Source organism: Oryctolagus cuniculus, chromosome 13, assembly GCF_051225735.1.
Source record: "Oryctolagus cuniculus isolate XC-2025 breed Fujian yellow rabbit chromosome 13, ASM5122573v1, whole genome shotgun sequence".
Taxonomy (NCBI): Eukaryota; Metazoa; Chordata; class Mammalia; order Lagomorpha; family Leporidae; genus Oryctolagus; species Oryctolagus cuniculus.
The window spans coordinates 3,887,129-4,130,921 of NC_142879.1; the positions used below are offsets into that span (position 1 = coordinate 3,887,129).

A 243,793-nucleotide genomic window follows, 5' to 3' on the forward strand; every position below is an offset into this window, starting at 1 on the left:
ATGATTACAATAAGAACAACATTTATAATATTTAAGATTTAAAATACTGCATAGGTAAAAGGATGGAATAAAATATAGTATAAAAATAAAATGGTTAATAATATATTATTCTTGGAGTCAGCACTGTGGCATAGTAGGTAAAGCTACCGCCTGCAGTGCAGGTGTCCCATATAGATGCCAGTTCAAGTCCCAGCTGCTCCACTTCTGATCCAGCTCTCTGCTATGGCCTGGGAAAGCAGCAGAAGATGGCCCAAGTGCTTCCGTCCCTGCACCCGCATGAGAGACCTGGAAGAAGCTCCTGGCTCCTGGCTTCTTTGGATTGGCACTGCTCCGCTGTTGCAGCCAATTGGGGATTGAACCAGGAGATGGAAGACCTCTCTCTCTCTCTCTCTCTCTCTCTCTCTCTCTCTCTGCTTTTCCTTCTCTCTCTGTGTAACTCTGACTTTGAAATAAATGGATAAATGTTTAAAAAATAGATTCATAGATTCACCCCCTTTAAAAATAATATTATTGTTAAATTAAGTGTACTTTAAGGCAAAAATTACCATAGATGAAGAGGATCAGTTGATAATGATGTAAAATTCAGTTCATTAGGAAGATAGAGCAACTCTAAATTTGATGTACCTATACCGTAACTTCAAAATATATAAGGCAAACACTCGCATGTTCTAAGGAGAAATAAGAGCAGCAGTACACTTCTGATAGCCTCTCCCAGCCACGCCCTAATCAGCATCTCTTGAGTGGTTAGTGACAGTCATTTTGTCTATTATACTCTTCCTGACATGTCAGTTAGTAAAATGAAACTATTCTAGGCAACAAAAATGATCTCCATTGTAAGAGTAAAAAGAGAAATTGTAGTACCTGCCAGAAAGGGAGAAAATAAACAAAACAAAAATGGATCAAGTAGAGAAAAATGAGGTACTAGTTCCTTACACTGCATCATTTGGTATTCAAACCAACAGCTACATTATGGCACTGTACAACTTTTCTCTAAAGCGTTCTAAATGGGGTTGTGGAACTGTACCAGGTATCTTATATTCATAGCAGTGACAATTCATAGTCTTTTGGAAGGAGCCATTTGACTGCCTGATTTTAATGCTGTTATGATAACATTTGGCGCTAAATAAGCAAAATGTGATGACCAGCCACATAGAGATTTTAGCAAATCCAGACCTCCAAACAGTGAAGTAAAACCAGTCGTAGTTAACAGATCAGAATGTAGAGGCAGACACCTGAGTTCAAGTCCTGATTCTATCACTTTCTAGGTGTGTGATTCTTGTCGATGTTTCTTAACCATTCAACGCTTCAGTTTCTTTATTTAAAAAATGAGATTGGGGCTGGCACTGTGGAGTAGCAGGTAAAGCCATTGGCTGCAGTACTGGCATGCCATGTGGTCTCTAGTTCAAGTCCCGGCTGCTCCTTTTCCAATCCAGCTCTCTGCTATGGCCTGGGAAAGCAGTAGAAGATGACCCAAATCCCTAGAGCCCTGCACCCTGTGGAAGACCCAGAGGAAGCTCCAGGCTCCTGGTTTCAGACTGGCTTAGCTCCAGCTGTTGCGGCCATTTGGGGAGTGAACCAGCAGATGGTTCACTATTCTGTCTCTCTGCCTCTGCTGCTCTGTAACTCTTCTTTCAAATAAATAAACAAATGTTAAAAGAAAATAAAAAAAATGAGATTGTAATGAGACTTGGTTGAGAATTAAAGTAAGATAGCATATAGAAAACACTGGCACATGTTAGGCACTCAGTAATTGGCTGTTATTAGTATTTGTTACCTAGTTCACCTTGTGGGAGTCTCTCCAAGTCAACTTGTGTAGCTCAAAATTATTTCCAATAGATGAATAATAGATCGATAGGTGTGAAATATCTTCTATTGATAGAAATATTAAATTATTTGTAACAAAAAACACACTGATCATGACATGATTTGCCATGATTCATGTACTGAATCATTGAGACGAGTCCTGTCATGTAGCTACTACAATGATTTGGAATAATTTTAGTATGAATGTATTTCTGGCAAGAGCAAGAGTAGACTTCGGACAGCCCCTCCCAACCACACCTTAAGCAGCATCTCTTGAGTGATTAGCAGTCACCATATGTCTTCTATTGTTTTGTCCGGGAAAATAAAAGCCAGTAGGGAGCAAGTGACTTCTAATTGGCCATTTAAAGATTGTCTTTCTTTAATTCACACTTACTGTTTTTTTTTTTTAATCGAATGGGGGGCTGCCTTTTCTATTCTTCAAGGATTATTATTCATTTTCTATTGCTTCGACTCACAATTCTGTTACTTAGTATTCAGATAATCAATTGTTTGGCCCAAGCTTTGCTGTCTAAATCTGTCTCCTATGATACTCTTTCCAACCTGGAGCACTTCACCTTTTCCTGGTGTGCTTTTTCCTTAGCCTGTGCTGTCTTTTCACCCACCCTTGCCAATATCAAGGTCCAGGACTAGCTGAGTGCCACCTTCTCTGCTACCCGGATATCATCCCTTTACTCAACCCATGTCATTAAGTCTCTCTCATGACTCCTTGTGTATTCTGTTTGAGTTTTGTGGCAATGTGGTTGCATTTCTGATCATCTCTATCAAATTATAATCTCATCTCTTACTACTCTTTAAATTAGACTAGTATATTGCCTTGCATATATTTAATGCTCAGTAATGTAGTCTAAACAAATGAATGCATACAATAGACAAAAACAACTAAAAGACAGTTGCACTCTTAGGTAAATGGCTAGAGGAACACCATTACCATGCTTGATTGATTAATTCATAGCTTATTAGCTAGGGTTACTAGTAACTATAGAAAATATGAATGATTATTTGCATTTCAGAAGTATAAACACTACTAGAACTAGTTAATTTGCTTAGAAACAAGGCATCAAATCAATACATTACTTTCGAGAAATTAACTCATGGAAATACCCTTCTTTATATGTAAGAGACTGTAGAAAAAATTTCCAGGGATATGCCAAAGCATTGAGACCTTGCACAATTTCTTATCTTTGAGTCTGCCAGGATCATTCATTTAACGCTTTTTTTTCTATCTATGTTTAATGTATGGTGGGCATATTACTTAATAGTGGCTACATATCTGAAATACTTTATGAGTATAATTTCCTTTGGCTTATTCATTTATTTTTAAAAAAGGAATGCTCATTTTAAAAATTAATTATAGAGTCACTGAAATGAGCCAAGCCCTTTTTAAAACCGCTAGCCTACATTTGCTTTTTATAGCTGCATTTATATAAAGATTTTAAGAAATGCAAAGTTTGGAGAATTTTGTTAATTACATATGCTCAGTGGAATGAATAGGTCAAGTAGAAATTATTAATTAGATGGCCAATGTCCACTGGACTGTGAATTGCCAGATGGGATTGTGAAGTACTTAAAGACCAAGTTCATGCCCATGTTTGTCTGAATTCCTGGTTCCTGGTACATTTTTAAAATGGCTTTCGATGTCTGCTGAATCAACAATGCACGAGTGAGTGAGTAAGTGAATGAATGAATGTTAAGCTTCCTGCCTGCGCTACGCTTGGAAATGACATATCTGTCAGTCTAACAAGACAATAAGCTTCAACTCCAGTTGTCAGAAGAGAATTGAATTCAAGACGTGACAGGACCTGCTTGCATTAATTGCCTGGTGACTGTCTATGAAGTCTGATTAGTTTTAAATGGGGAGAAGTTTTCTTTAATGCTTCACTCACCATCCACTGCCACCTATTCCAGTTGTTTGGAGACTCTTGTATCTACCTGAGCATAACTTGATTTTGGTCAGTGATGATTCAGATGGGCACCCTTAGGTGATTCAGAAGTATGCGCTGCACCCAGGTGACCTATCATTTCAGAACACCTTTTCTAATTATGATGCTGCAAGTTTTGTCTAGAATGCAGATCTCATTCAGATGCCATGCCTACTGGCCAGCAGGCACTTGTTTTACATGTGAAATTAATTTATAAAATTCTCATCTTTCTGTGAAAAACCTTGAATTGTTTAAAAATGTGAAAATCATTGATGAACAATCATTGTCACTGTCACCTGTTCCTTGGTATCATTGGGCATCCACTATTTATATGTCTTATTTATATTAGAGGATGAAAAAAGAAATTCTACTTTTTCTTAATTTGCTTTTGAGAAGCAGAGTGTCAGACAGACAGACAGCTCTCATCTGCTGACCCACTCCTCAGGTGCCCCAACAGCTGGAGCTGATCTGGTTTAGGCTGGGATCCAGGAACTCAGTTTAGATCTCCTGTGGATGGCAGCAACAAAATCACTTGAGCCATCGCCGCTGCTTTCCAGAGTCTACATCAGCAGGAAGCTGGAGTCGAGCTGGAGCGAGATACTGAGCCCAGATACTCCAACATTAGACACGGTATTTCCATCCGTGTGTTCACCATTAGGCCACTCCTGCCCCAAATCCTGCTTTTGAGGGGATTAAAATTCTTTCAGAAACAGGTGACACACTGTAAAAAAAGTAAAAATAGCATATGTTTATCTTTATATTGTTATAAATGCATGTGTCTATAAAATTATTTGTGGTGAGGCAGTCACTAACATCTGATATTGCATTCAGCTGGGATCAATCCTAGAAGTGCTGTGGGCATTTTTGTGAGTATCCATAGTAGACTATCACAATACAGACTTTATGGACAAGTGTAGGAATAGCCCTACCACCTGGAATAGTTCTTTCTGGACACAAGGTGGTCATTAGGTAGGAGCCACCTCAATTGCTAGTTTTCTATTCACAAACTTTCTTAACATTATATATTTTCCCATTCTTCAATGGAAGAGGTAACACCTGGCAATTATTTCTACCGCTTGTACTTCAGACTCCAGCCTCTCTTCTTTCACTGGAAACTTTGGGTCAGGCTGAAGCCAAGAGCCAGGAGCTTCTTCTGGGTCCGCCACATGGGTGGCAGGGACCCAAACTCGGGCCATTGCTCACAGCTTTCCTAGCACATGAGCAGGGAGCTGGATCAGAAGTGGAGCAGCTGGGACTCGAACTGGCACTCATGGGATGCCGGCCCTGTGGACATCGGCTTAACCTGCTATGCCAGAATGTTGGCCAGTTTCATTCTTAAAACAAGCAAATTCCACTCAACTTTGTAGCCTTGTTTGTTTACTGCCTTCTTACAATTTCTACTTTCCATTCCAAAGAGTAATTTCATTCTCTCTCTCCTGATCATTTTAAAACACTTCAATTTGGTCTAACTCTTCAGAAACTATTGTTCAAAATATCAGTAGTGACTTTTGTTACATAACCCAGTTAGTATTTTTTGTTTTGTTTTTTTTTTTTTTTTTAAACTTTTATTTAGTAAATATAAATTTCCAAAGTACAGTTTATGGATTACAATGGCTTTTCCCCCCCATAACTTCCCTCCTACCCGCAACCCTCCCATCTCCCATTCCCTCTCCCATTCCATTCACATCAAGATTCATTTTCAATTCTCTTTATATACAGAAGATCGATTTAGTATATATTAAGTAAAGATTTCATCAGTTTGCACCCACACAGAATATAAAGTGTAAAATACTGTTTCAGTACTAGCTATAGCATTAATTCACATTGGACAACACATTAAGGACAGAGATCCCACATGAGGAGTAAGTACACAGTGACTCCTGTTGTTCACTTAACAAGTTGACACTCTTGTTTATGGCATCAGTAATCACCCTAGGCTCTTGTCATGAGTTGCCAAGGCTATGGAAGCCTTTTGAGTTCACCAACTCTGATCATATTTAGACAAGGTCATAGTCAAAGTGGAAGTTCTCGCCTCCCTTCAGAGAAAGGTACCTCCTTCTTTGATGACCTGTCCTTTCCACTGGGATCTCACTTGCAGAGATCTTTCATTTAGGTTTCTTTTTTTTTTTTTTCTTGCCAGAGTGTCTTGGCTTTCCATGCCTAAAATACTCTCATGGGCTCTTCAGCCAGATCCGAATGTCTTAAGGGCTGATTCTGAGGCCAGAGTGCTATTTAGGACATCTGCCATTCTATGAGTCTGCTGTGTATCCTGCTTCCCATGTTGGATCATTCTCTAGCTTTTTTATTCTATCAGTTAGTATTAGCAGACACTAGTCTTGTTTATGTGATCCCTTTGACTCTTAGACCTATCAGTATGATCAATTGTGAACAGAAATTGATCACTGGGACTAGTGAGATGGCATTGGTACATGCCACCTTGATGGGATTGTATTGGAATCCCCTGGCACATTTCTAACTCCACCATTTGGGGCAAGTGCGCCTGTAGTCCCTCCCAGCTACTTGGGAGGCTGAGGCCAGAGGATTGCTTGAGTCCAGGAGTTCTGGGCTATCGTGCGCTATGCCGATTGGGTGTCCGCACTAAGTTCAGCATCAATATGGTGACCTCCCGGGAGCGGGTGACCACCACGTTGCCTAAGGAGGGGTGAACTGGCACAAGTCAGAAACGGAGCAGGTCAAAACTCCCGTGCTGATCAGTTAGTACTTTTTTAGCCTTACCTTACCTAAGTTATAATATTTAAAATTTTGTATTATCCCTTCTTTTGAAGCACATTATTCCCTAGACTTCCATAATAGCATGCCCTCATCAACATCTAGCTCTTTTTTTTTTTAACAGAACCCAGATTATTTTTACAAATGTCAGGTGACACTGTATTCAAAAAACATTATCTGGTTCCCCTTTAGGAGTGACTGGCTTAGAAGAGGACATATGTTTAGTTCTGGCTAATCAGGCATAAGGAGAGCTCTGTTAGAGGGTGACTGGCAAGCTCTCTCAGTTAAAAAGAAAGTGATGTCTAAAATTCTGGAAGCCAATTTACTAGTCCAAATGAGTGGTAGTAATACATAGTGTTTAAGAAATGAACCCCATAATCCGCTGTTCAAGTCCCTATTCCAAAATATTATCCGTCCATGGTTGATTGAATCCACAGATGCAGAACCCACAGATGCTGAAAGCTGACTGTATTGTTTATTCCTTGGTGTATAAGGGATCCACACCTGTGTTATTCTTGAGGTCCTCTCCCGAGTTATCTCAAGTTTCATGGCTCCAGTTGCCATATCATGATGACTCCCAAATGTAAATGCACAACACAGAGCCCCCTTCTGAGCTCCGAGCCTACATATCAAATGATTATTGTATTCCTACAGGTGTCTCAGAGGTAACTCAAATATATTTTCCAAAGTGTGCTCATTATTTCATCTCAGCTCCAAAGCAGGTCTCTCATCCATATTCCCTTTTGTGTAGTAAATATCCCTAGTGGACTGAATCACAAATTTAGGTTTTAATCCTAATTATTTCTCTTCTCCACCAATCCACATGCAAATCAATCCTTTGGTCTTGTCAAAAAAAATCCAGGAGTAGCATTGATGGAGCAGAGTGAGCAAAGTGGAGAGATTAGAAGGAGATCAGGTCTGAGAAGAAAGGCAGGGCCACATCACAAAGACCTTACTAGCCTTTGGCTTTTCATTGATGATGAAACTGAAGCCATGGAAGTGGGGTGGTGGTGCTGAAACAAACAGATGGCATGATCTGTCTTCTTTGTGGATAACAGGCTGACAGTGCAGGACAAAATCAGACAAATTAAGAAGCAATTAAAATGATGCAGATGACCCATGAAGGTGGCTTGAGGGCTGTATTCCATTTTGGATATATTTTTAAGGAAGAGCCTGTGTGATTTATTAATGGATTCATGTGGTCTAAAAGAAGAAGAGAAAAATCAAAGATTACTGCAAGATTTTGGTCCTGAGTAACTGGAAGAACAGAGTTATCATTGGCTAAGACCGGGAAAGTCTACATAAAGAACAGATTTCAGAAGTGAGTGTCCACAATTTATTTTTAAGAATGTGAAGTTAATAATGTCTGTTAATAATCCAAGTGAAGAGTTTGAGTGGGCTGTTTAGTAGATACTTATAGATTTCAAGGACAAGATTGGACAGACAATACAAATTTGGAAATCATCAGCATATAAATGAAATGTAAGACAATAAAACTGATATATGACTAGGGATTGAGTGCAGAATGAAAAGGAAATAATAAAAAAATGGAGCCCAGAGGAACTGTGACATTCCTCAGAGGATCTGAGGAGTAAAGGAGATAAAGCCATGGACATTGGGTGAGATCTGTGGTAGGAAAGCCAGAATAGGGTGATTTTCTGGAGTTCAAGTTGGAGGAAGCAAGCAACTCTGTCAAGGCTATTGACAGACTGTTCAACTACAATGAAGACTGATAACTGACTATTGGATTTAGTACCATGGATGACAATGATTATCTGGGTGAGTTAAATTCTATTTACTTTGGTTTCATCTGAAATGCTATCTCCATTTAGAAGTCTTTTGTGACTATACAAAGCTGGATGTAGCACCCCTCAATGTGGGGGCAGCTTTGGCCTAGCAATTAGAACACTGTTTGGAATGCCTGCATCTCATATCAGTATGCCTGGCTGGAGTCATAGCTCTGTGACAGCCCAAGTAGTTGTGTCCTTGCCATCATGTAGGAGACCTGGGTTGAGTTCCTGGTTCCTGACTTCAGCCTGGACCAGTCCCACCCATTTTGTTCATTTGTGGGGGTGAACCAGAAGATTGGACTACTGTCTCTTTGCCTCTCAAATCAATACAATAAATAAAAATATAAAGAGAGAACCTCTGATTGTGTGTTATATCACACCTGCCATTTTACATCCTAATGTTTTAAAACTGCCATTTTATTTATCTGTCTCCTCTAGACTCTATATGCCTCAAATGCAAAGACTTGAGTTTGATTACTGTTTTGCTTTGCACAATATCTGACAAAGAGGGGCCGGCACTGTGGCATAGTGGGTCAAGCTGCCGCCTGCAGTGCCCGCATCCCATATGGGCGCCAATTCGAGTCCTAGCTGCTCCACTTCTGATCCAGCTCTCTGCTATGGCCTGGGAAAGCAGTACAAGATGGGCCCCTGAACCCGCATGGAAGACCTACCTGGAAGAAGTTCCTGGCTTTGGATTGGTGCAGCTCCAGCCGTTGTGGCCATCTGGGGAGTGAAACAGCGGATGGAAGACCTCTCTCTCTACTTCTGCTTCTCTCTCTGTGTAACTCTGACTTTCAATTAAATAAAAAAATCTTTTTAAAAAAATCTGAGAAAGAATAAAAGTATAGGAACAGTATTACCAAGTGAAATTTAATTGAATTGCTTGTCATTTGTACTAGATGTTAACCCGTCAGGTTTAAAAAAAAAGTGTATAGCAGGGAGTAGCCAGGTGTAGCAAGTATCAGTGACACATCCTTCGATGACAAAGACTGAAGTTTTTACCTCATTTGGTCTACTTCCGATTCAGAGTAGCTTGTTAGGGCAATCCAAAATGAGCTTCTAATGGAATATATAGGTGTGCCGGTTACCTGAGGGCAGAACAGCCTAAAGCCAGCTAAGCAAATTCATGAGCAATTGTCATCAGTCAGCTATGCCCACCTCAACAAAACCTTATCAATGGGTAGCTTGTAATTTTCCTATAATTTTTATGGAAGAATTGCTAACAATGGGAATCATATGTGCATGCTCATCTACTAACTGAAAAGTTGGCCAAGGAATACAAATTTTTTAAATCAAAGATTATAAATTGGTTTCCCTATTGTTTCTAAAGATATATATTTTTCATGTTTCTTTTTGAGGTGTAAATATTCCTAAAAGTCAGCTGTAAGACTAGCTATAATATTAATTAAATTAATTAATAATTATATAATGTTATCAATAGCTTCATGTTTAAATAATCATTATAGTAGGTCATTTAATTTTGAGGGTAAGTGATAAACACCAATGTGAAAACTAACTGAATGGGCTTTGTTTTTAGAAGACTAGTTAAGTTAAATTTCTTTCTATAGGTGAGAGTAGATCTCTAACTGTAAACTTTTATATGATAGTTAATTTTGTATTAGTAATAGTTTATACCACGCTAATTACTGGTTACTGGCTTGTAAAGCATCTTCAACATACTGAGATTTATATTATATTTCTGTGTAATTGCACCAAAATCTCCAGTCTATAGGTGTACTATAGCTATATATATAATGTAATATATATAGATGCAAATCTTAGGCATAAAACAGTTGCTAGGTTAGATGTAACTATATGAGTACAGTGTCATTACTTTCCATAAAGTGATTTTTAGACATACTATCAAAACTGCGCCATCCGTTCATTTATTTGCTTGTGTGTTGCCTGCCTCTGTGGTCCTATTTTTCTTTTTCCCAAGAGCTATTTCTTCCTGAAACAGCGACTTCTGTGACTTGTTTGTTCTCTGCTCTATGCTGCATGCTCAGCAAAATGCCCAATGTGTGCTAAGTTTTAGCAAACGTGAGTTGAATGAGTGAGGAAATAAATGAGTACTCAAGTTGTAAAGAAAATAAAATGCTACCTAAGATACTGCTTCTTTCAAAGTACTACTGTGGCTTCTAAAATAGTACTGGAGACTAATAAATTTGTGTAGTAATTCACACAGTAACCTCAAGGTTTTTTTCTTTTTAATCAGCTGATACATTGCCTCTGACTTCACTTGAAAACACATTCCCATTTCCAGTTTAAACACGCTCTGTACTAGTGAAAATACCGAGGTCCGTTAGACCATTATCTTACCCTTGTTCCCCACGTTCTTTTTCCCCTCTCCCTTCTTTCCACTCCCTTCTCCTCTCTGGAATCCATCCTTCCCTCTCCAGTAGCAGGCTTCCAATAAAGGAACATCACATCAGACTAGAAGTGGATCCCAACTTCAAAACTGGGGACAAGCATCAATAACTTGATTTCTGTTGACCACCTTTACTCCAGGACAGCTGGGCAAACGTTTCCTGGACTCAAACTCTTCTGCACTACACTTAGCAACTTGGTTCCAAAAAACAGAGTATGGGAGGGCTGTGAATTACATTCATAGTGCAGAAAAATTGTATCTTTTAAGTAAATCTAAGGCTCTTCTAAAATAAAAAAGATTTTGTTAAAAAATACCTGCAGCCACTAAATTCTGTATTGATGTCTTCTACAGCTTTGCACAGATATTTGTTTGAATATTACATTCCTTTATAATCTTGTTTTTTGCAGTAATCATAATTTAAACTCTGGTTTCTTGGTAGCAAATAACTAATATAAAAATCTGGTCCACATATTTCAGCAAGGGAACTTCAATAATCAGCAAATTTAAAAATTTTACAATAGTCATTTTCACCATTCCAGATTTTTGAATTTATTTTTTAATTTGTTGTGTTATTCATATGAAGACAACAGATTGAATGTAGTTCATAGATAGGATTCTAAGAATATAATGATATTTCCTTTCCTCCCACCTTCCTCCCTCTTTCTTTCTTTCTTTCTTTCTTTCTTTCTTTCTCTCTCTCTCTCTCTCTCTTTCTTTCTTACTTGTTTGATTTTTTTTATATTTAGTTAATGGCTGCCATTTCCCTAGGGGCTATTCAGGCATTCATAAAATCCTGGGTTAACGTATTATTTGAATATCTCTGCTATTTTGACATGTTAATTCTTAATGTGAGAGTGCTTCACAAAGTTCTGGGCAAAATGGAATTGAAAAATAAATTTATGTTGGTGCAAGGTAGACATTTTGAAACCCACACATAGTTTTTCATAATATGTACTTCCCAAGAGTTTTTGATGACCCCTTCATATGCATGAAATCCAAAAGGTCTTGACTAAATAAAGCGTATTGTAACTGTTTTCTATGAGCTTTTTGAATCACCCTTGAGCAGTGTTAAGCCAGTGGTGAAGAGAGAAGAGGGAAACGATGATCTTTTCTTTATTCACTTTTCTGTTATTCCCTTTGCTGCACGAGCTTGTAATTCTCAATGCAGTATCATTCAGAAAAATTACTGATCGCAGTGAACTTTATCCTGTCAATAGGCATTAACTTTGCTCTGTTTTATAGTGACTTTTATGTAGAATAAATAGAAACAATTGCTCAATGCTAACATTTTATAAAGCTCCATCTCTAAATTGATTGAAAAGATCTACAGCGTCCTAGGATGGTACAAGTTAATAAGGTTTTGATCCTCAATTGTGCTCATAGTTAATAAGTTTTGTTGCTGTTTTTTTTTTGGCTACGTCAGTCCTTTTTAATGTTTTCCATTTACATGAACTTTCAAAGGAACAATTTCTTATGGTTTTGAAAATTGCTGGCTTGCTATTATTTATATTCATTAACTTCCAAACACTCAAGGAATACGTGCCTCAGGGAGCCGGGGTAATTGTCCATGCTAACCAAGTAGAGTGATAAAGTGTTGGACAAATAAAACTTTCCACTTCTACTTCCCTTGTAGGAAGTGTATTAACATTTACAACCCCCATGATGTTTTAGGAACCAACACTTACTAGAACCCACTTTGTGAAGAGATACTGCCAGCTTCGTGCCAGTTCCCAAGAGGGATGGGACTAGCTGGCAGTGAGCTTGCATGGGTCAGCCCTCGTTACTGGGGTCATCCAGACAGTAGCAGGGAGAAAACCAGGGCCATTGCTTGCTTGCTCAGGGGGCAGCCAGGATTTCCTGCGATGGCTTGGGAAGCTTGAGGACGGCTTCACTCATCCAGGGTATTTCAGAAGTGGGACGTTTGATACTGCAGTGAAGTGAGCACACTTTGGTTGTTCTCTCTTCTGACAGAGCAGTTAATTGTTGCCTCCATCTCTCTGTTAGAAAGCAGCCCTGTATACAGCAAAGCATTGCTTGCCATCGAATTTAAAGGTTGAAGAGACCTGGCAAAGTCATGAAAACTTTCTGGGTATTGCTTACTTCTAGTAAATGAGGAAAACAACACATATCTCATAGGTCACTGAAAGGAAAATCGAGACCTCGTGTGTTAAGATGCTATAAAAATGTGGAGCACATGTGGGAACCTCTTCCAGATCTGAGGAAGGAATTGGATTTTCTTATTCCTTTTTGACTAATTTTGTCACGTAACCTGCAAGATACCAACAAAAACGATAGCTAAATTGTTGCCATTATGAACAAAACCATCCATTGTTAGTCTCTTTCAAAGGAATTGAAACAAATGACTCAGTAGGAAACTCTATGTTTTTATTATTTGCCTTAGTGTATAAAATTGTGGGTTTGCAAAGATATCAGATCCTAAATATTTAACTTAACACAAGGCATTTGAATTAGTATTTCCATTCAATCATTTCTGCACACTTAGTGCCAAATCAGGCTTTTTATCACATAATCATTTTTCCACTTGGACCTCAGAATATAAACCAGAACCCCTCCTTCCAGTGTGTTTGTTCCTGTCTAGGTATGTCTGTGTGGGCTTGAGTGTTTTACAAATATTTGTTACAAAGCAGATTTTTCCCCCAAGCAGATGTTCATCAACTACTTCCACAAATTTATACTTATCAAGATTAAGCTAACTTTTTTTTTTTATCTTTTATTTAATGAATATAAATTTCCAAAGTACGACTCATGGGTTACAATGGCTTTCCACCCCCTACCGTCCCTCCCACCCACAACCCTCCCCTTTCCCACTCCCTCTCCCCTTCCATTCACATCAAGATTCATTTTCGATTATCTTAATATACAGAAGATCAGCTTAGTATACCTTAAGTAAGGATTTCAACAGTTTGTTCCCACACAGAAACATAAAGTGAAAAATAATAGATGATTTTTTTTTAAATCATGATGAAATCAGATCAGACCTATTGTCATGTTTAATCCCAGTGAGAGTCAAGTTGGGAATTGATAATTTCTTTTTTTTTTTTTTTTTTTTTTTTTACAGAAGATCAGTTTAGTGTACATTAAGTAAAGATTTCAATCGTTTGCACCCCCATAGAAACACAAAGTGAAATATACTGTTTGAGTACTTGTTATAGCATTAAGCCTCAGTGTACAGCACATTAAGGACAGAGATCCTACATGAGGAGTAAGTGCACAGTGACTCCTGTTGTTGACTTTACAAATTGACACTCCTGTTTATGGCATCAATAATCTCCCTATGCACCAGTCATGAGTTTCCAAGGCTATGGAAGCCCCTTGAGTTCTCCGACTCTTATCTTGTTTAGACAAGGTCATAGTCAAAGTGGAGGTTCTCTCCTCCCTTCAGAGAAAGGCACCTCCCTCTTTGAAGACCTGTTCTTTCCACTGGGATCTCACTCACAGAGATCTTTTTGCCAGAGTGCCTTGGCTTTCCATGCCTGAAATACTCTCATGGGCTTTTCAGCCAGATTCCTCAGAAACCTGAATATAACCCTACCGTTCGACCCAGCCATCCCACTCCTTGGAATTTACCCAAAGGAGTTTAAATTGATAAAGAAAAAAGCGGTCTGCACCCTAATGTTTATTGCAGCACAATTCACAATAGCCAAGACCTGGAACCAACCTAAATGCCCATCAACGGTAGACTGGATAAAGAAATTATGGGATATGTACTCTTTAGAATACTATACCGCAGTAAGAAACAACGAAATCCAGTCATTTGCAACAAAATGGAGGAATCTGGAACACATCATGCTGAGTGAATTAAGCCAGTCCCAAAGGGACAAATACCATATGTTCTCCCTGATCGGTGACAACTGACTGAACACCAAAAAGGAAACCTCCTGAAGTGAAATGGACACTATGGGAAATGGTGACTTGATCAGCATAGCCCTGACTACTAATGGACAACTTAATATATTATCCCTCATAGTATTTTTTTTTGTCTGTTCTACTTAATATGACTGGTTTAATTCTGTAATTATCACACAGTTATTCTTAAGTGTTGAAAATTAACTGAAATGTGATCCCTGTTAAACATAAGAGTGGGAATAAGAGAGGGAAGAGATGTATAATTTGGGACATACTCAAGCTGACTTGCCCCAATTGGTAGAGTTGGAAACATACCAGGGGATTCCAATTCAATCCCATCAAGGTGGCATGTGCCAATGCCATCTCACTATTCCAAGTGATCAATTTCAGTTCACAATTGATCATAATGAAAGGACTAAGAGTCAAAGGGAGCACATAAACAAGTCTAGTATCTGCTAACACTAACCGATAGAATAAATAAAGGGGAGAGTGATCCAACATGGGAAGTGAGATACTCAGCAGACTCATAGAATGGCGGATGTCCTAAATAGCACTCTGGCCTCAGAATCAGCCCTAAAGATTAAGCTAACTTTAAGAACAATGTTTATGGATGGAAAACAGGTATAAAATAAATGGCTAAGTTCTTCTTGAAAAATAATAGTTCCTTTAGTGCTGGTAAGAACATCTGAACTTTACAGAGGTCTATAAAAGTCACAATCTTGATGACTTTAAATACCAAGATTTTCAGGAAAGTAAGGTTTTCTGATGCTAATTAGATTTTGCATTCCCATTGTGCAATTATAAATGTGTGAATTCTTTCCCTTCAAGCATTGACTACTGTCTGTTCCTTACTTGCAGACTGCTCGGATCTCTGTATGTATTTTGTCTACATTTTGCCTGTCTCATACAGATGAGGCGCATGCATCTTTCCTGGCTTGGGGAATCATCCAACCTACTTGTTAAGATATTTATTTCAACATTAAAAAATAAGAAGAGGAGAAATTCAGGTAGCCGAACAGCGCAGTGGTTGTAGGCACAAGGGTCACTTTGTGTCTGGAAAGGAAATTCCTTGCCCTTGCCCGGTAGTGATGGTCATTAGCAAGCTGACCAAAGATATGCAGATGAGAGCAGCAATTAATCGAAAAGTTGGGGAAAGGGAATGTTGCAAAGCATTGCCGAGAGCTAAATTAGTCAAGTGTGCCTGGAGGGATCCACTGCAGGCACACTGTAAAGAGGTAATACAGGTCTACAACACATTCCTGGCTATCCTTGATGACTGGTGGCTAAACTCACCCCAAAATGCAGAACCCTGGTGCCAGCCACTGGCGAGAAGGAGCTCCTACAAGACAGCAATGCACCTTGCTCAGCAAGACAGCCTTGAAGATCCAACTAAGTGGCGCTGTTCTACGGTTTTTACTGCTGAGAGTAAAACTTGCCACGAAGTAGAAATCAGTTCTCCAGAATAAAATCCTGCTTTGTGTGATGGATTACAGTGATGACATCCACATTATATTGATTTTTTTTCCCTGAAATTTGTTTTTGTAGATTTCTCATAGACAAATTTGGAAAAAAAAGATAGGGAGAGGAAATTTCAAAATGCTAGATTCCCTCCAAAAGTATGTAGCTAAAAATATGTATAAAATACTGCGCCAGAATAGGTCATAGTCAACAATAAATGTATGTTTATTAACTGCTAAGTTACCAAATTCATGCCACTCAGCAGCCCAGTAATGCTGACTAATAAAAAATCAGCATTTTTAATAAGCGTTATGGCATCCTCTGATCTGGCCATGAAAATAATCAGGTGTTCACATGCCCAAGGTGAGTGCTAACAGGAGCCTCCCAAATTCTTGCACCACGTTTACTTCTCCTGGGAAAATACCGGTTACGAGAAACGTAGAGGACAACAATGTAATGTGAATTTTGAGTCTACTTGCCTTGTTCTCTCATAAACTGAAATTGAGCTGTTGACTTTTTTTTGATGAGTCTGTTGAATTATGCCTTTACACAGGGCTGGTCATCATGTGTGGTGTCAAACTCAAGTTCTAGTCTAAATCAAAACTTGTAAAACTAGGGACTAGTTGAAAAAACCGATAGACTACAACATACTAAATGTTTTAAGTGATTTATCACTTGCCTAAGATCTACTGAATAGTATGTCCAGCCTGGCTTTAGAAACATAATTTTCCAGTATAAAATCCTGCCTAAGTAAGTCTCTAAATACAGTCACTAAGTATTGGGTTGGAGGGCCAGGCTGGCTCTCTTCTACATGAAGAAAGCAAACTCCTCAAATTGCAGCTATACACATAGAGATGAAACAAGAGCATATCTGAAATGGACATTTCATAACTCTCTCTTAAGAACAACCAGAGTTTAAGAAATTGAAAGATGGATACGAGATAGTCTAAGAAAAAATTTCCTGGGAGGAAAAAATCAGACGTTCAAGAGGGTCTTAAAGAATGAGTAAAATTTAGTCAATGACTCCCAGCCCACACTATGCGCTGGAATTGCCCAAGGATCTTTTAAAAACTTCCTGGGCCCCACCCTCAGAAATTCTGATTTAATTGGTCTGGGGTGGGGCCCAGACTATTTTTTATAAAGCTCCCCAGGTGATTTTAATGTGCAGGCATGGGTGAGAACCCTGAAGTAAGACAATGAAGAAGATAAAGAGAAGCTGGAAAGTAAAAGTTTAAGAGCACGTAGCAATTCATTGACTCACTCAATAAAAACATTTATTCAGGGTCGACTTGATGCTAGTCATTGAACTAGGTGGTGGTGGAGGGTGTCAAACAAAACATGATTGAGAAATGATGCTTCAAGTTTTCCATGTGGCAAAGCGATTCATATATAAGCAAGTTATTACGAGGCAATGTGATACACTGTACACAGAGTGGGGGTTTCACCTAGTGGTTAGGACACCAGACAAGGATGCCCCTTTCCAACTCCCAATTCCAACTTCCTGCCAATGCAAACCCCTGGACGTATTAGATGATGGCTTAAGTGATTGGGTTTCTGTCATCATGTGTGAGACCTGGATGACATTCAGGTTCCCAGGTGTGGCTTGGCCCTGCCCCTACTGGACATTATCTCTGTCTGTCTTGCTGCTCTCAAATAAATAAGTGTGTGTGTGTCCATCTGCTATGCTTCACAGCACGTTATAGGAAAATTATTATCCATTTTTGCTGCTTAGAGCACTGGTTCTCAAGGTGGCTGCAAATTGTAATCCCCTGACCAGCTTTACCAAGCACTGATGTTTGGATCTGACACTCAGAGATTCTTAGTGATTGGTTTTAGAATCAGAATTAAAAAAGAAAACCTACCTAGGTTATTCCAGTGTACACCATTGAACTGAGGCACTGGGCTGACCCAAGTGAAAGGTGCCTTTGGCAGTCAGATTAGATTATCAGGCAAAACAGGACACAGTGAAGCCTTCAATTCCCAGGGGAGGATGTGGGGCTCACCACTGAGTGTCCCTGAAGTCCTCTGTGATTTGGGGAAGTTGTAGGAGTATTCTCTAGCAACCAAGACTGGAACAAGGGAGGGCTTCCAAGGGCCATTAATCCAGCAGGCACAGTAGCCACAGTGCTTAGGGGCCCACGAAAAGGTTTTCAGGTTCTTTAAAATCATAGAAAAAATTAGAAATAAAAAACACCAGCATATTGGGCTTTACCAATACAATGGTAAAATACAAATTTCAGTGTGATTTTATGGAGGAAGCAGCCTACAGAGGCAAAAGTACTTAGTTGGACAGAAGTCAAAAGTTGTAGCTCTAGGTTAAAGGAGAACCTAGTCCCAGCTAATTTTGATTTCTATCAAATGTAGTAATTTTAAAGACAAGCGAGCATTTGCTTTCCCATTCCCTTGAATCCTTTCTACCTTGATTCCGCAGAACTAGACTGCAAGAACAATTATTAAAATGTGTAGTTCCATGTAATAATGGACATAAGGTGTCCTGTAGCTTGGAATGTCACCAAATAATCACATCCCTTAGAAAGCACATCCCCAGAGCTTTTTAAGGAAGGGTTAGGGGAATGTCTAGCATGTCAATAAGTGGAAGTGGGAAGGCTATTTCTGCTCAAGCAACATATATCTTTATTTATTTATTTATTTATTTATTTATTGACAGGCAGAGTGGACAGTGAGAGAGAGAGACAGAGAGAAATGTAACATATATCTTTATATATTATATGTTCAAAAGTCTGACTCAAGGGCCAGCATTTGACTCAGCAGTTAAGTTGCCCTTTGCGATGCTTGCATTCTGTGTTGGAGAGCCCAGAGTCCCAGCTCCTCTGCTTCGGAGCCAGTTTCCTGATGACATTCACCCTAGGAGGCAGAGGGAGATAACTCAAGTGCTTAGGTCCCTGCCTCACATGATGGAGCCCTGGATGGAGTTCTGGGCTCCTACCTTCAGCCCAGGCCAACTCCAGTTGTTGGCAGCATTTGGGGAGTGAACAAGCAGATAGAAAATCTCTCTATGTCCATCTCTTTGTCTCTCTGCTTTTCAAATACGATGAAAATAAATAAATAAATAGTATAAAAATCTGAGTCACATTGGGCTTCTTGCAGCTTTCCTTATGTGTGAAAATCTAGCCTTTCTTGAGTCCGGTGTTGTAAGATAAGTCTTCCTGGAATATCCTCTGAAAAACAAGCTCTGACGAGAAAACTGTTCCAGATTGTCTGTCCCCATTCCTCTGCCCTACTCTTGCCCAAATCCTACACTCTTGGTTACATTTTCTGCAAAGAACCAATTGAATGAATCAAGAAGTCTTGTTTCAAAGGGCTGTTGATTTTCACAAGACACATGGGGTTTTCTCTGTCTTGAATGCTCTTACCCACTGTGTCCAACTGGAGAAGTTTATCCTTCAAAATTTACCCAAAACTTTTTAACACCGAGTGTAACTTTCTCTACTCTGTCCTGTCACCTACCTAAAGTAGTAACTGTGACTTATCCACCCATCATCATTCTGTTCATCCATTGTTACTGTACACTCAGTGCAAAGTGGCTAATTAAGTGTGGATTGGTCTCTCCCAACCTGACCCCAGCATCCTGGTTTATTCACTGCTGCATTCCTAGGTTCTATCATAATCCCTGACATACAGTAAGTGCCCCAAGTGATTTGCTCATTAGCGTGGTGGGTCAATGTGTTATTAAATATTGAAACCTACAATTTGAACTATTCTTTGGAGGATAATCCAGTAGGTGAGGTCAAGTTCTGGATATCAAAATTGTTTTTTAGTAAAATGAAGTTAGATTACTTCTCAAACAATTTACACTCCAAATAAGCTAAGACATAAATAGATGAAGAATGTTAGTTAAAACCTTACACTTCCTGATAGCCCTGAAGGAACAATTTTTTTTAAACTGCTTCAGTGGATGGTCAAAACACAGAAAGGCCTCAGCAAGAAGCCATCACCTTGTGCCCTTTATTTTGAACCGCAGCATGTGCTGCACTCACTCTGCCAGAGCTGGACAATGTGTGCAGCATCATTGGCCACACATCTAAAGAAACTAGAAGAATGAATGTAAACCAATCATTCTGGAATTCATGGTAACTGTTTTTTCATAACCCTTTAAAAAAATGGGTCCATCTGTTCACATTTAAAACATGCTTTCTTTATCTCAACTATGATCAGACTAAAGATTTGGCTGCTTTTTGTATTTTCCAGGAAGCACGGAGGTCCAGAGTGCTATTTTAGCTGGGACAGTTGTGTAAATGCTGGTTCAATTAAAGACAGAGGAGCATTTGAGTTCTCTTTCATCTCTGGCTGGTTGTTTTTAATCCAGGACCTAAAGGGTACTTGCATTGATTGTAAAATAGTCCACCAAGCTTTAACCTGAATGCCAGCTATGCTGATTTCCCGCAACTGCTTTTTACAGTGTATTTATAGTTTTGAGTCAAAGACTATCTCCTCAAAAATGCAGTCACTGGGCTGAGATTGAGAAGCTGGGAGTTATCCAACCTGAGCTGAGGATTTTATGGGTTGCTGTGGAAGGTTGGGATAAGGAAATTGTGGAAGAACGGATCTGATCAATTAGTGGAAGAAGGATGTAAGAAGAAGAGATGGAAAAAATAGGAAAGATTTGCATGATCCGAAGGAAATACACTTGATACTGACTAAGTGTGACTGGCGTGTGTGTCATCACGGACGCAGTGGACCTGCAGGCTCCAGTGGAAATTTGTTATCACGACAGGTCTAACTGTGAGTGGCCAGTGTTTCAGGCTGAGTTGGAAGTGAATGTCTAAGGGCATTTTCTGAAGTGAGATCCAGATAATGAAGACACCCCACGATCACAGGAGCGTCACAGTCCAGTAGCAGTGGTTAAAATGACTGTGCAGTGTGTTGAGTGGACCCAAGGAGAGAGGGCAAGAATCGGAGCCCATGGACTCATGCAATGCACGTGGCAGTGGTGCGAGAAACGGGGGCACTTTCAATGTCATGAGGAAGTGCGTGCACCCTCAGTGTAGGGCACGAGACAGACGTGAAAGCTTAGCAACTTGGAGCTGAAGGAGGCCTTGGAGATCATGACGCCATGGCCTCGTTGCCCACGTGACAGAGGCAGCTTGCTGCCGTGGGGAGGAGCACAGGCGCTGAGGTTAGGCCCCTGGCTCAGATCCGAATTCTTCCACTTAGGTAGTGCAGGAAGGATGATGAACCATGCTACCTTCTGGTTCTGAGATTTAAATGAGCTATGCCAGCTGGGATGCTCGGCAGCTGGCATGTGATAGCTGCTCGATAAATGATAATTATAGCCATGTACGGTTGTAGAGGCTGGGATAACGTCGGCAGTGTAGACGGACACCTCCAGATGTGCAGGGCTTCTCCACCCCAGCCTTGTTGGTGTTTGGGTGTCAGGTAAGTGACAGAACGTCAAGTCGTAGCCCTGTCACCTTTTGGAATTTGTTTTTGCTTGTTTTCTGGTTAATTATGTGATTTTGTTTAGATAATTAAATTTGTGTTAAATAAGCTCCTAACAAGATTATTGACACTCCTAACATTTGTGTCAGTGACAAAACCAGCCAAAGCTCAATGCACTGAATCGTGCATGTTGGAAGGCCTCCATGACCGAGGTCACGTCCCATGGAGCCTCCTGGGAGCTGACGGCGGTGGGCACCCTGCGAATACAGCCTGTGCTCAGAATCTCTGAAGAGCCCTCTCTCCTTGGGTCCACTCAACACAGCTGAGAACGCTGACCAGCTCACTCGTGTGTCTCTTAGCTTGGAATTCTTTACTGTCTTACAGGAAAGGAAACAGTGAAATCCTGGCTCCAGGCCCAGCAAATGGGAGATGGGAGGGCTTCCTGCCTCAAGCATGCAAGGCACACAGTTCCAAACACCGCATACAGCGCGACACCTGTGAGCTGACCTGCGTGGAGGAGCTGCTGCTGGGGTCGCACCACCCTAAATCACGCATCCGCCTGCTCTCTAGTGAGAAATTTAAGGGGAGCTTAATAAAAAAACTGTTTACAAGCATGTAAATGATATTTCAGAAAAAGCAAAAAAAAAAAAAAAAAAAAAAGCGAATGCCCTACTCAGAGAAGACTTTAGATCTTTAGGCCTGAAGGGAGAGCAAAAGTTTGGAAGAATGTCAGACAGAGAGGGAGAGCTATGCACAGAAGTCCGCTCACGGAGGCAGTGGCTTTCACGAGGGAATGCAGCCACCTCGGGGAAACTCGGCAGGGAAGAAACCCCTAGCCTGTAGCTTGCTGTTCTCATGCCTCTCCCATCTCTGGCAATGCATCCCCTGGGCTGAATCAAATCAGTCTCTAGGGGTCAAGTGCTTTGGGGGAAAATAGGATACAGATCGCTACCTGCAGGAGCACATGCCAGCCTTTTGGTTTTTCATCATCAGTCCTTGTCTGGGTGAAAAGTTTGCATCCTCAGCACGTGGAACAGACATGGTCCTATTTCCCAGGGTGCTGTTGTGGGATGATCTCAATTTTGTCATATTCTTACCTAAAATACAAGGGTACCATGAAAATGTGGTGGAAAATGGAATTAAAAGATGTTTATTTTTATGCAAAAATTTAGAAATTTATGCACAGCTTTCTCATAATACGCTTTTACCATGAACTTCTAAAAAAGATATGTTTGGAAGGCAGATTCACAGAGAGAGAGGGAGACAGAGACTGAGAGAGAGAACGAGTGATCTCTTCTATCTGCTGGTTCACTCCCCAAGTGGCTGAAATGGCCAAGGCTGGGCCAGGCTGAAGCCAGGAGCCTGGGGCTCCCTCTGGGTCTAAGTACTTGGACTGTCACCCACTGCTTTCCTAGGCCCTGACCCAGCAGGGAGCTGGATCAGAAGTGGAGCAACTGGAACTCAATCTGGTGCCCAGGTGGCACGCTGGCATTGCAGGTGGTGACTTAACCCACTGTGCCACAATGCCAGTGACATCCATGAACTTTTTGAACTTCCTTTGTGTTAACCACAACCAATATAATTAATGAGAGAGAGAGAGACAGAGAATAAGGTCTTCTTTCTGTTGGTTCACTCCCCAAATGGCCACAAGGGCTGGAGCTGCGCCAATCTGAAGCCAGGAGCCAGGAGCTTCTTCGGGTCTCCCACGGGGGCACAGGGGCCAAGGACTTGGGCCATCTTCTACTGCTGTCTCAGGCCATAGCAGAGAGCTGGATCAGAGGCGGAGCAGCTGGGACAGGAACCTGTGCCCATATGGATGTTGGGTACTGCAGGCCGCGGCTTTAACCCACTGTGCTACAGCGCTGGCCCCAATAAATCTGTTTTTAAAGAACATTTGCAACTGAAAACAAAACAAATGCCCCCCTTAAAATATTAATAAAATGTTAAACAGACACCTCACAAAAATATAAATAGTCCTCAAGCACATAAAAGACCATATGGGATTTTCAAATTAAAATCACAATGAGGTCCTACTACACCCATTTTATATTCGGTGAAATTTAGAAGGCTAAAAACTAGTAATCCAATTTAAAAGTGGGCAAAGGACCTGAATAGATACTTCTCAGAAGAAGACATACAAAAGGCTAGTGGATAAATGCAGAGGTGTTCAATGTCACTAATCATTAGGGAAATGCAAATTAAAACCACAGTAGATACCACTTCATACCAAGGGAGCTCTTGCACACTGTTGGTGGGAAAGGAAATGGCATGGCCATTGTGGAAACCAGTGTGGAAGTTCCTCAAAAAGTTAAAAATAAAACTATCATGTGATCCAGCCATTCCACTTCTGGTATCTACCCAAAAGAAATGAGATCTGTTTGTAGACGAGATATTAGCACTCCCAGGTTCATTGCAGCCTTAATCATAGTAGCTAAGATAAGGGAATCACAAGGTCACTAGCAATCAGGGAAATGCAAATCAAAACCACAATGAGGTTTCACCTCACCCCGGTTAGAATGGCTCACATACAGAAATCTACCAACAACAGATGCTGGCGAGGATGTGGGGAAAAAGGGACACTAACCCACTGTTGGTGGGAATGCAAACTGGTCAAGCCACTATGGAAATCAGTCTGGAGATTCCTCAGAAACCTGAAGATAACCCTACCATTCGACCCAGCCATCCCACTCCTTGGAATTTACCCAAAGGAGTTTAAATTGGCAAACAAAAAAGCGGTCTGCACCCTAATGTTTATTGCAGCACAATTCACAATAGCCAAGACCTGGAACCAACCTAAATGCCCATCAACGGTAGACTGGATAAAGAAATTATGGGATATGTACTCTTTAGAATACTATACCGCAGTAAGAAACAACGAAATCCAGTCATTTGCAACAAAATGGAGGAATCTGGAACACATCATGCTGAGTGAAGTAAGCCAGTCCCAAAGGGACAAATACCATATGTTCTCCCTGATCGGTGACAACTGACTGGACACCAAAAAGGAAACCTCCTGAAGTGAAATGGACACTATGAGAAACAGTGACTTGATCAGCATAGCCCTGACTGTTAATGAACAACTTAATACATTATCCCTCTTAGTATTTTTTTGTCTGTTCTACTTAATATGACTGGTTTAATTCTGTAATTATCACACAGTTATTCTTAAGCGTTGAAAATTAACTGAAATGTGATCCCTGTTAAACATAAGAGTGGGAATAAGAGAGGGAAGAGATGTATAATTTGGGACATGCTCAAGCTGACTTGCCCCAAATGGTAGAGTTAGAAACATACCAGGGGATTCCAATTCAATCCCATCAAGGTGGCATGTACCAATGCCATCTCACTAGTCCAAGTGATCAATTTCAGTTCACAATTGATCATAATGAAAGGACTAAGAGTCAAAGGGAGCACATAAACAAGTCTAGTACCTGCTAACACTAACCGATAGAATAAATAAAGGGGAGAGTGATCCAACATGGGAAGCGAGATACTCAGCAGACTCATAGAATGGCAGATGTCCTAAATAGCACTCTGGCCTCAGAATCAGCCCTAAAGGCATTCGGATCTGGCTGAAAAGCCCATGAGAGTATTTCAGGCATGGAAAGCCAAGACACTCTGGCAAAAAGATCTCTGTGAGTGAGATCCCAGTGGAAAGAACAGGTCTTCAAAGAAGGAGGTGCCTTTCTCTGAAGGGAGGAGAGAACCTCCACTTTGACTATGACCTTGTCTAAACAAGATAAGAGTCAGAGAACTCAGAGGGCTTCCATAGCCTTGGAAACTCATGACTGGAGCATAGGGAGATTACTGATGCCATAGACAGGAGTGTCAATTGGTAAAGTCAACAACAGGAGTCACTGTGCACTTACTCCTCATGTAGGATCTCTGTCCTTAATGTGCTGTACATTGTGATTTAATGCTATAACGAGTACTCAAATAATATATTTCACTTTGTGTTTCTATGGGGGTGCAAACTGTTGAAATCTTCACTTAATGCATACTAAACTGATCTTCTGTAAAAAAAAAAAAAAGAAATTATCAATTCCCAACTTGACTCTCACTGGGATTAAACATGACAATAGGTCTGATCTGATTTCATCATCATTTAAAAAAATCATCTATTATTTTTCACTTTTTGTTTCTGTGTGGGAGCAAACTGTTGAAATCCTTACTTAATGTATACTAAGCTGATCTTCTGTATATTAAGATAATCGAAAATGAATCTTGATGTGAATGGAAGGGGAGAGGGAGTGGGAAAGGGGAGGGTTGTGGGTGGGAGGGACGGTATGGGGGGGAAGCCATTGTAATCCATAAGTCGTACTTTGGAAATTTATATTCATTAAATAAAAGTTAAAAAAAAAAAAGATAAGGGAGTCAACCTAAGTCTTCATTAACGGATGGATGGATAAAGAAAAGGTAATACCTACACACAATGAAATACTACTCAGCCATGGGAAGGAAGAAAATCCTGTCATGGTGACACCACAGTGGGAGCCGGGAAGAAACTGTGCCAAGTGAAATAAAATGCATAAAGAAAGACAAATACTAATTCACTTCTACGTGAAATCTAAAACACATCAAACTCACAGAAGCTGAGCAGAATGGCTATTACCAGGGAGGGGCTTGGGGCAAAGGGTGTATGTTTGTTAAGGGTACGAAGTTTCAGACAGACCTAAGGCAAAGTTCTGGAGATGTGTTGTTCAGCATGGTGACTACAACTAGCAATAACGTGTAGTTCAAAGGGGCTCCAAAAGTTTGTGGAAAATGAAATTAAAAGAGAAGTATATTTTGGTGCAAACACATTTTTGAATCCATGCACTTTTTTCATAGTGTGCATTTGCCATGAACTTTTTGAAAATCCTTCTCATGTATTTGAAAATTGCTTAAATAATAGATTTTAAATGTTCTTATCACAAAAATGATAAGGATGTGAGATAATGATACATAATTAACTTGGTTTAGTTATTCTACAGTATATACATCTATCAAAAGATTACATCATGCATCATAACGAAATACAACTTGCCATTTGTCACTTCAAGAAAGATATTAAAGCTTCTAGAAAACGTAATAAAAAACCTGAGAATACCAGATGTTGGCAAAAACGTGGATCGACTGGAACACTCTTACATGCTGCTGATACGAATGAAAAGTGGTACACCTTCTTTGAACAACTGTCTTGCAATTTCTTGAAGATTTTTTTTTTTTTTTTGCTTTTGGGTTGTCGTTATTAAAAAAAAAAAAAAGAAACAAATTAGTTACAAAAACTTTTGTTCCAAATAGATACTAAGTATCTCAAATGTTTGGTTTTTAGTTTGAAAGATTACTGTAGAAATTCAAATATCATAAAGTTTCCTCAGAATTGATTTTGTAGTGTAGTATTTACAAAAACTAAGTGAAAAATGACAGTTTATAAATTTGTACCATTTAGGAAAAAAATGTATTAACTTTGTGTAGTGTTGTTTATATAATAGCAAATAAAACCATTTAAGATTTATAGTTTCACAAGGATGGCAAAACTTTAAAACAGACCACAACATGCATTACATTAACATATAAAAATGCAGCTATTCGTTACTAAAATACTTATTCTTGGCTCCAACTATGTAAACATGTTGTAAAATTCTTATTTTGAATAGTAAGTCCAATTAATAGCTTTGAAGGCATTCTGTTTAAAATAATTTAAAACAATATTCAACATTGTGACGTACCCTGCCAATCTGTTCCTAGGTGTTTACCTAAGGAAAAGGAAAATAGCGTCCACACAGTTACTAGCACATGAATGGTCATGGCACGAGTCACAGTCTCCAGAACTTGAGATAACCCTATCACCTGCAGGTGAGTAGATGAATGAAATATGGGATTTTCACACACTGATATAGTCCTGGAAATCAATGAGTCACTGATGCATTCAACAACGTGACTGAACCTCAAAATAACTGTACTCAGAGAAAGAATACAGACAGAAAAGTGTGCATATACGCACTCACTTTATGTTAAATTCTAAAAATTGAAAATTAGTCTAAAATAACAGAATAGATCAGCGTTTGCTGGAGCTGGTGGTGGACAGACATACTGACTTCCAACGGGCACGAGAGGTTTTGTCACGATGGAAACATTCCGTATCTTCGTGCTGACTGTGGTTTCCCAAATAGATCCACATCTGTCAGAAATCACTCAGCTGTGTGCTTTACGTGGGTACATTTTATTGAACATATATTGCACTTTGATGCAATTGTCTCCAAGTTTTTAAAAGACATGCCATTCAGGCCGATCTGAACCCCATACCTCTGTGCAATACTTATTCCCTCACATCTGGTCTAGGTGCTTGTCCTTACGTTCTGGTGGTCTGTAGACTGAAAAAAAAACAAGTTATCTGTGCCATTCTCTCCGCCCTGCGAGCAGCGGTGGATCAGGGGAAGTATAACCAGCAGTAAACGTTTCCACTCAGTAAAGGAGGGAAGGGAAGTCTGTGAAAACTGTGACACCCTGCAGGGCACGCACGGTGGAGTCCCGTACCCCTGCGTGTCGGGGATTTCCTTGTTCAGATGTCAATTTTACGCATCTGGGGCAGGCTCTTGTCCATTGTTCGCGGGCTCTGCCTTGCTGCAAGTCGTTCCTTGTTCCTTCTCCTTGGCCACCTCTGAGAGGGCTGTTGAGGTGTTGGGGCCTAGAAAGTGATCCCCCAAAGGCCAGGGGACAGGTGCTCTTCAATTCCCTCACCAGAAGACAACAGAGGGAACCTGATGCCTTCCACCCCCCCACCCCACCCCCACAGCCTCCTTATCCCAGAAAAGAAGATTGAGGTATGTAGCCACATCTGGATGGCCTTGGTCATTGTTTCCAGCTCATGTGGAAGATAAAGTCTGCCTCGGGGTCTGCTCATTTTCCCAGAAACACAGACGATGACCCATCACAAGGATGTACACCTCCCCTTCTCTCCTCCTCTGAATTGCCGTGGGCCAGTGGGCCACGACTTTGCGATTGCCTCCCTGCACGTTAATAAAGTGTGTGTTTTCCGCCCCTGTTCAATCTGTCCATTCCAGCTTTCCCTTTACCCAGAAGATGAGTCCCTTCACACATCTGTAGTCACCCCTATGTGGGGCAACCACAAATACCTGGAGCTTGTCCTAGGCGTTGAGCTGGGGAAAGTGTTTTTACGGTGGGCACGTGACTCTTGCTATGCGGTCTTTAGCAAGGTGAATTTCCAAACCTGTGGCTTCCCAGCAGTACCACTGGCCAGAAGCTGCCCCTCATCAGAACTGATAAACTTATCTCTGCTAACAGCCCCAGCTTAACAGCCGCACTCAAGAAAACACCAAGATCCTTTTGTTTTGTCTTGTTGGATTTAAAACAAGGGCTGAGTCTGACTTTACCTCTGTAGTAGAGAAACCTTCCACAGTGATTTCCTACTCTCTGGGTTCTGGAAACACCCGGTTTTCCAGCCCTTGGAGTTCCCGCATAATGGCGTGCTCATTCCCCTCCTATCTGCTGGCCAAACAGCTACCGCTTGCCCAAGTTTATTTTCCTTTTAATAACAAGCTGTATACGGCCATGAATGGCCAACACACTTTCAACATCCTGTGATCCGACCTCCACCCTAGTTCCAAGGCCTCCTTAGACCTTTATCACAGACAATGTCTTTACCAAATGCTTGCATGCCTGACCTCCGGCTCATACCACGTAGCTGGATTTTCTCCTGAACGACAGCACCTCATGTGTAATACAACTTCTGTATCAGAGAAGGAGGGTGGAGGTTATAAAACATAAACCCTGAAATCTCATAGACTTACTAGGCTTTTGTTTCTTGCTGGTGTAGAGGCTCGTCTGTGGCAGGGGTAGGGTTCTGCTGCACGCTCTCATTCCAGTCACAGGTCTGTCGCACTCTGCTTCCCTCGAAGTGTGGCCCTCAAAGATTTTCCTGGGTGCTGATGTCCCACTGGATAATGGGAAGAAAACAGCACATGGAATTTCTGCCCACATCTGACAACTAGACAAAGTCACCCAGACACTTTTAACTGGAAAGACATCGAAGCTGTGTTTTGATATGGCATTGTAAGCAGTGGCTTACCCTGCTGCCCTACAAAGCTGGTCCCACAAGATAACCTTGACTGTACTGTGGTGCATCCTGTAGTTTAATGACTGCTTTAAAAAGGACAGTAAAGTGTAAGGTTGTGTCACTGTTTCTGCTCCTATACCGCTGAAAAAAGACAGTAAGACAGTAAGGGCCAACTATCTGGTGGATATAAATGTCCCAGTCATTTAGAAGAGCATATTTTCTATAGTTAAAAAGGAAGAATGCTCTGACCTGGGAACATTCTTCAGTCCATTTTGCTGTATCTATTCTCATTAGAATTCTGATTATTAATTTTAATAGATATTTGGGGCTGGTGCCGTGGCTCACTAGGCTAATCCTCCACCTGTGGCACCAGTACCCCAATTTCTAGTCCCGGTTGGGGCGCTGGTTCTGTCCCGGTTGCTCCTCTTCCAGTCCAGCTCTCTGCTGTGGCCCGGGAGTGCAGTGAAGGATGGCCCAAGGACTGCACCCGCATGGGAGACCAGGAGGAGGCACCTGGCTCCTGGCTTCGGATCGGCGCAGCGCTGGCCATAGCGGGCATTTGGGGAGTAAACCAATGACAGGAAGACCTTTCTCTCTGTCTCTCTCTCTCACTGTCTAACTCTGCCTGTCAAAAATATATATAGATATTTGGGCCAGCGCCACAGCTCACTAGGCTAATCCTCCACCTAGCGGCGCCGGCACACCGGGTTCTAGTCCTGGTCGGGGCGCCGGATTCTGTCCCGGTTGCCCCTCTTCCAGGCCAGCTCTCTGCTGTGGCCCGGGAGTGCAGTGGAGGATGGCCCAGGTGCTTGGGCCCTGCACCCCATGGGAGACCTGGAGAAGCACCTGGCTCCTGCCTTTGGATCAGCGCGGTGCGCCAGCCGCGGCGGCCATTGGAGGGTGAACCAATGGCAAAAGGAAAACCTTTCTCTCTGTCTCTCTCTCTCACTATCCACTCTGCCTGTCAAAAAAAAAAAAAATAGATATTTGGACCATGATGTTACATATTTACCAAAAGCCAGTCCCTACCATTGTGCTTTGAAAAGCTTAATTTATTTTTTTCTAGCAACTCTCAGTTTCCCATTTCACTAATGAAGAAACTGAGACTCATAGTGATAAAATGAGTTGCACATAGGAGACTCAGCAGGCAATTTTAGGAGTGGGATTTCAGCGTGGTTTTATCTGATGACAAGTCCCTCTGCCTCAGAGGATACACTGTCCTGCCACTAGTGGGAAATAGACAATGCCATTGGAAAGGGGAGCTCTGGATAGTGGGAAAGTACGTCTTCAGTGTGAACAAATGAGTTTACCTCTGTTGTGAGCTTCCGTGGGTTTGGTAGTGTCCCAGGTAACCAAGAAGAAAACTGAAAACCTGTAGTATATGACCATTGTTGGGGTGATTTGTATTGCTATTAGTAAGATACTTAGGGGCTGGCATTGTGGTGCAGTGGCGTTCCATACTGGTGATGCTGGCACCCTGCGTGGGTGCCACTTCAAATCCTGGCTGCTCCACTTCTGATACAGCTCTCTGCTAATGGTCTGGGAAGACAGCAGAAGATGGACCGAGTGCTTGGGGTGCTGTCATCCACGTGTGAGATCCAGTTGGAGTTTCTGACTCCTGGCTTTGGCTTGGTCCGGCACAGACTATTGCTGTCACTGGGGAGCAAACCAGTGGCTGGATGATCTCTCTCTGTCTTTCAAGGAAATAAATAAATCTTTTTTTTTTTTAAATAAGATACTTAAACTTTGCCAATTAAATACTAGACATTAGTCCCCATTTTTGCTTACCAAACACCCTACAGATGATCCTACTTTTACTTTGTATGCTTCCAAAACGACCTGTGCACCCCACTCCCTTGGGGATGCATCACTGATCTGGTGTTCAGTATCCTAAGAGAAAAGGATTTATCTCCAGATCACACAATGCTAGAGGCAATTTGAGTGGAACATGTAAAATTTGCAAACATGCTCAGGTCATGATATTCTCATTTTACTCAAATATGAAAATTCATATAACTCAAAGGACAAACTGTATCCTATGTCCTGTCTACCCTTTTCTGGCATGTTCTTTCTGGGCCACATTTGCTCTTGGCTTCGGACTGGCAGCAGATACTTCTGCATAAACAAATTTCATTTCTCCACTATGCTAACATGTGGTGAGCAGTGTCCTCCATGAGTATTTCTTTAACTACGGCTCATAGTTATTCCTCTCCTGTTTTTTCAAGATTCTTACAGGACTTGACAGTTAATGTGTGTGTTGTCTCCCTCTGGCTGTGAGATTAATTCACCAGGACCATTCTATGAGTTGTCTGAAAATAGACCCTACACACCAGTTTTGAAAGTTTGCCTTGTACTACCTTGTAAAACTGTGTAGCAACCAAGAAACACAAGTGGAAGAGTGAAGACAGATGAATCAATTAGCTAAGTAAAGGATTGACATTTTCCATCTTATTTCTTCCCTGCTACAGATTCAAGTTGAGAATTATACAATAGTTGTATCTGGAAACAAGGGCTACCCATTCAGCCAGTCATATCAGCCATCACTGCGTTTCTTACTGCTCTGGACATCATGTCTACAAGGCAAGCAGAAATATTGACAAAGGAAATGAGTGGTGTGTAAGTAGGCAGAGTGACGCAGAGAGAGGGAGAGGCAGAGAGTGACTGATCTTCCATCTGCTGGTTCACTCCCCAGATGGCTTCAACAGCCAGCTCTGACCAGGCCAAAGCCAGTAGCTAGGAACTCCGTTCAGGTCTCTGCCTCGGGCAGCAAGGGACCCATGCACTTGGGCCACCTTCTGCTTCCTTCCCAGACAGCTTTGCAAACAGCTGGATTGGAAGCAGAGCAGTCAGGACTCAGAGTGGCCCTCTGATAAGGGATGCTGCTATTGAAAATGGCAACTTAACTGCTGTGTCAAAACACCAGCCCCATACCCACCTTTGCTGTAAAACATCTTATAGGTAGGAAAATGGCTGCTCAATATTATTCATTCACATGTAACCACATTTAAAATGAATTAGGACGGGCTTGGATATCAAGATCTCACTGACTTACGTAATTCCATAGCAAGCCGACTTTGAGGAAAGCACTGGGCTGGGCGGTTGTGCACACAAATAGCCTTCCTTCCACGGGGAACCCTGCAGAATTCCAGAAACATGAGCTGATCCTTCAGTAACTATGACAATGTTATCAAACACAAACAGACAAGGCGTTCTTTTCCAGTCTACAAACATTGGGATTTCCTACCTTAGGCTGTTTTCATTGGAGAGAGCTTTAATAGGGTGAAAAGTTTAAGCTGTCAGAGGCCACGCAGAGTGAGTTTTGAAGTCCCGATGTCACGTCCTCTCTTTTTTCTTGCTTAGGGTGACTGACTCATTTCATGACTGCAGTGACTCATTGGCCTCTCCGTGCCTCAGTTTACAAACCAAGCTTACAAGACACCACCACTGTCATTGAGAGTTACATCGTTGTTTGTTTTTGAGATTCGCCACTGGAGGATAGGTTCGTGTGTGTGTGTGTGTGTGTGTGTGTGTGTGGTTCCATTTATAAGGAGTGTTTAGAAAGGGAGAAACCGTAGCAACAGACAGTGCCCCAGTGGTGGTCTGGTGGGGGGGGGGGAAGTGCCTGTGACTGCAGGAGGGAGCCAGGGAGCTTTCTGAGGGGCAGGTGTGTTTCCTGATGTGCCTGTGGTCACGGCTGCTCTGCACAACTCCACAGACGAGCCGAAAGCCACTGAGCTCTGTTCTAACAACTGGCGGGAACTGGCATTATCTGCTATCCCTGGGCGGAGGGGTGCTCCTCCTATGGTGCCCCCTTCACTGGGAGTGAAGGTACAGGCCTCTTCTCCCGGGACTTGGCATGATTGCGCTCCTCTCTGCCTCTCTGCTTTCACTCTCCTGCTCCAGACATCTCCCACCTCAGGGCCTTCGCACTGGCTCCTCCCGCCACCTGGTGCTTTGTGGGCAGGGGCTGGTGGCCACGGACTCAGTCCTAAGACACTGTTCCTGCTCTTGGGCCCACACATCCAACCTCACACATAGTTATCAGGTACATTTCCGAAGGGGCTGGGAGGCAGCTTATTCCAGCACTGGCGTAAGAGAACTCCAGCACAGCCTGGCCTGTTCAAGACCATTCGTCCCACAACCTGTGCACCTGCTCTGTGCCTGGCTGAGTGAGGGAGTGCTGGTGACATGGAGGCGATCAGGAAGTCCTGGCTGTGCCCTCCTGGGGACACAGACAGAAGAGTCCCCAGACAGTGGTGCTCCGGAGCGGGCAGGCCCGGGACAAGGAAATGCGGTGGGGCTGTGGGGCAGACATCTAAGATCTGTAGAACCAGAAAGGCTTGACCTAGCGAAGAGGGGAGGACACACACAAAGGCTGCTGGGAGTGAGGGAGTGAGGCCACTATTGGAAGTGACCGAGGTGTGGAGTGGTGGGTCCTCCTCTGGTCCCGAGGCTCTCAAGCAGGGGACATTTGGAGGGGTCTGGAGGTGTTTTTGGTTGCCATGAGGGAGGCTGTGTGCTGGGACAGCCTTGCGGGGAAGCCCTTGGTGCTGAGATGTGGAAACCCTGGACTTGCCCGAAGAATCAGGTCACGCAGTCTATCTGCTGTGGAATCTGTGCTTTCTCCTGAAGGCAGAGATAAGTCCAGAAAGGCTGTCAGCGGAGGTGGACAAGTGGAGCTGTGGCGATTGGAAGCTCAGACTCTCCATCTGTCCCTGAGGCAACACTGGGCAGCCCTGGAGACAGGATGAGCAGCGGAGGGCGTCTTCACCTCAGCACAAACTCAGCAGACAGCCTCGGAGCAGCCCCGGGTCTGCCTGGTTGGGGACGTCACGAGATTCGGAACACAGATCTCCTCTCACACCCTCCACCACTGAGAGGCTTGGTCTGGCTCTGGGCCCCTGTGGTGCCTGGCACAGACCTGTGCCACTGCCCTTGCCATCCAGGTCTGCAACTTGTTCACATGCCAGTCTCACCCCCGTCTCACCCCCACTCCACTCACCGCAGCGTCATGTCTGGAGCCATCCTTGGGGCCCACACAGGGCTGACCCTCCTGTCCACCCTTTCCATGCACGACTGGAGAAACAAAAGGAAACAGCCCAGAGTCACCCAGAGCGTCAGCTTCATCCTCCCCTCCCAACCCTGCATGCCTCCGTTGGAGCTGCCTCCCATGCCAAGGAGATGGATGGCCCACAGCACTTGGTGCCCCTTCATCCATCCTCAGATGCCCCAGCCATGGCTGCCCGAATCTCCTGCAGGGACCTGCAGCCCCAGAAGTCACAGAATTTGCAGTAATTGCCCATAGAACAGTGCACGCTAAAAGCACAGGCATCCTCATCCTCACCCGCTGGGATCAGTAAGGTCTGGAAGATTCTCCTTGGAATGGTTTATGTGAGTGACCTGCAAACACCTTGGTGTCTGTGCTCCTTGGATTCCCATCTGTAAAATGGGTCTGTCTGCCTCCAGGCTGATGCCCTGACCCGTAAAGACTACCTGAGCTTTGCAGAGGTAGAAAGCTCCCCCTAAATCATTCCCCACAGCTCAGTTGTTGTGAACAAGACCCTGAATGCTAGACACTCTTGGAACTGTGTGGAGCCTGGAACTGCAGAACCAAGACCCCAGCGTGCCTGGGACAAGTCTGCACCTGTCTGTGCCACTGTCTCCCTCTCCAACCAACAGCTTGGTGGGTGCTGGCGCAAGTGTCCAGGGGGACCTTGCACACAGAGACCCCAGCCCCAGCAACATCCCCCCTTCCTGGGCCAGGCACTCGAAGTCCCTCCGGCACTGTGTCCCCCAAACCACTGGATCCTGTGAAAAGGGGCGGGACACCACCCAGTGGCAGCAGCCCCTCACTGTCCAGTGGTCTGGGTGCCTGACCGGAGCTCCTCTTGCTCTACCTGCCTCCTAGGTTTTTCAGTGCAGGTGACCCTCCATATCTGTGGATTCCACAGCCCTGATTCTACCAGTCACAGAGAGACAATATTCAGAAAAAATAAATTGTGTCTGTCCTGGACATATTCAGACTATTTTTTCTTGTCACGATTCCCTAAACAATACTGTATGGCAACTATTTATGTAGAATTTGCATCATATTAGATATTAAGTCATCTAGAGGGTTTTTTTTTAAATGATTTTATTTATTTATTTGAGAGAGTTACAGAGAGAAGGAGAGACAGAACGAAAGGTCTTCCATCTGCTGGTTCACTCCTCAAATGGCAGCAACTGCAGGAGGCGGGCCGATCTGAAGCCAGGAGCCAGGAGCTTCTTCCAGGTTTCCCACACAGATGCAGGGACCCAAGCACTTGGGCCATCTTCCACTGCTCTCCCAGGCCATTAGCACAGAGCTGGATCAGAAGAGGGGCACCCATATGGGATGCTGGTGGGGCAGACAGAGGCATTTTAATTAATCAGAGACCTTCAGTGACTTTGAAACATTAAAGTATGGCTGCATTACTGTTCTAAACTTCCCACATCTCTCTTAATAATCAGTAGATGGCCACTTTTAAGGATAAATCTCAGGATAATGATGTTAGGAATTAACCTTTCTGGGGGCGGGAGTTTGGCCTAGTGGTTAAAATGCTGATTGGGTTGCCCACATCCCGTATCAGATGGGCTGGGTTGGAGTCCCGGCTCCACTCCCAACTTCCTGCTAATGTGTCCCCAGGGAGGCAACGGTGCTGGCTCAAACAGTTGGGTCACTGCCGCCCATGTAGGAGGTCCAGATCCATTTTCTGACTCCAGCTGAGGTGGCCAACTGGGGGGTGAGCCAGCAGATGGCAGTGCTCTGTCTCTGCCTGTAAAAGTCTTTAAAAAATGAGGTTTTCCTGGTAGATGATTTTCCAGACCCTGAACTCTGAACGAAGAAGAGTTATGGGGGTGCTGGTCAAGTTGTTAAATAGCCTCATCATTCAGTTTCTTCATAAAATAGGATAATAACAGTGTCCAGCTGATGGATTGATTATAAAACCAAATGCCTGTGTAAAGTATTTAATGCAATGCCTGGCGTACAGTCAGCACTCGTGAATGTTTGCTCTTGGGCTCAGCCTTGTCCGTTCTGCTCTGAAGAGGCAGCCTAGCAAAGCTCAGAATCTGGAAGCAGGCAGATGCTCCTATGCTTTATCACATAGACTGTATATGCACTGCCTGACTGTGACCTCTTCTGGCTACCTCGGGTACAGGGGTAAGGATTCTCTGCAGGTGAGAAAGGCCACAGAAGACTTTATGAAGAAGGGAGGACTTACGTGAAATGTTGGAGAAGACAGTTGTCCTAGAAGTACACAGGATTGGCCAGCGCCACAGCTCACTAGGCTAATCCTCCACCTAGCAGCGCCAGCACCCTGGGTTCTAGTCCCGGTTGGGGAGCTGGATTCTGTCCCGGTTGCCCCTCTTCCAGGCCAGCTCTCTGCTGTGGCCCAGGAGTGCAGTGGAGGATGGCCCAAGTGCTTGGGCCCTGCACCCCATGGGAGACCAGGAGAAGCACCTGGCTCCTGCCATCGGATCAGCACGGTGCGCCGGCCACAGCGCGCAGGCCGTGGCGGCCATTGGAGGGTGAACCAACGGCAAAAGGAAGACCTTTCTCTCTGTCTCTCTCTCACTATCAACTCTGCCTGTCAAAAAAAAAAAAAAAAAAGTACACAGGATGGTATTTAGGAAACCTGCTCATGACAAGCAGCCCCCCAAACCTAAACTTCACACATAGGGAGAAGGGAAGATCCTTGTGGAAATTCTGGAGGGGAGAGCCTTCATACGTGATAAGGGATGTGCTGAGGGCTCCCAGGCAGGAAGGGCATGTTCCAGGAGGAGCAGAGGGAAACAGTGGCTTCAGGACTGGGAAAGACCAGTCAAATGACCTTTCTTTCCCTTGGAAATCGTGGCAGAACGGTTCATGAAGCCACATTCACAACTGAAATGTAGAATCAGTTTCTCCTCCATATATTTTCCAAAGTTTGATTCTAAATTTTCTATTTTGGTTGACATTAAAATGATTAAAATGCTACTTTGAATGACATTCCACACTCATAAAAAGAAGCTTTGGAACTATGGCTGCCTGTGACTATGGGTTACAACACTGCTGGAAGCTGATGTTTCAAGAACAGGGAGAACCGCCCTGGCATCAGTATCTCATCATTCTGTGTCGTTGGTCAGCAGGCTGGGCTCTCACTCAGTGGAGGTGCAAAGACTTGCAGACCTATCAGTGCATCTTCATCAAAGCACTCCCAGACTGCGGGTGAAAAATTGTCGCAGTGCAGAGGCAAGGTTGTGTTTGGCAGGAGTTAAAAGTGGCAGGGACGTGGAAATTATAGATACATCACCAAGGTGTTTCAAGGGCGTGGATCCAGGTGTCCTGGTTTTGAAATTTCCTTCTGAGGCTACCTCCTATTGTGTTAGAGGACAATGGTTTATTTCTCTCCGTATTACGCATGCTTCAATAGAACAGGGCTAGGTTGACCTGAGAGTTGAGCTCCAGATCCGTTCTGACTGCCTATTAAAAGGATTTTGCGTATTCATAAGCTCTTTCACTTCCTTATTTCTTTTGTGAAAACTCTCATTTCCATTTCCAGTGGCCACACTCTGGAGACCGTCACCCTCCAGCATGACTGTACCTGAAACCTACACTCAGTCTGCTCTCTGGCCCAGTCTCTTAGTTATACCCTCACCATCTGCCTTATAACCTCATAAGGACTTGGAGTTCCAGAACACTTCCCCTGTATCTTTCCCTATCGGTTTATTCCGTCGTGCGCAGCTCTGCCCTCCAGCTGTGACTCCCGCTCACCACTCCCGTCATTGCTCTCACCGATCACCCATCTGGAGTCCAGTTTATTGTCACGAGTCCTTGTAAAGCCCCGGAAACGAGGGATCCAGCATTTCCAGCACTAGCCCAGTGTTGATACGCGTCCTTAGAGAGAGCGTTAGCACTTTTCATGTTTTTGTGTATTTGGTTTGTTTTTTTAACTGACAACCACGACAGAACCCCAGAGTTCTGCTCAGCATTCCCTCACATTTCTTCCTGTGCACACTCTTTCCTTCTCCAAAGCTTCTACCCTAGAGCTTTTACAAACAAGGTAACTCACCAATGTCTTCCCAACTTCCTCTTATGCATAGAACACCTTACTAATTGAGAAAATGTGCCATGTCCAAAAAGAGCCCTGCCAGCATCCGTCTCCTGATCTAGTGACTGACTCTTGCTGTCTTTCTCCTCTTGAGATGAAGCCAGGTGCTCTCTCCTCCACCTCAACCTGAGCTCTGCCTTTCTGTCCAGCTTGTCCTCGCAGTATTGAGGACATTTCACTTCTGTGGCCTCAGATTCACCTTCTGTGTTTGCCCCCTCCCATCTGCAGTAAGCTTGCTTAAACCTTAAGAACAACATTGAAAACCCCATCGACCCCACATTCTCCACAGTTGACTGTCATGGACTTCCCTGATGGGCCAACCCTTTGAATGAGTTACCTGCCCTCACTTTCCCACTACCCACAAACTCCTTACTTTTCTATATACAGTTTCTGCTTTTATAAATCCATTCCTCTCACTAAGACTCCTCACTAATGACTGCTTACGGTGAATTCTAATGGACGCTTTTTATCACTCTGTAGAATTTAACCTTTGCCATGGATCCTTCCTCTGGAAACCGCATTTCCTTGGTGTCTGTGGTGGTACAATTTTGTTTCGTTGTGTCTCTGCTTTTCCTTACTTCACCTCTTGGTCATTTTTGTTAGTTTGTCTTGCTTGTCAAACTTTTAAATTTAGATGTTTCAGTGGGCTTTCTTTTCAGCCAGCTTCCCTTTATTATCTAGATTTCCCATTCAAACTAAAATCCGTGGTTCAATTTTATACCTATATGGTAAGAGCTCTCAAATCTGTGTCCTTATTCCAATGACTGTGTTCAGTAATAGATTCACGCATATATCTCCAGTTTATTTTTCACAGCTATATGTCTGTCTTTGCCTGTTTAGGCTGCCATAGCAAAATACCATAGACTGGATGGCTCGAATAATAAAAATTTATTTTCTTATTGTTCTGGAAGCTGGGAATTTGAGATCAGGGTCTGAGCATGGCCAGATTCTGGTGAGGGCTCCTTTCCTGGATTACAGACGTGCCTTTTCACTGTGACTTCACGTGGCAGAGAGAGAGAGAGAGAGGAAGTGGGAGGGAGGACAAGAGATATCTTTCTCCTCTTCTAAGGCAATAGTCCTACGGGTTTAGGGCCCCCACCCTATGACATCACTTAACTTTACCTCCTTGAAGACCTTCTATCTGATAATAGTCACATTGAGGGTTAGGACTTAAGTATGTGGATTTGGGGTAAGGGCATAATTCAGTCCTTAGAAATGTCCAAGATTGAATTCATCAGCTATATACTAAAACCAGCTCCATTTTCTGTGTTCTTCCTCTCAGTAGATGGCTTCCATGAGGGACTGGTTCCAAAACCCCTGCAGATGCTCAAGTCCCTTCTGTAGGATGGTGTAATATTGGCATGTTACGCCCATGCTCTGTGCATTTTAAATCATCTCTAGATTACTCAGCATATCAAATACAATGAAAACACCATATAAATCGTTGTTAAGTTGTATTGTTTAGGGGGTAATCACCAACAAGAAAACACTGGGCACACGTTCAGTTCAGACACTTTTTTCAATTCACTGTTGTTTGAATCTGTGGATAGGGAGGCTGCAGATACCAAGGGCCGACACTATAATGTAGTGTGAAGAGAATGGGCCTTCTTGGGCCCAGCTCCAGGGTCTTCTCTTTTATTCAGTTTGCCCTTGGCCTGTTTTTTTCCATCTGAACATGGGTTTAACACAGTAGCTATCTGATAGGAACATGTTAGGATTAAGGAAATTGATATAATCCTTAAAAAGAGTTCCAGACACATGGATGAAATTCTGAAAACAGGCTTTGGTGAAGATCAATTATTATTATTGGTTAGAAACAAGTACCTGCAATTCATTCCAGACCCCCAGTTCTCCCTCCCCTTCAGGATTTTTAGTTACCAGATTCTGTGTTCTATCCCCTTAACGTTCAAGGGGTGGTGCACACTTACCACTAACTTTCTCACTATTCTTCCGAATGACTGCAGTAACACAGTGGCTGGTCTCCCCTGCCCTGTGGTTGGCCCCTTCCAGTCGATTGTCCACTGCTCCCATAGAAGTTCTCCAAGTGTGAAGATCTCTCTGAGTCAGTTTTCTGCCAAAATCCATTAAATGGCTTACCATGTCTTTACAGTCATTGGCAGAGTCCTTCATGATCCTCCCATGGCTGCCTGTGCACACATCTTCATTTTTACTTACTGACCAAATTTGGCTCAATGTTGTAGCCATGTCAGCTACTTTATGTACTCCATAGTAGCACTTTTTTCTTCACATCACAATGAAAAATGCATGGTGCACTGGAATAAACCAACACTTTTGCTTGTTGTCTAGAGACAGTTGGCCCAAGAACTACCTAACCCCCCACAGAGGAAAGATTTATTTAATTACAACTCGTGTACAATACAGAAACATGCGAAGGGGCCCTGGGCTTGCAAGCCCTGTCTCATCCTCACATGTCAGATTATCTCAATGATAGAATCCCAGCACCACCACAACCACGGCCAGCACTCCTTGAAAGACAATACTCCCTCCCCATCCCATTTGACAGCTCACTTCTTCCAGAAGCCCTCACAGCCCTCCACGTCTAGATCGGGTATTTTTCCTGTGTGCTCAGAATATCTGCCTGAAACTCTTTTCATGGATATATAAAAACATGCTTCCCAGGAACTTTGCATGTGCATTGGTAAGGCAATAATAGATGGACGCCTTGGGCCCGGTGAGAATGTAAAAAAGTCTGCAGAGAGATTGTAAAGATCAAATACGCCTATAACATTAACTCTTACTGGGGCCAAAAAATTCTTACCAATGTTGTTACTTTCTATGCTTAATTAGATCAATGTGTTCATGGCAAAATGAAGCACTTCTTAGATATCAAGCCAACTCCCTTTATAGCTAATGCAACTGCCTGCCTTAGTTATCAGTATAAACTAGCAAACTAGTTGCCTCTCTGAAAAAAGGAAGCACTCTGCATCCTACTGAGACTGGAATCATCGAACTGAGGAGATTGGTCTTTGAAGGTGAATTCTTTTTTGTGGGGGAAATTTTTAATTTCCCTCAAGCATCAGAATCTCCCTTATACAAATGTGCATTCCATTACATCTTTTAAAAAACAAATGTGTCTTACATGCACAATGACTTTACCCTTTTGAATTCTTGACCTACATCTATTTCAAACTGTGTGAATAATTGAGAATTCATTTGACATTTTAACATTTCAATTTTTGGAAATACGATGATTCAACTAATTCCAAAGTGGTTTTAAAAGATAAACTCAGTTTGTTTAACATTTAATATTCTGTTTCATCTTCAACACTGATTATATATATATATACAAATTTATCTTATTTTGAATTATGAGCTATTTTTAAAACAAAAGTTTTACATGAGAGAAACATATCAGATATAAAGAAAGTGATTATAAGTATTTAGGATTCTAAAGTGAATTCTTCAAAACAGGAAATTTGTGGGTTTTCTGCTAACAAAAACAAAAAAATACATTATTAATGGATTACTTGTTACAAAAATAATATCAAAGGGAAACATAGGAAACTCTATTTGGTAAGAAATTAAAGCCACCTGACTGTTTAGCAAAGTGGCTCTGAAATTTCTCTTACTAAAAATTTGGTTTGTTTTCCTTGGAAGAAGAGAGGGTTGACCAGACGACATTTTGAGGTTCTCCCAAAGTTGTCCTCTTACTATTCTTGGCTTCCCTTGGCATTCTTTCCCATCTGCTTGCCCTCCTTTCCACTGTATTCCCCCCCCCCTTTTTTGACTTTTACCCATGGTTGCTAAGATATTAAAGTTTCTTACTTATCAAATATGAAAGAGAAAAACATTTCCTTGGCCTTACTTCCTCCTCTGGCTGTCAGCCGGTTTCTTCTTTCCCCTTCTCAAACTTATTTAAACGGAAATATCTCCATGTTTCTTACATTTCCTCCACTTTTCTTTATTCTTCCACATGTTGCAATCTGTCTTCTCCTTATCTTTTGGCTGGAACCGTGTTCAGTAACACAACAATAACTTTCAGTTAGTATAACCGGACAGTTCATCTCAGCCCTGCCTGCTCTGTTAGCAACTCCTGATACTACTGGTAATATTGCTACTTCTTGACCCTCTCTGTCCTGAAATAGTAAAATTGATCCAATGCGTTTGTGTCTGGACCATCCAAGAATGGTGAGAGACAGCATTGCAGGTGCAACAGTGTACTCCAATGGACCTAGGTCTGTTGGACAATCTGTTAGGACAGCAGCACCAGCTGTAGCTGTCTGCTCATTCAGATTGCTCTCAAATCCCCAAACTAAGAATGAGGGAAGTGGGGTCATTCCCTATTCTGTTGGACTGAGAGTGAATAGTACAGTCAACCTCCAACAGAATGGCCTGGCCACCTCTGAAGTCACTATGAGAGCCACCAGTCATCATGGAAACCACGTGGCAATGATGACATCTAAGGCATTAGGTATTTGAGTTACCGTCTCTGGCAACATTAATCCCACTGCCAAGGACCTTATGTCCAAATGTCTTATGTTGCAAGCTAGAGAGCTTGACTTTACATTTGAAGCTGATATTTACTGATGACAGACTCTTCTTCCGGCATTAATGCATACTCTGTTCTTTGTAACTCTGCTTAACTATTACTCATTTTCCTACTCATTAAGTGTTAGCGTTTTTTCTCCAAGTCCCATTATTTTTAATTTTTTTAATAGACTTTATTGATTTTTTTGACAGGTAGAGTTTTAGACAGAGAGAGAGACAGAGAGAAAGGTCTTCCTTCCATTGGTTCACTCCCCAAATGGCCATCACAGCTGGCACTGCGCTGATCCGAAGCCAGGAGCCAGGTGCTTCTTCCTGGTCTCCCATTCGGGTGCAGAGGCTCAAGCATTTGGGCCATCCTCCACTGCCCTCCTGGGCCACAGCAGAGAGCTGGACTGGAAGAGGAGCAACGGGGACTAGAACCAGGCACCCAAATGGGATGCTGGCACCGCAGGTGGAGGATTAGCCTAGTGCGCCATGGCGCCAGCTCTGTCCCATTATTTTTTATCTTCTTACCTTGTGTGGTCAACCCAGGTGAGCCCACTATTTTTATTCCAAATCCGTGTATCCATCCCAGGCCCGACTTCCAAACTTCAAGCCCAGAAACCATTGAATAGTTCCATCTGGATGTCAGATAGACTCTTCAAGGAAACATGGCTAAGAGTCCTGCTGTGCTTCTGCTTCTGATGTTGTGACAAACTGATCTAATGGGGAGCCTTCTCCATTACAAATAAATAATGCAAAGCGTGGCACAGAATGCAATAACACTCACATATACCTACATGCATGTACACATGTTTTTTGTAAATAACTATGCTTGGAACAAATAAAACTAAAATCCAGAGTACCAGAAGCAAAGGGTTGTAACAAACTCACGGCTTCTACACTGTGGCCATCAAGGATGTTGGACCTGAATGTTTGCATTAATGTCTAAGTATTTGTAGAATGTAACAACCTGGTGAACACAGAGCAGTTATCTTTGCCTCATCAATGAATTAGTAAGTTATGGATCAAATGTATTAGTTATGGATTCTGCCTCGGGTATCACTGATAATCCAGTTGCTTCTCACCCAGCATTTGCACTCCTGGGTATATATATCCAAGAGACATGAAATCAGTATGTAGAAGAGACATCTTTTCCAATTTTTAATGCATCGTTATTCACAGTAGCCAAGATATGGAAACAATTGACGTGTTCATCTGTGGATTAGTGGATACAGAGAATGTACTAAATAAAGTTGTTTCTTGGCTTCCACAGGGGATTGGTTCCTGGAGGTGCCAGATCTCAAAACCTGTGAATGTTCAAGTCCCTTATATAAAATGGTACACTATTTGCATACAACAGTTACACACCCTCAGATGTACTTTAAATTATCTCAATATAACTTATAGATGATTTACTTGAATAACAATAGGTTGTTATACTATGTTGTTTAGGTCTGAGGAAAATATTTGTGCATATTTACTACAGGCACATTCTTTTTTCAGATATTTTGGTCTGAGATCAGTTGATCCAATGCTATACACAGTGAAATAGTATTCAACTTTTTAAAAACAGAGGTCTTGTCATTTACAACAATAGGAATGAAACTGGCGGGCATTATGTAAGTGAAATAAGCCAGACACACGAAGATAAATACTACAGTGATCCTGTGTGTGGAGTCAAAAGAAATGAGACTCATAGACACAGAGAGTAGAACAGTGACCATCAGAGATTGGGAAGTGGGGAAACTGGGGGGAAGTTGGTGAGAATCTCAGTTGGGCAGGAAGACGAAGTTCAAGAGATCCATTGTGCACCGTGTTGACTGAAGTTAATAACAATGTATGCTTGAAAGTTTTAAGAGAAGTGATTTTTAGTGTTCTGGTCATAAAAAATAAATGATAAGTAATGAGATAATGAAGATATTAGTTTAATTGAGCCATTTCACGCCCCATATGTCTATCAAAATGTCATGTTGTACACAATAAAATACGATTTTACTTGTCAATTAAAAAGGGGGGGGGGAGCGATGCTATGATGCAGCAGGTTAAGGCCCTGGCTTGCAGCGCTAGCATCCCACGTGGGCACCAGTTCGAGTCCCGGCTGCTCCACTTCCGATCCAGCTCTCTGCTGTGGTGTGGGTGGAAGATGGCTCAAGTTCTTGGGCCCTTGGGCCCACGTGGGAGACCCTGAGGAAGCTCCTGGTTCCTGGCTTTGGATCCACGCAGTCCCGGCTGTTGCCACCCTTTAGGGAGTGAACCAGCGGGTGGAAGACCTCTCTCTCTCTCTCTCTCTGTGTGTGTGTGTGTGTGTGTGTGTGTGTGTCTACCTCCCTTTGTAACTTTGTCTGTCAAATAAATTAGAGAAAGAGAGAAGAAGGGGAAGGGAGAGAGAGAGAAAAGGGTAGTAAGAATAAAGGAAAGATAGTTGAATGGGGGAGCCAAAACAAAAAGGTATCTCATGATGTCTAGGTCTCCAAGTAGAGGGACAATTGAATTTTATTTTACCTGCTGAATGCTCTCTGAGTCTCACTGATTTTCTTTGTGCCATCTTCTGTCCTTGGGACCAGGGAGTGAAAACTTCAAAAGGAGAAATGGATTAAAGTTGAAAAAGAGAAAGTCAAAAGCAAGTGTGTGGATGGAGGATAGTGCAGGGTGCAAGCTCAGGATTTGCAGTGTCTTAGTCCATTTGGGTGACTGAAGCCAGGAGCCAGGAGCTTCTTCTGAGTCTCCCTCACAGGTGCCAGAGGCCCAAGCACTTGGGCCATCCTCTTCCACTGCTCTCCCAGGCCTTTGGTAGGGAGCTGGATCAAAAGTGGAGCAGCCAGGACTCGAACCAGTGCCCACATGAAGTGTCAGTGCCACAGGCTTAGCCTATTCTGCCACAGCGCTGACCCCAAAGGAAACTCTTGAGTCTTCCTCTCTTAAGGGGACTAACCCCATCCTGAAGGCCCCTGCTCGGAACTACTCTAAACCTGATTGCCTCCCACAAATCCTGTCTGCAGTGCATCACATTGGGAACCAGGGCTTCACCAATGACGGATAAATGGGAGCTCAAGTGATTCAGCTATTTTCTGCTGTGCAATTGAAATAAGCCACCTATGACAGCTAAACGTATTTTCCTTCTCCCTTTCCCAAATAGCTTTCCATCTTAAAACATAAATTTGGGGGTTCTATTTGAGCCAATGCTACATTTATCTGGAGCATTAGCTTATAAAATGCATGTCTATTTATGTCAACTTTCTACTTTAGTAGATTGATCCATCCAGAGATTTAGGTCAATATAAATTACATCTTTATTGTGTAGATTACTTTTAAAACTTCTTTTTCCTCCCTCCTTCTTCCCATCCCCCTGCCCCCACCACTTCAGTCACACTGGCCTCTGCTCTGTTCCTTGAGCAAACTAGCCTTGCCCTGCTAGAAGTCTGCTTGACTAGCTAACCCCCTAGCTCTTTTAACCTTCCCCCAAAGCTTTGCCCATGAGTATCCTTGAGATTATCCCGGAGATCCTGAGGATCCCAGCCCTCAACCTCTCACCCTTGATCATCCGTATCCACTCAGGTTACACTTTTTCCCATGGCACTAATTATCTTCTATGTATTGAAAAAACGCCTATTATATCCACGGTTATTTTCTAACTTCCCCACTCAAATGAAGGCTCCCTGAGAGCAGGGATTACTTTGCTCACTCCTGTGTCCCACACATCTAGAAGAGTGCAGGGCACACAGTATGCACTCTGTAAGTTTTTTTGCATGGGTGGGTGGAACAAGTGTGTGAAGAGCCAGCAGCGTCCTTAGCATTGTAGTTGACTGAATGTCCACCTCTGAGCTCACCACAGTTTGCCGTGACATCACTGCACTTCTCTTGCAAAGCGTAAAAGGAGGAGGTGCATAGCGCTCTTTTCTTATTATTCTAAAGAAAGTGCTGCTTCTTTTCAGACGACATGGAGCTCAAATCTATTAGATACTTTGGCCTTTATAAAAGCAGATACTCGGGGGCTGGTGCTATGGTGCAGCGGGTTGAAGCCCTGGCCTGAGGCGCCGATATCCCATATGGGTGCCAGTTCGAGTCTTGGCTGCTCCTCTTCCAGTCCGGCTCTCTGCTGTGGCCTGGGAGGGCAGTGAGAAGATGGCCCAGTTGCTTGGGCCTCTGCACCCACGTGGGAGACCCGAAGGAGGCTCCTGGCCCCTGGCTTCGGATCGGCATAGCTCTGGCTGATGCGGCCAATTGGGGAGTGAACCATCAGATGGAAGACCTCCCTCTCTCTCTGCCTCTCCTCTCTCTGTGTAATTCTGACTTTCAAATAAACAAATAAATCTTTAAAAAATAAATAAAAATAAAAAAGTAGATACCCAGAAAAAACATCCGTCCAATTTAAGACATTGTTTAAACAGTGAAACAAGTTTTTTTTTTTTTTTTTTTTTTTTTTTTTAAGAGACTATTAGAGACAGAGTCTGGGCAGAGGTGATTCTTGTGCTACGTTTCTCTTGGTGACTTGCTCTCTGATTCTGTGTTCTCTGTTCTACCCTGTCTGGCGTTCCAGGCCTCTGCTCCACACAGATGAAAGCACGCAAACCCCCAGTTCCGTCCCACAGCAGGCAGGAGTGACTGAAGAGGCGGCCTCCTCACCTCACCCTCTCTGCTGTGCACTTTCTGTGCTGCGGCCCCCTTGCATTTCCGATTCCAACAACCCCCGGGGAGTGGGATCACTTCATAGCTGAGAATCTCTTGTGGTCTTTGCAGTTTCCCTTCCAGTCCTGATTCCTTCTGCCTGCACCTGACAAAGGGACCAGCGTGCCTCAGTCTCCCTCGCTGATCCTCCCAGGGCACCTCACCCCACAGATGTCCAGCTCTGTGCGTGCTGCTGGCCGTGGGAATGGCAGTGTTCGCCACAGCTGCTGCTGTAGTCCATTTCGTTACTGCTCACCCTTGAACTACCTTCTCTCTATTTCAGGGTCATTTTCTCCCTACAGAGGTGGGCTCATTACTTGCTATCTGCCTCACTCAAGGATGTGGCTAGGATGGCAGTCCCCAGACATTCAAAGGATGTCACATCCTGCTGCAGCTCATATCCAAATGTACCAGGCCACAGTTCAAGACAGGAATTCTGGCTGGCTAGCTAGCCATCAGGATCTGAATAAATATACGAGGCGATTTACAGTCTTCCTGCTCTATAGTGTTTATTATGTGAATTTCTAAAAACAAGCAGCCAAACATGTCAGGATCTTGTCTTCTGTAACGCACACGGGCATCCAGTAGCTCCTATGCTCAGTTTAAGAAGGAGCAAAACACACCACTGCTTTTGGCATAACCTGAATGATATGCCTGTGTTATAGATGTATTCACAAAAGAATCTTATTTGAAAGGACTCCATTATATCATTCAGAATTAGCAACAAATATAGAGGTTAAAAAATCATTATTGGCTTGCAAGGGGATTTGCAATAAAACTACTTGGGGAGAGGAGGAAATATTTGGGCAGCGCATTTGAAAAAGAGAAAGGGAATACTTCATGTTTTGGAGAACAAAGAGAAATGGTCTCTGTGTTGGGAGCAGATTCTGCTTCCCCAGTGTTCGGGGAACTTGCTAAGCCCTCTGTAGGCCCAGGCCTGTTGCTGAGTGGGCAGAGGGGCAGTCCCCATGAGTACTCCGTACTTTCATGCCGTCTCTTCCTCCCGCTTCTCCTCCTCGGCAATCCTGCCCCAGGTGGCGTTTCTAGGACTTTCTTGTGCTGCAGATCATCTGGAAGTGCCCTGAGGAGCTGCTGTAGGTGTGCGGGCACGCGTGGCCTCCCTCGCCACACATGAGTGTGCACAACGGCACCGCGGGCTTTCCCAGGCACAGTGATCTCTGGTTCAGTGTCTGTGTCTATGCTGGTCTAAAGTCCACAATGCTTTCTTTCTTTAAAGCTTGTGCTTCCAAACGCAGGGCCTACCTTAGTACGTATCTTATAACTTACGGCTTATAAATTAGAACTTTAACATTTAAAAACGCTCTTGACATTACAGCCCCATCAGAGAATTGCCACAAACAGGACGCGATGAAAGACCATGCAATGAAAACTCCTCCCTATGAAAGGGGAGCCCAGGCCAGCGCCCGAGTAGACAGCCAGAAGTGGTTGTTAGGTATTTCTTGCTGTTTATTTAAGGCTGGTAGCAGCCAGAACCCTGACCTGACAGACTGCGTCTTGCCCTGTCTTGTTTGCTGGCTTGGTGGATAAGCCCTGTACCCCACGGAAGCTTAGGAACCGCACGATGTGCTGGGAAACAGGCTGAGCCCCCCAGAGCAGACCCGCTGCAACGGCCTCCGCACTTTGGAGCTGGAAAGGAATCTTCCAGGCCCTTAAACCCCCCCCCCCCCCATCCTTCAGGTGAGGGCACTGAGGGCCAGAAAGCTTGTGAGTTACTGAGGCCACAGAGACAGTGCGTGTGCCAGCCTGAAGACCCAGGACCGTCTCTGCGCAGGAAGCCCGTCCCTCCACCGCATGGCCACTGGGCCGCCGTTCTTCGTGCCTGTCCTCTAAGGATTCTTCGGCTGGCTCCCTGAGCTCAGGGGAATGAGCTCTGTATTGACAACCCGGGTGTCCCCCACAAGGTCAGATCTGAGCCAGACTGCACGAGACCTAGCGTGAAATCCCAGTGCTTACACGTGTTGGCCACGTGAGCCTCAATAAGTAACCTCTCTTCCATTCCAATTTCATCACAAATAAGAAACTAACCTTAGAGGCCATTGCACTGCGTCCAGCACCTGATACGCAGTGTCTCTCAAGTCCTGGTTTCTCTCCACAAGGTTCCGTGTCTCCAGTCACAGCTTCAAGCAGAATGACACCAAATCAGCTCTTATTTGGAAGACATTTTCGATGGCTGCCCTTGGAAGGAAAACCTAAAGGGAATTAGACAGAATGATCACCTGATGATGCCCGTTTCCATTGTGGGGCGAGGGGAAGGAAGCACTCCCACTTTATCTTCTAAAGATACGCTTATCTTTTAAAGCCTTCGATTTTAGTTTTCGTGACCTCCAGGGTAATTACAACCAGCAACTAGAGCAGAGCAGTCACTCAGGTAAGAAGCAACGTGCAGTTTGCTCTCATCTCTGTAGCAACTCATGTCTTTCGGGAAACCCTATTTCTACTTTCAGGAAAGGAACAGATAAGCACGCTGGAACTAGTCTCGTCTTTCCCTCCCCGGCACATCTGGGGCACTGGCCTTGCTACGTGCTGGTGTGAAAGGCCCTTCAAGAATGCCTCCCTTATCTTCTGCACACCCTCTGCTGCGTATCAGACCAAGCCTCTGCCTGTGTCCCAGTCCTTCGTCAATCAACCACCTATCTGTTTTCAACTTCTTTCTTCCCCTTCAGCTATGAACACTGACATTGCTGTCAATCTAAACAAAATGAGGTTCCATCTCGCCTTGTCATTCGCACATCATTCATATTCATGTATTTTTCATATCCTTAACAGCCAATTAAAACAAGTTTCTCTGTGCCACCCATTATAAGCTGACAGCTTCAGACCCTCTGCTGAAACTGTTCTTGCTATAGAGTCAGACAGGTGACTTCCACCAAAGTTGATGAATCTCTTCAGATCAGAAAAAACTTGGACTACTTTTATGCATTTGACACTGGTCCACTCTCTTTCATTTTTAAAATGCTCTTGTTTAAATAAAAAATAGAATTTCCTTTTGGAAAATTAGTACAATCAAATAAAAATGACCAGTAGTCCACTACCTAGGACAAATTCCTGAGAGCAGCTGCGTGTGTTATCTTTGACATGCATACTCACTGTAGCACATACACCCTCCCTCTTAGTGGTGTGACTTACTGCATTTGGGGATGTAATGTATTGAGAACATTGTTCTGCCTCAATGGCATACTTTGATTCGCAGGTATAAAATTCTCTTCAATGGTACAATAAATTTTAATGAAGAATTAATATTATCAATACAAGATATTTGTTTTTTTTTTTTTCTACCAGAGAGGCACAGGTTGTCTTAAAGGCATTTTCTTGTCCCCTCCATCCTAAACCTTTCAAGATCTTAAGGTTTTCCACTCTCAGCCAGCACAGCAGGGAATGATGGAGGTGGTCTGCTCCCACGGGCTCCGTTAGCAAGTCAGAGGAAATGTGGAGATCACTGCTCTGTGCACATTGCTTTCTGACTCTGCTCGTCTGTTAGCACAGGTGACGCAGCACACTGTGAGGATATTACCAAACAGGATTTCCCCGGGGACTGAGTCTTTATTGCTAAGATACATTTCTTCTCGGTCCATAGATCGCTACTCTTTTGTGGTCAAAGTGGTCTTTGACGTGGTAGTTCTTTTGCTAGAATGTTTAAGGTCATGGACGTAAGTATAATCAATGGTGAAATACTTTTTTTTAAAGCAACAATTCATTCTTGTCACTTTCTCTTTGATGCAGGGGCAGACAGGAGAAGTGATTGGCAAGCTTTTAGTTTCCTAGGCTACAACGAAAATTCCATGTCCAGGATCCTATTGTGTTTTGCATTCTGTTTTCCGTGTTACTGTTTACTCGTTGTATGAAATTGACTGAACAGCACTAATAAGTAACCAGAAGTACCATGGGAACTGTATCCTAGGCTACTGGTGTCTATGAACTCTGAGATTTACAGCACAAAATTTTGGTTTTCATTTTACATAAATGTATTTTATAGAGAGAAGAAAAGGGATTTTCAAGTTTCTTGTTCTGATTCCTGGGTCCATACCTGATGAACAGGATGCTCTACTTTTTCTTACTGGAGAAGCTTGAATGTGAAAGCAAAGTGCTAAGAATTCCAACAGTTTCAGGAGGTCCTTCCCATCTTAATAGTGTTTGGGTTTTGAATGTGTTAGCAAATATTTGCAGGCCTGGACTATTTTGGTAACACACTGAACAACTAGATAAGTGGATTCTAACACCTCCTCACGCAGTATGCCGTGAGAAAAAAGCATTTTTTGAGGAGTTCTTCTCTTCTCGACTTGCTGAGTCGTTGAAGAACAGAGAAAATACATACTTGAATGAACTCAAGTGTAGCTGAACTGCACTTATGACCTTTATTGTCGATCTGGACTTGCCTGAAGCTTAATCTCTTGGGATTTATATGTTCTGGAACACGTTTTCCATTCATAATCATAATATAATGATTATTTGTAAAATATTAATGTTTCTGGGCAGCTAAAGCCTGATGGAACTGACTCAGTACGCTGACAGATAAGGTTGAGGTAAAGACGAGTAATTCTCAATTTAACATTCACTGGCTTGTGAAGTCTTCCTGCTCCACTCCTTTTCCAAGTCCGTAGCCACTCCTGCATTTGGTATGTATTTTTGCATTGCACTTACTAATTCATTGTATTTATTTTTATAACAGTTTTATTAAGATATAATTCATGTACCGTAAAATTGTCCCTTTAAAATGGACTTCACTGCTTTTTAAGGTATTCTTAGAAACGTGAAACCACGATTATAGTCCAACAGGAGAACATTTCGAGCAGCCATTATAGTCATTTTTTTTTCTCTCTGCTGCCTCTGGCTACTACTAATTAATTAAGTCTATGGATTTACCTATTCTAGATATTTCATATCAATGGAATTATAAAATACATGGCCTTCTGTGACTAGATTTTTTTAAGATTTATTTATTTGAAATGAAGAGTTAGAGAGAGAGGGAGAGAGAGAGAGAGAGAGAGAGAGAGAGAGGGAGAGAGAATCAGTCTTCATCCGCTGGTTCACTTCCAAAATGGCTGCAACAGCCAGGGCTATGACTGGCTTATTTAACTTAACATAGTATTTTCAGGATTCATCTGTGATATAGTATCTTCTGATACTCCATTTCTTTTTATTGCCATGTAACTCTCCATCCTGCTGACATGGTCCATGTGTTCTTTACCTGTCAATTGATGGGCGTTGGTATTGTCTCTATTTGACTGTAACTGGGAATAATGCACTGTGAACACTTGTCTACAAGTCTTTTTGTGAACACATTTTTCTTTCTCTTGGGTAGATACACAGAAGTAAAATTGCAGGGTCATACAATAACTTATGGTTAATAATTTAAAAAAATGCCCAACTGTTCTCCACAGTGACTGGATCATTTTATTTTATTTTATTTTATTTTATTTATTTTGACAGGCAGAGTGGACAGTGAGAGAGAGACAGAGAGAAAGGTCTTCCTTTGCTGTTGGTTCACCCTCCAATGACCGCCACGGCTGGTGCGCTGCGGCCGGCGCACCGCACTGATCCGATGGCAGGCGCCAGGTGCTTCTCCTGGTCTCCCATGGGGTGCAGGGCCCAAGCACTTGGGCCATCCTCCACTGCCTTCCTGGGCCACAGCAGAGAGCTGGCCTGGAAGAGGGGCAACCAGGACAGAATCCAGCGCCGTGACCGGGACTAGAACCCGGTGTGCCGGCGCCGCAAGGTGGAGGATTAGCTTAGTGAGCTGCGGCGCCGGCCATTTTATATTCCCACTAACTGTATGTAAGTGTACCATTCCTTCACATTTTTGCCAATGTTTGCTATTGTTTATCATTTTAATTAGAGTCATCCTGTTGATTGTGAACTAACATCTCATTGTCATTTTGATTTGCATTTCCCTAGTGACTAATGATTTTGAGCCTTTTTTTATGAGCTTCTCGGCTCTTTGTATATTTTCTTTATATTACAAGTCTATTCAAATCCTTTATTTTTAGACTGGTTGTTTGACTTTTTGTTATTGAATTATGAGAGTTCTTCACATATGAAAGTATTTCAAAGATTTGTGAAGATAGAATGAAAACATAAATTTTTGTGAAAAAATTTTGAAATACAAGCATAGCTTTTCATAGTATCCATTTTTCAGTGAAATTTTTGGAACCCCCCTTGAATTTTGGATACAAGTCCCCAAGATACCTGATTTAAAATAAACACATTGTGTTTCAAATATTGTCTAAACTCAGAATCATCACTTTCTGGATGGCATTCTCCATATGTACGCTATAAATAACTGCTATGAAATATGTGTAACTCCTGAAAGAATTGCTGTAGCTGCAATTAAAAAGGTGAGGTAGATTGTGTACATTGTTACTTTGTCTTCGACTGAGTTTATACATTTCTGCCTTTCAAAATGGTGCTACTTCTGGAAAGACCTCTTTACTAGTCCCCAGGCAATGTGGTTCCTCTCCTGTTACCACTCTACCTTGGTAAATGGTAAATGGTAAAATATCCCTTCCCTGTTATTCTACCTTGCTAAATGGTAAATGTCTTCTACAAGTGGTGTAATGGTCCATGTAGTGACAGTTGGTTACGTGGTATCTGAAGACAGTGTTCCTTCTTGCAGTCATCCATCCACCCATTCACTTAGACATCCTTTCACAGTTCCACAGTAACTGTCAGGAAGCTTTGCATGGGAGGTAGACAGCGCCCAAGCACACAGAGAGGAACTAGTGATAAGTGCCGTTTAAGACCCAGTTTGTCAGATCAGGGTAAGATTTCCCCAAGAAGAGATATTCGGACAATTTGAAGGAAAAGCAAAAGTTACTAGGTGATAGGGCATGGGAGACGTGTCCTGAGGCAGAGGAAACAGTCAGGGGAATGCCCTACAGCATTAGATTTGTGTGTTTCAAATCTAAACAAGTCAGTGAACTTGAAGAAAGAGTCAGAGAAGAAAGCAGCAGGCAGGGAAGAGCAATTCTCTGAAGAGCAATGCGCTGCCTCTGAAAGATTTTTAGAAGAGAAGTAGGAGTTTGAGCCTTGTATAGCCTTGTATTTTAGGCAGCTCACAGAGGCTGCAGTGAGGGAGGACTGGTTGTAGTGAACAAGGGACAGAAAGGGAAATTGCACTAGGTGGCTACTCAGAAATCGGAATACAGACCTGCCATCTGACCCAGCCTTCCCACTCCTGGGAATTTACCCAAAGGAAATGAAATCAGAACATGAAAGAGTGGTCTGTACCCCGTGTTTGTGCAGCTGCATTCACAATAGCTACGCTGTGGAATCAACCCAGATGTCCAGCAACTGAAGACTGGATAAAGAAGTTATGGTGTATATACACTATGGAATATTATGCAGTGGTAAAAAAAATGAAATCCTGTCGTTTGTAACAAAATGGATGCAACTGGAATCCATTACACTTAGTGAAATAAGCCAGTCCCCAAAAGACAAATACCATATATTCTCCCTGATCTGTGGTAACTGATGGAGTCCCTAAAAGATAATTTATAGAAGTGAAATTGACACTTTGAGATGCAATGATTTTGAACAGCCCCTGTCTTGACTGTTGAGGAACAGTGGTTAATTTTTTTTTCTTCATACTTTTTGTTGAATTCTTAGTGTAGGGTTAATCTTAAGAGTATAAAGTTAACTGGGGCCAGTGCTGTGGCTCACTTGATTAATCCTCCACCTGCGGCACCGGCATCCCATATGGGCACCGGGTTCTAGTCCCAGTTGCTCTTCTTCAAGTCCGGCTTTCTGCTGTGGCCCAGGAAAGCAGTGGAGGATGGCCCAAGTGCCTGGGCCCCTGCACCCGCATGGGAGACCAGGAGGAGGCACCTGGCTCCTGGCTTCAGATCAGCATAGCTCCGGCCGTAGCAGCCATTTAGGGGGTGAACCAACAGAAGGAAGACCTTTCTGTCTCTCTCTCTCTCACTGTCTAACTCTGTCAAATAAATAAAATTTTTTTTAAAAAAGGAGTATAAAGTTAACTGATAATAGATCTTTGCAAAAAATAAGAATGAGACTAGGAGAGGGAGGAGGAATAAAGGTGGGAGTATGGGTGCGAGGGGGGGTAGGGTAGGAAGTATCGCTGTGTTCCTAAATTCATACATACAAAATGCATGAAAATTGTATACTTTAAATAAAAGTTTTCTAGGTTAAAAAAATTAGGAGGTTCCTGTAAAGACCTTGTTAATAGAATTAGTGTAGAGACAATGAACAGAAAGACAGAGGGACAGATTTAAACGGTAGTTAAGAGATGATGTCAAGCCCCAGGTGAGGGATAAAATGCTGAGGACAGCAGTCAACTACACGAGGGCCTTGCAAAAACAGTCTGTGGAAAAGTGGGGTTGAGAGATAAGTTTTTTCTGATACAAAAAGTTTTGAAATCCATGCATATGAGGGACCTCCAAAAATTTGTGGAACATGCATATTGTGAAACACTATGAATGCATTTCAAAACATTTTTGTTTCAAAATTCAGCTTTTAATTCCTTTTCTCCATGAACTTTTTGAAGTCCCTGCACATATGACATTCACTGAAAGAGGTGACACCTCTCTAAGTCTAAGGTCAGGAATTACTGTTGGTCACATTGAACCCGGGGTACCTTTAAGACGGAAGTGCAGATGTCAGGTAGGGAGGAGGGTGCCTGGATCTCAAATCTGGAGTTTTTAACAACTTGAAAGGTCAGTGGGAAGGAAAGGTTTTTAGCCTACTTGCTTCCATAAGGGGGGGGCAGCCCTGCTCTTATTTCAGATTTCCCTATCAAACCTAAACACGAGAATACCTATAATCATTTACAAAACAAATACATTTCCTGGAATTTTCCCTGAGGGTATAAGAATAAAATAAGGGCCTGGCCGGTGCCGTGGTTCACTAGCCTAATCCTCTGCCTGCGGCGCCGGCACGCCAGGTTCTAGTCCCAGTCGGGGCGCCGGATTCTGTCTCGGTTGCCCCTCTTCCAGGCCAGCTCTCTGCTGTGGCCCGGGAGTGCAGTGGAGGATGGCCCAAGTGCTTGAGCCCCTGCACCCCATGGGAGACCAGGAGGAGGCACCTGGCTCCTGGCTTCAGATCCGCACAGCACGCCGGCCGTAGTGGCCACTTGAGGGGTGAACCAACGGAAGGAAGACCTTTCTCTCTGTCTCTCTCTCATTGTCTAACTCTGCCTGTCAAAAAAAAAAAAAAAAAAAAAGAATAAAATAAGAGCACCCCAAACTGATATCCAATCCCTTCATAAAGTCGCACCAAACATGCCTGTCTTTTGTCAGTCAGTCGCTGTGTTAAATGATTCCTTTGACTTCTGTTCTCCACCTGCCAGTTCCCTCTCTCTCTGCTCATGGAGCGTTTTTATGCATAGTCAGAGCTTTAGTTATGGAAGAGTTTGTGCTTGAGTGACTTGTATTTCTATGGATTTGTGTTTTACAAGACTTTTCAGAATTCTATAAACTTCATAAAGTAGCAAATGTTGTTATTTACTATGAGGACTATATACTCCTAGGTAGGAAACGTCCTTGAGCAAAAAAGTTGAAATGCCTCAAATAAAGTAAAACAAACAAACAAACAGAAAATCCAGTAGCTCATGGAAGTCAGAAACTGTAATAGTCTTATTAGCGTCAGGCTGAGGCTGCCCACTCCATGGTCTCATCTTGCTTCCTGGTTTCCAAAACATCGGTAAATATTTACTTACCTTGTTCATATTTGTTAGCTTCTAAGTCTCTTGAGACAAGAAGTAATCCCTTTCCAATGATTCTTTATCAGCCGAAAGCCCCCGTGGGAGTTTGGGTAGGAAATCGTACCTCATTTTAAATGGTAACATTTGGATTTACAAATGGAATTCCTGACAGTGCCTGGCAGCTGGACGCAGCCCAGAGCCAGTCTCAGGAGCCAAAGCTTTGATTCAGGCCACCGTACTAGCACAGCGCTCTGCTGAACTTCGGTATCGCTGTTTGGGAAGGCTTCTTTTATCGTATACTGCCCACACTCCCTCCACTGCCAGAACTTTATTTTGAAGCAGCTAAGAGACTGCTGGAAGCTATGTCCATACAGAGTAATCATCTCTGCGCCACGGTCCACACGAGCCATCACTTCCACTCTGCCCAGGGCTCTGTATGGTCCCCAAACCCTTTTACCTAAACTTTACCGAAATTTTCACCATTATTATTTCATTTCTTTACACCAGCATTTATATTTTTGTTGCAAATACTTCTATGCACGTTAATTGATAAAAGCCCAGTCCCACATACACAGTATGACTACAAGGATTAGATAACTGCCCAACAGGGGAATTTGACCACAAGATGGTGAAAAGAGTTATCTTGAAATGAAGAGGAAAGTGGGCTGAAAAACAGAGCCCCAGGGTTGAGGAGCAGGAGGGAGAGGCCCAGGGCACTCAGACACACTTGGCAGGCCCTCACGCTCCGGACCAGGCTGGGATGTTTTCATCTAGAAACACTTCCCATGGATTTTGTCATTGACAGACTTCAACTTAAGGTGGGTCTCACTGTGAACTAGGTTGACAAAACAAAGTGATACATTCTGCACAAATATTTCTCACACATGACCTTTGTAGACAATGTGGGGCAACATATATTTTCCATTTTAAAAAACGTGGGGCATTTTTTGCATAGATTGTTTATTATGAGGGGAAGTCACAGTTGGAGAACTTGAGATCCAACCCATTGTTTCTTCTTCCGCACCTGACTGGATAATGATGAAAATCTCATGTAAGCTAATGAGATACTGTACAGTTTGGCTGTTGATTCAGCTCTGCCATCATGACATGAGAAACCTGTTCAACTGTTAGAACAAAGATGAAATAGGAGTGAAGTAAATAAGAGATACTAAACTGAGGTTGTGGATTATAATACTGTTAAATAATTAAACTGATGGGAAATACTGCCAGTGATTACTGAGCTGGATGGTTCAGGGACACCTCATCCCTTTTGACTCTCTAAGTCTACCCTTAACCACCAAGGAAGTAACACATGTTTGTGTATTCATAGTATCCTAAACTTGGTAAACGATGGCCCTGTTTTTCGTTTGATTTCCTCAGTTTTTTCCTGGGTTGTTCTACTTCCCTTCTTTCCTTTCTTCTTTCCTTTCTTCTTTCCTCTTCTTTTCTCGTTTCTCATCCAATTCTGCTCTTAAAATCATGACGGCCAAATTATTTGTCCAGTCAGATACTCTTGCTAATTTTTCTTCCTAGATTCCCCCCCTGCTTAGAAAAAGTCCTGTGTGAAATACGTTTTATCCATAGCCTAGGTTCCCCTTTGTAAGACATAATGAACTATCTTTCTTGATGTGTCTTCATGTTACAATGTGGCAAGGGTGTTATCTAATTAGTTTCTAATACTTGGGGACATTCCATATGTATATTATATAAAATGGGGTTAATAAGGAATGTTCTTTTAATTGCAAGGAATTTGTGATTGCCAATATTATGAAATGATACATATTGTTTATAATGTGTATCGCCGTGTCATACGTTACTCAACGTATCTTCAAATCTGTCAGCTGTCAAAGCATGTTCTCTGCAGGTACAGCCCCCACGACAAAGGCATTGCTCTGAGGCCTCTGCACCGCCCTCCCTCCCACGCACAAAAGATGCTGTTGCTGAGTACCCGGCCCCATCTGGACACTGTGCTTCTGCTCCGTGGTGGCTTTAGAATTTATGACGTCCGCATTCCTGGGTTTCTATCACTCACTCCAACCTGACTCAGTTTGAAAATGTTGTATCACACTTAATGAATTCAATTTAAAAATTATCTTTCTTGCTTTTCTTGGTGATGCCACATCAGATTTTATCCACTTGGAGTTTTTTTCTGGTAGTATTTTACCTGACGTTATCTTGATGGGAGATAAATAGACGTACAGATTTATTGCAGTGGAATTTCGACAAGATACTTACTGTATCTTACTTTTCCTTCTTAGGACTGCTTTCCTGGTAGCTCTGGTTTAAAGCAGATGTTATCTCTGTCCAGGTCAGTTTAGAAACAGCAGAGAATGGACTCTTCTTAGAGTCCTGTTGGACTGATTTTGGTGTTTTAGAAATTTGCAAAGATATTTTATGCTTAAGTTGTGGCTGGAGTACTTCAGGCCTTGAAAACAATCAAGTTACTTTATTTAAGCAGTGTTTGTTAAACATATTGTTTTTACAAGTTGTAAGGTGATTAATTAAACTTTACAAAAGTAAAGCGTATTGAACCCTACAAAATATTTATGTGAGAGCACTTTAAAAAGTTCGTGGAAAGTGGAATTAAAAGGTAACATATGGGGTTGGCACTGTGGCATAGCGGGTGAAGCCACCGCCTGCAACGCGGATCCCATACGGGCACCAGTTCTCGTTCCAGCGGCTCCACTTCTGATCTAACTCTCTGCTGTGTCCTGTGTAGAAGATGGACTAGATCCCTGGGCCCCTGCACCTGTATGGGAAACCCGGAAGAAGCTCCTGGCTCCTGGCTTCAGATCGGCAGAGCTCTGGCCATTGTGGCCAATTGGAGAGTGAACCAGCGGATGAAAGACCTCTCTCTCACTCACTCTCTCTCTCTCTCTCTACCTCTCCTTTCTCTGTGTAACTCTTTCAAATAAATAAATAAATCTTTTTTTAAAAAGATAACATATTTTTCCATAAATTTTTGAAGACCCTGCACATATATTTCCATCTTTCAACTGAGATAACCGTGAACATTTGTTTTGAGTAATAACTGCCAAATGGTTATATCTTAATAGAAAAGTTGACATGGCATAAAGCATTAAAATTGTTGCTTATCGCAACTGACTTCTTGGATGCCCTTCTTGAGTATGAATAAGCTTAATGTTGAACAAGCAATAAAATAAAAAGGAATATAAATAAATGAGAAAGTTATGTAACATGGCTTGTGCAACAAAAGAAACACTTTAGATGTCCAAGTTTAAAATTAAATACAAACACATCAGGGATCAGTAACCAATAAATTGAATCCAGTTGATCTTTTTTTTTTTTTCTTTTACTGTTCTGATATAATAACATCCTGGATAGAGAGGAAGTCATTGCCATCAAAACATGGGCAAGAAGTGCATCAAATAAAATTACCTCAGGCCAGTGCCCTGGCTCACTAGGCTAATCCTCTGCCTGCGGCACCAGCACACCGGGTTCTAGTCCCGGTCGGGGTGCCGGATTCTGTCCTGGTTGCCCCTCTTCCAGGCCAGCTCTCTGCTGTGGCCAGGGAAGGCAGTAGAGGATAGCCCAAGTGCTTGGGCCCTGCACCCCATGGGAGACCAGGAGAAGTACCTGGCTCTTGGCTTCGGATCAGCACGGTGCGCCAGCCACAGCGCGCTGGCCACGGCGGCCATTGGAGGGTGAACCAATGGAAAAGGAAGACCTTTCTCTCTGTCCCTCTCTCTCACTGTCCACTCTGCCTGTCAAAAAAAATAAAATAAAATAAATAAAAATAAAAAAATAAAATTACCTGCGCCGGTGCCACAGCTTACTAGGCTAATCCTCCCTCCACCTGCGGCGCCGGCACCCCAGGTTCTAGTCCCGGTCAGGGCGCCGGGTTCTGTCCCGGTTGCTCCTCTTCCAGTCGAGCTCTCTGCTGTGGCCCGGGAGTGCAGTGGAGGATGGCCCAAATGCTTGGGCCTTACACCCGCATGGGAGACCAGGAGGAAGCACCTGGCTCCTGGCTTCAGATTGGTGCAGCATGCCGGCAGTGGCGGCCATTTGGGGGGGTGAACCAATGGAAAAGGAAGACCTTTCTCTCTGTCTCTCACTGTACAAAAAAAAAAAAAAAAAAAAAAAAAAAAAAAAAAAAAAAAATCACCTATATGAACTTAGTTGCAAAACTCCGAGGATACTGATGATATATTCTTTTCTGATTCTTTCCTTGGCCCAGGAGAGCAAAAGAACACTTAAACTTGTGATGAATTCCAAATCTGCTTTTTAGACGAATATTGGCCAAAGATTATGAAAGACTCCCTTCTTACTAAACCCAAGAGGAGTTTATTTTTTTAGATAGCAAAATGTTAAGTACTCCAAGAAAAGGATATCAGACAGAAGCATTTTTCACTTTGTCTTTTTTATGTTTTAGTCAAGAAAAATTAAGCAAATGTCTGGGTGTCCCCCTGCTGATACCCAGGGCCCTCCCTGTGCTGAGGCCCTGTTCTCACCCTCACAACCTGCCGGATCCTGAAAAGCAGGCTTCTCTTGTCTCTGATAGCAGCTAATGGTGATTTTTTATGCTCCTCTTTAGGAGAAGAATTTTCCATACAGCAAATGGCCAAGAGGCTTGACCTGGGAGACAGGATTCCCTACGTACCCTCAGGGGTATCTCCCAGCCCTGTGGACTGATCCTCCTGGCAGAGCTGGGGGGTGTGAGGCCTGTGCCCCTGGCCACATTAGGCTGAGCTGTCCTCACCGAGGGACGTTTCCAAGGCAGCCCATGCACCCCACAGGAAGATGCGGCTGCTGTGGGGGTCCCGCATGGCAAGGGGGAGAGAGGCAGTGCTGTCCAGGCGCCGGCCCGGTGCTAAAGGCTGCTGCTCTGTGCTGGCTGCTTCTTGTCTGTTGCTGGAGGCGCTTGACAAATCCCTCTGCACCTGCACTCCTGACCCCAGCACCCCAGGAGGCAGCCATGCCCACCCTGTGCTTCACCCACCGGTGGTAACCAAGTGCCTTCAGGCATGGCGACTGTGGCTTAGTGGGGAGAGTGAGAGCTCAGGCCTCGGGGTCGTGCAGATTTTTCTTGCTGAGTAATGATGTGAATGTGTATCATCTCGTAGTGTGAGTCACAAAAGGAGGCAGAGCAAATGACGGTGTATATTTTTAAAAGATGAACAATTCCTGGTACCGTGGTATTCTGCATGCCACAACGGAGTTTTCCAAGCAGTGGGAATGCTGACTGAACACCACACTTTTATTTTTCCATCCCTGAACTCAGTGATTTCAAGAAGTCATAAGAGTTTGACCTGACGAGTTCATTGTCAATGTTGTATTTTTTTTATAGGTCAGTAATGACTTTTATAAGGTAATGGAGGCTTAGTGTAAATTAGAAATTTCCGTTGCTGTACTTCCCACCAGAACGGGTCCTTTTTCCTTTTCTCATTATGTCTGGGAAGGCACCATAACTGATCCTTATCCACTATCCATCTGCTCATCCATCTATTTAATCAAAACATGTACTTAATACTCACTATAACTCAGGTACTGAGGTATGTAGAAACCAAATGCAGCTGGAAACTCAGGCATTATTCCAGAGTTCTCTCTCCTGCCCATTGATCATAGTCAGTGGCCAAGCCCTATAGATTCTACTTCTTTAATGTTATTGGATAAGATTCATTTTCTTTTATTCCTTGTACCACCAGCTGGTCTAGCTCCTAACCGCTCTCTACTCTGTGCTGCAGCGCAGACAGCATGATGATTCAAAGAGGCACAGATGAAGGGGTGTTGTGTGTTTTTACTGAGGGCAGATTTGAATCCCTGCTCTCTGAACTCTGTGGAGGCAGGGGGATTGCAGGGCAGGTGGAGGAGACGAAAGCATTGCCCACACGTCCTTCTCTGCAGTCCGATGCCTTGTGTCCTGCCTCCTTTCCATTCTGCTTTCCATTGCCCACTCTTGCTTTCAGAGAAGGAGCCACCTGTGTTCTAAACTGCTTGTTCGTAGGAGCTAAGGGTTGTTGTGAAGAGTGCCTGCCTATACTTCCTTCCAGGCCTATTGTTTCTTTTTCAGTCATGGTATTAGGCAGTGTGATCCAGTGGGCACCAGAGGAGGAGTGCTTGCTGCTGGAGAAGAGGGGATCTTAATGCAGGAGAGGCTGCGATCCTGAAAACGAGCGTCTGAGCTCCTGTGGCTGGTTGTCATAATTTTCTAGAAGAAAAATGTGAGTTTGGATCTGATCCCTCGAAGACAATATTAAACTGAAAGTATCAGAATGCACTGATATCCAGGTGCATTAGGGGTACTGGAAACTAATAAGGCAGATGTTTTTCAAAATCATCTATAAACCTGAGCATTTTGGAAAACATATTGGAGACCCCCTTCGGAGCAATGGAGCTGCTACATAGCAGTGCCTGTGAGCGAGGCTTTCCTATTCAGCCAGTGTCAAAGTCTTCCATCCCCGTAACAGGATGTTGCCATTCAAACAACTCCCTTGGGGAAAAGGGAAATGGTCCTGTCGTTACTCTTTAACCACCAACAAGCTTTGAAATAGCTGAACAGGGTATTCAGAAACCTAATGAACTATGCTGTAAATACTATTGAAACTGCAGTTTCAAGGCAGACACGGTTATTACGTAGTTATTTTCTCAAGGGCACCCAAGGTCATCCATCCCACTGTCTCTTTGAATATTTACATGCCTCAACACCCTGCAGTTTAAAGAAAACATATTCATATTGAATCCACGTAACAGTGGAGAATTTTAGTGTAATGGAAGTGCTTTGAAATTGCCCTGTGCCTAGGCTCACTGTGTAAGCTGTCTTAGAGGGTATTTAATGAATCCACTTGTCATTGAAACACCATCAAGCACTGTTGTCTTTCAGGGCTTTTCCATGTTGGCTGGATCAAAGGCATCAATTTAGACTGTGTGTGCCTAGGTGAATCATTGGATACGAAGTTAGTTTAGAAACAAAGGAAAGTTCAATAGTTATGGTTTCCTTTCCGCTGGAAATGTTAATGTTTACTCAAAAGTTGATGAACTGCCTTGCTCTCCCCTGAGCCCACTTGAGAACCACTGGTAACCGGCCCGATGAGAACTGCTCCGCGGCAGGCAGGCCTCCGTCCACCTAGGTTGTCCCTGGGTCAGAGCCATGTTTACTTGGTAATGCAGAAGATGTTATGTAACTTCACTTACCTTCTATCTCCTCTTCAACACACGCGTTGCTAAAATCCACTGAGTTGCGCTCCCGAGGGAGACGCTAGCGGTAGGTAAGCACAAGTGTGCAGTTCCCAGGCTCCACGACAGACACAGAATGTGTGAGCCCAGTCCTTACTTTTCACTGGTGTGCAAGATCTGCAGAGAACGCAGGCTTGCTCCCCATTGTTCTCCCTTTTTTTAAGCTTAAAAAACAAACAAACAAACTTCAGGGTGTTCTCTTGTATGTCAACACTCCAGCCAATCATTTTAAATTCTTTCTGAATTTTCTTTCTTCTTTTTAAAAGTTAAAAGAGAAAATTCTTCCATAGGCTACTGTTTCCTGCTCCTTGTCTCAGCACCAGACAGTCTTGGTGTGATGTGCTGTGATCATGTGCACATTTAACTGCTCTCAACATGTCAGGCCAGGGTGCAACTGCACACAGGGTGTAAACCGTATCTCCTAACGCAGGATTTGAACCTCATAGAGAAAACTCTTGCCTAATTGTTCATAACAGAGTCATTTTTTCTTTGTTTCCTATGTAATTACACTCTGTAATGCTCCTTGTTACGTGAGAAATTCCATTTTTCCTGAGCTGATTCTTCTTTTTTTGTTCTTTTTGAGAAACATGATTCAATCACACATAAAAGTAGGCTGATTTTTTTTTTTTAAAAGTGATAATAGATAAGCACCTGTTTGTAAAATACAAGCTATGGATTTTAAATGCATCTATATGGCAATAGATTAATTTTCTACAGACTTGTGAGAATATAGTCCTGAAAATCTAAACAAAGCCTTAATGAAATTTCAGGGAGAAGAGTCACTACATGGGTGAGTTTTATGTGAATGCTCTCCGGCAACTATAGGAGCTTGTAGGGTGATGGGAAGAAGGCTGGTGATGTGACACCCCCTGCTGACCTGCAAGAGAATACCATATGCTTATCCTTCAACACTGACTGGCAGGTGGAATCTCAGGGCTGAGTTTCAGGACCTCTGAGACTTGCTATGCTCCCTTGCCCTGGACTACAGTCAAACTTGAAAACTGCAAGAAACCTTTGGTTCAAGAACATGGCTCATGGAGTTCTTTACTGTTAGCTTCTGTAGCACCCAAACTGTCTGGTAGTTTTACCAGTTCTAGCCAGGAATTTGCTATTATGGAATACCCTAAATTATTTGGGTCCATTGTATTAGGCTAATTTTTACAGACACAGAAACAAAGTTTAATAAATAAGAGGGTCCAGATGATACATGCTAAATTTAGGGATGCTATTTTTTAGTGTTGGCTCTTTGTTCATTGGTTTGTTGGTTGTTTATTGTTTATCCAGGTTTGTGATGGTTGGCACATACTGACATCTCTATAGGATGCAAGAGTCTTTCCTGTTGTCTAGCGCCTTAAGGTGGACTCCAAAGCACCACTCGCCATTTCCACAGGGGAACCTAATTTCACTTCTGAATGACTCTTAGTTTAGAATTTGAGCCAACTCTGGGTTTTTCTAAAGGGCACAGACATGAGATCATTTTCTGTCCTTTTAGATTCTTCCATTAGTTCTTTTATTCTTTTCATTTACTGTTTCCATTATTCAGGAGATATTATCAACTGCCCACTATGTGTTAAGAATTCTCCCAGAACCAGGAGGTAATGATAGATAAGGATGAATCACATGAACTTTGGAAAAACTTCTAATATTGACTATTCAGTGATTGTGAGGTTGGGGTCACAGGAAGGTGGGGTTTTTCCCCCGAAGGGAATTAATAATCACACAGGCGCTCATTTTGGGTTTGGACAGGAAATGAGTTGGCACTTTTGGGGGGGTTGGGATTATCAAACTTCTTTCTCTCTGAGTCCAGGAAGAGTTGGTCCAGATTCCAAGTCACAGACAGGCCCAGATGATTCTATTTGTGGGAACCATTAGTTCTTTAAAGTCCCCAAAAGTTAGTGATTTGCCTTAGGCAACATTTAAAGAAAATGATGAAGTTGGAGCTAAACGTGATTGTAAGCACATACAATCCTCTTGAAATAGGAACTTCATCTTCCTAAAATTTCCATAATACCAAGTAGGCATAATGTTTGCTAAAAATATTGGCTAATTCCTTGGCCAATTAAAGAAATTTGTGTTAGGAGCTAGCATTGTGGCATAGCAGGTAAAGCCACCTACTGAAATGCCAGCATGCCATACGTGTGCCTGTTCCAGTCCTGGCTGCTCCACTTCTGATCCAGCTCCCTGCTAATGTGCCTGGGAAAGCAGCAGAAGATGGCCCAAGTGCTTGGTCCCTGCACCCACGTGGGAGACCTGGGTGAAGCTCCTGGCTCCTGGCTTCAGTTTGGCCTAGCCCTAGCTGTTGTGGTTACTTGGGGAGTGAACCACTGGATGGAAGCTCTCTCTCTCTCCTCTCTAAAATAAATCTTAAAAAAAAAAACAACAAATTTGTGCTAAGAACTGAGGAAACTTAACTCTGTTTTTTTTGAAAAGTATGTTTCAGACCGCGAGTGACTGAGAGCATTCATCCCGCATGGCACGTTGACAAGAGCTCTCCCATTGCAGTCTGTCCTCCAGCTTCTCTGCCCCCACTCAGCGCATGCACACGTCTCAGATCTAAAGCAGCAGAGTGCTCGGCACAGTAGCTGGTGCATAGCAAAGACCCATGAACGGCTGTCGTTGTCAGAATGTCCCAGAACAACAGCTCCTGGAACGTGATCCAGGGACCCCAGAATCCTAGTAGGAGGCCCACAAAACAGACTTTTTTCCTCATAACACTGAAGTGCTGTTTACTTAGTGTTGAGTATGGAACCCTTGCTAGTCACAGTACACATAGAAAACGCATGTATGAAATGCAGGTATTTTGAATTTTTTGCATCAAAATAAGCTTAGCTTTAAATTCTGTTTTCCCACAACTTTGTGAAACACCCTTGTGAGCACTGGCACTCAAATTAATAGTCTTAGTATTCTCTACCACCATGCCATCTTTTTTCTTTTTTAAAGATCGTATTTATTTATTTGAGAGGTAGAGCTAACAGAGAGAGGGAGAGACAGAGAGAAAGGTCTTCCATCTGCTGGTTTACTCCCCAAATGGTCACAACAGCTTGAGCTGAGCCAATCTGGAGCCAGGAGCTTCCCTCAGGTCTCCCACTGAGGTGCAAGGACCCAAACACTTGAACCATCTTCCTCTGCCTTCCCAGGCCATAGCAGAGAGCTGGATCAGAAGAGGAGCAGCCAGGACACGAACCAGTGCCCATGTGGGTGCCAGCACCGCAGGCAGAAGCTTAGCCTACTATGTCACAATGCCAGCCCCCATGCCATCTTACTTTAAAGAAATCAAAACAATTTTCACCTAAGATTGCCATTGAAAAGTGGTAAAAAATAAAAACACCAGTAATTTATATTAAATCTCAGCTCCTGCACACACGTAATTTTACTATTCTATATAAAATAAGAAAAGAGGGGGCTGGCACTGTGGCTCACTTGGTTAATCCTCCGCTTGCGGTGCCGGCATCCCCATATGGGTGCCAGGTTCTAGTCCCGGTTGCTCCTCTTCCAGTCCAGCTCTCTGATGTGGCCAGGGAAGGCAGTGGCAGATGGCCCAGGTGCTTGGGCCCCTGCACCCACATGGGAGACAGGGAGGAAGCACCTGGCTCCTGGCTTTGGATTGGCGCAGCCCCGGCCATAGCGGCCATTTGGGGAGTGAACCAACGGAAGGAAGACCTTTCTCTCTGTCTCTCTCTCTCTCTCTCTCACTGTCTAACTCTATCTGTCAAATAAAAAAAAAAAAATAAGAAAAGAAAAAAGAGGGGAGAAAAATGTCAGAAAACACCCCTGCTGCCCACTGGAGGCCAGCAGTGTCCTGCGTGAACTTGAACCAAACCACTTCATTTCTCGTGAAATACCATTTTTAATGGAAAGTCCAACTGCCTGACAAACCACGGTGACATTAGTCTGGCAGACCTTGTCTCAGAAATGGTTGCTGCAAGCCTGTCTCCCCAAGGACAACAGAAGCAATATCGGTTACCAGCAACATTTGATATTTCACTTGAAAAGTTGAATTTTTAAAGTTTATCATCTTAATCTTATTTACTTGAGAGGCAGAGAGAGCTCTACTCACTGGTTCACATCCTGCCCCCGACCCCAGCACCACCCATGCCCACAATGGCTGGTTGATGAAGCTCAGAGTTGGGAATTCAGTCTGAGTATTCCGCGTGGATGGCAGGAACCCAAGCACCGGAACCGTCACTGACTGCTGCCTCCAGCTGGAATCAGGAGCTGGAGCCAGGGATCAAACCCAGCAACTCTGGTGTGGGTCATGGAGGCCAAACGCTTGCCTGAGAAGTAGAATTTAGGGAGACTCGCATCTACCACTGTGATCTTGACAGCTTCCCAACACTTAAAGGCTGCTCTGATGACACTGGTGTGATCTTAACACATGTGATGTTTCATTTTCTGTAACAAGACATTTCAGTGTGGAGAGGAACTGCACAACTCAATGAGGCAACTTTTTTCCAGGGGCTGGCATGGTGGTGCAGTGGGTTAAGTGGTAGCCTCCTATGCCAGCATCCTCTATGGGCACTATTTCAAATCCCAGCTGTTCTTCTTCTGATCCAGCTCCCTAATAATGCACCTGAGAAATCAGAAGATGGCCCAAGTGCTTGGACCTTTGCTACCCATATGGGAGACCCAGATGAAGTTCCAGCCTCCTAGTTTTGGCCTGACGCAGAACTGGCCATTGTGGCCATTTGGGGAGGGAACCAGTGGATGGAAAACCTCTCTCTCTCTTTATCTCCCTCTTCCCCTCTGACTCTTTAACTCTGCCTTTCAAATAAATAAAACAAATCTTAAAAGAATTTTTTCCCTAAGTGATGGACTTGTTATGCTACAAAATTGAGGATGGATAAAGGATTTTTTCACAAGATAGGCCAATTGATCCTAACATTAAAAAATACAAAATATTTATTGATATTTGATATTAGATTCCACATTTCAAATCACACTCTTGATTTTTGGTGTGGTATGAAAGAATTCCAGTACTTTTCTTAAAAAGAGTATTAAAAGACTCCTCTCTTTCCAGTGACGAATCTGTGTGAGGTTGGATTTGTGAATCACATATAAAAACAGACTTTAACCAAAAGAATATATTGCAGTAGACAGAATACAGAAACAATATGAAAATCCAGTCATCTTCTATTCAGCTAGACAGAAAGTGGTTTGCAAAGTCATCCAATAAAGCCACTCCAGTCAGGTTTGAAAAATCAAATAAAATGTGCCTACGACCATGTCCACAACTGCTAGCCTTCTTAGGAACCCAGTAGTGGGCTCCTTCTCTGCTCTCCAACCCAGAGTAACTCCACTACTGTCTCTCTCTCTATGCGTAAGTGTCTTGTCCAGAGCTAGAGAGCTCCATTTTTTTTTTTTTTTTTTTTGGTCTATCGCCAAACTGTGCTGCTTGCTCCTTTGACAGTTCTTATTTGTTCTTTTCCTCTGTCCCCACCACCCTCCTGTCATCCAGAGAAGATCTCTGTAACAGCTTTGAAGCTGCCTCTCTGCTTCCAGGTGCTAAAGTCCTCTACAGAATTGGTTTGGTGCAGCCACTTGCAGGAATGAAACCCTGCCGAGGCTCTCATTCCCTTTCGAGTTCCCAGCCCAGCATTCAGGGGCGCTCAGCATTCTTATTTGTCCCCACAGCTCATCTGCAACACTGTCCCGGTTCTGCATGGGATGTGTTGACGCCTATACAGCAGCATGCCATCTCTCTTTTCCAGTCACAACTTCCCATCCTCATTCCTAGCTCGTGTCCTGACTTTTCCTTGAAATGTTCTTCTCTTTCTTTTATAGAACATGTAGAAATAAAAATATCCGTCAGCAATATGATTGGAGTGCTTTCTCTGTGTTCTGCACCATTCTAACACCATATGTGTGTTCTTACCTCAAATCCTCGTGCTAGGTGACATGGACACATCATTGCTTATTGTTGAGAGGCAGTTAGAGAAGCAGTAGCCTGTGGGTTAGAGGACTGATTTTTAAGCTCATAAGTCCATTTATGATTAAGGGAATTTGGACAAGTTTTAACATCTTTTGGTATTTGGTTTTCTCATTTGTAAATGGATATATGCTAATAACATGCATCTCACAGGATCATGGCAAGATAAAGTAGTCCTAAGAGAATGTCTTACAATTGGGAAAGCTTCATGTGCTACTCAGAGTTCTCCAGAGAAATAAGACCTGTAGGATATATAGGTGTTGATGGAGTTTTCTGTAAGAAGAGATTTTTTTTTTAAATAGAAACTAGCTGATGTGATTATGGAGGACAAGAGTTCCACAGATTTCTACCTTCAAGCTGGAGAATCGGGGGAGACAGTGGAACAATTCATTCCAAGGCCCAAAGCCTGAGTAGCAGAGGAGCTAGTTACTTAAGTCCCAGGTCAAGGTCTCAAGCCTAAGACCTATGAGTTCTGATGTCCCAGGACAGGAGAAGATGGTGTCCCAGGACAGGAGGGAGAGCAAATCCCCATCTACCTTTTGTTTGATCCAGTCCCTCAGTGGATTGGATGGTGCTCACCACAATGGCTCAGAAGATCCTGTTTACGCAGTCGACTGATTCCGGTGCTAGTCTCTTCCAGAAACTCACTTACAAACACACCCAGAAACAATTTTTCCATCTATCTGGTTGTCCCTTAGCCTGGTCAAGTTGGCATTTTAAAATTTAGCATCAAGCTTCATTAGAATGCTTGTTATTGTTGTTTCATAGTTTCATGTGTGTATGTATTTTTATATCTCAAATTAGTTTATGAGCTATTGAAAGGGAAGTATTGAGTAGCTCTTTACTTTTGAATAGCCCTGGGTAACTAGTGTATGATAAAGATTTGAATAAACCTTGTTGGATGTGGAAATACGTTTTCACAAAAGAAAAGCCGGGAGGGCTGTGGTATCCCACAGTAATTTTCACTTGTTTTGCTAAGGAAAGATGATACAGGATGGAGAGGTTAGCAACAGGGAGACTAATGCTACTTTCAGTGAGGGATTGTCTCATACTTAGGAAAACAGTCTTACTACTGAAATTCCTTGAACCACAGGAATTTTTAAAACATTCCATGATAAATCATTCATAGCTTTTCAATTGAGAAGGAGGCCAAATTTTTTCAGGGAAGGAGCGAATCCAAAAAGAGCAGACTTAGTATGAATCAACATGAAAAAAATGAAACTATAATAGAAAAGTAGTTTAGCTAACTTCTGGGAAGGTAGCTTGCCTCTTACACAAAATAACTTCTTAAAAAGATTAAAGCTGAAGTCATCTACATATCTAAGCTCCTAAGATTCAGCCAGCTGAAGGATCAGTAGCTTCTATGAAATGTTGTGGGACTACAAGGAAACAAGGGTGAGATGAGTCCCTTACGGTGCCACCAGAATTATAAGAAATGCGATGAAATTCCCAGTAACGAAATGCGGACTTGAGCCAGCACACAGCGATGATCCAATGAACACATATAACCTGTTCTGGAATGGGCTGAAAGAGACCGGCAAGAGAAGGACCACAGCACCGTGCTTGTGTGTGCATGTGAGAGAGAGGGCAGCAGTCCCCGCTTGTGTGTGCATGTGAGAGAGAGGGCAGCAGTCCCCGCAGACAGGGGCCTCAAAGGCGTGTGATGAACTCTCAGGCGCCTGCACCCAAGAGGATGGTGCCTGCCCGGCTCCTTCCCACTGCCCTTCTCCAGGCAGCACACCTGCTCCTGCCTGACCCCTGTGTGCGGTGCGTGGTTCTGCTTCCGGCTCTGGAACCGGGTCTGGGGAAGTGTCACAAGCCCTCGTTTGTTTGCTGACTGGGCCTCAAGTAAGGAAGTGACTAACCCTTCTCTGACTTTGAGCTTCACCTAGCTCCTGTCTTCTGCTTCTTAGGATGGAAGTGAGTCCTTCTTGGATAACCCTGCTCCTTTGTTCCTACGCCCAGGCTGATCTGATGTCCTGCTCAGTAAACAGGTTACTTTTCACTTCTCTTTTCCTCTTTGTCACAAACATATAACCTATTCTTCTTTTTGCCTTCCTACAAAATATAGAAAATAGATTGCATGGCTTTAAACTGCTTAAGTTGAAAAAGCACCTAAAATATCATAAATCTAGTTTTCTTCTCATTGAGGGAAGAGTGGATATTCCATGAAAACAAGTGAAAGCAGGTTAAGAAGAATGTCGGACCCTTTATTTGTTGACATGAAGCCCAGACAAACAAAGCCTTCTGCCCCTGACCCGTTGAGCAAGTGCGACAGTGACTTGGGGCCAGAGCAGTAGAGGCAGCCCTTAGCTCCACATTCCAAGCTGTGGATGGAGTGGAAGACCTGCACCATGCTCCTCAGCACTGTTGGAAACATGGCTCATTTATGTCGGTCTTCAGCAAAGTGTGTGACGTGCCAAGCTGCACGCTAGCTTTTAGGGATTTGTAAGCTGAGTGAGACAACAGTTTCTGTCCTCCAGGAGTCCTTGGTCCAGTAAGGTGGAGAGATGGAGCTGTGGTGATACACCAACACGTTAGGAATGTGGTGAAATTCATCCATGCTGAATAGTTACAAGCAGCAAAATTGCAAAATATCAGTAATAGGCCGGTGCTGCGGCTCAATAGGCTAATCCTCTGCCTGCAGCGCCAGCACCCCAGGTTCTAGTCCTGGTAGGGGTGCCGGATTCTGTCCCTGTTGCCCCTCTTCCAGCCCAGCTCTCTGCTGTGGCCCAGGAGTGCAGTGGAGGATGGCCCACGTGCTTGGGCCCTGCACCCGCATGGGAGACCAGGAGAGGCACCTGGCTCCTGGCTTCAGATCAGCGCAGGGTGCTGACTGCAACATGCTGGCTGCAGTGGCCATTGGGGGGTGAAACAATGGAAAAGGAAGGCCTTTCTCTCTGTCTCTCTCTCTTACTGTCTACTCTGCATGTCAAAAAAAAAAATAAAAATAAAAAAATTTAAAAACCCAAAATATCAGTAATAATTAAGGTACAATTTTATTTGACATTTCTTGCTTTTTATCTCTTGAGAATTCATGAAGTATGTTGGTAAATGAATATTAGGATATAAAAGAAGCAACACCTGTGGTTAAAAAATGTTGTAGTTGATCATAATGATAGGACTAAGAGCCAAAGGGATCACATAAACAAGACTAGTGTCTGCAAATACTAACTGATAGAATAAAAAAGGGAGAGAATGATCCAACATGGGAAGTGAGATACACAGCAGACCCATAGAATGGCAGATGTCCTAAACAGCACTCTGGCCTCAGAATCAGCCCTTAAGGCATGCGGATCCAGCTGAAAAGCCCATGAGAGTATTTCAGGCATGGAAAGCCAAGACCCTCTGGCAAAAAAAAAAAAAAACAAAAAACAAAAAAACAAAAAACACACACACAAAAAAAAACACAAAACCTAAATGAAAGATCTCTGCGAGTGAGATCCCAGTGGAAAGGACAGGTCATCAAAGAAGGAGGTACCTTCTCTGAAGGGAGGAGAGAACTTCCACTCTGACTATGACCTTGTCTAAATATGATCAGAGTTGGTGAACTCAAAAGGCTTCCATAGCCTTGGCAACTCATGAGAAGAGCCTAGGGTGATTACTGATGCCATAAAGAAGAGTGTCAATTTGTTAAGTCAACAACAGGAGTCACTGTGCACTTACTCCTCATGTAGGATCTCTGTCCTTAATGTGCTGTACATTGTGATTTAATGCTATAACTAGTACTGAAACAGTATTTTTCACTTTGTGTTTCTATGTGGGTGCAAACTGTTGAAATCTTTACTTAATATATGTTAAACTGATCTTCTGTATATAAAGAGAATTGAAAATGAATCTTGATGTGAATGGAAGGGGAGAGGGAGCAGGAAAGGGAAGGGTTGTGGGTGGGAGGGAAGTTATAGGGGGGAAGCCATTGTAATCCATAAGCTGTACTTTGGAAATTTATATTCATTAAATAAAAGTTAAAAAAATAAAAAAAAAAACATAAAAATGTTGTAGTGTAACTGGAGAGAATAAATACACACGTTCAGTATCATAAAACCTTTTTTTAAGATTTATTTATTTATTTATTTGAAAGTCAGAGTTACACAGAGAGAGGAGAGGCAGAGAGGGAGGAGAGAGAGAGGTCTTCCATCCACTGGTTCACTCCCCAATTGGCCGCAACGGCAGGAGCTGCGCCAATCCGAAGCCAGGATCCAGGAGCTTCTTCCAGGTCTCCCATGCGGGTGCAGGGGCCCAAGGACTTGGGCCATCTTCTGCTGCTTTCCTAGGCCATAGCAGAGAGCTGGATTGGAAGAGGAGCAGCCGGGACTAGAACCGGTGCCCATATGGGATGCTGACGCTTCAGGCCAGGGTGTTAACCCGCTGCACCACAGCGCCGGCCCCCAGTATCATAAAACCTTAAAGTCAACACTGTTAAACTTGTAATTCTGGTACAACTTGAGTAAATTTATGAAGGACCTGATTACAGGAGATTCTTATTTGAAGGTAATTAGAGACTTTAAGAATAGTGGAATTTTAACCAGGATCTTAAGATAATGATGGAAATAAATTCTAATCCTATAGTCTAGGTAATGTCCTGTGTTAAGTCAATTTGGTTGGGGCTGGCACAGTGGTGTAGTGGGTAAAGCTACTGCCTACAGTGCTAGCATCCCATATGGGGGCCAGTTTGAGTCCCAGCTGCTCAACTTCTGATCCAGCTCTCTGCTATGGTCTGGGAAAGCATTAGAAGATGGCTCAAGTCTCTGAGCCCCTGCACCTGCATGGGAGACCCTGAAGAAGCTCCTGGCTCCTGGCTTCAGATCGGCACAGCTCCAGCCATTGCGGCCATTTGGGGGGTAAACCAGCAGATGGAAGACCTCTCTCTCTCTGCCTCTCTGTAACTCTGCCTTTCAAAAAAATTAATAAATCTTTTTTAAAAAGTGAGTTTGGTTGAAGGATGACAATGAGAAGTTATTTACTGAGGTAGGGGAGTCAGATTGCTGACTAGTAGATGAGAATTAAAGTTGGGATAGGCAGATAATTGGTGCCGTGAATACATGCGTAAGAGGCTTCAGGGACTTGTGTGGCAGCCAGTGAGCAGATGTCAAGATTTTATCGCTTGCAGTGTAGTGAACACAGGAGCCTAGTATTTCTGCGTGTGTGGGGAGCAGGGATCTATGGTCACGAGGCAGAGATAATCCCGCACTCATTCATTCATTCAGCGTTCACTGATTGTTATTATGTTCCAAGAAATGTTCCAGGCACTGTGGACGCCATGTAGCACCAAACATGAAGCCTTGACCCTTACAGCACTTAAATTCTAGTGAGAGGAATCAGAAATGAACAGATAGAAAGCAAATGAGAAAATCACCTTATAAGAACTGCAGGAAAGGAAAGGAAGGTGAATAGCAGGGAAGAGAAAGACATTGAGTCACTGTTTGCAATTAGGGGTGGGGAAGGGTGGTTGGGAGGGAAGCCCTCTCTGAAGATCTGACTTTTAAACTGAGACCTGACATCATGCACCCAAGGATGTGTGGCTGGGACCATCACAGTCTGGTGGAGCTGTTCCCAGGAGACCAAATTCCAAACCCTGGGAGGCCAGAGTGGTCTGGAAGAAATAGGCAAGGAGCAGTGGCTAAGCCAGTCCGACAGGCCAGGAGCCTGGGAGGCAGGGTTTGGGATGGGACAATGTTCTTGGAGACAGGAGAGAGCCAGCTTTGAGGGGAGGAGTCCAGAGGGAAGTGGCACAGTTGTGGGGATTCAGTCCCAGACAAATTGGGCAAGGTTAGAATTCAGCTTAGAACTTGCTGTAAGGAGCTCACTAGGCTAATCCTCCGCCTTGTGGCGCCGGCACACCCAGTTCTAGTCCCGGTCGGGGCGCCGGAGTCTGTCCCGGTTGCCCCTCTTCCAGGCCAGCTCTCTGCTGTGGCCAGGGAGTGCAGTGGAGGATGACCCAAGTAATTGGGCCCTGCACCCCATGGGAGACCAGGATAAGCACCTGGCTCCTGCCATCCGATCAGCGCGGTACGCTGGCCGTGGCGGCCATTGGAGGGTGAACCAACAGCAAAGGAAGACCTTTCTCTCTGTCTCTCTCTCTCACTGTCCACTCTGCCTGTCAAAAAATAAAATAAAATAAAATAAAATAAAATAAAATAAAATAAAATAGAACTTGCTGTAAGGAAGATAAAAGGAAGTTAGCTTGTAAGAAACGTGTTTTCTGATATAGACTTATAACAACAGTAATAATAATTGCTATAGAAATCTCTTCCTCTACCTGTGCCGACCTGTTTCCTTTCTTCTCCTTCATACCTTTCTCATCTTCGCCTGGTGGTTGAAGTCAAGTGGCCGTAGCAACATCTCTGTTCATATTAATTAAGAACAAACTTCAGGCATCACGTCTCATGCTCAGAGATTCAGAATTAGGGAGCATCGTCTGGCAGCATAAAGGAGAAACATTCGATGAAACACATTATTATTATTGCATACAAATGCAGAGCTATAGAGCCTTGTAAGTTGGATATCCATTCATCATCTTGTGGTTTCAGTTATTTGAGATGAGTTGTTGACTGTAACAGCCAGAATGAAAAAGAAAGTCAAGAGAAAGAGGTTTAACAAGACTAAATAGAGGGAATTCATGTTTGAACACCACTTATCAACATATGCGACATCATGTAAGCATTGACATGCAAAAGAATACAAAGTCGATGGCCCCTGCCCTCCGAGAGCTGACTGTAGATCCTGACGGTGTGGGCATCGTGGGCATGAGCCGTCGCTGGTGAAGTTGGCCATTCCTCAGAACTCCTTCACTCCTTCGCCCCTGGTGCTTTAATGTACCCAACTATGCTTTCAGAGAACCCAGAACACACTTCCTCCCTCACAACGACAACGGTGGCATTCAGGCTGTCCTTGGACCTTCAGGTGCCCTATCCAGCCCACTGGACCAACTGGACTGAGCTTTGAGGCTATCACTACTCTGGGTGGGGAGGTAGTTTTCTTTAAAGACAAGTACTTTTGGAGATGACACCCTCAGCTACAAAGTTGAGCCCAATTTTATTTACCCATCACTGCCACGTGGTATTCAGGCCCTTACAAGGATTTGGACAGGGACCTCAGCTCCCTGTTTAAAAGCACCAACACTGGGCTCTGAATGGCCGTGACATTCAGAGATATAACAGAAGCTATTTAGAAAATTAAGATAAAGGATCATCTCCGATAACATTGGTTGCACACAGTGGACATTTCAATTTTGTTTTTTCAGATAAGAGTGAAGGGAAGTCATAGGTGATGAGAACAGGTGTTGAGTGATTTAACAACTCTTTTGCTAACTGGTTCTTCTGGTAGAAGCTGGAACGTTGGCATCAGGCAAGTGTTGCACCCACCTCTAGACAGAGCCGGCTTGAGGAGGTGTGTGGGTTTACTGTGACCTGGAACAGAGTGAGACAGGCTCCAGCACATCAGGAAGAGGTTACCATTTGCTACATATGTTAGAGCAGACTGAATACTACTGCCATTCGGTTAAGTGTGGCTTGTGTAAAATGGTGAAGTCAGCTGAAACTGAACAAACGGCTGTCTTTTTAAGATTTATTTATTTATTAGAAGGTGAGTTACAGAGAGAGGAGACTCACAGATATCTGCCATCTGCTGGTTCACACCTCCAAATGGCTGCAATAGCCGGAGATGAGCCTATCTGAAGCCAGGAGCTAGGAGCTTCTTCCGGGGCTCTCACATGGGTGCATGGACCCCCACACTTGGGCCATCTTCCACTGCTTTCTCAACTATGTTAGCAGGGAGCTGGAATGAAGCAGAGCAGCCAGGATACAAACCAGAGCCCACACGGGATGCCTGTGACACAGGCGGTGGCGGCTTAACCAGCTGTGCCACAACCCGGCCCCTGAAACTGTCTTTTTTGACAGCTTTGAAGTGAGGAAGACTTGGGATTGGATGCAGGCTCTCACAGTGGGTGAGAATGTGGATGAGCCCGTGCTGCAGCGTGGTCGAACGAGATAGCACCCATGCTGGCCCTCTGCAGTCTGCTCAGGGCAGCCAAGCCTCCCTTTCACCTGCGTTCCTGTGCTCATCCGGGGTTCTCTCCATCGCCCGCCTGATCATACTCTGCCCGATGGGATGCATGATGGCTACCGTTCTCATTGTCTCACATTAAAACCTCCTCTCAGACAAACTGTGCATTTGGACTGCGATTTTAATTTCAAAAATATGTTGTCAAAGTTTGTTAATAATGTTGGAAAACTTGGAAACACTATGACATGTAAAACGTTATTTTTAAAAACTACAGCATACTCATACCTTGTAATATTATTATAAGGTATATTGTAATATATATATGTATGTATGTAATGTAATATATCTTAGTGGCACCAAAAGATATTTTTAATAAGCTGTATATAGGAAAAATTGAGATGTAAAATACTATGTAGGGGCTGGCATTGTGGCATAGCAGGTTAAGCCTCTGCCTGCCCAGCAAACATCCCATGTGGGCACCAGTTCGAGACCCAGCTGCTCCCACTTCTCATCCAGCTCCCTGCAAATGTGCCTGGGAAGTAAGTGGAGGATGGCCCAAGTGCTTGGGCCCCTGCACCTGCGTGGGAGACCTAGAGGAGGCTCCTGGCTCCTGGCTTCGGATGAGCTCAGCTCCAGCAGTGGCAGCCGTATGGGGAGTGAACCAATGGATGGAAGACTTTCTCTCTCTCTCTCTATCTCTCTTCTCTCTCTTTCTCTCTCTCTCTCTCTTTCTCTGCCTCTGCTCTCTGCCTTTGCTCTCTGTATCTCTGCCTTTCACATAAATAAATCAATCTTTTTAAAAAAAAGTCATGACTTAGCTTGTTCCATGCATCCTCTGCCCTTTAGGATGTGAGTTCCATGGACTCATGGACCTTGCCTATCCTGCCCGCTCTGTCTCCAGTGCTAAGCCACATAACCACATGCCTGTTCTGTTGAGGCCCTCAGGGAACTGGGTGATGCTGGTCCACCCACATGGGTGCAGTGGCTCTTGTGTGCTTACTCTGTTGATTACGATGCTAATCTCTTTGGTTAACACCTTCACAGACACACCCAGAAATGATGTTTTACCTAGCTTTCTGGGTATCCTTGGCTCAGGAGAGTTGACAGACGGAATTTGAACATTATAGTAGGTATTTATTAAGAAATAAAAAAAAGAAATGTTTAAATTTGTTGTGCCATCAATATTTTCCTTAATGGTTCTAGCTATATGAATGAAACATCTGCATCATTTTGCTAATTTGGAAGGATTTGGATTATAGTAAATGGAGTTGTTTGTTTTCATAGCATCTTTGGGAATTCAGTGGTTGTAAATTATCTCAAGTTTTACTTTAGCCTGGAAAGTAAACGTATGGAATTTAAAGCCAGGGCATAAGTCTAACGAAATTAAATTCTGGTAGTTGACTAGCTTTGTTGTTGGGGTGAAGTTTAAGAGCTACTTGCCTTGTTCTTGTCCCATTTCCCATCAGAGAAAAATGATACATATATAGAGAATGAAGGCAGACAACCTTTACAAAGAGGAATTTTTGGGCCTGACAAAGTATTTGCAAAATCAAGTAGCAAAGATGTTTTGAAGATTCTTAGTCATTGGTTTCATAAACATAAGAATGCTGTTAACATCTAAGTCCTAGACTACCAAACATTCTCTTAAATCCTTGTACTGGCATCTATCAGAGTCCAGCCACTTCAACGCAGGAAACTCACTTAGCAGTTATTCCTACTACCCAGGATTATCTCAGAGCAAAGGACACAGACTCAGCCTCTCCCACTGTCGTCATCACTTTTAAATTCCAAGAACACAAGTATTTAAAACCCTGTAAAATGCCTGCCAGTCAGTCTCTGAGCTGAGTAACCGAGCCCATGCCCGTTCTTACAGAATTACTAAACCAGACATGCACTCACTTTACCAAATTTAGAGGCATCTCGGGGCTCAGAAAACAACCTGCGAAATTATTGCTAGCATAGGTAAAATAAATTAGGATGAACTGACTTTGTCAAAACTTTGTACTGTGTATTAAGTCTCATTTACTTTTGCCAGTTTGAATCTTTCCATTTGTTCAACATAAGTTTGTAATTTGTGATAAAATCGGAAGGAATTGTGATTTGATTTTTATTTCTATATCTGCAAAAGAAAAAGATGTTTCTAAAGTATAGCAGCACATGCAATGGGACACAAAGAAAAGTGGATGGTGTGGGCTTGGCAGCAGCCTGATGTGAGTCATATGGGAGGGAGATGCATCTGGCAGAGTAGCCTCAGTTGACCTGAAGAAATAAGAACAGGGTCGTGTGGTTTTATGTATATGAAAGTGAGAGTTAGGCAAGAGTACAAACCAATATTCTGACAGTAAAATGAAAAGAAAAATGAAGGTAGAAAAATTTGATGCCAGAAACCGGAAGGTGAGTGCAGGAGCTGAGCACTGGGGGAGGAAGGGACAAGACCATGGCTGTTGGTTCTCTAAATGAGAGCAGACGAAGGTGCGGTTTTCTACTAGTAGCTTCTCTACTACTGATGTCAAATAACCAAGGATTTGGCTGACTTGGGAAGAAACTGAGAAGATGGTCAAACAAAACTGACAGTAAGAAGTAGGATATACTGGAAAAATTGTGGGCTCTGGGATGGTGCAAACTACTGCATTACTAATACGTGTGCTTACATATGTCAGGATTTCAAGTAAAGATGTAACATAGATGTTGGTGATGGAGACCATAGAAAAAAACAGCTTTTGCTTTCTCTGCAGGAGGAACAGTGATTATCACCAGGGCTTTGTCTCTCTCTTTTATAAAAATTTATTTATTTGAAAGAGTTACACAGAGAGAGAAGGAAAGGCAGAGAGAGAGAGAGAGGTCTTCCATCCACTGGTTCACTCCCCAGTTGGCTGCAACAGCCGGAGCTGAGCCAATCCAAAGCCAGGGGCCAGGAGTTTCTTCTGCATCTCCCATGTGGGTGAAGGGGCCCAAGGACCTGGGCCATCTTCTACTGCTTCCCCAGGACACAGCAAAGAGCTGGATTGGAAGTGGAGCAGCTGGGACTCCAATCAGCGCCCATATGGGATGCCAGCACTGCAGGCAGTGGCCTTACCGGCTATGCCACAGCACTGACCCCTGTTTGTCTTTTATTATTTATTTATTTGGAAGGCAGAGTTACACAGAGAGAGAGAGAGTAAAGAGAGCAATAAAGAAATTTTCTATCTGCTGGTTCACTCCCCAAATGGCTGCAATGGCCAGGGCTGGGCCAGGCTGAAGCCAGGAGCCAGGAATTTCTTTGCAGTCTCCCACATGAGTGCAGGAGCCCAAGCACTTGGGCCATCTCCTGCTGCTTTCCCAGGCACTTTATCTGGGAGCTGGATAAGAAGTGGAGCGGCTGGGACTTGGACCATGCTCATATGGGATGCCAGCAACGGCAGGCAGCAGCTTAACCTGATGTGTAAAAACTGAGGAAGAATGTTTTATAAAGTAGTAGTAGTATACCCAATATGTTCAATTAAAAAGAATAGAAAATTATTTTTTCTGCTATTCAGGTCAAAAGGTTGGTGCAAATGTATATGTAGCTACTAGTAGAATTTTGAGCTATTAAAATATAGTTTTTATTGGTAATAGATACTGTCTTTCAAAAGCTATTCTTTCATCATTGCATCTAACTTTTAGATTCATGATGAAATAGCTTATTTAGGGTCCATTTCACCCTTTCCTCTGGTTGAGTTTCATACTTCCAGGAATCTATTGATGTGTAGGGAGACATGAAATATCATGACAGAGGTGGCAGTGATAAGCAGAGTGCTCCTTGGGTGTCAGGTTTAGGATCTCTTTGACCTCAAGGTCATGGACTATAAATACAACACCGACCCACTGAGCTCCTGATGTGTTATGGACTTCGGTTGCAAAGAAGGCCTTGTCTCCTTCCCTCTTGGAACATGACATCTTTCATATAGTCAAGGGGGATATAAGATCCATGCTGTAGTGAGTGCTCTGACTCAAACGGAATGAGGGGAGTGTGAGGGGCAATTTCCAGACAAGGTGGTCATGCAGGATGAACAGGAGTGTTTCAGTGGAGTACGGAGGAAGGGGTGCAAGGAGAATCTGTGTGTTCGTTTGAGTGAAAGGCTGGGATCAATTAGCAGATGCCAAAGATAAATCAGAGGGTTACTTCAATTCCCGTTGCTTTGGCCACTTACTAACCTGATGGATTTTGCTTATATATAAAGAGAAGAATGACTTATGTCAGTTGCATTCTTAGGCATGGATAACTTGCACGTTTATCAACTTAAAATTTGACTGTGAATATGGCTGCAGCAGAAGACCCAAGCATAGCAGTGGGACAGGACACATGATTGTAACCAGTTAGTTGAGTGGTAGCCATTCTGAGTTCACCTGCAATCTGGATGAGACTTCTCTGCCCAACTCTCTTACCACCCCACGCTGGCTAATCATTTTCATTGGACACAGGGATTTAACCCTCATCTAGTATCTCATTCCCCATGTCCAAGCTCATGGAGCAAACATCACTTTTCTGTAGAGGACAGGAGAGTGAAGTGGAGTAGCACAAAGGAGAATAGAAAGCCCTGCACACAGAGGAAGGAAAGGTTGTCATGAGAACATCAGGTGTTCCACCTGATGAGCCACCTGCGCTGGTGGACAGGCCCCGTGGTGAGGGTCCCAGATGAGCCACCTGCCCTGGTGGACAGGCCCAGTGGCGAGGGTCCCAGATGAGCCACCTGCCCTGGTGGACAGGCCCAGTGGCCAGGGCTCTCCTGATCAGCCCGATCCCACAGATGACAGCTGCCTGAAAGGCAGGGCCCCTCAGTGAGCCTGGAACTTGAAGCAGAGGTTCTGTAAGCCACTAGGGCAACGCTGAAGGTTCTTCTGAGGACTATCACATTGTGAGCCCTAACGCTGTGTCACCCAGCTGACCAGCTCTTCCAGGCGGCCTTTCTTCAGAGTCTCCAGATGAGCATGCCCTGCAGGACACGTGCCTTCCTTTACCAAGTTTACCGGGGGGAAAGGCGAAACATAGCAACTTATTCTCTGCTTCTTGAGTTAGCACACACTTTTCAGAAAACTCAGGGTCTTCTTTGAAAATGAAAAATCTATTAGCTACTCCTGGCCATTGCTAAGAAAGAGAGAAAGGTTGCATTTATGGGAGAAACTAAAAGGAGTTGGATCTTAGGCTACTAGAAGCAGAGAATGCAGAAGATTTAATGATTTCTTTCTAAGTATTGTAAGACAGGACAATGTGTGAAGTATTTGATTAAAGAAAAAACAGAGATGCCATGTCTGAAAAATAAATTGCACGAACACGTCGATATTTAAAGACATGAATCTGTGTTTATGGAATTTGGATCAATCTGAATTCACATTGCAAGTCTGATTCGATCTCCCCTCTCTAACCTAAAATCTCAATATATATATTCTTTGATATGCTTTTAATTTTTAAATTATTTTTGAAAGGTGCAGGAGAGACAGAGGTACAGAGAGAGGCACAGATAGAAAGAGAGGTACAAGGCCAGCACTGCAGCTCAATAGGCTAATCCTCCACCTGCGGCACCGGCACACCCGGTTCTAGTCCCAGTCAGGGCGCCGGATTCTGTCCCGGTTGCCCCTTTTCCAGGCCAGCCCTCTGCTGTGGCCAGGGAGTGCAGTGGAGGATGGCCCAAGTGCTTGGGCCCTGCACCCCATGGGAAACCAGGAGAAGCACCTGGCTCCCACCTCCGGATCAGCGCGGTGCGCTGGCCGCGGTGGCCATTGGAGGGTGAACCAATGGCAAAAGGAAGACCTTTCTCTCTGTCTCTCTCTCTCTCTCACTGTCCACTCCACCTGTCAAAAAAAAAAAAAATAAAAAAAATAAAAAGAAAGAGAGGTACAGACACACAGAGAATGCTCTCATCCCATATAACTCAGCAGCCAAGACATACACACCAGGCCCAAGCTGGGGGTGGGGAGTCATTGCAGAGCCAGGTCAAACCTGCTCCTCAGGCTTTTAATTTTACATTTAAAAACGAGTGTCAACCCAGGTGTTTTACGTTTGGGAAAAAAAGATTTGAACACACTTGGTTTTTTTTTTTCAGTGGTCGTCTATTCATCTTTACTGTGCATATTTTATATTCTGACTTTGTTATAAAGGGCTGTAGGTTATTGACTACCTTTTCGGCTTTGTTCTCAGTTTACTGGGAGAAAGCAAAAGGAAACTGAGTATTTAAGAAGTCGCAGACACATGGTTCTGTTGTCCCTGGTTCCACAGCAGAGACCCGCACGTCTGAAACGCGAGTTCTACCTTAAGGAGCCCGCAGCCCGGGAGCCCCGCCCACGCCCGGGCCCCACCCACGCCAGGGCCCCGCCCACGCCTCCGCCCCACCCACGCCCGGGCCCCGCCCACCGGGGGCGGGGCGACGCCGTCCTTAAGTCCGAGCCCAGGGGTCCGGGCCGGAGCCCGAGGCCCGGGAGCGCGGAGACCGCTGTAAGTCGGGGCCGCCAGCCGCACCGGCGCCCTCCCGCTGCGGGGGTCCGGGGGAGCGCGCGGGGAGGAAGCTCCACGGGAGACGGCGGGCGGGGGCGGCTGCGCCCGTGGCCCGCGCGAGCGCGCCAGGCGGGGGTCGGGCGCGGCGGGGCGGGGTTCCCACAGCCGGGGGCGCCGCGCCCCCGCGAGCAGCACGCAGCCGGGGGCCCCGTCGTCGCGGGCGGCCGGGCGCTGAGGGTCGGTGGGCGCAGGATGCGGGGCCGGGCAGTCCGCGCGCGGGAGGCCAAGTGCGCACTGGGACCCGGGAGAGTCCGCCAGGGATGCTGTCAGTTTATCGTAAGTGCCTTTAATTAGTTAACAGAGTCCACGTGCTTTGTGCTGAACAGTTCTGAGAACAGGCTTAAATCCCCTCCCTCCCTTCTTTTCGGTTTTGGAGATTTTAAAGTTACATTACACAATGGGCGATACTTCAGCCATAAAAAAAACAGAGTTCCACCACTTGCAGTCACGTTTTGAGCGTCAATAACCTGTTTCAGTGATTGTATTGCAGAGTTAGGAAAAAACAAGCACAAAAAGCTCCAAGGCGTTTGGTCATGAAATGCCAACGGCTTCCTGCAGCTCACTGTGCTACACCTTGCGGCCCCTTCAGCCTGCGCGTCTGTGGTTTTGGGCGCACACAGGTGAACGGGACAGGCAGTTCACGCAGGATCTGGGCTGCAGAGGCAGGTGTCCTGGGCGGGGGGCGGGCCCTTCGTGGGCGGGGGCTCTGAAGTTCTGCTGCTGGGGTTGCTATGGGCGGGGTTAGGCGCTGCAGCCCACCGAGGTTCCCAGGCAGCCTAGGCGAGGTAAACCCTGGTGAGCTTTCCAGGGACTGCCCAGAGGTGTGCAGTCACGTGGCTCCTGCAGCAAGGGTCTGCTCTTGTCTGAACTCGGAAGAGCTCAGTCTGTAACCTGGGCGATCACTGTGAAATGTGCAGGGAAGTTTTCAAGCTGCCTGTGCTCAAAGCCTTTTCAGACACTGCCTGGAGTGGGAGCATCTATTACAGGAGGAGAGACTGCTTCCGTTTGAATGCATAAGTTAATTTTGCAAAGTGTTTTTGTGTTTAATTAGGAAAAAGGAAACTTATGAATTAGATTTCTTAGCACCAGCTGCAGTTCATGTCACACAAATAACTCTGTGTTTTTTTTTTTAATGCATCTTAATCTTTCCAGTGCTGCTACTTAAAGAGCGAAGTCATCAAACCAAATCATTTACATACTCAAAAAAAGTTCGAGGAATAAAAAAAGAGGAAGACAGAATTAGAAGTGGTTCCTTTTCTTCTAGCGTGCCTTTGACTTATCAGTCTTGCTTGCCAGTTTTACAGTTTTAGTTGCGTACGATCCTTCCTTTCCTCTCTCCTCTCTCTCTCTCTCTCTCTCTCTCTGTCTTGATCAGAGACCCTCTCACAGACCTTGTCCCAGCTCCGGAGCCCTGCGCAGCATGCTGCACCTGTGCCTTTCAACACACACAAATTGGAACTGCCTTTGGGAAGCTCAGAAATCCGCAAAGATGCTTCCTGTCACGTGGCATTTCTTAGAACTCAAAGGTTTTCTTTTTTCTTTTTTTTTAAAGATGTATTTGTTTGTTTGAAAGGCAGAGATACAGAGATACAGAAGCGGAGTGAGAGAGGAGTCTTCCATCCGCTGGTTCACTCCCCCAGATGGCCACAATGGCCAGAGCTGCGCCAATCCGAAGCCAGGAGCCAGGAGTTTCTTCCAGGTCTCCCCTGTGGGTGCAGGAGCCTAAGCACTTGGGCCATCCTCTACAACTTTTCCAGGCCATCGGAAGTGGAGCAGCCGGAACCCGAACCGGCGTGCATGTGGGGTGCCAGCACTGCAGGCAGCAGCTTTATGTGCTATGCCACAGCACCAGCCCCAGAACTCGAAGTTTTATGAAAATATCAAGTGGTTGGCTGGCGCCGCGGCTCAATAGGCTAACCCTCTGCCTGCGGCGCCGGCACACCAGATTCTGTCCCAGTTGCTCCTCTTCCTGTGCAGCTCTCCGCTGTGGCCCGGGAGTGAAGTGAAGGATGGCCCAAGGACTGCACCCGCATGGGAGCCCAGGAGGAAGCACCTGGCACCTGGCTCCTGGCTTTGGATCAGCATGGTACGCCGGCTGCAGCGGCCATCGAGGGGTGAACCAACAGAAAGGGAAGACCTTTCTCTCTGTCTCTCTCTCTCTCACTGTCCACTCTGCCTGTCAAAAAAAAAAAAAAAATCAAGTGGTTAATTAGTGAATCATCTTACGTCTGATAGAATGCTTGTTTTTGATTGGGTTGTGGAGAGTCTATATTGGCTCCTTTGAAAGTAGAGGAGATTGAGTGAGGACTAAGGTTTCGGGTCTATACAAAGAACTGTGAAGCGTGCGGTCCGTGTGCGGCAATAACCAGGACAGGGAAAACAAGCTCAAGTTCTGGGCCACTCTTCCTCTTCTACTGCTGGACCATCAGGGCCACAAACACGGCGGGCACAGGAAGGCGGATTCTGGAGCTCTTCGCAGAGCTGACAGTGCACGCCGTGGATATTATTCCGCTCTCTTGTATCCACGCCTCCCTGAGACTAAAACGGCCGTGGCATGTTTTTGCTGCTCCTGTTATGTTGTTATGAGTTGCTATGTTCCGAGTCTCCGTTTTGGATTCTCTGTGGTTCTTGGTCTAGAATACTCTGCAAATACAGTGTGCCGCTCCCCTACGTCATAGGTAGCTGGGTGCTGCTTGTGAGCAGTTTCCTGAAGCTGCACCTCCAAGATAGCCACTTACGCAACGCTTCGGACGGCTTGTGATGGCCCCATCGCTCCGAGTGACCATCTCAGCGTTTAACACCTCTGGGTCAGCGATCGTGGGCCTTGCGTTGTGAGTCAGCCACTTCCTTTCCTCGGCCTTCCTCATTTGCTTGACCTCTGGAGTCTGCAGAGAAACCTAGGCAGCAGCAGTGTGCTGAGTTAGAAACCGACGGCTGCCCGTGGTGTGTGCACCTCCACGTCCTGGACGGTACAGAGCTCCTGCCTTTGGAGCACGCGGCTTGTACTTGCCTGGTTTTCCATTTTGCTGTTCTCTGATTTACAAACTGTTTTCTGACTATTTTAGAAAAACATCAGGGCCCAATGATCTCTCATGTAGGTAGCATTTTATGATTTATAAATAAACCACTTTAGATTCTATTCATTCCAACAATAACCATATGAGATAGCAAAAACGTGTCACTATCTACAGTTTTTATTTTTTGACAGAGTTAGACAGTGAGAGAGAGACGGAGAGAAAGGTCTTCCTTCCGTTGGTTCACCCCCAAAATGGGTGCTATGGCTGGCACTGCACTGATCCGAAGCCAGGTGCCTCTTCCTGGTATCCCACATGGGTGTAGGGGCCCAAGCATTTGGGCCATCCTCCACTGCACCCCCGGGCCGCGGCAGAGAGCTGGCTTGGAAGAGGAGCAACCGGGACTAGAACCCAGTGCCCACATGGGATGCTGGCGCCACAGGCAGAGGATTAACCAAGTGAGCCACAGTGCCGGCCCTCTACAGTTTTTTAAAAAGCTTTATTTATGTATCTGAAAGGCAGAGAGAGAGGGGAGACAGAGAAAGAGGTCTTCCATCTGCTGGTTCACTCCCCAGATGGCTGCAATGGCCAGGGCTGAGCCAGGCGCCAGGAGCAAGGAGCCAGGAGCTTCTTCTGGGTCTCCCACGTGAGTGCAGGGGCCCAGGCACCTGGGCCATCTTCTGATGCTTCCCCAGGCAAATTAGCAGGGAGCTGGATTAGAAGTGGAACATCTGGGACTCAAACCGGCAGCTATATGGGATGCTGGTACTGTAAGCGGCAGCTCAACCCACTGAGCCACAAAGGCCAACCTGTACTATCTGCATGTTACAGAGCTGAAAAAGGGGTGTTGGCAGGTCGAATGGCTGCTTTCATGTTCAAGCCTTAGAATTTTCATTTCAGTGCCTTTTGTATGTTTAAACTGATTGATTATTTGCTCAGTTTTGATGTGTGTTTTAGAAGTTATTAACGATTTCCTATTGGGTTGAACATCAGAAAAACTATACATTTGGGGCCAGCACTGTGGCATAGTAGGTAAGCCTCTGCCTGCAGTACCTGTATCCCATATGGGTGCTGGTTCTAGTCCCAATTGCTCCTCTTCCAATCCAGCTCTCTGCTATGGCCTGAGAAAGCAGTGGAAGATGGCCCAGGGGCTTGGGCCCCTGCACTGACGTGGGAGACCTGGAGGAAGCTCCTGGCTTCAGATAGGTCCAGTTCTGGCTGTTGCCACCCTTTGGGGAGTGAACCATTAGATGGAAGATCTCTCTCTGTCTCTCCCCCTCTCTCTGTAACTCTAACTCTCAAATAAATAAATAAATCTTAAAACAAAAACAAAACTATGAGTGAAGGGCTAGTAAGTGCATGGCCCCAGTGCGCTAATAACTCAATTGTCTGTCCTTTTAACTTGGTTACTGATTGACATAATAGAGGAAGTGGCACAAACACTTAAGAATAATTGGAATAAGTAATGTATGATTTATAATTTTGCTTCTTTGGAATTGTTTTATATAGCCATGTACTGTTTTAAGAAAATAAAATATGACATTTTATAAAAAAAGAAAATGGACACATTAAGTACTACTCTCATCCTAGGTTTTGCTTGGAAAATAGATACATTTCTTAGAATATCTTAAGTATAAGCAACAGTACCTGTGTTGCTTTCTGACTGTTATTAAACCCAGCAGTTGGCAAAAAAGTGGCTGCCTTGACCATGGATATATTACTGTAGGAAAAAGAAAGTTATTATTTTACTTTTCCAAACAATCCAGTAGCTTAACCAGATACTCCTCAGGAGGTATAAAAATCTTTAGCTCTAAAGATGGCTTAGTATGTGTGTGTATGCCTTTATAATCAATGGAATATACTAGAACAGGTTTGGCTGCTAGGTTAGGTCAGCAAGTGGCTTCCTAGTTTCAGTTGGTAAGTTGTCTCGTTTCCTATTTGCCTCGTGGTTTTGTGCCCACAGCTTCAACGTGATAAGCAAGCTTAGTGCAGCGCGTGGTCAGAACGCAGGAGGGCCAGCCCAGGTGGAAAGAGCCGTCCTGCTGAGTTCTTGGGCCCATGGTTCACAGGGCAGTCTTTGCCCGGCGGAGTGTAGGGTGGAGGTCAGGCTCTGATGTTTTACTCATTGAAGCAAAAAAGCAATTCTTTTGGAGCACTTTTTTTTTTTAAGATTTATTTATTTATTTGAAAGTCAGAGTTACACACACAGAGGAGAGGCAGAGAGAGAGAGAGAGAGAGAGAGAGAGAGAGAGAGGTCTTCCATCCGCTGTTTCACTCCCCATTTGGCCACAATGGCTGGAGCTGCACCGATCCGAATCCAGGAGCCAGAAGCCTCCTCTAGGTCTCCCACATGGGTCTGGGGCCATCTTCCACTGCTTTCCCAGGCCATAGCAAGAGCTGGATCAGAAGTAGAGCAGCCAGGACTCAAACCAGTGCCCATGTGGGATGCTGGCACTGCAGGCGGCGGCTTTACCTGCTACACCACAGTGCCGACCCAGCACTTTTTTTTTTTTAAATATTTTGTTTATTTGAGAGGTAGAGTTACAGATAGAGGAAGAGAAGGATCTTCCATCCGTTGGTTCACTCCCCAAATGGCCACAACAGCCAGAGCTGGGCCAATCCGAAGCCAGGAGCCAGGAGCTTCTTCTAGATCTTCCACGTGGGTGCAGGGGCCCAAGCACTTGGGCCATCTTCCACTGCTTTCCTAGGCCATAGCAGAGAGCTGGATTGGAAGAAGAGAAGCTGGGATAGGAACTGGCACCCATATGGGATGCAGGTGCTGCGGGTGGAGACTTAGCCTACTATGCCACGGCGCCAGCCCTTGAGGACTTTTAAGACATGTGTTTGATGTGACCTTATGCATATAGAGAATAGGAATTTAGGAATTAAGAGTGATTACGTAAGAAGTCATAGAAAAGCAGTCTGGGAAGGGTGCTAAGGATGAGTGTCCTTTTGGGCTCCTCCTGCATGGGCTTCTGTGTCTGTAATTGTGATCTCCGAATATTGTCAGTCACTTGCGGCTCCTACAGACTTCAAGCAGGTATCAACTGCCTTTTCATTCAACTGTCATGAAGGGGAGGCAGGTGAATTTAAAGTTAGCTGAGGTCATGAACTTGGATCTGACAGGTAGCGGGGACCTCTCTGTAGCCTGAAGCCAGTGCTCCAGTGCACTATGGTAAGGGTGCTTTGAGGGAAGCCTTGAAGGGTCCCTGCAGATCTGAGAATTCCACTCACCCGTGTTAGCAGATTTGGCTGTTTTCACACTTGATTGCACAGGTGCTTAGCGATACCCTGTCTCTTGGTGGTTGTCCCTGGTGACAGCTAGAGGTTGTGTTTGAGATACATAAGTGCTCATGATATTTACGTGGGATTTCCTGTCATCTTTATCACTGGATGCAGTGCTGCTCTTGTGAATGAAAACCAATACAAGAGTGAGTTTTGTAAAACTCACTTGCTGCTTCCAGAGGCTTTTACTGTCTGCTTAAACTATGGTTTAGATTGATAAATTGGTGGTTAGTTAATACCTTACCTAGCCGGTGCCGCGGCTCACTAGGCTAATCCTCCGCCTTGCGGCCCTGGCACACCGGGTTCTAGTCCCGGTCGGGGCGCCGGATTCTGTCCTGGTTGCCCCTCTTCCAGGCCAGCGCTCTGCTGTGGCCAGGGAGTGCAGTGGAGGATAGCCCAAGTGCTTGGGCCCTGCACCCCATGGGAGACCAGGAGAAGCACCTGGCTCCCTGCCATCAGATCAGCGCAGTGCGCCAGCCGTGGTGGCCATTGGAGGATGAACCAACGGCAAAGGAAGACCTTTCTCTCTGTCTCTCTCTCTCACTGTCCACTCTGCCTGTCCAAAAAAAAAAAAAAAAAAAAAACCTTACCTATTACTCCCTTGTATATCAATGTATGTTAATTGGTATTAATACATATTGATAACCAATATAGGGCAATTTGTGTTAACTAGAAATTAATTATTCTATTCTTAATACTTTAAGTAATATGTACTAATAAATATCAAATTATTTTAAATTACATATTAGCACAATATTAATATGATAATTAAGATTATTATAAACTATTAACAATTATAATCATAATAATATAATTAAGATTATTATATATTAACAAACCAAGCCAACTTGTCAATCTAAAAGATAAGTTAAACATTTCTTAAAGATTTCTGCACTTTTCATCATCACAGTAAAAATAATGCTCTTATATAAATCATAATTTTCAGTGAGAAAAATAATTTCAATATGGCATTTTAAAATATATGTATATGGTTTGCTTTGAAAAGTAGTAGAAGACTGTGTTTTTTGAGGACTCAGAAAAAAGACCAGATATTGGGTGAAGCAATTTTGATAGTCTTTGATGCTCTTCTTTTTTTGACAGGCAGAGTTAGACAGTGAGAGAGAGAGAGAGACAGAGAGAAAGGTCTTCCTTCTGTTGGTTCACCCCCAAAATGGCCGCCAGGAGCCAGGAGCTTCCTCCTGGACTCCCATGGGGTGCAGGGCCCAAGCACTTGGGCCATCCTCCACTGCCTTCCCGGGCCACAGCAGAGAGCTGGACTGGAAGAAGAGCAACCGGACAGAACCCGGGGTGCCGGTGCTGCAGGTGGAGGATTAGCCTATGATACTCTTCTTTTTCACATAAGGATTTTTACCTACTAGCTCAAACAAAATGGACTTTGCTCATTCATTTCTTCACCAATCCAGTACGTTTTAATTAGTATTTAGTAAGATGCGAGGCACTGTGCTACACTTAGGGCAAACCTGGGTGAATAAAAAAGGTGTAGTTCATTTGCCCTTGGAGGAGAGAGACTGTGTGAACAAACAGGTAACAAGTGATAGAAGAGAAGCAAATGAGCTTTGATGATAGAGAGCTTTAGATGATAGAGCATGGGAAAGTGGAAGATGGGGTGCACCCCCAGAGGGGTGAGGAGGGGGCTGCACGTGGAGAGCAGCAGTGGTGGAAGAGCCTTGGAGAAGCCAGCGAGACTTATTCGATGGAGAACTGGGGATTAGGGAGATGCCACGGAGTCAGGGGGGAGACGGCTTCAGAGGAAGCCCGGAGCTGGAGAACGATGTAGGCGGGAAAGTGACCGCCGCTCTTGGAAACTTGGCCGTCACTGATGATCTTGGAAGCAGCGGTTTGAGTGGAGGGTGGTCTGATGTCAGGAGGCAGTGGAGCTGGCGTGGGAGTGAGGGCGGGCATGAGGAGTGGAGGTGGGGTGGGAGGGAATCGGGTGCTGGGGTGGCCGGCACATGGAAGCAGGGTGAGCATTTGAGCCCTTAGAGAACTCTGACGACGAAACACAACTGAAGAATGGAGACCTAGCAGGGGTAGGGGGTCTGTCCTAGATGCCCCCAGATCTTGGGGGGAGGAGCCTCTATAGAACCCCCAGATTGCATCTGCTTACCTGATGCAGGCAAGCCAGTCCCCGTGTGGGAGGTGGGGGGAGAAGGTGGGAGTTTGTTGCAAATCATGGAGCAAGGAGCCTGACAGGTACCGCTTCCTTCCTGGGCTCCTGGAGGGGTGCAGTAAGGGATCCTACGCTCTGAAGCTGGGGCCGGGCGGCGCATGGTCAGCTGTGTCCATCTGGTTGATCTGCAGTGCTCCTGGTCCCCTTTGGGCAGGGATGTCGTGTTCTTTGGGAATTGTAATGATGCATGACTGGGCTGCAGTCAGTGAGGTGGTAGTGACTTCTTGCTGGGGCCTGGGGTTCCTGGAAAAGAAACTCCACAAGATGTCGTCCAGGGGGAGATAAATGACCTCATGAGTCTGTGTTCAGGGACCCCAAGGGCAGCTGTAGCACTCCCTGCTTTTAGTGTGTTAGGTATAGTAAAAGCGGGGCAAGGGAACTGAGCTGAAGGAGGGAGGCCAGGAGATGTGGGAGACCAGGACCTTCTGGTATCTGGTGTCCGCATCAGAGACCCCAGACTGGATGGAGAGATGGGTTGAAAGTGAAGTTTGATGCTGCAGGACAGACAGGGTGGTGGGAGCAAAGTCCTTGAGGAGGAGAGAGGGATTGTGCACGCAGAGACCAGGTGTGGGGCCAGCTCTGTAATGGGAGGCACTCCCGGCACCTGCAGACTGGAAGTGGGGAGAACCTCCCCTCTGCTGCTTTCTGTTTTCTCAGCAGGGGAAGCAGAGGTCATGCCAAGTGTGGGGTGGGGTGGTGCAAGACGAGGGGAAACAAAGTTACTTCCTGCAGTGGGAGTGCCAGTGCCCTGGAGACTCCTAGAAAGAAGCCCGCCCTGCCATGGAGAGGGGCCCTTGGGGTTTGAAGACCTGAGCCTGCAGTGGCACCGTGTGCCAGGTTATATGGTTTTTCTCCAGCCAGGAGCAGGGAAGCCAGATGATTGGGTTCTTCAAGGAAGAAGAAAGGCTGGAAATCCTTAAAAATGAACCACAGCACCAAGCAAAAATTAAACAAAACAAACCCGAATCAGCGTTCCTGCTCCTGTTAGAGCCCAGATCCTCGTATGGAGGGTGAGTGGTGACTGCTGGAGGTGATTTCCAGGCCTGCTGGGCAGGGATAGAGCCTGTGTGCTTTCCAAACTCTTGGTGGGTTCATCACCCCCCACCCCCGACCCCACCCCGGTGGCTGGGCCTGGTTCTACAGCTCGGTGCGTCTCGGAGCCGTTCCCTGTTGCTGGAGCTGTGTCCTGGGAGTTTTTTCTTCATACCCTGGGTGGTGGGGTAGTTGCTGTTGTCATCTGCAGTTGGGGAGGTTTCACAGCCTGCCTCCCCCCCCCCCCCCCCAGGCCTTCACTGAATCTGGGCTCTGTCTTATAGCTGCCTGCTCCCCACCTCCCAAGGCCTCGTCAAGCTCCCTGGGTTCCTGGGGGTACGGAGAACTGCCTGACGGAGGGCTCTAGCCATTGGAGCTGCCGTGTGTGGAGATGTCTAAAACATTAGCAGGAGCAGGCAGCCGCCAACCAGAGCAAAACCCAATCAGCGTTCCTACTCCTGTTAGATCCCAGATCCTCGTATGGAGGGTGCAGGGGAGTTCCAGCCCCTGGCTGCGCCTGCTCCCTGATGCGCTTTCCCCAGCTGGAGAGAAACCCTGCCCTTGTGTCGAAAGGCACTCCCCTTGCTTTTCCACCCTTAGAGCTTTCGACAACACCTGGCCGCCATATTGTGTTTGACGGACTACATTTATAGGGATACTGACCCTCACATTTCCTGCAAGGACAGAGATCCTCTCCCTGGGAAGTCCATTTCTCAGTCCTGTCAGGAGAGCCAGGCTGCCCCACGGAAGGAAGCAGGGAGTCCGGTGGGCCAGGCTGGGCCTCGAGGTGGGGAGGGGCACGTGCCCCGTGCACAGGCGTGCCGAGGCTGCCTCGGCTCTGCCCCGCTCCCCGTTCTTCCCCCACCTCATGAGATGGGAAACTGTGCTCTGGACTCCTGGCTCTGCCGCATGTGTCAGGCTGTGGTTTCGCTGCCGTTGTCTGACTTCCTCCTGGCCAGTTCCTCATCTGCAAAATGGAGGGGAGAGTCCAGTGTTTCTGTTCATTGCGTATTTAAGGGCAAAAAAAAAAAAAAAAAACCCCAAAAACCCTGAGTCATTATATGTCATCAGCAGATGCCCGGCTGGAAGGCCCACAGGCTGTGCTAACCGTCCTGGAAGCGGGGCTCCATCTTGGTGACCGGCGGTGGGGGCAGTGTGTGCCAGTGTGTACAGATGACCGGCTGTGGTTCTCTTCCATCCGTGTGGATCACGCACAGCACCCGAAATACGGGATGTGCCACTTGTTCTGTACGGTGCTAGCAGCGGTCGGCATTGCAAAAAGAAGGCCATTTTCTATCATTCTACCTAGTGTCCGTCTGGAGAAAACTTATATATCAAACTTTGGAAATGTCACAGACAGGGGCAACCAGCTGCAAGGGTCCCAGGCAGGCATAAACGCGACCTCGCATCTGTGGTCTGCCGTGGCCCAGGGGCTCCTCTTGATTCCCTTCGTTTATGATCTGCTATTTTATGTGGTGATTTTTTTTTTTTTTTGACAGGCAGAGTGGACAGTGAGAGAGACAGAGGGAACAGTCTTCCTTTTGTTGGTTCACCCCCCAAATGGCCGCTACGGCTGGCATGCCATGGCCAGCCACTGCACTGATCCAAAGCCAGGAGTCAGGTGCTTCTCCTGGTCTCCCATGCGGGTGCAGGGCCCAAGCACTTGGGCCATCCTCCACTGCACTCCCTGGCCACAGCAGAGAGCTGGCCTGGAAAAGGGGCAACTGGGACAGAATCCGGCGCCCCTACCGGGACTAGAACCCGGGATGCCGGCGCTGCAGGCAGAGGATTAGCCTATTGAGCTGCTGCGTTGGCCCTTATGTGGTGATTTTTAAAATGTCACCCTGTGTCATTGGGTCCTCAGACTGCCAGACGGCTCTCTGGCGCAAAGAAGTTTAAGAACCCCAAATGCATGCTTTACCTTTGCCGTCTATAGAGCTGTTAATCCTGCAAAAGATTTGTTTCTCATTCCCTCGCAAAGGTCAGTCTGCCTTCCTGGCATCTGGAAGCCCATTTCTGAGACTTATTACAGCCTTAGAAAAGAATGGTGAGCTGGAGTTCCTATCACATTTACGCAATCTCGGACTTGTCCAGTGCTGGTCTCAAGTTTAGTGGCTTGATTTCACAGTACTGCCTGGGATGGGTGGATGCACAGCCCCTCGTGTTTAGTGGCTTGATTTCACAGTTAATGCCTGGGCTGGGTGGATGCACAGCTCCTTGTGTTTAGTGGCTTGATTTCACAGTACTGCCTGGGATGGGTAGATGCACAGATCCTTGGCGCTTCCTCAATTCCTGCTATATTTTTGTCCATTTGCTCCTCTTAAAGGTGATAGTCAACCTCAATCTATATTTTTATCTGCAAGATCAACCTCACCAGCTGTCTGCATGAATTCCCATGATAGTTAAAAGCAAGGCAAGGGGCTGCCGCTGTGGCGCACTAGGTTAATCCTCCGCCTGCGGTGCCAGCATCCCATATGGGTGCCAGTTCTAGTCCCGGCTGCTCCTCTTCCAATCCAGCTCTCTGCTATGGCCTGGGGAAGCAGTGGAAGATGGATGGCCCAAGTGCTTTGGCCCCTGCACCAACATGGGAGACCTGGAAGAAGCTCCTGGCTTCGGATCAGTGTAGCTCTGGCCATTGCAACCATTTGGGGAGTGAACCAGCGGACGGAAAACCTTTCTCTGCCTCTCGCTCTCACTGTCTATGACTCTACCTCTCAAATAAATAAATAAAATCTTTAAAAAAGAAAAAAAGGCAAAGCAAGACTGGGTGACTGAGCCACTGATGAAGTGACTCGCGCGTGCAGTGAAGCCAGCGGGCTGGTCTCCCTGGAGGTCTTCCATGACTGTTCACCCTGGGGAGAACTAGGGCTTTCCCTGCAGGGGCTTCTTGAGTAAGTCAGGGGAAAAGGCAGCAGTTAGAGAGGGCGTGGAGCCCTCAGCCACACTGATGCTCCCCGGGGGAGTGTGTTTGCAACACTTCCGGCCTGGAGAGAGAAAGCTGCAGAACGTGAAGCCTTCTCAGCGCACACTTTTCTGAGCATTTGGTGCCACGTGGCCAGAGCCGGGTGAGGTGTGCTAGCACTGAGCGCGTCACCACGACCAGTTTCTTGTGCAAGGAGGCAAAACAGTGTTCTTCATTGACACCTGTCAGTCTGAAAGGATTCCAGAATGGTCTGTGTGGGAAGAGGGTTTTTTCTTTCTTTTTTTTTTTTTTTTAAATATTCTAAGATGTGTAAGTAAATGACTCACAACCATGCTGAAGCTTAGAAAAGTAGAAAGGAGGTGCCGGCGCCGCGGCTCACTAGGCTAATCCTCCGCCTTACGGCGCCAGCACACCGGGTTCTAGTCCCGGTCAGGACGCCGGATTCTGTCCCGGTTGCCCCTCTTCCAGGCCAGCCCTCTGCTGTGGCCAGGGAGTGCAGTGGAGGATGGCCCAAGTGCTTGGGCCCTGCACCCCATGGGAGACCAGGATAAGTACCTGGCTCCTGCCATCGGATCAGCGCGGTGCGCTGGCCGCAGCATGCCAGCCGCAGCGGCCATTGGAGGGTGAACCAATGGCAAAGGAAGACCTTTCTCTCTGTCTCTCTCTCTCTCACTGTCCACTCTGCCTGTCAAAAAAAAAAAAAAAAAAAAAAAAGAGAAAAGTAGAAAGGACGAAAGTGACTCTAATACATCAAACAATAATTTGGTAGCATGAGCTTTGGTCACACTACAGTTTATATATGCCCTCTTTTTTTTTTTTTTTTTGAAAGTCAAGAACTTCTTTTATTTTAAAATAAACATTGAAGATCCCCCATTTCCCACCACCCTACAAAATTTTTGAATGTGGAATGTTCAACAGCCTATCTATTTTAGTAGGTTACAAAACCAGCAAAAACTCCAGTTGTCTAATGATGAATGTTTGAGAATAGCTTTGTTTTTAAGTAGCTGAGCACCTACTGGAAAAATCCCTTAGCTAAAGGCTGAAAACAAATTTAACTTCTGCACAGAAAAGTAATTTCACAGCCTTTGCTTAATAGGTGGGATTGATTCTCCATGACGTCAAAGTGGAATGGGACAACAAGCAGCATTAAGTTCATAGGCACACTGAACTAGTGCTCAAACTGTTACCACAAATGCCAACACAGTACGTGTGGCTATAGCACTACTAAACTGTCCATCTCCATTATATTTGAGCTCTTCCTATACTATACTTAAGGGAAGATACCTCCACTTTGAATATAAATGCCTCCATGAGAAAAGGAGAATTCAGTTAGGGTTAAATTAGATAAAAGGTAAGTGCAAATACTATAGAAATAGCTGCTGGAAATAACCATAAAAATTTGTGACACTAACAATGCATGGGGTGAATCATAAAAGCTGCTAGCTGTTGAACACCAGCGTTTCAAGATACAACTTTTATAAACATGTTTTATTTGTTTTGCTTATACCATCAGAACTGAAGCTACTGACTGTCATCTCCCTTAAACAGGGAAATCAATCTAAAACACATACTGGTGCTTTTCAAAAGATAGCAATTTTAAAAGGGTGATAGCAGCAGGCATTTGGTATCTTTTTCTTTTAAAAACGATCAAGCTGCAGGAAAAACATGTGACCAAGAGTGTTATGATTATCCATTAGAGATTTTCATCAGTACCTGTACCAATTTAGGTGACAATACAGCAATATTCACGGATTAGTGACAATGTACATGTCATAAGGAATGATAAGAGTACCAATCCTTATAAAAGTCATTGTCTCAAAGAAATTGTTAAGTGTTCAAAAAGGAAATCTAAATACTTCACATTAAGTACAGAAGCGGCCATCCAGACTATATCCCATATTTGTTTATATATGCCCTCTTTATTTCCATTCTGTTTCTTTTTTCACCTGCATGTGAGTGGTGAGAGAGGAGGTGCTGGCAGTGTGTAAAGGAAGAGCACTTGGTTCAAAGTGAGGGCTTGTGTTCAGTTGATTCCCTGCGGAAACCTCGCTAGGCTTGCTGACGTCTGCAGACTTCAGCTTACACATTTGCGTAGTGAAGTACCCTCCATGCAGTGATTATGAATATGAGGATACTTCCAAACATTCCTGGAGAAGTGGAGTTAAAAGATGTCTATTTTAGCTTTTTTTTTTTTTTTTTTTGACAGGCAGAGTGGACAGTGAGAGAGACAGGGGGAAAGGTCTTCCTTTTGCCGTTGGTTCACCCTTCAATGGCCGCTGTGGCCGGCGCACCACGCTGATCCGATGGCAGGAGCCAGGTGCTTCTCCTGGCCTCCCATGGGGTGCAGGACCCAAGTACTTGGGCCATCCTCCACTGCACTCCCAGGCCACAGCAGAGAGCTGGCCTGGAAGAGGGGCAACCGGGACAGAATCCGGCGCCCTGACTGGGACTAGAACCCGGTGTGCCGGCACCGCAGGCGGAGGATTAGCCTAGTGAGCTGTGGTGCTGGCCAGCGTATTTTTTTTTTTTTTTGAAATGCGAGTGTAGCTTTTTCTTAGGACATATTTTTTATGCACTCTTTGCAGGCCTCCTGTGCTTCCTCCAAATCCAGTCTTTGGTGACCTTAAAGTACCTTAAAGTATAGCCAGAGTGGTCACCTGCTTCCCTCCCCAGAGAGCTGAAACAATGGAAAATGCCGGCAAACCAGGAATGCCTAGGAAAGAAAACCCGAAAACTGGCCTGGGAGTGGGGAGACATTCCTGCCCTGTTTGTAATGCGGTGTATGGAACTGGACTGGCCAGTTTCTTGCTGAAGTAGGCACGCTCACCTGGACTTGAGCTTCCCAGAGATCAAGTGGAACCAGAAGCTGTGTTAGGTAGTCGGTTTTCTTCATGTGGACTGTGTGTGTGTGTGTGTGTGTGTGTGTGTCTGTCTGCCTGCCTGCCTGTCTGCCTGTCTGCCTGAAACTCCATGCCCGCCACAGCACTGCTCAGCTGGGTGTCCCGTCCTGTGGGCCATTCCCCCTGCTCCCCAAGCACCACCTGCTCCAGCCACAGTTTTATGCTGCCTGGTTTACCTGCTGCATTTGTGCTGTGGAATTATGTCACTCACACACTGAATCCTGTCCCTGCCCAGTTCATCCACGGGCATCCTAACCCCCAGTACCTCCAGAAGCAGCCATCTTTGGAGATGAAACCCTTTCCAAGCTGACTACATTAAAGCAAGGCCGGCTGGCTGGGCCCTCATCCGGTGGGACAGAACTCCTCCTTAGGAGAGGAAATATTTTGGGAACCCACCTGCACGGAGAAAGCACCTGTGGAGAGACAGCGAGAGTGTGGCCCTCTGCAAGCCGAGAAGAGAGGCCTCAAACAAACCCAAAACTTGGTGTTGGACTTCCACTCCCAGAACTGGGTGAAAGCAAGCTTGTTTGTAAGCTGCCCGTCCTGCGGTATTTTGTTGAGGTCCAGAGTGCCGCATGTGTCCCCCTGTCCCCCTGGGAAGGCTCTACGATCACTCTGTTGCTGACTGGGTAAACGGCTCAGGGCCTCCGTCTGTGTTTGGGCTCTCTGGGAGAGTGGCAGGATGACATGCAAAGAAAGAGAATTGGTGTGAGTGGCACAGGTCAGGATTCCAGCTCCAATAGCTCCGCACAGAGGGCCTGGGAATGTCCTCAGCCCTCCTGACACAGAGCTGTCCTTCTGCAGGGCGTGGTGTGGAGCTGCCATCCTTCGAGTTCTTAATCAGAAACCACTTTTGAAAGCAATCTCAAAAATGGCAGTAATGATCATAACCTTGTTATGAAAATTAAGAGATGGTATATGTATATGTGTGTATATATAAATCACTTAACAGAATGACTGCACTTGGGAAGTTGTTTTTTTTTTTTTTTTTAAAGATTTATTTATTTGAAAGTCAGAGTTACGCAGAGAGAGGAGAGGCAGAGAGAGAGAGAGAGAGAGAGAGAGAGAGATTGATCTTTCATCCGATAGTTCACTCTTCAGTTGGCTGCAATGGCCGGAGCTGCGCCGATCTAAAGTCAGGAGCCAGGAGCTTCTTCCGGGTCTCCCACTCGGGTTCAGGGGCCCAAAGACTTGGGCCATCTACTGCTTTCCTAGGCCACAGCAGAGAGCTGGATCAAAAGTGGAGCAGCCAAGTCTCGAACCGGCATCCATGTGGGATGCTAGTGCGTCAGGCCAGGGCATTAACTCGCTGTGCCACAGTGCCGGCCCTGGAAAGTTGTTTTTTATTTTTTATTTATTTGAGAGGTAGAGAGAAAGGTCTTCCATCTTTGGGTTCCCTCACCGGGGAAGTTTTAACAGGCGTGAAGTATCCTGCTGAGCTGTTGCTAAGATGTCTTCCAGTTTCTCTCTGGGTTCTGTGAACCGACCCTGCTTCCTCTGTTTCTCAGCACAGACCTTGTTTGTGATCTGACCACGTTCCTCCGGCGTGTCGTGCCAGGTCCCACGTGTGCTCGTTCATCCTCTGTCCGTGGGAGTTGAGTGATCACTCTGGGCCCGAGAGCAAGGCAGGGAGAGGGAGGCGGAACTTGCCTCGCGTTGCCCACCGTTCAGGAGCCGTGCACCTGTGCGATGGTGTTTGGTGTATAAGCTTGGGCAGGAAGTAAAGAGGAGAAACACAGGCTCCCAGCCTGGAAGCCAGGTGGAGGCACGGCTTGCTGCAGAGTCCTGAGTGATGGGCAGACAGGGTCCTTGGGAGAAGGTTTGGGGAAGAGAGCGCCTGAGGTGGGACGGAGCCTCTCTGATGCGCGTGCGTGTCCTCAGAGGAAGTGCCTCCATTTCCCCTTCTACTCGAATACTTCAGAAGGTCATGGGAAATGAAATTAGAAGGTAAGCTAATTTAAGGTGCAAATCCTTTTTGAAATCCACGCGTGGTTTTCTCAGACAATGCGTTTCCCACAGACTTCTTGAAGACCCTCATACATCTAAGCCCTGTCGTGTTGTCAAATGCCAGCCCAGTTAGCTATCATTTCTGTGAGGCCTTTCCTATTTGAAGCCCTTCACCCTCTCCCGTCACCGAGTCTCTGGTAGGTGTGCCGTGCGCACTTGTCTGTTTAAATGATGGGCTTTCCATAATACAAGTTTCAGAGCTTAGGGAGCAGTTTCAGAGCTGGAGAAGGAGAGCAGTGAGTGAGCGAAGCGTGAATGTGAGAGGGGGCAGTAGGAGCCTCACCGTGGGAGGAGCCGCGGAGTCTGCCCTGTTGGGTGCCGGTTGGGTTCTGGTTTAAGAGATGGAGCCAAGGACTGACCACCTGCCGTGGTACCTGGGACTTGTTCTCACCTGTCCTGGGGAGCAGGGAGGTTCTCCTAATAAATTTTCTGTACTAAACAGCGTGAGGTTGGAGAGACATTTTAGATTCACAACAGCTCATTTATCCTCTCAGCTGCTGTCATCTCTTCATTGCCCCGTGCCTGTGGTGATGTCAAAGTTTGCTTAGTCTAGGTTTAAAAAAACAAAAGCACTGGCAAAGACAGTTAAGAAATTAAAGTTTCAGCCATAGTAATTATCAGATAAGAATGGTGATAGTAGAAAGACAATAATACACTGTCCTGTGGCTTTTTTTTTTTTTTTAAGATTTATTATTTGAAAGGAACAGTTGGAGAGAGAAAAGAGAGAGATCTGCCATCCACCGGTTCACTCTCCAAATGGCCACAATGGCAGGAGCTGGCCTGATCTGCAGCCAGGAGCTTCTTCCACGTCTCCCACGTGGGTGCAGGGGCCCAAGCACTTGGACCATCTTCTGCTGCTTTCCCAGGAGCGTTAGCAGGGAGCTGGATGAGAATTGGGATGCTGACCACAGCTGGTGGCTTTACCAGCTATGCCATGGCCCGCCCCTGTCCTTTTCGCTGTTAAGACGTCTTTTTATAGCCAGTATCATGGAAGAAGCTTTAGCACAAGGTCAATTCCCAGTGTTTGAAAGTTTAAACATTTTAATGGGTTCAAAACAGCATTCCTTAATTTCTATTAAAAACTCGTTGTGGAGTTTGAAGAAGTGTACAGTACTGCTTTACTTCGAGGTCTCCATAGAGCCAAATGAGCCTCAGGGCAGAGGTGGCTTGGGAATAGCACGTTTCATAAACAGCACCACAGACGCATGCTGATTCCATGTACTCCTGACCTGCCAGGTGCTATGCTTGGCGACTGGCGTCCACTCCCCTCCCGGCGTCTGTGTGCACTGTAGGCACCCTTTCCCCGTGTTATGGGTGGGGAAAGTGAGGACGAGGATCCCGCAGCTGGGGAGGGAGGAGGCAGGCTTGGCGCTGGGCCTGGCTCCCGGTGAGAAGCTGCCAGGGCTGCACTGCTGAGCCTCCTCTCTCAGCACAGTGAATGGAGCGAGGCAGAAAAGCACCGTCCACGCCCCCACCCCTTCCTCGAGGCCTCCATAACAGCTCTCTCCTCTGGCCGTGACCCATGGTACAGAGGGAGGTGGCCAAAGGCTGTCTCCCGTTTCCTGGGAAGTCCTCTGGCCCTGCCTGCGTGACAGAGCTGGGAGAGCCCGCGCGTGGCCCGCACTCATTGGAAGCCAGCAGTTGTGGTGCACAAGCCACTGTGTGATGGGAAGTGAGTCCAGATCCCCCTCTCTTTTGTGTTCAGGAAGATTCTATTTACAGGACGGGGGAAAGAAAAACAAAGGAAGAAAAAAGAAAGTATAGGTTTCATATCTCTTACTTCACACTTAAAAGACCATGTGTACTCACCAAGGCTGGTGATTTAGCTTAGTTCTAAGAGACAAAAAAACCCAAAGGCTCTGCTGTTTCATGAACATTCATTATAGTGGTTGTGCAACCTGATTTGAATAAGGTTTCCAGGACTGAGTTAAGCGTGGGCGTTAGTGGGGGGGAAGTTGGCCTGGCCTTACGCCACAGAAACCTAGAATAGCCGCTGCCGCCGCCGCTGCTCACAGCTGGGGGGCGGAGGAGTGACTGTCGCTGCCGCTGGTAGTGCCCTCACTGTCTGACCACAGTCTGCCCCCAGGAAGGTGACCCAATGCTGACCGTGTGCCCCTAATGCTGGAGAGAAAATTGTACAGAGCAGTAAGACCTATGTACATGTATTTGATTCTTTTTTTAAAACTTTTTATAAAAAAACACTTCTGGGGCCTGCACTGTGGCGTAGCAGGTTAAGCTGCTACCTGTGGTATTGGCATCCCGTATGGGTGCTGGTTCAAGTCCCGGCTGCACCCCTTCTGATGCAGCTCCCTGTTGATTTGCCTGGGAGAAGCAGCAGAGGATGCCCCAAGTGCTTGTGTCCCTGCACCCTGTGGGAGACCCCAAAGAAGCTCCTGGCTTCTGCCTTCCGTCTGGCTCAGCTCTGGCCTTTGTGGCCATTTGGAGAGTGAACCAGTGGATGGAAGATCTCTCTCTCTCTCTCTCTCTCTAGCTCTGCCTTTCAAAAAAAAAAGTATTTATTTGAAAGAGTTACAGAGAGAAAAGAGGAAGGAGAGGGAGAGACCGATCTTCATCCCCTCCTTCGTTCCCCAGATGGCCCCCAACTTCAGCACTGGGTCAGATTGCAGCCAGGAGCCAGGAGCTTGGGTGTGGGGCCCAAGCACTTTGGCCATCTGCTGCTGCTTTTCCAGGCTGTTAGCGGGGAGCTGGGTCTGAAGAGGAGCAGCCAGGACATGAACAATAGCCCATATGGGACGCTGGTGTTGCAGATGGTGACTTTATCTGCTATGCCTCAATGCTGGCCCTAAAAAATCTTTTTAATTTTAAAAGAATTTAATAGATTGTGTGAAAAGCATTACACAGAGTTCTCATATATGCTTCTTTTAGCTTTCTCCAACATAAAATCTTACATAACCAAAGTACATTATCAAAACCAGGAAACTGACCTTGGTATAATGCTACTAAGTAAACTACAGATCTTATCTGGATTTTTCCACAATTTTTGATGTGGGAGATTTAATCCAGGCTGACAACTATGTCATTGGAGGGTTAAATCCACTCACATTTAAAACTTTTTTATTCATTTGAAAGAAGGACAGAGAGAGAGTCGGAAAGACAAAAATTACTCCCTAAATACCCGTAGCAGCTGGATCATGCTTAGGTTGAAGCCAGAAGCCCCAGACAATCCAGGCATCCCCCATGGATAGCAGGTACCAAGTGTCTGAGCCATCACTGCCTTCCACGTTGTGCCCTAGTGGGAAGAGAGCTGGAACTCAAACCCAGGCGCTGACAGGGGATGCCGGTGTCCCAAGCGGTGTCTTCACTGCCGTGCTGAATGTCCACCCCGTCCTGTCGTATTTAATGTTATTAGAGACATGGCTGCACTGCCATCTGCCATCTTGTTCTCTGTTTTCTACGTCTCATTTCTTTTCTTTCGTTTCTTGAATTAGGAAGGTGATTTCTGGTGGTTTGTTTAAGTTCCTTTTTTGATATTTTAACTGTATTTTTGAGTTGCTTTCTTAGTGGCTGCTCTGTAAGGAGATATGCACCTTAATTTGTTATAATCTACTTGGTATGGGTAACGATGCCTGTAAAATAGAGAAACTTTGCATGGATTTGCATCCGCTCCTCATTCCTTTGTACTGTTGTTGCTATATAGATCACACGCGTTATAAACCCAATCATATAGTGTTGTATATCATTACTTTATAGATTCTGTGTCTTTTAGAGAATTTAAGAGAAGAGGAAAAACTATAGGATATTTTAGGTTAACCTACGTGTTTGCTGTTTCTGGTAGTCTTCATTTCTTTCTATGGATTCAGTCAGTGACTATCTGGTATCATTTCCTGGGTCTAATGTAGTTCTCTCTTTTCCTTTTTTATCTTATTTTATATATTAACTTTCATATATATTTAAATTCAATATATTTCATATATGTATATATGTGTGTGGTGTGTGTATATATGAAACTGAAGTTGAGAATAGAAAAATGTTTTTCCTATCTTTTACGGTTGTCCATATTCTTAATGCTGCTGGTACCCTCTGTCTCTGTGTGGATTTGAATTACTGTCTAATGGCACTTCTTTCAGCACGAAGAATTTGTTTACTAATTTTTGTAATGCTCGTGTCCTAGCAATAGATTCCCTGTTTTTTATTGGTGTGGGAATGTGTTTCTCCTTCAGTTCTGAAGGGTGGTTTTGCTGATCTAGTGTTCTTGGGTTACATTTTTGTTTTCTGAACACTTTGAATGTGTCATCCCACTGCCTTCAGGTCTCCATTGGCTCTGTTGAGAAGTCATCTGTTAAAGTTATTTTGATTGCTTTGTATTTGAAGAGCCATTTTCCTTTTGCTGCTCCAAAATTTTCCTCTCTTTTTAAAATATTTTTTTTATTGATTTGAAAGTCAGAGTTTCAGACAGAGACAGAGAGGGAGAGACAGAAAGAGATCTTCCATCTGCTGGTTCACTCCCCAGATGGCCAAAATGGCCAGCACTGGGCCAGGCCAAAGCAGCTTCACCCAGGTCTCCCACATGGGTGGCAGGGGCCCAGACACGTGGGCCATCTTCCGCTGCTTTCCCGAGGCCATCCGCAGGGAGCTGGCTCAGAAGTGGAACAGCTAGGACTTAAACACAGGTGCTCATTATGGGATGCCAGTGTTGCAAGTGGTGGCTTTGCTTGCTGTGCCGCAACACTGGCCCCTTCTTTTTCTCATTGACTATCCAAAGATTGGTTATGTTATGTCCATGTGCGGATTGTTTTATGTATATCCCACTTGGAATGTTTGGGTTTTTTCGTTGAGTTCCATTAATTAATTAATTTCCATTTTTATATGTTTTATATGTTTAACTTCAGTGATTCTGTCAGTTTAACTCAGGTTCCCTCTTGTAAATTCTAAATTTCAGTTATTGCATTTTTAACTCCAGAGTTTCCATTTGGTTCTTTCTTTCCTAATGTCTGTATCTGTTTGTTGGTATTCTTTATATTTCTTTTAGTTTTCTAAGCATGGTTTACTTTAGGTTTTCTGACATGTGTGTATCAGATGCTGTGAAACATTTGTCATCTCAGTTCCCCAGAGACAGTCAGTATTAACTGTGTTTCCCTGTGTGTGGCTCATCCTTTCCTGTTATTGTTGCTGTTTTTAAATATTTTTTTTTTGAAGGCACAGTTACATAGAGGCAGAGACAGAGACACAGAGAGGTCTTCCATCCACCGGTTCACTCCCCAGATGGCTGCAATGGCCAGAGCTATGCTGATCAGAAGCCAGGAGCCAGGAGCTTCTTCTGGGTCTCCCACTTGGGCGCAGGGGCCCAAGGACTTGGGCCATCTTCTACTGCTATCCCAGGCCATAGCAGAGAGCTGGATTGGAAGTGTAGCAGCTGGGAATAGAACCAGCAGCCATATGGGATGCTGGTGCTGCAGGTAGTGGCTTTACCCGTTATGCCACAGCACCGGCCCCTGCTGTTTTCAAAAGTTGTAAATTGGCGTAGTAGGTTAGGCCTCTACCTGCAATGCCAGCATCCCATATAGATGCTGGTTTGTGTCTCGGTTCATCTGCTTCTGATCCAGCTCCCTGTTAATGGTCTGTTAAAAGCAGCAAAAGATGGCCCTAGTGCTTGGGCCCCTGCTACTCACATGGGAGACCTGGAAGAAGCTCCTGGCTTTGGCCTGTCCCAGTTCTGGCCATTGCAGCCTTCTGGGGAGTGAACCAGCCAATGGAAGATCTCTGTCCGTCCTCTCTGTAACTCTTTCAAATAAATAAATAATTCTTTAAAAAAATAAAAATTGTAAATTTTAAGTGATATCTTAACTTGTAGATTATGCTGTAGATTATGTTGTGGTAGCTTTGGATTTCGATCCTTTCCCTGGAAAGATTCCTGTTCAGTTTGTCTGTTTTAGTAACTTCCTCAGCTTGTTCTAAGGACTCTTTTAAAGTGCTCAGTTTCTGATATATTTGCTCAATTTCCCTCTTTTAAAGTTCTTATTTTTGGAGCCGGCACTGTGGCACAGTGGGTTAAAGCCCTGGCCTGCAGCACTGGCATCCTGTATGGTCTCTGGTTCGCATTCCAGCTGCTCCACTTCATATCCAGCTCTCTGCTATGGCCTGGGATAGCAGTAGAAGATGGCCCAAGTCCTTGGATCCATGCACCCATGTGAGAGACCCAGAAGAAGCTCCTGGCTTCAGATCAGCTCAGCTCTGGCCATTGCGGCCATCTGGGGAGTGAACCAGCGGGTGGAAGACCTCTTTCTCTCTCTCTCTCTGTCTCTACCTCTCTCTGTAACTTTTTCAAATAAATAAAATAAATATTTTTTTGAAAGGTTCTTACTTCTTACTGGCCAGCGCCATGGCTCAATAGGCTAATACTCCGCCTGCGGCACCAGCACACCGGGTTCCAGTCCCAGTCGGGGCACCGGATTCTGCCCTGGTTGCCCCTCTTCCAGGCCAGCTCTCTGCTGTGGCCCGGGAGTGCAGTGGAGGATGGCCCAAGTGCTTGGGCCCTGAACCCCATGGGAGACCAGGAGAAGCACCTGGCTCCTGGCTTCGGATCAGCGGGGTGTGCGGCTGCAGCATGCCGGCCACAGTGGCCATTGGAGGGTGAACCAACGGTAAAGGAAGACCTTTCTGTCTGTCTGTCTCTCTCTCTCACTGTCCACTCTGCCTGTCCAAAAAAAAAAAGAAAAGGTTCTTACTTTTATCTAAAAATTTATGTTATAATATTTATTCAAAAGCTCAGAGAGAGACAATCAGGCAGAGATCTTCTGTTTGCTGGTTCACTCCCCAAATGCTCACAATAGCTGAGGCTTGGCGAGGCTGAAGCCAGGAGCCAGAAACTCCATCCAGGTGTCCCACGTGGGTGTCAGAGACTCAAGTACTTGGGCCGTCACGTGCTGCCTCCCTAGGTGCACATTAGCAGGAAGCAGGAATCAGAAGTGGAGTTCCGGGGCTGGCGCTGTGGTGTAGTGGATAAAGCCGCTGCCTGCTGCGCCGGTATCCCAGTTAGGCGCTGGTTGGAGTCCTGGCTGTTTCACTTCTGATCCAGCTCCCTGACAATGTGCCTGGGAAGGTGGTGGAGATGACCGAAGTGCTTGGGCCCCTGCATTCCCATGGGAGAACTGGAATGAGCTCCAGGCTCCAGGCTTCAGATGGGCCCAGTTCCAGCCTTTGCAACCATTTGGGGAGTGAACAAGTGGATGGAAGGCCTCTTGTTCATGCTCTCGCTCTCTCTGCCTCTGCCTCTTTAACTCTGCTTTTCAAATAAATAAATAAATCTTAAAAAAAAAAAAAAAAGAAATGGAGTCTGGACTTGAACCCCGGCAGTCCAACATGTGATGTCCTGAGCAGCATCTTTACTGCTGAGCCTAGAGGTTGTCCCCTAATTCTTGTTTTGTTTTTGTTTTTAGGTCTGCTTTCTTAAGGTCCCCTCCAGGTCAGTACAGCTTAGCTGTCAGTCACTGAGTGGCTGAAGACCGGCTTAAACATCTTGAGTGAGTATGCATTTTCCTCTGCCATTTGATCTGGCTGAGGCTTAGGGAATGCTTTGGAGTTCAGGGAGTTTGACTTTCCCGTGCTGTTTTCATTTTCTGTGTTCCCCAGACCTTGTATTTGTTTGCTTGCATGCGCACAGCTTTCTAGCTGTCTAGGGATAAGTTGGGTCTCAGCAAGGCTCTCTTAGCTCGTCTCTCTCTTCGGAGCTCCGTGTTACATTGCTGGCCGATCTCCTGTTCTGTTGCTGGTCCCAACCAGACAGCGTTAGACTTCCCTGATTATTTGGTGCTGTGATCTCTGTGGTCTTGTTTGTTTGTTTGTTTGTTAAAGATGTCCGTTCACTTTATTTTCAGCTCTACAGAATAAGTGTTCTCCTGTGTTTTGGACAATACTCTGGACATGGAGTTGTCTATGCCTGCTCCAAATACAGTTCCGTCCTCCCTGCCCCACACCCCCACCCCAGTACCACCAACAAAGGGACTGAGCTACGAATTCTTAGGCTGACCTGCCTTCGTGTTAGAGTGTCTGAGCTGTGGAATTAGAACAGGGTGGGAGTAACCCCCAGATTCCGATTGCTGTTGAGATTTAATAGATTTAAAGAAATAGATGCTTTCCATTTGTTGTATGTCCCCTGGTCGGTCTCCAGTGTTAGTAGTTTGTGATAATTCTTCCTGGTTTCTTCAGTGCTTTTTGGAGAGAAGATTTTCCAGGTCCCCTGCTCTGCCATTTTGGAAGTTGGTCCAACACTCTAAATATATAAAATACTATAATGCACTGTGAAGCAGCCTACCCTTTATATTTTGTAATGAGCAGATGAACTAGAAAATTATATGAATCTAAAACTTGACAACTTCACAAATATTAAAGGACTGAGGTAGTAGATAGCGAGGGAGAACTTTGGAAGAGTTTTTGAATGTTGTTTATTTGTTCTGGAGAGCTCTACAGTGAGTACAATCCCTCTGCCCTTGGGGAGAAATGTAGGGAGGAATGCACCTGCTAACCTCCCATTTGAAAGAAGGGCCTTTAAGGAGACTGCCCACAGCTCATCAGGATTCAATGTGTGTCTGCTAGGGTCCGCTGATGTCTGGTTTTGCTTGAGAATTGTAAAGAGACACATGTAGTAGATAGAGAGTTTCATTTTGGAAAGAATTGCATTCTCAGAGTCTGCTGGGAGAAGGAAAACATGAGTATTCTCCATAGACTCAGGAGAATGCTGGAAAGGAGTCCTAAGTCCTACTCAAGATACACAGTGGAGTGAAAGGACCTCAGAAAAAGAATCCTGGAAGTGGACCATGAGATGCATTGGGGATGTCAAAGAAAACACAAGTCCCCAGCTAGAGCAAAGCTGAGTTTGCATAAGTCAGGGCACACAAGGAAGAGATCTCAACCGTAGGTTGTCTCAGAAGAATCCATACAAGAAGAACTCTAACATGTACTGGAGAAAACTAAGCCAACTTAAAGCAGTGCCTGGAAGTGATTACTTTCTTGGACCCTGAATCTCTTTCCCTTCCTGTTCTCCAACGATGAGCAGCGAAAAACCGGATTTATCGCGCTTGGAAGGGTTAGACTGGGCAGAGACGAGGGAGGAAGTCTATGAGCTCACCCTGCCCTGCCTGCAGCTGGCTCCAGCCTGGGGAGAAGAGAGACTGCAATGCTAAGTGCAGCTGGTGTGTCCAGCTCCAAAGTCTGTTTTTTTCTTAAATGAGATCCAAGAGTTAGCAGAGAAGTTCCGAGGCCGATTGAAGTTTCTCCAAGGCAGGAGAAGAGTTAGCGCTGCATGGCATTAAAGAACAAAAGAATGACTAAAAGATTAAATGCCATGAGTCATGTTTGTTTAGTATCTAGCTATCTTGTACCTAATAACCTGGTGCGCGCACACACACACACAGAGTCAGACCTGGAAAGTCACATCAGAAATATCTTAGCATATTCTCACCTTGGGTTTTCATATCAGAGCGGTTTCCCTCCAAGTCTGGCTTTAGGTTACAGTGAAGTCCAGTTACTTAGGTGGTCAACAGGTGGTTATAATGGAATGGCCAGGAGTGAGCAGAAGGACTGAAGTTGCTGACAACAAACTTTGGGCCCTAGCAACTGATTTCCTTGAAGTGTTTTCAGACTTAATCCCACCCCATTGGAACTTCACTTGTTCTGCTTTTTTTTTTCCTTAATAGTAGAGATTGATAGTTAATATCCTTTGACCTTCAGGATAGTTAAGAATGAAAAGATTATGCTGTAAATTCCCTTCTTGCATAACCTGGCCTTGCCTTGAGAATACCATCCGTGTACCCACACACAGCACAGAATTTTATCCCGATCTTAAGATAGTTTAGGCAGGTGCTGTGCACTGTGAACTCTATCGACGAGATGAGTTGGGTCCCTGACCTTATGCATCCTTGGATCTTTGAGAAAAGGTGACTTGTGAAAGTGGAACACAGGCTTGAAGCAGGAGTCCAGGGTACAGAGGAGATCTGGAACAGGTGCCCAGAACACACTCTGAAATGGAGAGCACTTCAGTTTGGATTTAAGCCAACTCATGAATAGGCTGATGTAGCAAGGTGAACAGTGGTTGCCTCCAAGGCCCTCCAAGGCCTGCCCCTGCCTATGCTTCCAACCTCATCATAAGCTTACTTTTGGTCATCATTCACCAGCCACATGTCTTCTTTCACTTCTTCAAACTGCCTGCCCAGAACTTGGTGCTCCAGCACCCCTAACCATATCCCTGCTTTCCCTCTGTGGCTTTCTAGAGCCCAGATTTAGGTTATTCTTTGTTGTTTCCATCATTTTGTGACTCTCTAGTTCTTTGTTCTTGGATTACTTGTTTTGTGACTACCCTCTAGAAATGCAAGCTCCAGGATGGAAGGGGATGCTAATTCATCGCTTCTGCCTCTCCAGTTCCTGAAACAATGCTTGGCAGTGAGAGTTAGGGCTTAAATGTTTGCTGAATACATGGATGAATGGAAGAGTTGGGCTACAGCCCTGAGTCGGATGGAGCCTGGCGCATTTGGAGGAAAAAAAGAAAATCCGCTGTGGCTGTAGCATGGGAGCCGTGGGGCTGGAGAAAGGGATGAGATCCAACTTTGAAGTCTTTGTAGTTTTTAAAGGACGTTAGTGAGTGGTGAAGTCAGTTCAGTGAGCTACTACCACTGTTTAAACAAATGAAATAGAACACAAATTGGGTACATTGTTCTTATAAGAGTTTCACATCCAATGCTCGTCCATATTTTATTTCTGCACATGTGTGTAAGTGTCTTCCTATTACATTGTGAAATATGAAGGTCTTCCTGCTTTGGTTTGCAGTAAATAGATGTGAAAGCCATAGTTGTAGACCACGTTAAAGGATTTCAGACTTCCCACCAAAGGAGTAGAAACTCACTAAACATACATTTGTACAGGGGAGGAGGTTTCAAGTTTCCTTTCTGACTGGAGACTTTCACCACAGCAAGTTCTACTGCTCTCAGGCTGAGATGCTCAGAGGTCAAGCCGTGTGCCCTTCAGAGGAGAGAAGGCTGGATCCTCACTCGGCAGAAGGCAGTGAGAGGGTCTGGGGGAAGACCCCACTTCCTCGAGTGCTTTCCTTAAGTCATTAGCCCCACGCCTGAGGGTGGAGCTCTCCTGGCCTTCTCCCTCTCTGAAAGGCCGCAGCTCCTAGCACTGTGACACTGACGGTTGAACTCCAGCATGGGTTTTGGAGGAGCAGATTGTCCACTTGTAGGACTGAGGCAGTTGCTGATTGGCTGATGTTACTATTAACTTTTCTATGAGTTTTAAAATGGACAAATTCAAAACAGAGATTATAGTAATTTATCCTGATAAAATCAGAATGATGGTTTGACCTCATCTTGATAAAAAATTATTTAAAATGCTGTACACAGTGTTAGCTTGATGAAAATGATAAAGATAAAAATAAGAAGTAATTGATTAACATAAACAATTTTTTAACATGAAAAGCAAGGTCCCTCTTCCACCCTGGTGATATTTTGATTGGATGGGCTAGAATGAAGACAAGACAAATTCTCATTTTCTATAAATTTTAAATAGGGGATGGTGGGTGATTTTTTACTTTTATAATATTGCTTCACATTTTTCACATTAATAAATGATAAAGGAAATGAGTTTTGGTGATGTTTAAAAAATTATCTAAAAATGAAAACAAATTTGATTTATTTTGGACTAAAAACATTTTTAAAATTTACAACTAAACAAATAATAATGATATTTGAAAAGATGTTCCAAATTAGTTACGAGTACAGGATGCTGAGATATGTGTGTGATTTTATAAAATTTAAAAAGGGTCTGTGATGGAATAATACAAATGTTCATTGACTAGTTTTAATTTGAATAATGTAACATAATTGTGAGGCTAAAAAGCTATACAGAATATTTTTTATTAAAATATTTTAACTGCTTCCAGACTAAACTGACACCTTAGAATGAACAAATATTTCTTTAAAATGGCAGTACTAAAGTTTCAATTTAACATGAATACATTTTTAAAATTCCTAACAAACAGTCCAGGTGAAAAAAGTCATCCTTTCTTATTGTGAATTTGTGTAATGCTGACCAACTGAAGAAACAAGCAAAGACATGTGGCTTTTTAATTATAAACAATGAAAAAAATTCTTTTGACTTTCTGTAACTTCAATGAGTTTTTCATAAAAGACTTGGCATATGAAAAAGCAAACCCTGGTTTCCTAATAATTACTCACAGAATAAATATAGAAATTAAACAGTGCTATCAAAATGAGTTTCTCTTTCCCCGTTTATGTGCACATTCATTCATATACACAATTAGGGAACGCAATCCATCTGGTCCCTTGGGTGTTCTTTTGCTTCCCAAGGTACCTACTTGTCATCACTTAAGTGTTGGAACTGCATCCAAGAGGAAACTTAACAATATGACTGTTTATTTTGTAGGTTTTAAAGAAGCTCGAGTGCCAGAGAAGAACTTTGAAGTGTGGAAAGATTTCCTGTAATTGAAACCAAAATGTCATTTATAGATCCTTATCAGCACATTATAGTAAGTCATTTACTGTTTATATGTTCTCTCTGGGAGGGGACAGACATATTTTTGTGAACGGTATTGTTGGTTTTGCTGGTAAAGCTCTGTGACAACCCCTGGATTTGTTCATAAACTCATATGACCTTAATGTGGTCTAGATAGGTTACAATAAATAAAACTGGCTCATCTCTTCTTTTTATTACTGTAAGTTTCCAGAAAAGAGCAACTTGAAAAGGAAAAAAAATAGCAGAACAACTGTAGCAATACTGAACTTTTATGGGACAATAAAATATGTAGTTATCACTTAGCAGTTTTCAGCCTGCATAGTTAGACCCTTCACATGACTTGGAGAAGAAGAGATAAAAGAATTTCTGAATTCAGAGTTACATTTTGGCATTTATTTCAAAGGTAATTAATTCTGTAAATTTTTCCTTTTCAGTTTTTAAACAGATTTTTCTACAGGTGGTTTGTTTTTGGTAAAGAGTTGAGTAATTCAGATGTTACTATGTCATTTTCCAAACTTCATTGGAAGTACACATTTCTCTTCTAATAAAAAACAGAAGGGGGTGGGTATTTAGCATAGCAGCTAAGATGCTGAGGTAAGACACCACATTGGAGTACTGGGATTAAATGCCCGGCTCTGGCTTCTGAGTCAAACTTCTTGCTAACACAGACTCTGGGAGGCAGGTGATGCCTCAAGTAGTTGGGTTTCTGCCACTGATGTGGGAGACCTGGATTGAGATCCCAGGTTGTAGCAGGCATGTAGGGAGTTACCCAGGAGATGGGAGTGCTCTCTCTGTGACTTTCTGTCTCTCTGCTCCTTAAAAATAAGTGAGTAACAGAGGAGAGATTTCCTTGCTCAGTTCAACGCTTGAGACTCAATTAGGTTTATATGGATTGGAAGTTGCTTAAATAGATATTAAGAAATAACCCACAGTACCATTTAACTTAAAGTAAAATCCCGTTTTGTTCAACCTCATTTGATTTGCCCTGCTAAGATGGCAGGTTTAATATACTTCAGTTCTTTTTTGTGCTTTTTTTTTTCATTCACAACTTGAATCATTGAAAAGTGGACCCAGTCCTTCCAAAGATGTATCTGTGTCTTCCTGGCTGCTAAATCCAGCTGGTTGTCTTGTTTCCTCTTTCTGCTTTGCTGATTATTCCCCTCTCTCTAAAACACTTCTCATGTTTCTCTGGTTCTTCTTCTTCTGTTTGGGGGGGGGGAGGGGGAGAGGAAGGGGAAGGGGGAGAAAGAAAAAGAAAGAAAGAAAAGAAAGAAATAAAAGAAAAGAAAAGAAAAGAAAGAAAGAGAAGAGAAAAGAAAGAAAGAATGAGCACTAGCTCCTATCCTCTGGTTCACTTTCCAACAGCCTGTAACAGCTGAGGCTGGGCCAAGCCAAGGTCAGGAACCAGGAACTCAGTCTGGGTCTTCCATCTTTGTGGGAGGGTCCTGACCACCTAAGCCATCACCCGCTACTTCTCATGGTGCATGTTAGTAAGGAGCTAGAATCAGAAGTGAAGCCAGGAATCACTAGGCACCTCAGACTGGGACGTGGGCATCTCAAGTGGAATCTTAATCACCATAGCCCATCTCTCTTTTGAACTGAGGGGTGACCTATGTGAAATGCAGAAATCTTCATTGTTAAGTTTGGGTTTTTACACAGGTGTTCCACTCATGAGACCATCATCCAGATGGAAATACAGTAATTCCTGTCTTTCTCAGTCAGTAACCTCCCTCTCCCCACAAAGGTCACCACTACTTGACCTCTGTTGTAGGTGAATTTTTGCTTGATTTTGACCAGATAAACACCTGCCTTCAGCCTTGTGTCTGTGAGGTTCACTCGGTTGATGTGAGTAGCAGAAGTCCACACTTCAACGTTGTCGTGCAGGATTTCATTACCCTACCACACCACAAGTTATTTATCTGGTCTACGGTGACATCGTCTCCCTGCCAAGTGGCAGTGCTCATTTATGTAAATCAGGCAACTGTATACTTGCGACTTGATTTCTGTCTGTCCTAATTGTTCTGTTAGTCTCTGTTACCCCATTTTGATCTCTTCTGCAGCTTTAAACTGTTTATGTGGTAGTGTAAATCCTTCACATTTTTCTTCAAGATGATCTCAATTATTTTTACTCCTTTGCCTTTCTACTTGAATTTTGTAATCAGTTTGTCAGTTTACATGTACATCTACGTGACCAATGTCACTGGGACTGTAGTGATTTTATAGGTGGGTTAGGGGAGAGATGACATGATAACAATATTGGTTTTTCCAACTTATTAACAATCCATGAATTGAATCCAAAACTCCATGTTGTTTAATTAATATTTAATTCTCTCAGTAGTGTGTGGTAGTTGTTAGTAAGAAATCTTTAGATGGATTTCTTGACATTTAGTGTCTTAACGTAACTATAAAGGTATTTATCAATTTCATTTTTCTGCTTTGTTGTTGCATTTATGTGGAAATTCTATTGATTTTTGTTAAGTCTAGTGTCCCAACTGGATATTAATTCTAAAAGTTTCTCTGTAGATTCTTTTGGATTTTCAGCGTAGATATTTCTGCCAGTTTTGTTTTTTTTTTTTAAAGAAATTTAATGAATACAGATTTCATATGTACAGCTTTAGGAATATAGTGGTGATAATGCCAGTTTTATTTCTTCCTTTTTAGTATTTAAATATTTTTCTTTCTGGCTTTACTGATTGTAGACCATCTACTTAAAGTATATCCCCTAAGTTTGGAAATGTCACTTTTTTCATAGTTACTGAATTCAAATATTTTCTAACTTTCATTGTAATTTATTCTGTGACACACTGATTACCAAGTCATGTGTTTCTTAATATTCAAGCACTTGACAGATTTTTAATTTGTCTTTGATATTGATATCGATATCTAATTCTACTGTGTTCAGAACATACAATTTTTTTGTTGTTTGTGTTACGTTCATACGTGGTTATAACCTAGAATTTTGTCTATTTTGTTAAATGCTTAAAATGTAAAAATATATTCTATATCCAATTTTAGTTTTATGAATTTTGAGGATATGTTACTAGGTGTATACAACTTCTGAATTGTAAAATGTCCGTTGAACTGCTATTTTATCATTTGAATAGGTCCATAGGTATCTCTAATAATGATTTTATTTTAAATTTTACTTGGTTCTTTATTAATGTAACCCTTCCAGTTTCTTTAGTTAGTGTATACATCCATTTAGTTTCAATTTATATTTTCTTTATGTAAAAGAATGAGTTTTTTCAAAAGCATATAATCAAACCTTTATTTTTATTGTTTATTTGAAAGAGAGACGGAGAGGGAGAGAGACAGAGACAGAGATAGATAGAGATCTGCCACTCACTGGTTCACTTTCCAGATGCCCAAAAGGCTGATGTGGGCCAGCACAAAGCCTGGTGCTAGAACTCAGGGTTTTCCATCTAGGTGGCAGGTATCCAACTATTTGAGCCATTATTTGCTCTCTCTCAGATGATTATTAGCAGGAACTAGGATCAGGAATGGAATCGGGATTCAGATCTGGGCTGTAATAAGGAATGTGGGCATCCCGAGAGTTGCCCTAACCACTGTGCCCAACACCTACTCCACGCTTTCTGTCCATGAATGCTGGAAATAGCGTATTTCAGAAATAGCCTCCTACTCTCCTCTCACAATCATTAATTTCTGTGGATGAATTAAATGAAGTTAGATTCTTTTAAATTACTTCTTCATTAGTGAAGAGTTTCTGTATCTCATGTACAGATTAAAGTTTTATTTCTTACTTTATTCCCTCCAGCGAGATAAGCAGCTTTTCTAACTCAGAGAATTTAATCAGCATGTTTGTTCTCACACTGTATTAGGGAACTTGCATTTGAAACTGGGAAGGAAGGAGGAAGATAAGCTAAGGTCTGTAAGCCTGAACTAGAGACAAAAACCACCAGCAATTAATTCTATCTGTAAATCTAACTCTACTTTTTATTGAGTTCTTTTTTAAAAAATATTTATTTGAAAGGCAGAGTTAGAGAGAGAGAGAGAGAAGAAGAAGAAGAAGGAGGAGGGGGAGGGGGAGGGGGAGGAGGGGGAGGAGGGGGAGGGAGGGAGGGAGGGAGAGAGAGAGAGAGAGAGAGAAGAAGAAGGAGGAGGAGGGAGGGAGGGAGAGAGGGAGGGACAGAGGGAGGGAGGGAGAGGGGGGTCTTCTATTTGCTGGTTCACTCCCCAAGTGGCTGCAATGGCTATATCTGGGCCAGTCCAAAACCAGGAGCCAGGAGCCTCGTCCTGGTCTCCCATGTGGGTGTGGAGCCCAAGCACTTGAGCCAGCCTCCACTGCTTTCCCAGGTGCAGTAACAGTAAGCTGAGTGGGAACTGGAGCAGCTGGGACTTGAATTGTTCCCATATGGGATGCTGGCGTTGCAGGCTGCGGCTTTACTCATGATGGCACAACACCAGCCCTTTTAATTGAGTTTTTATCTGCCGGCGCTGCGGCTTACTAGGCTAATCCTCCGCCTGCGGCGCTGGCACCCCAGGTTCTAGTCCCGGTCAGGGCGCCGGATTCTGTCCCGGTTGCTCCTCTTCCAGTCCAGCTCTCTGCTGTGGCCCAGGAGTGCAGTGGAGGATGGCCCAAGTGCTTGGGCCCTGTACCTGCATGGGAGACCAGGAGGAAGCACCTGGCTCCTGGCTTTGGATCAGCGCTGGCCATAGCAGCCATTTGGGGGGTGAACCAACGGAAAAGGAAGACTTTTTTCTCTGTCTCTCTTTCTCGCTGTCTAACTCTGCCTGTCAAAAAAAAAAAAAAAATTGAGTTTTTATCACCATTGATCTGATGCCTGCTGTGGGCCACTTCCTGTTGCTCGGCCCTGGAGATGCGGTTGGGAATCCAATACGGCCCTTCAGGTGGCTAAGCCTACCTCCAGCAGCAGAGGTGAGCGACTGATTTCTAGTCACCACAGTGTGCACTAGGGGCTCTGGTGAGACAGTGAAGACTACTCTGGGGTATACAACAGGAATAATTAATAACATCTTTCTGGGAAGGTTCCCAGAGGAAGTCATGTATAAACATAGATCTAGAGGTTGGGTAAGGGTCAATCAGGAAAAAAGGAAGAAAAATACCTTTTCTGGATGGAAAGAAGGCCTACTTGAAGTAGTCTGGGGAGAGAGTTGATTTAGGAAACTGAAGAAGTTCAGCACAGCTAGGGTATAGCACATTTCCAGGAACGCTGAACTCTTGGCGGCTGCCTCTCTTCTAACCTGACCAGGCCTCACTGCTGATCGCTGTGGGAGCCCCACACCTCTCTTGACCTTGGGAACTGGCCACTCAGTTTCTTCTTTTAACAAGAATTTTATATTGAAAATAATATTTAGGAATCAGAATCTATTTTAGAATCCAACTACATGTGACTGTTTCAAAGCTGTATCCTTGCACCTTTGCTTACAAATTTTGTTAACTACAGCAAGATATTTGGACTATAGTAATTACCTGTGTGACATCTTCCTATGATGAAACATGCAAAAAATCCCACGCATCTGTATCACACTTTACTTTCTCCAACATCAGAGCTAGACAATAATTAGTCTTTCGATTCATAGCCCTTTAAAATGATGAGGATCCCAAGAGCAGTTTTGTCCGTTCTTCTTTGTTTCCGTTGTCTGTGTGTATATATATATAAATATATATATATATTTATATAAACAGTATAAAACTGTGTGCATGCTTAGATGTCTGTTAATGTGAGACAAGACTCCTGCTCTGGTTTTCATAGAAATATACTTTTCAAAATTCATGAGTGAGCACAGTCCACGCAGAGCGTCGGAGCAAAAGGAGAGATGAAGGGAATCGCACCAGCTAACCAGCGAGGAGCAGTTGGTGCCCGACGGGCCAGTCTGGTTTTGGCTTTCTCCAGGCACAGAGAACTCCACTCCTTTTCGGCACAGCTGTGATGCATGGACGACTTGGAGAGTCCTGTGGGCCGGTGCAGCAGTTTGTAGCCGGCCAGCTCTCCTGTTCCCACCAGTGCTGGCTCCTAAAAAGGTGGTGGGAAGAGGACTGATCTGTGTATGACGGCATTTGAGTTTCCTGTGTCAGGAGTTGTACTTTGCAACCTTAAGGATATCTGCACCTTTGGAATTGAGTTTTTTTTTTTTTTTTTTAAAGATCAAAGAGGCATCAGCTTACAAGGATACAAGGAGAGGTCAGGTATAAAACATTTATAGAAATTTCCTCTTTTTACTCTGAAAATATCCCTGGAACAAAAAAACTCACCTCTCTTTTTAGCACCTGTGAGCCATAGATGCCATCCCCACTAAACACACACACACACACACCCCAGAGACAGAGACAGTCAACCACACAGGTGTCCTAGCCTGACTGCCTGCCAAAGTCCAAATGATATTTAGAAAATGTCATTTTAGGATGGCAGGAAATTTTACCAAAAATTGTAGAAAGGTTTCATTCTAGATTATTACAGTAACATAAGGGGGGAAAAAAACCCACCGGGTAAGCAGTCAAAGAGCTAGTGTTCCAGCGGAGATTCTCATCTTACCAGTTACGTGCTCATGAGCACTCGGACGCGGCCCCTTCTGGAAAAATGTATGAATAGTTCCTGGTGTGTCTGCGTCCTATAAATAGTAAATTATTATGTGCACAAAGGATTCTTTTGAAACTTAACCAACTAACAAATTTCCAGGGAAGCTGGAAGGTGAGATGCTGCCACTGGGAAGTCAGAAGAATGAAACTACTCCAGAAGCACAGTGCTGCACACAAGCGTGCGAGTGCTGAGGCACGTAGTTCATTTTGTCTTGGTGAACACTACCAGATCTAGCATAAGTGAGGAGGAGGAAGTGACTGGGTCCTCTAGCGAAACAGAAGCAATAGGAGGTATTAACTAGGTAATTATCAGGATTAGCCCCCATGATTATGGAGACAGAAGTCCTAGGAAGTGGCTTCTCAACCCAGAGACCCAGGAGAGCAATCAGGTGTTGTAATTTACTCCTAATCTGATGGCCTCGGAACCAGGGGAGCCCGTGGCATTAGTGTAAGGCCAAGTGGTGAGGTGGGAGGAAGAGGATGAGCTCCTTCCTCCGCCGGCCTTTTGCTCTGCTCGGATTAGAGGTGCCCAAGCACGCTGGGTGGTCTCCCTCAGTGAGGCCGCTGGCTCACAGGCCGATCTCATGCTCACTGGCACACCTAGAAACAGCGCTTCACCTGGGCGCCACGCAGCCCGTTCAATGCCGGGGAAGATCAGCACTGACTTCTCCCTCATAGCGGCCATGCCCCGCCACAGCCCCTTTCTGGAGGCTGAAGCCCACGGATTCAAGGCAGTGTGTTTGTTTCTGCTTCGCGACCACAGAACACTGATCAGAAGTCGAGAAGATCATCAACTTTTTATCTTTCTGTTCACAAGTTTCTGTTTGGCTCCTTACAAGAAAAAACTCTCTCATCCAATTTTTACGGTTTTCGGTTCTGTGTATGTTTCAGTTTGACTTTTACATCCTTGAGCATAGGACACGTGGTATAGCTGTTTTATGGTCTGGCCGGATTTTGTGCCTGTTAATGGATCATGCAGGTTTGTAATCTTGGTCTCCTGCCTCCTCACTTTCCCAGCAGCTTTTGATTGTGCATTGAACGATAAAATGGCAAATTCTCCACTGACTCAGTCCTTGAAGGGAGCTTCACCTGCTTCTGGCGGGGTCCGAGGCGTACATGTAAGCCTGGCTTCAGGTTGGTGGTTTTCTGGGCAGCCTGGACTCCGGAGCCAGGAAGGACCGCTCTTCCTTTGGTCTTGGTGCAGCCTGGGAAGCTTCCCACTGGCGCCAGCAGTGCCGGTCAATGGAGTCTTTATCCTAAAACTCTCAGAATCCCTCCGGAGCCCCAATCCTTCAGTCTTCCTACTTCCAGGTCAGCAGGTACCCCCAGGGCAAAGCCAAGCCCACCACCTTGGGTTGCTGTGTGCACCTTGAGCTTTGCCTCTGTCCTGGTAGTTCAAGCTTTCCTATCTTGTTATGTCTTTGCTATTTTCAGGAATGTTTTTCTTCATTTTTTTTTACACCGTTATCAGTTTTTTTAAAAACTATTTTCAGTGGGAGGTGGTCATTCGGATTTTTTATCTGCTATTACCACATTGTGAAATTTCTGACTACTTCTACATTCAGTCAAGTGTATCCCCAGATAATCTCAACAAGATAGATAGTTGTCCCATTTTATAAGATTTTCACTTAGGGGAAAATTGTCTCCCAAACTTGGCAGTCAAGATTTCCCTATGTGAAATTCTAATGTTTGGAATCGTGATTTATACTGAGGGTCCTCGTGATCCTCTGTGCAGGGCTGCAGTGTTGGTTCTTAAGACAGTTTCAATGCCAAGTTCTTTCCCCGTGTGGATTGTGAGTCTGTGCTGCTCACTAATTAGTGAAAGAAGGCCTCCTCCCATCAAATGCTGAGTGATGAGAGTAAGAAAGTCTCAGTTCACTTCACATTACCACAATAATAGAAACAATTACGATCATGAAATACTAAAAACTTCATAGTTTGCTTTTAAGATTTATTTTATTTATTTGAAAGAGTACAGAGAGAGAGGGAGAGGGAGGGAGGCAGGGAGGCGGAGAGAGAGGTATCTTCCAAATGGCTGCAATTGGCTGTAGTGGGCAGGTCCGAAGCCAGGATCCAGGAGCTTCTTCCAGGTCTCCCATGTGGCTGCAGGGGCCCAAGTACTTGGGCCATGCTCCTCTGCTTTCCCAGGTGCATTAGCAGGGAGCTGGAACAGAAGTAGAACAGCTGGGACTCACAGCAGCACCCACCTGTCTGTGTTGCAGGAGGCAGCTTTACCCTCTACACCACAGTGCTGGCTCCATCTTAGTACTTTATAGATAGTAATTTAATTGTAGAAAAATCCTGTGACAATGGTAATATTATGATTACCATCTTACAGATGAGAACACCAAGGCAGAAAACTGGGAAACTAGGATTAAAAAATATACTTTATTGCAAATGTCTTTCTTTTGTGTACCTGTGGTTTTCAGTTGTGAACATTTTACTTATTGCTTAATAAAAGGAACACTTAAGGCAATGAAAAATTTTTAAGAAGTTGCTTAGAGTAGACATGGTTTAGAATGTGTTGGTGAAAGGCCACCACAAAACACATCAAACACCAGACTAAGGTCGCAGGTTTATTGCCAGGGGAGGGAGGGGTGCGCAGAACCCAACAGGCTGCCTCCCTGTGCTGGGAGAACAGGTCTTCTATAGCCTCTATAGGCAAGGAGGTGGGAGCAGTGAATCCTGTTAGGGTAGGGGTGGAGCTAACGCTTACGGCTGGGCTGGGCCATTTGGCCACCTGACTTCTAGTAAGCCAGGCTGGGCTTAGGTTCGAAGCTTATTGTACAAAATGGCAACAGGCCCAGAGCCGAAGATGCCATCTGGGGCTTGAGATATCACCGTTTTACTAACAGTTGGCTCTGCTAGTGTTAGGGTTTACCTCTGAGAATCATCAGTGTGCAGTCATATCTCTGAAGGGACATGGCATGTCACTTGGGCCAGGAATTCTAAGCCAAACAAATATGACTGCCTGCAAAGTATCTTGGAGACTGTGTGGGATGAGTTTTCCTGATGTGTCTGGTGGGCTCCCCCAGGAATGTGAGGGTGTGCCTGTCCTCCCCAGCCCTCCCCTCACCCATCGCTGCCCCCGGGAGAGTGAAGATGTCTTCAGGAGTATTCAGCTTAGAAAGGCTGGGCTTGAGATGTCTTTCTGTGAAGTTGCAGCTGTTTAATTCCCACAGGGTTGGAATCTCTGTTGCATTTCCATTTTAAGTGCACCAAGTTTGGGTGACAGTTTCATTTTAAGTACCTTGGAGATACAATAGTCACTGTAAACTCAAGCTGTCTTAGATAAGTAAAGGAAGATTTTAGACCCAAGCTGTCTACATCAAATATTTTCTTGTACTAGTTTTCCCTACAAGAGCAGTCTCTGTAATCTTCATCAAAATAGGACTTAAAAATCTTGCTGCAATGAGAATATATTCTGTGTTTACTTTCATTTTTACAGATACATTACCAAATTTAATCTCATATACCTCTAAGTGGCAACATCATTGCTCAGAGAGGAGAAGAATCTCACGTCCTATTTCTGATTATAGTGAGGTCTGCTAGAGCCAACAAACTGTTGCCAAATTAGGTGTTTCCAGCATTCATTTGTGTACATAGCCAACCCATGACTGAGAATTCTTAATGCAAGTGAGACAGCGTTGTAGACTCTAACTAAATACTAATAAGACTAGATACTGTTGATTATTCTTTGAAAAATGTGGGTGACTCTTAGCACAGTGTCTGTGCTCTGAATTGTATTAGAATGGAATTCCACACTAGGAAATGAAGCTGAAAATAAGTACCTAATCACAAAAGGCCTCACTGTTTATATTTGACATCAATGGAACTACAGTTTTAAAACATTTCTGAGATTGTTTGAAGTTGCCTCTTGTTGATTTTGATGATCGTAATCTCTGGGTTCGGTAATAGGATTTTGTAATCTTTATTATACTGATAGTCTTTAGTTTTAGTTTGGGTTAAAATTAGGCAATGGTAGTTAAGCAGATGAAAAAAATAGCATTTTCAGGTAGACTCTACCTTCTCTTCCATAAGATTTATCTTATAATTCTTTATTGGTTCTTGTAACAATAGACTTTTAGGCAAATTGATATAATCATCCAATTGGCTTGGTACAAATGGACTGGTGCTTTTTTACGGTACCCAATCATCTTAGTTACAGATATAAATATAACTCTCCAGGATGAATTTTATACAGTAGCTGTTTCCTTGTGATGGAGAAATTATAAATGTGAAAAGAAATGAGGGTCTTAATTTTCACCATGGAGAAGATGATGGGTGAAGAATGACATTCAAAGTAAGATAATCCAAGACTTGAAGGAAAAATTTACTCTCGGTGACTAAGTCGGTGGATTGAGCTTAGAATTGACATCTCAATTGAAATACGGCATCGCTCTCTGCCAACCACTGACTGTCATCGTCCTGAGTCATTATTTGCCCCTGGGGAACACTGGCTGTGGATTCACACATACTATTTCTCTGGCACCATCCCTGAACTGTAGCCAAAAGCTCTCTATCCAAGTCAGAACCTAGCCCTGTCTGGACAAGTTTGAAATTCTATGAGCCTTAGGAAACATGGCAAGGGAGTCTCAAAGAGACTATCTGGATAATCATTGGTTGAAACTGAAAACTTTGTCCAGGAAGGCACATTGTACTTTAAAGACAATCCCTTGTTAATCTTTATAGCTCTTAGAAAGAGATAGGTATACATGTTGACACTTGTGTTTTGAAAATAGTTTTTAGGTGATCTGAAACCTCACAGTGTTTCTAAAATCATCTTATAAAAATCAAGAAAGAGATCAGTTTGTCCATATTTTCTGTGAACAGTATGAGTACTTCATTTAATATAGTTAAGAGGGTAGAATTGAGGCTGATGAAAGCAAAAGCAGATTAGAAAGGAGAACTAGATGGATTTATAGGAAATAATTCAATTACTAGGTCTTCAGATCAATTACAGATATTACAGATAAATTACATTATGACCATTTATATTTAATAAGTGGAAACAAACTTTATTACTATTAAAGTTATTGGTTTTGGTATTATTTATGTAAGTAAAAGAATGTAGAAAGAGTAAAGGCATTGGATTATAATAAAGTTGGCTATTAAAAATCTGTCAGTTATTGGAAATTTAATTTCTCAGATTCTCACTTTAATCATCTATAAATGTAAATAATGATACCAATGTTACAGCACTGTTTAAAAGATTAAATGAAACTTGGTATCTAGTAGTATGTGTAGTGTAGAGTTCATAATTGTTGAGTCCTATTACTGTTTATTATTAATAAACACTTGACATATGAATATATTTGTAGCAATTTCAAAAATCTATTAAATAATCTATTAATAATATTAATAATCTATTAAATAATAGATAAAAGCATGTCTCACAATTTTATGTTACAGGAGAGTTTTTAGGCATTTGTAAATCCATGCAGGTTTAAGTATTCTAGAATATTTGAAAATTCATATACTTTTAGATGTTTTAGGATATAGATCTATATATATTGGGGAGGGAATCATTGTTATATATAATAATTACTACTTAGCAAGTCTCTTCAGTGGAAGAAATTAAACCTAAAATTGGGTTTTCAAGGATATTTTCTCATTGTATTTCAAGCCTCCTTACCATTTCTCTGGATTCATTTTTTTTTAAATGTGCCGTACAACTGCTATAGCATCCCTTTAAAGAAAACGGTTTCTTGCCGTTATAAAACTGTCCTCGTTTCTTTGGCAGAGAGCAGTTAACCATGTATGTCCACTTCTGGACTCTGTCTTCTCTTCCATTAGTCTGTTTGCCTGTTTTTCAGCAATGTCACACTGCTTGGTTACTGCAGATTATATTGTCTTGAATCAGATAGTGTCCGATCTCCAGCTTTGTTACTGTCTCTCAACATTGCACTCACTATTCTTGGCCTCACCCTGTAAGTATTCAAATCAGTTTATCATATTTACAAAATAGGTTACTGTAATTTTGACTGGTACAGTGTTAAATAGGTCAAGTCAAGAACAAATGACATGGTGACACAGTGCTGTGGCACAATGGGTTAAAGCCCTGGCATGAAGCGCCAGCATCCCAAATGGATGCCGGTTCTAGTCCTGCCTGCTCCTCTTCTCATCCAGCTCTCTACTATGGCCCAGGAAGGCAGTGGACGATGGCCCAAGTTGTTGGGCCCCTGCACCTGCATGGGAGACCCAGAAAAAGCTCCTTGCTCCTGGCTTCGGATCGGCGCAGCTCTGGCCATTGCAGCCATCTGGGAGTGAACCAACAGATGGAAGGCCTCTCTCTCTGTCTGCCTCTCCTCTCTCTGTGTAACTCTGACTTTCAAATAAATAAATCTTTTTTTTTTTTTTTTTTGACAGGCAGAGTGGACAGTGAGAGAGAGAGAGAGACAGAGAGGAAGGTCTTCAAAGGATATTCTTGACTGTATTGAATCTTCTTGTCTGTGAATATGGAATATCATTCAATTTATTTAGTTCTTTGAGTTCTTTCCTGAGTTTTGTAGTTTTCCTTATATAGATCTTGTATATACTTTTCTAAATTCAAACTAAGTATTTCATTTCTGGAGATGCTAATGTAAATGATGTTGTGTCCTTAATTTTTTTAAAAAAGATTTTTTAGGCCGGCGCTGCGGCTCACTAGGCTAATCCTCCGCCTGCGGCGCCAGCACACTGGGTTCTAGTCCCCGTTGGGGTGCCGGATTCTGTCCCAGTTGCCCCTCTTCCAGGCCAGCTCTCTGCTATGGCCCGGGAGTGCAGTGGAGAATGGCCCATGGGAGACCAGGAGAAGCACCTGGCTCCTGGCTTCGGATCAGCGCGGTGCGCCGGCTGCAACAGCCATTGGAGGGTGAACCAAAGGCAAAGGAAGACCTTTCTCTCTGCCTCTCTCTCTCTCACTGTCCACTCTGCCTGTCAAAAAGAAAAAAAAAAGATTTTTTTTAAAAAAATTATTTGAAAGTTAGAGTTAGAGAAGGGGACAGAGATCTTCCATTTGTTGGTTTACTCCCCAAATGGTCGCAACAGCTGGGGTTAGGCCAGGCCAAAGCCAGGAACCCAGAGCTGCTTCCAGGTCTTCCCCATGGGTGCAGGGACCCAAGAAATTGGGCTGTCCTATGCTGCTTTCCCAGGTGCATTAGCAGGGAGCTGTATCAAAAGTGCAGCAGCCAGTTCTCAAATCGGCACCCATATGGAATGCTGGTGTCACAGGCAGAAGCTTAACCCACTATGCCACAACGCTGGCCCTATAATTTCAAACTCCAGTTGTTTATTACTGGTATATGGGAAAACAATTGACTTTTATATGATTTATCTATTAGTTCCAATTTTTAAAAATCAATTTTATTGGTTTTTATACATAGATAATCTTGTCATCTGTAAACAAAGGGTTTTATTTCTTCTTATTATACTTTATTCATTTTTTTTTTTTGTTCTTGCATCAGCTAGGGCTTCTAATTCAATGTTGAAAAGGAATGAGGAGAAAGGGGGTAGCTTTGTTTTGTGATTTTTGTGCCAAGTCTTCTAAGTCTCTCAATTAAGTGTTTTATTGACTGTTGACTTTGTGGTGATATTTTTCAATTTGAGAACTTTCCTGTATATTCATAGCTTGCTGAAAATTCATTATCAATGTGTATTTAATTTTTCAAATGCTTTTTATGCAACTATGGAGATGGTAATATGCTGTTTTTTTTTTTTCTTCTTGAGTCTGTAAATATGATGGATTATAGTAACTGATTTTCAAACATAGCTGGAACAAATCCCACTTGGTCATGGTTCATCATTCCCTTTATATACTGTGGGACTCAATTTGTTAGTGTTTTGTTGAGTAGTAGTAGGTAATGGGCCATTCAGATAGTCCATATCTTCTGGTAAGTTTTGATAAATTGTCTCTTTCAAAGAACTAGGCCATTTCTTCTTGGTAATCAAATTTGTAGGCATAGAGTTGTTCATACATAATATTCCTTTTATTAGCCCTTTAATATCTATGAGGTGTGTAATAAGATCTGTTCTTTCATTTCTAATATTAATTTGTGTCCTCTCTGTATTTTTCTTAGCCTGGGTAGGGTTATGAATTTTGTTGATCTTTCCAAATAAATGTGGTTTCATTAATTTTCTCTATTTTTGGATTTTGTTCAGTTCTTCTCTAATTTTTACCGCTTTTTATTCTGCTTACTTTGAATTCAGTTGGATTTCTGTTTCTAGTTTCCTGGAGTAGAAGCTTAGTTTATTGATTTTAGATATTTCTTCATTTGTAATAGTGTGTTCAGTGCTATGCATTTCCCACTGAGTGCCTCTTTCACTTCATCCTACACGTTTTCATAAGTTGTATTTTCGTTTTCCTTCCATTCCAGATCTTTCAAATGTCTCTTGATACTTTTTCTTGACTCACATTTTAGAACATTTCTATTTTCTTTATAATTGATATTTCCCTGTATGTAGAGCAATACCTGGGCTAATCAGAACTTTTCGGCGTTGAAGATACTCCTCTTTGAAAATAGAGCTGACTAAGCATCATCTTGAGAGACTGTCAGGCTTCTCTGCCTCTTTGAACAAGGTCACGTCCCTCGTGTGTGGCTTCACCTCCTCATACCTGCGCTGTGCTGTGTGTCTGAACACTGACCGCCCTGTGTGTCGTGAACTCCTCAGAGGCTGTTGAGAGCTGTGCAGCATGGCCCTGATGTCCCGCGACCTGGTGCTCATGAGTTGGTCTTTGCTTTCTACACTTGCTGAATTTCTTCTCACTGTTGCAAGTATGTTAGTCACTTTTAGAATCAGTTATGGACTTTTTAACCAGTTAAGCAGCCTCTTCAAATTCGGTGAGGCAGGCTTCCCCAAGATTAACACAGAAAACACTTGCGCCTTCAGGACTTCGCCACCTCTCCAGTTGCTCTGAGAACTGTGAGTTCTGGCTTCCCCTTTCTGTTTCAGTGAGTAAGGTTGTCTGATAACTAATTTCCACTTAGGTGGGGTGTTTAAAAAAGCCTTCTACCTGTTAATATTTATTATGGCATGCACCTATTGGGCCAACAGAGACTTGTAACATCGCTACTCATGGTTTATAATGGATTCCATTCAACAGCAACAACAAAGACAAACAAACCTAAATGAGGCCGTCTTGCCCTGAGCCAGGCACCCCAGCACAAAGCCTGATTGTGCTCCTGGGATGCCTGTGGTGCTCCTTTCCATCTGTTCCCAAGCCCTGGGCAAGCCTGACAGCACAGAAGGGCCAACAGTCGAGCTGTCCTGACAGTTTGAAGTGGGATCCGGACTTCTCCATGACTCCCTGGTGGGAGAGAAGGGAAAGCAAAAGAGGGGCCAGCCATAGGATCAAAGCATGTTTCTGGTCTGTGTGCTGCGGATTTTCAACGACAACTTTTTAAGTTATTCCGAAGGAAGCCAGAGCTTGTTTTAAATCGACTGTCATTTGTTTGCAGGTGGAGCACCAGTATTCCCACAAGTTCACGGTAGTGGTGTTACGTGCCACCAAAGTGACAAAGGGGGCCTTCGGTGACATGCGTAAGTGCCTACTTGCTTTGCCGTTTGCTTCAGGGGCTTGAGTTCCCGGACAGCCAGGAGCTGTGCCCTCCTCAGCTGTGGTTGCCTTTGTGTAGATCTTTGAGTGATGGCTCTCTGCGCAGTGTTCTGATGCAGCTTTCTGTCAGCACGGCGTTTTACCCTGGCCGTACGTGAGCTGCGCACACTTGTAGTCACGTCTGATGACTCTCCTGTGACGTGTAGATCTTTGCAGTTCAAGGAGATTCTGTTTAGTTCTATTTTGGGAAGAGTGCTGAGTCCAGAGCTCAGCAAGCTGGAAGCTGTGGTACATACAGGATTAAAAAGCTGCAGTTTCTCTTGTTCTCATGCCTCGGAATGTGTAGATGATGCGGGACACAGCTATAGAAACTTGTCTACGACTGGCAGCCGAGATGCTGTGAACCCCAGCCTGAGAATCCTTTTTTTCTTTTTTGACAGGCAGAGTTAGTGAGAGAGAGACAGAGAAAAAGGTCTTCCTTCCGTTGATTCACCTCACAATGGCCGCTATGGCTGGCGCGCTGCGCCAATCCAAAGCCAGGACCCAGGTGCTTCCTCCTGGTCTCCCGTGTGGGTGCAGGGCCCAAGCACTTGGGCCATCCTCCACTGCACTCCTGGGCCACAGCAGAGAGCTGGCCTGGAAGAGGGGCAACCAGGACAGAATCTGGTGCCCCGACCGGGACTAGAACCCGTGGTGCCGGCACCGTAGGCAGAGGATTAGCCAAGTGAGCCACGGCACCGGCAGAGCATACTGTTGACTTGACTTGTCGACAGTGTTCTTCATGCTTTAAAACAAGTATTCCTTGTTCATCTTATTCAGCTGGCTGGGATTCATGTATGTGGAAGTCCAAAGATTATGGTGATGAATTTGGTGAACCTTTAGACTATGGCCAAAATATGGAAACAGGCAATTCAACTTTCAGAACAAGGTTTGGAGGAAGAACAAGATTGTCATTGATCGGTCAGGGACTCAGGGAGGTTTCCCTGCTGTAATGAGAGCAAGACTTCCCAGGCAGTGGAAAGGGTCCATTCAGAGGTGGAGGAAGGGCAGAGAACTTGTAGGAAGTAACCAGCCCAGTATTGCTGGTGAAGACACAGCCCAGGTGCAGGCTTGGGACATAACAGGGTGACAGGCCCCAGTAGGACAAGGTCTAGCACTGAGACCCGATTGGCAGCATCTAGCCAGCAGGTGGTGTGACTGATTTTTTTAATTTAAAAATATTTTGGCTGTAGTGTGTTTAATATATTTAGGGGGAGGGGTGTACAGAATATTTTTATTTTGTTTCCAGAGAATAGGAGGGACTTGAGCTTGTTGAAATGGCAATGAAAGGCCCACAGACAGGGAGACATTCAAGAGAGAAGGTGAGGTCTGCCCAAGCCATCCAGGACTGCAGTGTCCAGGAAGGTGGGGAATAGCACAGGTGAGGGGAGAAATGAGAGGTGGCATCTAGTGGCATGCGTTTGGATGAACAGTGGCTTTCATGAGAGAGAGAGAAGGGTGCACTGGCAGTTGCCTTGGGGGCGTCCGGATCAAAGCTTTGTATTCTGAGCTTTGTCTCGGATCTGACCCCTCGTTTGCCGATCCTTTTCCTAGGTTACTCTCATTTTCGGTTTTAGGATGCCTTGCATTGTCTTCATTGTACATACGAGCTCACTGGATGAAGGCCCCTTTGAAAGAGCGGCACATCTGAAATCCTGTATTAGGAGTAGTGTCCCCTTGAACTTACAGAAAAGACACAGACCCTACTGCTGAAAAGTGGCATGTTAGAAGCGCCCTTGTTCATTCTGCTACCACCGTGCCAGCAGCTCATCAGGCTTGCAAAAGACAGGCCTAATTTGCCTTTGCCAGGGTGGTTGTTATCTCTTAGACAAAGCAGCGGCGGCTCTTTTCTGTCCCAGAGACCAGGGGTGTGACGCTGGAGATGAGCCTCAGGGCAGGTGCAAGGTGCTCCGAGGGTCTCTTTCCATGGGGGTGAATCAGATTCTCTAGCAGCTTTCGCTGGGGGCTTCTGGTGATGTATCACAAGTAGCGCAGGGCAGAGCACGAGCTGCAAGGACCATCTCCAACCTGAGTCAACACTGGCAGGATGCTGGAAAACCGAGCCCGAGAGAGCCATTCGTCACGCAGAACGGGGCACAACACCGGCGTGTTAGACCTCTGAGCTCTCTTTCTAACGAAGCATCCGTAGAACCAAGAGCCGCTGCGGGCTGGCTGCTGACCGCGGCAGGGGAACGGGCCTGTAACGCCGCTCTGCTAAAGTAGTTTGTGCAGAATTTGTGATTTACTCTTGTTTAATTGGGTCATTGCATGCCATTCTGGAGTGAAGGAAGCTGTTGCCAGTCTGTTACATCAGCTGTGTGAGTTCTTGCAGGCAGCCAGCAAGAAGCGAAGGGGAGTTTTGGAGAAGAGATTAGTGGCAAGGCTCGTCTAACTGGGTGAGGACTTGCCGGTGACAGCCACGTTGCTTCTGAGAAGTTACAGGGAGCTCTAACGAGGAAGGACCGAGGCTTTGGCCGTCAGTGTCCTGAGAGGAGACTTGATGCTATTGCTTGGTGAATTTGAGCTGCGCAGTTTAGTGTTAGTAACAGTCAGTAGTTACCCAGTAAGCCCAGTTTGGGATATTTGTCTATAACCGTTCTTTAAAGAGCTACTAAGCCTATAGAAAGTGTTGCAGGATCTGTGAAGAGCAGGCTAGTATGTGCATTTATTTACAAATGTCTGTAACGGTAAACAAGAGCACAGTGGGGACTTTCCCAAGGAGCCACACAAGTCAAGCAGCTAATTCCTGGGAAAGGATAGGGTCAGGTTTTTTTTTTTTTTTTTTTTTTTAAGATAGTGCTAGGGTTAAACTTGCTTTTAATGTTTACCCTTGATAAATCCTCCTATCCTGGCCAGTAACATTTAGAAATGGCCTTCCGTGTTGTTGAAATCAGTGGGACCCCGTGGATGTCTTTCGAGGTTAGAGCTGACGTTTTATTCACCAAGTCTCACCAGGTGTTCGCCGAGGGCTGTGGCCCAGTAAGACGAGGTGGCTGCCAGTCTTTCCTAGGTGTGCACCTGAGCTCGGTGCCACTCAGTGTGTCGTCTGTACTCGGGGCCCCAGGCCGACCTTGCTGCACTTTCTTATGCTGGTGGTTCACATGAGGAGAGTCAGGGTCAGTGCTGCACTCTTTAGCTGCTTGCATTAATTTGATGATATTCATAGAATGCCCACTTGTAAAGTTACAGGAAGTCCTCATAGATGTGACATATAACAGGTGGCGTGGCAACTTCTCTCTCTCTCTCTCTCTCTCTCTCCTTTAAAGATTTGTTTATTTGAAAGATAGAGTTACAGAGAGAGAGAGAGGGAGAAAGGGATTTTTCATCCCCTGGCTCAGTCTCCAAATGGCTGCAACAGTCAGGGCTGGGTCCGGTAGAAGCCAGGAGCCAGGAGCTTCATCTGGGTCTCCTATGTGAATGGCAGGAGCCTGAGCACTTGGGCCATCTGCTGCTGCTTTCCCAGGTGCATTAGCAGGAGATGAATTGGAAGTGGAGCAACCAGGACTCAAATCAGTGCCCATATGGGATCTGGCACTGCAGACAGCGGCTTAACCTGCTACACCCCAGTGCCAGCCCCTTTAGTTGCTTCTTTTAAAAAATATTTATTTGGAAAGCAGAATGACAGAGAGAGGGGGAGACAGAGAGACTTCCATCTGCTTTATTACCTCCCAATGGCTAGGGGTTGGTCAGGGTGAAACCTGGAGCCCAGAACTCCATCTGGGTCCTCCACTTGGGTGGCAGGGACCCAAGTACTTGGGCCGTCTTCTGCTGCTTTCCCAGGCATGTTAGCAGGGAGCTGGATTGGAAGCAAAGCAGTGGGACTCAAACTGGCACTCTGATGGGGATGCTGGCATCACACGTGGCAGTTTGATTGGCTGCATCACAACACTGTCCCCATTTTACTTTATTGACTTGAAAGGCAGAGTGAGTGGAGAGAGAGAGAGAGAGAGAGAGCGAGGGAGGGAGGGAGGGAGAATGGATCCACTTTATGTCTGGTGCTAAGCATTGGAAGCATGGATGTTGAACTGTGTGTCCTCCGTTGTCCCTTTCCACTTCTAACACAAGAACTGTGTTTGAGGATGGCCTCCACGACACTGACTTGTCAGGGTGGAGTGTTCCTTATGCCTCAGTGACAGGAGTCCCACAACTCTGGCCACAAATCTCACTTTATAACCAAAGGAAGCAGCTCACACGACGCCATGGCGGCCTCACTGGATTTCTGCTCCTTTGATAGAGTGTCAGTAAAACACCCATCGTGTGTGATGATGGCAGCTGGTATCATAATTCAGAACTGACAGAGCCATGCTTCATTTTATTTTTTTTATAATGATTTATTTTATTTATTTGAAAGTCAGAGAGTTACAGAGAGAGGTAGAGACAGAGAGGTCTTCCATCCGCTGGTTCACTCCCCAGATGGCCACACGGCCGGAGTTGTGCTGATCCGGAGCCAGGAGCCAGGAGCCTCCTCCAGGTCTCCCACGTGGGTGCAGGGGCCCAAAGACTTGGACCATCCTCTACCGCCTTCCCAGGCCACAGCAGAGAGCTGTATCGGAAGAGGAGCAGCCAGGACTCGAACCGGCACTCATATGGGATACCGGCGCAGCAGGCCAGGGCGTTAACCCACTGCACCACAGTGCCATTTCCACCATGCTTCATTTTCAAAGATGAAATCTGGTAAAGAATGTTGGTAAAGAGATCTTTAAATGATAAAATGTATACAAATGTTAGGGCTGGCGCTATGGTGCAGTAGGTTAATCCTCCGCCTGTGGCGCCAGCATCCCATATGGTCACTGGTTCCAGTCCTGGCTGCTCCTCTTCCAGTCCAGCTCTCTGCTGTGGCCTGGGAAAGCAGTAGAGGATGGCCCAAGTCCTAAGGCCCCTGCACCTACATGGGAGACCAGGAAGAAGCACCTGGCTCCTGGCTTCGGACTGGCGCAGCTCCAGCCCTTGTGGCCATTTGGGGAGTGAACCAACAGGAGGAAGACCTTATTCTCTGTCTGTCTCTCTCACTGTCTAAAACTCTACCTGTCAAATAAATAAATAAAATCTTTTTAAAAAATGTATACAGGCGTTGGAGATCTTTCATACCTAACTGTGGCTATGTACTGAGGTTTCTTTTTTGGTGCCTTCATAGGACACTGGACTCTTCATCCTTGTAGAATTATCATGGTGCATGTTAGTGCTTCTGAGGGTAGTTGTAGGATTGTGGGTGGATCTGTTTTTTTTTTTTTTTTGACAGGCAGAGTGGATAGTGTGAGGGAGAGAGATAGAGAGAAAGGTCTTCCTTTTGCCGTTGGTTCACCCTCCAATGGCTGCTGCGGCTGGCGCATCGCACTAATCCGAAGCCAGGAGCCAGGTGCTTCTCCTGGTCTCCCATGGGGTGCAGGGCCCAAGCACCTGGGCCATCCTCCACTGCACTCCCTGGCCACAGCAGAGAGCTGGCCTGGAAGAGGGGCAACCGGGACAGAATCCGGCTCCCCGACCAGGACTAGAACCCGGTGTGCCGGCGCTGCAAGGTGGAGGATTAGCCTAGTGAGCCACAGAGCCGGCCCAGATCTGGTTTTTTTTAGATATTCAAATGCAGATTCGGCTCAGTAGGTGTAGGGGAGCACTCTGTATCTGTAACCTGCAAGCCTTGCAGGCCTCGCTCATTGTGGACCGCTGCTGGGTTCAGGCACATGTGGGTCCAGGCAATGTCTGGGTTTCTGTTTGCTTCCCTGAGGTCCACAGGGCTTGTGAGCAGAGAAAATACTTTAAATGTTTCAATTTTTCTGATTTTACTTTTTAAAATGAGATCACTGTAAAATCCTTAACACTTGTTATTTTTAAAATTCTAATAAATATATGTGATTAATGACTCACCCCATGATCATTAGGAGTGTGATAGAAATAAAACATTTTAGATCTGAACTACAATTACATTTTATAATTCTGAAATTCTTTTTTTAAAAAAGGATTTATTTTCTGTTTTGAAAGGCAGAGTGATAGAGATACAGAAACGGAGAGATCTTCTTCCAGCTACTGGTTCACTCCTCGGATGTCTCCAGTGGCTGGAGCTGGTCCGGGCTGAAGTCAGGAGCCTGGAACTCCATCTGCATCTGTCATGTGGGTGGCAGGGGCCCAAAGAGCCATCATCCAGTGCTTTCCTAGGCACGTTAGCAGAGAGCTGGAACAGAGTGCTCTGATATGGGGTGCTGGTTTTGCAAACGGCAGCTTAACTAGCTTAACTATGCTGGTCCCTGAAATTCTTTTATACTAGAACCATGATCATACTAGACTTCCAGCAATGGAAAAAGAACATGTATGTTTTATTGTTCAAAGACCACAGTGCTTAGGTAAAGTTAAATGCTCAAGTGTATGGACTGATCCATATACACACATGTTCCACAGATAGCTGTTTTCCTCATGTACATGAAGATATCTTCTGTAAGTATTTTAATATAGCTTAATGCTCCCCCCAGCTTAACTTGTGATTAGATGATATTTGGTACATGGAGTGTGTGACTCCATGTAACTCTTAACTTTGCTTTTAATCACTGCAACTTGTGGCATACTATTTCATTCTTCACTGCAAGAGCTGTGGGTGAGAAGTGACGGGTCTGTGAGGTAACAGAGGCACGTGGCCGGCAGGAAGTTCAGGTTACTCTGTATTGCTGTTAAAAACATCCCCTTTCACATGTTGGCAGAGAATGTAAGTACAAAACCAGGGTGATTCAAACGGAGTGAAACACTTTTTATTTTTATTTTTTTATTTTTAGTATATTTATTTGAAAGGCAGAGAGGGAAAAAGAGAGAGACAGAGATCTTCCATCTGCTGGCTCACTTCACTTCCAAATGCTTGCAACAGCTGGAGCTAGACCTGGCCAAAGCCAGGAACCCAGAACTCAGTCTGAGTTGCCTGAGTAGGTGGCAGGGACCCAAGTACTTGAGCCATCACCTGTTGCCTCCCAGGTGTGCCCTAGCAGGAAGCTGGAAGCAGAAGCGGAGCCAGGACTTGAACCCAAGTGGTCTGTTGACTGCTGCGACACAGCCCCTCCCTGGACACTTTTACAGCATTTTAGGCCATGTGCCTTCTTGTGGGAGTTCCTGAAGAAATGGGGTTTTACCACCTCAGAGCCTTGTGGAGAGAAGGAACACATGTAGCTTCAGTTCCAGGGAGCTGTGCACTCTGATGTGGGCTTTGGGACGTGAGGGGTGTGTGTTGAACGTAAGATGACTACAGGTTCCATTACAAGTCGGCTTTGGCTGCATGTCCATATTTAAAATAGTAACTGAATACTTTTCAGTTAAAATTTGAACACCTAAGAATAATTGTGTGTTAATCACAGAGTTCAACCAATAGTACTAGAACAAAGCAAAGAGAAAATACTAAAATGGATAAAGTATTACATTGTATATCAACAGTCAGGACAAGAGCTGATCAAGTCACTGTTTCTCATAGTGCCCATTTCACTTCAACAGGTATCCCCTTTGGTGCTCAGTTAGTTGTCGCCGATCAGGAAGAACATATGATATTTGTCCCTTTGGGACAGGCTTAATTCACTCAACATGATGTTTTCCAGATTCCTCCATCTTGTTGCAAATGACTGGATTTCATTGTTTTTGACTGTTGTATAATATTCTATAGAGTACATGTCCCATAATTTCTTTATGCAGTCTACTGTTGATGGGCATTTAGGTTGGTTCCAGGTCTTAGCTATTGTGAATTGAGCTGCAATAAACATTAATGTGCAAATAGCTTTTTTGTTTGCCAATTTAATTTCCTTTGGGTAAATTCCAAGGAGTGGTATGGCTGGGTTGAATGGTAGGGTTATATTCAGGTTTCTGAGGAATCTCCAGACTGACTTCCATAGTGGCTTAACCAGTTTACATTCCCACCAACAGTGGGTTAGTGTCCCTTTTTCCCCACATCCTCACCAGCATCTGATGTTGGTGGATTTCTGAATGTGAGCCATTCTAACCGGGGTGAGGTGAAACCTCACTGTGGTTTTGATTTGCATTTCCCTGATTGCTAGTGATCTTGAACATTTTTTCATGTGCCTGTTGGCCATTTGGATTTCCTCTTTTGAAAAATGTCTATTGAAGTCCTTGGCCCATCTCTTAAGTGGGTTGTTTGTTCTGATGTTGTGGAGTTTCTTGATTTCTCTGTAGATTCTGGTTATCAACCCTTTATCTGTTAAATATAAGAGTGGGAATAAGAGAGGGAGGAGATGTACAATTTGGGACATGCTCAATTGGACTTGCCCCAAATGGTGGAGTTAGAATCATGCCAGGGGATCCCAATACAATCCCATCAAGGTGGCATGTACCAATGCCATCTCACTAGTCCAAGTGATCAGTTGCAGTTCACAGTTGATCACACTGTTAGGTCTAAGAGTCAAAGGGATCACACAAATAAGTCTAGTGTCTGCTAATACTAGCTGATAGAATCAAAAAGGGAGAGAACGATCCATCATGGGAAGCGGGATACACAGTAGACTCACAGAGTGGCAGATGTCCTAAATAGCACTCTGGCCTCAGAATCAGCCCTTAAGGCATTCGGATATGGCTGAAGAGCCCATGAGAGTATTTTAGGCATGGAAAGCCAAGACACTCTGGAAAAAAAAAAAAAAAAGCAGACCTAAATGGAAGATCTCTGAGAGTGAGATCCCAGTGGAAAGAACGGGTCCATCAAAGAAGGAGGTACCTTTCTCTGAAGGGAGCAGAGAATTTCCACTTTGACTATGACCCTGTCAGAATAAGATCAAAGTCGGCGAATTCAAAAGGCTTCCATAGCCTTGGCAACTCATGACTAGAGCCTAGGGAGATTACTGACACCATAAACAAGAGTGTCAAATTGTTAAGTCAACAATAGGAGTCACTGTGCACTTACTCCTCATGTAGGATCTCTGTCCTTAGTATGTTGTCCAATGTGAAGTAATGCTATAACTAGTAATGAAACAGTATTTTACACTTTGTGTTTCTGTGTGGGTGCAAACTGATGAAATCTTTACTTAATATATACTGAATTGATCTTCTGTATATAAAGATAATTGAAAATGAATCTTGATGTGAATGGAATGGGAGAGGGAGCAGGAGATGGGAGGGGTGTGAGTGGGAGGGAAACTATGGGGGGGGAGCCATTGTAATCCATTAAACTGTACTTTGAAAATTTATATTTACTAAATAAAAAATAAATAAATAAAAAAATAGTAGCTGAATACTAACGTTTGCAAGAAATATTTGATTTTTGCTGTGTAGCTTTATATGTAGATACTTCACAATTTCATGAAAAATAGAATTAAAAGACAAGTTTATTTTGGTGCAGAAGTTTTGAAATCCATGCATAGTTTTTGTTTATGTTTTTAAAGATTTATTTATTTGAAAGCGTTACACACAGAGAGAAGGAGAGGCAGAGAGAGAGAGAGAGAGAGAGAGAGAGAGAGAGATATAGGTCTTCCATCTGCTGGTTCACTCTCCAATTGGCTGCAACAGCTGGAGCTGCGCTGATCTGAAGCCAGGAGCTTCTTCCCGGTCTCCCACACAGGTGCAGGGGCCCAAGGACTCGGGCCATCTTCTGCTTTCCTAGGCCATAGAAGAGAGCTGGATTGGAAGCGGAGCAGCCAGGACTTGAACCGCGGTGCCCATATGGGACGTCAGCATGACAGGCAGTGGCTTTACCTGCTACGCCACAGCACCGGCCCCTAGTTTTTTAATATGTGTTTTCCATGAACTTTTTGTGGTACCCTTGTATGTCTTTGTAGCCCCATGGGGCTTTTACTCTAAAAGTCAACACAGTATTTTGGTGTGAGTCCTCTCCATGTTTATGCTCAGGGCTGTGAAACCTCACCTTGTGTGAGTTTTCTACATCAAAGAATTTTGACTCTGCACCCCTACTCCCTGGACCAGATGGGAGGAGTGTGGGTGATCTCCCTTTTGTCAGGTCCTATAGGAATTCCAGGCATTTTGATTTGCATGCAAGTTAGGAGTGGGACCCACTTGAAGTCTTGGCAAGGGCCGCCATTGCTGTCCAGCCTTCTGTTAAGTGTTGTTGTCGTGGGTCCTGGCCTTCCACCTTGACAGATACTGAAATGCCTCCCAGAGTAATCCGGTCTTCCCGAGAGAGAACACACCTCATCCCAGTCATCCTGTCACCATTCTCAGGTGACAGTGCTTGAAGTCCATACTCCAAAGCCATCCTTTAGGTATTGCCCTGCTGTGCACCAAGGACAGGAAGACTGGGTTCCCCATACTTGTAGAAACTCATGAAAATCCCAGTTCTGAAGAGTTTTGGGGAAGGTAGCTTGCGTTCTCCCAGGATTGCTCCCCATTTTAATCTTCTTCAGAGGACCTGGCTCTCAACAGAAACACTTGATAATTCCCTGGGGAAGGGAGCTTCAGCTTCCAGTCTCTGTAAGCCTTGGGATGAGAGGCGGCCGTTGGGTCTGTGTGCAGAGGAGCGTCGTTTAGTGCTTGAGTGACATAGAGAAGTCACCAGGGACAGCACATGCCCTCAGCCTGGAGCCCTTCTTGCCTTGCACAGTGGTCAGAAGCTTCAGGGAGGCAGAACGCCATGGTCTACAAAGGCAGCCTCCTCTGCACTCTGTGTGCTTGGGCAGAATCCAGAGTTGCTACATGTGATGAATTTACAAGGGACAGCTTTAAGTAGTTCCTGCATAGATGGAAGTAAACGGTAATGCAAATTTTCCATGAACTTTTGATGCTCCTTCATGTACCTGATAGATAGTAAGTGATCAATCAACAGTACCAGTTCTTGGGAACATGATTTCACCATCAAGGAAAAAAAAACATTTCTTTCTTTAAAAAAAGAAGATTTATTTTATTTATTTGAAAGGCAGAGTTACAGAGAGAGAGAGAGAGAGACAGAGACAGAGAGAGATGTCTTCCATCCACTGGTTCACTCCCCAGATGGCTGCAACGGCTGATGCTGTGCTGATCTGAAGCCAGGAGCCAGGAGCTTCTTCCAGGTCACCCACACAGGTGCAGGGGCCAAGGACTTGGGCCATCTTCCACTGCTTTCCCAGGCCATAGCAGAGAGCTGGATCAGAAGAGGAGCAGCCGGGCAGCCCATGTGGGATGCCGGCGCTTCAGGCCAGGGCTTTAACTAAACTGCTGTGCCACAGCGCCGGCCCCAACATTTATTTTTTAAGCAACATCTTTGTATCATTCAAGGAATACTTTTTTGGGGTAATCTGTGTCCTGGGATGATTCTGTTTATCACCTTGGAGACAAGACACTGTCATTCTGAATTTCTGCGTTGAGCAGGTTGTTGGATCCTTCTTTCTGTGCTGGAGAGAAGCTGGTGGTATTATGGTGCTCCCGTTGGTAAGATTTCTGAAACTGCTTAAGGACAGTTTGCTTCTGTGCTCCTCTGGCAGGTGTCCCGGTTTCCATTCACTGCCACCTTGGAGTGTCATCATGTACTTGTAAAACTGGGGCCTGTTTTTTACCCATTTCCTGAAGAGCTAGTGGTTAGCCCCAAGTCTGGCACTGTAGTGAGAGCTCAAGAAATAATGAATTCATTAAATAAAAGATAAAAAAAAAAAAGAAGTGAATAGAAAAAAAAAGAAATAATGAATTAATGAGTAGAATACAGAAATGTATAACTGTTTTCTTGTTCTTACATATTGCTTTCTTTATTTCCTTACTAAGAAAAGAATTCAAAAATAAATTTATTCTTCAGTTTTTTGGTAGATTACAAGTGCCTCTGTTATTTCTATCTACAGTTAACCAGAACGTCTCTAAGGTTCCGTGTACATAAAACTTTGTAATACCTTTGGATTAATTCAGTTAATCTTAGGTTAATTATGGAGTTTCAAATCTTATTTTTTTGTAAATGACATTGTTACTGTCCTATGGTTACTTGCTTCCTTACGGTATTTTTTTCTGACTGAAACTAGTATCAGTCTTAGGATTTTTATTGGATACAAATTTTAGTTTACTAATGATTTTGGAATGTTTTTGGGCATCTAATCTAGATTTAAAAAATTCTAAGTCTGATGAAATTATTTCCCAATGGTCTTTTCATGGGAAATAATTTCAGGATGAGTAAAGTGTTCCGTAACACATGTCTGCTCCATATCTCTTATCTTGTGTTTTCTGTGTAATGGAGAAATACAGTGTGTTGGAAGCCCCACAGTTCATCCACTTAGAACACCGTGCAGTTTATAAAGTTGACAAATGATCTTTTTTCCTCTCTATTTCAATTACCTTAGATTTTAAAATTTGTGTACATTCATATGTAAATATATGTTTTAGGCTTGATGAATGTAGTGATTAGTACTGTTCTGTGATGTTCCCATTTCATTGATTATTTTTGAGTATAACCAATAGAATAAACAGAACTATATTGTAATAGTAAACTTGCCAAGAGTAGGGTCCCATGGAATGAAGAGTGTGCTCCAGTAAGAACAGGTATGCAACCCCGTGTTCTGTATTATTTTTCCCAAGCCCTCTCAGAGATTTGTCCTCCTCATCTAGTTCCTTATCATACATGTTTCATACATGAACTTCTTCATCTTAAACTACTTTTCATTTTAGCATGTCAGTGTTCTACCATGTGAAGGAAAGACTTAATTACCTAATTTTGTTACTTAAGAAAGAGAAAGGGGTATAGGGAGAAAGAGATTGGGAGAGAGGAAGAGAAGGAGAGTGCTAACATCTGGTGGTTCACTCCTCATACGCCTTCAGTTGGCAGTGGTCAGGCGAGGACAGACTGGAGCCAGGACTCCCATGAGGATGACAGGAACTGGGGCCATCATGCTGCTTCCCAGGGTCAGCATTGGTAGGGAGCTAAAGTAAGGAATGGAGCCAGGACTCAAACTTGGGCTGCTCTGGGAGGATGATGATATGGGTACCCCAAGCAGTGTCTCAGCTACTGTGCCAAATGCACCACTCCCCAAATAAAATCTTCTACTAATTTCATGTAAAATTTATTCATTTTATTTATTTGGAAGACAGGGACAGAGATACAGAGACCTGGCGACAGCTAGCTAGCTGGCTAGATAAGGAGATGGAGAGCTTCCATCTGCTAGTTCTATCCCCAAATGCTTACAACGTCTGGAGCTGGGTGGCGTCAAAGCAAGGAGCAAGAAGCTCAGTCCAGGTCTCCACTTGAGTGACTGACAGGGTCCTAGCTGCTTGAGTCATCACCTGCTGCCTGCCATTGTGAGCACTAGCAGCGAGCTGGGATTGGGAGTGGAGTCGGGACTTGAACCCAGGCACTCCAGTATGAGATACAGGCATCCCTTGCAGCTTGCCAATTGCTATATCAAATATCTGCCCCTAAATAATGACGTGTTTATATGAAACATTTTACATGAAGTTCCAGAAAAGATTACTTTTTTGTAATGTTAAAGGTAATTCAAATTTACAGTTACATAATGAAATACAACTTCGAGATTAAAGAAATATAACCCTGGGGTCCATGCTGCCACTTCTGATCCAGCTCCCTGCTAATGGCCCGGGAAAGCAGAGGGGGGTGGTCCAAGTACTTGAGTTCTTCCCACTCCTGTGAAAGACCTGGATGGAGCTCTGGACTCCTGGGATAATCATGCCTGGCCCAGCCCTGGCCATTGCAGCCATTTGGGGAGTGACCCAGCACATGGAAGATCTTTCTCTCTCTCTTTCTCCCTCTGTCTCTATACTTTTGCCTTTCAAATAAATTTTATTATATATATATATGTGTGTGTGTGTGTGTGTGTGTGTATCTCCCTGTGCCTATCCCTATAAGCCTTTCTTATTAGTACCTCTTCAAGAAATGCTGAATATTCATCATGTGCTATGCACTTAGTACATAGTGTCTTGAAGAAGTAGAAGAAAAATAAATATAATACTATGGTAGATAGTGTTGTTGGCTGTGTGTTTCCTACTGAAGAGGAAGCATGGTGCTGTGGGTGTGGTTTGTCCCTGGAGTGTCAATGTTTGGAAGCGAGGTCCCCCATCTGGTGACTAGAAAGTTGGGGGGACCCATAAGAGGCAGAGCCGAGCACAGGTGCCTGGGTCACTGGAGGCGCTGTCCTTGGAAGAAACGGATGTTCTTGTTGGGATCCTGGGTGGTGCCCCGGAAGGGGTGTTGTAGAAGAGTGAGTCTGGCCCTCTTGTGCTCTGGCTTCCTGTCTTGCCATGTGACCTCTCCCACTTGCATGAGCTCCTGCTGTGATGCGTGGTGCCATCCCCCATGGTGTGATGTGACTTTGGGACAGAATCATGCTGTTTGGACCTTCAGTCTCCAAAACTGTGAGCTAGATAAATCTCTTCTCTATAGAAGCTGTGGTGTGGTATAGCAACAGAAAATGAGTTAATACACATAGCTTAGTGCTTACAGCGAGGACTCTGGAATGGGCTCCATTGGATTCAAATCTTCTTCCACTATGAATTTAACCATGTGAATTTTGGCAAGTTACTTGGCTATGATATGTCTCAGTTTCATCATCTGTTAAATGGAGGATTAATCGTATTTTCCGTCTAGTTTTTCTTATGAGATTAAGTGATATTGTGACGAAGTGTGCCTATTGTGTTTAAGTAAACAAAAATACCAAGCAGAGTTACTAGGATTTTACTTATGCTTCATTTATTCATTTCAGTGATGCTATGCATATGTGCTGATTTTATTTTAATTTTGCAGATGAAGACATTAGTTAAAGATGGTGAGTACTCAGACTCTCCCAGCTGTTGTGTCTGGGACTAGAACTGACACTTGTCCGATGTGTTCCTGCGCAGGGGCTTTGCCTTGGAGTGATTTATGGACAGCAGGAAAGATGACGGTATCAGTTGTTAGCACGATATGTCCCCTGTCAATTGAGAGTGGAAGCTGTTGAACTGTCTTCTGGTTATTTGGTTGATGGTACTTTCTGATAGTTTCACTTCCTTTTACAGAAGGAAACGTGATAATAGAAAGCACTGTTTTCACTTTGAGGCTATATGAACAATGAAAATAAAAGATGAAGTTCAAATTGGAGGCTCTGCTTGATAAGGATTTCAGAATAGGATCAATGAAGCTGCTGTTGATTTTGAGTGAGAGGAAGAGGCTCTTGCCTACCTGAGTTGCTGCACCGTGTTGCATTTCCTCTTGGGCTTTGCTCTTTCCCTGTTGTGTCTACAGAGCCACGTGGCTGCTGCACTGACCTGCTAGCTGCAGCACTTCCGGCAGTCTCGAGGGTGGCTTTTCAGCTGCCACAGACACAGCAGTTCCAGTTTGGAGCCCTTTCTGGAAGGTGAATGGCTGTTCCTTGTCAACACGTCGCCTGACTTTCTGCTGAGTCTCTGGAATTGTGGTTTTTTTTTTTTTTACAGGCAGAGTGGACAGTGAGAGAGACAGAGAGAAAGGTCTTCCTTTGCCGTTGGTTCACCCTCCAACGGCCACCGGTGCACCGCGCTGATCCGAAGGCAGGAGCCAGGTGCTTCTCCTGGTCTCCTATGGGGTGCAGGGCCCAAGAACTTGGGCCATCCTCCACTGCACTCCCGGGCCACAGCAGAGAGCTGGCCTGGAAGAGGGGCAACTGGGACAGAATCCGGCGCCCCGACCGGGACTAGAACCCGGAGTGCCAGCGCTGCAAGGCGGAGGATTAGCCTAGTGAGCGGTGGCGCCGGCTGGAATTGTGTTTAAGGGGAGGTAAGCTGAGCTTCCAGGATTCCTTTGGTTCTTTGCATTCAGTACTTGGAAACAAAGGTTAAATACAAGTGCACTTAGAAGAAAGGACTGACCATGTTGAAATACAAGTAAGTGAGCACGGCCACGAAACAGCAGGACGACTGAGACCTGTTACTGAGCAGCAAGAAGATAGGAAGGGAGAGTCTGTGCCGGCAGTCAAGGTCACCGCTTGCACAGGGTGTCTCAGGATTAGTCCACCCTCCAGGCCCTTAGCACCATCTATTTTGTCCCTGGTGTGGCAGTGGATAGTAGGGATATGGTCCCTGCCATTTTGCAGCATACAATTTAATGGAGACAAAACCAGGCGGGAGCCATCCATTCATTCATATGGAGTCATTCATTTGTATGGATTGGACGGAGCAAAGGGCTCTCTTCAGCAAGGGTGGGTGAAATCCTGCAGCTGTATGACCTCCTCCCGCTCACTGACTGACTCTGAGCTTGTTTATCCACCCAGTGCTGGGATCTCAGCAGTCCCCCTGCAGCAGCAAGTTGGAGCTTTCTGTGGTCATCTGTCCTCTGGGCAGAGGTACACACATGGAGCCTCCTGGGGGCGTGGCTGCATTGCTGGTATTACCCAATGGGAGAATGGAATGGCCGATTGACTAGGGAGGGTGGACTAGATAAGCAACAGTGCAGAGGACGTTTCATTCCCCTTATCCCTCCGTTGTGCAGTCTTTGGATTTTTATCTCGGATGTTCTTAGGACAAGGACATCGGGAACGACTTTCTGCTATCAGCATTAGAGGAAACGTAACGCTATGCACGTGTGAAAGTACAGCAGTGTTCTGCTGGACAGATGTTTCTGCCAGCAGTGTGCCTGTGTGGAATTTGAGAAATGTGTAGATTCCAACGTTGGCCCGCAGAATGTTCCCAAATCTGGGGAGGAGGGTCACTGACCAGAAGGGGAGCTGGGGTTTGGAAGGGCGCGTTTGGGGGTCTTCCTACCCATCACAGGCCTGACTGCACAGTGAATTGGTGTGGAAAGCAGTGACCAGGAGTGATGTTGCTAGCCCAGGGAAGGAGTCAGTATTTGAGCACTGAAAAATACTGAGACTTGGAGACACATGGGATGCAGTAGACATGAGGAAAAGAGAATGGCCCTCGGGTTTCTAGGTCTGAAAGCTACCATGAAATAAACAAGAATTCAGGAAAAATAGTCAGTTTTTGCTTTCAGTTTTTTTTTTTTTCATTTTATGTTGCTTTGTTTTGTTTTGAATTTAGGGCAAGAAAGGTTGTAAGAAAATAAACTTGTTCTGTTCATAATGAGTTTGAAGTATTTTCAAGGCATTTAAGGGCAACTGTAAGATCTCAGAATAGAGGTAGGTCTCACAGATGTGATCTTGGGGGACAAGGAAATTTACGTGAAAACCACAGCTAAGGGAGAGTTCACAGAGACTCAAAACTGATCCACAATGATTAAAAAAGATGAGAGCCTTTCAACACATATTAGTGCTGGATTATATATGACCATGCGATCAAGGACCTGATATCTGTCGTGTTTATCCTTCCTCCTCCTGTCAGCCTTGAGGAAATGAAGGAATGTGTGTGGCTGTCATTTAAATGCTGGAGGTGGTTGGCATTAGTGGATCTGCAATCAACTAGGCCCCAGGATTGATGTGTGCCCTGCAGCCGGGGACTGTATAAATAACTGTGAAAATTCCTTTACAAATTGTCTGACTCCATGAGCAATAGAATTTGTAAAGGACTCATTTCCTTTTGAAGGATTCTGAGGAAGACATAAAAACTCGTGAGAGATACAAAGAGGAAGTACTTAGAGGGGAGGTAGGAAGTCACGAGGTGATGATCTGTGAGGCACCAAAGGAGAAACTTTAACCAGAGACACTGCATTTATGCTAAATAAAGTAACTATTGAGAAAAACGCATCCACACTGAGGTCATGGAAGGGAGAGCAGACTGATTAGGGAGGTGCAAGAAGACAAAGCACAGAGTCTGGAAATGTATGGAATAAAGGGATTTAAGACAGTAATAATACAAAATATATGGAATATAAATAGTGTAAAATGCATAAGCAATACTTATATTTCCAAAGCACTTATCTTTCCAAAATACTTTATTGAGGCAAAAAAAGGTCTTGAGTAACTTACAGAATTAGTGAAATTTTGTTCATGTTTTAAAGGATGATTATAGATTATAGATTATGATTTATAGGTTGAAAAGAGGTAGCTTGGGGAAGACCAGTATTTCCAGATTAAATATAGAGCTGGGTTAATACCTGAGATACGTATGAGTGGAATGGCATGGAATTCGGAGAACAGTATGTGGATATTTTTTGTGAAACTTTTTTATTCATTTTACTTTTTAAAATGATATATTTATTTATTTGAAAATCATGGTTTATAGAGAAAGAGAGGAAGAGAAACACACACACACAGGGGGAGAGAGAGAGAGAGAGAAAGAGAGAGAGAGAGAAAGAGAGGGAGGGGAGGGGAGGGGAGGGGAGGGGAGGGGAGGATTCAATCCTTCATCCACTTGTTTATTCCCCAAATAGCTGCAATAGCTGGAGCTGTCAGAGAGGGGGGGGGGGGAGGGGAGGGGAGGGGAGGGGATCCTTCATCCACTTGTTCATTCCCCAGATAGCTGTAATAGCTGGAGCTGTCCAAAGCCAGGAGCCAGGAGCCTCCTCTGGGTCTCCTACGTTGGTGCAGGGACTCAAGGACTTGGGCCATCTTCCACTACTTTCCCAGGCCATAGCAGAAAGCTGGGTCAGAAGTGGAGCAGCCAAGACTCTAAACTGGTGTCCATGTGGGATGCCAATGTTGTAGGCGGTGACTTTACCCACTATGCTACAACACCGGCCCCTAAATTTTTTTTTAAATACAAAGGGAGAAATTAATATGAATAGGTGCATCTTGAAATGATAAGGATATTTTTCGAGTTGTGGGGAGGGAAACTGAAAGATTACAACTCCTAGTACCCTTTTATTTTCCAGGGGAAGTGTAAGTCTGACTTAATCCCTCACATGGGGAATAGTGAGTAGGGCAGATGGTCTGAAAAATGATAGAAGTTTGAGCAGCCATCTGAAAAAGAAAAAAAAAGAAAGAGGAGGAATTAGTATGCTTTTTGTCAAGTTAAGAACTAAAAGGTTATCAGTCTGTGCTAAAGTAACTAATGGAGAACGTTCATTTCTTCTAAGAGCAGCTTCAATATGCATGTTAAATTAATTTAAAAAGTCTAAAAAGGTTTGAAAGCCACGGAGTAAAATGAGACTTGAGGGAACCAAGACCTCAGAGAAAAGAAGTCATTGAAATAGTCTGAGTATTCCACAAGCCACGTTGCCTTCCCTTCAATGCCAGCATCTGGGAAAGTGGGTGCTGATTGGGAATTGGGAAGTAGCCAAGCAGTGAACAGGCAGAGAACCTAGCAGAGCTTTGGTGATCCCAGAGGACTGAATAAAAACTGGATTTCAAGATCAAGTGAGATGAAGTTGGGAGACCCAGCTCCCTGAGAGAGGGAAAGCTAAGTAGGCCTATCACGTCATTGTGAGGCAGCAGCCAAATTTTTAATCTGTGCAGAGGGCAACTGACTGAGAAGCAAACATTAAATGCCTGAAAAACAGAACAGTGATAAGAGAAAAAATAAGGAGACCAGAACTGCCCAGTGCGAACAAGCCTGATAAACACCCTGCACTCAGTTGGGAACCTCAGAATGGGAATAAACAAGAAGCAGAGTAAGCTATTCCTTGATTTAAATGAATTTAAATTAATGTATTATATAGGAGGCGTTTCTCTTACTCTTTCTATCAGTCAGAAAATAGATCTAGTTTGTCTAGAGTTCTTCATAAAAAGGTCTGTAATTCAATAAAGAATTGACAGGCTTACCAAAAATGAAAATCAGGAAAAAGAAATATATCTACAAGTTTTAAATATGATCTTTAAAATAACCAAGAGTAATATGTTCCAGAAAATAGATGGCAAAAGAGAATTTTTCCAGGTAACTTTATGTATATGAAAGAATAAAATGGCAAATTTAGAAATAAAAAATACAGTAACTGGTTGGTGGGAATGCAAACTGGTAAAGCCACTGTGGAAGCCAGTTTGGAGACTCCTCAGAGAGCTGAATATAGCCCTACCAGCCATCCCACTGCTTGGAATTTACCCAAAGGAAATTAAATTGGCAAACAAAAAAGCTGTCTATACCTTAATGTTTATTACAGCTCAATTCACAATAGCTAAGACCTGGAATCAACCTAAATGCCCATCAACAGTAGACTGGATAAAGAAATTATGGGACATGTACTCTATAGAATACTATACAGCAGTCAAAAACAATGAAATCCGGTCATTTGCAACAACAGGGAGGAATCTGGAAAACATCACGCTGAGTGAAATGAGCCAGTCCCAGAGGGACAAATATCATATGTTCTCCCTGATTGGTGACAACTAACCAAGCACCAAAAAGGAAACTTGTTGAAGTGAAAGGGACACTATGAGAAACAGTGACTTGATCAGCCCTTGTCCTGACTGTTGATGTACAATTTAATTCTTTATCCCTTTTAGTATTCTTTGTTCTAGTTAATACTATTGGTTGAACTCTTTAATTAACACACATTTATTCTTAGGTGTTGAAACTTAACTGAAAAGTGATCCCTGTTAAACATAAGAGTGGGAATAAGAGAGGGAAGAGATGTACAGTTTGGGACATGCTCAATCTGACTTGCCCCAAACGGTAGAGTTAGAAACGTGCCAGGGGATTCCAATTCACTCTCATCAAGGTGGCATGTACCAATGCCATCTCACTAGTCCAAGTGATCAACTTCAGTTCACAATTGATCATAATGATAGCATTAAGAGTCAAAGGGATCACACAAATAAGACTGGTGTCTGCTAATACTAACTGATAGAATAAAAAAGAGAGAGAACTGATCCAACATGGGAAGCAGGATACACAGCAGACTCATAGAATGGCAGATGTCCTAAACAGCATGAAAAGCCAAGACACTCTGGCAAAAAAAAAAAAAAAAAAAAAAAAAAAAAAAAAAAAAACCAACAACAACAACAACACCTAAATGAAAAATCTCTGCCAGTGAGATCCTGGTGGAAAGAACGGGCCATCAAAGAAGGAGATACCTTTCTCTGAAGGGAGGAGAGAACTTCCACTTTGACTATGACCTTGTCTAAATAAGATCAGAGTTGGTGAACTCAAAAGGCTTCCATAGCCTTGGCAGCTCGTGACAAGAGCCTAGGGTGATTACTGACATCAGAAACAAGAGTGTCAAATTGTTAAGTCAACAACAGGAGTCACTGTGCACTTACTCCCCATGTAGGATCTCTGTTCTTAATGTGTTGTACTATGTGCATTAACGGTATAACTAGTAGTCAAGCAGTACTTTACACTTTGTGTTTCTGTGTGGGTGCGCTGAAGCATAGTTACGTGACATGTGACTCTGCCAATGGATGCTGTGACCCCAAGGATAAAGTGCAAGTTCTAGTATTGGGCGTATTATAGTAAAGCTGCTGAAAATGAAAATAGAAAAATCTTTTTAAAAACATTTATTTATTTGGAAGGCAGAGTTACACACAGAGAGAGTGCTCTCCATTTGCTGGTTCACTCCCTAGATAGTCACAATGACCAGCACTAGACAGGCTGAAGCCAGGAGCTTCTTCTAGGTCTCCCACATGGGTGCAGTGGCCCAAGTACATGGACCGTCTTCTGCTGCTTTCCCACGCACTTTACCAGGGAGCTGGATTGTACGTATTGGATGTACTGGAGAGCCAGGACATGGCCCAGTGCCGATATGGGATGCCAGCATCTCGATGGCAGCATTAGCTGCTATGGGATGGCAGCAGCCCTGGAAAAGCAAAGATCTTAAAAGACACATTTGAGGCCGGCGCCGTGGCTCAATAGGCTAATCCTCCGCCTGTGGCGCTGGCACACCAGGTTCTAGTCCCAGTTGGGGCACCGGATTCTGTCCCGGTTGCTCCTCTTCCAGTCCAGCTCTCTACTGTGGCCAGGGAGTGCAGTGGAGGATGGCCCAAGTGCTTGGGCTCTGCACCCACATGGGAGACCAAGAGGAAGCACCTGGCTCCTGGCTCTGGATCAGCACTGTGCAACAGCCGCAGTGGCCATGGGGGGTGTGAACCAACAGCAAAGGAAGACCTTTCTCTCTGTCTCTCTCTCTCTCACTGTCCACTCTGCCTGTCAAAAAAAAAAAAAAAAAAGACACATTTGAAAAAAACACAAGTCTGAGAGTAGATTTCTTAACAGGACAGATGAGCATAAGATAATAGGTATTACCTTTGATGAAATGATAATCAAGAAGTTGAAAAATTATGAGTGTCTTGGCTTTCCATGCCTAAAATACTCTCATGGGCTCTTCAGCCAGATCTGAATGCCTTAAGGGCCGATGCTGAGGCGAATGCTGTTTAGGACATCTGCCATTCTATGAGTCTGCTGTGTATCCTGCTTCCCATGTTGGATCAGTTCTCTCTTTTTTATTCTCTCAGTTAGTATTAGCAGACACCAGTCTTGTTTGTGTGATCCCTTTGACTCTTAATGCTATCATTATGATCAATTGTGAACTGAAGTTGATCACTTGGACTAGTGAGATGGCATTGGTACATGCCACCTTGATGGGATTGTATTGGAATCCCCTGGCACGTTTCTAACTCTACCGTTTGGGGCAAGTCAGATTGAGCATGTCCCAAACTGTACATCTCTTCCCTCTCTTATTCCCACTCTTATGTTTAACAGGGATCACTTTTCAGTTAAGTTTCAACACCTAAGAATAAATGTGTGTTAATTAAAGAGTTCAACCAATAGTATTAACTAGAACAAAGAATACTAAAAGGGATAAAGAATTAAATTGTACATCAACAGTCAGGACAAGGGCTGATCAAGTCACTGTTTCTCATAGTGTCCCTTTCACTTCAACAAGTTTCCTTTTTGGTGCTTGGTTAGTTGTCACCAATCAGGGAAAACATATGATGTTTGTCCCTTTGGGACTGGCTCATTTCAGTCAGCATGATGTTTTCCAGATTCCTCCATCTTGTTGCAAATGACCGGATTTCATTGTTTTTGACTGCTGTATAGTATTCTATAGAGTACATGTCCCATAATTTCTTTATCCAGTCTACTGTTGATGCGCAAAATTAGAAGGCTTCGGTGTGGTGTTGGTATAAGCTCAAATGAACAGACTAGTGCAGAAGCAGACTTGCATCTGTAGAACCACTGATCAATACAAAGTTTGTATTTCAGCATAGGGGCTAAAGGCAGTATTCCCAGTAAATGATGCTGGACCTATCGATTCTAGATAGTGAAACTTAATCCCCATTATATCATATACAGAAATTAATTCTACTCGGATTTTAGTCTTAAGGTAAAAACATATGCAAATAAAATTTCTGAGTAAATCAATGAGGGAGTATTTTATGACAGTGCAGTAATTAAAGCTTTCTTAAACAAAAGACAAAAAACAATTCATCAGGAAACACATGGCTATATTGGACTGCTTTAGACCTCACTTCTCCCTCCCTCCCTCCGTCCCTTTCTTCCTTCCTTTCTTTCTTTTTAAGATTTATTTATTTATTTGAAAGAGTTACAGAGATGCAGAAGCAGAGAGGGAGAGAGATCTTCATCCACTGGTTCACTCCCCAGATGATCGCAACAGACAGAGCTGGCTGATCTGAAGCCGGGAGCCAGGAGCTTCTTCTCAGTCTCTCATGAGGTGCAGGGGCCCAAGCACTTGCACCATCTTCTACTGCTTTCCCAGGCCATAGCAGAGAGAGAGAGGATTGGAAGTGGAGCAACCAGGATTCAAACCGGTGCCCATATGAGATGCTGGCACTACAGGTGGCAGTTTTACCTGGTACGCCACAGCGCTGGCCCCAGACCTCGCTTTTTCTTAAGAGATACACCATTGTAGTGAAGAGGTAAACCCCAGATTGAGAAAAATCTATTTCCAGCATACTTATTTCTGTCAAAGAACTGATATCCTGAATATATAAAGGACACTATAAATCAGTATTTAAAAAACCAACGAGAGCTTGGCCTTCACCCAAGAGAATATCCAATGGGCCAACACACACATGAAGAAGTACTCAATCTTACACAGTTGTCAAAAACATGTGAATTAAATGCACACTAAGTGGTGGAGTCAACATACCTGGTGGAATTGTGCATTAATTCTTCTGATGTTTAAATTCATAAGAGTAAACTAATCAATATTGGGAACAATCGCTACATGATAACTACTAACATTTGAATGTTATATAATGTTATATAATAATTCCATGTCCAACTAATGTAATTTTTAAGAATTCCATAATAGAAATGTTTATGCACGCAAAAAGATATGTATAAAAGTGCCCATAGCAGTGCCTTTCTCAATAGTCTAAATTGGGAACAATCTACCTTTTTATTAACTCTGGGATGGATAAATAATTTGTGTGGTACTCCTATCATGCATGTTATACATCAGTAGCAATGAACAGATTATTCTGCACATAAAAATAGGGATGATTCTTCCAAACTTAACAGTGAGGAAAAGAAGCTTGACCTAGTAAAGTGCAGACTGTGTTACTGATTTTATATATATTAAGATAAAAAGCAGGTGAAGCGATTTATTGGTGATAAAAGAGAGGGTATGGATCCCCGTCACACAGGGAGGAGGGAGTGGCCGCGACATCCTGGTCCTGTTTTCTGTGCCTCTGGCGGTCAGCAAGCTCGGTGGACACAGCCTGCCTGTTCTTTTGCCTCTGTACCTTAGCCTTAAAAATGCCATGTTGAAAAAGAACTGAACTGCTGCTGAAACTCATGCAAAGTAGGCGGGACTCGTCATCCCTTTCCTAGTTTGTGACAGCAACTCAGCCAGCTCATGTGGTTAAAGATCGGCTGCCCTGAGGAGTGCCAGGAGTGCTGCAGGTTTAATGACCGTGGTCCCCAAATCATAGCGCTTCCAAGGAGCGACCACATCTGAGGATGGCGTGTGGAGGCATCTCTTTTGACAAACTATTATTTAATTTTCGGTCTTACGGTGGCAATTCTCCTTTGGTGATAATTAAAGCTTAATGCTTGAGTGTCAGTCCGTTGCTGGCAAACACCTCCACATCTGCTTTATCCTGGATTTGTTTCCATGTGACCACTTGGAAATGTATATACTGGCTGGGGAGAAACAGAAGTGAGTGACTGGATTGTGATTAATTTAGTCTGTGGGAAGAACAACTTCTTGATGGCAGGCCCATGAGCTTGTTGCCTTCAGTGCCAAAATTCTTCAATTTTTTTTTGTGTGTGTGAGTGTTCTTATACTAGTGTCTTTTAATTCAATCAAATATTATTCCTCAAGCCAGTCTTTTTTTTTTTTAATATTTACTGGAGAAGCAGACTGGTCGAGTGAGCAAGCGAGCTCCCATCCTCTGGCTTACTCCCCATGCCTGTGAGACCTGAGGCCAGACTGGGGCCAACTCAAGAGCCGGGAGCACAATCCCGGTCTCCAGTGTGGGAGGCAGGAACCCATCTTGAGCCCTCAGTGCTGCCTCCCAGGGTCTGCGTTGCTGGGACTCTTGCGCCAGGAGCTAGAGCCAGGAACTGAACCCAAACACTTTGATGTGGAATGTGAGCCTTTTAACCACTAAGCTGAATGCCTAATTCAAGCTTGTGTTAAATTGTGTGGACAATGTCGTTGTGGCCAGGTTGTTAAAAATACAGCTTTCCAAGCACAGGACTAAGAATCTGAAGATGCAAGGGGTTTGTATTTAATGAGCACCCTGGATTTCTGAAGGTAATTGAGTGAATTACATTTTGAGAAACCCTGTTTGGAGTTCCCCATCATTGGATCATAGCTATTTAGATTCGTGCTTGGAGGGAAAATTCTTTTGCTGCTTATCATAAAAATCAAAATAGATTACTGATCACCTTTATTTTAGGCAAAGGGTTGAAATTGCTATTTAGTGAAGTGGAAATGAGAAAGCAAAAGAAATATTTAACATAGAATTGGAGTTTTAGGGGCTGGCATTGTGGTCCAGAGAGTTAAGCAACCTCCTGCAATAAAGGTATCACAAATGAACACTGGTTCCAGCGCTGGCTGCTCTGCTGCCCATCCAACTCCCTGCTAATGAACCTGGGAAAGCAGAGGAAGATGGCCCAAGTGCTAGGGCTCCTGCCACCCACGTGGGAGACCCAGATGGAGTTCCAGGCTCCTGGCTTTGGCCTGGCCCAGTCTTGGCCATTGCAGCCATTTCAGGAGTGAACCAGGGGATGGAAGATCTCTTTGTCCCTCCTTCTCTCTCTGTCACTCTGCCTTTCAAATAAATCAGTACACTTTTTTAAAGACAGAACTAGGGATTTAGACGTTGCCATCAGTTTCCATCACAAATCACGTAATAACTTGGGCAAAGCTGAAGTGACAGAGGGATCTGTTGTTACTTCAGGCAGTCACTCCTTAAACCATGATGTTTGAGTGTGCATTTTACATCCACAGAATCCTGAAGCTATTTTTGGCACATGTAGCTTCATGTCATCTTTATGGGAACACAAAAGATTTGTATCCCACACCCCCAGCATTTTTGTTTGCCGAGATTTAGATTAAAGGGTGAGATGTAAGAGAGTTTCTGCCCACTCATTACAATTTTGCTTCCCCACCTGTTTGGCTGGAAACGAACAAGGTGAGGCTGATTTGGTGACTCAACACTTAATTGCCTGATAGCCATTAATTCACAAAGCCAGGGAATAAATATATAGGAGGGAAAAAAAAATCTTACATTTGACTTTTTCTTTCTTAGTGCATTTCTAGGAACCTGTCTAAAGCACTGAGCCATTTTGCTGTCAAAAACCCTTGTGCAGCTTCACACTCTGCTACCAGGCCAAGACGGTGATAGGTTATAGAAAGACAGTGAGCTGAGAGGGTGCCCATGGTAATCTGCTGTTCCTTTAAACTGCTCTTCATCCTGTAGCTTCTGCCGCTGCAACAGATGTTTCTTGCTCCCCAAGATTAGCATTGATGCACTTGCTATATCGAAGTCTGCAGCTGCCAGTGGTTTCCCATGTCCATCACCCTTTGACATCTTAGCTTTGAAGTCTCTGGCTCAAGCAGCAAGAGGAGAAACTAGAACAATGGGCACTCTAGACCAACCGTTTCCAACATTGATTTTATATTTTAAAGGAAAAATAAATACTAAGAATTGGAAGTGACACTTCTAAACTGGCTTCTGTTGATGTTTTGACATAGAAAATGGTGCACAAATCTTGTTTCCGTGGTGCTTTCCTTTATCGCTTTGTCTGAGTTGTAGGGTGTCGAAACACATGAGCTGTTCAGGATCCAAACGGGCTGGGCAGCCTGCTCTCTGCCTGATGGAGTCATGCCACAGCTACCTACTCTTTCCTATCAGGTTCCTTCCAAGGAACTCCGCTTTCTGCTTTCTTTTCCTTGTTTGGTCCAAGGAGTCCTCTGCTTCCTCTTAAGATTCAGATGAAGATATAATTTCAAAAGCCCGTTTTCCCACTGATGATTTGACCTAATTTGTGTGTAATCATTTGGGTGACTGAGTTACTAGTCACTGGCCTAGTGTACCTGTTTGTCTCTAGTTTACCTTGCCTCTAAAATTAGGTATTAGCATCTGACTCACTTCCATAATTTGAATCTGCCGTTTGGGGCTTGGCTTGCTATCAAAGCCACACTGACTTTTGACAGGCACTTCCTGCCATGTGGTGGGCACTCACATATTTGTTGAGTGAGCGAATGGTGTTTACCATTTGCGTGCCTCCCCTTCCCACACACTTTTCTTTTCAGATTGGCTTTTACTTGGCTTTGCTTTTTCTAGTATTCCTGGGAAACGGATAGAAAAGAACCGTATTCCTATGAAAGGGAAATGGTGCAATAGGGTGGAGAAGGGCTGTGTTGCTTGTCACTTCATCTGAAGGGTCCATTGAATGATATCGTTAACATCACACATTTCTGTATGGTGGTCTGCCACCTGCTCTGCTAAACCTGTCTGTCTGTTTCTGGCTTGCAGTCCTGAGCACTGGAGAGATGGCAGAAGCATGGTTCAGCCAGGGCCCCCTGGTTGTGCTGTGCTGGAGTCACCTCGTGGCGTGACCTTTCCTTGTTGGGTCCATGTCCCCTTGCCATGCTTCCCATGCAGTCTTTGTCTTTCCTGGGCCTGTGTGGAGTTGCTAAGGGCAGCATCTGCCTCTTTCTCATCTCTGGGGCAGGACATCAAAAGCATGACCAGAAGGTGACCCCCAGCAACCTGGGCTGGACTATTTGTTCAGCAGTGCAGGTTCCTAATCCCACTGTAGTTCTGTTATGGCCCCCGGGGCCTGAGGAGCAGGCGTCTGTGTTCCCATTAGAGGCCCAGGCATGTGCAGAGAGCTACTGCCAGGGTCAATGATGCTTGTGCTGCAAGCTGGAAAATCAAACAAAAGATGTTCCCAGGTGTTGATGTCTCCCTTGTACAGTTTCCCATTTGAAAGAAAAAGGCAAAATTAAAAAGGTGAGCCTCATGACCCTGTAACAGAACTATAAGCAGTGCTTAGAAATTAAATGAAGGATGTCGATCATATTGTTTGATGACCACACGATTGTTGAAGGACAGGGCATGTAGTTTTCTATGAAAATCAATCGATAGCATAGAAATGGTTATTTTTGTTTCTAACTTTTTGCATTGCTTTATGTGGACCTCCGCCTTCCTCTCTCTCTCTCTCTTTTTTCCTCTCCCCACACCCTCACTTGCTCATTTTTTTTTTTTTTTTTTTTTTTTTTTGGACAGGCAGAGTGGATAGTGAGAGAGAGAGACAGAGAGAAAGGTCTTCCTTTGCCGTTGGTTCACCCTCCAATGGCCGCCACGGCCGGCGCACCGCACTGATCCGATGGCAGGAGCCAGGTGCTCCTCCTGGTCTCCCATGGGGTGCAGGGCCCAAGGACTTGGGCCATCCTCCACTGCACTCCCTGGCCATAGCAGAGAGCTGGCCTGGCAGAAGGGCAACCGGGACAGAATCCGGCGCCCCGACTGGGACTAGAACCCGGTGTGCTGGCGCCACAAGGCGGAGGATTAGCCTAGTGAGCCGCGGCACCGGCCATGCTTATGTTCTTTCACTCTCTCTTCTCTTTCTCCTCAAGTCCGTCTTCTCTTTTTCAATAGCAATCCATTCCTTATGATCTCATCCGATGACAGGAGCACGAGGCCACTAAGAGGATGATGGTTACAGTCAAATGATCCCGGTTCAAGATCTTGCTCTGATACATTTTAGATGCGTGATGTTGGGCAGGTTACCTAACGTGTCCAAGGTCCTGTTACCTCAACACTGCAATCTCTAAGGTCCTGTTACCTTACAGCAATGTTGTGAGATTTAAATGAGACTAGTGGATGTAAGGTGCTTCTGCTCATCACTTAGTTATTGGTTTCTGTGGTTATTAGTTATAATGGCCTGCGGTGCATGTTTGGCGTGGTGATCAGGATCAGATCATCTGGGCTGGAGTCCCACGTGGGAGACCCAGAAGATTCTCCTGGCTCCTGGCTTCGGATCGGCTTAGCTCTGGCCATTGCTGCCAACTGGGGAGTGAACCAGCAATGGAAGACCTCTCTCTTGCTCTTTCTGTCTCTCTGCCTCTCCTTCTCTTTCTCTGTAACTCTGACTTTCAAATAAATAAATAAATCTTTAAAAACAAGACATAGATTGAGTTCTGAGCTCCTAGCTTTAGCCTGGCCCAGCCTTGGCTATTGGCGGGCATTTGGGGAGAGAACCATGGATATAAGATCTTTCTCTCTCTCTCTTCTCTCTCTCTGTGTCTGTCTCTCTACCTTTCAAATAATAAATATTTAAAAGATTACAATAGCCACAGGAGAAAGACATTGTAAAGTGCATATTTGCTTTGTGTTGCTAGCCTCAGAAGAGTTAAAGATGAGTAGATGAGATCCTTGCCCTTAATTTGTTTATAGTATGCAGGAAAAAACCAGATAGATGTATAATTTCATCCAGAAATGCAGCATGTGCAATGCTCTGAGATGCTGCAAGATTCAGTGGAATCACTGCGGACAGAGTGATCAATATTTATACTGTGTTGGTCATATATATAATATTTATACTGTGTTGGTATATATATATATATATACACACACACATATATATGTATATGCATATACACACAGAAGAAATTTAAATATTTCTTTTATTTGTGGTTGTTTCTTTTTTTAAAGAGATTCATTTATTTGAAAGGCAGAGTGACAGAAGGAGAATCTTCTATCTGCTGGTTCACTCTTCAGATGGCTACAGCGGCCAGGTCTGGGACATCCAGGTCTCCCACAAGGGTGGAAGAGGCCCAACTTGGGCCGTCGTCTGATGCCTTCCCAGGCGCAACAGCAGGGAGCTGGATTGGTTACGTGGAGCAGCAGAACTCCAGTCAGAACTCCAACATGGGGTTCTGGCATCACAGGGCCTGCTTAATCTGCTATGCCACAATGTTGGCCGCTTGCAATTGTTTCTTTGTATTTCAGTGGACACACTGACTCAAGGGGGCCATTATGTAATACAGAAAAGGTAGTCATCTGAATGAATATGGTCATAATCAATACATACTGACTATGAGCATGGATGCCTTAGAGTTGCTCAGTATACAACCAGTACAATCATACAAATGAACTTCATAACAGCAAACAACATTCCTCTAACAATGAGGTTGGTTGTTTTGCTTGGTAAACAGTAACCAGGGTGATGTGTCTGATGTAGCAGACATCATGACCTTGGGGTGAAGGTCATACTGTAGATGATGGGTGAGATCATGCTTATCTTGTGGAAGCTGGACCAAGATGCTGACTGCAGAGGGTGGAGAGAATCCTAATAGATCAGTCGAGCAGCGGTCTCCCCTCACAGGAGTGTTTGAAGGGCAGGAGCATGTGTAAGTGTGTGCAGCCGACGGTGTTCTCGTCTCAGCTGTTTTGGTGCGCTCGCTGCAGATCCGCTGGCGTGGGCCACACTCCTGCTCTTTGTGCTTCCCGCCTGCAGTTGACACCCCGGATCCTTATGTGGAGCTTTTCATCGCTACAACCCCTGACAGCAGGAAGAGAACAAGGCACTTCAATAATGACATAAACCCTGTGTGGAATGAGGCCTTTGAGTTCATTTTGGATCCTAACCAGGAAAATGTTTTGGAGGTAAGCGGATCATGTGGGGGCTGCTCGATGGTCATCACTCACGATGAGAGGTGCTTGGCTTTGCTCCCTCACTGCCTTCCTTCCCCCGGGCACACTCATCTGGAGAGCAGCTGGGCCACCTGGTAGACCAGCTCCTAGACCGTGCACGTCAAGCCGTGGGAGCGTCCAGGGGAATGCAGCCGTGATGTGGGGCTGGGGACATGAGTGTCCTTCCTTTGTGCTTCGGAGAAAACATCTTAGATGGCAGAACAGAATTACTTTTGTGTGTTTGTTAAAAAAAATTGTTTATTTATTTATTTGAAAGAGTTCCAGAGAGAGAGGGAGAGACAGAAAGATCCTCCATCCACTGGTTCACTCCCCAGATGGCCCCAGCAGCCAGGGCTGGGCCAGGCTGAAGCCAGGAGCTTCTTCCGGGTCTCCCACAGAGGTGCAGTGGCCCAAGCACTTGGGCCATTCTCCACTGCTTTCCCAGGTGCATTAACAGGGAGCTGGATTGGAGCTGGAGCAGCTGGGACATGAACCAGCACCCATATGAGAAGCCAGCATCTCAGATGGCAACTTTACCTGCTATGCCACAACACTGGCCCCCAGAATTACTTTTAATTTCCTTTAAATTAAATTAAAATAGATTTTTCCCAAAGTAGTTGTATTGATTTTCTGTGTTAATTTTTTTTCTTATATTCCAAAACAGAGAGAAGGTAAGATTTCGTTTCTGAAAACATGATAATTAAATTGACCAATCAGGATAATATTAGAAAAAATTATGATTTTTATAGCAAATAGAGTGTTCTGTAGGAAGGGATAGAAGTATTGTTATTTGTTAAATACTAGGGACTCAAATGATTATTAACCACATTTGAGAATTTTTATTTTATAAATATGATAGAGATAAAGATCCTTGGGAAATTGCCTACTTGTGTTCCTTTACTTCACAGATCACATTGATGGATGCCAATTATGTCATGGATGAAACTCTAGGGACAGCAACGTTTCCTGTATCTTCTATGAAAGTGGGAGAGAAGAAAGAGGTTCCTTTCATTTTCAACCAAGTAAGTAACAGAAGAATTGTCTTTAAAATTTATTTCAGGGTAAAATGTGTTTATTCTAGTTTGATTTAAAACTTGGAAAGTTATATTTATATAATGTTTTATTTTTATTTTTTTATTTTTTATTTTATTTTTATTTTTTTAACAGGCAGAGTGGACAGTGAGAGAGAGAGACAGAGAGAAAGGTCTTCCTTTTGCCGTTGGTTCACCCTCCAATGGCCGCCACGGCCAGCGCGCTGCGGCCAGCGCACCGCGCTGATCCAATGGCAGGAGGCAGGTCCAGGTGCTTTTCCTGGTCTCCCATGGGGTGCAGGGCCCAAGCACCTGGGCCATCCTCCACTGCACTCCCTGGCCACAGCAGAGAGCTGGCCTGGAAGAGGGGCAACCGGGACAGAATCCGGCACCCCAACCGGAACTAGAACCCAGTGTGCCGGCGCCGCTAGGCGGAGGATTAGCCTAGTAAGCCGCGGCGCCGGCTAATGTTTTATTTTTTAAAGATAAATTTTTATTCTTCCAGTTACTCCTTGTCATAATAATCTTTTATTTTGCTTTGCTGTCTAAATTTGTTAGAGGTGTTATACTAAATAGTACTGAGGCACTCATTTCTTGTTGCTTCAAATGGTTGCCTTGAGATTAAGCACTGGCTTTGGACTTCATTGACAGGTCTAGTTGAAACGTTTGGGAGGGCAAAATCTGAAAAGAATGGCAGAGATAGAGAGAGATAGAGAAAGAGAGAGAGAAGAGGGAGGAGAAAAACTTAAAGATGTTGAAAAATACAAACTATTCCAAAATTGCATGCTATTTGACTGTAACCTATATTGACTATTACTTTTTTTTTTTTTAAGGGAAAGTGTTTATTGGGGGAAACCCAACAGACTGGAGGGGAGGGGCAAAGAGGGAAAAAGAGGGAGAAGGAGGGTGTAAGAGAGAGATCCAGAGACAGAGAGACAGAGAGACAGAGAGAGGGAGAGATCAGGAGACAAAGAGAAAGACAGCCACGTGTTCAGGAACAGGTCCTTTTAAAACTTTCCCCGGGGGTGGGGGGTGGTGGGCAGGAAATTGAATCCCATTAGGATGGGGGTGGAGCTGACACCCGTGGTTGGGCCATGTGGCCACCTGGCTTCCAGCAATGGCGGCAGGGGCTAGAGCCTAGGATGGTTTGACTATTACTTTTATCAGTACCTGCATTTATTATTATGTATATTACTATAAATTAGGACTCACTAGAGGTATATTTCTTTCTCATATATGTCTCAACTAGGGTCAAAGCAGTGAGTGGCCACAGGTCTTGGTTATTGTTATCTTTTGTTTCTAGGTTTACTTCATTAGGGGAATGCTGATTGTTTAGCAATAGTAAAAAACCTTAGGAAAATTTTATGGAGAGAGCTTATTGGATAATGAGTTCTCTAAGAAACCAATTTAGTATTTGCAGTGAGAAATGTAAAACTTGGTGGGCTGGTATTTCGGGGGAGGTGCTGGCTAAGAAGTTAATTTATCATTAGATTGACTTTTCAGATCTTTGTCCCAGAAATCTACCCATTCCTAATTGTAACTGCCTCTGGTTACCATCCTGAGTGACTGCTGCTTCCTTTGAATCCCCATGAATTGGAAACGAATTGTTTACATTATCCAGTTTTCCATCTTCCCCCTATAACCTAGAGTCCCATAGGTCAGAAAAGCTGAAACATGTTTATTCCTGACTACTGGGTTCGTAAGTAGCTTGTATTTATTAAGTGAATATACACTTTATTTAGAAAACAACCTAAACCCAAAGTACATCTTCTAAGAAACTTACTTGTTTTTATTTATTTGGATGGAAGACAGAGACATATGTACAGACAGATCTTCATCTGTTGGTTCAGTCTCCAAATGTCTGCAGGAACCAAGGCTGGGCCAGGACAAAGCTAAGAGCCTAGAGCTCAGACCAGAGCTCCCACATGGGCACCAGGGACCCAAGTACTTGGTCTTCACCTGCTTTCTCCCAGAGTGTGCATTAGGAATCTGGAATCAAGGATGGAGCTGGCGTCGAATGCAGAGACTCTGACATAGGGTGAGGGACATCCTGTACTGTGCGATAATCACTCTGCCAAGGGCCTGCCTCTCGAGGGGCTCTTCCCCAGTCCATGCAACTGTAGTGACCTTCCCATCCCTGCATGCCCAGATGGTGCTAGGAGTGTGTCCTTCCTCCAGTGACAACAGACCCACTGTGCACATTTCCATTGACCTCTTCACAGCTGTTTCATTCATTCATTTTGCAGTCACTTACTGAAGCTCTACAGTGTGCCAGCCATTGTGTTTGTACGATGAACAGGAAGGCAGGAAGTTCTTCCTCACTTATCTTCATGTAGGGTGGAGGTGAGGTAGGAGTTGGAATGGGCAGTGGGATAGATCCATAGGGGGTGAAAACAAATCACCACACAGGGAGACAGGTAACTGATGGATGCAGGGTACAGTGGAGGACAGAACTAGGCAAGATTTTGTTGAGAGAGCGACTAGCAGGTGCACTGCTGAAGTGAGTGGTGTGATTAGTGGTTCACACCTTGGCACTTAAAGCCAAGCTATTTGTTGTTTAAATTTCAGCTCTGCCTCTCACCCTCTGTTTCATCCAGGAAAAATCATTTAACTCCTCATGCCTTAGTTTACTCATTTAAATAATGGAGATAATATCTTATACAGGAGTCATTGTGCTTTATTAAATTCATTTTCTATATGAGGAGTCTTCAAGAAGTTCCTGGGAAATGTACGTTATGAAAAAACTATGCGTGAATTCCAAAATTTTTTGCACCAAAAAATCATCTTTTAATTCTATTTTCCAAGAACTTTTTGAAATACCTTTGTCTGTATGACATTTACATATATTATATATTAGATAAATATTTTTAAATTATTTTACTATATAAAATATAAAATGCATATTATTAAAATATATGTCAGGTATACTGTTATACTATTTTATACATGAAGTATAGAATGACAGTTTGTTAAAAACATGTGAATACCATACCAATATAGATGAAGACATACTTCAGTGCTCACAACAGTGCCTGGTGTGTATTAAGTACTGTACACCTGTTTCTTGATATTGTTGCTGTTCGTACACATTGAGAAAAGAGTAAGTTTCAACAGGCAGAGGCGTAGTTACGAGCACTCTAGCAGAAGAAATGGCAAAAGCCTGGAGTCTCAAAAAGAGAGAGCATGTGGGGCATGGCACGTTAAAGAGCTTAGCAGGTCTGTGCAGGGGAGCGCTGCAGAGAGCTCGGAGGGGGCAGAGGCTCGATCTGCAGGCCTCACCTGTTGTGTGGTGTCAGGTGGGCTCTCAGGAAACCACTGGGGAGGGCTTGGCAAGCACGGTCAGGCCTTCCCAAAGAAAACATTTGCGTTCTGCACTTCAGTCCACGGCGCAGACTGATAGTAGGAGCAGACACGGTGGGAAAAATGCACTTCCTCTTCTTCTGTCACTTCCCATGTTAGTGTGTAGCTCCTGGGCTCTACAGAAGGCGTCCACATTCCTGCCGTTCTAGTAGCTTGCGTAATTCTTTTCTTTTTTTTTTTAATTTATTTTTTATTTTTTATTTTTTATTTTTTGACAGGCAGAGTGGACAGTAAGAGAGACAGAGAGAGAGAAAGGTCTTCCTTTGCCGTTGGTTCACCCTCCAATGGCCGCTGCGGCCGGTGCACTGCGTTGATCCGATGGCAGGAGCCAGGAGCCAGGTGCTTCTCCTGGTCTCCCGTGGGGTGCAGGGCCCAAGCACTTGGGCCATCCTCCACTGCACTCCCTGGCCACAGCAGAGAGCTGGCCTGGAAGAGGGACAACCGGGACAGAATCCGGCGCCCAGACCGGGACTAGAACCGGGTGTGCCGGCGCCGCTAGGTGGAGGATTAGCCTAGTGAGCCGCGGCGCCGGCCATAATTATTTTCTTCAGTGTGCTTCAGAAAATAGTGGCCAAGCATCCTTTCTTCATTCCCCTGTTCTCAAGAGTCTTTTTCAAGCTTTATGTGAAGGAGGGTCCGTTTTGCTGAACTGTGGGGTGGTTGGTGTGGCCGTGCTTTCTACAACATTCACAGGGGCCATAAAGGAGAGAAGGTGTCGAGGCGATCATGAGAGAGTAGGGACTTGAGCCAAGCTTGAAGACGGTTCTAGCATCTACTGTTGTAGAGACAGTACTTGGACTTGCTGTAGAGAGGACAAACACTGTAAGCCAAGACGTTATTAAGAAAACCCCTTCCAATGTCTTATTGTCCAAAAGTTCAATACACGTCAATACGGAGTGATTTCTGTTGCCAGGGGCACCCGGAGAATCCTCACCCTCGTGGAACTTCTGCTCTATTCAATGAGGTAAACAAAAAGCGAGGTACATGAGTACATGGCAGCACTGCTGGACGGGGACGGTGGCAGTGCCGGATGCACCAGAGCAGGCCAAGAGGCAGGTGTGAGGGTGCTTCAAAGCGCTGTGTGAAATGCAATCAATAGAGAAAACTCTGGGCCTGAAAAGTTTTGAAATTCATACATGTGTAGGGTCTTAAAAATGTTTATGGAAAATGCATATTAAGAAAATCTATGCATGGATTTCCTGCTTTAAAATTATTTGTGTACTTTAATTCATTTGAATGAGAATAGAGAGAAGCAGAGTCCAACAAACAGATAGAAAGGTATCTTCCTTTGTTTGATTTGCTCCTCCCAGTGCTCACGGCAGCGGGGACCAGGCTGGAGCCAGAGCCAGTAACTCCATTTGGGTCTCCCATGTAGGTGGCAGGCACCCACCACTTGAGCCATCACCTGTTGCTTCCCAGCGTGTATATTAGCAAGAAGTTGGGATTGGAAGCAGAGCTGAGACTTGAACCTGGGCATTCCGATATCTGAAATTGGATCCAGGTATCCCAAGTGATGTCTTAACTGCTGTGCTGAATTCTTGCCTCTGTGTATAGATTTCAACATTCCTTTGCACCAAAATAAATTTAGCTTGTATTCTACTTTCCATAATGTTTTTGAAGATTCCTCGGATATGAGTGTGTGAAGGAAGTCACAGTGCTGTTCCAGAAATGTTTCTAAGAACGGCATCTCTGAGGATGTCTGTGGGCAGAGAGGACCAGAGTCCAGCTCACCTGGCGCCCTGAGCAACAGCAGTGGGAGGGTACGGCTGGGGCGAAAGTAGGAGCCGTGGGGAGAGCGGTGGCAGGGGAGGCCTGCGAGCTAACAGTCGTTGCGGGTTTCAGTGGGCATTGGTGGCTTCACCTGTCCTGGCATGAAAGGGCGTGGGCTGGTGGGTTCTCACACAGCGGAAGGCAGTCTCGGTCAGGAGAGCAGCCTGCTGCGGGACCGGGGCTGGAAGGGCCAGCGCACGCCCAGGAAATGGTGTCTCGACGAGTGATGGGAGCAGACCGCTGGTGCGTGGAGGAGGAACAGGGACACCAGGGTCTGCCTGGGGTCGAGCTTGGATGTGAGAGGTAGGAATCCGGGTGTTGTCTTCCTGACAGCAGTGAGTCACAGGACGTTGCAATCAGGTAATGAGAAACTGCGAGCAGACAGGGTTTGGCCTTTTCCTCAGAAGCCTTAGCAAGCTAAGGTGAACAAGGAAAGACAGAGAATGTCGATGCTGAAGACCAGGAGGCTGATGCAGCTGATAGCAGGCTTCTTATGTGCAAGCAATTTGCGGACAGTACTGTGGCACCAGCTTTCGTAGGTCCCTACGAGTTGGAGGAAACACTGAGTGGCAGCAAGGACCGGCTGAAGTGGGGGAGCAGGAGTTTCCTGTGGGTTCAGCTCTTCCTTACGTGATGTTTCTCACTCACCTCAATGTCAAGACTTCCACTAGAGAGTCAGATAGTGGGCTGGTGTCGCTCCCCCTCTTCGCGGAGGAACGACACAGGACCCTGCGCTGTTCTTTTGTCTGCTCAGCCCTTCCCGGGTTGGCTGCTGGTCCTTCCCGGGTTGGCTACCGTCCCTTCTACCTCCGTGGAAGGGCGGTTCCCCCTGCCACATTCCCCACTTCCGCGGGGGAGCGGCACACCGCCGGCCAGCTCTCTCGGGGGCTGCACAGGTGTTCCTTCAGATGTTCCCCTTAGATGTTCCTGGTGCATGTTTTTTTTTTTTTTTTTTTTTTTTTTTTTTTTAAATTTTTTTTTATTTTTTTTTTATCTTTTATTTAATGAATATAAATTTCCAAAGTACGACTCATGTGTTACAATGGCTTCCCCCCCCATACCGTCCCTCCCACCCACAACCCCCCCCCTTCCCACTCCCTCTCCCCCTCCATTCACGTCAAGATTCATTTTCGATTATCTTAATATACAGAAGATCAGCCTAGCATACCTTAAGTAAGTATTTCAACAGTTTGCTCCCACACAGAAACATAAAGTGAAAAATAATAGATGATTTTTTTTAAATGATGATGAAATCAGATCAGACCTATTGTCATGTTTAATCCCAGTGAGAGTCAAGTTGGGAATTGATAATTAATTTTTTTTTTTTTTTTTTTACAGAAGATCAGTTTAGTGTACATTAAGTAAAGATTTCAATCGTTTGCACCCCCATAGAAACACAAAGTGAAATATACTGTTTGAGTACTCGTTATAGCATTAAGCCTCAGTGTACAGCACGTTAAGGACAGAGATCCTACATGAGGAGTAAGTGCACAGTGACTCCTGCCGTTGACTTTACAAATTGACACTCCTGTTTATGGCATCAGTAATCTCCCTATGCACCAGTTATGAGTTTCCAAGGCTGTGGAAGCCCCCTGAGTTCTCCGACTCTTATCTTGTTTAGACACGGTCATAGTCAAAGTGGAGGTTCTCTCCTCCCTTCAGAGAAAGGCACCTCCCTCTTTGAAGACCTGTTCTTTCCACTGGGATCTCACTCACAGAGATCTTTTTGCCAGAGTGTCTTGGCTTTCCATGCCTGAAATACTCTCATGGGCTTTTCAGCCAGATCCAAGTGCCTTCAGGGCTGATTCTGAGGCCGGAGTGCTATTTAGGACATCCGCCATTCTATGAGTCTGCTGAGCATCTCACTTCCCATGCTGGACCACTCTCCCCTTTATCCATTCTATCGGTTGGTGTCAGCAGATACTAGACTTGCCCATGTGCTCCCCTTGACTCTCAGTCCTTTCATTATGATCAATTGTGAACTGAAATTGATCACCTGGAATAGCAAGATGGCATTGGCACATGCCACCTTGATGGGATTGAATTGGAATCCCCTGGTATGTTTCCAACTCTACCAATTGGGGCAAGTCAGCCCGAGCATGCCCCAAATTACACATCTCTTCCCTCTCTTATTCCCACTCTTACGTTCAACAGGGATCACATTTCAGTTAATTTTCAACACTCAAGAATAACTGTGTGATAATTACAGAATTAAACCAGTCATATCAAGTAGAACAGACAAAAAAAAAATACTATGAGGGATAATGTATTAAGTTGTCCATCAGCAGTCAGGGCTATGCTGATCAAGTCACCATTTCTCATAGTGTCCACTTCACTTCAGGAGGTTTCCCCTTTGGTGTTCAGTCAGTTGTCACCGATCAGGGAGGACATATGGTATTTGTCCCTTTGGGACTGGCTTACTTCACTCAGCATGATGTGTTCCAGATTCCTCCATTTTGTTGCAAATGACTGGATTTCGTTGTTTCTTACTGCGGTATAGTACTCTAAAGAATACATATCCCATAATTTCTTTATCCAGTCTACCGTTGATGGGCATTTAGGTTGGTTCCAGGTCTTGGCTATTGTGAATTGTGCTGCAATAAACATTAGGGTGCAGACCGCTTTTTTGTTTATCAATTTAAACTCCTTTGGGTAAATTCCAAGGAGTAGGATGGCTGGGTCGAACGGTAGGGTTATATTCAGGTTTCTGAGGAATCTCCAGACTGATTTCCATAGTGGCTTGACCAGTTTGCATTCCCACCAACAGTGGGTTAGTGTCCCTTTTTCCCCACATCCTCGCCAGCATCTGTTGTTGGTAGATTTCTGTATGTGAGCCATTCTAACCGGGGTGAGGTGAAACCTCATTGTGCTTTTGATTTGCATTTCCCTGATTGCTAGTGACCTTGAACATTTTTTCATGTGCCTGTTGGCCATTTGGATTTCCTCTTTTGAAAAATGTCTATTGAAGTCCTTGGCCCATCTCTTAAGTGGGTTGTTCCTGGTGCATGTTGTCTCTCTCCTCCTTTATAGTCCTCTCCCACCAATCCCAACTCGGCTGCCCACACGCCGAGTACGCTGCTCTCCTCCAATCAGGAGCAGCTCCTGCAGCTTGTCAAGTTGGTGAAAGGCAGCTGTGTAGAAGCTGTTTACTCCTCTCCCAGCGCCATATTGTGGGAGAGCAGATGCATAGAATAAGTCTTAATTCGAGTAACAGTCTAGTCTGAGTTGCTCCCCACAGGCTGGGTCCACGTTTCTGTTTTCCTGCGGGACTCACACAGTCTGGGCTAGGCTGTGTGTGTTGATTCGGAAGCTTAGAGAGCTTCCAGTTGTCATCCAAGAGAAGCTGGTGCGACTGCTTCTTCTGGCCCCAGGTTCAGGGTCACGCTGCCTGGGCTGGAGTCAGGATTGTACTACTCACGAACTGTGTGGTGTTGCACCTGCGATCTCTCTCTTTCTGCGCTGCATCCTCATCTCTGAAATAGGGTTACTTTTATTCCTAACTCCTCAGGTTGTAGGTCTGGTTAAATGCAAAGTGTTAAACAGTGGCTGGTCTGGAAAGCACTGAATAAACATCAGATATTCTAACTATAGGTGACCGCACTGGACTGAAACCTCCATGTGCTGCCTGGTACTGATTTACAGGAATATCAAACATTTGTTTGAATTCACAAACCAAAATGAACTTGCCATTTTAATAGTTAGAGCCTGTGACCCTCTAGTCATTTCTATCAAGATAGTTCAGAATGCTGCAGTCACTCACTGTGGAATGTGTCAAATGTGGCCTTATTCCAGTAAGCGATTTTAAAGTGGGAAGAGTCGAATTTTCAGAATTTGGTGTTTTGTGAAAACAAAACAGCTGCTTCAAATGAATGCTGAAAATGCTAAGGCTTTGAAGGAAGACAGAGAAAGATTACACGTCTTTATTTCTCGGGATAAAATAAGTTAGTTTTGTCCTATCTTTTTAGCTTCTGGGTTTAGAAGTTGGTATTATTGCTTGAAAATGACCATGTTTCAAGGCTCAGGTGGCATTTGTCCAATTTCAGCTGATAATCTTTCTTTCTTTGTTACTTGCTCATGTCTTGGTAATGACTGAGCCAGTTCCACAGAAGAGATAGCGGCAAAATATTAAAATAAATGAGGGTTTCAAATTTAGAATGTTAAGTTAGTATCAGGATGATTTCGTTGGAGAACTGTCTGTGATGTATGAAGATGGAGACTACAGTTTACCAAAATTAAGGAGACAAAGTGGAGTCTGGAGGGAAAACAAGAGGTCTACAGGTCGCCCCTGACTTAGGATGGTTTGACTTAAGATTTTTGACATCACGGTGGTGTTGAAAGATTATGCATTCTGTAGAAACCATACTTTGGATTTGGAATGTTGATCTTGGGGTGAGCACCGTGTGGTCTGATCCCTCTGAGGGTGCTAGACAGGGGCAGTAAGCACAGCTCCCCATCAGCCCTGTGGTCAGGAAGGAGAACCACCCACACTCTACAGTGTGCCGTGTCGCTAAGCTGGGAAGCTTGGTAGGCTGTGTGTATCACATGCACGTCCAACTTGTATTTTCAACATACGCCAGCTTTATTGAAACATAACCTGTCACGCATGAAGCACTGGAGAGATCTTTGGCCGAGATGTGAAGGCAGACAGATACTCGTGCAGAGCGGAGTGCAAGTGTGGGTCAACAACTCCTGACTTTAAGAGAAGTCTTCTGGGGCCGGTGCTGTGTCAAAGCGAAGCAGGTTAACGCCCTGGCCTGAAGCACCGGCATCCCGTATGGATGCCGATTCGAGACCCGGCTGCTCCCCTTCCTATCCAGCTCTCTGCTATGGCCCGGGAAAGCAGCTGGGACTGGAACCAGTGCCCATGTGGGATGCTGGCGCTGCAGTTGATGGCTTAACCCTTCGCACCATAGCACCAGCCCCAATTACCCTGAATTTTTGAGTGATGGGTTAGATGACTCCTGACAGAAAATACTAATTTTATCTTACGAAAAAAGCTATATATATTACAAAGAACTTTATCAGTGTCTCACTCCATTTTAAACATGTAAATTTATACAGATGTGATCTAGCTTGTGTGGCAGGGTTGTAATTTCTGCTGTTCTTGAATTTCCTCCTTGTGAGAGTCACATCTTGTACTTTATTTTTAAAATATCTATTTATTATCTTGCACAGGTCAGGTAAATACAGATGGAGCAGAAAATATTATATAATTTTGGCAAAAGATGTGAAGAATCAGAGCACTGGACAACTGGTGATTGGTTGCTGTTTGTTTCTACTTAGAAAATAAGTAAGAGCAGTTTTACTTTAGGGATCAGATTTCAAAATAATTTTTATGGGGCACATAAGAGAAGGCATGGAGTAGTTAAGGATGTCTTTACTAAAGGATAGGTGATCAAATTTAACGTTAGCTGACTGTGCATCTTTTTGGAAATAATTTTATTAGACGCACTAGGCATGTTGCTTTAGCTTCATTATTCTAGTGATTCTGGACATTTTCAAGAGTATTAATGATTGGCTACTTTAAAACTTACCTTAAAGTCTGCAGTGACTTTTCTTTTTATCATTTCTGTTCTCTCCTCCACTCCCCCAAGTGAACATCTCCCACTGTAAGCTTCTGAAATTGCTTCCATTGTGGAAATCAAAGAAGAGAGCGTTTATTTCCACAAGGGTGTTCAGTGGGCCTAGACTGCTTCTTGCATTTGTAATTCCTAGGAGAGGTGGAGTTCCTCTAGTTTGTTCAAGTTCCTGGCAAAGTCTCATGTGGTTGAAGGGAGCCTGGGAGGTTCAGTCGCCCTGATTTCTGATTTTCCTGATGCTGCAAGCCGTGGGGACCCCTGCAGTGCACTGTGTGGGAGCAGTCGCCTGACTGCGAGTGCCTCACAGGCAGTGACTGTCTTTGGCTGTTCATCTGAATGACAGGTTCCAGGCAGAAGGTGTGGAGAGACTGTGAACATAGGCACCAAGTGGGAGAGGTTAGAATTTCCTCTCCACTGTGGGTGGCCCCTAAGGCAACATGCGGAAGTAAGGATCCGAACCCGGTGACAAGGATGGTGGAGACACATCCGGTGGCGTCAGAATGGCAGAGAAGTCCTGTGTCTTCCCTTCTCTCATCGTGACTTGATATAAAGAACCTTGTCTCTCCATCTGGGATCTTGAATGTCTTAGAAATGTTATGGAAGGGACATTCTTAGGAAAAGACAAACACAACTATAAACACAGCATGATTGAGTTTCCTTGTATTTATTGTCAGAACAAGTAGATATTGGATATGTTCAAACATTGGGCATTTTAAGATAAGTCAGCTTCTTTGTGACACATTCTGTTAGGAGGTAGCACAGTGCAATGGGAGGCCTCTCCTGGTTTTGAATCTTTTCATTGGTTAGAAAACTCTATTGAGCTGTAGCATTATTCTCTTCATTTCTATTCACCCGTTACAGTTTTTCCCTCTGGGGATAAAAACAGTAAATCTAATATCATCTTTTTAAAAAAGATTTATTTATTTGAAAGTCAGAGTTACACAGAGAGAGGAGAGGCAGAGAGAGAGTGGGAGGGAGGGAGGGAAGGAGGGAAGGAGGGAAGGAGGGAGGGAGGGAAGGAGGGAAGATGGGTGTTCCATTTGCTGCTTCACTCCTCGATTGGCTGCAACAGCCAGAGCTGCACCGATCCAAAGCCAGGAGCATCCTCCAGGTCTCTCACATGGGTGCAGGGGCCCAAGGACTTGGGCCATCTCCCACTGCCTTCCCAAGCCGTAGCAGAGAGCTGGATTGGAAGTAGAGCAGCCGGGACTCCAACAGACGCCCATATGGGTTCCTGGCACTGCAGGCACAGCCTTACCCGCTATGCCACAGCGCTGGCCCCGCTAATATCATCTTAATGTTAGTAGTGTTCATGTATTCCTTAACAGAAAAGACCATGTTTTACCTGTGTCTTGTTTTTCTTAAAGATTACCGATAGCAGTTCCATTCAACATGCAGTGTTTTCTAAGCCCTCTTTGGGAAAGGCTATGACAAGTTTTGAAACATGGAAGAGACAAAATGTGCTAGGGTATGATTGGAGCAGTGCTCCTATCAATAGAATAGATGACAGTCTATTTTGTAGCCAATCAAACTTTTGATGTATAACTGAACTACCATTAATCTGGGCGTGTGTAGTTCCATTTGTCCGGGGATTCCTCTTCCGTTTGCTTTAATGGTATTACGGTGTGCTGCTTTGGCCGACACAGGCTCACATACTTCACAGAGTTCCATGCCGGGGAACTGTTCCCTTGGTGAGATCATCCCACGAGTTTTCTCTCTAGCAATGATGAGATACTTCTCAACAAGAAGTGATTGCCTGGTCTGCTCCAATACACACACACACACACACACACACACACAAACATCTCACAGAGTAATTCGGCAAATATTTATTGAAAATGTGCTGTGTGCCAGAGATTGTGTAATGAAATAATAGATACCTATATACACACAGAGCTTACAGTTTAGTGGGCGAGGCAAATTTTTGTACAGATGTTTTTAATATATTTTACCTACTCACAAAACTCACAGAATCCTGTGTACTTATTTAAAACTTTTGGTAAACTCCTTCTAGTTTGGTTTGTTTTCAACCCATGAAACCTAAAAGATAACAAAATTAATAATGGATAGCAATTTAGAGGTTTTAAATTGTCCTTTTCACATTAGTAGCCTAGTTATATTTTATTTCAAGTTATTGACCAAATTCATTCTTTGTTCTTAAGGGAACCAATACAAAAATCATAACATAATTTTACAATTTTCCAACACTGTTTAAAGCATTTTCTCATTTGGTTCTCATAATACTCTAAAGTTGCATTAAAACTAATTCCAGGGCTAGTTAACTAGTCCCATTCATAGCTGACGCCAGGTATGAATGGGACTTACAGTCTCCCAGACACCTTTTTAACACCCTGTTGGCTCTGTGGATACCAGCTGTTATCTTTTCCATCAAACCAAAATTGTTTCTCAGGTGGGTTGCTGACCTCTGCTGTGTTTGGTTTGCTCCAGTAGTGCTGGAAAATAAAAATCCTGGCCCCAGATCCTACTGGTGAATGTCTCTTGAGCCAACCATTGTTGTCTGGGCCCTGGCTCCTGCTGCCCAGCACGGAGGGATATTCTATGTCCAGCGCACTAGAGAATGCACTGTCCCCAAGGCACATGGAGGATTTCCCCCTGGGCTTTCTTTACCCTCCTGTCACCATGGCCTCTGATTTTGTGACCTGAGGCGGTTCCTGAACAATAGCTGTAACGTCTTAGAAGTTCTTAGCTCTCAGGTCTTTTTTTCTTTTTTCTCTAAGATTTATTTATTTATCTGAAAGGCAGAGTTACACAGAGAGAGAAGGAGAGGCAGAGAGATAGAGAGAGAGACAGAGGGAGGGAGGGAGGGAGGGAGGTGTCTTCCATCTGCTGGTTCACTCCCCAGTTGGCCGCGATGGCCAGAGCTGCGCCGATCCGAAACCAGGAGCCAGGAGCTTCCTCCAGATCTTCCCGGTGGCTGCAGGGACCCAAGTGTTAGTCAAATGGCACAGTCTCTATGGCACGATCTACACCCCGGACACCATCCTAGGTTCTAGCACCCGCCACCATGGCTGGAAACCAGGTGACGCCATGGCCCAACCACCCGTGTCAGCTCCACCCCCACCCTCGTGGGATTCGCTGCTCCTACTTCCCTGCCAGCCCCCCAGCAAAGGTTTAAGATGAATTGTTCCTGAACACGTGGCTCTCTTGGTCTCTCTCTCTCTGTCTCTCCCTCCCTCTCTCTCTCTCTTTCTCTAATGCTCTCCTCCCTCTTTTTCCTCCTTCTCCCCTTCCTTCCAGTCTGTTGGGTTTCTCCCCGTAAACCCTTTCCCTTACTCTGCTGTTTGGTGTGTTTTGTGGCAGCCTTATACTAAGGACTCGGGCCATCTTCTACTGCTTTCCCAGGCCATAGCAGAGAGCTGGATCATAAGTGGAGCAGCCGGGACTTGAACCAGAGCCCACATGGGATGCTGGCACTGCAGGTGGCAGCACCGGCCCTGTCTCAGGCCTTTTTTACATTTTGGGTTGTAACTGTCGATCTGCACTATTTCATTTTTAATGAAGGAGGAAAATGATCAGTTAGAGACAATTCTTATGTTTGCTGAAATAACTTATCAAGTAGACTTATATTGTAAAAAAGAGCAAAAAGTTACTTGTTGGAATGCACCTATGGTTTATCTGTGTGACTTTTTTAATTTTTCATAGGTTAAAAACTAATTAAAAATTAAAGCTAAACATTAAAAAAAGTTTGCACATCAATCAAAAATAAATAAATGCTAAAAGTAATAATCTAGCACTCAAAATTTATTTTGCCTGCATTTGCGGTATATGTAACAGCCATTTAAAGACCTAATCTGATGACTGTATCTTTTTGTAGGTCACCGAAATGATTCTGGAAATGTCTCTTGAAGTTTGGTAAGTGGATAGAAAACACTGTGAATGGTTACTTGGCTGGAAAATTGTGAGCGCTCCAATGATTTACTGAAGAGCATACTTTTTACATAGGAAGGATGTTGACAACTTTGAATATACAGAAGTACAGTAATTGCTTTTCTTTACCATCCTTACAATAGCTTCAGAATTAAAAGAATTCTAATATTCTTTACCTGATTTCCCAGTGGTGGTTAAATAATAAATGTCAAGCCAGGTGCTTTATGAAAGGCCCACACGCTCCCCAAAGAAACGAATGCAGTTTCCCAGGCCACGACTTTCCATCGTTTCAGTTCGGTACCAGAACATGGACATGCACGTGGAAGGAAGCTATGGTAATTTGTATAAAGAGGAGGACGTGAAAGCCGTCACTGTGTTCCTGGTGCTCAGCAGGGTGACAGGTGGTTAAGTTCCATGAGGTGTGTTGCTGGATCACATCGACCTCCCACGTGAACCTTGGAGAGCCATTTACATGTTTTCACGTGGTGAATCCAAGGGGACCCAGAGCCGTCTTGGTCTAGCTATCTCTAGTCTAAGGCTGAGCTCAGTGGATTCCACCTTCCACGACCTGTCTCCGTCTCTGAACTTCCCTGCTGATGCGGATTTTACTAAGGCCACTAATACACATTTCACATAGACACCATGCACATTAGTTTAACATTCATATATCTTGTGAGTTGCCGGATGTATGGTAATCTGTGCATTGGCTTCAGGCGTCTCTCTTATTTTGATCCCTGAAGTCTGTTGATTTCACTTAGTGCTTAGCATAAATTTCTGCCACCTCCCCTCAGAAAATATCAGAGGATACCCCAAGTTGGTAATGTTGTGTTATTTTTCATTAAGTTGATTTTTGCTTAAATGTGGTATCTTTTGGCATGAGATTAAAAATATCTTTGTTATTTGACTGGCTCTGGTATTGATCAGTACCATTTCAAATCGAAAATGATCTTCACTGAGAAAATTAGGACAATGTGGTGTGGAATAAATGAGTTTTCACAGTAACACAGCTTGTTTAAAATGTTGGGAAAACTCAGTTAGATGGTGCAGATTTATCTAGAAGTGGTTTACATTTTATGTATTACCATGAACTTTAATTAAGCCCACTTTTTAATGTGTTAATTTATGTACTGACTTTAGAGTAGGAATTCTTTTTCAAGGAAAAATTCCATTCATTTAAATAAAAACATTCCTCTTTAATGCTTTCCATTAAATGTAACATAAAATCAAGAAACAACTTTAATAGGCAAAGATAGTACATAAAAGAAGAATTAAATGAACCATAATCCTCTTACTATATTTATAAAATTGCTAAGCACTGTTTGAATTTTGTATCAGATTTTTTATTGACACCCTGTAACACTCTATGTTCATTAAACACTATTTTTTAAAATCATGATTCTTATTAAAAAATAGTATATGACAAACAACATGGGTTCTAGAATGAGAAATCCTGGAGTTAAGTCTACTACTTGCTAATGATGTTGATGGTTGAAAGATTTCTCATAGCTTTTTTATTCATTGGTGAAATAAGAAAAGAGTACTTTATCAGCATATCTATTGTGATAAATGAGAAGTTCTTTTTAAAGTTCTTTTTAGAGTATACTACTGGAAGTGTATACTGTGTTTATGGTGGTGCTCTTTGTAATTAGTTTATTAAAAACATCCTTGAGATAATCTCAGTGTGGCTGGCGCCGGAGCTCACTTGGCTAATCCTCCGCCTGTGTGATAAAGAGCGATGTTTGCTCCCATCGCTGTGGCTGTGGTTCATATACAAGTTACCATGTTTTGTCTCTGAGAACTCACTGCCATTTCTGGAAGGGAAGAGGACATATAACTTAAGTCCTCCAGCTGTGTACCTCAAGTCACAGCGGGACGTCTTAGTCTCTTTTCCGTTGCTGCAGCAGAATACCAGGGGCTGGGTCTTGGATGCAGAGAAGTGGTTCAGTTGGCCCACAGTGTTGATCTCCATCCACTCCACCTCTGGTGAGGGCCCCTGGGCTGCATCACAGTGTGGCAGAAGAATGAATGGGAGCAGCCACTTGAGCAAGGGACCCCCTGGTGAGACAGGGACCCAGAAGGTGGGGAGGGGCCAGTCTTGTTCTGCTGATAATCATGGACTCTTGTGGGAACAGGCTCCCTCCCTGAGACCAGATCTAATCTCTTCTGACCTAATGCCTGCTTGACTGCTCCCTGTTAAAGGTCCCACCACATCAACAGGGACTGTTTCCAGGACATGAATACTTGGGGACTGTAGAGAAACCATCCATTAGAACAGGCAACTTCTGATGGTGATTCTGCAAGTGTCTTCCTTAGAGGGTAGGCCCTGGTGTGTTAGATGGTTCAACGGTGGGAGGAATCCTGCTGCAGACAGACAATGACTGGATGCTTTATAGAACTTCCCAAGGTCTTTCTGTCATGAGAGACAATTTAGCAGGTGCAGTTTGCATGCTTGTTTTTTCTAAAGCATCTCATACTCCTTTTTTGGATTTTTTTTCCTGAGAACATGCCTCAGAGCGTACTGCTTAGCCATCGTTGTATTAGGTTCTTCCTGGCTGGCGGGGACAGGGTGGATGTGAATCAAGACCACTGGGGACTCTGGCTCACGGTGTCTGTCTGTCTGTTTATTGTAGTTCAAGTCCAGACCTCCGGTTCAGCATGGCCCTGTGTGATCAGGAGAAAGCCTTCAGACAGCAGAGAAAGGAGAACATAAAAGAGAACATGAGGAAACTCTTGGGTCCAAAGAAGAGTGAAGGACTGTATTCCACACGCGATGTGAGTTGGACATTGTTCACATGTTCTCACAGTGTAGTGACACTTCTGTTTGGATACTTTCTTCAGAACTTTCACCCCAATATAGCAGTGTTGGGTCAAGCATTATTCCTTCAGCTTCTAGGTAAGGCAGGTGGTTCACCAGTGAAACCGAAGAGGGCCGTCTCGACTGCTTCCCACGTTTGGAGAGGTTCATCAGGCACCTTATGTTTGTTTTTCCTTTTTTAGAGCAGGGCCAGGTTTACAGGAAAGCTGAGCCGGAACTATGGAGAGTTCTGTTGTACTCACTGTTCCCACACTCGCACTAGTGCCTAACATGTCCCCATGTTCGAGTTCTCCAGAGACACAGACCCCGTAAGGCAAAGGAACAAAGGTACTTCAAAAAATGTGTGGAGTGAAAATGGAAGAAAATGTTATTCATTTGAGAGAAGGGGAGAAAGAGACAGAGAGGAAGACAGAGGGAGCTCGCATCTGCTAGTCTACCCCTGCAATGCCTGCACCATTTGGGCGGGGCCAAAGCTGGGAGCCAGTAACCTAATGCAAGTCTGTCACACGGTCGCAGGGACTCAGCTACTTGAGCTCTCGCTTGATGCTTCCTGGGGCCACATTAGCAGGAAGCTGGACGTGGGAGCAGAGCTGGGGCTCGGGCCCAGGCACTTCAGCACTGGATGTGGGCGTCTTAACTACCAGACTAAATGCTCTTGCACCCACACCCCATACTTGAATGAGCACACTGGTCACTTCTGGAACCCTCCCCTTCATCCACTCCTGCCTCCCTCCCCCAGAGTCTCAGTTAGGCTTGGTTTATATTTCCGCATGGCACATCTTGGATTCTCAGCATTGGCTTCTCGGCAGTTGCACTTAGAAAGCTCTTGTGCAGACTGCGTGTCTGTTTTCTCTGTCAGAGCAGCACGCGTGTTCTTCATCTCTGTGTGTGGTCCCAGAATCCAGCCTGAGTCCTGGCCTGGTGAGCCCTGGTGGACGCTGTGTCGCAGGAGACAGGGCGCGCAAGTAGGCCGTGGTTTGGCACTGATGAGTGCACAGTGAGGTGTGCAGGGCCTCGGATCTCAGCAACCCCAAACTCAGGTTGTTAGAAAGCAGAGGCTGAGAGGGGGTGTCAAGCAAAGACCCCAGCTGGAATGGAATTAGAAATATGCAGGCCGGCGCCGCGGCTCACTAGGCTAATCCTCCGCCTTGCGGTGCCGGCACACCAGGTTCTAGTCCCAGTCGGGGCGCCGGATTCTATCCTGGTTGCCCCTCTTCCAGGCCAGCCCTCTGCTGTGGCCAGGGAGTACAGTGGAGGATGGCCCAGGTGCTTGGGCCCTGCACCCCATGGGAGACCAGGAAAAGCACCTGGCTCCTGGCTCCTGCCATCGGATCAGCGTGGTGTGCCGGCCGCAGCGCGCCGGCCGCGGCGGCCATTGGAGGGTGAACCAACGGCAAAGGAAGACCTTTCTCTCTGTCTCTCTCTCTCTCACTGTCCACTCTGCCTGTCAAAAAATAAAAAAAAAAGAAAAAAAGAAATATGCAGACACCTTGTGGCCTTGGTCCTTAGGTTCTTCTGAAGGAGTGCTGTGGTCCCAGCCCCGAGGCACTCCTCTACTGTGGAAAGGGGTCGAAGTCTTCCTGGGAAAATAAGACTTGGCTTAGTTTATGTCCGTACGAATGAGAGTATCTTAGCTCTTCTGCACCAGATGGGGAGTGAGGTAATTGTGCCTCAACTCTGGAAAATCTGTTGGAAATAGGAAATATGAAGTCACTTCTAGAATTAAAATTTTTGTTATTGCTGTTTGGGTTTATGCTTCTTTTTTTCCTTGTCTTGGAAAAAAGTAATCAGATTTGACAAAATCAGCACCACGCATTTTCATAAGAAAAGTAAATTTTTTTCTGCCTTTTGTTGACTCCTGGTCTCTGAAGCTCCCTCTTGTCTTACTTCCTGCCTTCATCTTCACTCTGTCCAGTCAGGTTGTTAGCTCCTCGGGGTACACAGGGGAGTGGACTGTCCTCAGGACAACAGTCCTCTGGGCTGCTTACGGAGACGGCACCTGTCTGGCTTGCAGTTTTCAGCACATGGACTGCATTTGGTTTAGGACCTCAGTGTTGATTAAAACAATGATTTTAAATAAGAATAAATTTTCAAAATCATAAATCACATTAATTTTTAGCTCTGTGTCTTCTGAGTGAAATGGAGATAATGTCTCTTACAGGGATAAGAGGCTGGGTACTAGTGCTTACAAAACATTCAGCAAAATGTGCAGCGCACATAGTAGTTACTCAATAAAACAGTAGCCATTATACATACTCTTGGGTGCTGCTCTTCTGTTCATAGCAGCCAGAGGCAGCAAGTGCCTAACTTAATAACCTGTGTTTTCCTGCCTGGATAATGAACTAGTCAAGTCATTAAGGTTTCTGGTAACTCAAGAGTTTAAGATTGCAGAGCATGAAGACTTTGCTAAAAAGATTATTTTGGTGGAAGTCTGCTGTAATACGCAATCCTCGCTCAGAAGGAGATGACTTGGGCATTCTCGTCTCTTGTGTCTGGTTCCTCGCCAGCGAGCTGCCGTTTTTCCACACGCTACGTGTGCAGTGAGAGTCGTTTCTCCTCACTTCCCACTTTCTCTTTCGACTTGGTGGCTGTGGAATTCGGAGCGGATAAGCCAGCCTGCGGTGGAGTAGTTGGTCCAGCCGTGCCATTTCTCCACTGTGGACTCACGGAAGTGGTTCCCAGGGAGAGTCTGAATGGGGGCATGTGGCATCTCTGCCACTAACAGGCCACTTGCAGTTTCCTTGTAGTAAAGCAGCTTTTAGCCCGATGAAGCCTCTGGGTTGCAGTCTCTCACGCGAGGGAGCTGAAATGTGTACGTGGGGCGGAGTCGGTTTGGGAACTGGATTCTGGAGATTGGAGTGACATGGAAAACGGGAGACGGGAATAGCCAGCCTTAGAGTCTGCCGAGAAGTGCTTTGTGAGGAAGACTGCGGGACTGTATTCCAGGTTTAACAAAGGCAACTGGAACCCTTGTGAGGCCAAGCGGACCTAAAAGATGTGTGCTCCGGTGCTGCCCACATCGAAGTTCATGGAATGAATTAGTGAAAGCCCAGAGAGGAGAGTGGAACCAGTGAGGGGCGGGGCAGCGGAACCGCGCGGTTTCTGAAGGAGGAAGCTGGCCTTGAGTTGGGAAGAGTGATCATTCCTCTGCTGTCTGCTGTTTCCTTCTTTCAGAATGTGCTTCCTCCATTTCTGCCCTCACCCTAGGGCCCTTGGGACTGTCGGTCTTCTTCTTCTTTTGGGCCGTAGACATGGAAGGGCACATAGTTGAGGGCTCCTGTTGGTGGAGTGCAGGACAATGAAGCCCTCCACGGGTCAGGCTTCCGGACTCAACAGGTGGAGCTGATGTTTTCCTGTTCGAGGCAGTGGAGAGAAGAGAGAGAAGAGACCCAAGAGGCCCAGACTCTGGTCCGTAGGGGTGTGCCCCAGGAGGGGCCGAGGGCCCAGGCTCTGAGGAGCACAGAGCTGCTGGAGAACAGGATCCGGGAGGAGCAAACAGAGCCGCACTTGCCAGCAGCCGTGGAGGAAGCGGGCTGTGGTGGCAGTGTTTGCTTACTTTGAGTAATGGGTTACCTCCCTCGTGCAGGTGGGTCCCATCCATTCAGCCGAAGGCCTCCCAGAGCAGCAGGGATTCTCTGCATCATCAGCCCGCCTGGGCCTGGAGCTCGCCGGAGGTTTGGACTTGCCAGCCTCCATAGCTGTGCAAGCCAGTTCCTCGCATTGCGTCTCTTCCTGCCTGTATTCTCGCCCTATTAGCTCCGTTGTTGTTGTTGCTGAAAACTCTGAGTAATACAGGGGCCAAGAAGACAAATGTCTTTATGTAATTGTCGGATCTACGAAAACCTAAAAACTCTTAAGCCCTTCAGAATTTCCTTTCGCAAGGGAGGAAATTAGTAATATCTGTAAGCCTCTGTATCAGGACAGAATCCTATCTGTAAGCCCATGTATCAAGACAAATGAAATCAAATCATGGGGTTTGTTAGTAAATGAAAATTCATTTCCTGTACTCACATGAGAGAAGTATGAGGAATATTTGCTGACATCATTCATACACAAATACTCACGATATTAGCTCTAAATATAACTTAAACCTTCTCAACAATGTTTATTTGATTCTATTAGAATTAGAGCCAGGACTAACAGCTGCACCTTATAACTTCCTAGTTATTTTGCTGTATTAGAATGACCAAGACTATTAAAACGTCCAGACTTAGCCTGCATTTACACGTATTGCATAACATTGTACGGATACTGTTTGAAGTCCTACGTGAATCTGAACTGTGATTTGACTAAGCATCCAGTGGATTCTCTCAATAAAGTTGACTTCTGTTATCTGGGCAATGATACAGCAAAAAGAGCGAGAATACGCACGCAGTCATAGCTTAGTGCACATCCCCCTTGTGCTATGTATTCGCTCCCTATCTGTCGGCAGGTGGCACATGTGCTCAACTCCTTTGAAAATGGAAAACAAAACTGACTTTCTTGGAGATTTTGGAAGATTAAATAAATGTGTGAAAGTGTATGTGAGGATGCCAAGTACATTGTACGTCTGTGATGTTTCTCATTTCCCATTCTTTTTTATTGTTCATAAACACCTCTAATTGTGTACTCTTTACACTTATTTATTTATGAATTACAATATCTAGAATGCTATTAATTTCTATGAGTTGCCAAAAAAAAAAATCCAGACACCACCTTCTTGTTTTGTGACATTGGAGAATTTTTCTCTGTGTCTCAGTACTTTAAAGAGAGGGTCCCTGTATACATCTGATGGGATTGTATAAATTAAATGAAATTATGTATGAAAATAGTCAAATTCACACCCTGAATAAATGAAGGTAATTATAATCTGACAGCCCATTATTTGATTATTCTACTATCATGTACAAATATACGGCATGTTCTTTCACTTGATAACAACCCAGGTATCTGAGTTTTCTTATCCCAAATTCTCCTTTAAAACAAATAGTGCAGAGTTTTTTTTTTTTTTTAAAGGGTATTAAATAAGCAGACATTTTTCAAAAGAAGACTACAAATGGCTAAGCGGTGTATGAAAATAATGTGCATTGTCATTAGTCATCAGGGAAATGTAAATCAAAACCTCAATGAGATATCACTTCACTTCAGTGGAATTGGCCATTATCAAAAAGACAAAAGAATTAGTAAGTGTGGTGAGGAGAAAAGGGAACCCTTGCACACTGCTGGTGAGAATGTAAATAAATTAGTACTGCCATTGTGTAAAATAGTGGGATTATTCAAAAAGTGAGATTGAAACCACTGTCTGATTCAGCATTCCCTCTACTGGAAATAGAAAATGGAATCTATCTGTCAAAGAGACATCTGCACTCCCATGTTTATTGCAGCTCTATTTAGTCACCAAGAGATGGAAACAAACTAAGTGTCCATCCACTGATGAAGCAATAAAGAAGGTGTTGCACATAGGCACAGTGGATATTACTCAGTCATGAAAAGGATAAAATCTTGTCATTTGCCACAACTTGGATGGAACTGGAGGCCATTATGCTAAATAAAATATATCCTCTCACTCATATGTGGAGTCTAAAAAATAGTTGATCTCATAGATGTTAGAAATTTGGTGATGATTCCCAGAGGCTGAAGGGGGAAGTGAGGAGGGGTGGTCGAGAAAGGCTGACTGATGAAAACAAGGTTATAATCAGATAGGAGTGAGGAGTTCTGGGGTTCTGTTACACAGTAGAGGGACTATAGATAAGCTGATGTGCTGTATATTTCCACATTAAAAAACTAGAAGGTAGTATTTTGGATATTTTTGGTATAAATAAAAGTTAAATATTTGAAATGATAAATATATTTACTCTTATTGAACTTTACACCATGTATACATGTAAGAAACATCATAAGGTATCCAATAAATAGATACAGTTTTTATGTCTGTTAAAATTTGTTTAAAAATACAAAAACAAATAATGAGAATAATGGGTTACCTAATGCATGAATTCCAGTTGAACAGGAGGCTATTTCCAGCATATTCCAAACAACAGAAGATGAGCTGTTATAAGTGTGTGTGGGACTGTTGGTGAAACAAAAACACATGTAGGGAGTTGCTGTCTCAGGATTGGACTCTTACGTTCATTTTCCAAACTTCTCTTATAAATCTCCCTCTAGATTATGCTGTGGGCTGTGGGTTGAACAGTGTGATCAGTTACTAAGAACTTACATTATTTACTTACTTATTTTCATTTTATTTGAAAGACAGAGGTAGAGACAGGGAGAGAGAGAGAGAGAGACAGAGCTCTTCCACCCCCTGGTTCACTCCTCAGGTGCCTACACCAGAGTCGGATCAGGCTGAAACCGGGAGGTGGAACTCCTCTGGGTCTCCCACATGGGTGGCAGAGATGTGCAATAGCGGGAAGCTCATCAGAAGCAGAGAAGTCAGCGCTTGAACCAGGAACTTTGGTGTGGATGCCGGCATCCCCAGTGGTGACTTAACCACTGCAGAATGCACCTGCCCCACTAAGAACATTTAACAGTTCTATTTAAATTGCCTTATTGATACTGGGTTTGTTATATTCAATCATACAAGGTTATGATTGACCAAACCAAGAGACTCATGTGCTCCTAAATGAGTTTTGAATAATCTTCTGTGTTAGGCATTGTGGGTCAGTAGTTTATAGACTGCCACTTGGGATACCCAAAGCCCATATTGAGGTGCATGTTGGGAGGCAGCAGGCGATGGCCCAAGTGCTTGTGTCCCTGCCACCCACATGGGAGACCTTGATGGAGTTTTGGCTCCTGGCTTTGGCTTGGCCTAGCCTCGGCTATTGATATCATTTGGGGATTGAACCAGAGGACGAAAGACCTCTCTCTGTCTCCCTCTCAAGTAGATGAAAATAAATAAACATTAAAAAATAATCTTCCGTCTTTTCCAATATCAATCTTACTGTTTTCTTTTTGCCTCAAATTCCTTTATAATGCCGTTTCACCCCAACTCCCTAAGACATTCTTGCTACAATAGTAAGACTGGTTAGTGGGTCCCTAAATCACACACCCTTTCCTGCTTCTGCCTGTCTTGCATGGTGCTGTGCACACAGCAGTGGTAAGTATTTGGTGGTGGTGGTGGTGGTGGTGGTGGTGGTTGTGGTGGTGATGGTGGTGATGATGATGATACTGCGTCAATCCTTTGTTAAGGCGTTATTCAAATCCCTCTGCATTGTTTTAACTTCTTGTTTGTCTTCTTCACATGTACTGTTACAACTAATAACCCTTTTGCCCACACTATAGCCCACTGCATTTTCCTATCCTAGTTGATTTCCTCCAGATGTACGTCCAGGAATTATAGACTTTATGTAGTTTCTCACCTTAAATTTTATGTTCGAGGGAAATGTATTTGTTACATACATGGGTTCAAAGCCATTTGAGTTACTCCATCATACTGAAGGGGTAATATTTTAATTGTGTGGTCTCTAGCTTGCATTCAGTTGGAAGCTGGGTGTCATGGATTTGAGGCTACCTGGTATTAGAGAAGTGCTCTGGATTGGGAATCCAATCCCAGGTAGCCTATTCACTGGCCTACTTGTAATGGGTACTGACCTCTAGACTTCCTTTTCCTTAAGAGGCATGGGATCCTTTTGGCTCTTCTAGTTGTAAAATACTCATGCTATGAATACATAGCATTTCAAAAGGTCCATGGAACACAGAATTAAAAGATAATGCATATTTTCATCTTTTTTTTGACAGGCAGAATGGACAGTGAGAGAGAAAGACAGAGAGAAAGGTCTTCCTTCTTCCGTTGGTTCAACCCCAATGGCCACTGCGGCCAGCGCGCTGCAACTGGTGGACCATGCTGATCCGAAGCCTGGAGCCAGGTACTTCTCCTGGTCTCCCATGGGGTGCAGGGCCCAAGCACTTGAGCCATCCTCCACTGCACTCCCAGGCCACAGCAGAGAGCTGGCCTGGAAGAGGGGCAACTGGGACAGAATCCGGTGCTCCGACCAGGACTAGAACCCGGGGTGCCGGTGCCGCAGGCGGAGGATTAGCCTAGTGAGCCGCAGCGCCGGCCTGTAATGCGTATTTTCTGTGAACATTTTGAAGACCCTTTGTACACCTATACCTCATACTGCTAAGTGGATACTTAGGAGTCAGGTTCCAGGTGCTTGAAACACAGTATAGGCATGCTGTGTATTCAGCGTTCTAAGGTTGAGTGCACTATTTCCCACATAGTTGGTACTGTGCCTTTAAATCCTCATCCTGGGTAATGACAATGATGATGTCATCTGCTTTGGTGCAAAGCTCAAAACCTGGCCAGTCTGGCCACCCCCTTCTCCTCTTTCCTGGTGTCAGATCCCTTACCAAATGGTAAAGGTGGGGCTGGCGCCATGACTCACTGGGTTAAACCTCCGCCTGCGGCGCCGGCATCCCATATAGGTGCCGGATCTAGTCCCGGTTGCTCCTCTTCCAGTCCAGCTCTCTGCTGTGGTCCAGGAGGGCAGTGGAGGATGGCCCAAGTGCTTGGGCCCTGCATCCCATGGGAGACCAGGAGGAAGCACCTGGCTCCTGGCTTCGGATCAGCGCAACGCGCCGGCTGTGGCGGCCATTTGGGGGGTGAACCAACAAAGACCTTTCTCTCTGTCTCTGTCTCTCTCACTGTCTATAACTCTACCTGTCAAATAAATTAAAAAAAATAAATAAAATAAATAAAAATTAAAAAAATGTTAAATGCACTCCCTGTCAATGTAGCTTGAAGGCACATTGCTCTCTAGATGACAGATCATCAGCTACCAGAGCTTACACAAGTAGCATCACCCTTTTAGGAATTGCACCTGCAAAATGGACACACACATCCCTTCTACTTGCTTTACAGGACCTCTCAGAGAATCAAATAAATCAATGCACCTGAAAGAAAGCCAAAAATGGCCAAAAGGTGGCCACATATAGAATAGCATTGCTGTTGTTATTATTAAAGTAAGTTGGCCAATGTAATAATGTCTGCTTTCCTATAGACTTGATATATGTGAACAGTATTCTTATGTGAACAGTATTTTCTGCTTTTAAAAAAATTATACATTATCAAGGTATAAATGAATTTACATTTTTTAATGACAAGGTGGAATATATGCCACAGAAAGTTAAAGTAAAAGGTAACATATGCTATGATTTCTACTGTGCATACAATCTCTGTGTTGCATCTTCCAGGTGCCTGTGGTGGCCATATTGGGTTCAGGTGGGGGATTCCGAGCCATGGTGGGATTCTCCGGTGTGATGAAGGCACTATATGAATCAGGAATCTTGGATTGTGCTACCTACATTGCTGGTCTTTCTGGCTCCACATGGTTAGTGTACATTTTTAATGTTAGTTCTGTCATTCTAAATGTTTAGGATTTCTCTAACTCAAACATTAGAAAAGAAAAAGGATTTAGAAAATTTAACTTCAAATTCCCGAAATGTTCCAGCTTAATACCATAATCTACTTAAAATGTTTTTTAAGACAAATGTATGTACACCTGATGATGACCTTTGCCATCTATGTTTATCCCTTTTAAGCTTGTTTGTAACTTAAAATGTCATTAAAACATAAAATTTTCCAAAATTGTATATAATTCTAGATGCATATCACAGAAATGGAATAACACACTCCACCCATAATTAATTTAATCTTCCTATTATTTGCTGATGTGTAGTCCTTCCTTCAGCGAACATGTCTAAGTCTACATGATTCACTGTGTATTCATTTTCCTCTTTAGGGCAAATAGAAAGAAATGCAAGAAGTAGGAAAAGCACTTTTGAATTCAGAAATGCAATAAATTTTATTGATTTGTATCTAATTAACTAAGCATGAAACGAGCCCTTTGGATGTGTTGAAGCTCTGAGGGAGAGTCATAACATCTTCATGAGTAATGTTTCTATCCCATGGATTCGCCCTTTCCACAAATAGAACATATTGTGAAGGAAGGCAGTGTATACTCTTGGTTTGCCTGCCTCACCTAAGCCCACTGGTAATCAAATCAAAGCCCTTGCTCAGATGTCTCAGATATGAATAACACCTGATTATCACAAAACTTCTGACTCGAGACCGGAGTCTCTCCGCCGTACGGAGCTCACCTGTCATTGTAGTAGTGCACAGATCAGTGCACAGCTGAACGTCTCTGTGTCAGTCTTTCCTGTGACAAGGCTGCAGGTGGCTTCATTTCTCAGGAGAAGGAAATTACACTCAGAAGTGGAGTGACCCATTCCAGATCACTAGCAGAGCTGGCCCACAAACCTGGGCATCTCATACCTGCCTTCGCCTGGACAGCTCCGTATGCTGTGGAGATAATACGCAGTTCATGAATATTTTGAATTGGATTCTTTAGTGAAGCCATTGTGCTGCCTCCTTGTGAGTGGCCCCTGCGTGATTTATCTCCTCTGAAAGCAGGGTGTTGCCGATCATTATTTTCTCCCTTGCAGGAAAGAGCAGGCACCTGCCTGTTGAGTGAGTAATGTGATGGGAACACTTGGACCTTTGCGTTAATTCGCCCACTCGACTGTTTTGTTTTCATTCTTTGGGTGGTTTTCATTCCCTGTACTTCATAGTTGGGTGCCTATTGTCCGTCAGTGACTAATAGCAGCAAGAAGCTCACTCTCTGAGACTCATGCAGAAAGACCAGGCTGGAGTGCGGACGGGGCGGTGTAGTCCTGTACCTTGTGGGCTTGAGCAGGCTGCAGGCATGGCTTTGGTTATAGATTTGAGCAACGTCTTCTTACATTCTCTTTCCAGGGGTTTTGGGAATATGTCCTTTGAAATGGAATTAAGAGAATTTAAGTGTGCAGACACATCTGTGTATCTACAAATGGCTGTCTTCAAAATCTGGTTTCCTTAAAGTGACTTTCCTTTTTTCTTTTCTTTTTTTTTTTTTATTCTGTTGCATTGACGATGCCCCACTCCTTGAGTCCTCACAATAGGCTTTCACTGGCAGGCTACTTGACTTTCCAATGCAGTGGTGCCTTCTGCAGTTCTCATTTCCCTTGGCTTCTTTTTCTGGCGGGCAGGGGTTGAGCCTTTCCCACATTGCCTGGTCCTTTCGTATCCACCTAAGCCCTGTCAGGCTCTCTGAGTTTGATCTCCTCTTCGAGTTTCTCACCTGCTGTCTTCACTGCTTCCACTCCTTTCCGTCTGACTGCAGGCTTCCCTCCAGAACCTCGCTCTACCCCACGTCCTTTCTTGGTAAGTCCAAGTCCTACTGCTGCAGCTGCTGCTGTCAAGAATTTAATTGGTGGAACCTCAGAACTTCCAAAACTTTAGTAGACAAAAGAAGGAAGAAAACCCTTAAGGGACAACTGTCTAGAAGCTGCCAGAGAGGAGAATGATGCAAAAGACCAGTTCCAAAGGGCAAGGGCAGAGAGGGTTTCACGAAGTAGTATTTTTAAGAAATAGGATTGAACATTTGCCAGAATCTTAGCTTAGGCCTAGGTTTGGCGAGCATTGGTGGTTTTAACAAGAGCCATGAAGTTAAAGTAAATAAAGGGTAATTTCAACCATGCAGTTGTAAAAACAAAAGGAGAAGAGAAAGTTATAGAGAAAACCGTGGGAATGAGCTGTGCGTGATTTCAGGCACTGCGGTTGGACAGGAACAGCATGAGCAGTTGCTGTTTGCAGAGTTCTGGGAAATGTTTCTATTTGTTTTGTTCTTTATAGTGTAAGAGCCTTGAGCATTTTTGTAGAAGTATGAGATAGAGGATACTAGTAGGCGGGAAGGGTGGAGGCAGAGACACAGAGGAATCGTAGGTAGGAAAAGACTCAGGCAGATACGGGATGTGAAGAGCTCGAAGGGACAGGTGAAGGTGTGCACCGCAGAAGGAAGAGACGTTTCCTGAGAAGGAGGAAATGTGGTCAGGAGGAGTCATGTTGGCAGTCATCTCTTGAAGAGTATAGGTGAGAAAGGAAGAAGTTCAAAGGAAGGAATTCGGAAAGACTTAGAAAAACAAATTACACTTCTGGGTTGTGTAACTACATTCTGCTGATCCGTAACCATGATTTTGCATAAATGAGGTAATGCGGAACTATCTGGAGAAGCCCTAGACCTCCCAGAAAGTTTTGTGTGATCACAAAATAGGACTGTAGCCATGAGCTTCCCCTGTAATGCCACTACCTTCGTGGTAATTATTTCTATAGTGATTTTTGAATGATCCTTGCGATTCATGAAATGTAAGTGTTCACTGAGCTGGAGAGCTGATGTGGATGGAACTAGAAGACTGTGAGAGCAGACCTGTGTTCTCTCACTCAGGGCTACCACCATTCTCTTGTATCATCACAAGGGGCGATGGATGCTGGCAGCCATTTGTGTATGGCTTGGGACATCTCTGCATGCATAGATAAGAGGACCCAATTCACTAAACTAACTAGAACAAAATTTCAGCAGGAAGAATTCAGTTTAACAAGAATTCTTGGAACATTTAATAACAATAAGAAATTTTACCCCATGTTGTCACATAGGAAGTGAAAGCTCATGTTCTTTGGGGTGAGGACTAAGCTTGTCCTGTTCCCTAGTGAATCTCTCCCTCTTGGTGCAGTGCTTGGCTTGCCTGAGGTAATGGTTGTTTAATGACTAAATGAAAATATACATAAGCAGCTTCATTTTATAGGAAAAATTAATCTAGGGCTTTCCTTGGGGTATCAGGATACTTGCCCCACAAATGTCAACTGTCTTATAAGTCATTCCAAATCTTAATTGCATTACGAGAATCACTTTCAGCATTTTTTAAAGCATATAAAGTCTGCATGTGTATTCATGTAGACTCTGATTCAGCAAGTCCCCGGGGGGCTAACACTGGTGTTTTAAAACATAAGTCATGTGCTTTTGGCATCAAGGACTAAAATGAAAATTTCTTCTTTTCTGGCATGACTTTGCCTTGAAAATTTCACATTTAACCAAAAATACTTATATGTGGAGAAAATTAAGTATCCCATTGTATGAATGTGTTGCTATATTAGAGACAGATATTTCCAGATTTATGGGGAAATAAGCATCCGCTTTTTAAAATTTATTTATTTTAATTTTATTTGAAAGGCAGAGAGAGAAACATATAGAAATCTTCCATCTACTAGTTCACTCCCCAAACACCCACAACGGGGCTGGGCCGGGTCAAAGCCAGGAGCCTGTAGCTCCACCTGAGTCTCCCCCATGAGTGGCTGGGACCCAAGCACTTGAGCTGTCACCTGCTGCCTCCCAGGGTGCACTTGAGCAGTCACCTGCTGCCTCGCAGGGTGCCCGTTAGCAGGAAGCTGGGTTGGAAGCTGAGCAGCCAGAACTCAGACAGACACCTAGATAAGGGCTGAAGGGATCTCAAGCAGCAGCTTAACCACTGTACCCAGCAGCCACCTCCAGATGCCTACTTTTTGAACCGTTATTGGTATCATTGAGAATCATCTACTGGCAAAGAGATGGTTAGGCTTAACTATGTGGTGAGAAACTGGATGACAGTTACGTGTTTTAGACAGTTTTAAACTCACAGAAACCAATAATATATGAATCTTGATTGGTGCAACCATGGAAACACAGCAAATAGAGCAATTTATGCTTATAGAGCTCCACACTAAAAGTAATTATTGCCTGCTAATCCGTCTTTGGCTATCACTAAATCCCAGACTGGAGTCTTGGGTGTAATTGCAATGACATCATTGAAAGGCTGTCCAACCCACACTTGCAAACTCTAAGGAATATGTGTTCGTAAATACCCAATCAAGCAAAAACCATGAACGCAATGCCAGTGCTTCATGTATTCTGGGTCTTCTCTCACTAGGGCCCATATTCCCTAGACAGCTGCTCTTTGAGAGAGGAGGAGAGGGAGAGAACGTGAATGAATACGTTTACCTAAACTTTCAGAGAACAGCAATGCACTGCGCATCCTGTATGGAACAAGAAGAGAGGGCTGGGTTGCGAGCCATACACACTTTGGCCCCCTTGGAAGAATGACCTCTGAAACTACAGTGCGGAGTCCTAGGTTTTCTTAGATTGTAAGTAAGGGAAAAACAAAACAAAACAAAACAAAACAAAACAACCACCAAAGAGCATTCAAATCTTGCGAGAGGCAATCTGTTGGGCAGAGGTACATGTTGCAGTCACAGATTGATTCATTTAAAGACCAACGAACAGATGGAGAGGGAATTCATGTAACATAAACAGATTTGCATAATCATACCATTCTATGAAGTTAGATATGGCCGCTCCCAACAGAATGAGCATATCATTTCCTTTCATCTGACTTTAAAAAAATCATTGTGACTAAAGTGATGCCTATTGATATTCTTTCATTCTTCTCCTTATGTTGATCTTGTCTCATTATAGAAAGGAGTTAATGTATCTTGTTATAGAATGAAGCTTTATTGCATACATTAAGGACAAATTAAAGAAGAGGAAAAATGTAATTATAAATTATATTAAAAATTTCTGTCGTTAGGGCCGGTGCTGTGGTATAGTAGGCTAAGCCTCCGCCTGTGGCACTGGCATCCCATATGGACACTGGTTCACGTCCCAACTGCTTCTCTTCCAATCCAGCTCCCAAATACTTGGGACCCTGCACCTGCGTGGGGGACCTGGACGAAGCTCCTGGCTCCTGACTGGCCCAGCTCTGGCCGTCGCGGCCGTTTGGGGACTGAACCAGCTGATGGAAGACCTTTCTGTCTCTTCCTCTCTCTGTAATTCTACCTCTTAAATAAAGAAATGAAATCTTTTTTAAAAAGTTTAAAAAATTCTGTTGTTTAGCTTTGGGAGACATGCAACACAGTTTTGGATTTAAGCTATCTAGAATTCACGGCAAATACAAACTATGTACAGTGGCGAGATACATATTTTTTTAACAAATTAAGGGCAACCCAGTGACCCATGAATATGGAATTATTCCTGGTAAATGAGAGCCAAGAGTTTCTTCTTCGTGTTCCCATAAAGACTGAGCCATATCCTGACTGTTTTCAGACGTGACTACCTTGTGTGATCATACTTTATTTTCCTGTTTTTATGATGTCCTTAAGTATAAGCCAAAGCCATAACATCAGTGTGTGCATTGGTTTAAAAAGCATGACAAGGTCCAGAAAATCACATCTGCGTTGGTCTGGGTGAATCATTTTGCAGACTTTGAAATAACTATAGGAATGAGTGACTGCATCTTGCATATGTTCTAAGCTGTATTTTTTTAAATAAATATTTGGCGATTAGGCTCGAGTTCAGAGTAAGTTAATTTGATTTACCTTTACTACATGCATGGGAATAGTTATGAAGTCTGTTCATGACAAAAAAAGCCCTTTAAGGAATTTTTCTCTCTCATTCTTTTTTTTTTTTTTTTTGGTTGAGTTTGTGTTTCATTGCCCCTTCATTACTCTCCTTTTATTTTATTTATTTATTTTATTTTTTGACAGGCAGAGTGGACAGTGAGAGAGAGAGACAGAGAGAAAGGTCTTCCTTTGCCGTTGGTTCACCCTCCAATGGCCGCTGCAGCCGGCACACTGCACTGATCCGAAGGCAGGAGCCAGGAGCTTCTCCTGGTCTCCCATGCGGGTGCAGGGCCCAAGCACTTGGGCCATCCTCTACTGCACTCCCGGGCCACAGCAGAGAGCTGGCCTGGAAGAGGGGCAACCAGGACAGAATCTGGTGCCCCGACCAAGACTAGAACCTGGTGTGCCGGCGCCGCAGGCGGAGGATTAGCCTATTGAGCCGCGGCGCCGGCCACTCTCCTTTTATTAACCTGGCATTATTCCCAACTTGGATTCCCAGAAGAAATTGCAATTTATTGTGAAGTAGGAATAATTTTGTTTCTAAGAATTAAAATCTTGTGGCTGGTTTTGTGGTGCTTTGTGTGACCCAGCACCTACAACTCCGGCATCTCACATGGGCACTGGGTCATGCTCTGGCTGCTCTACTTCTAATCCAACTAGGAAAGCAGTGGAAAAAGGCTCAAATGCTTGTGCCCCTGCCACCCATGTGGGAGACCCAGATGAGACTCCTGGCTTCTGCCTGGCCCACCACTGGCTGGTAGGGCCGTTTGGGGAGTGACCCAGTAGATGGAAGATCTCTCTCTCTCTTTCTCTCTGTAACTCTGATTTTCAAAATAAATAAGTAAATCTTAAAGAATTGAAATCTTACATAACAGATTTGAAAAGTAAAGCCTTTCAGAAAAGATGGCAAATCCTGAATTCCAGTGACTGTCATTAATTGGAGAATATGAGCATATTATTTAAATTCACCAATCCTTCCTTTTCTCATCTTTAAAATAATAGAACTGAAAGCCACTGTGCGTCTTCCAGACAACAGCCCATGAACAGTTCACCAGCCCAGTGCTAGAACAAAGTGGGAGCTCTCTGGCCCCTGTAGGAAGAGAAACCCTTAGGACAGGCATTTTTATTTGAATCCCGAGGAAAAAATATGTGATGTTTTCTCTTTGCTTGGATGAAGTGGTAGAGCATTTATATCTTTCATTTAGTTTGTTCTGTGAGTTCATCAGACTGTGCTAACATGCACCATTAAGGACCACCTTATTTCAGGACCTGAAGGAGGTCACAGTTTATTGAGGGTGACAGATGAGTAAGCCAGTAATTAATATTCAGTCTGAGACCTATAATGCCAGAAACATTGGTTTGTAGGAAAGGAGGTGACAACTGAATGTTTATGGTCTAGACATCAAATGCCAAGGCCCTTGGTGACTTCCAGTGTTACCCCCAAGTTGCCGAATGGCTGGTGGCTAAGAGTATCCACAAGAAAGCATTTACCTCAAAGCCTTGATCCCTCTCCCAGATTTGGTCTTCAGAGAAGCATGCTGAGAAATTCAGAGACCTAGAGTTGACAGGGTCTGGGATTTTGTTCTAGTTTGCCAATGGATGACTAAAAAAAAATGGTCAAGACAATTAGTCATTCATAGCAGTTGGGACAGTGAATTTTCTACATGAAGGTAATCACAGTGGAAAGTCAGATTAAATTGCTGGACTGGTAATACATCTAGACAAGCCCATTTATTTATATGCCTCTGACAGGTCCCCTGTTTCTCACAGTCTGAGAGAGGTACCCATTCCTGGCAGACCGGACAGAGCAGTCAGCCCCGGAGGAGGCATGGTCCAGGCCCTGCGTGGGAAGCCAGTGCTTCCTTCCAGGCCTCTCCTCTGCTTAGCATCCGTTGTAGGCCAGCTCCTCTCTGCCATTGCATTCTTTCTTCAATTAGGTGAACGTCTCAGTCAGAGAATGCAGTTAGCCAAACATCCCTCCCTCCTCTGTGTGTCTTCCTGCCTGCTTTCTCGGAGGACTGCTGTGTCATGCCTTCCACCCTTACTGGTGATGTCTTGTTTTCTCTACAGGTACATGTCCACCTTGTATTCTCACCCCGATTTTCCAGAGAAAGGGCCACAGGAGATTAACGAAGAGCTAATGAAAAACGTTAGCCACAACCCCCTCTTACTTCTCACACCGCAGAAGGTTAAAAGATATGTGGAGTCTTTATGGAAGAAGAAAAGCTCTGGCCAACCTGTCACCTTTACGGATATCTTTGGGATGTTAATAGGAGAAACGCTAATTCACAATGTAAGTTCTGGTTCAATGTGCCATCCTTTTAAGACAAGTAGACAACAAAAATATCGTGATGTTTTAAATAAAAGGAAGTATGGCTCATTTTGTAAACATCCCTGTAATCACTCGTTCAACAATGTGTCCACGGCAGACACTATAGCTGCCGCTGCCTTGCCAGAAGTTATAAACTCTTCAGCACTTCAAACTAAGGTGTCCTAATTGACCGAACTAATATCTGCTTTGATTGCGGGGTGGGGTGGGGGTGGGGGTTCGTATTCCTTTTCTTTGGAAAATTCATATTTTTAATCCTAACTGCCCATTTCTTCCAAGAATGGTAGTCATTGAGATGAGGAGGTGAGTACAGTGATACTTTAAAAGTAGAGAAGAGTGGACATTACCTGGAAAGAGTGGGAAGGGAGGTGGATGGCTGGGGCAAGTGCACCTGGCACGTGACCACAGCGTGAGGTTTTGTCTGACGATTAGGCAGAATAGGGTGCAGATAATTCCTCTCTCAGAGCTAGTGTGTAGTCTTTTTACGCAGGACCCAGAGGTTTCCAGAAGGAGTGACTTCTCTGTATTGTAAAACGTGAAGTGTTTTGGCTGGAAGTCCTGCTGTACGTGTCTTTCAAGCCACGGCTTTCTGTGCTGTGTTGCAGAGGATGCACACCACCCTGAGCAGCCTGAAGGAAAAAGTCAGCAGTGCACAGTGCCCTCTGCCGCTCTTCACCTGCCTGCACGTCAAGCCCGACGTCTCTGAGCTCATGTTCGCAGGTGCGTCCTCCCTGGCTCCACACGCTTCCCGGAGCCCGTGGTTTCCAGGGATCTTTCGAGGGAGGGCAGGAGCAGGTTTGGGTGCTCGTGTTAACAAACTTTCTGTAACGTAAGGACATTTGAAAATATCAAGCTAGGTGACTTGCCAGTGGTAGAGAACGTTCCATGAATCCAATAACTAATTGATCTTCATGAGGCTGGAGGAATAAGATGTGGACGTAGCCATTGACTCCGTTTTACCCACTCCTCCGTCACTTTAGACGAGATCATGCTTTCAGGCAATGCATGTTCTTTTACTTGCTGGTTGTATTTTTATTAACCGGGTGTGTTTGTCTTTCGAAGTGCTATTCTGGTTTCTCAAGTTCAGCACCTGCAGAATCCCAGTCTGTGCTCGTAGCAGCAGATGAAGATGCCTTGCAGGGCGAGGGATCATGGTGACCCTTCCTCTGCTCACGTGGCCTCAGTGCATAGGTGCTGCGCAGGTGCACGGTGTCATGCTTTGGTGGCTCTGCTGGGGCTGGCCCTCGGGGCAGGGGCATTGCTGACCCTGGCTGCTGGGACTGGTCCTATCTTTAGGAAAAGTATCTCAGTGAGATCAGTCACACCAGGAGCCTAAGAAAGCTCATCACAAATGGAGTGCCATTAGCAGATTTATATCCAGAATCCTTTTGCAATTTCACTGTATCAGTGTTTTTCTTGACTGATTTCTCTCAGGCAAGAATTTTCAATGATTTGAATTCCCTTATTGAGCAAGTGTTTATTAATAATGTTCAGAAAGCATGTATCGCATTTGTTAGTTTATTTCATTTGTCCTGCGATCCACCAAGGTGGATATTTTTAGCTCTGCTTCACAAAACAAAAACTAAAACCTCAAAGATTAAGTGATGTGCCTATTGCCACACAAAAAAGAATTAGCAATGCTGAGAAGTGGTCCAAAAATCCTTTATTATTTTTGTAGCACAGTGTTGTCTCCTCTGAAGACTGAGCATGATAGTGGGGTGGGCTGGACATTGCTGGTGGCCCTCTTCCCCTCTTTTGCATGTTGTCCCCATTCTGTAGTCTGCACAAGAAAGTTAGAGTAATCATTAAAGAAGTTAAGGCAAGGGGCTGGTGCTGTGGAGTAGAGGGTAAAGCCACTGTCTGCGGCTCTGACATCCATATGGGCGCCAGTTCGAGTGCTGGATGCTCCACTTCTGATCCAGCTTCCTGCTGGTGGCCTGGCAAAGCAGTAAAAGTTGGACCAACTTGTTGGGCCGCTGCACCCACGTGGAAGACCCAGAAGAGGCTCCTGGCTTTGGGCTGGCCCAGCTCCAGCCATTGCAGCCATTTGGGGAGTGAACCAGTGGATGGGAGCTCTCCATCTCTCCTTCTTTCTCTCTGTAACTCTGCTTTTCAAATAAATAAATAAATCTTAAAAAGGAGAAAAGAAGTTAAGACATGGGAGAGGATAGGAATATTCAGATACACTGTCATCGTGGCCAGATTGTATAACCTGTTTAGCCTCAGTTTCGTCATCAGCTAAATAAGGACAAGACCCTCCTGCAGTGTTTTGTAAGCAATAATAAAAATGGGATAAAGTGTGTAGACTCCTGAAAGCAGTGGCAGGCCCAAACTAAGTTTCCAGTAAGTCTTTCATTTTTCTTAATACCAATGATATATTTTTATTTTAATATGAAATGATATTATAAACTGTTTAACAATCTATAAAACTAATTTCAATGTTTTTTAAAGGCCCTAAGCAGATATAGTATTACTTACATATCTTAGGTCAAGTTCACAAAGTCCATTCCTTTTTTAAAAATATTTTTATCTTTTTTCTTTTTTTCATGTTTTTATTTTATTTTTAGTTAGTTTTTAAAATTATTTTACAATAAAAAGGCTTACTACTTCACTGAATAAGAAGTTCAATTTGCAGCTGGCACTGTGGCGTAGCGTCCTTTATGGACACTGTTTTAAGTCCTGGCTGCTGCACTTCCCATCCAGGCTCCCTGCTAATGAGCCTGGGAAAGCAGTGGAAGATGGCCCAAGTACTTGGCCCCTGCCACCCAGGTGGGAGACTCTGGGAGGAAGCTCCTGGCTCCGCAGCAGCCCAGTTTCAGCCATTGTGGCCTTTGGGAAGTAAGCCATTTGGGGAGTGGACCATCTCTCTTTCTCTTTCTCTCTTTGTTCTCCTCCCTCCCTCCTTTTAACTGTTTGTCAAATGTATAAATAAATAAATAAGGTCAGAAACTAGAGAATGCAAAAAAAAAGTTTAACCAGTAAAAAGACCCTAGTTTATTGGGAATATAGGCAATGGCTATAAGCAGTAGTTGAATGGAAGAAATCACTGTTGCACCCAAAATGACTATTTCACCCATATATAGTAAATTGTAACACAATCACATATCATTAAATTTGTAGTAGTAAAACATTCTTAACCATTGGTTTGACAGAGGTATAAAAGAGTTTTAAAAAACTATTTTTGCAGCAATACTGATGCACACAGATATTTCTTTCTTTCTAGTTTTGGCTCCCACATATAAAGGATAAAATATGGCATTTGCCTTTCTGGGTCTGGCTTATTTCACTCAGCATCCTCCAGTTGCATGCATTTAGCTGCAAATGGCAGACTTTCATTTTGTTTTGTAGCTCAATAATATTCCATTGTGTATACCTACCATATTTTCTTTATCCATTCATCTGATGATGGACACCTTGGTTGATTCTGAATGTTGGCTGTTGTAAACAGTGCTGTGTAAACATGGTGGTGCTGGTATCTCTTAGATAATTGTATTCAAGTCTTTTGGTTATATACATGGTAGTGGGATTGCTGAATCATATGGGAAATCTGTTTCTAGTTTTTTTTTTTTTTTTTTTTTTTTTTGACAGGCAGAGTTAGACAGTGAGAGAGAGAGAGAGACAGAGAGAAAGGTCTTCCTTTTTCTGTTGGTTCATCCCCCAAGAGGCCACTATGGCCAGTGCATTGTGGCCGATCCAAAGCCAGGAGCCAGGTGCTTCCTCCTGGTCTCCCATGCCGGTACAGGGCCCAAGCACTTGGGCCATCCTTCACTGCACTCCCAGGCTACAGCAGAGAGCTGGACTGGAAGAGGGGCAACCGGGACAGAATCGGGCGCACTAACTGGGACTAGAACCTGGGGTGCCGGCGCCACAGGGGGAGGATTAGCCTAGTGAGCCACACACCGGCCTCTAGTTTTTTTAAAGACATCTTTCACATTGTTTCCCACAGTGGCTGCACTAATTTACATTCCCACCAACGGTGTGTGTAAGTGTCTCCTTTGTCCGCATCCTCACCAGCATTTTCTGATCTCTGTGTTTTGGATTTTAGCCATTCTGAAGTGAGGAGAATGAGAACCACAGCTTTGACTGTGAGGGAGCCTGTAGAGGGGGAGGTGCAGCTTCTAGGCTCTGTGGTGTCATTGTTTATCCCCCCCCACCCCCGGTAGCTAGGTAGCTATTCTCTTGTGAGCTCTTGAGTTTTTTTTTTTTTTTTTTTTTGAATTGGTTGGGAACTAGCACCATCATGCTTGTCAGATATCTCTGTATGACCAATAAATCCTCTCCCCTGCCCCCTCCATGAAGTGTCATGATAAGGCCAGAAGAGCACTAGGTTCTGTGTTGGCCCTTCTTTCCTAATTCTAAGCTGAAATAGCTCATGCAGATCTTTCAATATCGGATTCTCATTATTCAATTTCAATTCGATTTCAATATCGGATTCTCGTTATTAAAAACAAAAGCCATCATATTATTACCCGTCAGACCATGCTAAGGAGCTATGAGGGCATCAGCTGCGGTATCCCAGAAGACTGCGGTAGTTTTATTGCTATTATTAGTGTTGTTATCATTTCTTCACAGTGGCCACTTTCTGTATTGAACTTCTACTCAGTAGTCAGTCATTCTCAGGGGGAAGCCTGACTCAGAAATGCTAACCACCATGATTTGATCTTTACTCTGTACACCACAAATACATAGAATTAAGGAAAAAAGAGTAAATGATGGTTTGATGATTGAGTGAGTGAGTGAGTTGGGTTCACCTAGAGTGAGAGGAGCCTGCTTTATCTACAGCTGTGGTCTTTGGACCTTAATGTGTCCGACTCGGGCATCCACCTGTCTGAGGTCCACACAAAGACGACAGCTTACCACTGACCTTCACTGTCTGCCTTCTGTGTGATCTGAGCTGTGCCCCCCCCCCTTTTTTAAAAAAAGATTTATTTATTTATTTGAAGGCAGAGTTACAGAGAGACAGAGGCAGAGAAAGGGGGGGGGGGTGGTTCATCCGCTGGTTCACTTCCCAGCTAGCGCAATGGCCGGAGCTGTGCTGATCTGAAGCCAGGAGCCAGGAGCCTCTTCCAGGTCTCCCATGCAGGTCCCAAGGCCTTCGTCATCTTCTATGCTCCCAGGCCATGGCAGAGAGCTGGATGGGATATGGAGCAGCTGGGTCTTGAACCAGCGTCCATATGGGATGCCGGCGCTGCAAGTGGTGGCTTTACCTGCTACGCCACAGCGCCGGCCCCCTGTGTCCTCCCTTAGTCGCGTGGGTCTTGTATCCAGATGAACATGTTCAGGTGCATCTTCTGTGAGTTTTAGTAGCTTTACCTGAGTTATTGAGGGAAAAAAAAAAAAAGAATGGAGACGTATCTATACTTACTCCTTCTGAAGATTCTTAGTTTGAAAATGGTTATATAGAGGAAAACATTCACATAATCTCTGAAATATACTTGAAATATCAAAGAGCCAAATTAACTTCCAGAAGTCTTATCAACAACTGGACTTCAATACCACAGAATGTTTCTCTTCTCCCGTGGAATAATTTTAAATACCTTTCCTTTTGGAAAATTTTCAAAAAATAAACATCAGTGTTTCAACTGCTAAGTCCTTCTGGCTCCTCCACTCTACTACGTTGCTGGGAGGACTTAGAACTTTCATTTAAAAATGTCCATTGCTGAGTAAATTGTGTTTACTGAGCATGACTTATGGTTGTGGGCTCTGCATCATGCTAAATTCTTTGGCAGGAATGATAGCAGTAAAACATAGTACTTTTCAAGAAAGTTACAATCCCACTTAAGGAGAGAAAAATAAAACATGGTAAATTACTGTCACACACCTAGAATATTATTATTTGATAAGGTATTTATACCTGGTAAGGGTAATGGAGAGATTTAGTACAGGTCCAAGAAAGACTTTATAGGGGTGATAGGATTTGAATTCAAGGTGAACTTGGAAGAATCTATCAAGTGGAGGTTAAAATCCATCTTTCTGTGGAAATGTTACAAAAAATGTTCACAGGAAACTTTTGTTTCTTGTTTGTTTTGTAAGTCACTAAAAAACAACCAGCTCAGGAATTGTACCCACACTGGTGAAGAATAAGAGGTGTATTTGGTTAAAACCTTAGAGCTAAGCTATGGAAAGATTTGAATTCCAGGCAGAAATTGTTTTACCTAATTTTCATGATAATGGAAAATATTTAATGCCTTGGGGCAGAGCAATAAAATGATTTGAGCAGCACTACTGAAAAAAGCACTTTGATGACTCATGGTGTATGGCTAAGGAAAGCAACTGAAAGCAGGGATGTGTCTGGCCTTTTGCAATGAGGTCTGGGAGTAGGGAGACACTGATAAGGAAGTAAAAGAGCAGATGGGTCTGAAAGACCTGAAAGTCACCGGTGGGGAGGTAATGACCGGTTTGATGGAGTAAAACAGTGGTTTCAGAAAAAGACAACAAAAAACCAAACGACCTGTCTGGGTTGTGAGAGTGTAGTTTACAGAAGTAGGGGCTGGGCCAGGAGGGGCAGTGCGGTGGGAGGTGATGACAGCACCCTGTGTAAGTGCCGCACAGGAAGTGGGCCGTGAGCGACGGACGTGCAGGGGACAGGTTTCAGCTGAAATGCGTGAGTCAGCCATGGGACAGCAGTAGCTGCGCCCTCACCTCTCCTGTGAGTGGACCGTGTAGCTTAGCTCTTGAGAGTATCCCCTGGTTGCTATGCGCACAGACACAGCAGTGATGAAGTGGTCACTATAAAAATTGGCCCTAGGAGCCTTATGTTCCAGGTCCCAAGATAGGTGTGGAATTCAGAGATAGCAACTATGTGCCCTGACACAGGAATTTTCCTAATAGCTGCTGACTCATGGCTAGTCATAGCTCACTAACTCCACATAAATCATTATAAAGCACATCACTTTCTGAGCGTGGTTATATGTGCCTTTTGCTATAATTGAAAATGAACTGTAGCATTATCTTGTCACAACTATGATTTTTAACTTCCTTCATAAAGCATGCTTATGAGAAGAGTGTTCCCCCATTTCAACAGTGGTTACTCTCTCAATGAATTCAGATCAGGTTTTACCACCAAGCGAATAACAAAAAGAGCATGTGAATTCTGTTTTTATTTGGGTTTCGGATTGTTGTGAAAGAGGTTATGGATCTATTATAATTTCTCAAAGAAAGAAAATGATCCAAAAGTTGGACAAAGCGTTTTGTGTTGGGTGAGTGAGGTGATGTGGGACTTTATAGAGGGTCGCCCACAAAGACCCTGGAGTAACACTCAAGGAGGAACAAGTAGGCAACGTGAGGATGAGGCACTGAGGTGGAACTGAGTTCAGCCCCTGTGAGGAGCCCCAAGGGGCCCGTGTTCTCAAGTGGAATAAGCAAGGCAGAATGATGGGAGAGTGCTGCGGAGACGTGGGCACGTGGGGTGAGTCCACGCCATCCTGGAGCCTGGAGTTCCATTGTATTGGGAAGTCATTGGAAACACATTGGTGTGCTGTGGTTTTTGTTTTAAAAAACATAAGCAGTGGCAAGAAGAGGAGTAGGAGAACTGAGTGGAGGCACTTTAGGAGGCTAATGTGGAGGAGCGGGGCAGAGAGCAGGCCAGCTGTACGGGTCTGGTCGTGACCAGGTCCTAACCACACTCAAGGATACAGCCTATAACACTTGTTTTTGGGGATGTGAGCTATAAGGGAGGAGAGTCATCCTTGGGTAATCCTGAAGTGTTAACTGTGGTAATACCATTTTCCAAGAAACAAAAGACTGAAGGGGCTCAAGTGTTGAAATGGGAGTCAGAAACCAGGAGTTCTCTTTGGACCCTTCGGGTTCAGCTGATTTGGATTCGGAAGGTTTAGATACAGTTGTAACCAGGAGGATACATGACATACAATAGCAGCTGCCGTTTTAGCGAATGATTGTAATACACACTGCCTTCTTCCAAGTTGCTTACATTTCTTGCTGAATTGGGTCCTTCAAACAACCCTACAAACTACCTACCTACTGGTTCTACTCACACTGTAGGTTAGGGAATGAAGACACCTAAAGTGTGATGTGTCCAAGTGTGGAAGTGAGTTGACTGAGGGGCACAATGGGTTTGAATCCAGACACTCTGCTTGGGCTGTGCCCTGTTGACCATGTATTTATAAGACCTCCAGCATAAAAACTTTTTTCTTGTGTGAACTTGTGAGCTAGAATTAGTGGTTAATACACAAAATAAGTGAAAATGAAGAAAATGTTGTTTTTACCATTTTATAGACTTGTGCTTTCAGAGAGTCTTTAATTTCTCCTACCTCCTTCAGTTTCCCATTCTTTAGAATTAAAATGGACTTTATAAAGGTGTCTGAGTTTCTAAATGGGAAAGGATATTCAATTCATGCAAATTAGAATGGATCATTTTGTGTCCTCTCATCTTATTTAGCTTTTAGCTTTTCTCCTGACTTCTATACAGTGCCAAGAATGTCAATACTTGGTTATGTTTTTATTTAAATTTTTTATTTTGTGTTTTCTAAAATATTTTCTAAATATTATTTTCTAAAATGTTAGAGAGAGACTGAGAGGTAGAGTTAGCTAGCTAGAGATATCTTTCATTCACTAGTTTATTCCCCAAATGCTCACAAGAGTTGGGGTTGGGCATGGTCAAAGCCAAGAGCCCAGAAATCAGTCTGGGTCTCCCATGTGGTTAGAAGGGGCCCAAATATTTGATCCATCATCTGCTGCTTCCTAAGGTGCATTAGCAGGACACTGAATCTGAAGTGGAGAGCCTGGGACTCCAATCAGGCACTGGGAATATAGGATATGGTCAGTCCAAGCAGCAACTTGACCGCTGTGCCTAATGTCCACCCCTTGTTTGTGTATTTTAAATAAGTGATTGAGAGTAATCATGACATTGTTGAAGTGCTCATTAACTGTGTACATCTCTATAGCATTTTCCTGTTAATGGAATGCCTTATGTTTCAAATGCTTTCAGATTGGGTTGAATTTAGTCCATATGAGATTGGCATGGCTAAATACGGTACTTTCATGGCTCCTGACTTATTTGGAAGCAAATTTTTTATGGGAACAGTTGTGAAAAAGTATGAAGAAAACCCCTTGCATTTCTTAATGGGTAAGTGATCAAAACCAATTGTTAATTTGTTTGACTATTTTAAAATCTGGTATATTTTGACTAACTCTCTGTACTCTCTGTGTATGGTTTATTTCAGGTGTCTGGGGAAGTGCCTTTTCTATATTGTTTAACAGAGTCTTGGGAGTGTCTGGTTCACATAATAAAGGTTCCACAATGGAGGAAGAACTAGGTATTGTAAAAATGTGCTTACATGTATAAAAATTATGCTACATTGATATATGTTATAGAGAGAATATTCAATATTCATAAAGATTTTAATTATTTAAAATTTAGCAATAATTTGCTTGAGTCCACTTAACTATTTCCTAGAAATCATATGTAAGTTACTCCATAAGTGTTACTGTGATACTGAGATTGTAGAATTCATAAAACCCATTAGTGCTTAAGAATAATTTATATTGGGGCCTCTCCATTCATTTGCCTTGTTGTACTTCTTAGCATATTATTTTTGTTATATAGTTTTATTTTTATTAAACAAGGGTAGCTTCTTAAAGATAAGCTCCATCAACAGTTGAACAAAGTGTGACACTTAAAGATAAATTCATGCTTGTCACAGTTTATTTACCCCTCAATTCTAGCTCAGTAGAATTCTACCAGCACTGTGTATTTAATTTATACTACAAAGAAAGGAAGAAATTCAGTCACTGCTAGTAAACTAAAAATAATGATTTTCTTTGAATATAACTCATTAGCTCATAATAAAAATGATATTTACATAAAACTTTACAAAAATAAATACACTCAAGTGAGGACTGGTGGTTTTTATTCATTAGTATACCATAGAAACATATTTTCTTACATGAAAATTTGACTAAAAGCAAACAAAATGAAACATACATTCAGCATCTCCCAAAATCCTTGCCGTCTGCATTGCAGTCAACACTAAGTATTGTTATGGCTGTTTTAAGTGATGGTAGAGAAAAGCCGTGGAATGCTAGATAGGAATTTGGCCAGACCAGCAAGGACCAGGGACAGGTAGCCTTTGGGCAATCAGTACGACTGTCTACTTTCTTGTCTCCATTTGTGAAGTAACACAGTTCTATTGAGAACAGAGAAGCTAACAGAAAAGCAGGAATGACTTTCTCCATAGTCAGGTCATGTGAGAGAGCACATCGATGCAGAAAGCTTCCTGCAGGATTTGAGCACTCTGCTCATGGGCAGGGGTTTTGATGTAATGAAGGTTTCTATGCAGAAGAGAAGGCATTAATTAGAATACTAGAAGATGGTCTATAAACAGCATTAGCACTCCTCTTGTCAGGATGCTTTTGTTATTTGGTGTTGATATTTGTATTTAGAGCAGTGAACTTCTACAGTCCTTAGTATTTTCTTCAAGAGTGTCATTTGTATTTTTGAATAGTTCCTGGTAAGTGAAGGAAAAGTAACCTTCTGATTTAACTTGAGCCAAATGTTAAAAATAAATAAATAAAAGCAAACAAAAAAGGCTCTTTGTGCTCGAGCTCTCTCCTGTCCCCCCAGCGTCACTCTGCCATGGCAGGTGCACTTTTGAGCCCACCATACCCTGTGAGTGGAGGTCACCGCAAGGCCAGGAGTGAAATGGTGACATGGTCCGACCCGATTTATTTAAATGAGTACTGTAGGCAGGGCAGATGAATGTCCCATTCTCAACTGCAGTGTTTTCAGAAATACCTAACTCTTCTACATGACTGTGAAAACTTCAAGGGACAAAAAGAGTAAGCATTAAAAAAAAGAAGAAGAGCCACATGTTAGGAGGCCCTCTTCCTGTGCTGCTTCTCTGTGAATAATCCAGATAACAGGGTTTGTTGTGTTTTTCTCCCAAGGCAGGAAGAGAGTAGGACTGGAATCACACATCTGCAGGTGGGCGAGACGATGGCTAAAGGCCAAGGGAAAGTTGGAGGGTTTTGCTTAACGGTTTTGAGAAGCCTCTTTGTGGAGAAGTTCCCCTTGAGGCCGGCAGTCTGGCAGCTGCTGTCCCTGTGCTGTGTCAGATGGAGGGACTTCCAGAAGTGAGAGCCGCTGAGGTGACGTGAGTCAGCAGGATGCCTGTCCCCTTGGATGGAGTCAGGAAACCAGAGCGGATCCAGGGGTCCTGAGCCCTCCTGGGAGACTCGGCTCTGGGGCACTGTCCCTCCTCTGGCTGAGCGAGGTCCACGGCCGCTCTTCAGAGGGGGCTTGTTTTCCTGCTTGTTTCTCCATTCTGAAAAAAGGCTTAAGGTAAATTGAGCCTCACTGAGGTGACTCTAGATGAAATGATTTTTCAAGGAGTTTTAGACGTGAGCAATGTGTGCCCTTGAAAAGATGAAGCTGTGTGTTATAAACGGTAGCGATCCCAAGCGTATGTGCTCAGAGCCTGAAGCAGGCTGTATCAGGACAACTTCCCTAAAGAGAAGATAACATTTTAGTGAATAATCTCTTAAAGCAGAGTATCCATTATGAGCAAAACAAAAAGAAGAAAATATTTAAAAAGAGAAAATACACGTAGAACCAGAAACATACGTAAGGTATATAATACCCAGAATGGATCATCTCCTAATACCTCTCCTCTTTTACACAATAAACTTGTTGTAGTTATGAATGAAATGAATAATAGTAATAGCCTGTGAGCATTTGATTTTATTGAATCTCATAGTTAAAATCATGCCTTTAGAATTTATTATGGGGCTGGCATTGTGGTACAGCCCAGTAAGCCACCACTTGCATGCTGGTATCCCATATAGGAGTCCTGGCTGCTCCACTTCCTGTCCAACTCCCTGCTAATGTTCCTGATAAGGCAGCAGATCATGGACCACGTTACTGGACCCCTGCTACTCATGTGGGATACCCAGATGGAATTCCATACTCCTGGCTTTAGCTTGGCCCAGCCCCACCTGTTAGAGCCAACTGAGAAGTAAAACAGTGGATGGAAGATCTCTTTTTCTCTTGTCTCTCCCTTTCCCTCTGTCACTCTGCCTTTCAAACTAATAAACTAAGTCTTTTTATTAAAAAAAAATAAAAAATACAAAAGGCTGTCATTGTGGCATAGCTGGTAAAGCTGCCACCTGCAATCCTGGCATCCCATATGAGTAACAGTTCGAGTCCTGGCTGCTCCACTTCTGATCCAGCTCCCTGCTAATGTGCCTGGGAGAGCAGCAGAGGATGGCCCAAGTGCTTGGGACCCTGCACCCCTGTAAGAGACCTGGAAAAAGCTCCTGGCCCACGGCTTCAGACTAGCCCAGCTCTAGCTGTTGCGGCCATTTGGGGAGTGAACCACTGGATGGAAGACCTCTCTCTCTGTCTCTCCATCTCTCTCTGTAACTCTGCCTTTTAAATAAATAATCTTCAACAAACAAACAAACAAAAAAACACGAGCTGCAGAGTTATAGAGAAAGGAAGAGACAGATCATCGATCCGCTGGCTAATGGACCAAATGGCCATAATGGCCAGAGCTGAGCTGGGCCAAAGCCAGGAGCCAGGAACTTCATCCAGGCCTCCCAGTTGGGTGTTAGAGGCCCAACAGTTGGTCCATTTTCTGCAGCTTTTTCCGGGTGCATTAGCAGGGAGCTGGATTGGAGGTGGAGCAGCTGGGACATGAGCTAGCACACGTATGAGATGCCAGTGTTGCAGGGAGCATCGTAACCACTACACCACAATGCCAGCCCCAGCTTGTTTATTTTTTAAAAGATTTTATTAGCCTTTCCATTGATCATTTGTGTACCTGCCATTTATGTGAGTATAGTAAAAACGTACAGAGTATTATAAGGAACCCAACCATCGTACCCATGCTTCCCTGAGATCGAAACCTCCAAAATGGTTCTGTCGATGAAATTTGAGAATTTTTTGTTAGTTTCTATTTTTTTTTAAGATTTTATTTATTAATTTGAAAAGTGGAGTTATAGACAGTGAGAGGAAGAGACTGAGAGAAAGATCTTCCATGTTCCATTGGAGTTGGATATTTAGGATATTTCGGAGGTTTTCTTACTTGGTTCACTACCCAAGTGGCTGCAATGGCAGGAGCTGAGCTGACCCGAAGCTTGGTGCCAGGAGATTCTTCAGGGTCTCCCATGCAGATGCAGGGGCCAAGCACTTGGGCCATCCTCTCCTGCTTTCCCAGGCCATATCAGAGAGCTGGATTGGAAGAGAAGCAGCCAGGACTGAAACCGATGCTCATATAGGATGCCGGTGCCGCAGATGGAGGATTAAACTATTGTACCACAGCTCCGGCCCCAGGAGTTAATTTCTTGAAATTAAAAAGGAAATTCTAGTGACTAGTGGAAAGGGAAAAGTCACTATTGAGAGAGGATTTATGTCTGAAGAAAGTTTGACTTCTGTGATTAGGACAAACAGTAATCATGACAATGATTTACTTACCCTACAATTTAGACACACTTTCCTTGAAAAAAAAAAAAGCAACTTATGCTAGATTTTGCTACTGTATTTTGAAAAATAAAAAGATTCATGGTTGCTATTTTCATTTTTATAGCTGACCTCTTGATAGGTTCTTGATTCCAAATGGTGCATTTCAATAGGCAGATTTCAGTATTGTTGAAAATCAAAAAGTGATTTATATCAGTATATTTTTTCATTTTGAAGAATCTGTTCTTCACATTCTAAAATATTTAATAGAAGAAAAATATGTGTTTTTTGCTGTGTTAAGGAACTTGCTATAATTAGATTGTTTTTCTTGTCAGAATTAATATAGACAAATAAAAATTCTCCCCCTTTAAAAATGAATGTATTAAATGAATTTATTTTTCATGTCCTGGGAAATTTGTTTTCCAGTAAGAAACGTGAAAACACTAGTAGATTAATCAGCCTAGATGTATTTAATTGATTTACATTCATACTGGTAGCTCCAACCCACCTCATTCTGCAGGACTTTTTCATAGTAAATTCAGTTGAGAGTTTTGACATCTGAGATGCTTCAATTTTTTTTTTTTGTTTTGTTTCCACAGAAAATATAACAGCAAAGCATATTGTGAGTAATGACAGCTCGGATAGTGATGATGAGTCACAGGAACCCAAAGGTAAGGCAGCCTGACACTTCTCTGGCCGAGACCCCGAGGAGCAGACATGAACACTTACGTGGTTCCCTGGGCTTGCTGGCGGCCGTTGTCTCTGACAGCGCCAGACGGCTGGGGCTGCGGCTTTCCGCTGGGAGGGGACCGAGCGCAGCCTGAGCCACGAGAGGCAGCAGCTCCGTCTCCCTGCTTCCTCCCTGTTTGTTCCCTCACGGATATCTCAGTGGAACAGAAGAGCTGAGATGGTGGTTACTCCAAGCCCTGTCTAGATAAGGATGTTGGGCTTCCCTGCATGGGCACTGTGATTAGGGAATGTGTTTAGATGGCTTTGAATATTACAATTTCATCTTTAAAATCTTCCTGTTAAGAAATGTGTGAAGAAACATATTCTCACTTCATTCCTGAACCTGTGCTGCGGCCAATCCTCCACCTCGTTGGAGTGATTAGAGATGAAGTGGGGTGAACTGATCAAGAACAGGCTTCCTATCTTATTTGTTAGAATAAGTGAGCCCTGTCCATCCTAACAAGGCAGTTCTGAGTGGCATGCGTCACCATAGTCAGCTATGGATTTGTGTCAGGGATTAGGTGGGTGCCAGTCATATTGGAGAAGTTATACGATGAAATGGAGAGATCTTACATCTGGCACAGTATTTTTTTTAATTAATTAATTAATTAATTAATTTATTTTGACAGGCAGAGTAGACAGTGAGAGAGAGAGACAGAGAGAAAGGTCTTCCTTTTTGCCGTTGGTTCACCCTCCAATGGCCACCGCGGCCGGCACATCACGCTGATCTGAAGGCAGGAGCCAGGTGCTTCTCCTGGTCTTCCATGGGGTGCAGGGCCCAAGCACTTGGGCCATCCTCCACTGCCCTCCCCGGCCACAGCAGAGAGCTGGCCTGGAAGAGGAGCAACCGGGACAGAATCTGGCGCCCCGACCGGGACTAGAATCCGGTGTGCCAGCACCTCAGGCGGAGGATTAGCCTATTGAGCCGCGGTGCCGGATGGCACAGTATTTTGACATGACCATTTATAAAAATGTTCCCAGTAGTTAAACGAAACAAGACATAAACAAACAAAATAAAAACTTTATAACAGCTGGGTGGACCTGCCCTATTAACGGTTTGAATACAATCATCTAGATTTTAGAAAATATTAAATGCTTTCCTATCTAAAACTTAATGAGTCGCCCAAGGCATAGGATTGATATTGGAAGAGCCTGTCTTGTCTTTGCATAATTAGCAGTAAAAGTAAAGTTCTGCTTTCATAGTTGGACTGTCAATCCCTGGTAAAATGAGTTTGTTTGTACAAGTTGAAGAAAGTGAGACTCCTGGGGAATGCTGGTGCACACTGTGCAGCTCTGTGTGAGCTTTATGAAGGCCAAGGCCTGTCCTGATGACATACAGCAGCCGCAGTTTGGCAGGAACCCACAGGGACCCTGCTGTGAGGAAGCTGATTCTTAGTTCTGGCTCCTTCATTTAAAAATTTTTTTAAACATTTTTTGAGTTGTTCAAGTTCATTTTATTTTGAATTTTTATGAAGGAAGCTAGCTGGTGCTAAGGGAACAGATATCATGGGCTTCTCCCTTCTACTGATTCTGTGTTGGTATAAGATCTAGTGCGTAAGTAGGGTAATGGTTTGTCAGTTATTAGGAAAACTGCTACAGATGGTCAGTACATTTGGTGGCCTCCGCAGTACTGGCTGATTCTTAAAGCTGAGATGTTCAAGGACCCCTTGAGTGTGGTTGTCTTTCTTTTATTACCAGCTAGATTGGAGTTTGATATTTAGAATATTTTGGAGGTTTTCTTACTAGATCTCAATATAGCTAGTAGAGTTTTTTTTTAAAGACCAATTGTAAGTTCAAAGAAAAATTAAGCAGAAAATACAGAGTTTCCTTATGTCCCCTGCTCGCTCTCTCCCAACACACAGTCTCCTATACTAGAAATATCCCCATCCAGTGTGGCACATTTGTTGGCATCAGTGAGCCTGTACTGATACATCATCATTGCCATAGTTGGCATGAAGCTTCCCTCTTTGTGTTGACTATTCCGAAGTTTGGAAAATGCATAATGACTTGTGTCCACCATTGCAACACTCAGTAGAATAGTTTCCTGACCTTGTAGTCCTCTGTGCCCCCCACTCACTCCCTCTTCCCCACCCTCTGGTAAGCACGCATCTTTATTGTCTCAGTAGTTTTGCATTTTCCAGAATATAGTATCCTGGAGTTGGAGTCATACAATATGTACCCTTTTCAAGTTGGCTTGATTCATCTGGTAATATGCATTTAAGTTTTCTCTATGTAGTTTCACAGCTAGATGGCTTATTTATTTTTAGCATGGAATGATATTGTATTATCTGATGTGCCACAGTTTGTTTGTTTATCCATTTGTCAACCGAGAACATTTTGATGTCAAGTTTTGGCAGATACCAAAACTGTAGTAACCATCTGTGTTCAGGTTTTTTTTTGTAGACATAATTTTTCAGTTAATGTGGGTATATAACAAGGAGCAGAATTGCTATATCATATGTTAATAGTATATTTAGTTTTGCAAGAAACTTCTAAACTGTCTCCTAACATGGCTGCACCTTTTTGCATCCCTCCCCCACACCCACCTCCAGCAAAGAATCAGGCTTCCTGTTGGTGTTGCCAGCAAAGTGGATTTTGGTATTTTTTTTTTAAGATTTATTTATTTATTTGAAAAACTGAGTTAAAGAGAGAAAAAGAGGGAGAGACAGAGACACAGAGAGAAATCCTTTATCTGTTGATTTCACTCCCCAGGTGGCCACAACAGGTGGGATTGGGCCAGGCTGGAGCCAGGAGCCAGAGTCAGGAGCTTTTTCCAGGTCTCCTACGTGGGTACAAGGGGCCAAGTACTTGGGACATCTTCCACTGCTTTCCCAGATGCATTAACAGGGAGCTGGATCAGAAGTGGAGCAGACAGGACTTTAACCAGCACCCGCATGGGATGCCGACACTGCAGACGGTGGCTTAGCCAGCCGTGCTGCAGCATAGGCCTCAGATTTCGGCCATCCTAATAGGGGCGTAGAGATAACTCATCATTTTAGTTTCATTTTCTTGATGAGATATGCTATGGAGCGTCTCTCCCTATGAGTCTTTGCCATCTGTACATCTTCTTTGGAGAGGATTTTTGACCTATTTTTAAACTTGGTTATTCCTGAGTTTTTGAGTTCTTTGTATATTTTGGATGATAGTCCATCAGGAAAAAAATTTTTGTAAGTTATTTGTCATGGAAGGGGCTTGTCTTTTTATTCTCTTGAGGCTCCTTTGTTTTTGTCATGTTTTCGGGAGGATCTTTGGATGTTCTCAAGTTTACTTTCTTCAAATATGTGCTACAGTCTTCTACCTGCTCTCAGGGAGTTGTTGTAGTCACCAAAATGGCAAAGGCATTAAGCTGTAACAAACTATGTGAATTGAAATTTTCTCTTAGTATTTTATCTGATGAGCAACCAGCACAGTTTATCTGTTGCCTACTAAGTCTTGCCGTTTTCAAGTGATCATCAAGATGCGTTCTCTGCTGGTGCAGAGTGGGGCTTGTTGCATAACAGTGATGACATGAAGCCCCAGCTCTGGAAATAATTGAGTGTCTTATTCATATCCTGTGTAGCTGGGGAAACAAAGTAACTCATTTTAAGCCTGACTTGTAGTGAAAGATATTTGTCATGTTTGGCACTAGAAAAGTGTGGGAGAAGGAAGTAAGAATATTCCAGTGAATATGCAATCATCTGGACTGAACCAAAAGAAAGATCCCTCCTTTACTCAGTACAGACCAGCTAACCTTTGTGAAGATGAAAATCAGTATTTACTGTGGTTTTATGCATATTTAGCTTACATTTATTGGAAATTGTGAGGTTTGAATGTAGTTTCTCTTTTCTCACACACATGCACAGTCATCTTATATGCATGTATTTGCCTATACCGGGTCCCCAGAAATCAGGACATGATAGGGTAGACAGGTGACAGTAGACTCCAGTTCAGTATCCCTCGACATGGATCATGAATACGGAGTACTGAAAATGCTGAGTACACTGGCGCTGCTGCTACACCTGTTAGAATAACTCTAACTCTAACTCTAACTCTCTAACTCTGCCATTCGAATAGATAAATAAATCTTAGAAAAAGAAGAAACATGATTATTGCAGATATTGATTAGGTTCCTGTGTATAGGTGAATGAATGTCCAGTCAGAAATCATAGAGCTTCATGGTTACCTTTAGAATTCAACTACCCGAAAATGATGCCTGCACAATGATCTTTTCTTTCTCCTTAGGCACGGAAAGTGAAGACGCAGAGAGAGAATATCAGAATGATCATCAGGCAAGTTGGGTCCATCGCATGCTCATGGCCTTAGTGAGTGACTCGGCGCTATTCAACACCAGAGAAGGCCGCGCGGGCAAGGTGCACAACTTCATGCTGGGCCTGAATCTCAACACCTCGTACCCACTGTCTCCCCTGCGGGACTTCACACAGGAATCCTTTGATGATGACGAACTGGATGCGGCTGTGGCAGGCAAGTCCACGACATAGAATCAGTGCAAGCCGGTTCAGGAGAGCTTTCTCTGGGGATGAGGCATTTTAATTATCATTAAGTTATCATTACCACATGTTGAGGGTACAGCCACATGCATTTAATGTGTGAGTGGGTTCAAATAACTACTTTTATGGTTTTTGTTTTGAAGAGAAAGGCTACCGTGAACAGGAGCTAGCCTAGTTATGCCGATGTAGAAAACTTCCACCAAAACACTGGCAGAGTCCTTAGATTCCCTGTTTTGATCAGCCTCGCTTGCACAAGATAGGAAACCTGCTGTCTCATTTAGCTGCAGAGGGTTTAAAGAGGGGAATTGGGTGTTTACAAAATTGTTCCAAGGCTTCGAGGAGGAGAAAGCTCTAGGCTGAGCTTCCAGGAATGACTCCAAAAACACTTCAGAACTATCCCCACCAACGCCTCCACATCTGAGCTTGGCAGCGGCAGCGGCAGGAGCAGAAGCCGTGCCTCTGTCTCACGTCCTCCTGGGTCTCACCTCATGTGGGCGTTTGCCCTTGGCAGAGGCTGGGCTGGGGCAGAACCGGAGCTCAGGGTGGCCGGCGCCCTGGGGCGGGGCAGTCCCGTGTGTAACAGAAGGGCTGGAATGGAGCTGAGGTAGCCAGCCCACACTGCCCTGCCCCTTGGCCCCTTCCGTCCTTGGCAAGGTTCAGTGACTGTCTTACCCTGTAGGAACCTCGCCACGTTCAGGTTTCTCACTCGGCCAAACCTCCAAGAATAATTCCCCGTATGACTTAGTTCCTTGCTTTGGTGGCTGACCTGTCATAGTGCATTTATGTCTTTCATCAGACCATCATCTTCCCTCTACTGTCCATCAGTTCTGGCTGAGAACACTGACAGGACACTATCAAAACGTAAATCAGATACTTTCTCAAAAAGCTTCCTACTGATCTTTGTTTAAGGGTAGTACCTCTTGTGAGAGTTAGGATATGGCTTTCGACTGTGTGGTCGTTTTGATAGCGTTGTTTCTATTTGCTGCTTGGCCTGAAGGCAAATTGCAAAAGCACAAGTGACGCCTGTTGTTTAAATAAGGTGAGCACAAATGCAGGCTACTTGGTATTATGGTTGTGGCTTCAAACTCTAGGAGATGACGTATGTCCTATGGTGTACCTGCACTACAAGCCCATTGACATGAACTGTAGCAAAGGTCTCTTCGTGATAAAGTGAACGTCTACTTAAAAAAATTCACCCAAAAAGAAATACATTTGGCCATCCAGTGACTTCATTTTTCTTGTTTTGTGGCACGTGGTTATGCTTGTTATTGCCATTGCAGTACCAACTGAATGTGACCTCTAGAAACGTCAGCTTTCCAGACGAAAGATGAAAGGCTTAAAGAAACACCTTGTACTCTCAGAACAGCAGAAGGGATCTTCAGTTATTTTACTGTGTAGAAAAGAGAGGCCGGAGAAGGTGATTCTGTCATCTGCCCCAGATCGCTCCGTGGCTTTGGGATTGGGACACAGTCTCTTGATGTTGCTCCTACGGCTTTCCCTTTGCCCGGGTTTTCTTAGTCACTGTCGTGATGATGCAAAAGTGGAAGTTTCTTTGTGTACACTCCATTATATCTTTCACGCTATTGTTTTGATTGCATCAGCCAGCGCTGCTCCTCCTGCGGTTTGCACAGCACGTGCTCTGCATTCCACATTTAACAACTTCCTGGTAGTTTTGCAATGTTTTCTGTAGATTTGGTGTTATGTGGATTGCCATATAAAATACAGAATGCCCAGTACTATTTGAATTTTAAGCATCTGTACTCTATGCAATATAGATGTATAGTCCTCGCGACATTTGAGATGCACTTACATTAAACAGTTCTTTGTTGATGATCTGAAACGCAAATGGAGCTTTCTGTGATTTTGTTGGCTGTGTGTGGCAACCTTGGGGAATGTTCACCTCTGTTAGTTTCCTTCAGATTGTTCTCATTTTCATCTTCCGCCTTTTCCTTGTTGCATTCACGTAGTATTTATAGAGCACCTGGTTCTTGGGGTCCAGTGTTCAACAGGACAGATAGAATCTCTGCCTTCATGAGGATTGGAATCATTTCAAAGTTCTCACTCTAAGTTTTTGTTGATGGAAGCTTCAGGTGCTTCAGTGAATCGTGACAGAAAAGCAGGTGAAACGGAGACCAGCAGGCCTGGGTCTGATGGATCTGCAAGTCAGCAAAGACGCAGGCTCACCAGGGGCCCTGCTGCAGACTGAGACTGGGGCTGAGTGGGTGTTCTCTCCCTCTCTGGAGGGGACCGTGGTCTTAAACGTGGGTGTTCTCTCCCACTCTGGAGGGGACCGTGGGCTGAGTGGTTGTTCTCTCCCACCCTGGAGGGAACCATGGGTTAAACGTGGGTGTTCTCTCCCACTCTGGAGGGGACTGTGGGCTGAGTGGATGTTCTCTCCCTCTTTGGATGGGACCGTGGTCTGAAACGTGGGTGTTTTCTTCCACTCTGCAGGGGACCATGGTTGAGTGGGTTTTTTCTTCTCCCACTCTGGAGGGGACCATGGGTTGAATGTGGATGTTCTCTCCCACTCTGGGGGGGACCATGGGTTGAACGTGGGTGTTCTCTCCCACTCTGGAGGGGACCGTGGGTTGAAGTGGGTGTTCTCTCCCACTCTGGAGGGGACCGTGGGCTGAACGTGGGTGTTCTCTCTCATTCTGGTGGGGACCATGGGTTGAACGTGGGTGTTCTCTCCCACTCTGGTGGGGACCGTGGGTTGAACATGGGTGTTCTCTCCCACTCTGGTGGGCTTGGGGAGCAAATACTTGTCCAGCGCATTCTCTGACTCCTTTATTCATTAAGTTCCTTTTGAAAGAAGACTTATGGATGGTGTTTATAAAATCACATGAAGAAAGAAAGAAAATATTAATTGCCCCCAAATGGGATGTTAAATAGACTACATACTTCTTTTGTTGAGATACTTTAAAATGTCCTATCTTAAAATTGTTTTAAATGAATGATCTTTTTTTTAAACTTTTATTTAGTAAATATAAATTTCCAAAGTACAGTTTATGGATTACAGTGGCTTCCCCCCCCCCCATAACTTCCTCCCACTCGTACCCCTCCCATCTCCCACTCCCTCTCCCATTCCATTCACATCAAGATTCATTTTAAATTATCTTTATATATAGAAGATCGATTTAGTATATATTAAGTAAAGATTTCATCAGTTTGCACCCACACAGAAACACAAAGTGTAAAATACTGTTTCAGTAAAATGAATGATCTTTGTAAAGAAATTAACTTTAGTTTTCTGCATATCTCATTAAAATTATATTTTGCATACTTTATATTCATTCAGTTAAGAAACTGTGGAGTACTGATTTCAGTAATAACTTCCATGTGGCCAACAATGCCCTGAGTGAATTCTAGACTGAGTTTTTGGAAGGAGTTAGTGCTTTCTCAGACACAAGACCCCAGCAGGATAGATCATGTTTATTTCTCCCTGGTTGTTTCCAAGTTTTAGAATATTCATATGTCTGGAATGAAAGATTGATCACATCTGGAATCATTTTGGTTCATAAGTCTTTACTAAAGTTTCTATTATACAGATAAAATGCCACAATTTATCAATCATTAAGACAATTCCTCTCTTAATTTTGTGCATCCTTTCATGTAAAAACATAGGTAGATGTTAATTTAGATATAATGTTAAAAAATTTTACTTTCTAGTTTTGTGGTGACTTTGTTTATACAAATTAAAATTTGAGTATCTTTGAATCAAAACAAATTCTCAATCTAAAATGAGAAAAAACCACACTGTTTTTGTGCCTATTATTTCACCTTGCGAGACTATCTTTCGAAAACAAAAAGGGCTGGCGCCATCGCATAGCAGGTAAAGCTGCTGCCTGCATTGCCCGCATCCCATATGGGCTCTGATTCCAGTACCGGTCTCTGCTTTCTGCTATGGCCTCGGAGAGTAGTGGAAGATGACCAGAGTCCTTGGGCCCCTGCACCGTGTGGGAGACCCAGAAGAAGCTCCTGGCTCTTCTGGCTCCTGGCTTCGGATTGCCTCAGCTTCAGCTGTTGCAGCCGTCTGGGGGAGTGAACCAGTGAATGGAAGACCTCTCTCTCTCTCTTCTTGTGCCTTTCAAATACATAAATAAAAAAGAAAAGAAAAGGAAACAAAGAGAAATGAGATAAAACCCCCTCATTAGCTTACTGCCAAATAGTTTTATACCTATAGGAACTAATTTTGGAAAAGCTCTTCATTAGTTACATAACTTCTTTCCTGTTTACTTTTGTGTTTATGTTATTTACTGTGACACACACCAGCTGGGATAAGAAATCAAGACTCAAAACACAGACATCAAAATATTTGTCCATTATAAACTGAATCTGTGTGATGTGTTTATAAAATGACCATCACAGCTGACCAGCTCTAAGGAAATGCTACATAAAACAGTAATGTTTCTGTGCCTCTCAGAGAACCCGATGGAAACCTCGTATGCTTTCAACTACCTTCTGCCCTGGTGCTCATCCAGCTTCCTATAGCATTTCAGTAGAAGTTGTTATACAGTAAATTGGGTTCAAGTTCAAGTAAATTTGGAAAAACTGCCAAATTTGCCTCCTTCTTTACAAAGCACTGGGGCTGCCTTCTTGAGTTTAATCCTACTTGAAGGTGCCTTGAGTATGGCACTTTGCAAGCAGACTGGCTTTGAATCTTTGGGGCCAGTTATTAGGTGAACAATCCTGAGAAGTTACTTAGCAGAAGCCTTAATTTACTCATGAAGTAGCGATAGCGGTGATCCCTCTCCTTCAGAGTTATTGTGAAGATCAGTAGTGATTTCAGACCACGTGCTGTCCCAGGCATAGTACAGAGGATAGTGGCCAGATAAGAACATGATATAGCATAACTGGCTAGTGCTTTTATGCTGTTGAATCTTGCCTTTCTCAAATCTGTTTGATTATGGAACTCTTATTTGTATATCAAACATGTATTTACATCTGAGAAAACTATGTCCTTTGCAACACATTGAAGAAACTGTACTTACTGTCCATTTATCCTGAAGGTTACAGCAGTGATGTTGAGCTGCTGGCCAGAAGGGATTGATCCATATGATAAACACAGGTTGCTCAACCCTCTAGTTTTTTCAATGCTTACCAAATGGGATTTAAAAGTTCTCTCAGAGGGGCCAGTATTGTGGCATGGCTGTAAAGCCGCCGCCTGCTATGCCAGCATCCAGTGTGGATGCTGTGTCCTCTCCAGGCTGCTCCACTTCCTATCTAGCTCCTTGCTAGTGCACCTGAGAAGCAGCAGATTATGACCAGTCCTTGGGCCCCTGCACCCACCTAGGAGACCTGGATGAAGCTCCTGGCTCTTAGCTTCGGCTCAGCCCAGCCCTGGTCATTGGAGAGTGAACCGGTAGTTGGAATATCTCTCTCTCCCTCTCTCTCTGTCACTTTGCCTTTCCTATGAACAAGTAAATAAATACTCAGAGGTCATACACCACAGTCATATATTGCTTTAATACCACAGTAGGGGTACTCATGAGCTTTGCCAGCCTTCTCTCTGATGGGGGGTGGGGAGCAAGTTTGTGGAGCAGGAGACAGCAAAGCAGGTGCACACGGCACTTCCTTTGGCTCAACTCTGGTCATACTTCTTCCCCTGCAAAGTGAATTAGAAGCACTGCACCCAAATGTGATGACTGGTGCATCGTTAGTGTTATTTTTTCATCAAATTGATGATCTCCACATCCTGTGTTAGATCAGACCCCAGTCATCTCATTTCGTCTTCCTCCTATATGTCGCCTCCTTGGGTTTCTTAAACATGGAATCTTGCTGTCTGTAGGCCCTTGTCCTGCCTCCTTCCTCTGCCTGCAAACATCCCTGGCTCCCCACATCCTAGGCCTCCAGTCCTGTACAGCTATGCTTCAGCTCATTATAGAAGCTCAAGGCTTTCTACTCAGAGAAGCTTCCCCCAACCTCCAACCATCCCGCTGGAGTCATTCCTCATCACACTTGCCCGTGTTGTTCTCCTCATCGCTCTGTCACTGCCTGTCTCCTGACTGCGTCTGTTCATTGCCTTACGGGCAGCATTCCCAGACGGAAGCCTCAGAGAGCAGCGCTGCTCCCTGACTTCTTCAGTGCGCAGCTGCTGTACCTGGAGAGTGGGAGACAACACCGGCCACGTGCTCGGAGTGTTGGCTGGGTTATAGGTTCTTGGGCTCCCCTCTGGAGGGGAAAGCTGCCTCCAGCAAGAGAGGTGATGTGGCTGTGTTCACCCTCTGCCACTCCCCCGTCACGCCACTTCAGGGGTGACTTCTGACTTGTTTCACAGCCCATTCAGAACCGTCCTCTACCTCGCCTGTCTGCTACAAGAAGCACTTACAAAGTAGCATATGAGGAAGTGCTTTTAAGTCAGCAGAGACCTATGTAAAATGAGAAATACTATTAAAGGGATCATAGCTTAGCCTTAAAACCGGGGCCAGAGCTAAGTGCTTTCCATGTATTGTCCCCCTAATCCTCACTTGATGATTACTTTTATCCCGATGTCACAGATGAAGAAACCAAAGCTTAAAGACGGTACTTGACCGACACTTGCCAAAGTTGGACTCGGGCCCAGCTTCCTGCCTCTGGAGCCTGAGGGCCTAACCCCGTGGGGATTCTCAAGTTGCAGCAGACATTATTCTGTCTTAAATAAGGCCACGCGATCATCTAATTCATTCTTGTCTTTCTGTTTAGATCCTGACGAATTCGAGCGGATATATGAGCCCTTGGATGTGAAAAGTAAAAAGATTCATGTCGTGGACAGCGGGCTGACGTTCAACCTGCCCTACCCCTTGATCCTGAGACCTCAGAGAGGGGTCGATCTCATCATTTCCTTTGACTTTTCTGCAAGGCCGAGTGACACTAGCCCACCCTTCAAGGTAGGGAGACTTCACGTGCTGTTCCGCTTTCTGCCACATCCTCTTGCGATACCTTATGGCTCTCTTGGGCCTTCTGGCCCAGCTTTTTTATCCATTTGGCGTATTCTGATGTGATTGAGTCATTCCCCTGAACAAAGACATGGTTACCTGATTCCAGTGAACTCAGTGTGTTAGACCCTCGGAGTGAGGATGCTAACACGTCGAGAGGCACACCCCAAAGACTCAGAGTCCAGACCAGCTGATGCAAAAGCAAGAGGATTTATTCGGCGTCTGCGCAGACGGGCCTCCTGAACTCGGGAGTCCGGAGAGCGCCCCCAGCACAAAGCCACACGGTTTATATACCCACAGCGACCAATCAAAAGCACTATAGTGTCCATGCACACAGCAGTCCAATCCATGAGCTGATCATGTGAAGGGCATGCGTATCAGCTACGGGATCACATGGGAGGCCATGCACACAGCAGTCCAATCCGTGAGCTGATCGTGTGAAAGGCACGCGTCTTCTATCCAATCAGCTACCGGATCACATGGGAGGCATGCACCTCGTCGCCATTTTGTTGTTTACTTCTTCAGCAGTTCCTTTCCCTGCCAGCGTCATCTTGTTCACCCTGAGGGGGACGACGTCTCGCTCCCTTTGTTCCCCTGGTGGGAGAGCGGCGTCCTGCTTCCCACACCGTTATTTGAGTATTAGGAGGCATACAAACTGGGTTAGGTCTTAGCACAGCCAGGCACAAGTGTCGCAGCTAGCTAAGCATAGGGTCCCTTATTTTTATAGCTGCACCTAATTTTAGCTTTGGGGGAAAAAGTTTAGGGCTATAATTTTTAAACTTTAATTTTATTTGGGGCAAAGGTGACTTCTTGTTTTTAGTGGTATTGGCTTAGGTCACTCCATCTTGGTTTGATTTTTAAGGTTCTTCAAGTGAAGTTCAGGACAAGAGCAAGATGCTGGCTCTGCAATTTAGGGAGAAGGTTGTTAGGTTGAGATTTGGGAGTCAGCCGAGAAGTGGAAACCATGGCGGGGGGGGGGGTGTTCTCTGAGAAGGTAAGCAGACGAACAGGCCCTTGCAGAACAACCATGTCGAGGGAAAAAGGAAGAACACACAGGGAGTGGGCGGTGGAAGGCTACACAGTGGAGGGGTCTGAATGTGAGCCGTTCCAGTGAGTCACGGGGGCAGGAGTGAGCCTGGAGGGGCTTGAGGGATGAGCGGGGCTCAAACAAAGGGAGGCACGTTCACGGACTGCTCAGGGGAAAAGCGGTTTGCACCTGTCGGTGAGGAGATGGGGAAGCAGAAAGCTGTGAGTGTGTGTGAGTGTGTGAGTGTGTGAGTGCGTGAGTGTGACTGTGAGAGTGTGTGTGTCTGAGTGCGTGCGTGTGTGTGTCTGAGTGCATGTGTGTGAGTGTGTGTGTGTGTCTGAGTGCATGTGTGTGACTGTGAGAGTGTGTGTGTGTGTGTGAGTGTGTGTGTCTGAGTGCATGTGTATGACTGTGAGAGTGTGTGTGTGTGTGTCTGAGTGCATGTGCGTGAGTGTGTGTGTGTGTCTGTGTGAGTGTGTGTCTGAGTGCATGTGCGTGAATGTGAGTGTGTGTGAGTGCATGTGTGTGAGTGTGAGTGTGTGTGTGTATCTGAGTGCATGTGTGTGAGTGTGTGTGTGTGTGTGTGTGTGGTGGGCTGTCTACAGAAGGTCCTGGCGTGGTGTCAGTCTTGGTGGCTGGAGGGCAGGGACGAGGAGAATGTTACTGGAAAGTAGAGTTGCCGCGTGGGGCAGAGTCGCACCTCTGGGAAGGCTCTGGGTGGAGGGCAGGGATATGACGATGCAGGTGGAAAGTGGTCCATAATTTTAAATGAATGTCTGTGTCAGAAGGGGGCGTAACGGCTGGGTGTGGAGATGCATTGTCAGACGTGGGGAGGTGAAGTTAACGAAGCACTCACTCAGCGTGCTGCTCATCTTTCTGAGGATGAGGAAGGCAGGAGTGTGGAGAGAACAATCTGCCTGTGAGGAAACGAGGTGAAGCTCTGGATGGGGCAGTGCAGGGAGAGGGGCGTCTCCGAGGTCTCACCTGCGTGGGGCCTCGCGTGGTCTTGTTCCCTCAGCCTGGGACATGCCACACTTCCTGAAGATGATTCTCAGAGTCTCTCTGTTGACTTCCCAACGCACAGTAGCAGCACACAGGACAGTGAATCTGTTGTGCGGTATTTTATGGGTGTGTGTGTGTGTGTGTGTGAGTGTGAGAGAGAGAGAGAGGTAAGTGCTGGCCAAGACATGAGTATGGAGGACATCTTTGGCAGCTGAGTGGATGAAATGCTGCAGGAGGGGTGGTGTTATCAGGCACATGTCACAGGCTGAGAGACAAACGCAGAGGCAAGGGGAGACTGTTGAGCCTCTTCCACCCAGGAAGTCAGTGATGACCCGAGGTTCTCGGACAGCACATCTGGCTTCCTTACTCTCAGGACAAGAATAAACTGCACTCGAGACTGATAATGATTATAGTGATAATTCTTAAATATATGTAAGACCCCGCATTTTCAGAGTGTGCTCATATTTGGTGTTTTTTGAGGTTGTGAACCATATTCAGACAAGCGTTGGTGAGATCAGGTTTCGTTGACAACTGAAATAACAGAGTGAATAAAATGAGCAGAGTGCGGGGTCCGGTTGGGGAGGTGCTCGTAAAGTGATCCAGCCTGGACCCAATCCCACGGCTGCAGAATGAGCACTAGCTGCCTCTCTGGTGCACACTTGGGTAGGCTCTCTCCTGTGTTGGTCACTGAGTGCAGCAGTTGATATTAAAATGTGGTTTCTGGGCCAGCGCTGTGGGTCAATACGCCTTGCGGCGCCGGCACACCGGGTTCTAGTCCTGGTCGGGGCACCGGATTCTGTCCCGGTTGCCCCTCTTCCAGGCCAGCTCTCTGCTCTGGCCCGGGAGTGCAGTGGAGGATGGCCCAGGTCCTTGGGCCCTGCACCCCATGGGAGACCAGGATAAGTACCTGGCTCCTGCCATCGGATCAGCGCGGTGCGCTGGCCGCAGCGCGCAGGCCGTGGCGGCCATTGGAGGGTGAACCAATGGCAAAAGGAAGACCTTTCTCTCTGTTTCTCTCTCTCATTGTCCACTCTGTCTGTCAAAAAAAAAAAAAAAAAAGAGTCAATTGGTGCACCCTGGAGACAGTGAATTGGACCATAGATGAACAGAGCACATCTGAAAGTTTGGAGTGATCTGATTAAAAGTGACAGGTACTAAGCTCCCATCAGGAGAGCTTCAGGGAGAGTGGAAGGTTGGGGGTAGGAAGCTGAGAATCAGTGGAGGATTTCCAGCAGACAAATGACTTTATGGAATCGGAATTTCTGGATGATTAATCTGACTGTGGAGCGTAGGGCGAGCTGGAGGATGGAAGGCAGAGGATTAGAATGAGGAATGACTTACTGTAACCCAAGCATAAGGTCGTGAAGTCCTGGCCCAGGTGGGTGGCTGTGAAAGCCAAGCAGGGTTTGATGGGGGGATGAGATGCTGGGGCACTGTGAGACGCCGGTTTAGAAGCTGGCCGTGGAGCTGCAGGATGCCAGTAGGGCTGCGCAGAGTGGCACAGCTGTCACTCTACATGTGAATCAGGGCTCTGCTGTCTCTGTGAGCTCACAGGGGAAGAGGGCTTGGTATTGTCACTGACACCTCTGAAAGATGCATTATGCTTTGCAGTAATTTTACAATGTTGATTCATATTTGTGATTAAGAATATATAAAGTATATGAAAATTTAGGATATATATCAAATGCTTCTAGTCAACAGCTGCTAATATTTTGGCGTTTTTTTCCATCCAGTCTTTTGTGTGTGTGTGTGTGTGTGTGTGTGTGTAAGAGAGAGAGAGAAAGAAAGACCACCAGGGTCATAAAATCGTTTTGCTTTCTGCTTGTGAGTATTTTCCTGTGATAGTAAACATTTGTAAAACATGATTATAGACATGTAACAGCATAAAATAAAAAACATATAGCATTTCTATATATGGATGTGCAAGAATTTATTTGACACTTTATTTTCAACTCCTAGATTATTGCTATCTTGTTACTTTTTTTTGTAATTATCATCCTGGCACATTACTGCCTTTTTTTTTCTTTTTCCTTTTTAAGACTTATTTATTTGAAAGGATGAGTGACAGGGAGAGGGTAAAACAGAGAGAGAAAGAGATCTTCCATCCACTGGCTCACTCTGAAGATGGCCACAACAGCCAGGGCTGGGTCAAGCAGGATACAGGAGCCTAGAACTCCATCTGCGTCTCCCACATGAGTGGCAGAGCCCCAGGCACTTGGGCTACCTTCCTGTTGCTTTTCCAGGTTCATTAGCAGGGAGCTGGATCAGAAGCAGAGCAGCCAGGACTCTAACCAGTGCTCTGGTATGGGATGCTGCACAGGCAGTGACTTAACCCACTGCACCACAGTGCTGGACCCTACACATGGATTCTTAATCACATTTTATGATTTCCTTAGAATGGCTCCTAGATATGCATCCATTATGACTTTTATTTAAAAAAAATTCTGGACTGCTTTCTAGAAAAGCAGCACCAATTTAGCTGTGTAAGTAAATTATATATTTACCTTGCAAATTTGAACCCCCATTTAGTGTCTATTCAAGGATAATACCAACGGCATTTATCATATATATATATATATATATACATATATTCCATTCACAATATAATTTGAATATATTTCTATGCTATTTAGGGTTTTCAGTCATTTTTTAGTCCTCAAAATTGAGCACGAACAATCAGCTTTGGAGGTGTTGTCAAATTTTTATTTCCACGGAAAATAGCTTTTGTTAGTGCTGTGTAAATTTAACTGTAAATTAATCTGTGGAAGTCGGAAGTTTCTGAGGTGTCAGACAACAACCAAAATGGGCACTTGGGACAGAACACCATTTGTGGAGTGCAGTATTTGGTTCACTGCATTTTTTTAAAAATACTTTTCTCAGACTGTGGCTTTACTCACGGTCTATGTCATCGCTTCTCAGACTTGCAGCAGCGAGACATCAGAAAGGAGACAGGGTTTTCCGTCCTGTAATCACTGTGTCTGTCGTCACCGGGTGTTCATCTTTTCCACAGCGGGCTCTCATAGGAAAGGGAAAGTGCCGGGCTCTTCCTGATTGCAGCGTCTCACGGCAGCCGGCCATCACTTCCCGTGTTTCCCCTGCCCTGTGCTCCACAGACGTGCACGTCACAGGCCACCCCTGAGTCACGTTTGCAAACACTGGGAGGCTGGCGCTTCTCCTGCCTCACGTGGCTCTCCACAGTGTGAACTCTTGGTTCTATTTTGGTGCTGAATACTCATCAATGAGTAACTGTGAACAGTGCTAGACAGGCAACGACCAGCTGGTTAATTCAGCCCGACAGAGGGGGAGAGCGAGGGGGGCAGTTAATGATAAAAGCTTTATTCCGTTTCAAATGTGAAATTGTTCATACATATTTGGGATTTTCTGGAAGTGAGACGGCACTCTTTCTAGCATAGCAGGTCAGGATGCACCTGCTTTCACTTACCCTTCGTCCCCCTGGATTTTTATTTCTTGGTAAGTGGTATTGAGAGAGAGTTGATCAACTTAAAATTCATCATTTCAGAAGCATTGAGAGCAGTGAAAGTTTTGTGAAAAGTGTATTCTCCTTTGAATATAAGGTGCCATGTTAAAGCACCTGTTTTTTCTGGACCTAAATTACTGAGGTTTCTGGACGGTATCTTGTTTAGTCCACACGACAGTCGTATGAAGAGACAAAGGTTATTAGCTTAACTTTGCAGAGGCAGGAAACCAGTGCCTGGGGACTGCTGCTTCAGGGGGCCGAACAACCAGTCTCTGTGTGTTGTCACACGTGGTCCCTGTGGTGCCGTCACAGGAAGGTCACTGCTCACTGCAGCCCTCTCTCCAAGTAGTTTGTCTCCTGCTCATCTGAGATGACCCAGGGAGTTGCGTCAGGTCGCCCAGCCAGCACGTGAAGGCATCCGTGTTTGAGCTGGGCGTTTCCAACTGCTTAGCTTGGCCTCTGTCACCCTGTGCTGTGACAGTCACGTCTCTCTCCCATTGCTGCGTTACCTGGAGCACTTCAGCCACAGCCCCTCTGCCGTGCCTGGAATATAGCAGGTCTCATCATCACTGCTGAATGAACTAGTAAATACACAGAGGAAATAGTGCAGGGGTACTACACAGGCTCAGGAGAGTCTGCAACTTGTTCATGGCATTTATCACAGCTTTAAACACGGAGGCTGTTTGAGAGCTCACTCTCGGGCACTGTAAGTCCCATAAGAGGCATCAGTGACTTAGTCAGGGTCCCCCACACCTGGTGTGAGCCAACATCAGCCTCTGGTGAGTGTGGCCAGTGGATCCGAGTGAGGACAAGTGTAGAGCCCTTCAGATTCTCTCTGGGAATGTCCCTAAATCTATTCCGTTTCTCCTCCTCTCTAATTTTCCTTTTTTTCTCCTCACTTTTCCTCTTCTGTCTCTTTTCCTCTCTTTACTGCTATTCCTTTATCCCGCATTGTGTAGCACTTGACATGTGATAAGCCCTGTTCTGAATACTGCCAGATACTAATTCATCTCATCTGAGTGCAATTCTATAACACATGTATTGTTAGGATCACCTATGCTTTATCTTTCAGGGTATGGAGTCAGGAGCACTGAGTTGGAAATGTGACCAAGGCTCCAGAGCTGTCCTCGCTAAACCTCTCCATATTGATTTATGTTTTCCAAAATTAATTATTTTTGTGCTTACACAATAAATCAGTCAGCTTTGATGCAGTGACAGACAGACCTCACGTTGGTTGACAACAGCATGTATTTCTTGGTCATGCTACCTGCCAGTCACTGCGAATCAGCTGCTGTGGCCCCAGTCTCCTATGCCTCTCTTTCTGTTGGGATGCACAGCCCTCTTACCAGGAAGGGAGCCAAGAGTGGAGCCGTCACACAACCTGTTTCCGCCCTTCTGCTTAGCTCTTGGTCCCACCACGCAGTCTACTTTTGGCTGCTGGGCACAAAATAGAGCCGTGCTGGGGTAGGCATTTGGAGCCGTGGTTACGATCCCATGTGCGGAGCCTGCATCCCATACTGAAATGCTTGGATTCTACTCCCAGTTTCCAATTCCATCTTCCTATGAATGCATATATTTTTTTAAATTTAAATTTTTTTATTTTCTAATTTTATTTAAGAAATATAAACTTCATGAATTAAATATATACAAATTTGGGCACATGGTGATTCTTCTCCCTCTACCTCTGTCCTACCCATACTCCCACCTTTTTCTGCCTCCCCCTCTGAGACTTTCCCATTCTTATTTTTGACCAAGGTCCTGGGAGGCAGCAGGCAATGGCTTGAGTGGTTGGGTCCCTGCACCATACAGGAGACCTGGATTGAGTCCCTAGCTCCTGGCTTCTACTTGGTCCAGCCCCAGCGGTTGTGAGCATTTGGTCAGTCAACCAGCAGATGGAAGACTCCTTTGTTTCTTTCTATCCCCTACCACCCCTGCCTTTCACATAAATAAAATTTAAATAAACATGCCAAGACCAGAAACTTTACTTCTTTGCATAAATGGAAGCTACAAAATCTGACTCAGAGTAACTGAATACATACATATAATGAATAAATTTTTAATTAATTAATCTTAACTTTTTTTTAACACTTTGGCATAGACAAAGGAAGTGAACCCTCCTCCCCAGCCCCAGTTCCAGAGGGTTCTTCTTGCTGTGACATCAGACTCCATTACTAAGGGTTGAAAAGCAGTCAAACAGTTATAAATACTTTGAACCCAGAATATTTTTTCTCTAGCAATTTTTTTCATTATAATTTCATTAATTTTAGTTCAGTGATTTTTCAGCCCTGCGCTAAGAATTGGCATAATAATGATAGTGAGCTTGTTTATAAGAGTACTTAGATAAGTTTTGAGATTGATTAGAAATTTTTGAAGATTTATTTATCTATTTGAAAAGCAGGATTACAGAGAAGGAGCGAGAGAGAGAGAGGTCTTTCATCTTCTGGTTCACTCCTCAAATGGCCACAATGAGTATGACTGGGCCAGGCTGAAGCCAGGAGCCTGGAACTCCATCTGGGTCTCCCACATGAGTGCAGGGACCCAAGCACTTGGGTGCCATCATCCGCTGCTTTCCCAGGTGCATTAGCAGAGAGCTTGATTGGAAGTGGAGAAGCAGAGGCTTGATCCTACCCTTAAATGGGATGCTTGTGTTGCAACAGTGGCTTAACCTGCTGTGCCCCAATGCCAGCCATGGATGGCTTTCTTGAAATCAGGCTGTTGTTCATTCTAGTAAGAAGCCTATTGCTTGCAAGTAGTAGACACCCAGTGGCTACTGGGTAATGGTTAGACCAGCTGAACAAAGGAAGACTAAAAATCCCTGAATACATCTTCCATTTTCCCCCATAGGAGCTTCTCCTGGCAGAAAAGTGGGCTAAAATGAACAAGCTCCCCTTTCCGAAGATAGATCCTTACGTGTTTGATCGAGAGGGACTGAAGGAGTGCTACGTCTTTAAACCCAAGAATCCTGATGTGGAGAAAGATTGCCCAATTATCATCCACTTTGTTCTGGCCAATATCAACTTCAGAAAGTACAAGTCTCCAGGTAGGTTGAGAATAAGTTCTATTCCATAAAATAGAAATCTTCTAGAAGAGCAAGGCCGATATTAAACTGTTTCACACTGACATGGCTGTTCCAGCTATTAATAATTTTGAATGCATCCCTTACCTTGATAAATGGCTACTATTTAAGACCTTTCTTACCACAAGGTTCCTAGCATTTCTCACAGCCCAGAAACTGAAGTGTTAATAACTGGTTTAGCAAAGATCTTTGGGGCTTTATAACAAGAACTTGGAATGTGTTTGTTCTGATTGATGGGTGCCCTCGTCCTAGGTTACATTAAGTATTTTGAAAACCACCCTCGTAAGAGACCTCTTGTTCCAGAACAAACCATGCAGATATTCTGGAATTTTAACTGGCCACAGGATTAATGTGATCTGGATGCACAACTTGGCTAGCCATTACAGGTTGCCATGTTGTATTTCATAGAAAGTGAGGATCAAGTTCGAGGAATAGTCAGTCTGTTTTATCACATCCTGTAGATTCTGCTTTATTCTAGAAAATGCCAGTTAAGGAAAGGCAGTCTAGAGACCAGCAGGCAGGATGCTGAGGATTCTAAGATCCGTAACATCGTAGGGCTAGAAATGTAGATTTCCATGTGGTGAATGGAAAGACACAGACACACACCAGTATTCAGAGGAGGAACACCAGGGGAATTCAGGGAAGACAGAACGGATGGGTGAGGAGCTCTGATGCTCTTATGTCTCAAGGGAGGGCTCCCTGAGCAGTTGTCTTGCACCGGGATTTCTGAGGCATAAATCAGATAAGTGTTTCAGTTTGTGTTCTTCTAGGAGCAGGTTCTTAGAAAAGGATTTAAGTGTAAATAGTTTATTTAGGTGAACCAGAGAGCTCTCTGGCTTGTTACTCAGAAGGGAGGAGGACAAACACTGACTACCACAATGGAACTAGACCCTGCTGGGAAAGTCTAGGAAATGGAACAGGACCTGTGTCCCAGAATCATCCTCCCACCCACACACCAGGAGCCAGGAGCGCTGTGTGTTTACAGGGCTAGCTCCCTAGAGTGGTTATCTGCTGGCTGGGGCCACGGTTTTATCTCCCAGAGTTTCTAGCCAGAGGCAGATGAGAGAGCAGCCTCCACCCCTGCAGGGACAGATCCCAAACCCCCAGGCACAGAGATGCAGACCCTGGTAGTCTGAAGCCTTCCAGACAGAACACCCAGAACTGGCCTCTGGACAGTAGTCCTGGTGCTTTCTGACTAGTTGGTTGTTTTATTCACCGGGTTGTAGAAATATTTTCTAGTTTTCAAAATAATGGCATCTATGACTCTTTTCATTATTTAGGTGTTCCAAGAGAAACTAAGGAAGAGAAAGAAATAGCTGATTTTGACATTTTTGATGACCCTGAATCGCCGTTTTCAACCTTCAACTTCCAGTATCCAAATCAAGCGTTCAAAAGGCTGCATGACCTGATGTACTTCAACACCCTGAACAACATAGACGTGAGTGTCTCCCGGGACCTGTGACCCTGGGATCTCTGACAATGTCAGGTGACTCCCACACCCCACAAACACGACCATGCAAATAAAATAAGGTGTATGAGCAACCACATCCCAAGTACACCATTCACTTCTCGTGAATTGTTCTGTTAATGCCCAGAAGAGCCTTACAGAATTCATAATTAAGGGCACTAGTGCCTCCAAATGGCATTAGTGGGCAGGGTCCACATTTTGTACCATTATTTGATGAATGATTGGTTAGTAGTTTCTTTCCCCAAGTATCTAATGTATTCATTATGAAGAAGGAAAATAACATATGAGTAGCAAAGTGAGGATAACCAGAAGTTAGTTGATCTGCATAGATACCATGACATGAGTTTTTTTTTTTTTAATTTAATTAAAAAATTTTTTTTTTATTCTTTGACAGGCAGAGTTAGTGAGAGAGAGAGAGAGACAGAGAGAGAAAGGTCTTCCTTTTTCCGTTGGTTCACCCCCTAAGTGGCTGCTACTGCCGGCACGTTGTGGCCAGAGCACTGTGCCGATCCGAAGCCAGGAGCCAGGTGCCTCCTCCCGGTCTCCCATGTGGGTGCAGGGCCCAAGGACCTGGGCCATCCTCCACTGCACTCCCCGGCCACAGCAGAGAGCTGGCCTGGAAGAGGGGCAACCGGGACAGAATCCGATGCCCCAGCTGGGACTAGAACCTGGGGTGCTGGCACCGCAGTTGAGGATTAGCCTAGTGAGCTGTGGCGCCAGCCCCATGATATGCCTTTTAACAAATACCTTCATGCTTTTAAATGTTTATTTCTGTGGGTCTTGGGAATGTTGCCAAGTACAACAGCGCCCCCCCCCCCCCCCCCCCCCGCCACTTTGAGAAGTCATGAAGTTTTGTTTTAGAAACTGTAGCGCAAGGGTCATTCTCTTCAGTATCAGTCACTCCTAATGGTAGTGTATCTACCACTAAGGTTCTGTGTCTGTGTAGAATTCCTTAGTTTCTAATTCACCATTTAGGAGCACTGTTGTGTAATTTGAATCATTGGCTTGGGATGACACATTATTATCAGTTGTGAAAGCACAGATTAGCCTATGTGGGTTTTGTACATTAGGGAAAAAGAATATAAGAAAAATAAATCCAATGGAGAAGGAAAAGGTTCAGGTCTGATTTGCCAGTCCTCTTAGAGACGGGATAGCACAAAGGAAGTCAGCTTCTGTGAGTGGGGAGAGCTCTGGCACAGAGTTTACTTGCTTGTTAAGTTTGGCCTGAGACTAGTCATGATCAGTTCTGTGCAAATATGAAATTCTCCACAAGAATCAATGCCTTCAACTTTAACATTTCCTTTGCTTCCTGTCTGGATTTGCACATATGTCATAATTCATGTTAAACAAGCTTATCAAAACTTATGGCATATATAATTTTCTCAATATATTTAGTATGCTTTTTAAAAGAAATCTCAGAACAGTGGACATTTAAAAGCCCTAGGCTACATTATTTCTGTAGCGATGGTGAAAATTTAAAGACTCTTGAGATAACAATGAGTATTTTTAATTTATAATGTATAGGCAGCAAAAGAGATTCTCAAAATAGCATTGTCTTTTGTAAAACTTCATGCTATTGAAGAGAACTAAGGTGCAATTTCACCATAAATCCTGTTTTTCCAGTGGGAAGTCAATATTCTCAAAATTACGTATTCTTTGGAATGAAATGTATTCAATCTGATAGGCCACCCACAAATGGAAAAACTGGAAATATATAAATACTCTATTGGATCTGTGTATATATGTACATGGATACACACACACACACACACACATAAACTACATTTATCTTGCTGTTTTCCATTCTGGTTTATATAAATCTGCTCAACTATCTGCTATAAGGAATGAGATAGTTCTGTTTATATCATTTACAAGCATCCCTCAACATCTGTTTGACACACAGATGAAACAGTTAAAGCCCTAGCAAAAACAGACTGGATTCCAACATAACCGTCCTTACGGCTTACCAAATGTGGATTCTTTCTGTGCTATTCATTAGGGAATTTTTAACTGCTTCCACTAACATATCTGGTACCACAAGTAGAGGCAAGGCCACCACGGTCTTATGTCATCTTTAGACCCCAGAAGGGCCACTCCTAGGACTTTGAATCAGCTGCTCAAGCCTTTTGAGCCCCAGTGTGCTCATCTCTGACACAGATGTGACTGGCAGCACTGGACGCTGTGCCCTGCAGAGGGGAGCTGCTCGTGAGTGGGAACCTGCCCATCTGCTCAGGCCCACGTCCTGTGTCCCTGAAGGTCCATGGTGAAGGTACCGTGAGACTTGCCCATGTCCAGGATTGGCAGTAGACAAGGTTGTGCAGGTGACAACAGCCCAGACAGTAAGTGAATGTATTACTGCGGTAAATAATGTAGGCTCTCTCCTGCAGTACATGGGCATTCTTGTGGAGGTGTGTGTCTCACATCCAGCAAAACTTTCCATTTTTTAATTTTTTTTGACAGGCAGAGTTAGAAAGTGAGAGATAGAGAGACATAGAGAAAGGTCTTCCTTCCATTGGTTCACCCCCAAAATAGTCACTACGGCCGGTGCACTGCGCCGATCTGAAGCCAGGAGCCAGGTGCTTCTCCTGGTCTCCCATGCGGGTGCAGGGCCCAAGCACTTGGGCCATCCTCCACTGCACTCCCTGGCCACAGCAGAGAGCTGGCCTGGAAGAGGGGCAACCGGGACAGAATCCGGTGCCCCGACCGGGACTAGAACCCGGTGTGCCGGCGCCGCAGGTGGAGGATTAGCCTAGTGAGCCACGGCGCTGGCCAAAACTTCCCATTTTTACTGATATTTTATCTCCCCCTTGGTGACCACTCCTCCCCTTCAACCTAGAAAATCTCTGTTTATCATTGTCACAGCTTCATGGTAAGTGATGCCACACAGCCACAAAACCCTGCCACGGTCAGCCTGCTGCACAGTTCCCGAGGCTCAGCTGTAAGAGTCTGTCACTGCCACCTGGTTTGAGTGGAGCAGGCCCCTGGCTCGTGTTGGCATGGCACGGTGTGGAGTTGTTTGCAGACGGTGGGCACTGTGAATGTGATCCTTGGACACACTCATCTGCCAGCCCCACAGGAGGTGTCTTCAGCTCTGGGCCCACCATCACTGTGGCTGAAGGAGACTCGTCCTTTTCGATTCGCACTCTATAATCTTGCATTGAAAAGGCCCTGGTCTCCGGCGGATGCAGGTCCCCGTTGTTTCATTTCCCCTGGGGATCCACACTGGCTTGTGTGCTAACGCTGAATTCCAGTTTCTCTTTAGAGGACACGGGCTCTGTGCATGCTCATTTAGTGACCGCCGCCTGCACTGCTCAGCAGCCTCGTTCCTGCACTCAGTCCTCCAGAATCGCTTTCACTGAGCCTTTCCTCAATGCCTTTATTATTACTGTATTCCAAGTTTCTTTTTAGTGTGTAGTGACCTACACTGGTAGATGCCTGCTGTGTGGGAGAGGCAGAGTTTGGAGTCAGGCCAAACTGGAAGTTCGAATCCTTGCACTGCTGTCTCTTGGCTGGGTGCTTGCCCTGTTGGTTCATCTTTCCAAGTGCTTGCTTTCCTCATTTGTCAGAAGGAATAAGGATACTTGTCTCGTAGGATCAGATGGGGATTAAGCAAAATAATATAACTTGAGGGCTTGGCACGTAATGGCCATCAGTAAGTTGAAGCAGCTAAAGTAATGGCAATAATTACGGGTATTATTAGTGTGCATCGTCTCTTCTCTTAATTATATCCTCCTTAAACATGGAGCCGTGCCTTATTTACCTTGGAGCCACTGGAGATACTGATCACAATGCCTGACGCCTGAAATAAGCGTGTGTATGTGTTTCATGGTCGATTTTCAAAATGCCACTGCGTCACTGGGGACAGCAAGTGTCAGGAGATTCAGGTGCTGTTGCCTGGAGGCAGAGGGCCTGGCTGTCAGTGCCTCTACCCGCTGTGCACCTGGGCAGGTAGCATCAGCGCACACTCTGCTCAGAAATCGCAACTTTGATCTTGAGGGAATGGTCTTCTGAGGTCTGCTTGGCAGGGCCGGTTGATTGAGCCACCACAGACGGCTGTGCTGTTTGCCAGTTAACTCAGGAGGCATTGTCCAAGAATCTGTCAAGTGTCCGTTTACTCAGGAGATGACAGTGATGCGTAATAATAAGCCTTTAATTTTTTTCAAACCGCCCATCAAGTGTTCAATGTAATAATTAAAGTGGGGAAAAGCACATCTCCAGAAGTAGTGATGGCTACTTAATTTACTGATGGTTTATCCTCTTGCTAAGAGTTTTCAGCGCAGGCAAGCTTCTTATCTTTGAAGCTGACTCGTGTTTCATGCCTGTGGGGGAAGAAAGGCACCGTGCCTCTCCTGCCCATGTTAAAGGGGCACTGCCGACATTTCCTTGTTTAAAAATCATCATTTGAAAGACAGGGTTAGAGGGGGGGAGAGAGAGACAGCTTCCATCCGTTGGTTCACACTCCAAATGCCTGCAACAGCTAGGGCTGGGCCAGGCTGAAGTCAGGAGCCTGGGACTCTATCTGGGTCTCCCATATGGGTGTCAGGGGCCCAAGGACTTGGGCCATCATCTGATGCTTCCCCACATGCATCAGCAGGCAGCTGGATCAGAAGTGGGGAGTCCAGGACCCTAACCAGCTCTCATGTGGGATGCTGGTGTCACGGGCAGCAGCTTGATCAGCTGCACCACAATGCCAGGCCCCACTGCTGACATTCCTGTAACAAAAGACAGGTTAACCAGAGGAAAGTATAACAAATTTATGGTAATATGGTTTTATCTGACATGGAGCCTTCAGGAGGAAGACCCAAAGAAGTGGGGGTGTCATCTGTTTCTATGTTTGGGTTGGAAGAAGCCTGGACAGCCTTGTGGAGGAGAATACGGCCTGAGGGTACCCGTGCCAGTGGGAATCTGGGCAAGGCTGTCTGCTCGGATTCTTCTGGGCCTCTCGGAGCAGCATTCCTTCCTCATAGCTGTGGGGGAGGACTCTTAGAAACGAGGGTCTGGTGATCTGCTACCAAACAAAGTAGGTCAGAGTGTTTCCTTATGGCTAGCTCTGAGACAGAAAGGTGGGGGATTACAGGGATATTTTTAGACTTTATGGCTTGTTTTGGGAAAAATAGATTCCAGCTAATGTGACACACATTCGGGAAAAGGAATCCTTGTTCCTGAGGCTGCTTTGGGGTGAGGGAAAGTAAACAACGGGACAGGGAGGTAGGAGAGTCAGAGGGAAACCTTTACAGAGACCTTTGTTTTGGGGTTTCACGCTCTGAGCCCCAACAGGCCCAAACTCACCCTATTTTCTATGCTGTGTGCCATTTCTTCCCATCTCAGTTATCCATTAATTCAACCGTATGTTTCACATGTCTACTGTGCCAGATACTGTGTTAGGAACTAGGCACATAGCAATAGATGACACAAAAAGAACAGGGCAAAGTTTGGAGTGCTTACTACACACAAGTCAGATACTTCCCCCAAATATTTAACACTCAGAATCAGCCTGTGAGGCTTTTTTTTTTTTTTTTTTTTTTTTAATTTACAGATGAGGAAACTGAGCCATGGGTTATTTAGGCAAATTATTGGATGTCACAATACTCCTGTGGGGGGAGCTGAGACGGGTCATAGGGCTTTTCTTGCTGCTCCCCGATTCTTGAACCGTTTATCCTCCAAGCAGCCTTTCTGCTGTTTCTTGGTGTCCCAGGACACAACCTGCTTTCCTGCTGTGTCCTGGTGGGCCCCACTTGCACCTGCAGTTTGTATCCAGTTGTCCCACCGCAGTGCCTGGTCCTTCCTCTCTGCTTACCCAACCCTGCTTGCCCTTCAACTCAAGTTTCCTTGCCCCATGAACCAAACATTATCCTGTATAGTCTGACTTTCAGTGAGTGTCTTCTGTACTTTTATTAATTTTGCAAATGTTTATTATGCATTTCCATGTTCTAAGTGCTGGAATCAGAAATGACAAGACTAATAAGGCCCTTTCTTTCATGACATTTCAATTCTTCCAGGGAAGGCAGACTAAAATTGGCCAGCAAATTCAGTCACCTAGATCAACATATCTTGCTGTAGTCTCCTCTATTTGTAATATTTTTTTTTACTTCTCTCTCAAAATACAATGTAACTTCCTCTCTTGGGCTTTTATTTCCTAGTAGAGGAACAAAAAGTTTATATTTGTGAATTGCCTATTATCTGACTTCTCCAAATTTGTTCCTTTTTTGGGAGTGGAGGGTGAGCTCACCTTTTCTGCTTTCATTTGAATTCTGGAATCTTTTTCCCTCCTCCTTATGTCCTGCCTTTATTGCCGAGAGTCATGTTCCGACAATTCGGGGGCTTCTGAGTAGCTCCAGTGGAGGAAGGTGCGGGCCAGACTTCGGTGGGCAGAGGATCTGGAGAAGATTGCGACAGTGCTGCGGGATGTCCACGAATTTCCAAGAAGGAAAGAGGAAATTAGATATAAACACCTTAAGATGCAGTAAATCTGACATCCTCTTTTGGGGTAAATCCCATGGTAGTGTGTGGGGTGCCATGGGTTTGACTCTAGCATCTGACCTAGTAGTGAGTTTAGCTTCTTCCGTTTCTTCACAGAGAGCCATGGGCTCTACTTCACCGTTTACAGCTGGAGACCTACCAGAAACTGACTCAGTCATTTCAGCTCCCAGGAACTGTGTATTTTCTGCAGTACACTGAGGAATCTGGTTAATAGTTTCATGGTGTTAGCCTGCCACCTGGTGGCTCAGCTTATGTATTCTGCGTGCTCACGACTGAGAGTTACGCATGAACACTTGTTCATTTTCTTTTCTAAGAACAGCCTGCTAACTAGGAACATCAGTTGAGTCCAGTTACGCTGAATCCGGGAGTTAATGCTCTTGATATTGGTGTTTTTGTGCTCATGAATTCATTATAAAGGAATGACAGCAGACATTATCAGTGTGAGTTCCCTGTAGCCTTTTCTATTTCAAAGCTTCGTAGGTATTTGAAAGTTAGTAGTTACTTTTGATTTTACTTGGTGTTTCTCTGAGGTTGGGATGATGTTTTTAGCCTCTATGAAGGAGACAGTGGACAACTTGCTCTGTGGATCTCTAGAAAGGCAGAGAGACTCTTAGGTGTAGAAGGATACTTTGAATAGTAGAATTTTCTTTTATAAAGATTTATTTTATTGACTTGAAAGGCAGAGTGACAGAGGGAGGGAGAGACAGAGAGGGCTTCTGTCTGCTGGCTCACTCTGCAAATGGCTGTAGTGGCTGGGGCCTGGTCAGGCTGAAACTAGGAGGCAGCAACTCCATCCGGATCTCCAACATGGGTGGCAGGGGTCCAAGTTCTTGGGATACCAATTGCTGTTTCTCAGATGAATTAGCAGGGAGCTGGATTGGAAGCAGAGCTGGGACTCGAACTGCTGCTCCTGTAGGGGCTGCTGCTATTGTAGGTGGTGGCTTAGCCTGCTACTCCACAACGTTGTCTTCTTCAGAGCTGGTTTGTTGACTTACGCCACGTAATAAGGTGACTTATGACTATTATGTTAATTTCTTGCAAACTTCATAGCTTCATCTCTAATTTAGCCCCACTTCAAGTTTTTATCACATATAGCCAATTTAAAAATAACACCAGGTTAAGCTGCAGCAGCATTGGATCTTGGCATCCCATATCAGACTGCTGGTTTGAATCCCAGCTCTTCTGCTTCTGACCTGGTACCCTGCTCATGTGCCTGGGAAGGCAGCCAAACATGGCCGAGTGCTCGGGCCCCTTTCTCCCATGTGGGAGACTAGGATGGAGTTCCAGGCTCCTGGTTTGTGTCTGGTCCAGCCCTGGTTGTTGTGACCATTTGGGGAGTAAACCAGTAGATGGAAAATCTTTCTGTCACTTTGCCTTCAAAAAAAAAAAATCTTTTGAAAAGAATAGCAACAGTAATAGATGCTAGTTTTGAGATGTTTTCTGAATATCAGGCATTGTGTGAAGCACTTTGTATAAAAGATCCCAATACCTACAAATCCCCAGATTGGTAATACTATTCCCTTTTTAAAGAAAGGATACCATGCTCGAGGAGTTGAACTAATTTCTGTTGACCTCACATGGCCCAGAAGTATCTGGGCCTGGATGCCTTTGGTCAGTGGCTCCTTCATAGGAGAACCATTTCCTGCTGCCAGAGGACCCCTGGTGTTTCTCCAGCTCATGAAATGTGGGGTCCACAAATATCTGCCTTTCTCAAAAGACTGGCTAACATTTGAGCCCATTTTCCCCAGTCGATAGATATATTATTTTTAAAATAAAGCATATCAGAGAATCACTCTGCTGTGATCCCTCTTTCTGGAACACGACTTCTTGTGGAATAAAATTAGTTACTATTAGAGCATGGAGGGCCTGACCTGAAGTCACAGATCACTTCTCATGCATGACTTGTCACCATGGCAGTCTCTCCTGCAGCTTGTGGGGAGGGGAAAACCCCTGTGTAGTCTTCTCCAGGGCCATGTGGGCTGCCAGCTCTGAGTGGGAGGAGGCCCTGGGGCCCTAAACTGCCAAGTGTGCCTCTGCCTTTGTGTCCCTCAGCAAACTCTGGGTGAGGACTTGCCTTGTTGTCACTCTAGTCCTGTCCAAGGGAGTGGCCTATTCCTGATGTTGTGCAAGGCCCTGGAGCATCAGTGGCCTTGCTCCAAAGCCCACGCCCGTAACTCCGTAGTGACTGCTTCTGCCAAGTTCTGAAAGTCCCCTCTCCTCCCAAGTTTGTGGCCAGGTTAGCTTCTTCCAGAAATGGTGTGTGCAAACCGCAGTAGCAGTTCTTAGAGGTCATTGTTGTCTGTGTGTTATTCTAGCCATTACTCTGGGTATCTGTGACGCTTATGCGTATGTGAAGTGTGACTTCACAGGGCATGGAGTTGCCTCAGCAGAGGACGCGGTGGCTTGTCACAGCATCTGCCCAGAGGAGGAGCGCCTCCTGGTGGCTCTCATCCCCTTGTCTGCTAGCTGTGGAGACATAGGTCATAGACTTGGAAATACTTGCTTCTTCCCTGCTGTCGCCTTCCCTGAGAGGCACAGAACAGAGAAACTCACTGTATTCCCCAGCATGAACTCAGAGCGCCTCCAGGATTCTCTTCTGGTGGGGGAAGAGCAGGCAAGGAAGTTTAGCAGGTGTGGAATTCAGATGGATAACCAGGGCTTGTAGGTTTCATCCTGTATTTCAAAAAGAAATCTCTAGTAAGAGGATCAATTAAATCTTTGGCTTTACAATTTTTTTTTTTTTTAATTTTTGAGAGAGAGAGATCTCCCATCCACTGGTTCACTCCCCAAGTGCCTACAATGGCTTGGGCTGGGACTGTTTGAAGCCAGGAGTCAGGAACCAAATCTGGGTGTCCCACGTGGGTGGCAGGGACCCAGCCACCTCACCCGTCACTGTCTCCTCCAAGGGTGTGCATCAGGAGGAAGCTGAAATTGGGAGATGAGACGGCACTCGCACCTTGGCACTCTGAGACGGGAAGCAGGCTCCTCCACCACGTCCTAACCCTGGGCCCCCACCCCCACCTCCCAGAGAGATGTTTCAATGAACTGACCACACACTGATCCCACCCCTTCCATCTCTGTCCACAGGTGATAAAGGACGCCATGGTGGAAAGCATTGAATACAGGAGACAGAACCCATCTCGTTGCTCTGTTTCCCTCAGTAACGTCGAGGCGAGAAGATTCTTCAACAAGGAGTTTCTGAGTAAACCCGCCCCGTAGGTTGTGTGCAGGAAGAGGCAGCCATTGCTGATCCCGAGGCTGTGGGAAGCCTCCCAAGGACCGGGCCACAGCGGGCAGCAGGGCTGCGGGACTGCCCTGGGCCGGGCAGCGTCGGCGTCACCTGGGTCGGCCGTGGGCTCAGAGGCTGAGCAGGTGGATCGCGCTGAGGCAGACCTCGCCGCGGTTTCCCTCAGCCTAGCACCCTCCACGCCAGGGCGGCCACACGCCAGTGTTCTAAAACATTCCTCACCCGCCTTCTGTTGCGTGCTCTTTTTCAAAGTGTGGGTTTCTTTTTAAAATATTTTAACAGATAAGGCTCCTTAAATGAGGCCTCCCATCGTGTGCGACTGTTCCTCACTGACCAGACTTGTCCGCGCCATGAGACAACACTATTTTTTATTTATATGTGCATATATAAACATACATGAAATAAATACGTTATATGCAAACTCGCTTGGCTTGAGGAGTGTTTTGTTCTTTGCAGTGAGATACGGCCCTGTCACTTCTGCTGTTTCCAGCACGAACAGTGTCAAACCTAAACTCGAATATGAAGCTTTTTATTTTTAAGAAACTATTTGAAAGGCAGAGAGAGACAGTGGCTGGAGGTGGGGGTGGCTTGGGGTGGGTGTGTGGAGGGAGTGGGGATGAAGGGGGGGAGATACAGAAGGAGAATTATCCATTGCTTGACTCCCCAAATGCCTGCACTGGCCAGGGCTGAACCAGGACCAGGCCCAAAGCCGGGATGCAGGGACTCAAATT

The 243,793-nt window shown here is 44.3% G+C and overlaps 1 protein-coding gene and 1 pseudogene across 6 annotated transcripts; both read left to right on the forward strand.

The window, feature by feature from the left end:
• Window positions 1–6,241: 6,241 nt before the first annotated feature.
• Window positions 6,242–6,515, forward strand: LOC149122465 (signal recognition particle RNA; annotated as a pseudogene).
• A 78,305-nt stretch (window positions 6,516–84,820) lies between these two features.
• On the forward strand, window positions 84,821–243,483 carry PLA2G4A (phospholipase A2 group IVA). Of its 6 annotated transcripts, XM_089311212.1 has the most exons (19): window positions 84,825–84,929; window positions 109,739–109,822; window positions 114,738–114,840; window positions 130,824–130,905; window positions 161,567–161,715; window positions 162,651–162,764; window positions 177,318–177,355; window positions 180,001–180,142; window positions 189,357–189,493; window positions 197,479–197,701; window positions 198,343–198,457; window positions 206,685–206,822; window positions 206,920–207,012; window positions 211,754–211,825; window positions 216,105–216,344; window positions 223,052–223,236; window positions 231,636–231,831; window positions 233,148–233,305; window positions 242,903–243,483. In XM_089311212.1, exons 3-19 carry the CDS (start codon window positions 114,808–114,810, stop codon window positions 243,032–243,034), a joined length of 2,247 nt encoding a protein of 748 aa, XP_089167338.1. In that variant the 5' UTR covers window positions 84,825–84,929; window positions 109,739–109,822; window positions 114,738–114,807; the 3' UTR covers window positions 243,035–243,483.
• Window positions 243,484–243,793: the final 310 nt, after the last annotated feature.

Bases quoted from the DNA above. Each gene is read 5' to 3' on its own strand.
- PLA2G4A (XM_089311213.1), top strand. From the start codon at position 114,808: ATGTCATTTATAGATCCTTATCAGCACATTATA. The intron at 130,906-161,566 runs GTAAGTGCCTAC...TCCCGCCTGCAG, and splicing joins GGGGGCCTTCGGTGACATGC to TTGACACCCCGGATCCTTAT. The intron at 211,826-216,104 runs GTAAGGCAGCCT...CTTTCTCCTTAG, and splicing joins TGAGTCACAGGAACCCAAAG to GCACGGAAAGTGAAGACGCA.